The sequence below is a fragment of the Poecilia reticulata genome, chromosome 3 (assembly GCF_904066995.2).
Source record: "Poecilia reticulata chromosome 3, P_reticulata-male-v2, whole genome shotgun sequence".
Taxonomy (NCBI): domain Eukaryota; kingdom Metazoa; phylum Chordata; class Actinopteri; order Cyprinodontiformes; family Poeciliidae; genus Poecilia; species Poecilia reticulata.
Window position 1 is genome coordinate 11,497,691 of NC_088832.1, and position 224,787 is coordinate 11,722,477.

Sequence of the window (224,787 nt, forward strand, 5' to 3'; positions counted from 1 at the left end):
TTGCCTTCAAAGTGGAGGGGGCCTTGACAATAGTTACTAATTTTGTTAAATTCAAGCTGGTTACGTCCTAGTCCGAGTTAGACGACAACACAACGGGACAACAACCGATGGAAATGAAATGTGTGTCACAAAAGGAGCCCGGGGGAACGAAGGCTGCTAAGTGATGCTAGCTGGTGGTAAGTTTGCTTATTAATTTCTTCATTAATATTAACAGTGCATAAAGATATATAACTTACGTTGTGTCTTCTTAAATAATTATTTTATCAATTTTATTGTGATTGTATGATTATTACTATAGCAATCATTCGCTTCATTTATAACCGCATGGAGCTTTGTTTGACTTATACTTTAATTCATAAACTTAACCTGGTTTTAATTCAGCTCCATAAGAAGAGGACTTTGAAAGACAGAGACTTTGATATTGTGAGGTTGTTGTTCAACTCGTTATCAATATTTTATCTTCAACATATGTTGCAGTCTAACTAAGCAAATGAAGTTGAAGAGGAAGCCAGAGAAATCATGTTTAAAACCTAAAGACTTTACTGTCTCAGAAGAAGCTCTGCCACCAGATCACAACCAGTCTAAGGATAACCTCCACATCGTCTTCATGATGTAAGTTTGTTCAATGAGGAGCTAGCTTCATTTTCAACAACAAAAACTGCTGTGTTACCAACACTAAGTGCTTAATAAACATGATTTGATTTAAAAACTACGAAATTTTTCTCCTTGTTAATCTAACATTTATCTTTCATTTTTTATTTGTTGTTGGCTTTCAGGGCCCTGTGATGGACTGGTGACCTGTCCAGGGTGAACCCTGCCTCTCATCTGATGGCTGCTGGAGATGGGCACCACCAGCCCCCCTCACCACCCTGCAAAGATCAGTGTGTTCAGATCATGGATGGAAAGATTTTAAGGTAGTTTGTCTCCTTATGTCCACACTTAAAAAAGCTTCACAGTTATTGCCAACATCAACTGACTCTATGACATTGCTGACTATTTTTTTTCTACTTCTAACATAAACAGGCAAAAGACACCAGAAATTTTCCACCCAGGCACCGGTCCCAATCATCATCATTCTTATAATTCTCACATACAGAGTCCACAACGTCTTAAAATTGTTATTTTTTTATTCGCCATTTTTCTGTTTCTTTAAATAAAACTTTCTCTTTTAATTACTTATGTTCTTTTTGTAGGTTCCTGTAAGTGCAGTGAACGGCAATTCTGTTGTTTGTCCTCACTGTCATGTTTTATTGTCACACTTAATTTTCATGTTCATGTGTTCACTTTAGATGTGTAACATAATTGATAAAGTTCATAAAGTTGTGAGTAAAATTGGACAATTTTAAATGTCGGTAAAAACAATATTTGAATTACCTTGGCATTTGTGTAATTATCTTCCATGTCATTTTAGCCTAAAACAACGTAAGTACTGCAGTGTATATGCATGTCATTACAAATAGGTATGTAGAATAAAGACTTTCACGAGTAATTAAAATTGTAGTTTATTATCAATAGCAGGAAATCAAAAAATTAAGTGTATTTAAACATTACTAATATATATGTACATTTAAAATATTTGAAATATAAATATATATTAATTCTGAGACAAATTACACTCAAATATATATTCAAAATATAATAAAGATCTGAAATATATTTAAAAAGTATACTTTAAGTACACTTGAAGTTGTTCCAAAAAAGTACGTATTGTATACTAAAATATACTATTAGTTGTAATTTAATACTATTTAAATACTACTAAAGTATACTAAGCACAAAATTAGTTGTTCCAAAATAGTACATCGATAAAAGTATACTAAAGTATGTTAAAATTTAGTATACTAAATATACTTTTTTTTCACCTGGGATGTTTGGGTTAAAAAAAGATTTATCCAAAATTTCCTTCTTTTTCTTCTTGACAACTATGTTTTTTTTTAAAAATGACAGTAGTGACTGAATCACTTAGCTCAATGAAATGAAATTTGAAGTTTTACCAGAATTACTTTTATATGAATTCTTTCCTTTTTTTCCCCCTCTGCATTGTTTTAATATAGACGGAAAGCAACAGACACATTCAATCTCACAAAATAAGAGCCGTCGTAAACAAGATCTTGAATTTCTGTTTTAAGGTTATAAGTAGGCCATATCTTATCAGACGAGACGTCTCTCTTGACCGCTTCAGGTGCCAATGCAAATCAGAAGATATTCACACCGATCCAGATGTTTACATACACACGAGTAACGCATGTGATTATCTAAAGCTCGCTGCAAAAGTGAGATAGTTCATGGTTTCTCAAGCGAGGTTACGTGGAAAGGTTAGAAGTAGTTGATATGTTACCTGAAGTAAGTAACTTATTTGTCTACACTCTATGCAAAAATACACAAACTGACTTTTTAGACCAATTTTAACCTTTATTAGATTTTTTTTTCCCCAATAGTTTGTGGATCACAAACCCAAATTGTTCTTGTAATTCAAGCTCAGCCTACATGCTTGACCTTAAACCAGACACATATTTGATGTATTTAAACACAATCGCAGTCTGTGCGACAGCTACACAACGGTTCCATTGAGAGGAAATCTCTCACCGAAAAGTGAAATGTTGGGGGGGAAAAACTTAAATATTTGATCAGTTAAAAGAAATTGTATCTTTTTGAATTGTGAAAATGCCTTGTTTTCCTGGACAGTCTGGCAGAAAGAGCTTTTGCACGTTTGGTTCTTTGTTTGCGTTTCAGAGGAAGATGAATGGTGGCACAATGCCTCCTACCACAATTACCCATGTAAATAATCGTCTGCTTCTCTCTAAATAAGCGCTCAGTGGTAACGTAACAGTTTTAAGGGTTGACAAAACAGTGTTCACAAATTATGTTTTTAATGTTGAAACCATTGTTCACATGGTAAAAGTCCACTTAGGCCCACTTAATCCAAGTAGCTGCTAGCCACTAGAATCAACAACGACCCTGGATTTATCCTAAATTAAGCCATCAAGCTTGTTTATCTGCTGTAGTGGGATAACTTATTTAAAAACCTGAACTATCCCTTTAATCAGCCTCTTTTCGTAGCCAGCTTTTACACACAAGTCTTCTGCATTTGTGTGTGTGTGTGTGCATGTGAACGCTAACGTATCAGTGCGAGCATCTTCTCGTTTGCATGCGAATCTGAAGCGGCCCCCGACAAGTGACGGGTCGTTCCAGTTAGGTCTGCGAGGCCAGACAAAGGAAGTCCATTTGCACCGACTTAGAGAATCAGGTTAGCAGATGCGTGAGAATCCATCCACACTGAATTTCCTCACCCACCGGCACACATGCTCCTGACAGCCCCCATTATTTGCTCCAATACTCAGATCTGCATCTCAATACTTGCTGATCCTGGTTTGGCATGTTTTTTTGCCCTGGCTTACTCCACCCTCTTCCTCTCTTTTTGAGTCTTCCACAATATTCTGTCTGTTCTCCTGCAAACCCTTTCTTCTCCTAAGGTGCCACACGCTGTTGTTCTCAGACACCGTCTGATCTCGCTGAGGTTATCTCAGCTGATGCGCTTTCTTTTGTTGTTTATGTGACTTTCAATCAGCGTCTTATTGTCTTTCTCTGCACCATCTAATCATTCCGGTGTCGCTGTCAGTCCTGGTTACGTCTGCGCGCCGTCCCGGTTTCCTGTGGGGACTGAATCAGCATGAGACTCAACGTAGGAGAGGATATATCGCATAGATAAATCAATGTGTCTAGCAGAGGGAGGTCTTATCTGTCAAAATGGATGAATAAATATCTGGATCTGTGGGTGTGCAATGATTGGCTTATTGATTGGTCTTTGTATTGTGGGGAATTGACCATTTAATTGGTTATGCAATGACAATGTGATAGAATTTCATTTGCTGGAGTATCCATTTCTGTCTTACTCTAAATACTTAAGAGCCGCATTTTCAGACAAACCAGTTTTTACACAGATAAACATTTCACATTAGTACCTTGTAAAAGTGCTCGGTGTATTTATGTATGAATTTTATATGACTCACTCAAAGTGTGGCATCATTTTGAAATAATTGCAAATTGATACCTGGTGGGTTTTTTTTTTTTTTTTTTTGCAGTATTGTAAAGATTTTGGCTTGCATCTTGCATAATTAGTGATGCTCATGGTCACTGTAGAGAAGCTGCAGAGATGCACAGCTCAATCTGCAACTATTAGTCTTTCACTCCACATGTCTGACTGATGTGGTTGAAGGAAAATCAAAAGAAATCTAATTTGTGGTTTGCCAAGACTAGTGTGGTAAAAGCCAACAAAGCAGGGCTGTCGCCAAATAAAAACTTAAACTGAAGTTTTTTGGGGAAAACTAACTTATCTCCAGCAACACATGGCGGATCATGTCGATGACAGCAGCACGCTGAAGGAATTTACTTCTATAGAAAACAGGAAAGTTGGTCACCAAATTAGGGCTGAAAAGCAATGAGACAGTGGATGTTCAGTCTCCTACTGAGTCATAAAGAGTATTCATGTGTTCGAGTGGCCCAGTCAAAGTCCAGAACTGAATTCATTTCAGAATCTGTGGTGAAACTGAAGAATTAATGATTAGTGACGACTCTCCTTCAAATCTGACTGAACTTGGAATGTTTTGGTAAGACAAACAGGCAAACAAATTTTTGAATAGAGATGATTTGTAAAAAAAAAAAAAAAAAAAGTTTGAAAACCATTCATCCTTCTTTTTCAACCAACTACTTTTATTGGACTACTCCATAAAATCCCAATAAAATTAAAGTCTGTGGTGGCAACACAATAAAACGCGTCCATTAATTTGCAGTAGACAAACTGTCTGTGCTAATTCAACTTGCTGCTATTTATTATACAGTATGTTCTGCGATCTTCTGAGCGAGCGAAGACGTGACGATTAAACGACGACACAAATACAAACATGGCAGCAATAAAGGTGAAACAGATGGGTGAACCACAAAGGTCCTTAAGCCGGGGAGGCTCACACAGATAGCGAGAGTGGACAGATGAATGAGTTGATATTGGGAGATGGGGGAGATAGATGGTGGGAAAGTAGAGTTATGTGCTCGGAGGGTGGAGGGGTGGACAGAAGACAGAAGGCCTGTGCTACTCCCTCTGTTCTGATAAGCTCCCCCTGGGACTCCACAGTGTGTCGGTCGACCCCAGGGGGTGTGAGTGGGTTGGCCCAGGGGTGCAGAGCAGAATGTGTGGGGCTTGGCCTTAAGATGCCTGTACAAGAGAGGTGTGCTACCCTCCACTCCGATATTTACTGACTTCATAGCTCGTCCAGATGGCTTCGAGTCAAGGTTCGGGGCCGAGCTTAACCGCGATCGAACTTTTGTCAGCTGACTAAACAGCTACAGAGTATAAAATTGAAACATATCATAACACAACACGGCGACCGATTAGAAAAGTCATTGAATTTAATCTGAAAAGGGGAAAAACAGAGGGACAAAAAAACCCAACAAAAAAAAACAACAACCTTAATGGTTCCGCACTGGCTAGAGTAAAAGCTCCTGCTTCTTGGCTTGGCATTAAGTGTTCTGTCAGATGGCTGCCTCTGACTGTGGAGACAGTCTGGACTGAGCCTACACGCTGACCCCTGATTGATTAAGAGGCCATTTCTGGCACTCGCCTGGCCTGGGGCACCATTTGTCACCTGACTGTGCACTCCTGTCGAGATGCCTCGCATCCTCCAGTCTACATGCAGACTTCTTTCCACTAAATCCCCATCTCAGCCTGATCCATCGGGGCCACCCGTGTCAGAAATCTGTCCCGTCTCTCTGGTGTTTTGGATTAGAGCGAGCACCAAATGCTACGCTATACCACAGAGAAATGTACAAACGCCGGAACACTTTCCCCGCAAAGGATGTGTCACCGTTGCCATCTAAGTGGGCTGAAAATTAAAACGGGCCTAATTAGGAAAGAGCAAATACTATCTTTATCTTTAAAGAGTAGTAGCAAGTTATTGAGCACTTTAGCAGAAATGAATTGCACAAAATCATGCACAGACTGTTGAGGTTATTGGAGTCGTGCAAGCATGAAATTTGACAAGTCAGACATTTGGCATTTCTAAACATGCCTGCGTGAGTAGGAATTTCTTTTTGAAGAGTTACAATATGGGTTATGGGAGATATAAACATTTATTCTATAAAAGCATCCGGTTAAAACGCTGTCTGTCATCAGCAGACCAGGAAGTTGGTTATTATTTCTGCTGTTTTTCAAACAACGTACAAACTTTCTATGAAAACATTTCACTGGAATATTCCTTCAGGCATATCTTTCAAAAATAACAACAACAACTACAATGATAAAACAAAATTATGCTATGAATCGTAGATGAAGTGTGCAATTTGACCTGGTTTTCATGGCAGCCATTTGGGACCAGCTGAGGTTTAGATAAAGTGGCCAACTGGTTTTGTCATATTTAGTCAAACCAAGGTGGTCTCTTATAAACATGTTGGTTTTGGGATAAATTGTATATTTTCTTCTCAAAATGTTGTTTAAAACTTAAACAGCAGTTTATCTATGCTTAAATTTACTTTTAACTGATATAAGCATCTTCCAGTTGATTGTTTTTCCTGATCTTTGCAGCTAAGACGTGAAGGTTTATCAGCTTTTTTATTTGTTTTGAAATTTTCATAATTTCTAAGGATACAAGTGAACCACATTTTAAACAAGGCACCTGATGTACCTCCAAATATCCAAATGGCCCTTTTCCATGTGGTTTGAAACAAAAACGTTCTTAATGATTCTGTGTTTAAAAAAGAAACTTTCTCAACAGGAAAGCGTGACATTGCCTAAAGTCCAGAAATAAAGGCTTATCTACTTTTCAATAGTTTTATTTCAATTTACTACGACTGGATGTGACTAGTCACAGTATCAGTATGAACAAAAGTCTACAAAAAGATCAAATCAGAACAAAGTCATAGAGCTAACCCAACAGGCTGCCACCATGAGTCTATCGCAATTCTAGAATCAATTATTTAGTATTATTTAATATTAATCCTAATGTAAAAAAAAATAATTAAGTGAACAAAAATGGAAAGATTTAACCTGACTTTCAATCATGAGTTCATTATATTTTCAGGAATCGTAACGACTCTTTTTATGAGGTTGTGTTGATAACAAGTCCATCAAATTAACTACATGAGCCACTGTTACAGAAAACTGCTCCTTTACAAAGAGTCATCTTTACAGAAAGTCACAGGAACATGGTCGGGTTCACGATTCGTGCCTCCTGTTGTTCCATGCTTTGACAGCAGGTGGAATCGAAACATATATCTGTAATTTACCAAATGACCTGCGCTCTCCTTTCCCGCATTGCTCCTTCAGCTCCGAGATTAGATCGAGGGAGTGACGAAAGCAAATCTGTTTTGTCACAAGTTGTTTTCCGCTGTGGACCTGAGGAAATTACAATATTCCGGCCCGCCTTGATATTGGAACCACGTCGACCGCCACATTAACTCCAGGAAATACACGGAAAGGGAAGGAATAAATCCTGATATGATGTAATTGTGTTTATCTGAAATTTTCCAGGGGAAATGAGAATGTAAATCGTATTCATAGCTGCTGCTGTGGGCAATTTGCCACCGCAGATGAGCTGGGGGCCGTATCAGTGAAATTCTGATGATTGAGTGGCACACATGACATTTTTTGACTCATTATTTATTGATCTCACATCATTTCCCACCTAAATGTTTAAATCCGCTTGGCCGTCGAGAAGCTCTAGCGCGCGCGTGGGAAGGCGCGCGAGGTGGGTCGCGAACCAGAGTCGACGGTGACGTGGCCGCCCCGTTTCGCGTGTAGAAGATGAACGATGAGAGGCTGATAATGTTCTGCCACCTTGGCGCCATTAAGATTGCATTCCTACCAGTTCAGACCGACCAAACCTAACACTGACATTCACCCTGCGTGGGAGAAAATCCGACGTTCAGGGGCAAAACTTTTATTGCGCCTGATAACGATAATAAATGCTTCCACCCACACACTTTGCCCTTTATTACGGCATTGATCTCTTAACCTCTCAATAAAAATCCATCACTGTAAACCAGTTAATGAATCCCCTAAACATTGCGGTGAACCACACAGATGATTCTCTTTTCTGCTTGATAATAAAAGTAAGAAGTTAAACAACTCGGTAGGAGAAACTATGACTTTTTTAAGTGTATATAAGATTCTCCTTGTCTAAGTCTGGCCTGAAAGCGCACAAATACAGACATTCACACCAACTTACACATGCAGACAGGTGCCGTGTGTTGAACTGACTGTACAGCGAACAGCTGGGCGTCGGAGCGCTGACCTCAGCTGTGGATGCAGACAGACACATGCTCAGAGGGCAGCTGCAAGGTGCCAGTCAGGGCCCCCCCCCGAAGGCAACTGCACCCATTGCAAGATCCGCCTGCGTCATTTGCCCCAGTCATCTTCTGCTCTGCTTGTTATCTGTACCGTCGGGGGAATTTCCTTCAACTGTGCCCAGTCACCCAAAAACCTCTAAAGGAGCACACCTACTGTAACTGCTGGCCTAGATTTCTTATTTTTTCCCCCCACCTGCTTACACAACAGCAGCTTCATTCACGAGACCCCAGTCCTGTCCAAACCTCCCGTTCTTGCTGTCACTCACCAGTTAAGTCCTTGGTGCTTTGGGACTATCTGGGATTTGAGGGAAAAGCCTTTTATCCTGGACTTTCTCCACAGCAAATGTCTCATGTCAGCAAAACACCATAAATACTGCAAATGGCATCTTTTGCTGCCTCCTAAACCTTCCACACTGCTTTTTTACTTCCACAAGCACAAACATATACACATGCGTGTGTATATGTTTGTGGATTTATGAGCTAAATAAATCATCAGAAGCAGCATGAAGTGACTATTTACTCTCACGATAATAAAACTGATTAATATGTATTTGTTAAATATCCTCGCAGGTATTTCTACTTGTGTGGGTGTACGCGGAAAATGTGCTGCAGGGATGTGATGCTGCTTGCCGATTAACCCTTAGGTGGATTTTAAAGGCTAATCTAGGGGAATTAAGTTCCCAGATCTCAGGAATGCCGTGGGCTTTGAGATCCAGGCCAGGTGTCCACCCATACTCAGCAGGGGTGTGTGTGTGTGTGCGTGTGTGTTAGTGTGTTTGTTGGTCCCTTTGTGTTGTTGCCTGTTACTGCAAATGACAAGAATGGCCTCGCCTGCATGACAAAAGCAAATGGTGGGTCTTTTACGACAAGGGGAACCGCTATGCGGGAATTTGCTGGACCGTCCTCGGCTCCCATCGCATTCACGTCGACTCTTTATATAAACGAACATGTTTTTAACCGCAGAGCAAATGTTTACGCGTACACCCACATCGTATTGAGCCACCCCATTTCTCACTGTTGGATGTTACACACTCCACCAGCTCCACTTCTTGTGTAATCAGTTACACGATCCCCACTTATCTTCAGCCAGCATGCACAGACAGAACCAGGTGAACCCTGTGAAGTACTGAATACCTTCAACACATTGTCACATATTCTGACAAGCAGAAAGTAAATTAGGGCTGTGTTTGTTACCCGAGGTGTTCCTGGGATTAATCTTGCTCTGTGCCCGGTTAGTTGGCTGTGACAAACCTTTCGGCCCCCACTGCCGTGACGAGGAGGAGGAGGAGACGGTGCCAGCATCTCCTGTAATAAAGGTGGCATTAGTAGAGGCAGCTTTAACAGGGGCAGCTGAAGAAGGTAATCTCACCAGGTCAGCCATCACACAAGCTGCAGCAGGCCCCGTTAACTTCAGCCTAATTAACACACACCAACAGGGAAATCTTCTCTACTTAGGCCCACACATCCAGTCCTCCAACCAGCTGTTTCAGGGTTAATACTTCCCTGGCTCCACACTCAGGGGTTTGACCAGCTTCAACTTGCTCAGCTTTCTGTGTCATGCCTCCTCAGGGAATCACAAAACACATTGATAAACTAGGATGGTAAATCGTGCGTGATTGAGTTTTTCCAGAGAAATTTCTGTTGTGCGTGCATGTCACAGTCCTGCATGCGTGTGTGTGTGTGTCAATGTGAGACCAAATTCTTTCACGTATCCTTTTGAGTCAGCCATGCATTAAGAACACAAGAAGGAAACTTTCTTGTGTTTGCGTTGAAGAAGCTGAAAGTAAATCCAGTGAAACATAAATACTGTGATCATCATTAGCTGATATTTTTACATAATTGTCAGGTTAATTTGAAATTAATTTTAGAAATCTCACTAGAAGGGGTATCATATGGTGGAGCAGTAGACTATAGAGGTTATAGTTCTCAACACGACCGTCCCGCGTTCAAGCCCCGACCTTGAAACCTTTGCTGCATGTCTTCCTCCTCATATATATATATCTGAAAAAAGAAATGTCACTAGAATAAAATGTGCATACAGATGTTTTTTGAGTCTTGTTTTGCCCGAGTAAGTAAAACTGAATATTATTTTATCGACCTTGGCAGCTCCAGTGGGGAAGCAGGTCTGTGAAAGAACAGCGGCGAAGTGGTTTGGTTTGTTACAGTCAGATCCAGCTCAGTGCCATATCATTTCGTCACTAAAAATATCTGTACCAGAATTAGTCTCAAACAACCTTAAACTCACATCTTGTCAATGCTAATTTGACCAAGACGCGGTGTTTGTAAATGCAGCGCTAACCAGCATTTTAAACCTAGCTTATAAGCCTTGAGGAGTTACACACACTGTTTTTAAGCAGGATTTATAAACGCTCCCTGGTGATTAAAAAAAGATCCCACACTGTGCAAGAACATACTTTGCTTATAAACTCAGTTTATATTAACTCACTTTGGGCTTTATTACTGCAACGCTGTGTAAACTTTGATTATGAACTCAGTTGAAAATAGGGACTACAAACACAACTTAATGCAGAGGCCTGACCTACATCCTGTTTTTAATTTTGCAGATTAAAAACGAGACTAAGCTAAAGATTTTAAACATTTTACCTGGATTTTGGTCTAGGTCTAGTGGTTCACTAGCACCTCTACGGTGCGGTGTGTTTACCCAGAATACCCTGGGTAAATACAACCCAGGGTATTCTGAAGCAGCCCACACTTCCTGCTTCCGGAGCGGACTCTGGCATTCAAAACGCATCAGATTTCCCTTCAGCTGGACAGAGATCTGGGTTTTTAGGCGGACCAGAGTTTGCATGTTTGGTCCTCATCAGAGATCGATTGAGCATTCACACCGCCCCGATCGAACTGGACTTTCTTGGTAAACGAACCTGAGTTCAATTAAAACGGACTAAACGCTGCTGGTATGAATGCAGCAACAATTTTGAAAGTTTAGAAAATAACAGAATATGGACCCAGAGCAAAAATCATTGAGCATAGCACTTTTTTTATTTATTTTTTTGTTTTTGCTTAGGGACTCCTGTGAAGCCAAAAGATAAATTGGTTATTGGTTACATCTTTTATTAAAGAAAGGAAGAGCAAACTAGATGGGAAGTTTGACAGATAGGAAACCACAAATTCTGAACAGCTGATGAGTCAGAAGATGTTCATCTGGTGAGACACAAGAACTGTGAGAAAGTCACATTTTTCTCATGGCTCAAAAAAAGCAACCCCTGTGATAAGGAATCCAAAGACATGGAATAATGTGCATGTTGTGCACAAAATGTTGGACTGATTACTTTGCTATCAATGTCAAGGCTCAACGTTCTTTTACTCCAGCATGAAGCAGTAAGTAGAATTCTACCAATTTGTTTATAGTTAATCAATGACAAAACCATCCAGTAGGTTACCAGTAACTGGAAAGAAAGAAAAAAACTAATATCACCATTTATTTTTAAAACAATGAACAGTAAAGAAAATAAAGCTTCTGGGCTATTTTAAGACCTTAATAATATGTCTAGTGTTTTGGTTGAATGTCAATCTATAATGGAAGAACTAAATCTTGGGGAAAATAGAAAATATTTTCCGCAGCCTTGTAAAAAAAGACAGCTGTGTGTCTCTTATTTATCCAGATTCTGAACTATTGTGCAAACAGACACTGCTGCATATTCATACATTTTGTTATATGAGTTTTCATGTCTGGACTCATCATTTTAGAGTCACATCAAGGAAGCATAGAAATATTTTGCCAGCTGAAGGAAGTTTTATTGCTGTGGCTTAACACCAACATGCCCCTCAAAGCCCAAAGGCAGTGAACCGGTGCCTCTCCTCTGTTAAGGGCATGTCATAACATCTGAACTGCATTACTGTCAAAATACCTTAAAGTCTCTGAGATTTTACTCAAGGGCCTACTGTTAAAAATCTATGAAATTATGTTTCCTGTGCCGTCTAATATCTTTACTCATGTAAAGCCTAATTGTTTGCAGTGTACGTCGGTACACTTAGAAAATAACAGAATATGGACCCAGAGCAGAAATCATTGAGCATAGCACTTTTTTATTTTTATTTTTTGTTTTTGCTTAGGGACTCCTGTGAAGCCAAAAGATAAATTGGTTATTGGTTACATTGGTTATTGGTTACATGTTGCAAGAACGGTGAAAGGAAAGAAAAAATATGTTTTCCATGAAATATCACTCTTAACAGCAGTGAAATTTCATTCCCTTATTTTTACATCTGCTTGTACTTTCTATTCATGCAGTTTCTCGTTCATTTTGTACATCAGCGTTCAAGCGGACACACCTTTGTCTGCTCAGTGCACTGTGAGAAAGGGCATGGGTTGTATTCGGAGTCAAAGTTGACCGAGAATCAAAACTCGCCAACAAAGGGAAATAAAAAGCAAGTCAGTGTGCGAGGGAGTGAAATCTGATTTCTACGTCAGCTAGAGACGTGGCTCACAGTTCTGGGTTTTTTTTAATGACTTTATTAGCTAAAAGAAAAGCTGGTTTTTATCCAATAGGAATCCACCGCAATGATAAGATAGTTATTCTGAAATCTGTGCTGGAAACAAGCTTTATTTGCCTCCGATCACATAACAAGTTCACATCATAACTCTTCTGTCCATCACAGAGGCCCACTTTTTTGGAAAAAGGCCCCTGTGCATGTAATCGCATTGCCCTGCTGGAAGATATAGGCAGGCTGCAGCTGTGAACCCACTGACACGCTTCCTTGTTTTATGCAGCTGTTTGAAATTCCAGCACACAACATACACACACACACAAAAAATAAACAATGGTTTTCTAAATATCTATAAGCTGCATATTTTGGTATCTGGTAATAATTATGTTATACTGTATTTGTAGTTCAGTCTTTTTTTTTTCCTCTGCTTAATCTTAAAAATGGATTCTTCAGCCACTTACTAATCATTACTCTTGAACCGAAGCCAAAAAATGTCCTAAAACTGGTGAATATTACAAATGAATGGAAAAAATTACACAGAAAAGAACAGCAATTCTGACCTGTTTTAACCATTTACTTGTTTAATCTTTTCAATGTGTCGATTGTAGTATCATGTTTTGCAGTCATCTTTTCAAAAACCAAAACAAAAGCGTTGATATTTTGGGGGTGCTTGCAGTCAGCAGTGGGACGTTCATAGATGTGAACCACCCAGGCATCCTGCATGAGTGGATGGGGCAAACACCGATGCATGCAGCTTTAACCAGGCTGCTGACTGCTTGTTTGAACTCTTTCAGCTGTGATGAATGTTTAAAACAGACATCCTTATTTACGTTGCCTAATTTCTGTAACCTTAAACAGACCCCCCGATCCCCTCAGCTGTACAATTTCAGCACAACCGAGTCGGTCTGAGACGCTCGCTCTGATCGTCACACATCAAGAAGAGTGGAGAGCACTTGGAGACAGTTGCGTCTGGCGGCTGGCGGGGGGGACGGAGATGTTGCAGCCCTGGCGTCTGATCCCACCCCCAACCCCCTGGCTCTAACCCCCACTCCTCTGTAACAGCACTCAGCACCCCCCACATCCCACAGCCTTCTCTCTCTCTCCCTCCCACACAGGCGCTGGCTCAATGACGCTGTGGGGAGGAGGCGTTGGGATGGGGGGGGGGGGGGGGTGACGGTATCAGGTGTCATTTAAAAAAGCAGTTGTCAGGGCTGGCTGAAAATGGAGCATGACTTTTTTCAGTCTAAATTGTATCCTGGTGAAAACGGCGTGTCCTCTCGGTGCCCTCACCACAGTGGAGTGGCCATTTCCGTGTAGCTTTTAGATTCACTTTAATGGAGCTCTATTAAGTGCTCTGTTTTTATGGGATTGATTTGTCCTTCCTGTTGTGCCAAATGAATATTTCTATAAATTTTTGGGTTCCTGCAGAATGCCAGCTAATGCTGAATAAAATATAACATTTTATGTCTCCCACAGGTTGGTTGTGCTAAATGATGCGAACCTTACTAGTTTTTCTCTTGAAAGGAGCAGTATTGTGTATTTTCCAGGCGCATAATGCAATTTTATAGCACAACCAGGTAACTATGTTAACTCCAGTTCATTAAAAAATTATATATATATCTAAAATTAACTTTGTGAAATTTTACTTTGTAATTGAACACCTTGAAATTGGGTCTCTGCCTCTTTAAAAATGCCTGCTTTTTTCTGAAACTCTGTCTTGAGGAAATCATCACAACATGGCTCCTCTATCAAAGCTTTAGTGATGTTTTTACCAGCTTTGGAATGACCAGTAGGTTGTATAATGAGCTCAGCAGAAGTGCAGTTCCACCAGGTGTTTGCTAATTGCTGCTGGCTAGTCTGAAGGAGCTAAGTGGGGGGTATTGCTGCTCTGTGAAGCTTGGAAACTGCAGGTCTGAGGAGGAGCTGCATCTCAAAGGTGGCACGAGGTCCAACCAGACGTTTTGCGTATTGGAATGGTTGCTACGGGAGATTAAAGGATTTCTCAAACATGCATGATGTTTTTGATGAGGTAATAACATTTTAACAAGATGTAAACCTAAAGGAAAAAAAAGTCAATTTTACACAATACTGTCCCTTTAAGCTGACTGACTTCAGCAGGCGTTTGAAACGCAGCACTCTCATGCGATCCACCTTCGGTTGAGCTTTTCTCTTCCCGTCTATTAGCCTCACACAAAAGTGCATGTAAGCGTACACATCCAGATGGTTGGGATTAGAGGAGAGGAAGCTGTGTGAGCACAGAGGGTTTTGGAGTCACAACAACAGAGCTGGACTTGACCTTTGACCTGCATGGCCATTCATCTGCTGATAACATCAACCAGCTCCATGAGTTAGCCCAGACGTGTGCGCAAGCAGTTAAAGCACACCGCAGACGGACGGACAGACAGAGAGACAGAACAGAAAACCCGTGTCCTGGAAGGATTCGGCTTCAGATAGTGATGACTGTAAAGTATAGGGATATATGATAATTAATGGCTTCCATTAGAGGGAAAACCCTTCCTCTGCACTTTTCCTGGTGGAGGGAGAGCTGAAGCAGCTTAGCTAAGGGGGTTCTGTCCTACCGGGGACTGCAGACAAGTGGCCTCCTGCATGTTAAATAAAGATAACCCTTCACCAGTTTCTGATCCCCGAATCCTGATCTTAAATCAATACCTCCTTCTAAAAAAAAAACCCCCATACCTTAAAAAATGATTCATGCCCTTTGAAAATGTTCACATTTGATCACATCACGGCCACAAACTTTAATGTATTTTACCAGGATTTATTAGGATGCAAAGTAGTGCTAGTGCATAACTGTCAAGAGAAAAGAAAATGATATATATATATATATATATATATATATAATTTTTTTTTAAAATAAAGCTTCTGTGTAAAGAAGCATACATTCTTATCCAGTCCCCTGAGTCATTTCTTCTTAGACAATTTCTGTGCTACTGTGAGAGGTGAAAATCTTCGGAGGGGAAGGAGGGACTTCTATTTACTTTTGCACATCTGGCATATACACCCATTCTTTTTTTACACAGATTCTCAATTGCATTTAGACATAGGGTGACCCTGTTCAAAGGGTGCAGCCCTGGACAGATTTTGTCATCTCAGCAGGTCAGGCGGTTGATGGAGCGATTTAATTTGTCTGATAAGAACAAAAGTTTTACAAATTGAAATCTTCCTAAAATGGAAAATGTTTGGTGCAACAAAAACTATTCATCTTTTAGTATTCATGCTTTTTGCACGCTCTGCAATTTCATATCAGCACAAACTTTTACTAAAAATCAAACTTTGTTGCTTCCAAATGTGGAGTGAAAAATCTTTAAAAGATGATTTTTCGAAATAAGGCTGCTGAGAATCAAAAGTTTCAAGAAGCAAATGCTTTTAATAACATCTGCAGATGGAGAGACACTTGGCAATGTCAGAGTGGGCTCTGATAAAAGTAAAGTTACATCCCAGATTTATAGTCTTCCACAAGCAGGTGTGAGAAGGGAAATTTTCAGCTGCTAGACATCGACGTCAATCAATTCCGAAGAACATCTGACAAGTTATTTCAAAAACACGTTGAAAACAAAAGGAAGTGTAATATGCAAATAAAGGTCTAAAACGTCCCAAGGAGTTGGAGGTGTGACCCGCTCAGGTCAGAAATGCTTCTTTAAGTTGTTGTTTGCTCATTTTCCAAGGGTAGGTGTCAAAATTTCCCCTATGAACAGCAAATGATCTTTTAGCGGACATTTGTTTTGTCCTTAGGTGTTAAAAGACTTAACCTTTAATCCATGTCTAAGCAACGTCCTGCAGACTGAAGCCAGGCGCTGAGGCAAGGTGGCTGGGCCTTTTCCTGTCACAGCTCTTAGCAGCTGCATTTCCTGTTAAAACTGCTTCTGAGTACAGAGACATTCTTGCAATAATCTGCTTTGTTTGACAAGTATGTATCAGACTTCAAATAAAAGTATTTAACCCCTTGATTTTGTTGTTTCTTTAATATGATGCTAAAAGTAGTTCTATTTGGATATAAGTATAGAATATATGAGCTTCATTTAAGCTTAAGAAACTATATGGTAAGCTTACTATAATTTTATGCAAAAATTAATCTTGTTTCTTTAAGAATCTCAAGGTAGCTTCCTATAATAAAACTAAGTAAAAATGAATATATAAAAGACAAATATTCACACATTCATAAAAGCTTTGGCACCCCTGATAAAGTTTGATGTTTCTAAGGTTCAGCTGATGTTCAGAGAGAAAATGGTCGAACTTGATTTTAATTTGACACAAATCTGCATTTAATTACTTCATGTAAGCTCCCTAAGTACGGCAAGTGTCTTCAAAGAAATAGTGACCTACCTCAGGTTTTCATTTCTAAGAATGTCAAAATCCTTCACCTCAACCCCCGACCTACTACAATATTACATGTTTAAGTAGAGAAAAAAACAATAATAAAAAAATAAATAAATTAAAAAAAAAAAATATATATATATATATATATATATATATATATATATATATATATATATATATATATATATATATATATATATATATATATAAAAATGAAGAAACCCATACTTTTGTGGCCCGTAAGTATTTTGGACTTGACAGTTTTGGCCCATGTGGAAAAACGTTTTGACACCCATGAAAGTGATTTGATGCAAACCATTTGCTTGCAGCTCTAGTTCTTTGTTTAGATTCGTGTTCCTGCTGGAAGCTGAACCTCTGGCCCAGTCCTACGTCTTCTGCAGCCTGCAGCAGCTTTTCTTCCAGGATTACTCTGTATTTATCTCCCACCATCTCCCCGTCAACACTGACCGGCCTCTCTGTCGGCACTGAAGGAAATGATTCCCACAGTGTGGTGCTGCCACCGTCATTTTTCATGTCGGCGGTGGCGTGTTATTTTTCCAGCCCACATATTGACTTGCATGAAGGTCAAAACATTTAGTTTTAGGTTTATCTGATAAATGCACCTTCTTCATTGTGTCTGCTGTGTCCCGCACATGGCTTGTGGGCAAATTAGAAAAAAAACACACGACTAATAGTCTTCTGTTTATAGATTCTCCCTTCTGAGCTTGTGGCTCTCTGCAGCTCCTCCACACTTTCAATGCCTGCGTGCTTCTCTCATTAATGCTTTCATTAGCAGAATCAGAATAATGATAATCAGAATCAGAATCAGGCCAGTCAGTTTGCACATAATGTCCATGTATTGGTAGGTTTGAAAGATGGGAGACAATCCTTTGCATTTAACTTTTTCAGTCAATTTGAATAATCAGCTGAACTTGATGGAATTGTTTGATGACTCGGATGAGTTCATGTATGATTAAACTGAACGGACCTTTTTGTGTGTTAAGAATTGGTGTTATATGAATAAACTGAATTGAATTGTCTGATGATGGACTAAAGAGTGCAACAGTAGTGGGAAATCTTTGGGCACTTTAAAATCTCTCAGTTTAAATTACAAAATGGATTCCAGGGGGAAAAAAAGTGTGTGTAAAAGACATCCTGGTTCTATACAAACACAGAGAATAAATACTTCAATCAAAATAAAATGAAACAAAACAGAAGGATGCTGAAAAATATAATCTGTCAAGTTCTACATATTCAGAACAGGGATGTTTGACGTTATTCTCCAAATTGGTAACTAAAACTTAAGCCCTTGTTAGCTATCTGCTATTTTGTTGTCATGTTATTGCACAATGTGTGTGTCGCAGTGTGAGTAAAATATCTTTGATGTTTTATCTAAAGCATGCTTCACAGAGTGAAGGTGCTTGTTCTTAAATCACTCGCAGTAGAAGCTGAAATGAACTCTAAAATTATCTTCCCTTTTTCCAAATCAGGTGAGAACGACGGCATCATTTGCTCAATGGTCCTGTGGATGATGGAGTCAGGTGCAATCACATTCCACCCTTTCCTCTTCAGGGTGGAAAGGTCTTTTATTGTTCCTCATGATTATTGTGTTTCAGAAAATTTCAGCATAGATTGACTTGGCTTGTATTTTGTGATTCAGAGGCTGCACCTTGTATTTATTGCTGGTTTTGTTATATGTTCAAAACCAGATCCCCAGACACATTTTTATTTTTGCCAATTCCCTTAAAATTACATCATAACATAAAAAACTGGAGTTTTGGTAGTTGTTAATCGATTTAGAGTTGTTTGCAACTTGATGCGTTGAGAAATACGACTGATGCCCAAAACCCACAGCGCACAACGAGAAGCTTGGGGTGATATTTTATCATCTTAGCCTGCCTAACGTCCTCCCTGAACTGCCTTCTGTGATCCTCGGTCTTTATGATGCTGTTTTTCATTAATGTTCTCTTACAACGCTCTGGGGCCTTCATATAACAGCTGGATTTATATTGAGAATAAATTACACTCAGTTGGACTCTGTTCTCTAATTAAGTTACTTTTTCAGGCATTTGGATTAATATTATTGGGGGGTAACAAAATTAGCTAAGTTAAAATGCACATGGCTTTACTTTCAGTTTTGTATTTATAAAAATATGAAACTACAATTATGCACCATTTTGTGTGGGTCTGTAGTGTTGGGAATAAATTACTGTGTTTTCCTTCTATCTCCGTTAGCTAGTTGCTAAACTAAAGCTAAAAGAAATGGCATGTTAGGAAACGCCCTCGAGGATAAGATTACAGGATGCTAGGAGCTAGGGAACGCCGTCTTTGGGGTGTAACTCAGGTAGAGGCTAACAAAGGAGATCACAACCCCTTCTCGGGGGCCATTTTGACTTGCTACCTCTTGAAGGTGGCATGTGAAATGGACCAGCTGTATTGTGGTATTAATAAATGGTATTCATGAATTCAACTCACTGACTCTTTTGTAACCTCATACATCAAGAACTCAGCATGGAGAACGGATGATTCTCCACAGTAGCAAACAATAGCAATAGATTTATGCTGTTTTATGTGAGAAAGTTCAATAGGAGTTTGTATTTTATCTTGGTACCTTCTTTGCTAAAAGAAAGAGTAAATATGCATAATGAAGGAGTAAATATAGATTATTTCGATCTTCATAATGTACTTTATGAGTGTACGGTTTTATCTTAACAGCAAATAAAGTTGTCTCAGAAGTGGGTGGCACTTCTGCTAAGGGACATTAACTTTATCATCTACCAGGCTGTGTGGCGGACCAAGTAGAGTCATTTACCAAAGGTTATGAGCTGCAGTCGCTGATCCGAACAGATGATAAGTCATACCAATGAGCTGCTTTATCCCCCGATATCCCATTTTTATATTCAAGGATTTTCTGTCTGCTTTATTTTTTTAAGTCTTTTCCCTTTCTTTCATCTCTGAAATCCCTCTAATTCACACATCTGGTGCTTGATAAAGAAGAGCAGAGCAGCATGTAGCCGTCAGCGGGATGCTGTACCATTCGCCATTTTCAGCGAATCATGGCATCAGCTATACCATATCATGCTATGGGGCTTTGGAAACGAGACACCGGCTCACAACGGGGGCTTTCAGAACAATTATCTGAATGCCACAGTCATGGAACGATGATGCTGTTGTCCAGTGCCCTGTGCTTTCTCATCTGTCTAAAAGGCAAATGCTGCTGATGGAGCATGTTTTGTCAGCATCAGCTTTGCCCTTGTTATAAGCGGAGCTGAATGCCAGCCTTCTTTGTAATAGCTTGTCCTTGTGTTTGGAGCCCAGCAGCCGCAACAACAGGTATTGTGCGACAGCGAAGGTGGGAGGCGGGGATCTGGAGTTGTTTGGCAAAATAGAGAGAGTGTGGATGGAGTTTTGGAAACGAGAGGGGGTAGAGGGAAATGTGTAAAAGGATGTAAATTCCTGCCAGATTCATCATTTATTTTTATGGCAGCAAGACTTGAATTTTCTCCCAGGATTCACAATCTGTTCATGGAAAGTTGGACAGACCCATCTCAGAAGTTAAGCCAGTGAAGAGCAGACAAGGTTTTCTCCAGAATGTCCATCAATTATCAGAGCAGCCCGCATTGTTGAGTTTGACATTGCCTTTTGCAAACATGCACACCAAAGTGACACCAAGTTTAGTGACCTCTGGTGTAACCTGGAGTCATTACCGCCAATGTGAATGACAATCTTATTTACTCTTATCCTGAGCGTACCCTTATCTGGTTCTAGGTAAGGAGAGCCTGCAAAAAAGAGTGCTACAAAAAAGTGCCTGATACAGAGAAACTTCCTGCCACATAACTTATTCGTTGCACTCGGGTGAAAGCCAGTGAGTTACACACCAAGCCCCTTTAGTTCTGCAATCCCAGCTTCTCCCTCTAAAAACAATAAAAATCCCGGTAGGTGCAAAGGTAGCAGACTGGTTAAACTGGTGTAAATTTCCTATTTTTTGCAAATGCAAATGGTCGTACTAGACTGTAATATTTCTCTATGTCATTCTGTGAGTTGGCTGCTGCTGTCGTTGAATTTGAGTTAAAACTTTAAAATTAAAATTGTAAAACACTTTTAGAATATGTCAATAAAGTATCTGTCACATCTATGTCCACAGACCTCACCCTTACCTGCAGGGGGTAAACTTGAATGTGCAACACTTATGGTAAGCTAACTTTGAATGCTTTCCTGAACCTGCATTGGCTAGAACAAGTCAGCCCAAATTGAAGTTGAACTGGCTGATGTAGCAGATAAAGAAATATGGAGGCTCAAGTTCAAAACCCTGAAAGTGGATATTAAAGAAGTCGCTAAAGTGCACAAATGAGATGATGTGAAAAACCTCCCAAAACTTGATAAACTGGGAGGGCCATTCCCAAAACATGTATGAACATTAAGAAATATGCTTTTGGAGTTCTGTCCATCTTTGTCTCAACAAACTCATGAAGCAAGTTTCCTCGAACACGAACTTCATAAGGTCTCACAAACGAATGAAAGCCTACCGTCCCGTGTGAAAATCAGTCTCATCTTACAACCCTGACATTGGCAATTTAATTTGATTCGGTGCCATGTGATTGTGTCATTCACTGTAAGTGTGTGAAAGATAAATTTAAGGCGTATCTGACGAAGTGACAAATGAGTGTTTTATCCCCATGTCCTCAAGCAAACTTGAATTCTTTTTTTTTTTTCAAATCAATTTTTTTTTTCTTCCCACCTTCAAAATTTAAGGCCTCGTTTGACAGATTTTACGTGGGCTCTTCCCAGTTTGTGACCAGTATCTCACCAAGTGTATTTCTCAAAAACCAACATGTTCCTGAAAAGTATCTGTTCCTAATGTGGATTGTTGAGTCCTTGTGAGCATTTCATCAAGAGCAATTTTTTTGTTGTTGTTTGTGTGCCCCTGTTTGAGTGCTTACGTGCAGGGGCAGGACTTCTGGCCTGAGAAGAAGCATATGTGGGTGAAAAGTGAGCTAATGTGTAAGAACAAAGTTCTGACTACGTGCTTACGAATCAGCTTGCAGCCCAAGGGGGTCGAGCCTGTGGTTTTAATCTTCTGAGCAGAAGTTGTGATTAGGCAGCAGAGTCAGACTGATTTGTGTGTCAGTGGCATGACAAACCTTATGAGCGCAGGATGAATGCTCTGCGGTGAGCTGGAGTTCCCCTACATCAAGCTTTCAGTCTTTTCAGATCACTGTTTTTAGGCACAGCTGTTGGCTTGTGATCTGGACATGAAAGAGGAAGAGGGACGACATCTTAACGCCAGGACCAAAAGAGTGAGGAAGAGAAAAAAAAAAGAGTCATTAATTCAACCTATTCTGTGCGGCATACAGTCTTTTGATTATGAGAGACAACATTGCTGCCTCAGCATGCCCCGTGCTTCAGGCTTCCTCCCTGACACACCTGGCTGAGTCAGCTGAGTCAGGACATGTGTGACTGGAGTAATATGGGTGTGTGCATCGTCATTTGAGCGAGTTAGGGATGAATGTGGGATTAGAAGGATTTTCTCCTCCTCGCTTGCCTGCTCGTTCTTTGTCTTTCTCCCCCTGCGGACTGTTGTTGTGCTTCTCCTCCTTATGTTGTAATAGCTTATGGTTTTCAAGGCTCTGTGAGCGGAAACAGGCCCTCCATTGTGGGTTTGTGTTTTCACAGCCCCGCATCTCACTGACCACGGGAAAACACCCTTTGTTCTCCACTTATGATTACTGAGTGGGTACTGCTTATGTCAAAACTTCTAGTTTGACGTTTCATACCCACTTTAACAACTGACCATGTGAAATTATTCTCTACTTTCGACTCGCGGCTCTCACTCAAAACTGGCACTAATATCCTTCCTGAGCTGAATCACGGCGTCAACACGCAAGACTCATTGAGGATAGTTTCCCTCACACCATCTTAATAAGCGGTTGGGAAGACCTATAACAGCATTAGTTTAGAGGTTTGAAGGCAAAGCAAACAGTGAACGACCACCAGCTGACCTAAAGTGACACATTCCTCATTCCTAGACGAAGAAAAGTGACAGCTAACATCCTGCATTGCCATAATCAACACTCTTGTCGGCTAGTTTGAAGAAAATTAAAGGTATGCTATAAGAATAGGTTTTTTTTCCTGTTAAAAGCTTATATAAACTTTTTGGAATCTTCCTCAATGGAACAAAAATGTAAGACTGTATAGATGAATTGATATCAGCACACTACAGGTGTACAGAGAGTTTTACTGTAGTATGTAGATGCTTCGACATTTTTCAGACCTGATTGTATCCGTTTTCAACTTCTTTAAGAGCATATTTCCACATATAGCCATAAGGAATCACTCTGTCATTTCGGATCATATGACTTGATCCATTAAAATCGTAATAAGGATTGTCTGGCATTCGAAGCAAAATAAATAGCAATAGCTTGAAACACAATATCTTAAAGGAGCGGTATTATGTAAAATCGACTATCTGAGCCTGCGACAGACTGGCGACCTGTCCAGGTGACTCTGCCTCTCGCCCGGAACGTTAGCTGGAGATAGGCACCAGCAACCCTCCCGACCCCACTGAGGGACAAGGGTGTAAGAAAATGGAATGGACTATCTGAACTTTACATCATTTTGTGTTATTCCCTGTCAAAAACATACATGAAGTGTTGCTTTGATTCTTTCATGCATGTTTGAGAAATCCTTTAATCTCCCATGGCAACCATTTAGCTGTGACAAACGCCTAGGAGGACCTAATGCCGCCTTTGATGACGAAGCTCCTCCTTGGAGCTGCAAGCTAAGTTTCCAACTCCACCACTACACCAATCAGCTCCTTCAGACTAGCCAGCAGCAATTAGCAGACAGTTGGTGGAACTGCGTATCAGCTGAGCCCATTATGCAAGCTACTCCTCAACGCAGCGCTGGTAAAAACCTGGCTACAGAGTCAATAAAGGAGCCATGTTGTGATGACTTCCTGAAAGCGGTGTTTCGGAAAGAGCAGGAGTTTTTAAAGATACAGAGGCCCAATTTCAAGGTGTTAAATTACAAAGTCAAATTTCTTTTAAATCATATTTGACATATATAGCATATTTATAACAAGCTATTTGATTGTGCTACAAAATGTCACTATGTGGCTGGTAAAAACATAATACAATCCTAAGAAATTAATATGCAATTGAAATAAACTGAATGTGAAATTTTCTATTTCCTAACTGATTAAAAAAAAATTCTACTATAGAGAAAAATAAATGGATATGTAATGGTTTAACCACATGGTTACAAAACTGGATTGGAAAGCAAGAAGGATGACTTGTCAACATAAAATGGAGAAATGGGCTGTATGGGCTCCTCCTCTGACCCGAAGCCCAACTGAGCATTTAAAACGTGTGACATCACACAAATGCTGCGCTCCCGTGTCTCACACTGGAGACATAAAATGTTCTCCTCCTTGGCCTTTCTTTCGGACAGGAGCAGTTCATCGTGAGGAGAATCCTTGAGAGCTCCCATATTTGCAGCTCAACTAAAATCATTTAGTCTCCGTTTTGTTTTCCCTTCTTCTTCTTTTTTTCGCCGCTGTGTGCGATGTAGGAAATGTAGGAGATGTTTGTCTTTTCAGGCGGGTTCCGTCGTCTTTTGTGTGTCTTGTCTGAAACAGCATGTCAGCCAGGCGGGGCAGCTCAGGGGAGGATGTGTTTGTGTGTGTGTGAGAGACGGAGAGAGAAAAAAAGAGAGTGTGTGTGCTGAATGAACGTAAAAAACCAGCACGCCTGCTTGCACACACACACACACACACACACAACAGCCTAATGGGAGCTGACACTCTGACAGGCTCTCTGAGCTCTTTATCTGGGTCTCTTGCCTCAGATTTTGTGTGTGTGTGTGTGTTTGTGTGCGTGCGTGCAAGTGGGAGTGCGTGTGTGTGCATGTTTGTAGCTAGTGTGTTTTCGCTTGCACGTGTGTGTGTGCATGTGTGACCCCAGTGGTGGTAGTCGCCAGGCCCCCAGAGAGTTCTTTAACCTCCTAAGAGAGTTAGTCTCATTTACATTGAAATGGGAGAGTGGCAGGGCCTCTTTATGGACTGTTTGCTTTTTCTCTATAGAAAAGCCTCAACTCCTCCTCTCCTCCTCGCACACAAGTGCATACATATGTACACGCATGCATACTCACACACACACAAGCACAAATGCAGACTCGCATTAGATACATGGGAATTTGCTCTGCTGCAGGTCACACAGTTTGTTTTTTAAACTAGGGCTTTTTACGCCCTTGTTAATGGCTGGAATTGTGTGTGTGCGGGTGTGTGCGTGTGTGTTTTATGTAGATGTGAGTGGATGCGTGAGTTATGATAGTGCTGTTAGTGTGGTTAGGGCCATGAAGCTGTTAGCTGGGTTGTTAGCTCTCCTAATGACTGCTAAACAGAGCTGATTTGAAGTTCACCAGGTTCCCATCAACTAGCCGGTCCCACACTCTGAGTGCTGAGGGAGGGAGAAACGGGGGCTCTAAATCTGAACATGTGTCTGTGGCTGCTCAAGGCAGAGAGTTCCCAAAGTAGGTGGTGGTTTGTCAGAGAGAGCCCAGGTCTAATTATAGCAAGCAGTAAGTAGGAGTGGGGGGGGGGAGGAACACTTTGATGATCCATACAATCATTATTATTCTGTCAGGGAGGTAGCGTGCTGAGCAGGGCAGCATCTGTCCCCTCTCCCTTTGCTCAAGTCTGCTTCTCCCATTCAGAACGGACTCTGTCCTTGTTGCAAGTTTTTCGTGCCCTTTGTGTTTCCCTCGCTATCTCCCTTCTTATCGTTCCGTAAGGGTGTTCGATAAACGAGAGACAGAAAAAAACAGAGCAGAGTGCGCCGTTTGAAGTCAAGTGGTTTGGGGGTAAAGAGCAAACAGAGCTGATGTTTTCCACCTGTCTTGCTCTCTGTTCTCTAATTTCTGCCCTGATAAATGATCGCCTGGCCCAGCAGCCGGTCCCCTCTCTGCGGCTGCGGCTCCGTAGCGGCTAACGATGTTTCTGTTTTCAGATTGCAGCGAAATGCACGGCTGGGTGTGTATTTGTATCTGCTCTCCATATGAGTTTCACACAATTACACCGTCTGTGTTTACGGTGTGTTTCGCATCTGCAGACAGAAAACTTAAAAAAAAAAAAAAAGCACCGAAACTCATTTATCCAACATAAATACATGCAGCAGTTGTTTGTTTGTGTGGCTCGACTTAGTGTCTTGCAGGTGGTGCAAGAAATGACTACAAAGCCATCTAGTTGTGTAGCTTCAGGTGGTGAAGACGATTGGCTACAGGGATTACAAAACATGAAACAAAATCCATAGAGTCCTTCTGACTTTTCAATAGCAATAACTAGAGAAAGTTTGAAAACTTCACCGAAAGAATGAAGCATGCAATTTAGTACTTTTTGGCTGTAAAAAAGCTCTTTAATATTCTGTAGTGAGTTTTGAGTAAGGTGCTTTTTTTTTTATTTTTTACCCTTTTTATGAATGGGACACTGCCCTGCACAGGAATGCTCTCGCAGTTCTTAGCTGGACCTTTAAAGGATCCTACAATTATTTTAGGTACTGGTATACATACATGTTGTAGCTGCACACCACTTCCCTTTCCTGCTTCGGATGACTCATAGTGTGTGTGTGTGTGTGTGTGTGTGTGTGTGTGTGTGTGTGTGTGTGTGTGTAGTGAGTCCAGTCACCGCAGCAAGAGCAAGCCACTTTCAGTCTCCCTTTGATGAGATCCAGATGGGAATTTTCAGTGGATTGCCCATTCTGGTAACCATTATAGTTCCTGAAATGTTTCCAGAATCTTTTCTTTTTCTAATCCTGAAGTCTATTGTGCCTGAGGTTAGTTTTATTCTGCAACATACAGTGTTGTTAACTCGAAAAAGTTAAACTCGCAAGTTTTTTTTAATTTATTTTAGATTTTCTGTATTCCCTCATCGGGGCTGAGTCAATTCGCAAATCCAAAGTTTACCTGTGTGTTCACTCGATTCTTCGGGGTGAGAAAAATGTGCTGGGTTTTTTTTCCCAAGACTTTCTCCTAGATGCCTCATTTGAACCACCACAAACCAGATCAAAACGAATGCTTCATGTACAGTCTTTGTTCCTAGGAAGCTTTTTCCACAATCCAAATATGCGCTAAAGTATTCAACCCACACAGGGACAGTCATAGCCGCTCTGAACGCACAAACAGAGTCAAGCACAGTGTTTTGAGTAGTGGCAAACAGACCCAACGTCCTCCAAGCAACAGAGCTTTCAAGTTTGGCCAAGTGGTGTACCGCTCATTCTGTCCGTCAGCTCTCCTCTGGGTATGAGGAACAGATCCAGGGTCAACTCGCTATTCACAAAAGCCTATATTCAACACTGAGTCAAGAAGCTGCCTGAATAGTGTGGTGACAGATTTCTTCCTAGCTCTCTCTCTGGACTTCCTGCTTGGGAATTATTGTGTTTGACTTCCCTTGTTAGATACCGCAACAACGGTTTCGAAAGGAAAACCAAATAACTTAAAATATGCAGCATAAAATACAGGTATTTGTCTTTTTGTGTACATTTACTTATTTGTATGAAGATGAGATACACGTAAGAGTCTGAAAAAAATATATATAAAGTTGCTGTGGGTTGAATAAATTGTGAAAGTTTAAGTCTTGTGATCCAGTAGAAGTAAAAAGTGTCTCTCCTGCGTATTTATTAAGATGTCCTGAACAATGACTTTTCAGTCAAAGAAAAATCAAAGGGTTTTTGCTACTTAATACATGAAAAAATATTGTTTTTCATGGAGGAACCATCATATTTTGACTCTTTATCAGGGTGTTATCTCACCCCATTTTGCACGCTCGCACTATTTCTAAAACCCATCCATCCATCAGGGTCTGAATCTATGGATGGGTTCTGGGTCTGAAAAGAAGCAGACAAAGAGAATCGTGCAGCTCATGTTGTATTTTACCAACACTTGTAGCATCTTCAGATGTTGTAAAGTTAACTCCAAACGCCTCTGCTGGCTCCAACTTCAAGGTTGAGCCAGCAGTTTCTTTGACATGCCTTATGAGTAAATATTTTATTCATATAGTCTCATCCCAGTCACAAAGTTAAACATCAATATTATTTGTTGACGTGTGTAAAAGGGAGATACATTTTGTGGCTACTATTTTGCGTTTTTGCAGTAACTGTTACCATTGCTGTTATTGGCTTTATTGTTAGTTGCTTTAAGGACCAATGGGAGGAGTCTACAAATTTTTCCAGAGCAGATTTTGCACACTGTTCTTTGATAAACACCTTTAAAAGTAAAACCTCCAAATAAATATACAATCTGTGGATTACTGTTTGAGTCATCATGCTTTTGAAATAAATCTGTAATGACTCCTTTCCGGTGCGGCGGTGTTTTGTTTAGAAAGTCAATTATCTGGATCGGGGGCCTCCGGGGCCAGAGAGCCATGTTTGCATAAATGAACGCTCGTGCTGAAAAAGGCCAACAGCTGATGAATTCTTTCCTGGTGTGACGAGGTCGGCCCGTTACTTTGAGAACACATGTATGCCTCCTCCGTAGACAGAAAATAACAACTGTACATTTAGTTTAGTGGATACACTAAAGTATATGCTGAAGGAACGCTGCAGTCCAAGATAAGGTTACGCATACCAGCAATTTAATCAGATAAACCTTTCTATTTCCAGGTTGAACATACTTTTTGCCTTAATTCAGCCATACAGATTCAACAATGTGTCATTAATATTCCTCTGTGATTCTTATCTATGTTAACGTGATGACGTCACACAGTAGTTGCAGATTTGTTGGCTGCACATCCAATCCACTATATCAGTGGTTCTGAACCTTTTTTGAGGTACCGAACCCATCAGATTCATATGCGCATTCACTGAACCCTTCTTTCGTGATAAATAAAATTATTTTTTTCCAAACTCAAGACATATGGGTGACCCAATGAGAGTCTAGTTGGATCACGTTAAGAAGATCACTAAGTCTTCTTAAAAGGTAGAGTCTCTGAGAACAGTTCTTCAAAATATAGTCAGTGTTTTCAGCAAAGTGGAGCTGACAGTCCAGGAACGACCCAAGGTATTTAAAATTTGCCACAGTTTCAACAGGTTGGCCTCGAGAGAAACTGGAACCACTTAAAGGTCTTGTTTAGATAATTTAATTAGCTCTACATTCTTAAGAGAATGAAAAATTAAGAATAAATAATAAAGACTTTGCGGTATTCTGATTTAGTAATGTATTTATATTAGTTGTGTTACCACCCCCACGCCACTAGAGGCAGTATCAACCCCGAAAAGATGCGACTGAGGAGCAGATTTAGAAGTACACCGAAAGCTACAGAATTTGGTAAAAAAAAAAAAAAAAGACACAAGTTCAAATCCATACTGAGAATGGAGCTCCTTCAATCAGGGCTCCTCGGCAGCACTGATTGGCTAAGGCTAGGCGCCATTTGCTGCGCTTCTTACTATGCGACCTAACTCGAGTTGTTTTTCTGATACAAAAGAAGAAGAAGCTTCTTTTGAGCTAATTTTATAGCCTGATTGTGATTTTTCTGAGACTTCAAGAAAATGCGCGGTGGGAGGAAAGCTGCGATTGTGTTGAGGAGAAGCTGATCTCCGCCTTGCAGCGGGAGGAAAGCAGGTAGCTCAGACGGCCAAAGAGGATTTTTGTATTAAACTACTATAAAACTTGTAATAGTGCCGAATATACATCCACTAATGTTAGTCAGGGTGTTGCAAATAACTTAAAAGTGTCCGAATTCATTCATAATATAATTCAATGTGTTTTCATCAGGTGTGTCCGTCGTCTTGTCAGTCGGTGTTTACCTTCAGGATGTCCAGAGACGTTTACCATGCATTAGTTTTTTCTGACTTCTGCAGAAAAGAAAAAATATAAAACATATATATATATATATATATATTTTTTTTTTTTTTTTTGTCATAGTACCCCCAAGAATTTAAAACTACTTTCACCCCTGCTGATAACCCTTAAGCAACAACCAGAGTTGGCTAGTAACTATTTTTTATGAAGTATTTTTACTCTTACTTGAGTAAATTTTCTGGATTTTCTACCCACTGAATGAAAAACAAACTCATTTTAACCTAAAACTCACTAGACACAGATACACACCTGCAGTTTTTTATTAAAGTTTAATAAGTTTATTAGTGAAAGAAGCTGATTTGGAATTTTTTTTCTTTTGTCTGATTTTGTTATTTTTTTTTCCTTAAATGAATTATCATTTTTTACCTTAAAATACCAAAATATGCTAAACTTAACTTTGTTTTGTTCTGTCTGATTATTTAATTGTTAAATATTAATTAATAATTTGATCAGTTACCCAGTACTTGAGTAGACTTTTCACCAAATACTTTTTTACTCTTACTTGAGTCATTCTTGGACAGCTACTTTCTTTTATGAACTTTTATGCTTCCATTTTCCTCCCTCACTGACTGTCTTCTTGAAATAAAACAATGGTTTACTCTTAACTTCCTCAAATTAAATTCCAGTAAAACTGAACTTCACTTAATTGGTACTAATTCAATACTAAGTAAACTTGATAATTTCTCCATTTCAGTTGATAACTCCTCCATTTTTCCCTCCCCTCAGGTTAAGAGTCTGTGTGTCATCCTCGATAGCACCCTCTCTTTTGCCTCCCATGTCAATAATATCACTCGGTCAGCTTATTTTCATCTCCGAAATATTCGCCTTCTCCATCCTTCTCTCACTCCGCACTCCACTGCTGTTCTGGTCCACAGTTTGGTCTCATCTCGTTTAGACTATTGTAATTCTCTACTTTTTGGTCTGCCACAGAAAACTCTGCATAAATTACAATTGGTTCAAAATTCAGCTGCTCGTATCATTACACAAACCCCTTTAATTCATCACATCACACCTATTTTACAACAGCTCCATTGGCTTCCAATCACATATCGCATCAACTGTAAAATACTTCTAACTTTTAAAGTAATTGTTTTTAGCCTTTTAGAAAACCTGCAAAATGTGAATTTTGTTCTGTGAGGAATGTCGACTATCCATGAAAGACAATGAAGGCGTTTTCATGGTTTAGCTTTGTTTGAAGCCAGGCCTGTTGCTAGGTAACGGCCGGACTTCACTGGGGTTGCTAGGTAACCCAGTTCCTGCTGATTTGTGATGTTATATTCTGAAGGTTTTTGAACCTGATAGACTGATAACCAGGGGTGAAAGTAAGTGGGTACAGCAGGGTACTGCCGTGAGTTCACCCACTAATCAGCCGTGACTGATTAGTTTTTCAAGAACAATCTGAAACACGACTTCATCTGTTAATAAATAACTTTTTTCCCATTTTATATTGTTTCTGAACTGTTCGTGCTTTGCTAGAGCAGCGGTGCAACACGTCGATCGCGGAAGGTTTTGAGTCGATCTCGGCATTAGGTGACAAACTGAACGCCGCCAGGACGCTGAGACCAGCACGTCCTCTGACTTAAAACGTTAAAACGTTCGTAACTCTATTAAAGAACAACAGAAAAATCAACAAAACGTGTTCAAATTAATGACCCAACAACAATAATAATCTCAGTAATTATTGTTTCAGCAAGGTGTTGCGCAATTCTGTGCGTTTCGGTTCCATTACCAAAATAACGAGCAGAGCAGGAGTTTAAAATGAACTAATCGACCTCCGCTGTGTTGATCGCAAAATAAATATCAAGCCTGCAAGCTTGATATCGTAACAGACTGAATGTTATATTGTTTAACGTAATCTCTGGAGTTGTTCTGTCGTTGTTATGGCAGGAGGTTGCCATAACAACGGGTATGCTTAAATTACAGAAAGAGACGGAGAGTAAAAATGTGCGAGTGGTTTAGAGTTGATCATCTGTTCAGGTTGTTTATCTTTGCTGTGGCTCATCACAGCCGCTGTATTTTCTGAACGTTCAATAAACAACAAACTTGGACTAATCGTTCTTTGTGGGTATACGTCATTTATAAGAAATATCAAACACGGTAAATATGTTTCATTAAGTATTTTTAACAAACAAATGGCTTCTTCCGCGATAATTATGTGAAATTAAATTGTCTAATATAAAAAAATAGTTTGGTGCGGTCGGGCTGAGAGTCTGAGAGACTTTTCCTTTATCAAACAATTTTTTTGCCTCTTATTTCGTGGAAATATTGATGCTGATGATACTTTCTCCAAAATAATAACCTTTTTCAACCTTTATAGCTCCACTGTTGAAAATGAGAAGCTAACATTCACAAATGACAGTGAAATAAAATCCAGTCCAACATCTGGTTTGAGATGATTCCTCTGGAACCTGTTGGAGGAAAAATATCCCAACTTCAGAAGATGAGCTTTAACCTAACAGAGCTCTGTGGTTCCTCCTATCAGTATGAGATTCAGGGTGAGGAGGCGCCATGTTAGGAAGAGAAGTGGAAGATGCAGGATCTTCAGAACAAACAGGTCATGATTGATACTGATTATCAATAGAACCAGTTTAAAAGCTAAATGAATGGTTATATGCCAGACATGGAAAACCGAGATGCACTTCATGCCATGATGTTCAGAATTTAGGTCTCATGGCATCTCAAGGTGTCAACATTGAAGCCAGTGGGCTGAAGGAAATACAGCTTTATTTTGTAGCAATTCAAGAGCTACCAGCATTTATCGCTTCGCAAAAAAATTAATCAGCACAGAAACTCCAAAGAACACAAAGAAGTTTTTTATATTTTATATATATATATATATATTTGCTGCTGTAGCACTGAACATTTCACAGCAACACTGTTAAAACAAGCACTTGTTTAAATATGTATGTTTTATGTGTATACTGTAATGATTAATTATTTAGATAATTAATCTATAATTATTATCTAAATTTATTGTTAAATATTCATTAGTGCTGTTGTACTGTCACTGTTCCTTTAAGTTAGGAGGCATTTTCTGGTTACACAAAGACTGTTGAGACACTTTTGAGAGGGAGGGGGTTGTTGATTAAGGACTAAAAGTGTTGACTTTATTATATTATGTGCTGCCCTGGTATTGTTCAACTTTAATAAATCAATGTTCAGAGCAAATAGTTTATCTGGTGCTTAGTTCTCCTAACAGAACATTATAATACATTATAAAAAAATATATAATAATGAAAAAATATGTATACCACACAGGTAGGCAACAGCTGACTATATATATATATATATATATCCATTTTCTTTACACCCTTGTCCCTTGGTGGGGTCGGGAGGGTTGCTGGTGCCTCTCCAGCTAACATTCCGGGCAAGAGGTGGGGTCACCCTGGACAGATCGCCAGTCTGTCGCAGAGCAACACAGAGACACACAACCATGCATGCACACACAGTCACAATTTATAGGGACAATTTATACAGACCAATTAACCTGACAGTCATGTTTTTGGACTGTGGGAGGAAACCGGAGTACCCAGTGAAAACCCACACATGCACAGGGAGAACATGCAAACTCCATGCAGAAAGACTGGGGCTGGGAATCGAACCCAGAACCTTCTTGCTGCAAGGCAACAGCTCTACCAACTGCGCCACTGTGCAGCCCCGCAATCTCTAATCAATTTTAGCAATTTATATATCAAAATCTTCTTTTATGCTTTTGGTTTTGCTATGTTTCACTTCTTCAACTATTTCTGGCTTTGTACTAATTTCTGCTTTTGCTAATTTATGCTTTTTATTATTTCCCTGTTTATTTGTTTCAACCATTTCTGGCATTGTACTAATTTCTGCTTCTGCTTATTGATGCTTTTCACACCTTCTCCAATTCCTTCAATGTATTTCTCTCTTGCGCTCTGTTTCTATCTGTTTCTATTCATTCTGCTTGTCTACTTTTCTGTATGCCTTCTATTTCTACTGATCTTACTCTCTGCTAAGGTCTTCTGCAATCTTTAATCAATTTTAGCAATTCATATATCAAAATGTTCTGCTTCTTCTGCTCCTTTATGCTTTTAGGTTTGCTATATTTCACTTCAATTATTTCTGGTTTTGTACTAATATCTCCTTCTGCTAGTTTATGCTTTTTGCTGTTACACTGTTTAATTGTTTCGACCATTTCTGGCGTTGAACTAATTTCTACTTCTGCTAGTTTATGTATTTTGCTATTTCACTGTTCAACTGTTTCAATGATTTCTGGTTTTGTACTAATTTCCACTTCCTGTGATAATTATGTTTTCTTAACCTCTGTTTCACTTTTTGACTTTTTCAAATAATTCAGGTTGCACACAAACTCCTGCTTCTTCTGCTGAATTCTTCTAAATTTCAGTACGTAAACTGTTTCTACAATGTATGACTAAAAGTGTTGACTTTAGTCAACACTTTTGTAGATGATTTTTCTACATCTTAATCTTTGTTTTCATGTTTCTTGTATTTCTCCATCAATCATTCTGCAAATATGCTTCTTTTGCTCCTTTTTGCTTTGTTTTGCTATGTTTCACTTCTTCAAATATTTCTGGTTGTGTACTAATTTCTCCTTCTACTAAATTTATGCTTTTTTTATTTGTTTCACTGTTCAACTGTTTCAACTATTTCTATTTCTTCTGCTTTCTTCTACTTCTTAAGCTTTACTCCACTTTTTCTGGCATTTCTGCAGCAATCATTCTGCAAATATGCATTCTCACGGCTGTTTCGCTAGGAACAGCTATTTTTCTAGTTTTGTTTGTATTTCATTTTAACTCATGTAAACCACTTTGAATTGCCTTGTTGCAGAAAATATGCTATATAAATAAAATTATCTGACCTTACTTACTTTACCTTACCTTACATGTTGAGGCCTAGAAGCCTCAACAGCTTCTAGGCCTCCTCACTTCATCAAAATCTGGAAGTCGGAAGAGAGGCATATTACCATATCTAAAAACATTGCGGGGCGTTTGAGTTGAACAGGATTTCATTTCAGTGGGTAAATGCAAAGCTTTTAAAAGTTCAACGCCAGACAATGGCACTCCTGTACAAAATCTTCTTGTTTTTTCAACCAGGTTGTAAGTTGGAATTATTCCCGCTTTTTTGAGGGTTGTGTTGTATGTAAATGCCTCTGTGTTGTAGTTCTGGGCTGGTTTTCTTGGTCCTAGATTGTTGATCCCCAGTCCAGCTCCAATCCAATTAGAAAATCTCACAAAGTAACTCATTGTAAAGTTTCTCGAACGTCCAATAATGATACTACGCGAATGAAGATGAATACAAATAACAGATCTTATGTATATATATATATATATATATATACAACCCCTCTGTGACGTCACAGGACAGTTTACTTATCTAGCCACGTCACTGGTGTGTTGCATAGGCCCAATGCAGCTGACGTCAGCAAGGTGACATGACAGACTGAAGCTCGAACGTCATGTCACGTGAGTTGGAGCGGACTGCAGAGAAGGAGGCGGAAATGGGCCCTTCAACTACAGACGTATTTACCTTTTATTCGTGTGTATGCTCCCAACTAACATAGAATTGTTTGTGAATAAAATTTACTGTCCCTTTTCCACCGGCTCTACTTCAGCAGCCCGGCTTCGAGCCGGAGCCTGTAGCACGGATCTGTAGCACGGTGCTGCCTGGCGGTGGGGGGTATAGCGCCCCACCAGTGGTGCAACTACACATTATTCAGGTGGATGCAAAAACATAAATCGGCGCCCGACCCCCCCCCCCCAGACGACGATACGTGAAGGGTAAAACTCGCTATATTTACCTCGTTATGTGCGCGAGGTGAAGGAGCGTGAGGCGCTCTGAAGTGTTTGGGAAAACATCATCGGCGCGTCGCCCCCTCCAGACGGAGTTTTTGGCGCCCCTCTGGTGCTGCGCCCCTATGCGTTGCATACGCTGCATACCCACTTTTTGCGCCACTGGGCTAAGCAATGTAACGTGATCCTCTGCAGCAAGTTTGGCATCACGACTTTACACAAGTGTGTCTTTACCTCCGCAGCAGAGGCTCTGCCGAACCCCTGAGACCGACTCACCGAACCCCTGGGGTTCGATCGAACCCAGAACCACTGCACCATATCCAAAAGGTTTTCTATTGGACTGATACCTGGTTACCAGCAGTAGACTGAACATTCAAACCTGTTCCTTCCGCGTCCTGACGCTGAGTTTGACGGCCGTCTTCACCTCGTCTAGGCGTCTAAACGCGTTCGCTCGCTGCCATTTGACTGACTGATAACTCTATTCGTGTTCACACGCGTTTGACCAGGTGTACCTAATAAAGTGGCCCACAAGCGTGCCATGGACAAACGGAACCAAAACGAAAAATAAAAACAAAGCATGAATTTTTTTATCGCCCCCTCTACTTTCCCTCTGTTACAGCCAGACTTTGTGCTTATCTCCAGCTCCGTTTCACCTCTCCTCGCCTTTTACTGCCTACTAAAAACTGCAGCTGCAAACTTTGCTCAAACCACTTTACAGCGGTGACCTCAAATCTCAGCAGGCGGTCAGCCAGGCAGGCAGGCAGGCAGCGCACTGGAGTCGTTGCGTAAATTTGTGTATTTTCAGTTTTCTTTTTTTTTTTTTTGGTCAGTCTTCAGCTGTATTGAATAATTCACCGGCAGGTCTATATATGGGGAGATGGCTGGCGGGTTTTGTATTTTTAGCCACCTCCTGGATTTATGTAAGGCTCTTTATGTAATCATAAGGTTTAATGGTGCGTTTTGCTGTCAGACCTCACTCACGATGAGCAGATATATGGACGGGAGAAGTCATGATCCATCACTGGTAGCAGACGTGTGCAAATATCCAAACAGATTGGCCCACTTATCAGCTCCACATATGTTGCATGATGTGTGAGTGGACTGCATATTGTGTACTTTTAGTACGCTGTGACTGCGTGTCAACTTTGCCTCCATTAATCAAGCCCCCCCCCCCCAAAAAAAAACACGCTTGCATCACCATCTTTTATCACGCGCTGAACAGACCTCGATGATGTCACACCTCGGGTCCGTCCCGCACTTGATGAGATTGAGTCATCAGCCAGCGTGCGCCGTGCAGCCTAAAAATGGTGACCGTGAAAGAGTTATTAGTAAACACATTTATCTTCCTGATGCTTTGCGGTTTGAAAAGTCTCTGCTGTCGCCACGTTCCGGCGTCCTGCAGTTTCTTATCGGAGGCTGAATTTGAAGTCGTGGTGACAACCGCAATTAAGCGGGACAGCACAGGATGAGAGCGGGTCACACGGCGTTGTAATTACTTAGTCACCGCGGCGAGGCTAGTAACACCAACACAGTTCACAGAGGCTCACTGCTGAGACGTGTCGGAGGTGGTCAGTGGAGGTTTGGGTCTGACGCAAAACTGTGCGGCTTAACTGGAAAGATGGAAATACCTGGTATGGTAATTCAGATTCAATTAATACACACACATATAGCCACATGGAAATATTCAAACATTGTTGTCTTATGCTATTTGTTTGTAAAGTAAATGAATTTAAAACAACAAGAGACTGCATTTGTTTTAACTTTTTAGACAAAATACCTTAGCAAAAATATGTTTTCTTGCTGATGGAAATGTTTGCATATAATAGCTAGTGTTTACCCACCCTGGATGAAGTAACTGGACTGAGACGTTCCTTGTTGGCACCTTCCAATCTCTAAACATCAATCTGAGAAAAGTTAGACCCACTTTTTACCTTAAATGAACAGTACCTGGAGTCCACTGTAAGTCAGAAGATGAGGTCTCAGTGATTTTGGAGACTTATTGCATCATCTTGCAGTCTGCTCTTGGGATGAACCTACCTGGACGGCCACAGCCTGGGTGTGTTGGCGGTTCTGCTGAATGTCTTCCACTTGTCGACTCTATAGTGACCTCTTGAGAGTGCAAATCTTCCAATTTTCCAATTATTATTTTTTCATTACCAGCAAATATATTTCTTATTACATTTTCCAACAAGTTTAAAAAGTTTCTTTCGGTATTTCCACACTTTTGTACTAAATATCCAACGAAAAACAAAAGCTTCAAAAAAAGGTGTCCTCATTTTTCCACGTGACTAAATCAGGGAAAAAAGGTGCGAAGATGGGTTCAATTAACAGATGTTTATCCCACAATGAATCTACACATCCTTTTTAATTAAGGTGCAGAGAGAACGTTTTTGAGCAGGCTCAGAAATAAATCACAAATCAATTTAATTAAACTGAGTCCTGCTTGTATCCTGCGCTCTGTGATGCTTCACGCTCGCCTCCCCATCGCTGTTTGCTGTTCGGCTGTGAGGGTGAAAGTATTGAAAGTTATCCCCAGAGTGAGTTATTATTGCAGCATGGGTCTGGGCAGGCCCCTCAGAGGTAAAACAACAGTCTTGGCTTGAAAGTCCTTTGAAAACAAAGCTGAACTCTCGCTGGCACCGGACATTTATTTATCCCACAGATGCAGGCTTTGTTGCTCGGGGCTGCCTGATATAGCAAGCTGAGCTCCGGTTTTTTTTTTTTTGTATTTCCACTTTGGATACGCAGGCTCTTAATAGTGCTGCTCACATTGAAGTATGCTGAGATGCTTCAGTGTGTGTCCGCGTGTGTGCGTGTGTGTGTGTGAGTGAGTGATAAGTGATAGAGCAGCTCTGCCTGAAGCAGTCCTACTTTGTTCAGTGATTGAACTGTCCTTTTCTAGTTTTTTCTGTTTCGCCACCTTTTATGATCCCTTCCCCGTTGTTGATATTTGTTTGAAATCTTCTGCAGCATTTCCATTCCTCCCCCCTCCCCCTCCAATACGAAACACACTGGGGCTCCTCTGACACATTGATCAAATACACACAAGGCAGAAGGCAGAAAGAGATTGAAACAAAAGGCGGCAAAAAGTTCCAAACACATTTCACAGAGTTTGGGACTTGTTTATGTGTGTGTGTGTGCGTGTGCGTGTGTGTGTGTGTGTGTGTGTGCTTGTTTTCCACTGGGTCAAATACATTCTCTGGGATATTTACACCGGGGCCTGACTGATAACATAATTAAGGTCGTGTAGTGATCTGTGGCGGCTGTGTTCCCGCTGCACACTAAAGCGAGCCAGTAAATAAAGCCCTGGCTCAGGAGGCCATCCGGTGACACGGCATATATTCAGCCGAGCCGCACGTACCCAAGCAGGCAAACAGATTTAAATGAGGAAGCAGGCAGTCATGTCACACTGCAAAAATGTAGCCGTTAACTGAGGCCATGCTTATGAGGTGAAAGTACAGTTTTGCTAAAATGTGAAGAGATAAAAAAATGTTTATTTAACCACACACATCCTTTTTACAGCCGGCCGAACAAAGAAGCCGAGAAAGCCATTGTTTTATGACAGATTAATAATTATTCCACTATGTACATTTCATCTACTCAAGGATATTGGGAGATTGTGTCACAGAATAATATCTTCTTTTTCTGCAAGTGAAAGAACAGAGGCTGATCAAAAAGTAAAAACTTTTTATTTTTTTAGTAATTAAAAAGAAAAGCACTGGGATCTCTAAACCACACTAGACATGTTGGGTAAATCCTCAACTCAGCCAAGTGGGGTTCAATTCCTGACCTTGAGATCTTTGTTACATGTTTCCCTCCCTTCTCTCTGCCTGTTTTCTGCCTGAGTGTAAACGCCCCTGGTGAAATATTTTTTTACTAAAAAAAAAGCTTAAATTGATCCACACAACACCAATAATATTTAGATATATGCTCTTGATTTGCAAAATAGACATAAAAAAATGGCAGATTTTCTGTTTCCATCGGTTCAGTTTTGGCATGGTTGTCTGTTTGACCACTTGTTAAAAATGTTTAGAGCCTTTATTAAACAAACATTTTTAGCACCATTGACATTCATTCAAACCATTCTGGATGAATGTGTCATAGCTAAATGAAACAAAGTTTACCCTATTTGTTCACAAAGACAAGACGTATGTTTGCAGGAGTCAAAACACTGTACTCACCAAAAAGCATGGCATCATGGCATCATGCTGTGGGACTAAGTCACTGTCAGTGACACTGGTACATTTCACAGAGACAACAAAATGATAATAGGAGTTCATCTAAAAACCTGAAAACAGAATGAGACATAATGTGGTTTTGGAACGAATAAATCAGGTTGACAATAAGCTGTACCAAAAATCTAAGGAAAATGCTTAAAAACTGGGCCCATGCCAAAGAACCAATTAGTTTAAATTAACTCCACAGAATCTGGCCTCACTGTGTATCTTTATGTTCGACCCCCGTGTCGACTTTCTCTCCTCCACAGCTGTTCCTAATCCCCCTGATTAACTCACCTGCTTTCAATTGTATTCTACTCTCTTCCCTCGGTGTAAAGACCAGCTGGTTTTCATTGTTCCTCCTGTTACCATGCTTGTGCTCCATGTCCTGGTCTCCTCATTCAAACTCTTCATAAGGGCAATTTAATGAAAATTTAATTTAGAATCCATATTTTTGATGTGTGGGAGGGACCTGAGCAGAAGGCGATAACTCGGAGAACATGGAAACTTCACACAGAAAGACCCCAGGACGGGATTCAAAACTTCCTGCAAGGCATCGGTTACTAACGCTGTCATAATCCCAAATGAGGTACTTTAAAATACTCATCAGTTAATTATTTAAAAAAAAATCTACCCTTTATTTGTTCCTTTTATACTTTTACTGCTAATAAGGCTTGAAGCAAACTACTACCTTGATTAATCCCTGGAATCGTCACCTTGTTCACACTTTTCATCCGACAGTGAACAGTGAGCATTTGCGGCTGATAGTGAAGATTTCTCAAAGTTATGAAGGTACAAAAACAAAACTTTGGAAATAGTCCATATGCTTATTTCCATTCTTGTGTATGTTCAGAGTTTGATTCATCCGGCCCCTGGAGTCTTCCAGTCAGGTCTGAAAAAGATCTTTGTATTGATGTTCTGTATATACAGTATTGTGTCTGACTTTAATTTTTTATGCTAGGAAGACTTGGAGGTAGCGCATGGTATTCAAACTCGCCAAACTTTCCCAGTAAGACTTTGAGCCGCCTTGCCATCAGAAGGTGCTTTGACTAAAGTCATATTTAATAACTATCCTTTGGTAGCTGGTGACCTAATTATGCTGTGAAAACTCTTCATTGTAAATCTAATTATTACCTACATGCTCGATACTAAACATATTTTCAAGGTCTTGGCGCTTTAATCAGACAAGCGGCAGGGTACAATCAGGTCGGCCTCCCAGGCTCAACAGGGACAAAGAAAAGAAAAATAATCTTCATTGCCGCACTTTTCCGGACCATTTGGAATCCACATTAACCTAACATGAAGGTATCTGGACTGTAGGAGGAAGCTGAGAAAACCCACACAGTCTAAACGATAAACACATCAAACTGAAGAGACTCCAGCTTTACTTTGAACCTGCAGTATTTGTTCTGACATGACACTGATAAAAATCACTATTAGTGTAAAAAAATAAAAAATCTGATTTGTTTTTAAAGTCAAGTCAAGATACTCTTTCATCTAAATCCTGGAAACATATCCACTCAGAGTTCTGTCAATAAATATTAAATATTCTGTTATAAGCCGCAGAGATGGTGCGTTCAGGGTGATGTACAGCGTTCGCTCTTATCCACTCAGTAAATTGCATGTCGAGTTTAATTGTGCCTCATCTGAACAAAGCGAACTTCTTCCACATGGTTGCTGTGGCCTCTTTGAGGCTTATGGATTCTCACACCTGAGTTTTGGATTTCTGCTGTCCCTCCAGATTTTTGAATGATAGATTGAACAGAACTCTGTAGGGTGTTCAAAGCTCGGGGTATTGTTTGGTAGCCTAACCCTGCTTTTACACTTTTCCATTACCTCCTTTCTGATGTTTCTGTGTTCGTTGGTCTGCATGATGCCATGTGTTCACTAAATGTTCCCCAGCAAACCTCTAAGGCCTTCATAGAACAGCTGCATTTATGCTGAGAATAAACTACACACAAGTTGACTACTAATCAGGTGTTTCTATAAATTAAATTATTTAGGTGTGTAAGAGTGAAGAGGCTGAATAACTGTGGACACGCCACCTTTTGAGTTTCTATGTGCGAGCATTTTAAAAACCCCTCCGCCTCTGCTTTCTTTCATTTCCCTTCTATAAACTGCTTGACATGAAAGAGTGTGAATATTTTTAAAAGGCACTGTGCATGTTTAGACTGAAATGAGTGCATAGGTTAAGATACCCAAGGAATCCCTGCCAGAGCATTAAGATTGGTTATTCCTTCAAATAAATGAGCGAAATTGTTTACACCGCAAACTCACGCATGCTTACCTCATGCTGAAAGATCAAAACCTCACAATCATGTAAACTGTTTACCTTGCACGGTGATGCATATCTCTCCACTGCAGAGTCCCTTGATGCTAATCTTAACTGCTAACCTTTTTCATGTGTTTGCACTTACTATAAATCCAGATTTGAATCTTCAAAGCAAAAGACCACTTCTCACACGATCGAGACTGACCGAGCCAGCTGCTTCAAGACCTGCTTCAAGACTTACAGGATCTTTCTAACCAAATAGAAAAAAAACTCCAAATCTGAGCAGGAGCAACAAGTAGGATGGAAGAGTGTGATCTCTTGGCTGAGAAGACAAAGGAAACGATGCCACAGAGGTCAGTGGAGAGGTGCAGTCCTCACTCCTTTGCTACTCAAAGATATCTTGCTTATGTGATCGATGACAGGTTCTGGACGGTTCTTCTGGGCATAGGATCAGATAGTGCCGTCTGTGATGTAGAAGAAAAAGCTTTGTTTTTTTGTTTTTTTCCAGGGACTTGAGAGAAGTGATTTTCTTCAGCAGGAGCAGCAGGGAAGTTGGTCAGTGTTGATTGGGAAATGGATGGAGTTAAATAGAGGGTGATCCTTTAAGAAAACTCGTTAGATGCTGCAGAAAACTCTTGAGCGTACAACCAGAGCTGCAATCTAGCGGTTTAGATCAAACAATGACCATGAGTTACATTGTCCTAGTAAAAGTCCGGGATCCAAATCCTACCTGGCAAATAAGGATTTCAAAGCCAAACTCTCCATTATCTTTATTTTAAAACGTTTTAAAAATATTTTTGCCACAAAAAATACAAAAACCTGCTGATTGGTGGCAATTTTCTAAAAAATAAATGTGTCCTCCAATTTTTTTTCCTGAACAAAAGTGTCCCTCCACAGTTTCAAACTTAATTGGTTTGATTTTTGTCCTGCCAAATGGTAGTTAGTTGTTGATTAATTGCTCAGTATCTAGTCCACCGAACCGCAGTGTTCAAACAGTCACAGTTTTGGTCTTAATTACAAAATAGATTTTTTGGATGAGCAGGCATAAAGTAGTGTTCCTGTTTTATCCATTTGGCCAAATCTACATCACAGATGTTCTCAGTTTTACTTTTAAATAGCATTCCTCTCACTTGTGGTTGACAAATTGCTGGCTGTGCGTGTAAGAATGCTAAAAAGAGGACAATAAAGATCTGCAGTGTTCCCCTCCAATTGTATGGGCAAACAACTTAAAAAGACAATAAAATAAACAATATATAGTTACATTTCCTTTTAATTATGTACACCTCCATTCCAGTAAAGATAATGAGTAGGAGGTTGAGTTTATTGGACGCATTAAATCTCACAGGTTTGAATTTGCTGAGTAGTAATTTGAGTTGCATTATATACAAATGAAGTTTCTCAACATAAAAGAAAAGCACTACAAGAAAAGCTCTTCTGTGCGTAATCTGAGCCGTTAATCACAGCGTGAAATAAGTGTGAACATCAGATTGCTCACTTTGCAAATTTGCAGCAAATGACTAACAGAGAGAGAATCCTCATCAGACCCGAATGGATGATTGAGATTCCAGATGTAAAGCAGTAATTCAAAGTTTGAGCTGCTTATTATTAATGCTCAGGTAAAAATGATTTGTTCAGAAATGAACAAATTTATCCTGGTTATTTAGCTAAAGATCCTCATGTATCGATGACAATTTTCAATTTTCTTTACACCCTTGTCCCTCAGTGGGGTCAGGAGGTGCTGGTGCCCATCTCCAGCTAACGTTCCGGGCGAGAGGCGGGGTACACCCTGGACAGGTCACCAGTCTGTTGCAGGGCAACACAGAGACAGACAGGACACACAACCACTCACACCTAGGGACAATTTGGAGAGGCCAATTACCTTGACAGTCATGTTTTTGGACTGTGGGAGGAAACCGGAGTACCCGGAGAAAACCCACGCATGCACAGGGAGAACATGCAAACTCCATTCAGAAAGACCAGGGCCGGGAATCGAACCCAGACCCTTCTTGCTGCAAGGCAACAGCTCTACCAACTGCGCCACTGTGCAGCCTGCATTCATCTTTCACTTTTTTTATTTTACAATATTTAACAGCACTCTTTAATCTGAACATCCTCCACCCCCCATGTTAACTAATGTTTGAGTTTTCTTCATTATCACAATCACTACGGACAAATGAACTGGAACCCAGTGGCGTTTCTCCGCATATGTACATCACACATTTCACGTAGGACACCGAGAAATCAGGCTGGTGAAAAATCATAATTATAGATATCATAATAACGACATTTAAGCATCTTCATAGTCCAAATGCTCCGGAATAATAAGCATCTGTGCTTAATTTCATTCAATATTTCCATCAAGGTGTTGGGATTTTATCTTCCTTTGTCTGATCTACTCTTGGTCACTGAAGTGGAAATGCAAGGGAAAAAATAGCCCAGAAAACGACTTTAGTTACTGAAAAGAATCTCGGAGTAGAAACTCAAGAAGCCAGTCTTTTCTGTCTTCTGTAACAGAAATATTTTAAGATGTTTTTACCTCGCTTGTGTGCGTGCGGTGGCAGGTTAACTCTGATCCTCTTGCTTATCACAGTTCCAGTTGGATCAAACCTGCAAATTTAGCGCAAGTAAATAATTATTTAGTTGTAACTATTTCTTGGTTTATGAAGATAAACAGTGAATGACCTGTTCACTTGTCTTTCCCATTTTGTTGAGTTGCTAATGATGTGTGATTTTAACCCTTTCAAGCATGAATTATGATCCTTTGTGTCAGGATTTTTTCCCAATTTTTATTTTTATTTTCTTAAGGTAGAAAAAAGATAGGAATTTATTATTATTATTCTTTTAATAATTGTAATTTTCTCCAAATACAAAGTTATTTGAAAATAGTATTGTTCTTTAATATATTGTGACATCTGATGTCACAATATATATTTTTTACCTTGAAGAGGTGTCTACAGTAGCAGGAAGGACCTCGTCGGTTTGCATGCTTCTTTGTCTGTCGGCCATATTGGATTTAACAAAAAATAATTTCTTGCATTTGCAGCTGATGGCCAGTAGTTGATAATGTATTTTATGATGCATTAGTGTCCACTTCATTGGTCTGTGTGCATGTATAACATAAAAATCCACAAGAAGCACAAGAAAATGGCTTTTAGATTGCTGTCCACTGTAGTGACCACTATGCATGAAAGGGTTAAAACCTGTAGAGGACTTAGACATGTTAGTGCGCCCCTGAATCCAGCCACCCTTCAAATATGCCAGACTGTAAGGCTTCTTGCTGCAGCAGAATTATGTCATGTTATGTGTGACGAATTCCAATCCGTCAATAAAGAGACAGACGGCGAGTTCCGTCTCTTTAGTAGTTAGTAGTTAGTAGTTAGTAGTTAAAACTTTATTGTCATATTGCATACACAAGGTGAATACAAAACGAAATTTCGTTGCATACAGCTCAGGACAGTAAATATGTATATAAATATAGAAAATATAGAGTGAAGGAATTTAGTCTCTTTATACTGGGAAATAATAAGTGAACATACTTATTATTGGAGCCAACACTGAAAAGAGGTGAAAGCAGTTACTTACAGTTCAGTAAAAATAAAAATAAAAATCTGATGTTGGTTTGCTGCAGCACTGCTTCTCAAATTCCATTTTATTTTTTGAAGGTTTTTTTTGTGTGTGTTATGAACAATAAGTTCAAACTGTGATCCAGGGAAACAAAGTATTTTATTACTATTGATTATTATTATTCTTTACCAACTTTTAACTTAAAAAAGCACTTGTTGTTACACATATTACAGTGAAATTTAATGTATTTTTTTAGCCAATAAGAGTATGTCTGTTTTTTAAAATAAATGGATAAAATAATAGTCAATGTGAAATACCATAATGAGAAAAAAAATAATTGTATATTTCTGAATATTTCTGTGTGAGATTATTCTGCTGCCATAAAATATGATTTTACTTTGAGGCTTGTGTCTGATTTTTACTTGGGTGAACAATGCAATTTGTCACAGGCTAAAAGCAAGAATTTTAATTGTTTATTATATACTGGTAAGTAATTGGATCTTTCAACCAAAGCTTAACAGAAGTGCGTTTTGTTAAGAATTTAAACATATTTTAATGTTTCTTTAAGGCGAGTGATTTCCATTCAAAGCCAAAGTTAGAAACAAAAGTTACATTTGCAATCTAAAAATAGCATTAGATCTACTGAATGAAGCCTTCAGCTCAGCCTCAACAATGGCATGTGTCCAGTGTTTTGTTGCCCTGCAAAAGTCAACCACTGGCTCTCTAAACAAAAACAATAGGCCTGCCAATAGAAAGCGGTCATTCTGTAGTTCTTTGAAGGAGGCTCTGTGTTAGCACATCAAGTTTTGTGGGACCTGTCTAGAGCTCAATTCACAGAGACTGAGGGGCTTTCATCTCTCTAGAGCCTATCACTCCAAACTGGAAAACAGGAGCTCAGGGACTCTCAGCTCAGAACTCCGACCCGGCTTCCCCGTCCTCAAACCCCCCCTTCTCCTGCCTGTCACAGCGGCGGCCCCTTCTCAAAGGGAGTCTTTCAGCTTTGTTTGTGGGACCCCGGCTCCAGGTCAATGTGAGCCCAGAGATGTAGTGCTGCAGCCTAGGAGCAAACAAATAGTTTGCTCGGTGAGCTTCGGACGTTGTTCTAGATATTTCATCAGACCGAAGCTATTACTGATTAAAGTATTTAGTGTTGCTACACCAGAACTAATATGACTGCGGTGACAGAGGTGCCAGGCTCTGCGTTAGATTCTATTACTTCGTCAGCGGAGGTGGGCTGTCGGTTCACCAGCAAAAGTTCACACACTTCTTATTGATGTGGCAAAAACTCATTCGACACGTCTCAACAAAATGCCACGGAATGTCTAAGATAAATTAAAACTGGTGACGCCTGCTGTGGCATTTTCAGAAACACAATTATACTGACCTGGACGGGAATGGCATTTAAAAGAAACATATTTGCACCCATCAGAGGGATTATTGCAACAAATCCCGTTTAATAGACAGACTAATAGAACCTGCGCCAGGCAAAGACCTTGATGTATTTCGTCCAACATTAGGGCTGAATTAGCTTGTGTCCGTCAGAATGTTCTTCCTTTGATCTGCGCCGTGATGGGGCTGTTTTGCTCGTGTACAAGGTCGCGTCCTTGTGCGGTGTGTGTTTTGTCGTGCCCTCTGCGACCTCCCTGAGTGGCAGCCGGGCTTCATTGGGGAGACACCGCCGCTGTCTTCCATCTCCTGCTGTCTTTGCTCAAGCCTTTGTGTGAGCCTCAGCTGCTGATTGGGCTGTATAATGTGACTGATGTCCTCTGGGCAATCTGCTGTTGGGACAAGGACGCGCTCAGGTGATCCAGAGGCTGATTGGCGCCGGGCTAATGGAGAGGACGCCGCGACCTCTGGGGGTGCCAGGTGCCAAACCGGGCCTGTTAATTATGCATCGAGAAGCTGCTGGAACCAGCCTCCCTCTGCTCATGTGGCGTCTAAACAAGCAGAGAAATTCACCAGTAACACAATCTTGCTAGTCTGGGTACGTGCGTGTGTGTATGTTTGCGTGTGCATGTGTGTGAGTGTGCGTACGCCAACATGTGTGCGAGAATTTAGACCATCTGGTGTCATGCTGAGCTGTCTCTCTGCGCATTGCGTGAACATCAGAGAAGAGGATACTTAACTACTGTGCATAGGTGTGTGAAATGTCCATATTTACCTGAGTTAGGATTTCATGGCTGGGCTGGAAGAGCCAGCTGATCACATTTATTTTTCCTTTTCTTTCCTTCCTGTCCTCTGCACCTTCTTCATCCCTCCCTCTTCTTCTCTTTCCAGCATCTCGCTCTGTTTTCGCTTTCAGATGGTCTGCTAGATAGGCTAATTCTCCGCCACTTTATCATCTACTATAATCAGACGGGCGTAAAGAAGCTGTGTTACGCCGTGTTACATGTACTTCAGTTTATGTGTGTGTGTGTGCGTGTGTGTGTGTGTGCGTGTGGTGGACTGTGTTGTTGGGGGCTCTGGCTGCCAACACTATTTCTTTTAGACAGACAAAAAGCCTTGTTTTGGATGAGGTATGTTTATTGTTCATGCTGACACCGCTTTTATGACAGGATGACTAACGAGTACACTTTTACGTAAGTGCAAATGTGTATCGGTGTGGCACAAACACTGTTGAGAACAACAGGAATTAGCAGAAGTCAAAGTGAAATTTATGGTTTCAAAACTCCGGGGTAGCTGGAGAGAAATGGCTCGGTGCAACTATACGCATTTTTTAAAAGTTTCTTTTTTAAATTCCGTTTTATCTCCATTTACACAAAAAAGGGTTTAACATCTACAAAATGTCACATATCCACAGTGCCTTTCAAAAGTGTTCATGTTGCTTTTTTTTTTTTTTTTTTTACATTTCTGTTACATTGCAATCAGAAACCAATCTAACACAGATGTGCATTGATATAAATAATCCCACTGCGACTTTGTTGTTGTGTCATTTTCTACTAAAAGGGAGGCTTCTTAAATCTTTCGAAACCACCAACAGGTTTTTTTCCAGGACTGCCCCATACTTCTCTCCATCCCAACTTCTCACTAACTTTGACCAGCTATGCCCTCCCTGCTGCTCAAAGTCCTCCTCACAGGATGATGCTCCTGCATTGCAGCATGGGTAAGGTGTTTTATGGGTGATCGCCATCATCTGACTGCACTAACTTCTTCGACAAGTTCTCTGTGTCCCCCACAAATTTTAAACAAGCCTTCCTACGGCGTTCTTCCAATGATGGGTTCCTTCTTGTCAATCTAACAATAAAAGCCAGATTTGGGGAATGTCCAGCTAATGCAGTCGTCCTCAGATTCTCAGTAGCTGTGGATCTCTGGTTGACGACAAATATCTGACATTAGTCTACATCTGGTTAAATTTCTCAACACTTTCCTCCCTGAACTGTTTGCTGTGGATTTCTGCTTTTCTTTGTCTTCATGATGCCGTTTGTTTATGAAGGTTCTCTTACAGAACAGCTGGATTTATACAGAGATCAATTTACACACAAATTGACTTGATTTACTAATTAGGTGACTTCTTAACGGGGTTGAGTTCACTTGATTTTATTCAGAGGGGTCAGGGTAAAGAGAGCTGAACACAAAAGCACGTAAGCACTATTAACGTTTTTATTTGTGAGAATCTTTGTAAACCATGTTGTTTCACTTTATTTTGTGCTTGACTGCTACATAAAACCCTTGTGAAATCAATTTAAGCTGGTGGTCATAATGTGATGAACTATGAAAAAGTTCAAGGGGTATGAGTATTTTTGCAGTGTATTATTTTCTGTGCAAAATCTGTTAAAGTACTAACTGCTCATGTGTAAAAATTTCTAGTGCACTCGTTTCTTTGCAGTTTTGGCCTTTACATTAATATTACAAGAAATACCTGGTAATGAGTAAAGGTAAAAGTCAAACTAAATGAGGTTGCAGATACAGTAGAGGTGTTCATATTATTTTACTTTGAAAGTATTTGTCCTCTAATACTCATATTATTATTCTGTGACTGTATCGTTGTACTGGAGCTGAGATAAAGAGCATGTTGTAATGTCTGAAAGCAGCTAGAGGTCCATTACGTAGCTTACGTCCAGACAGGATGATGTCATTAGAAAGAAAGCCTAAAAGGATCTGGTCTGAAAGGAGATTCTTTCTTTTTTATGCAGCTCCGAATACAAAGCAGTTAGTTTAGATTGTCCTTTATTTTAAGAGCAAATTTTATCAGCTGAGTAGATTAATGTGTAAAACATTGTTGAATAAAAAAAAGCGAGTCAAGTCATGCTGTGTTTTGTCTTCATCAATCCATTTTTAGTACCTGCTTAAACCTTACAGGTTTGCATGGGGAACTGGTTCCTCTGGTAATCAATAGACGGAATTTGGAGTACACCCAAGGCACCACCAGTCCATTGTAGAGCAATATAGAGACACACAACCGTGCCGATACACACATTCACCACTGCAGACAAGATGGAGAGACCATTAACCTCAAATGGAGGAAGAACGGAGGGAGGAAACCAAAGGAACCAATGAGAACCCAAACATGCTCATGACCCCAGCTGGGCTCTGACTCCAGGATTTTCTTGCTATGAGATGAAAGCACTAAAAAACCAGTTCCCTTGTGCAGCCCATAACGCAATAAATCAAAGAAAAGAATTGACATTTGCACTTGGTGATGCAAATAAATGACAAAAGCAACATTGTACAAGTGAAACAGATGTGGTGACCTTTGTGATAAATAAACAACTTTAGTTACAAATTAAAAAACAAAACAAAAAAAAAACATTGGGTTCATAGTGGTTGCTATGAACCCATAGCAAACATGAGTTCATAGTAAACATGGACCCAGTTTAATAAGTAATACAGCTACTCAAACAGAACGCCCTGTCCTCGCCAACTCCATTGTTTTCTAATTCAAAAACAATGTTTATTGAAAAAGTTACTTCTAGTCAGTGTCTGCTGTTTTGGCACTGAAACAACTTAGCTGTAGTTAAGTAATGACTAGACCACCTTATTACCACTTTATTTTGTGTTAAGCAAGTATCTATAATTGGATTTCAGGCATAGAGAACCTGAATGGATGCTACATAAATAATCACTAAAGGCTTATTGCAGTACAGGGAGTTATTTGTCGCATATATAAAGCGTGCAGTAGTAATTAAAAAAATGATAGATTTGCATTATATTGTGCAACTTTACTGCATACTTATGAATAGTACTATACCGGTTCATGATTTTCATGCACAACAATTCCTCATATTTACAAAAAAAAGGAGATGAAATCCAGTTGATTGAGATGATCAGAAGGTAACCATAACTCACAAAACACACTTCTTACAACCAAGGTACGAAAGGAGTACTGACCCAACATGCTACACCTTAAAGCAGATGGATTTTAAGGTAACTACATTCAGCAGGTGCCACTGCTGAATCTTAAGAACAGGAAACTGTCCCTATAATTTGCACAGGTTCACCAAAACTGGACAATTAGAGACTGACAAAAACTTACCTTGCCCCCGAGTTTCTATTGGGGCAGATCTTTGCGTTAAAAACACAGAAAGCTGAATCCATCCTGTCTTGGATCAGTAGTTGAGGCTGCTGGTGATGGTGTAATAGTGAGCGGAAAAGGCACTACTTTGTATCAACCGAACATCATTTAAAGGCCACTGACTACCTGAATGTTGTTACTAACCACGTCCATTTATTTAAGATTACACTGTCCTCATCTTCCTGCTTCCAGCAGCCATCATATTAATACGAAAAAGTAAAACTGTGAGGAATCATTCAGAGACTAAGACATCTCTGAGCGCAAAATGGGAGTAGTAGCCAGGTGTGCCTAATAAATTGGCCACCATGTATGCATTTGAAGAGTGAACTTCATTTTGAATTAAATGAGACAATCCATACCGAGAGGTGGGAGAAAAAAGTAAAAGGTTGAGCGAAAATGATAACTGTGAACTACAAGTGTTTCATTTATTTTAGTTGGTTAATATATACCAGAACAATGCTATGTCATAAAATAACTTTATATTTCTTTTTCACAATTGCCAGAAAAACAAGTTTTAGTGTTTGTTGAATTTTTATCTGCACAGTCTAGGGGGAACGTCTGTGGTTTAATTCATCAGAACAGAGCAGTGTCCTGTTGAGCATTGTCATTTATCTGTTTTCGCAGACTTACTGCTGAGGTCCGACCCCTCTAATGGCGAGAACTTTCCATCTAGTTAGAGAAACATCGTAAGTAGGAGTTCTGCAAACTCCCACGCAGCTTGAAAAGCAAAGTATGTCACATTTGAGTTATCGTCAGAATGGCGGATGCAGTTTTTGTAGCTGCGTTTAAAAAGATTAAGTTCTGAAGTCACACCGAGCAAACATTAAATTCATTCCTCTTCGTCTCTCTTGTGGTTTTCTGGGGTCGTGTTTTCAGTTATCATATTTCATCTACGTCGAGAGAGAGAGAGAGAGAATGAAATACGGTGTGATAAATGTGAGATTTGCGCGCAGTCGAGTGCAGAGGAGTTCATAATAAAAAGTTTTATTGTCTGCGACGTTTTTGGTTGTTTGGCTCAGACTCAGCTATCTGACAGTGGCCTTGACAAATAATCCGTCGCGCGAATGCTTCAAACTCCGGGTCATTGTCACAGAGGGGAATGCTTGTGTATCTGACGCTGCACCAAAGCTCAAACGCATTAAACAGCAGCTTAAATTCTTCGAGTCATACCAGCAATGAGCCATGACATACTGTAGGTTTGGTTAAATCCCCCATGACTGGAAGTTTTGATGTGACTTTAGATAAGGCTCTGTTCGGCTTTTTTTTTCTTCCTGCCTCTAAATATTCCCAACTGTCTCAGTAGATTACAAAAGGACATTATTCACCCAGATTTCTAATATTTCTACAGAAGCTGGATTGTTGTGGCAATCAGAAGAGTGATTCCCAGGTCATCTAAAGGATTATTTATAATTAAATATTACTGATCATCCAGACATTAAGCTTAAACCTTTTATCATGATAACTAGAGATATATCTCTATTGGCATTATAGAAATCTAAGCCGTTTTATGGTTGGTGAGCAATGATGATTTATTATTGCTGATGAACTCCAGGACTTTGGCATTGAAATGCATCCTTGCTCTTCACCCCAAGCTTTAGCTCCCTCCACTGATTCTCTGACAGATTCACGTATGGACTCTGCCTAGGCAGATCCAGAATGTAAATATTTTTGTAACCTGAGCATTTCTTCACCTCTTTAATTTTTTTGTTTTTGGGTCTTTGTCAAGCTGACTTGAGCAATGCTACACAAGACTGAGTTTCTCTGCAGACTGCTTGGTTGAGAATCTTGATGGAGTCCTCTTTCTTCATGATGTCGTTCCCTTTAACACCCACAAATTTGAAATCCATAAACACGCTTTTAAGAATAACGTTTATGTGTTGTACTAATAACTAATAAAACATAAATGGTACTCTAAAGGTAGCAGACAAATGCCACATAGGACTCAATAAGCACACCTTTGAGTGCCCAGTATGCACCAGGTGTACAGTGAATAACTATAAAAAATATGTTTAATTTGCTTTTGTCTGCAAATATTTGTTTTAATTTACTAGTTCCTAAAAAAAATCTATTTTTAGTAGGACAAAAGAATGTAAGAAGTAATGATTGATTAAGGTACAACCAGTACTGATGTCACAACATTTCTGTATGTTTAAGGCTGGCTGTGTTTTCAGAGAGCAGCGAGGAGTTGTCAGGAGAGATTTAGAAGAAAATAAAGCACATTCCAGCCAGAAAAACCATACTGCATAGTTTAATAGAGTAAGGGGAACAGATTTTCAGTCAGTTTTTGAAGGATGCATTTAGTAGCGATTACAACAGGGATGAGAATTTATATCAAGGGGAGCAGCCATTTGAGTAAATTGTATAGGGAGCAAATATTAAACTATTAAATATTAAACATACAATTGTTTTAATATTCCTTTCATATTTTCTGAGACTAGAGTTTATCCTATATATTTGTAACCCAGGTGATTTGGGACAACCCAGGTATTTTTAATAATTGAGTTTATGTCTCCTATTGTATATTTTATCCTGCCCACCACTCTTGAACTAGCATGAAATCTTGCGAGATTTTGTGGGATTTGAGTTTTTAAAAGTAGGGCGGTGCTAACGTTTGGTCTGAGAGAGTGTGTGGTGGACGTTCAGGGCCGGCTGCTGCAGGTGAGAATAGTTTTAATTCATTTATTTTTCGTTTTTGGTTGTAATCCACTTAGTGGTATGCCTTTCAGTTTCTAGATGTATCTAATCTTCAAGAGAATCAGTTTTCTTTGGCTTAGAAATCAGACAAAACAAACCAGTGAGTGTCTGTTAGATTTTTTTGGTGCATGCTAATGCTAACGTTAGCATGCTATGTTAAGGCTGATGCCATGTTTGGTTGTTGACCTGTGACCATTGAGCTAATTTGTTTAGCATTTTTGTTATGCTTGTATATTATCTGATGATGCAATATTTAACATTCAATACTATAATATTAATTAAGATGAAGAGTATTTGAACCCTTGTCCTAATATTGGGCTACGATGAGCAGTGAAGTAATCATGTTCATGCCTATTTTTTAGCTAATAATTTCATTTATTCATTAGAAGGAAGTGTAAATGGTATTAATAATGACTTGATACTGGCTAATATTAAGAGGAAAACGACTTAATGTTGGTCGTATTTATGCAGGCCAGCTCCCCATTTGATGGAGAGCTACCAATAGGCTTGAGGCCCAAAGAACCGGAAGTAGAGCTGCTGGATCTCCTTCTCTGTGGTAGGAAGGATTGTTTTAATTTCTTTCTGGGAACAACATTGAAACGTGCTAAAACTGGTACAGTCTTTTTTGTTGTTGTTGATTCTTGGATTGGTTACTGGATAAACAGAACTAGACTATTGGCACTTGTGTGGGATCTGTATTAACATATGGACATTTTTTAAAGAATTTCATCATCAACTTATTGGAAATGCTGTGGTTGATGTAAAATTTAACCGATTTTGACTATGAAAGTTTATCCTGTATGTATTGTAAATATTTTTTTTCTAACTTTAACATAAATCTGCACTATTTTTCTGTCCAAGTTAAACACAGCCCCGATCCTTCCCATGTTGTATCTCTGCTCTTCTGATAAATAGTCCCTTACATTGAATACTCATCACCTCTTGAAGTAGAGTAGGAAATGAATATTTGTATGTGGTCCAGTTTTGATCTTTATGCATTCACTTATTTTATGCAGCATATTTTTCACTTGTCATTATGCTGTAGAACATCATATAAGTTTTGTCTGTCCAAAAATCCTGATTACATGACTGATTTGTAAAAGCAATAAAAGGGTCAAACTTTCAAAGGGACAAATACTTTTTATAGGCACTGTATTTCTCTTGACCCTTTCATAAGGACTGTAATAAAGTCTGGCTCCTTGGAAGCAGAATATAAAGAAAATACAGATGACATATGTTTCTTATAACTCATAAAGTCCACATACCGTATCTTCAATACAAATATTTCTCTTTTTGACTTTAATATAGCAATGAAACGGAGGCTTCAGAGATACAGAAAGGCAGACAGTGTGGTGTTGAGATGTGCCTAACTTTGGGTGTTGTAAACCAGGCATGTATTTTTATAGTCGATCTTCAGACTGCAAAGGGAAAAAAAACAGACGAACCTAAGCATAAAAAAGTTTCAACCCTGCAAAACTCACTCGTTTATCAGAACTAATGTAGTGCGGCTTGTAAATGTAGTCCAAACCGATTGAGCAAAATAGACTTCTGCTACAATGATTGTGCTGCTTCCATAGATGTGAAAAATGTAACCATAAAATAAAATAACCCTGTCGTGAAGAAAAACATAACAGAAATAAGAGAGACGTCCAAAGAACATTTGAGTTTTGGAGGGATAATAGTCATTTCTGAAGTGAAGCAGATTAGAACAATGACTCATTCCCCACGGTACAAGTTCAGTAGGAATTTTTAGACGTAAAAAGTTGTCCTTGTGTACTATAACGATGACGCGGCTTGTCTCCAATTACAGTAGGTATTGTGTAAGCATGCACACTCAGGATGAGAAGCTGTTCCCCTGATGCTGAGAGCCAACGTCACTGGTAGAGACAGAAATAACACACAATCTGTTTCAGATATAAATCCTCGGGGGATGCAGGAGGATGTGCTGCTCTCCTCCGTTGCACCGCTGGAGTCGTACATGAGACCATCCTGGTACGGTTGAGCTTTAAGTTGAACCCAAAATTATTTTTACATAGATTTAAAAAAAATAATTTTTATGATGATGAATCACATTTAAAACTGTAAGATATGTGAAGCAAACTTGCAAGGTCACATCCAAGGGCGAGTCAGCTCAAGGGATGTTGCACATATTCGCCAGGTGTGTTTCCTCCTCTTCTTTTTCCTGCTGCGTTTTTCTTTCTTTTCTTTTTTTTCCCTCTTAGTCAAACATTACACCCACTCTGGAGCTCTTCTACAAAATCGGGCCAATCTCCTCCTGTCTGCGGAGATTGAGCTGCTCATCAGAGTCTGTTAATTACATCGTTCTCTAAAGGGATGACAAGTTAAGCCACTTTCTTTTCGTGGTTGGGTTTTGAGACACGGATTCGGCCCTAAAGGCTAACACGAATAACCCATTGGGTGAAAATAGCCCCGACGATTGGTTAGAGGGAAATAACTATCTTAGTGTTGTGCTGGCTAAGACAGGAACATTAGGATTCAAAATGTGTCCCTGCTTGGCACTTTACAGTTGTGGTCTTTTTTTTTCTTCCCCCCTCTCTCCCCTACGGGCTACTCTATTACAGAGAGAACAAGCACATAATTGGAATTTAATACAGTTACAGATAGAGAAGACATATGATTGTCTTGTGGAACTTAGGGACTCGTTAAACCTCAACAATGACATGTACAACAAAGCCAACGGGCAGCAGTGATCTCTTCATGAGGACCGTATTACGTTAAACTTAAAGAGCCCTGTGGGTTTATTAGAGTTTGAGCTGCGCTAAACGACTCTTTCTAATTCTTAAAGCTATTGTTGACGCTACTGTCTGATAGCTCAGCTCAACCTAACAAGATGTAAAAAGGTCAAATGATTCATGCACTTTAACCTTCAATAGAGTGCTTTTAACTTGCACAACCAGATTCTTTTATAAACGTGATCTATCAGCATTTTGATCAATCGTTGTAAAAACTGCATTCGTTTCCCTGTAGCTGTTCTTTGTAACTTTTCCAACACATTTCCCCCTTTTTCCATCAAGTTTCCAAACTCTGACATGATTTGAATGATGTCAGTTAAATATACAGTTCAGTTTTACATTTTATCAAAGAATATTGAAATGCTTCTCAACAATTACGAGGACAAAAACTACTATTGGCATTACATTAATCAAACTCTTCTTATTTTTGAGAATGTCTTTGATGAGGAGCTCGATGTTCTTCTTGGCATCAACCTAATCCATGGTGCTCTCCACAGATTTTGCGAGGCTCAAGTCAGGACTCGGACTAGACCATTTCAGAGCATTATTATTACTTCCAGTCAGAGGAAATAGAGATTAAAAAAAAATATTACTCTAAACCTAAATCTTTCAGGGGTGTGAATGATTTTGAACTTTATTGTATCTGTAACACACTGCATGAAAACATAGCCTAACTTAAAAATGTATATTTTTCACAGATATAGAAAGCTTCTCAAATCACAAACTGTTTTGAAGAATCTGTAATTGGCGGACAATAATCCTGCCCTCGGATTCTTTGGATAACTTTTTTTGTGCCTTTCTGATTTTTATTCATTGCTTCCGTATTTGATTGTTTTCGTCGATGGTTTAAAGTAACAGTTTTACTTTCACTCCTAGATGGATATATCTGATGTGTCCAAAGTGACCTTCGTCTGAATGGTTATGTTCCATTTCTTCTGACTTTTCACTCATTGCTGCAACACACTTACGGGACTCCATTTGAGTCAGAGGGTCCAGAAAGTGGAAGATGAATTGCAAGCATTGCGCATGATGAGCTTGGCTGATGTTGTGACTTGTGCTCTGTTGAGTAACTGGGACTCTGTTGAGTAACAGTAGCTCACACCTTTGTTTGGAGTTTGCAGGTTTCAAATGTGTGTTTTCACTTGCACTGCATGGACAAAGCTGCTACCACATGCGTCAAATGAATCACTTAAGTTTGGAACGTCATGTTATTACAGCCAGTTTCCTTCAAAAAAAACATTTTTAAAATGAAATTATTCATAAATATTACAACACTTCACAGTTTTGTTGGCTCAGATTGCACAACTTTGTAACTGATACAAGCATCTATCCGTTGTTTTTTTTTTTTTTTTCTTGTTTTCCCTCATCTGTGGTCATCGTTATTCCAATTGTTTTTTTTTTTTTTTTCCAAGTTGGGAATGTTTGGTCACATTGTTAAAACCTCATCATTAGCCAACACAAGATATTTGTTTTGATATCTGTGCAGCACTTTCTTTTTGTTAAACCTGTTGTTTTTTTTATTTTTTACCAGTTTACTCTGAATATTAGAGCAAATATGTCTGTTTCTTGGAGATTGCACATATGTTAGTTGAAGTGAGAATAGCTGTGTCATTAGGTGTTCAAATTTCACCGGTGAAGCCTTGGATAACAAGAATGTTACTCAGGAAACTGAATCTTAGAATATGTCTGAATGTCATTCTAGTTTTCAGTACGTTCTTCTTTGCAGGCGTACACGCCTTCATCCCTCTCTTCAAACGCCTTCCTCGTCCGACGTTGCTCTCGCAAGGAAGTCCGTCTACTTCAGGCATATTTTCTTACAGGCCAGCAAATATCAATAGCATCTGGATGATATTTACTGGTGTGGGGAAGATGAATGTCCTGCTCTAAATGCTTCAACCTCATTGCCTTTTGGAATATTAGTCATGTAAACAACGTCTGCTTATTAATGGTAAAAGCTTTCCCTAATGATCCACACCTCACATGAGTCTGAAATATCAAGTCAGGATATAAAGAGCAGCCATAGATCATCATAATGAATGATGGGAGGCTGGCGGAAGGCTGGGGGAGGAGACCCGTCTCCATGCTAATTCACTCGCTATTTCCCTTCTTGATTCATATGCTATTTGGTGATAATACATCAAGGCTGTATGATTCTTCCATTAATGCAGCGAGCTTTGCCTTCACTTTGCTGATGACGATTTGTCAGCATTATAGAGCACTTACAAACCTGAAGATTTCTTTCAGGTCTAAAGGAAGAAGACGTACAAGCCACTGTAGTTGCTCGCAAGGTTGAAATCGCAATCTGACGTCCCATTTACACGCAGAGCTATTCTGCCTCCCGAAATGAACTCCACAAGGAATGGAAATAATTTACAAACCTAATCAAATGTGTTCAAAAGAAGCAGTATGTGTCTTTTAACGAGCGCTCTGATATCAGTCTGACACAATCAGTCTCCTGAGAGAACCCATCAAAGCCCTGTTACTTTTTATCATGCTGGATGATTTCTATGAAAATTGGCATGACTGTAAATTTGCTTCTTGTCAAACGTTGAGTAATCAGAAGCCAGCCAGCTGTAAATAAACAAATGCACTTCACTACCCCCTGGCATACTAATCAGCTCAATCACAATATTGTTCATAATGGGGGGTGGGGGGAGATGATGGGGAGTATTTCCTTTCATGGTGCTGCTAAATGGCCAGTGTTAATGATAATTCTGTAATGAATCACAAATATACCTCTGAATTTGCTCTAACGGCTTCTGTCGCTTATCCGCGTCCGTGAACAGATTGGCTTTAATGCGACCAATCTCTGTAAAACACCAACTGGTTCATATCACAGCAGTGCAGTAATGAAAGTGCCTCCGGGAGCAATGGTTAAAGGGGTCACATGTCTGTAGTGGTGCATTAGCATCGCTGTAAGGGTGTAACACTACCTACGATGCAGGTGGATGTGTCGGTTCAGCCTCTTATATGGAATAATTTAATTCTCCAATTAGCTCAAAAGGGTTTGGAGAAGGTAATGGATGGGAAACTTAAGTGGCGTTAAGCCCATCTGTTGTCGGTTCTTTTTTTTCTTTTTTTCTTTTAAGCTTCTGCTATTGAACGATAAATGCCCCTGATATAATTATGAGGATGTTATCGGCTGTCACTCAAAAACGATTTATTTTAAGTTTAGTTTATAAATATAGCTTCATCTGAAGGCAAACTGGTCCAGGTTGCATACATAAATTAAATCATACAATTGAGTCGTTTCTGCATCCCTAGAATAAAACACGGAGGCACAGTAGTTGAATTAAGTTTACTGTCGATTACTAAAACATTTTTTTATGTTAGGAAAACTTGTTAATTGCATCAGTTCTTTCACTTTGCTTAAAACTTTACATACAAAATGTTTGCATTTAGATGACTTCATTTGTCATCTGTCAATGACAAATGAAAACATTTTTAAATGGCATACAGAACAATGTTTTAATTGACATGCATATATAATTAATTTAAAACATTCTAAACTTCACCTTCTACAGTTCGATAGTGTGTATAATTATTTTTCAAAGCTTAAGGGTTTATTTGTATGAACCCAATGATGAAAGACATTCTCGTTTGTGTGCGTGTCTGTGTGTGTATTTTTTTATATTGTGAGATTTATTGCTAACTTAGCAGATCAGTAGAGATGAATAAATTATTTTACACTCCACAGATGATAAACGGAAAGAAAAATAATCATTACACAGCCAACAATGTTTTTGACAAAAGGCAGGACTGATCCAGGTTTTAAAGATCAGAATTGTAAAAATCTTACCTGGATTTATTTTGATGGTTATGGTTATTGAAATGTCAAAAAAAAAACTGTTATGAGTATGTATTACTCTGTTTATTAGTTAGTTTAGATTTTTTTAACTGGTAACCTCAGGAGGAAGTTTTTATTGCTTTCTGGTCTTGGCAGGTTTGCTTTTTGTGTTAACAAGTAATTGAACAGATGGGCCTGATAAATTGACCAGTGAGTCCAAATGGAGGACTTGCCTTAAAAATAAATGCACCGGACATGGAGGATCCCACAGAAACCTCTGTTGAATTTCTTTTTTTTTATCCATTTAAGTGACTAAATGCATCTCAGCCTAAGCCTTTCCCATCTATGCACAATTCTTCTGCTTTTAGCCTCACCAACTTTATTTGAATTGAAATAACAAATCACTTTAGGTGACTTGCTTGTTGAAATCAGTGCAGTGTAGTTGTAATAATGTATGAGTGCAGAGTGGGGTAATACATGCCTAGACATGGATTCATGTTTCAGATACATTGCTATTCGGCCCACTGAGTCTGGATCTTTCAGTTTGCATAATCATCATCCGTCCTGTTGGCTGGGGAGCCAAAGGGAGTGCAGGAAATTAGCGGATGTCTGCTCAGAAAATTGCTTTATATGTTACTGTGGTGATTTCTCAAACGAGGCCGGTAACAAAATTTATAAAATGGAAGTAATGTCGGCAAGAGAGGATGTTACTGAGCATGAAATCTGGTGCACTGAAAACTACCAGCATGGCATGCAACATGTAGTTTAACTCACTTTTCTGTTCATGTTAGTTTTTATCAGCCTCTTTCGAGCCCAGGAGTATTATAAAATTTAAATTTAACGTTAATGCATTCGAGCAAATTCATCCACGCCCTTGGAAACGATGTTGTATTCCTTAATATTGATTAATCTCTTATTGCAGTAAGATAAGTAAATTTGACATGCTACTGGCATTAAACAAAAAAGGAACATTTGGAAATCACCTCATTCTGTTAAGTATGATGGAGGATGATGCCATGTGGTTCCTTCTTTTCCCAAAGCTCCAGGAACCTTGTTAGAGTGCACTGCCTCTTGGAAGATTTGAAATATTACGACATTTTACAGTAAAAAAACCCGAAGAAAAAACCACTGAAAATGGGTCATCACTTGGTATTCGCAAAGGATAATGGACAATAGCTATGAATGGTTCATTATACAAAATATGAAATTTCCCATTGCCTTCAAAATGACCAGACCTCAAATTTATAGCAAAAATGAGCTAAACAGATTAACACATTAAGGAGGACTCAGGACTCTGGACAATTTAGAGAGATTTTGCCAAACAAAAATGATCAAAGATGCCTCTTTCTTTTTGTGCTTCAACCTTGTAATATTTTACAGGCTACATCGGTTCTATTGGAAAAAGAGCCTTGACAGCCTTGACATTTTGTCAAAAAACCAGTTGCTGCTTATGGTGGGTGCAGTGCTAAGATTTTAACTTCTCATTTTGTCTGAGGGTAATCTGGACTTTCATTTCCAATCGGAGCCTACAGTGTCTGTATTGTTTACCAATCGTGTAGCGTAGAGGTAAAGCCTTGTGAGCCTTGGACAAACTACTGCAAGACAATTTTCCTTCCATGGACAGAGTGCAACTTGTAGAAATGTATAGTTTGAAATCATCATATCATTAATTCAAGCTTCTTACTCTACCGAGTTATTGTTTGATGCAACATATTTTCTGGACATTTTATGTGAACATGTCTCAAGCCTTAATGAAGTTTAGTTGAGCTTGTCAAAGTTGGACACAACAACATGTTAGAAGCAGAGGAAAAGAATGAGAAGTAGAGAAAGGTACAAACCTCACCAGGTAATGGCCTTTTCCACTCTGATCATTTTGGCCTAACGTGACTACTTTGTAACGCACTTGGAACCTCTTGGGATTTAACCTGGGGAGTAACTTTTATTCATCTGCTGTTATATTGATGGGTGAGTCAAAAAGCTTCATCCAGACATTGAAGTCCATTGGAGAGACAGTTTCCCTCATTCTTCGGACAAACTGCTCAGAAGAGCAACAAGCCGAGACTGCCTCATCAAAGAGAGCGTGAGAGTTGAAGAGAGAGGCTGCTAATCTGCCTGCTCACTGGTGGCCTGAGATCCAGATGGGGGATGATGTTTCCACAGACATGAGGTAGTAAAAGTTCTGCTCATTAAATATTTCCCTCTTTTTCTTAGATCAGATATGATCACTTAAAGTAAGATAAGATCGCTGAGATCTTAATCGGCTGAACAATAAGAAAGCTGAATACTGCCGTTTACTCAGATCCCTTGTATTTTTGTCATTAGAAGTAGATTGTTTGCTCATCACGGTTTGTTCCTGGGTTATAATCAATAAATACATGTCAATATTAGTTTTGATCGATAATGCCCTTACCCATTGATTCTTTTGGCAGCGCAAGGAGATTTTTTTATCCATGTTTGATTCAGGCCTTTTTCTGACTGAAAATAAGCCATGGAACCGAGATAAATTAAATATCTGGTTTGATTTAATTTAATAGCAATTGGTACGGGAAAAGAAAAATCACCTTTATTAAGATGCAGGAATTGACTGAAACAAAATGATTGATTTAATAACACAGTAATATAAATTAAAGCAGGGCTAATATCCAGTATAGCAGATGGCCTTTCTTCTTTGCAGATCAATTTCCTGAAACCGAAGTTTGGATTATTCTAAAATTTTCAATGTGTTTGATTTTTAAAGCTGTTTACACTTTTTTTTTTTTTTCCCTGGGTTGCCAACAAATTTATCCACATCGGTATTCGAGCTGACTGGGTTGTCGTTGTTTTACAAACTGCCAGTCAATATGCAACTTCCACATATGATAAACCGTGTGCTATGCATCATTTCAGCTCTCACAAAAACCCAGAGCCATGTCCGAGAAAGGCTGATCAATCAACCAGACTCGCACACAGTGCATTACTTAAAACAGGAGAGCCACTTGACTCAGGAGTGGTCAAAATTATTGCTTTATTGGTGCCTTAAGTATGCCACTGGAGATGCAGCAGAAGTAGCCAAGCTTTAAAAGCATAGTGGCTCTCAGGTTCCCACGTGTAGAAGTGCTATCGGACTTGTCCAGCCAGCTCCGGCGCCTGTGCTTGCCTTGGCACTGGCACTAGCCTGGAACCGGGGCTATGCCTGGGGCCAGCAGCAGATACAAACACAGGGACTTATGTCCTGTGGAAATACAATACTGCTGCCCCTTCCCCCAGTGTCTACTTGTGAAGCCAGGGCCTTGGTCTTGTGGTTGGCTATAAGCGCTGGCGTGTACGTAGCCGTTTGTGCCATGTATGGGCAAGATAGGCTTTAGGAGTCCGAGTGCTGAAAAGGACACATTGTGCCTCCGTATCATCCGATCTTTTTCTTCAAACATGAAACAGATTTTTTTTTCAATAAGTGTGACTTTCTGGATGTCTCACCTGTCAGAAGGGATTTTCTGTAGCTCTTGATGTGAAATTGTCTTTGCGGAGGCCTGGCAGTATGCTGATGCATAGAAGAGCAGCACGGAAAAGGATGACACAAGCTCACTTTGTTTCACCCCGGAATCCCGGCCCGACCCTGGGCTGTATCATAATAACAGCTCTGTGTGACAACCATACTGGTCCACTCAGAGCAAATGTGAGCTGACAGTTGCTTCTGCGCGAGGAGCTTGCTGGCTGCGGCAGTTGCTGTTGGCCTCTCTGCAGCGTTATTGTACTGTAGATAATAAAAGCCACAGAGTGGTTCTGTGCCAACACTGGTGAGCTACAGCCAGGGCAGATATTGCGCACAGCAGCCAAAGCATCATGTACCATAAATAATGCAGCTGGGTCAGGACACGCGGAAGAGGACGGAGTCAACAGCGAGCGTCATGTCAGAGAAAATGTAGAGCCAGAGTAAACAGGATCCATAACTGGGAGTGGTTTGTGTTTGAGGCGCACGACCTCAAGGATAATGGGGCCGATGCAATGAAGTTACACGCTGAGCTAGATGCGCTGGATTTATTTTAAACAACACATGCTACATCGTCCACAGGACGAGGGGAATCCCCCCAAAACTCAAAGGAACGACCCAGTTCGCCGCAGACTCTCCAGGTCCGTTAAGCTTTGACAGAGTCTTTGTTTGTAATGGGCATTTTATGGTTGCAGGGTACACGGGAGGGTCGAGTATCAGACCGCCTGACCAAACAGTCACCCCACTGTTCTCCGGCAGAGAACACTCGGAGCAGCCTCAATTAGTTTCTGCAGTAATCTCCCATTCCTGTCACATGATCTGACCTGTTTGTAATAACACACAGGGGGCCTGGGCTGGTCTGCTCAGGAAATGAGATGATCCATGGCTGACAGCTTAGACACAGCTGCCATGTATCCGTTATTAATATGCTGCAAAAACAGTTTACTCTCCCCTGTCTGCGGGGAGGCGCATGCACATTTGTGCATGTGTTTGCCGGGACACAAACAAACGCACGTCGGAGATCAGTGTAGATCAGAGATCAGAAGATTAGCTCTAAAGCTGATCAGATTATTGTGCGTGCTTCATATTGCCTGCGAAACAAGCTGAGCTCAGTGATTTAGCTCCAACCTGTTGATACAACTCAATAGCATGGAATTTATTACTAAACATGCTACTGTAGAAGCTCTAAAATCATTTTTCAGTCTCTTCCCTTTCCATTATCTCCATTAGAGACCTAAAATCTCAGACGATCAGCGCTACAGCAAGCGTGTCATGTTTTTAGCGTTGATGATACGAGCGTTTTTGCTTTCACCCACGTCGCATCAATCCACACAGCCTTTCTTGCTTGCGTCGGTTGTGGAGTGGGATTGCATATGATGACTCGGTGAAGTGTTCGCAGACTTCTCCTTAAGAGAGCAGAGAAATACCTCGACTGAAAAGCTCCAGTTCAAAGGCTGAGATTTGCTTCTCCTTGGCTCTTGGCAGAGTGGGAGATCAAAGCTAAATGCTGAGCAACAAATGTGTGTTTCTGTCACTGGTGATTTGTCTGTGTGTTTGATCAGCAGCCTCCCTTATCTGCCTGCCTCACTCTGCTGTTAATGTGCAGTAATAGACTGCCTTTCATGAGACAAGAGACGACGGCGTTGACTTGAAAGATGTGACGTAGGTGAGTGGTGCAGATGGGAGCACACTCTGTGTTAGACTGATGCTGTAAAATTGCAGAGGAAATGTTTGACCAATGTTCCTCTAAGCCAGTTGATGCATATGGTGTACTTTTATTATTATTTATATATATATATATATATATATATATATATATATATATATATATATATATATATAACAATATTCCGGCGTAATAACGTCTTTGAGATATCCACATATTTCTGTGAAATGTTTTTACCCTCTTAAATGTTCCACATGAACACATTTTAGAATCAGACAACATATTAAAAAAGCAGTTTGACAGGATATACAAACAAATCAGGTCCTGTGTGGAGAGACATCATTTTCACCCCTCACACCGCTTGTTAAGCCACAGACTAAGTTGCAAGTGAACATATCATGCTTTTAAATTCTTTTTACATTTAAAATGTTCAGTTGTGGTCTATACAAAGTGGAAATGCAATGCTTTGGTCTGAATTCCTCTTTATTCTAGCTCTTTATTCTAGCTCCACAAACTAGTTTCACTTGCCACACCTATGATTCATTACTTTCTAAATGGAATAACATACAGTTGACTCAAAAATCTCAAAAAGCAGCCCATCATCCCCTAAGAAAATGTTAGAACAGATCAGAAACAAAGTCACTTATGTCCCATCAGTCTGTAAAAAAATATAAATCTATTTCCAAGGATTTCAAACTTCAGAGAACCACCAGAACAAATGATGAAAACTGGGAAGAGTGGTGAAAGGAGTGCACCTTGTGTAGAACATTTCAGAGGAAAAATATACTGACAGTCAACCATGATAGTGGTAGTGTAACATCGGGGGCTGAGTTGCTCCAAAACACATCTAGAGGTCCACTGCTCCTGGGTAAAAAGCCAGTTTGGCATGGCCCAGTCAAAGTCCAGACTTGAATCTGAGTGAATTGCTGCTGTGGCATGACCTTAGGCAAGCTTAATGCTATTAGTACTCAGAAAACCTTCCAGTGTTATGTTGAAAAATTTTGCAAAAAAGAGTGGACCAAAGCTCCTCTTAGCAATGTAAAAGATTTATTGTCAGTTAAAACAAAGATCTGATGATGGTTGTTGCTGCCAAGGATGACGCAACCAGTTATTAGGGTTAGGGGGCAATTACTTTTTTTCAAATAAGGCCTTCAATTTTGATAACTTTTGTCCCTTAATAAAGGAAAGCATCATCTCAATGCTGCATTTAGCGTTTATTTAGGTTATCTTTGCAAGATTTTAAGTCGTTTCATGATCTAAACCATTTAAAGTGGGCTAATTAAAAAAACAGAAGAACTTTACAAGGAGGGCAAAAACGTCTTCAGAGCCCCCTCCTTATTAATCCTACACCCTAATCTCAAGTACAGATTTTTTTTAGTCACCCCCTGTTTGTCCCTCCTCTTGCTCCTTTAAGACTTTGCATAAATTAAGACAGCAGTCAAATAAAGCCCCTCTTTTACTTTTACTAAAGGGAAATCCTGGCTTTGACCGAGTAGTTGTAAAATGCATGTGGTGGCTGGCAAAAGGAAAAACAATTCCCACAGGATGGACTGAAAGACCTGTTTTTTCATGTCTTGGCTGCCTTTGGTCTGGCAAAAGAGGAAATAGCTCGGCTTTTCAAGTCACTATGTAAATACTCGAAGAAGTGTGCCACTGTGCTTTAGCAAAAAAAAAAAAAAACAGCATGATGTTTTTACAGGTCATATTTAACTTCACAAGCAGGCAAAACTAATCCACACAGTGGTTTTTGGCTTGAAATAATTAAACACATTCCTGTGAGTTATATGTTTGAAAACCGCAGTACTTGCTGGATGTAGTATTTTCCTCCTATGGGCACATACTGTAGGTTTTCTAACTTAAAAGAAAGGAGTGTTTAAAAAAAACGCCTGCTAAATCTGGAGAAGCAGAGCAAATTCTATCCTTCTGCTCTAAAAGTGAAAATGTGACACCGTCAGACTCCCCGCTGGATTACTGGCCTCACTGACCCCTAACAACAGCATGATGGGTCTAATTAGAAAGGTTATATGTAGCTATAGTTTGAAGGGGACCAGTCCACAGAACAATTTGTTCATGCAGTCTTTGAGAAAACCCCCTGCTGATAAAATAACCACCCTGAAAAGAGCTGCTGCAACCTACAGCCTCTTCTCAGAAATCACCTTTATGGTCCAAGTCTCCAATGACACCAGCTGGCTGGCCGGAGCGCAGACCGCAGGGCGTTAGGGATTGTCCTCCTTCTCCTCCTGCCAGCTCAGTCTCCTGCTGTGCACAGCTGGACAGGATCTGGATCAATGCTGTTTGTGTGGCGGGCATTAACTAAGAGTGTGTGACGGTGTGACGGAGGTTGGGTTTGTTGTTGTTTATCCAGAGGGGCAGTGAAAGGTGATGTCAGACTGTGACCGTTTGTTTACGTCAGGGGTCACTGCTGGATAATTAGAGCTCATCCCTCCACCCTTCCCAGAGTTTTCTTCTTTCATGGAAACAATCAGCGTCCTTATAGCTTCAATTACCAACAGCGATGATGATTAAATGCAGTTGGATATTTCTATGATGGTAGATATTGCCTTATAAAATGTTATAGCATCATTCACATCATATTGACTTCTGTTGTATTATTCACTCACTGTTTTAATTATGCCACCAGCTAAAATGCTTCTCATGGTTCTTTAGGTTCAGTCAACCTAAAATAGAGGATGTATATTTAAGATTGGGGGGGGAAAAACAAAAAAAAAACGATGCAAACACTCTGTTACTGCTGACTCAGACAGAATTGTCCATTAATCTTCAAATGTCCTTTTATGGATGCATTCTGTTCCAAACTTTTTGCTGTAGTCAAAGGGCCCAGTTTGTTCCGAGGTAAACCGTCTTAGAGCCGCTCTGTCTGAAACCTTTGATGACTGAATCTCGCCATGCAGTCTTTATCAGATTTTCCTCTGAGCTGAGTGTCTGGTTCCAGGAGGCAAAGGGACTGAGTTAGCAAGAGTCTCATGGGGGATAAGGTAACAGGTGGGCTGAGTGCCATTCACGGGGGTCAGACTGCACAATGCTAGCATTTCTCTTTGATCCTGATACCATCATCCGTGTGTGTGCTCAGTGCTGCTCCCTATTTCACCGCTCAGCGACTTTACATCCAGCTGCCTCTGACTGTCTGCAGAACTGCCCCCAGATCCAATAACACGGCACCACTGTAAGACAATTACCCACTTTAATAACGGCCGTCATTACACACCCAGTGGATAGAATATGAAATACTAATTTTGGATGGGAATGCGCGTTATGTGCGTTGTACTGTATGTGGGAGGCAGAGAAGCATCAAATCCAATCTGCAGCCTTGCTGATTATTATGGGAAGTCTTTATGAGTCTAGTTTCATTAGACTCCAACAGACTCTTTAATTATTATAATTTTTTTTTTTACATATAGTCACCTTTCTATAACTAATCAGTGTGAATCTCATGTTTCAATATGTGCATTGAGACCTGCTGAAATGCGGCTTCAGGATTTGACAAGTCAATTCTAACAAAAGCAGAACCACAAGCAACAAAACGAAGGCTTTATTACCAATTTGGAGCTTTAGAGCTGCAGAACAGGTTATAAATTTTTATTGGACCCTTGGCCAGTGCAACCAGCCATAACATAAGTGAAGAAAAGAACTGAGAGAAGGAGAAAGAGCTGATAACTCATTTATGCAACATAAATTATTGATAAGCACCCTAATGGCAGAGGAGAGACTGAGAACGCACGGCGACATCTGGACTTCTGAGATGTTTTGTCAAAACAAAGATTAATAAAATGGAATTTATCAATATGAATGGGTTTTAATTTACTTAATCATATGTTTGAGTGTTGGACGTAATGGCATTTTATTGCAATGCTTTAAGTATTGATATAATTAAAAAATTCCTCTGCACAAAACTCTGAATCTGAAGGAGTCCCGTTACTCCTCCTGCAGATACATCGTTGATATTGAGTCCAAGCAAACAACCAGCATATTAAATGACAGAAAAGTGATGTAAGCACACACGACATCTATAAACTCACACCTACTTACCAAATTAAAGTGACCTCAGTTTGTCCACACAGGTTTGCTGCAGTGACATGGCAGTGAATTATGACAGCAGATAAGGGTGCTTGTGATGGAAAGTGACCTTTTAAAGTAATCCCAGCAAAATACATCTTCTTTTCATTTTGTTATAAACTAAAAACATAGGAATGCAGCATTTCAACCATTATATTTCTTTATATTTCTAATCCAATATATTGACGTATCAGAAATTAGAAAGTAAATTAAAACAGAGCATCATCGGGCTTCATCATCATCAAGTTTATTTGTACAGCACATTTCAGCAACAAGGTAATTCAAAGTGCTTTACATGATGAAAACACAATAACTAAACAAAAAATCTTTACATTGCAATAAGAGAAGTAATCCAGACTAAAACTCATTATGTCAAAGTAATTATTGAAATCCAACCCAGCTCTCTGATCGATATTAATGGTGTTGTATGCTGCACTTGATATGGATGTCATTGAACACTTTGATAATGAATCCAGACTGAAAGACATGAAAGTGGTTGGTCATTGTTAAGCAACTATTTAGCTGTTGGTACAAAGCCGTTTCCATTACTTTGCTGATGAATGAATCCAATCGCAGCTTGTCCAAATAGATTTTTTTTTTTTATCAGTGATAACGTCTCAGGTGTTTCCCCCAGGCTTTAAAAACAGAGTTGAGTTTACAGTTTGAATCGAACTAGATGCAATGCATTGGTTATGACATTAACACCTCAGGAGGACGATTTCAATCAATGTATGATTTCTTCTAAGTTTTTATAGTTGAGTTGGTGGCATTGTTTCATTTTGATTGGATGTTGATTGTTGATCTTACCAGTGTGGCAAATCTCCACAGAGTTTTCTTCCTGCCGGAAACGACCTTCACCTCGGAGGGAACAATGGACTTCAACGCCTGAAATTTTAGACTGGACGTTTTAGGATTCATGTGGAGGAGTAAGCTTCTTTAAAGGTTTCAGATATTTGCTTTTTGACTTTACCCAATGGAGAAATTATTGCTTCAAGTAACCTCAAGATTAAACTGTTCTTAATTGACAGATTTTTTTTTTTTATGACTTATGACTCTTTCCCAAATGGAAGGGAAAAAATGTTGTTCTAAAAAGGACAACAGTCCTGTATCAGCCTTTTTAATGTAAACATTAAAAAATGATATATTGATCAGCTCAAACTGTTTTTGTAGATGGCCCAATTGCACACAGACAGAAGTCAGTAAAGTAATATGTTTACATAATGTTACACTATGTCTGTGTTGTGATGTTGTAAGGACATGTTCTCCAGCATTGCCTTAATGTGTGTTTGACACTAGCACATGCAATTTCACCACCAGTTTGAACTGCGCCACAAACAATAAATTCAGATTTTATTTCTTGAAAAACACATTTGTCTCCTTTATATTTTACAAAACCTACAGAGGATTACTAATTGTCTATTTTGTGGGGGGTTTTTTTCTATCATTTTTGTCGGAATAAAGAGTACATTTCAGACAACATTTTTGATGAAATGTTGGTATAGCAATTGGTTTTGATGCTGAGTCTAAATTCTTTCCTTGAGTCATTTTCCTACAGCTTGAATTCAAATGTAAGAAAAATCTGTCCTCTCTGAATAAACAGATAACTACCTCTGCAGTATAAGCTACAGGATCATGTCCCAAGCAGGTGTTTTTGTGAGCGAGTTGGCACCAAAGTTAATATCTGAGGTGGCGAGGAGAGAAAAAACAGAAATCGAGAGGAGAAAGTGAGAGATTCTGTCATGCACCGGGTCAGAGGAATGTCTGACTATAATCATCTTTGATGGTATAATCACAGCTCAGTCAAACTTTACTCCTGCCTCCTCTACCCCCTCCTCTCACAACTGAGCAAAGCTCCCTCTGATATAAGTGAAACTGGCAATGGGACTTCAGAGAACCACGTCTCAACTTCGTCAGAAGAGTCTTTATTATTCCCAGACTTTCTATTTTTTGAGGCTAATCTATGAGTTCTTTGCCCAATATAATCTGCGTCCATGTGTGAAGAGTGTCCCACTGCGGCTGCCATACGCTCAAAGATTAATGAACCCAATTTGCAAAAGTGACCTTTTGGCTGCTCAATCACTGCCTCTACTAAGCCTCTTAATGCATGCTTTTTTTTCTTTTTTTTTAAAATTTGTTGTAGAGAACCACTCTTCAGATAGGATAAAGGAAATAAGCACACTACAGTTTAGAGGAGGAGTCTGGATTAAAGTCAAGATGATGTGGAGAACGAATGAGGCCCTGCGGGAAAAGTTTCAGTGAAATGAAATGGGGAAAAAAAATTACTTCTCGGAGTAGTTTTACTGCACCATAATTTTTACTTAACTTCTAATATTATTTTGAGGTAACATGAATCTTCCTTGAGTACAATTTCTAGCTACGCATCTAGAGTTACTTCACTTAAGAAAGAATGAATGCATTTGAGCCAAAAATGTACCAGACAGGGACACAAATTTAAGGTGTACGTTAGTGAGACTTCTTGTTAGTGCTTCATCTACATGGAGTTTGCATGTTTGACTGTGTTGTCAGCTACAACTATAGAAACTCCAGTACACTGGATTTTGCTGTCAATTAGCCATACATCCACTGCAAACTAAGTAGTTAATTAAAAATGAAAAAAGTTCAACAATGCTTTAGTTAGAAGCTACAACGTCTGTAGGTAGAAATGTCACCTGTTTTTGGTATATACTGGTGGGTGTTGGCACCAGTCACCTTATTTTTGCCAGAAGTATAGAGATAAATCTTTATTTGTAAGATTATTAATAAGACTCCATGTACTCTTGTTTATTAATTATAGCAAATGTGATGCATTTGCTTTCAGCTGTTTGCAGGGGTCTTTTTCTCTGAGATCATTAAATGTGTTTAGCTTTAGGGTTAACAACGGGAGCGTACCCAAAACTTCAAGAGTTTTGAGGACACCGTTGGAAGCAAATGTACAAAACTGTCTCCACATGTGTTTTCAATATTACAAACAGAGATTGCAGTTTTTCTAGTAATGCGTCACAATCTGTTCTTCTCTAAATCCCCGATATCTGAGTAGTCATAGTCAGTTTTATAGTTAATTTGTCACGCAGCAGCTGTTTTAAGTTTGAGCTACAAACTCCATAACAGATGTTGGGATATCTTATTTTAATGTTTGGCTTTAAATAATAATTTTTATTGCTGTCTTTATTTATTTTTTAGAATTTACATGAAATTAAACATCTTTATTTGCTGATGCATTTACTGTCTGTCTTGTGCTTATTTTATAACACCCAGAGCTAAACTGCATGTGAATTTCTGCTTTGTGTTGGATCTGTGGAACCAATCCTTGATCAGAAGGAGGTAGCCGACAAACTCCACCCTCCGTTTGGCAGCAAGGTACTCAAAACATCAAAGTAAAACCAGTCCAAATCGTCACTTGTCAGCAGAAAGATAAACCAGTTCAACTACAGCGTATGTGTTGGCAGATTTGTGTTTACAAAGTAGTTTCAGTAACCAGGGACAATTCAGATTTAAGCTTAAATGCATTTATTTGTGTCCTACAAGTAGATTGAAAATGTTCTTGCTGGGCTCTTGGTAATATCTTATTCTGAGCAGACTGATTAGAAGAAGCAGAATCTTAAACAAAATAAACAATGTTGTTATAACCCTTGTGGCCTGCAGCCACTGACACTGACTGAATGAATAGCTGTGGATATTTGTTCAAATCTCTGTGAAAGGAATGATCCTAATTGCTAATAGTAGCAATCCAGAGAACCTTCATAATACAATCCACGTTTAGTCCAAGGGGAAATCCATCCATCCATCCATTTTCTTTACACCCTTGTCCCTTAGTGGGGTCGGGAGGGTTGCTGGGGAAATATGTTAAATTCTGAATTTGCAAGCCTGTCTGACTTAAAATTATAACGTTTTGAAATCGTAAATGAGTAAGCGGCTTCAGCTCGGTGTATCTTAACTAACAGCTTGTTTACATGTTTCTTCTCTCTCTCCGAGTTTAAACGGGCTGGAGAAAACTGTATTCAATATTTCTGATTTGTGATGCAACCTGGAGCCTTAATTTCAAAGATTCTGTTTGTGATTGACAGATTATGCCTGGTGGGGTTTCCGCTTGATGACATCTTGATTACCTACACTTTTTAGATTCAAACCTAAAACAATCCACCAGAAAAGCTTGAAGACTTGTCCAACCAGGACTGGACACTCTTTTGTCCAACTGTGTCCAAAGTCGTGCAAACTGTGTTTCCCCATTCCACCAGGGAGGCAACCTTCATTCGAACCAGCAAGTTTACAAGTGCTTTACATCATAAAACATAATATAGAAATGTATTATGAAATGAGCAATAACACATTTTGTGAAATGCCATCAAAATCGTCAAGCAAATATACATCAAATCATTGACTGAATGTAAGTGTTTTAATCAATAAATAAACAAATACTATTTTTTTATCACTATACAAAAACAAAATCCAGTTCTTCTTTCAGTGTTTCACTGAATCTTTCTTTGGAAAAAGTAAAGATGTCTTCCATCAGAACTGACTGTGAGGATGCTGTAAACATATTAAATATTAAAGTAGCCATCAAGCCTATGACATGATTTGTCCAGTGGTTCTGTACCACACAACTGTAGATGTGCTAGTAGGAAAACTATTTTAAGTCATCAAACATCTTATTCAGCAATATGGTCAAATTTCCAATACCATTTACATGTTTTCAATGATTTCAATTACAGCAGGAGTAATTGGAATCGGATTGTACAGGCAAATGGCCCAGGCAATTTGAAACTGCAGTTCCTGAAAAGTTTATTCTATGTATTCTATTCTGCTCCGTAGTTTTTGTTTCCTGGAAGAGCATGCAAAGATTCATTGTTCTGCATCTTGAATACATCGAGTACATTCACTTTGAAAGGCTCATTTAACTGCAGAAAATGGATAATACATTTCTCAGACACAGACGTCTGAGCATATGGCAGATAAATGAGATGAAGTTGGTATCTATGGGAGACATTTTAGCATAAACATCTGGCATCTCAGGCTGGCTTAAGGGTAACCTGCCTAAGAAGTCCTCTGAGCCGTCGCTCATGCTATGAGGGCATCACCTAAGCTTTTAGTGGTATTAGAAGTGCACTAAATTAAGATTTAGCTGAAGTGCGCAGCTCTAGGTTTTGTCATCATTTCTTATTTAAAATGAAATTAATGCAGTTGATTGGGGTAAACAGAGCAGCACTGTGTCTGACCTCACTTTTTTTGCACACAAATTCATCAGGGTGTCTCTCTGTAACGGCACAGTGAAAACCTGATGCTGGATGGGTTTGTCATTGAGTCTGACATTGGCAGAGAGATTGATTGTGGCGTCATTCACTCGACACAAATATGTTTTAAAGAAAATGAGTGAAAAATCAGATCTGTCAGGAATATTGATGAGGAGGTTTTTGCCGAGGCTGCCTGATGGCAGAAATAAACCACGTTGACTGGGGATATTTTTATTCCTCTCAATGGGCTCCAGTTATTTTAAACAGTCTGTGTGTGTTTGTGGGCTGCATCAGCTTGTGTCTGCGTGCAAGAATGCACTTGCTGCCTGCACAGTGCTAAAAAAAATGCTTCCATTGACTTCACCTTATCCTGATGAGGTGTGTGCTTCCCCTCTGTCATGGTCCTTCTCTATTTACCGCTAAGCCTAGAAATATTGAGAATCTTTTAAAATGTCCATCAGTTAGTTTGCGTGTTTTTATGTTTTTTTCCAGAGGAATTACAGCCCTTTAAAACTGCAATACGTAGAAGGTGAAATAGGTTAATTTGTGACAGCAGAGGCAGTGTTGCATGTCTACCCTGACCTAAGAATTACTGGTTTTAATTATTTGTCTTTTTACTTTCTTGCCATTAGTGGCCATTATTTGTTAGTAGTTGACAGTAAATGGCCCAGACTTGGGAATCGAACCTGTGACGGCAGCATTGTGGACTGTAGCCTTGGTGATACATGCAACCGCTGTATCACCGAGCCCCCTGGTGCCTGAAAATGTTTTTTTTTAATTTTATTTTTTTATGTTTGAGCAAAGTAAGCGACAACATGAACACATAAAAGCTGAAGATTCAAGTCTGGCTCCAGTTGCTGTAATTTCTAAACTTGAGCTATACATTTTTTTTTTTACTCTTGTTTTATGACGTTACTATAAATGTGCAGCCTGCACTTGCCCATCTAATGGTTCCATCTATGATAGAAAGTTATAGATATAAAAAAAGTAACAATCATCTACGTCCATAATGTATTTCTGTAAGTCCAAGGTTGTAAAAAGTATCTTGATTTTTTTTTCTTTTTTTTTTTTTTTTTGCTGCTCTAAAACTTTTTTGTCTTCGAGTCACACAACCTCAAAAATATTTTCTGGTTCCTGCTCAGCACTTTTTTGCTGGCAGATAATCAAAGTTGTGAAGAGAAATGAGAAGCTACACTAAAAAGTAAATGGAGAGATGGTATTTTGAACTGTAGGTTGCTGGTAGGATTGCATGAGCTTTAGACCACATAAGAAATTTTAATTACAGTGCAGTGTTCCTTCTTGAATCTGACTCGGCATAAATAAATTTAGTGTATTTTGTTCAAAATCAAGTTGTCACATATTTGAATTATGCGAGTTGAATTTTCTACCCCTCATTTCCTGCAGTGCAAGTGTATTTGGATAACTGATGTAGATTTTAGTGGTGTCGAGAAAAGTCGAGCTCATCCCACTTCCCCATGCTGGAGATTTTAGTTTAATAGTAATAATAAATAAAATTACCTTAAAATTAATGACATAGGTGACATCAAGACCCAACAGTAGAGTCAGACGGTAATAAAATGAATCTGGTTGTGTGTGTTGTTATTGTGTCCTGCAAACTTTGCTTTAATTCTACTTTTTTATATTTAATCATAAAAAATCAAAGTCAGGCAGAAAGAGAGTCATGAAACAGGAAGCTGGTTTCCTGAAGAAAAGCGGAAGTTTATTTCTTGCATCAGTCTAAAAATAATTCAGACCATTCCTTATTTTAAAGCATTAAAGGTTTTTAAAGAATAAAATCTAAACATTTTGAGAAATTGGATAAAACCCACAGTAAAATACTTAAAATAATGACTTATAATTATGGCAATAATTAATATTGGTTTAACCAGTGGTTGATGTTGATTTGATTATAAGAATATTTACACTTACTCTTACACTTGTGGAAGTACTTAAAGGTGAAACAAGTAACTGTAACATGATATCAGATAATTAGAATAATGGATTATTATTGGTTTCTTGTCAGAAGTGTCTGTAATAACTCACATTATGATTATAATAAGAGTAACTAATAAGTTATGGTTATTATAACATTATAAATGAATGTTGAATCAGATAAACTAAAAGGTTATAAATGTGATTTTGACATTGAACTTGAAAAGGTGTAAAATGTTGTAACTGTAATTAAAGGTCACTGATGTTGTGTAGGAGGTAGATGGTAGGTGGAAGGACAGGGCAAAAAGGGGAACTGATAGGAGAGTGGAGAAGATAAAGCCTTATTGCTAAACTTCAACTTGCCTAAGAAAAGGTTGGGCAGTAAACAGAGGTAGGAGGAACTGTTGAGCAACTTGGGGACATTAGAACAGAGATCCGGTCATAAGGTCTCCAGGGTGATGGATATGAGATCATCTGTCCAAGCAGTCAGCCAATGAGACAGGCACAGCAACAAAGCTAGCCAATGCAAACGCACCAAAAGGTGGATAAACCCTTTATAAGGTGGGTGCAACAGAGGAATCTTTGGTTGGATCCTTCAGGCAGCTTCGAGCCAAGACGGAGATGGACAAAGAACTCTGCAGCTGAAGAAGAGTCGGGGCCACAGAACCGAAGACTGTTCTGCACATGGGGACCAACCCGTTAGCCCCGCAACATGTGGCTTCAAATCGCACTTCTCTCAACAGCTGGGTTTAGACCCCCAAAGACAAAGAACAAGGCAAAGATGAAGATAAAGACAAAGGCAAAGAACAAAGGCAAAGAGGAAGAACTGGTGTGTTCCTTCCGTGGGACCAGGAAGATCGTGAGACGAGGAGAAGGGAGCTACAGAGCTGCAAGACAAGAAGCTGAGGACCGCTACGCGCATGAGGAAGTCACCCTGAGGCCCGAGACCTGCTGCTCTAAGTCAGTACTCTTCCTGTACTGGGAACCTCCTGCTGCTGCAACACCTTCTTCATCATCAGGCCAGTTCTGGGGTTCAAAATGCCAAACTCTGTCCGTCTCTCTCTCAGTTTCCCTTTTTTAGTTCTCAGTGTCAGCATTAGGGAAAGATAGGCTAGATTATTGATTTTACTTATTTGATTATTTCTGCTACTGAATTAAGCTGTACTGACCCTTGCAAAATTGCCTTACTAATAAAATAATTAGCATTAAGAAAATCTAAAAGATGTTGTGGACATTCAATTAATGAGTCACCTTAAAGTTCTTTGATGGTTGTGAAATAGCTATGAAGTTTGAGGAAAAAGTAGAAATGTTTTATAGGTTGCTTTTAGCCAAAACTAAAACAACACCCTTGGGACTCGCCCGAGTCACTAAAACCAACCTGGTTCAGTAACAAGTGCAAGTTGTAATAAAGAGAAAGAGCGACCGTTAACAGGTGTGCTCTGTGAAGCTAGTTGGTTGCAAGCTACTCAATCTGGCTAATTCACAGGGTGAAAAAGGGTGGGACATCTGGATGGAGGTCGTTAGAAACCAGGCGAGTCTTTCTCGATGCCAGCTTAAACAGAGTTTACTCAGTTCTGAACAGGGTAAAATCCCATCAGATTTAGAAAACTCAAATTACCCGTTAGATGGAGAGCTGGCTGCACATCTCCCTCCTCTGAGAAGGGGAAGTAGAGTGAGAGAGAAGGGGGGGGAGGTGTTGCGCAACAACAAGTGGCGCCCAACGTGGGGCGTTGCGTAACCACAACAAGGTGGAGCCCAACGTCATAGAAGTCTAAGCGTGTAAAACAGGAGGATAGTTCTGGATCTCGCAGTAACTACACGGCGTGTGGGTGAGGGGAGTTTCACTGAGGACAGTTGACCATGTCCATCAGTGACGCTAGTAGCCAAGATAGCCTAGACCCATTCCTGCTCGATGGCTTAAGAGAGGCTTTGGGGGATAGGCGACTCGGAGACAAGGAGGACGACGCGAGGTCGTACGTCCAGAAGATGTAAGCAATTTCACAAGGAAGTGGTGAAATGCATCTGGAGCTCAAGGTCGAGCATCTGAGAGCACGCATGAGGGAGCTCATTGGCGTGGAAATGATGAAGTGGACTGCTATGTCCAGCAGAGGAAAATTGTCCTTGTCGGAGCCGAGAAGTGGGACAGTACTCCCAGAGGATGGGAGGCCCCATGGATAACAGAAAAGAGAGGTGAGGAGTACCTCTTGGTGCTGATGGACATGGTGTAACAGTGACAGCTGAAAAAGAGCAGGTCTTCCCCTGCAGAGGAACTCTGTTCACGTCACAGAAAGCCGGAAGGCGAAGGCACTTCTCCTTTTTGCCCAGAGAGGGAAAGGGGAAGTTGCAGTTTACAGTGTCATTGAAAACAGGACAGAAAGTTTGGATTAAAGATCAAGATCGGCCTGTAGTCATGGTGATCAAGTTGAAATTCAATGGAATGAATTTTGTGAAGCAAGTACTGCAATGTAAAAAAGTATTACTTATGAAGAAAGGGGTCCACGAGGTCAGTGTTCAAGCCAGTTCTTAGCTAAAGCGAACCAGAACATTGCAAGAATCAAGCATCATGCCATCCTGTGTTAGACTGGCTACTATTACAGGATGATTGCCATTCAAAGAACAACTTCAAGGCTTAGGACTAGGAGGGCCCTGAAGAAATTGGATTATGCTAAAGAAGAACTCCTGTCACAAAAGGATGGATTAAACTGGAAAAGGGACTGAAGTCATGAGGAAGGAGTGACGTCATAGACAACCACAAAGATCAATCCTGCAACAAAGTGTTGAAATCACACCCAACACCTGGAAGCAACCTGTGGACTTCACAGAGTCCTGCCTGACAGAGTCCTGTTGCCTCCGACAACTCCAGTAACCCTTTAACGACCCCAGCGATGGAAAAGGATTATGATTATGGATAAAGCGTCATGCTGCTTATGCTTTTTGTTTTACTCTACTGAACACCCAGAGTTTTGTTTTTTTTTTATTGAGGCTTTTTGCCCATCAACCTGTCCCTAAGGAATCTTCCACATCCTGAAGAACCAACGCTTCATTCAGCTGAGGATTTTTTGTCACTATTAAAGGATCAGAGCGACCTGGGTTCTCTTCAACATTCGTCACTTCCTGAGAGACATCAAAACTCCAAGGAGGGGGTGTCAAAGAGCAGTGGAGTTTGAAGACTGCTGTGGCCTTGGTGATGACTGAGGATCTGCATCTTCACATCCCAGACTGCTGAGCCCTTGGTGACAACTGAGAATCTGCATCTTCACATCCCAGGCTGCTGAGGCCTTGGTGACGACTGAGGATCTGCATCTTCACATCCCAGACTGCTGTGGCCTTGGTGACGATGGAGGATCTTCACATCCCAGACGACCATCTTCTCTTTCCAGGGGATGAGGACGCAGACCTGCAAGAGGATGTTGGGTTCCCAGCATGTGAAAGGTCTGACCTCGCGGAGGGGGTGTCGAGAAAAGTCGAGCTCATCCCACTTCCCCATGCTGGAGATTTTAGTTTAATAGTAATAATAAATAAAATTACCTTAAAATTAATGACATAGGTGACATCAAGACCCAACAGTAGAGTCAGACGGTAATAAAATGAATCTGGTTGTGTGTGTTGTTATTGTGTCCTGCAAACTTTGCTTTAATTCTACTTTTTTATATTTAATCATAAAAAATCAAAGTCAGGCAGAAAGAGAGTCATGAAACAGGAAGCTGGTTTCCTGAAGAAAAGCGGAAGTTTATTTCTTGCATCAGTCTAAAAATAATTCAGACCATTCCTTATTTTAAAGCATTAAAGGTTTTTAAAGAATAAAATCTAAACATTTTGAGAAATTGGATAAAACCCACAGTAAAATACTTAAAATAATGACTTATAATTATGGCAATAATTAATATTGGTTTAACCAGTGGTTGATGTTGATTTGATTATAAGAATATTTACACTTACTCTTACACTTGTGGAAGTACTTAAAGGTGAAACAAGTAACTGTAACATGATATCAGATAATTAGAATAATGGATTATTATTGGTTTCTTGTCAGAAGTGTCTGTAATAACTCACATTATGATTATAATAAGAGTAACTAATAAGTTATGGTTATTATAACATTATAAATGAATGTTGAATCAGATAAACTAAAAGGTTATAAATGTGATTTTGACATTGAACTTGAAAAGGTGTAAAATGTTGTAACTGTAATTAAAGGTCACTGATGTTGTGTAGGAGGTAGATGGTAGGTGGAAGGACAGGGCAAAAAGGGGAACTGATAGGAGAGTGGAGAAGATAAAGCCTTATTGCTAAACTTCAACTTGCCTAAGAAAAGGTTGGGCAGTAAACAGAGGTAGGAGGAACTGTTGAGCAACTTGGGGACATTAGAACAGAGATCCGGTCATAAGGTCTCCAGGGTGATGGATATGAGATCATCTGTCCAAGCAGTCAGCCAATGAGACAGGCACAGCAACAAAGCTAGCCAATGCAAACGCACCAAAAGGTGGATAAACCCTTTATAAGGTGGGTGCAACAGAGGAATCTTTGGTTGGATCCTTCAGGCAGCTTCGAGCCAAGACGGAGATGGACAAAGAACTCTGCAGCTGAAGAAGAGTCGGGGCCACAGAACCGAAGACTGTTCTGCACATGGGGACCAACCCGTTAGCCCCGCAACATGTGGCTTCAAATCGCACTTCTCTCAACAGCTGGGTTTAGACCCCCAAAGACAAAGAACAAGGCAAAGATGAAGATAAAGACAAAGGCAAAGAACAAAGGCAAAGAGGAAGAACTGGTGTGTTCCTTCCGTGGGACCAGGAAGATCGTGAGACGAGGAGAAGGGAGCTACAGAGCTGCAAGACAAGAAGCTGAGGACCGCTACGCGCATGAGGAAGTCACCCTGAGGCCCGAGACCTGCTGCTCTAAGTCAGTACTCTTCCTGTACTGGGAACCTCCTGCTGCTGCAACACCTTCTTCATCATCAGGCCAGTTCTGGGGTTCAAAATGCCAAACTCTGTCCGTCTCTCTCTCAGTTTCCCTTTTTTAGTTCTCAGTGTCAGCATTAGGGAAAGATAGGCTAGATTATTGATTTTACTTATTTGATTATTTCTGCTACTGAATTAAGCTGTACTGACCCTTGCAAAATTGCCTTACTAATAAAATAATTAGCATTAAGAAAATCTAAAAGATGTTGTGGACATTCAATTAATGAGTCACCTTAAAGTTCTTTGATGGTTGTGAAATAGCTATGAAGTTTGAGGAAAAAGTAGAAATGTTTTATAGGTTGCTTTTAGCCAAAACTAAAACAACACCCTTGGGACTCGCCCGAGTCACTAAAACCAACCTGGTTCAGTAACAAGTGCAAGTTGTAATAAAGAGAAAGAGCGACCGTTAACAGGTGTGCTCTGTGAAGCTAGTTGGTTGCAAGCTACTCAATCTGGCTAATTCACAGGGTGAAAAAGGGTGGGACATCTGGATGGAGGTCGTTAGAAACCAGGCGAGTCTTTCTCGATGCCAGCTTAAACAGAGTTTACTCAGTTCTGAACAGGGTAAAATCCCATCAGATTTAGAAAACTCAAATTACCCGTTAGATGGAGAGCTGGCTGCACATCTCCCTCCTCTGAGAAGGGGAAGTAGAGTGAGAGAGAAGGGGGGGGAGGTGTTGCGCAACAACAGTGGACATCTAATTTTATTTTTCTATATTCAATTATTGCCTGGGGATAACAGTTCAATGCTGTATTATTTCCTGCAAGTGGTCAAATAATTATGTATTGAATTAGTGATGAAGTATGTAGAGATATTGTAAGTTTGAGCCCTAGCAAGCATTCAGAATACTGAGGTGAGTGGAATTTTCATCGGTGAAGACGGTGTCTGTGTAGCACATCAGGTTAAGTAATTTTCTTGTCAAATCATTAATGCATCAAATTGTGGAGATGTAGCACAACATGTATAAAAATTTCAGATAAGACTTTTGCACATTTGAATGTATTGTTTATACATAATAATAAAAAAAAAAATTTTTTTTCATTATATATTTTAGTGGATGAGAATTTTAAAGTACTTTGTAATTATTAATCCACGACTTTCTGTCTCCCTAGGGCATAAATATGGCAAGAGACACAGTTATCCTTCACAGGCAACTTGGCTGAGCGAAAACCCCATATTTATCTGTCAAAAACACGCTGAGCAGGACTGTAAGGAAGTCTCCAAACCTCACTGGTGGAGAACTGCAGCAAAGTGTGACATTTTGTAGTCACCCAGTCTTCACAACAACCATTAGACGCCATCGACAAGCGAGCCCGTCATTTGTGTGGCATGGTAAGGAAAAAGTCAGGCATGTCAGGAAAAAGTGTTTTCCATCCTACCCCCACAAGTATTAAAGAAAAGTGACGTTTGGTAAACTCTACGACGACTTTAATTGCAGCTGTGTGCTTTAGTGAAGGAGATGAAACCTGAATCTGTTAGCAGCAAACAGTAAGAAGAATTTGGTATGAAAAAAGGATGAAGATGCAGAAAAAAAAAGCCTCATGTATGATGGAGGAGATGTGATGCTCTGGCCCTGTTTCTCTTCCACAAACAGATTTAATAAAATGATGTGTACAATATTAAAAGTATAATTATGCTAATAGTTATTTTGGCAAAAAAATTATGATTTGGTACCATCAGGCGACCTCCCCACTACCGAAATATACTAAAAGTAAAGGCTGTCTCTCGTAAAAGATTTTTGTTTTGAGGCTTTTTACACATTTTTATTGAGGGGTTTGCAGACCTTGTATTTTTTTTTTCTATTTACTTAAATACATAAATTAAGAGTAAATTTAGAAACTAAATATTTGCACTGTTATGTTTGGTGTAGCGCTGCACTGTGGTGTCAGTCATACTGTTGCGAAATACAAGAAGGTCTGAGATTAAAAACTCCGCTTTGGATCTTTCTGCATTAGTTTGCATGCTCCCCCATGCATACGACTTCTTTCTGGGTACTCCTTCCTCCCATAGTTTCAGAACAGGACTGTTTGGTTAATTGGTGTGTATAAATTGTCCTAAGAAGTATTTCTGTGATGGACCAATTGCACTTTGGAGATGTCACACTGCCATAACTTGCTCAAACCTTTGTCGATTCTTTCAGATTTTGCCATTGAAGATGCAGTGATTTTATTTATACATGTACCCTGATGGCTCACTCGTATAGGGAATACGTAAAGCAGTTTTACGCTCATTTCATTTACTGCACACAAGCAATGAGATTAATGGTTCCCACCTTTCATTTGACATTCATGTGTTTAAATGCCTTTGCATTGCTCGTTTTTTTTTTTTTTTTTTTTTTTTTACTTTAGAATGTATTAAACAACACTTGTTGGGTATTAGCGCTTTTCATCCTTTCTGTGTCAATCTGTTTGATTACACTAAGGAAGTAGCATAATGTTTTTTTCCCTCTGGACAAGAGCAGTCTGTTGAGAGGGTGGTCATTGGGTTAGGACATTAGTTACCCCCTCCTCATTCACACAACGTGCTCACAGCAGCTGAGGCTCTCTCTTAGCAACCAGCAGAACGTTTCAGGGAAATTCTTCTGTGTGGTCGTGCTCCCCTAAAGAAATGTGATGTTGATTCGACCTGCTAAATTAGAGCAACACTTTCAAATTTTTGGACACTCCTGTCAGACACAAGGCATGGCGTGAGGCTTTTAGGCAGGTGTCCTTTTTCTCCTGCTGCCTCCTTTGGTCTTTATTCATGAGAGAATACTCTGCTTTGGGAGGTAAACGCACGCTGCAGCCTTCTTTTGCTATTTATTAAGTATTTAGCATCTGTCTCTCGACAAGAAAAGCTCAAAACTAATTAATACCATCTGAGAAAAGTGTGCAAAACTGCTCCCATGTCCTCACAGTGTGGGACTTGTTCACAGTGGGGAGGGGGGGACAGATAGACTAAAAATTAATTTGAGACAGGAGTGTGCTGTGAAAATGAAAGGAGGAGCAGAGACGGATAGAAAGCGTCCAGGGAAGCAGAGTCTGGCCCAGGCGGGGTCTCTGGGTTCTCCTCCGTGCTCCTCTGTTTACACAGAGAAATTTCTGACAATTTCACAGCTTCGCTTTTCAGTGGCCATTGAAAGGGACAGATTCCTTCCTGGTTACTCACCCTCTATCCACTGAGAGTGGTTGCTATCATGGGAAAATCCAAACCTTTGGCATCCTCAGTGGGTTACCTCTCTGCGTTGTGCTATAGCCTCAGTGCAAACAGCGGCCCCACGTAATGCCTGTGAAATCTGTGTGCACGCGGGGTCCGGGGCACATTGCTGGGATTAAATCAAACAGGACCCCTCATTCAGGGGGTCCACGCTGCAGCACTGGGGTCTGTTTGCATTCATGCGTCTCTTTCAGCTCAGTCCAGTCGGACCGTTTCTCTCCGTTTGCTTTGTGCAAAAGAACGTATTGTAAGATTCTTCCTAATATACGGGCTGACCCTGCCAGATGTCATGGCCACAAAAGCCTCTTCTCCCTAATCAGATGAGGGCGCCTTGAGGGCAAAGTGGCACGGCGGCCTCATACATCCAGGATGATGACGGGGGGAGCAGATATAGGCACAGGCAGCCAAACATTACAACAGGACTCAACCTGGACTGTATTTCAAGATGGAAGTGGCCAAGTTCTCTTTATGATGGCCTTAAATATGCTTAAACTAGCTGCGGTCTCTTTGCCCTCCTTCACTCAGAAAGGAGCTATGGGCCTCTTTACACCTCGTCCCAGGTGTCTTATTACACAGCCACCTTGTGCACACACGCACACACACACACACACACACACACACACACACACTAGATCAAGTAGAGTTATGACCATCTCAGCCTGTGTAAGCTGAACTACTGGAATAGCATTCAGCCCATGCACAAAGCCAAACCACAGAAAGATGTCTGTGTTTCTTTACTTGTTTGAAGGTTATGGAGTCAGATTCAGTGTGCATGTGTGCACTTTGGGTGAGCGAGGGAATTTCAGCTCCAAAGTGAGCAAAAACCGTGGGGTTCTTCTGGTAAAACCCCACTGATACAAAAAGAAAGCCCTTGCAGGCTGTGTGAAGGTTTATGACTCATTCATGCTGCTGTGTGTTTAATGAGCGTATGAATAGAAATAATCAGGTGCGCTTGGCAGTGGTCCTGTATTCTATTAGTGTCGAACATGGTGCAAGTTGATGAGTTATGAATGTTGTTTTCGGGGCAAACAGTGCGAGACGATCTGAGGCACAGTTCTGAGATGCGAATATATTGATCACGCGCAGCATCAAGCAGGGACGGCAGCTGGGAGGCGACGGGAGAGCTCCACTTCGACGAAGCCCACTGGCGAGCTTCTTCTCGTATTCTGCTTTGTTTGTGTACTTACAGCAACCCCAGGAACACCCCCCTTCTCTGTCTCTCTCTCTCTCTTTGCAATGACCACTCAGAAGGCTTGAGAGATTGGCAGAAAAGGGGATGTGAGCAGGAGGAGAGTGCAAAAGAGAGCACTTAGTCTGTAGGGCATTAATAAGCATAGCTCTTGGTGAGCAAGTGCTTCCTACATTCCCACACAGTAAAATCTCACACACAAAGCGTATATTCCCCCACTCGCACGTTCAGCGATGGTTGGCCCCTCGCCAGCACCTCCCCGGGCTTGAGAAGAGGGGATGTGTAGTGCAGACCTCAGCAGGAGTGTCTGTCTGAGGGGACAGCAGAGTGTGCAGAGCACTTTGCCACTGTGGAACAATCCATTATCCATACCCCTCGGTCTGCATCTCAATGGTTCCTGCCAGAAAAGGAAGACCCAAAGTGTCAAGCAACAGGCAAGGGCTTCCTCTCCTGAGAATCGTGTCTGCGGATCCATATACCAATGCATGATTCATATTCAGACTGAGTGGGAGCAGTGATGTCTCTGTTTTAATGACCTCTCGGGTCATGGATCTTGTGTCTTCCGTCATGTATGTGTGACAGCTATAGCTGTGGGACCTTGTCTGGATTGGGGTGGGCTACTATGCCAGAGACTATCATGAGCCAAACGCCACAAAAACAAACCAAAAAAAACAAATCAACTGACTTTGCTGAGCCTCAAAAGAAACCTTTATTTTGTTTCACCATACAAATGGGACTTCTATGTACCTGAGGTCCCTTCAATTAATCCTAAATATTTAATTTGAAGCCAAACAGGCATCGTCCGGTCACGTTTCAGTACGCTTGTTTTCGCAAACCTTTTATACAACGGTGCAATCCACCTGGACGACACCGCTCCCGCTTCAGTGTATGTTGCGCTCCTACCCTCTGGAGTTCCCATTTCTTCCCGGGTTTTTTTGTTTTGTTTTGCGGTCACAGAAATATTGCCACACATTTCTCCAGGTGATGAACAACAACGTTACAGTTTCCGTCTAGGAATTATTAACTATTCACCAGTCTTATAGTGAAGAATCATACAAATGTACATAATTTGCCACTGTGTTGAATAAATGTTCCTCAAAACTATTGGTCTCTTGCAGATACAAAACCCGGATAATGGAAATGGACGAGTAGAAGAGAAACATCAACATGGCTGTCTGAATCAAACATGGCAATAAACACAGCACATAAAGTTCTGACACAATTCTTCACACACAGTCTTGTCAAAATAGTTCAATCCAACCCTGAAGTTGAGTTCAGCAGGCAGATGCCTCTCTGGGAACAAGGTGACTCAAATGTTTGTCACTCGTCTTCGTCGATGAGAGCCGAATTTGGCACTTTGGATGAAGTATGTTGTGGCCTTTAGGTAGTGACATGACCAGAGATTATACCTGTCCAGGTGTTAAGATAAGCTACAGACCTACAGAAGTACAAAATTAGAGGTGGAGGTAAAATTATTACTTTTTCTGTTGTTTTGTAAATAAGAAATTTAAGTTTAACTTGATTTTATCTGTGTAACCTTTACTTTAATGCCCGTAATTATAACCCATTGAAATAAATTGCCTTCAGAAGTCACCTAATCAGTAAACGTGCCATTTGATTTTATTCGAACTGTTCTGTGAAGATTTCAGAGGTTTGGCAGAGAAGATTAGTGAACAGAAGACACCATAAAGGCGAGTGCAAAGCTGCAAATAAACCTCAACATGTCTGACCTCCTTAACCTTGAGACTGGGCATAGGAGACATTAGTGAGAGAAGCAGCCAAAAGACGGATTAAAAATCTGGAGTAGCTGCAGAGATCCATGGATTAAGACAAGGAATCTGTTGATAGTCCAGCTGCTTGTTATCCACTTCATAAATCTGGATAATTCTTTATGAAATAGTGTGGGGGGAAAAAATGGCTAAATTAAAAAAACATAATCAGGTCAACACAAGAAAATATCCTTCCAGAGCTGCAATAGAGTAGTTTTAATCAAAGCATATTCATGTCTTATTTTCAAGTTCTAAAATCATAAAATTAGTTTCAAAATGAGATGGTTGGAGACGCAGCCCAAAAGACTTAGAAAGCTTGGTCAGACCAAGTATTGTTCAGATCAGCTGGATACAAATACAACCCACAGTTTTCAGATTTTATCTGTTAAAAAAGAAAATTTGCCAATGAGTTGACTTTTTTTTTCTTCTGTCCCTGCTTTGTGTTTTTCTGCAAATTCCAATAAAACAAAAATGCGTGGCTTTAAAGTAACAAAATGTGAAGTTGGGATGTACATCCTTTTTCCCCCTGTAAATGCACTTTGCCACAGCAGGAAGCAGGCGGAGGCAGAAGGAAACATATTGAAGCAAAATGCCCAGCAGAGAAAGTGGAAACAAACAAGAAAGCGAGTGAGTCATGGGAATTATTTTTGAGTGACTGGCAGAAGGAAACACTCAGCTGCTCTGCCAACAATTTGCCTACCCCATTTCCTTAAATCACGCAATATCGAGCACTTCCTACAAATGTTTTCATCTAATTAAATGAAATTGAAAGAGAAGAGATTATATAACCACATTACAAACTTTTTTTTGACTAAAAACTATTTTGGAAGCCCATGTCTGTGGGCATGGGTAATTTAATTCCAGCACTAATCTGAAAGAGAGATCAGTCAGAGCTAAAAGGAGTGGATCCTTTATAAACTGAATAAAATGCTCCCTCCTTCTCTCTGTGCTCTTTAATTATTAAAAATCAAATCATTTTAACTTATTGTACGCCTCTGTCTTTTAGGACTGTTGGTTTTCATTTAGCCTCAAAACACAGCACCAGAATATTAACAATAAAAATGCTGCAATACTGTTCACTTCTGGTCATTTTTAAGCATTTTGCAAATAAAATTCTGCACTGTGTTTAAACAACCTAGAAAGTATTTAAATGGGTTTTGGGGGAAAACTAGACACACAAAAGTCTATCATATAAATTTAACTGACTAATGTTCAACATTTACACAAGCAATTGCCATCAAACACCTAAAAACATTTTACAAATACATTGATAAATGTTAATTAAAAAAAAAATCAAATTGTGTTCCCTCTTGTAGAAGAGAGAAAATTAAGAGGCTTGCTCTATAAAGACATGTTAGCTTTACCACCAGAGAGTCATTTTAGTGTAAAGCAGCTGCAGCGGCCTTTAATTTATTATTGATCTCCAGGTTCTGTCAGACTCGTTCTTTGTACATTAAAGAGCACCTGTGGTGTCTTTCAAAGCATTTTCTGTCGTGTAAAATATTCCACTTTTTTTTTTTTATCTGCTTTTAAAAAGAAATTCCAAGCCTCCGGAGATGAATTGAGGTTTTCTTTTTACCTTACAAACGTTCAGACAAAGAAAGTCCGGATGTTTCTGTGGTCGTCTTGTATCGACAGTCAGCAGAGCAGCTGAACTTTACATACTTAACCTTGCTTGTTTTTGCTTGTGAACCACACGCTTTCTACATTTCTATTCATACTAATTTGCTTGTGAATGCTTCACTTTAGCTTTTAGCATTTGTAGCTTTGAAAGACAATTCTCCAAAAACCCAGAAATCTGAAGGACATGTTCAGTTGCAGAACAAGAGAAGTGAATTACACTAAATTAAGGCAACGACGATTATATTCCTATAGTTTTGCCCTGTTCCATCTCAGCTGTGCAATTTCCTGTACAGATACTATTTGGTCATTTTCATTTACTGTTTACCTTGAAAAATTGTATTGTATGTATCGCTGAGCCACAACAGCTGAAACTATTTTGAACTCGCCTGATCATCAGGAGGAGGAAAATGCTGACGGTGTGTTTTGAAAACATTGCATTAGCTGCATTGTGGATGCACTGTCTTCTCATCCTTATTTATCCGATGCAACGTAACACATGTCCTGTGTCCCACATACGACAAATATTAACCCCCCCTATTCCTCCATAACAATCTACCAGTGAACGCATGAACAAGCTGAAAGCGACTGACTGAAATGAAAAAAAAAAAAAATCCAGATTAAGAAAGTAATTACTTTCTCACAACTCTCTCAAAATAATTACTGCTGTTGTGAGACTGAATACAAGGGCAGAGTTTCAAGTTACATCACTCAGAAAGTTACAAATATTTGGCTTTCAGGTGTAATTTCAAGATGAACCTGAAATGCACAATAACATTTACTGGTTAACTCAATGTGACCTCTAAGCTTATGAATGCAAAAATATCCAGCTGTTCAAAGTTTCACTACTTTTTCTGCCTCTTGCTGTTTTTATGACATTGAGCTTAAATTTCACAACAAGTGATTGAACCATGACTTGACAAATAAATGTTCAGTCAGGATTGACACGTAAACAGATCTCCTCATCACGCTGTTCACCTTTTGACATCATGAGACCCAGACAACGCCTAACCACCGATCAAAGGTACCTCGCCATGGCGAGGCTTCAAGAAGGGCGTTCCAAGACTGAAGGAGTGTCATCGGCAGGTTGCAACAGAAACGCAGAAAGACTGGGTAAGTCAGAGAAAGAAAAGTGGATTTCCTGTGGCCGCCTCCCACACTGGGGATGGGAATCGAGAACCGGTTCTTGAATGTTTTTTTGTCTGAACACGTTCAGAAGTCCAGTTATTAAAAGTAGCCAATGGATGCATTTCTATCAGCAGATGGCATCGTTTCCTCCAATTACAAGCAAACATGATTCATTAAAATTTTGGTTTCTTTCATTCTATTTCATGATGACGTTAAGTCATCATGAAATAATAATAAAAGAATATTTTTGTATTTTTTTTTTAAGCAAGCCGTTTGACCTGATTGGTAACACTAACACATGGCCGTCTTATCAAAGACATCATTTTCTTTACAGTGGTAACAGAATTTATAGCTTTTTTGCTGACTTATTCCTAACCCAGTGGTTGTCCTTCAGCGCATTCAGATTAATTACACACGATTAATTTAAAGTTAACTACAGCAGACATGCTACACGGCAGAGTATTTCAACAAACACGGTCGTCGGCCCTCCCACCCCCTACATACACAAATGCGTTTGAATTTTAATTAGCTTTATTCTAACGTTCTTCTCACTTCATTAACATACCACGCTGCCTCAGAATATCTGCTATGCATTAAACATGGCTGGTAATGAATGTGACCAATTTGATACCGACTTGCTTTGATCTACATGAAGGACCGCAAAACATAATTAGTGATAATCTTTTGTTTTTTTTGTGTGTGTGTATGCGTGTGTATTGGTATGGTATGTGTCTCTGTGATTTGGACCCTGGTCTGATACAAGTAGCTCTTGTTTTCAGGGTATAGTGGTGACAGAAATGAGCGCATCAAACCACGGAGGGATGTTTGCCGGCCAAGCCATCTGCCGGCAGGAAGCATCATTTAGACACCTTAAATAACAACAGGCCAGGTAGCCACCAGCAAGCTTCAGTGGGTAGACAGCCTGCCAGCCAGCAAGTAGACACGTCAGCCGGCTTCTAACATATTCAGCCAAGTCGCAGGAAGCAGCTGAATACATTTGAAATGGATGAGTTTCAGAGTGATAATCGTGGTTTTCCTGTGAAAAGGGAGCAGAAGGGCAAGCAGAGGGTCTGGCTGAGAGGGTAATGGGGCTAATAGAGCTGGTAAATGAAAAGTCAGATGATGATAACACTGCAGCTCGTTCCGTCTACGCTCATGTGTGACCCTCTTGTATATGTATGTGTGCGTAAAAAGAGAGCAAGAGGAAGAAAATAGATGCCAGCAGTTGAGCAGGAGGGAGTGGTAGGAAGGCCAGCGACCTCCCTCTGGGTCTGATGAATCCTTCACAGTTCTGAGAGATTGATGAAACATTCATGACGGACGTCATCCCTTTCCATTTCCCCGTCATGGTTTCCACCGCCCCATCTGCGTGACTTCCTCCGTCCTCATATCAGATGGAGACGTGAATTTCATTTGTCCAAAATAACACACCTGTGTTTATCTTCCTCCCGTTGAGCACATTTCCATTTTTATTCTTTCGCCGACACAGATTGAAAATGCTTCCGACAAAAGTAAATAATTTATCCACGTATTAACCTCCATACTTGCGAGGTGCAAAGCTTGTGGGAATTCTCCGTCCGCCACACGCAAGCACATACAAAGGAGGCACGATCCGAGAAATGAACGAACTGTTTATGATTTATTTACTGCTCGCCGGAGATGGTTTATAATGTGAGGTTCTTCACACATACACAGACAATCCGTGTTTAAGTGCACTGTCAACAAACCAGGGATCAGTCTCTCTCCCATCTGCTGAGTGTGCCAGTTTGCCGCAGGCATTAAGACACCTTCAGTTGCGCTGCACACAACGGTGGAGAGCGAGTCACGCCACAATAGCATCCTCAGCTCAAAACTGGAGCAGACACTGTAGTAACAACGGGAATAAATTACTCCATCTCCATGCAGACAATCTTGAGTAAAATGTAAATGAGACGGGAAGGAAAAATAGTTTAAAGTTAAATCTAGCTGCCATTTTCTGTAAACGTAGTCTAGATTGTTTTTAGAAACCTTATCTCCAGCTTTTTTTGTGATGAATTTTGGAAGCGTAAGAAACATCCCAAGAAATTTCTTGCTACCATATCCTCACTTTTATTCCTCAACTTAAAATCTTGAAGTAGCTTTTGGATTTGTGCTGTGTTTAATTGCTATCACAGCAAAGTGAGTTTAAGCAACATCAGTGAGCAACACGGCATAATCGGTGGACAGGACACCAGCCCAGGCTGCAGGTTTGAACCGTGACTCTGCGTTCGGTTTGATCTCATTCCAGCTCACGTGCACCAACGGCGTCTCTTTCCTACATCCGTCTGTCTAAATTGGATCGGACGGTTTGGGGATCATGGCCTTCCGCTCCACTCTGAATATGAGCATAGAAATACGGATGGCCGTCAATGTGCTCCCATTAGGACCCCTACTGTATGGATTTTTCTTTGAATATAGATGCATTTCATTCTATAATATTGAGCTATCCCCACAGTGACCATACACACATTCACCATGAGAGCTCCATTTTTGTCTGATTAGTCCATTATCCTCCATTTTAAAATCAATATCCTAACCCAGGTCTGTCTGCCTGATGGCAGAGACAAAAAGTATGTTTTTTTTTCCCGAGTCACGCCATTAGTCATCCGCCACGTTTTTTCATCCAACTTCACCTTGACTTCTGACGCACTGTGGTTTCCGTTTCACACTTCTGAAAGTTTTGCAACAGTTTTAATCTTCTCTGCAGCATGCTCAAAGCTCACCAGGTGATGTGCTGAGAGGGCTTATCTGCTGTTTAACAGGTCACAGGCGACCAGCTGGCTAAGCCCCTTAGCTAGTGACCGGAGACACCCCTGACGTTATGCGACTCGCGATATCCGACACAGATAAAAGCTTATAACGCCCACACTTGGCTGTTGGTGCTTGTTACTGCTCTGCTAGAATGCCTGTGGATGGATACAATAACAAGCAGGCAAGTTCGCAAACATCATCCGTCTGTACCTTATCTGCATGGCTGCCTGCTTTGTATTCTCAGGTGTTTGTCCGTAAACCGAGGTGCATCTGCAGAAGAAACGACGTGGGACAAGCTGGCAAGGAGTTGCAAATAACACTGTTTTAGCTGTCGATTTCCGTGCTGACAAAGTTGACGATGTATTTTGGAAACAAACCATGTCTGTGTATGGTACGTCAGTGTTTGTGTGTGCGAAGTACTAATGTGTAACAGAAATGGTCTCTGACGTCCAGCAGCTCAAAACATAACAGGCTCTTGGAGCCGTCCTGCCACAGAGTCTACACAACCATTTTGCCATTTCATTTGCTCGTCTCACTAATGAATTTTTTACAGAGTAATTTAAAACCTAAAAGAAGGCCCCTTCCCTTTCTTTTCCTTTTAATTAGCAATGTTGAACCTGTAGCGCCTTATGAAAGCTGCAGTGTAGGTGAATCTGTCAGGGTAGGTTAGGATAACTGACTTTCTCTCTATTTGCAAGTGTAAGTGCTTGTACATGCGTGTGGTACATATGTAAGCTCGGCGCTCTGTGGAACAGTACATCTATCCTTGCGCGCATGTTTGTGTGTGTGCAGAAAACACCATCTGCCTGTGGCTGCTGAGCTGAAATCCCTGAAAGGCTCTTGTTCCCATTTCAGAAACAGCTGATCAGTCATCCAACAAGCGGGCTGGCAGCTACATCAAAGACAAAGTTGTCTCTGGAGAACCAAGTGTTATTCATTCAGATAGATCACTCATAATGGCAGCGGCTGGTTCAATCTTGTCCTTAATGGTATATATAATATGATAAAAACGTTACACCGTATTGTAATGGGAAGAACGGATTCTTTTATTGTCTGACATTAAAACCCGTTGGCATATGGTACGTTACATACTCCCGTGTCAGGAATATTAATGGGGTTAAATAACTTTTCTACTTTGGATCAGGTATTATGAATAAAATGTATTTGCTGTGTGTATCTGGCCGCTGTTGGAATGCGACATCCAAACTGGGAAAACTTGGCGTCCGTGTCGCTGCTGTCAGCTCTTAACCGAGCGTGGCCCAGCTCCAGTCGGAGACAAATTATTAGACCTCAGCAGAAACCTGCGCAGGGGACTCGCCTCACCCCGGCCTCGCTAATTAAATCTTCCAGACAGTCCGGCTCTTAATAAAGCCCGACATGACAGCTTGGCCTGTGAATGTAAGAGTGACCCAATAACCCGGAAGTCGCCCGGTGTGTTTGTATGCATGCAGATACGCTGCGTGTGTGTGAGACACTTTTGGTAAGGGTCTTGCCATTGAGGGAAGGGGGCAGGCACCTGTCCTCAGCTGAAAGAGAGGTCAGTGTCTGGGGGTGTGGGAACAACCATGACTCAGCAGCTCTGCGACTATATTTGCAAAACAAATTACTTCTCAGAGAACCAAGCACTTGATTAGCTCTTTCTTTACTTTGTCTCTCCCCTGCTTACTTTGCTGATGATATGGATCACGATGCAGATGCTGCGATAATTAAATTAGTCCTTTGAAAGAAGTAATTAGTATTTTTGCAGTTTTCAAATAAATCCTAGGTGCTTCTGAAGGTCATTGAATATATATCTGTCTGTATGCAGAAGTGCTGCAGCACCTCCTTACCTGCACAACTTATATCTGAAATCTCTTGTGCTCACTAAAGTCCAAGCAATTCTCATACTTTCCAAAGACTTGGGATTCTGAGGAAATTTCTCTTGGTTTGTTTTGATGGGTGAGAAATTGGACAAAAGCCAAAAGACTGACAATTACAGTGACATCTTTAAAAAAAAAAAAAAGATAAGTCTGTTTTATCAACACTGTAAATTGCCTGCAGAAGAATTAATACCATTTGGATTTCACTTTGATGAAATATGTTATGTGCAGCCTAAAACTTTAGCACACCCTGTTGGAACATGTTGGTTTATGTTCCAACAGAATCACAATCCCAAACCTACATCTGGAGCAACAAAGCCATAGTTTAGGTCAGTGGAGTCCAAACTTTTCTCACAGGTTAACTTAGACTTTATTAAAAACAAGTTACATTATGGGGGGATTCTTTACTTTTGCTTGGCCAACAGTAAATGTCGAATATTTTAAGGAAATTACTACAGATCTACGTTTGCCTAAGTTTGTGGATTTGTGCCTTTCTCGAATTGCGATCAAAGGCTGAACAAAGTCTGACACCTGAGTTGGACTGTAGCCTCTTTTACGTGTTAAGGTCCAGGTGGTCTAGACCTGAGTCCAGTTGAGAATCTGTGACTCTTTGAAAATGTATGTAGACCCCAGAAATCCAGTCTGGCTTTGGTTTATTCTAAAAAGAAGTAATGACGTAACTGTAACGGAAGCAAAAGATGGCTCTGTAAAATGTTGACTCAGTTGAGCTGAATACAATTGTACATCACATTTTTTAGACAACTAAAAAAAAAAAAAAAAACGACAAAAAAACTCTTATTTTGCTGTAACTTCACAATGATTCACAACTTGGTGGTGGCCTGTCATAAAATCCCTAAAAAAAAGCACACAAAAAAAAAAAACGCATAAAATTTGACACATTCAGTCCAACAAAATACCGATGCAAAAGGTCTGATGGTTTCTCTAAATGTGTGTATGGGTGGACCTCATATGCATTTGTTGAAATCCTATGCGAGTCCTTTAGATTGTACTCTTCACAAATACGTCTGAATAGCAGTCTGTATGTTTAGATATTGTGGATGCTCACTGTGTCAGCAGGAATGCAGAGAAACCGACCCACTGACCTTGATTACTGCAAGTGTGGTTGCATATAAATTACCACAAAAAAAAAAAGAAAAGACCCAAAACAATTTATAAGCAACCAATTGTGGGTCAAGGGCAACAAGCAGCTAATAAGAAATTCATTCTTGATTAGCAAATTAGCTTCATTACTGACACATCTTTATGCTCTGTTTGATCTATTTTGACTGTGTATTTATGAGTCCACAGAAGTTTTTTTAACAAGCAATAATTAGTTGAACCATATTGGAGCATGCAATTATCTCTGAAAAAAAGAAAAACAGGTAAACTGGGCCACGTTCTCCGAGAAAGGCGTTGACCTATATTCAGAAGAGCGGAGTATTTAATAGAGCAACTCCTTTCACAAAACTACAGTTTTTAAATATTCATACTGCCACTGGGGCCGTCGGTGTTACTTGTTCTCTCTCTTTCTTCCTGCGATGGGATTTAGTTTGGTAATTTTCAGCTTTTAAATCCAGCGTGCCCGAGACAGGCAGGATAGATTTCTTCAAAGGGGAGTCTGTGAGATGCAGTGCCCATTCTAATTCTGCCTGGGCACCACACCCACGGCCGCTGCCTGGTGCTGAGGGCAAAAGCAGCAGGACAAAGCTTACAACTACGGCTGCATGGGGCCAGCCTGAGAATATAGGTCAGTCTGCTTCATAGATGAAAGATGCCTACTTCAGTTTGCCAGAATGAAAAGCAGCGTGGAGTTGCTGAAAAGATGGATGCTTTTTAAAATGCACAGCAAAAGGCAGCAGGGATGACCACTGGGAGGGACGGAAGGGGGCATGTGGAGGGTATATGCAGAGTGGAGGATGAGTACGCTGGAGATGGAAGTGCAGGGAGAGGCATGGGTGGAGCATGTGCTGCGGGTGAAAAAGAACTCGCAGAAACAAGAGTGTGTTCGGTGTCTGGCAACCGGCGTCGGATTCTTTTTCTTAGTGATGAAAGGGAAATACAAAAAGCAAGCTGCCTTCCTCTGAGCAGCTGCAGCTGGCACACAATATCGTCCTCTGTTCGCCTGTGGCTGGTGGTGATAGGCGAGGGCCCACTGTTAATATTGCACTCACAGTTCATATAACCTTTTGTTTTCTTTATGAGTTCAGACCGATTTGGTTTTGTAACGCGTTTATATTTCCAGGATAATTCCACTAACGTCGTTAGCCTATTTGATTGTTTTTGTTTTGTCACCACTTTTGTTTTTTTGTTTTTTATTAAAATCTCTCTTAAACCAATTCATCAATCAAATGATAAACTGCTATAAAGTCACATTATACGCAGGTGATGCTGTGTGGCGACGTTTTTTCCCAGTGTGTTGCTGGGTCTATAGTAAAACAATTTAAAGTTTAAAGCATTTCAGAGGACACAAACACACAAATACAAAAATTCTGTTGGCACTGGGTGATTACTAGTACCAGGAATGCCAAAGTTTTAAAAAGTTATGATTAAAAATGTGGTTTTCTGTCTTGTTCCTTTTGTTTAAAGTTAAGTACGATGGCAGATAAAGAGGCAGGGTTTTCTGTCTATATGGAAACGATTCCATGCAGCTTGTTGCTGTGGTCAGCTGGTTGAAAGACGGCATTTACATATTAACCAAAACACCGTTTCAAAACTACAGCTGACAAGCCACAAACTCGACGCGCACAGCATGACTTCAAAAATTGCACAGGACTCAAAATGTTCAGCCAAACGACAAGATCTGTTACTTCTGCAGAATTGATTCATATAGAATTTAAAGAGACATCGGGCAAAAAATGAGTGGAAAGCAAGTTATGGGTGCTCATGTGGAATAATCAATAATCAGATGTCTATCATACTTTATGATAACTGACACTTGATATTTCTCGTAGGTTGTCGGTGCATCAACAGCCACAGGACTCCAATTTAGCCTCACAGTAGGTAATGGTGCATAATTGTTCACAAGAAAATATTTGTCAGAGTCAAGAACTGGATAATGTAACCCTGACTTTAGCTAATTGACTGCAGGTTTAAAAAGCACATCTTCACAAGAAATTACTCATTTAAAAAAAAAAAAAAAGCATTGACGTTCTGACAGCTGGAGTCTACAAGGAAATGAATATAAATGAGGATAGGTTCTGAAATGTAGCCGAACCAAGCTAGTTTTTTAAATCTATGTAGAAAATGTGGTGTTCTCAGAGAATGAAAGTTCAAAACATGCCTGATGTGTGAGGGTAAAATTAAGCCTGTTCCACAGTTTGGTAATAATAATAATAAAAAAAGAAATCCTCTTTTTGTCCTTGTACATAGTTTATCTCAGAAACATTCTGCTCTATTTCAGGTCACACATAAGCACGCGCCTTTTGATAAGTGGCGTTTTTGGAGATATTATTTAAAGAGAAAGTTCTTGTCAAAAGGCCTGGTTCCAGAGGCAATGAGAAATATATGCACTGCAAAATAGAAGGCACAGCAATCCTTCACCAACTCCGTGTGCCTCCTTTCTTTATTAAAACCTAATTATGCTCATTATTCAATCAAATTAGTACCCCGTCCATTGCCTGGTGCCTATTAGTAACATCAGATAAAATTTTAAATGACCTGTAAAGGCTGAAATTGAACAAAGTGTGGTGATTATTTCCCCCTCTGCGTTCAATCACTGTGCTGTTCGGTGCACTTGGCCCTCATCTCGCCGTCCCTCCTCCTTCTCTCCAAAGTCATTTTGTTACATAAGCAAAACAACAGCCGTTAGCATATTTATCCACCCCTGCAACTCCGGCTAATTATGATAATTTTTTTTTTTAAAAGACAAAGAAAATTCCCTTATCGTTTAACAGGTGCCCATTATTCAACTCACTCACACACAAATGTCCTCGCATTGTGATTTTTTTCCCCCCCATTCATTACAGCTGAAGCTTGTAGAAAAAAGGAAAAGACGTCGTCGTTTCCTGCTAGTGCTTTCATTTTGGTAGATTACACTTAATTATGTTTTTAGCATCATAAATTAGACGATTGAAAAGAAGAAATGGGAAAGAGAAAAAGCAGGATCGTGTGTACGGATTGGCAGATTTGGGGAATTGACGTGCGTGGGTGTGCCTGCAGAGGTGAGAAGGGCACCGAGGTACGAACCCGTGGTGAAGGGTCAAAGGGTCTGTCTAAGAATGATTAAATGTGAAGGGTCATTGCTGAGAGGGGAACAGAGCATGCTGACAGAGACAGACTGTCTGTCTCTTCTCCACTAAGGATCTCAGGGACTCTCAGTCACTTTAGCTGCCGGTCTAGACTAGAGTCAAATAGGAAAAAACCAACGAGGAAAACTCATTACAACTCCTCCTTCCTTAGGGGTCTGCAGACAGTAGCCAAAACTCAATCTCCAAAATTAAAACCATCCTTTATTTATTTATTTTATTCTGTTTCGGCTTGTTATGTATGAGTTCTCAGAAAAAATGGTTTCTTATTCCTACTGCATCATTGAACAAAGTGATATACCAATAAATGATGTTATAGTATCGATGTGTCAAATATGGAAGCATTTTGCAGAACTCTATATCATATTAACGTCATCAGGTCTGAATAGTTTCCAGCTAAGCATGTGGAGCAAAACTGTAGAGTGGGGAATGTTTTTCCTGATTTCAGTCTTGTGGCGTACGCAACCCTCACAAATACGACTATTTGGACATGTTTCTCTACCATGACCAAGAGTCTTGATGAATGCTAGCTGCATAGCATTAAATTGAGCTGAAAAGAAATATAAATAAAACGCATTGCTAACAACTTTCAGGCATTTCCGCTTGCTTTGCCTTCATATCATTATGAAAGGATTCCACAGGACACAAGCTTCTTGTTAGCATAAACATGCATAAATATTTTTTTTCTTTATTAAATGTAGATGTCAATGCCAGATTATGCTCATGCGCAGATCATACAGCAAACAAACTGTGAAGTCAAGATAACAGAAGATGTTGGCAAGTAAATAAATTGGAAGATGCGTTTATAGTGACTTGCTAGTTTCAGATGCCATGATATGCTTTATTACTGCATTACCGCCCGATCCTAATTGAAAACCAACTGATCAAAAATTTTCAACTCATTACCCCGTATGTCGGACCAAGTCACTCAAGATGAATGTGCATGCAAAGGCAATTTGGATCAGCAAATAAGCTTTACTTTAGGCATCGTGAAATGTTTGTCTTTTTTTTAATTTACGAGAACAAACAATCCATCATTTTGTCACTGCCCACCATATCTGTGTCACACATAACAAAAATGGTTGGGGCTTTTGGTTTTATCTATAGCTTTTCTTTAAACTTTAAACAAACCTAAGCTTTGTCAAACTTGCTCAATGTGTAAAAGACATTAAAAATTAGTTTTCACTTGCATTTCTGTCTCCCAAACCCTCATAAGGATGATGACTTTTACCTGGAGAAGAAAAGGTCAGGCAGCCGCTGAATGCTTACGTCTTCCACTCGAGTCCTTTGACTGCTAAAGAAAGAAGCCAGATATTTGTAAATCATTTTTTGTGGAAAAAGCGGAGGTCAGTACTTGGATATGTAATTTGTGGCACGCTGTCGTACGTGGTTGAGGTTGTGACTCAACTGCTTGAAAGACTAGAGCCAAAGTTTAAATGGTTTATTGTAAAGTGAAATGCTTGCAGGTCTTAAGGTCTGTTGAGAAGTCACGTTAAAGTCAGAGTGGGGCTGGGGACACTCAGGAGAGTTTCATTGATGATTATAACAATGTGACGAATCTTGTTAGTTGTAAGGCTTCAGCATTGTAAGCTATGGAGTGAAAGAAAAATGTGGTTTTGTTCTAGTCTAGCTTTACTGAGCTGTGGAAATAAGTACAGGCAGGTATTATTTGTACTATTTGTATTTTGCACTCTGGTCACAAGATTCTCCGAATGGATAATAGGTTTAACAACTGTTCTCACAAAAGTGAGTTCATTGCTTTGTTCTGGTGTTTTGAACAAAAAAGGGAAACTAAAAATAATTTAATTGTTTCTGGAAGACAAGGAAAATGAAGTTTTCATTGAGTGTCATGAAGGAATGACTTTTAATTAATCGAATATCTTTGCTCATGTCTTTGCTGAATTTGTTTAACGGCAAGGCAACACTCATTGGACGGTCCGCTGTAGTTGCTGCCACCTCCATGATGACATAATGAAACAGACGGCAAGCTGCTGAGGAATCACAGATTTTTATCTGTGGTAAAAGAATCATTGTAAATAAGAGACAGCTTTTCCAAAGTGTATCTTTCAGCCATGAGGAAACCAGAGAGTTTTATTAGAAGCTACAGTGTGATTAGATGGAGTAATATCACAACTCTAAAAAACAATAATAAAAAAAAAAAGAGCAAAGAATAAGATTGCTATATTGCTGCCTGCCAGCTGCTTACCATAGTGACCCACACCTGCTGCACCCTGGGAAGGTCATCATCAATTGAATCCCACTGTAATTTGTATGGTTCTCTGTGGCTCCAAGGGAGAGAGGCTAAATGTTTCATAGGCGAAGTCCTGCTGGTTTTTGTGGGCGCGACTTTCTCTGCCAACGTGTTTCTCTCTCTCTTTCTCTCTCTTTGTGTTCGGCAGCGAGGTGCAGAGGCAGCAGTGCAGATGAGCTATTGCAACGACTGGCTGGTCCCTGTTGTGTGCTGATAGGTTTCTGTCTTTTTCTGTTCAAACACAGGTCTAATCAGGCACTTTAACAGGCTGCCTAGTTCAAACACATCACCCTCAGCAATGGGAACCTGGCAAACACACGACTTGTATTTATGAAGAAAAGCAAGCGTGACGGACCAAACTAGTTAGACTTGCGGACAGATTAAAAAAATTGATTTTATTTATCCAATTCTGACCTGAAATCTAAAATTATTATTTTTTATTTATTTTTTTTTATGAATGATGACTGAAGGCCCATAAAAGAGGTCAAATGAACAGAACTAAACCTTAGCAACTCCAGGAGTTTAACCCCAAACTACACAACAAAATAAATGCTGGTCAGAAAACTGAGGAAAAAAGGGAACTTAATTACTGACCAGTCAAACGCTCAAAAGGCAACAAAAAAAACAAGAATTGTATCATCGGCGGTCATCAGCATGGCTGACAATGACGGGATTAAGTTGTTTCTTTGCCGTTAGTAGCACATACCCGAACACAATAGGCAGCACTAAGACACGCCTCCTGGCTACGACTAGTTGTTTCTAGTAAGCAGTGGAAGAAGACGGAGGAACTCAATTTTCTCAGATTATCTCTCACACCATGATGTCACAACATAGTAACAGTTTCAACAAATTGAAAAAAAAAAATCTTTTTTATCAAAGTTGCATATTTAATGTGATGCTTCATTATTATTAATTTTAGATACATGTTAAATTGGTTGCGTGTTTGTGTAGGTTTTAATGCAAATTTCACAACAACACTCATTCATCTTAAGGTGACAGAATCTTATCTCCTTCCTGAACACCATGATGCCTGAACGTTCGGCTAATTTCTTTTGATCCATACATGGTGTCAGAAAAGGAAGGAGTAACTTTGAGATGTTGAAGTTTAGTAAGTCATTATCTGGGCTTTCCCAAATTGCTTCAGCATTAAAGTAATACAAAAACTCCCTCTGATATTATCCTGGCATTGAGCAATTTGACGTATTTCACACACAGCAAGGAAGAAAAAGCTATGTGGTTTGTTAAGCGGTGCATGTCAACTTTTAGTGTCGACTGTCGGCGTGGATCCATGAGACGGGAAGCGAAACGACACCCTAAAAGTTTGTGTGCGAGAACGGCTGGACCCCGGCAGAACCTGGTTCTGGGTTATTTGAGGTTTGGCAGGTTTGCAGTGAGCCCACAGCCAGATCTCTCACACACATGGATGAATACGGCACACACTTACAAAGATCATGCCTCTCTGCGTTAATCCCTTTGTGCTCGGTGGCTCAATTCCACTGAGGTTAATTAGCGATAATAAGAGGGAACCACCGATCTGCCACAGAGCGAACTCCTCTAATTTATTATCACTGAACCCTTTGTATTCCTTGCAGGCCCTTTTTCCTTTTCTTTCTCACACCTGTTGTGTGTAAAAGTGTGTGTGTCTCAGTGTGGATGCATGGCTTGCATGTGTGTGGGAGGGATGCTGCAGGTAGTGGAATATAACTTGTTGACAGTAGCCTTGAATTTATTTTATTACATGCATAAAATACATGTATGCACATAATACAATAAAAAAAAAATAGATGTATAACTTGTTTATATTGTCGAGAAGAAATTCTTTTGTCTTTATAACGTTGTGTTGAATAAACGTTAAACGAACCCAAAATCTGATCTGATTGAAAACACTCTGAAACAAAGAACAGGGCGGTGCAGTTCCAGCATGTTTGACCTTTGAACAGAAAATTATTGCAGAAAATAAGTGTGTGATACCATTTTTGGAAGGTTTTCACACTGAGAGTTTATGTGCACTTGAGTTGAGTGTTATTACGAACCAGTAGAGTCTGGCCTGTCTTCTCTCTTTTGCTCCGTTTCAAAAAGCTGCACACAGCCACATCTTACTCATCAGAACTGGGACTGAGATCATCGCTGGATGTTTTTATCTGGGTCTGATATCCTGAGGCTGCCAACATGTCCTCAAAATGAACTGTAACTCGGTGCAGCTCTTAATCAGGTTTCCTAAAATAAGAAATATTAGATGTCGTTGTGTGTTGTATGGAATTAAATTATTGTATTTGCTTCTAATGCACAGCCAAGGCTAAAATGATCCATACCCCTGTCAGAGTAAAATGATATTTATTCTAATCAACATGTTCATTTTTTTCCAGCATTTTGTAGGGGTCCAAGCTTCAATCTAATAGATAATATGTAAATAGAGCTCAAAATTAGGGTGATGGTAAGGAGGCCTTCCGATCTGAAACACTTGGAGCTCATCACTAAAGGGAAATCATTAGATGCATAGAAAAGCTGGTCAGTAATTATAAGATTTTGCATGCTGCAATGCCAATTGAGATTTTTATTTTTCAGTTACTAAGAAGAAAATAATTTTCAACTTGCCATTTAGCATTGAAATGTCAGCAAAATTGACTTATTCTTCTTCCGCATCGTTCTCATTTGATCGTATTTCTCCTTTAGCTGGCTGTAAAAGCTGCTCCAACATGTCATGAGATCAGCCACTGTAATGGAGAACCACAGCCGCACAATAAAGTTTAATAGAGCATCTGACGGCTGCTAGCGAGTCGTCAGGTGGTTGTTCTGTTACTTTTGTGAAGGATTTACAGATTCAGTTCAGAGTCCTTGAACATGACTGCTTGTTTATTTGAAACAAGAAGCCATGAGTAATTGTAATACGATCACTGCGGACAGATTAAAACGTTAAATGTAAACCATCTACTTGCTTCCGAATTAGCCGGGATCCGTGCGAACAGAGCCGTTGCTTCTTCAGCATTAATATTTGCTTTGAGTTTTTAAACATCTAAGGATTTTTGGTCTGAATTGATTTTCAGTCTCCCCCTTTTAAAAATGTCTGACAAGGGAAATGAAATGGCTGCATATCAGTGAAGACATGTTTCCATTCAGTAGGTGATATGTGTGCTCAACCTGAGTGTACAGTGAACTCGCTCTTCCAAATTAGAAGAACAGGTGGAAATAGTAAATCTTCTTTAGGTTTAAAGTCCTTCTAGGTCTGTGAGTTTCCATCATGACGCACAGCAGCAACTGTGAGCTACAAGCTGCTGCAGAGTTAGCCCGTGACTGTGCATGCGTCTGTGTAACAATGTTCACCTGTGGCAAAGTTTAGCAAGAAAACAAGAAGCTGTGATGACATACGAACAGAGGTTAAAAATATCCCCGGGCATGCTTGGCTTTTTTGCTCCTTTCGCTCATATTGATAGAAGAATCTATCATTCCTATCAGTTTATTTATTTATTTATTTTACTGGATTTCTTTCTGGTTCCCTGGTGGTGTTTCATGAAAATATGTAAATCTATCATTCTAATTAACATGAAATAACCCAAAGCAGGTTAGGTTTACTAATACTGAGGAAAGTCTCTCTGCTTTTTAGCACGAGAAACGTGCAACTTGCTTTGATGTCAAACAAAACAAAGCAAAAAAAAAAATCCTCTCTGAAGTTATGCTACGATAAACAAATGATCAGTAAAGCTGAAATTCTTAAAATAAAATTTCCTTTTTTAACAGCGCTATCTTGGGATTCTCTGTAAACCACACGGCATCTCTGAGTACAACACTGGGTAGAGCTGTTCCCAGATTAATCCATTCTGTGGTGATGGCTGTGTTAATTACATGCAGTGAAAAGTAGTTTACTGAAACAAACTGGATGTTGCTCAAATTAAATTGCTAAAAAGAGAAAAGAGAGGTAACTTCTAATTCACTTGCTTCTTCAAAACATCTGCCCAACTTTTAGGCGATTCATTTTACACGGTTGGGATCATAAGTTTACATGCACCAATCATTAAAATGCAGGGACTGATGGATTAAATACCCTCCTGTATTCAATCCTTCATCCCCGAGTCTCCAGCACCAGTACAAAATGAATATGATTTTATTTTTCAGAAACTCTAATACAGAGAGATTAATGCCCGTTAGTATGAATATGTAAATGAGTCAAACGAGGTGCTATTATTTTATCTTCGTAATGAGTTACTGCATGCTAAATGCTCCGTAAATGTTGCTCTGTTCCATTTTTCATTAGGAATTACAACACACTTTTGCTGCCTACTCACATGATAACATAATATGACATAACATAATCAGAAAAAAAAAGATTTAAAAGCAGCCTGAGTTTAAAACTTGACTCGTCTTCACTCCAAGATTAGATCATAAGAGGCAAGATTTTGTCTAATTATTGTCTTAACTCAGAGCAAAAAGACACAACAAACCAAATTATTATTTTTTTAATCTTTGCACTTAGATCAAGTTAAAAAAAAAAAAAAAACATTTGAGAAAGGACGACATGCAAGCAGCCCAAAGCCTGTTTGCCATGCTGGTGATAATCCAGTAAGAACTAGTAAGAAGGAGTAGCAAGATGTGTCAGAATTGGGATCGACAACCTACTGGAAGAAGGAGCGTGATTGTGGCCATCATTAGTAACTTCAAGTGATGAAACATTGACACTTTCTGAAAAGCACGCGACAACAGAGCGAAGCTCCGGCGTGTTGTTACTGGATGAGTCCAGCTTTGGTCCACGTGGACCTGATGGGTTTGTGCAGAGCGAGCCAGCAGAAGAATTACAAGCAGACTGCCTTAAGGGCAGGTTAAAGTACTCAAGTGGGACCATTAGAGTTTGCGGGCTGGTTGTCTTGCAGCAGTACAATTGAAAAGAGAGTGTTTGATGAAATAATAAGCTCTGACATGCACTGAGGAACTTCACTTTCAAATTTTAAGACTTTTGTAACCAAAAACAAAAGTATTAGCATAACTGAGGTGAGTCTTTCAGTGTAAGGATCCAAAACAAACAAACTGCTCATTGAAACTGTTATTTTCCAGAAGAATGTTGACCTAAATCTCACTGAGCGCTGACAGAGAAATCTCCAAATCTCACCTGATCTATCAGAACAGCTTGTTCTCGAGATGCTCAAATGGCCCAACTACTTAGTTTTATACGTCCTTTTAGAAGCAATTATGTTTTGTACAATTCCTTATCAAATGCACGCTCTTCCTTCCCAGAATACTTTCCATCCAACGCAACCACAGCCATGCATTTTTAATACCAAAATCTTTTTGTGGTCACTGTGCAGCATATGATGAGGCCATATGGATCCCCTTCTTCAGAGGAGTGAGACAAGCGTGTGTGTGCTGATGCATATGCAGCCGGTGGGGCATTTTCAATTAGCAGCGCGTTCATATTTATGCAACTGTGTGTGTTTTTGTAATTTTCTGGTGCATATAGGTCAGTACGGCTCTTTGTGTGTGGTTGGTCATGCACTGCCACAGATCATTAATAATATATCAGTCCTACTCTCGTGCATTTAACACTTGGTTTCACATGCTTTACTCATGCGGCTTCTCAGCCGGAGAGGGACAGTGTTATCATTAAAACATCTCTTTCCATCAGCAAATCCACCTCTGTTCAGTGTGTGCAAAGAACACTTTCAAGTGTCAATCTTAGTGTGGGCTGCCAGCATGGTGCAAGTCCAATCTACTGTACAATTTTACAGTTTGTAATAATATTAATAGTAAAAAACTGTTCCCATGCAAAGTAAAAAAACTATAATGTTTGAAATCAACACGTTCCTGAGTCCTAAAGAAGTTAGATTTAAATTAAATGGACATTAAAGTCTAAATGTTTCAGTTATAATATTCAGTCTGATTTTATTTGCAATAAATAAGTTTATATGCTTGGATCATCATAGCTTGCAAATTATTAAGTCAACATGAGCCCATTGCCCAATTTTATTATTATTTTTTTGCATTGGTGTGCCGTCTTTGATTTTCATATTGATTTTTAAGAACACAAATACAACAAATTGTGACAATACTTGATGTTTCACAAGACACCATTGATTTTTATTAAATTTCTACCCTTGTAACTTATTGCATTTTTTTTCCAGAAGTGGTGAGTTGGACAATATAGTTTGATCACCGCTGTGGTCAAACTATATTTCAGAAATTGTATAATGATTTTTTATTTATTTATTGCCCTGCAGGGACTTTCAATGTTCTCTGTATTCATGTGTGGGATCTCTCTGGTTGGTCTGGCTAAAACTAAAATGGATGGATGAAAAAAAAAAAAGTATTTACTCTAGTTTTGTGAGGATTTTTTTATGTCTCACAAAGTCTGACGGTGAAATAAAAATAATATGCTAAAATTACACAAAAGGTTTTGTTTTTATTCAGAAAGGCACGACCAAATGCTAAAATATGTTTGGTTGGAAGTAATATTTTGTCAATGATTTAGGGAAAAAAACAACAACAAAAAAAACATAACAAAAAACTGCATAGTGTTGTGGAAAAAAAAGATGAAATCAAACAGGATTGTTTATATATTGCCTAAAATATGGCAAGCTTTCCAGACCATCAATAATGAGCAATTAAAACAGAGTTAACTCGGGTTTTATACCAAAGACAAGGGATCCAAAACAAGGGGAGACAGTCTGGCTGCAACAAGGTCCAAAATGATGGGTTCATTTGGTGAGAGTTTATAATCACTTAGAATAAGTAATGTGACCTTCAGTAATACAGCTACAATGTGTTATCTTATAGTGAAAATCTCCACCGCAGTAGTTCTGAATGTCATTAATGGAAAAATAAATGATCAATAAATTAAATCCAAACCTATCATTTGACTTGTAGAGGCTCAAACCCAGAAGAACACATTTTATTAAAAGAATTTGAGTAATATGCAAGTTGTCCATATTTGTTGTCATAATTTGAATCAACCCCCGTCTCCACCTTTGCGTTTGAATAGAGAAGTGAAAAGAAAGAGAAAATAACAAGAAGTGCAGAAGAGAACCGGCGGAGGAGGAGACGGTGAATAGGTGTGTTTACGAGCACCAGCATTAATCTCTGTCAGGGTTTTGGTCAATATTGTCTGTGGTCTCAACCAGTGGATGTCAGTGTAAATGATTGATATGGCAATAATCTGTTTACCCATGTGGCTTAAAGCAGTGGTGTGCTCTGGAATATTGAATAAAAAGCACAAATCCTCTTTACTCTGCAATACTTCACAGGTTCATGTGGGCAGACAGACATGCCGACTCTCACCTGGAGGTACAGCAGTGAGCTGGTGAGGCTGCCGAGCGCTAGTTAAAAACAAAGTCTTTAGCTGGATCAGTTTGAAGCATCGCCTCCCGATAGCCGAGGTCTCCGCTCCTTTGGTCAAAGCTGTTTGCTATCCTGTGCTCACACTCGCTTTGCAATCGCCTCGGGACAGGACATCGATGCCCTACTTGCACTGAACTACAAAGGATGAAGACTCAATTTGAACTTGGTTTTTCCACCTGCCTTTTTCTTTTAAAATGACCAAAGCAACAACCAAAACAGAGATTTATTTAGCTTGAAATGAAATGAGATTGACCCGGTATGAGAGGCTGAGGAGAAGCAGAAACTGAATTAAAGTGTTCGACCATATCTGAAAAAACACGCGTCAGATGTTTTTAACCTAGCATAGACACAGCAGAAAAGAGAGTCGTCTTCTAAAGATGGCCAAATATGTTTTGTGTCCGCATTTTTTCACCGTTTTTGGATTTGTAAAAAGTGTCCTGTGAATTAAATTTACATCTTAACCATTCCGTCAATGCCACATGGAAACACCGTAACTGGACGACTCGAGCGAAGTCTCGACATCTTTGCCGTCACACTAGAAGCAAAGTTGTGTCACCGAATTTGGCTTTGACTGAGATTTGCACTCTGTGATCTAAATAACCTGCATCTGGCTCACGGCTGAGGATCCACTGAGAGGCAGATAAGACGTTGCTCCACTCCTGAGGCTTCAGCCGCTGGCGGAGTCACTCCGACTTCTCATCTGCAGCTTTTGCCGCCTCCACCCACCTTAAGGCTGCAGGCGTCTCTTGATCTCAGCTGGTCAGCTTATCGGCCAGAGGAGTTGCTGCTTCAGAGACTCTCACCCACGTGCACGTACTATGTAGATCTGGAAATATTAGATTTAGCACTGGCTGGTCAACAGAGTATCTCAGGAAATTTGCTACGCTACAAGATTTGTCTGAAATCTCAAAAACACTTGCACAAACTCTTCTGTAAACGTGAAACATCAAGTGGATTTTTATTGACTTTTTGTTTTTTTTCTTGTAATGTCATTTTTGACTGCAGAAGTTTACTTGAACAATTGTGTGTCATGCTATGGCATACACAAGTATTTCCTATTGAGATTCTGCCCGCAAGCAGTTCATGTTAAAACTTGATTTTCATCTTACAGCTGCATTTACGGTTTTTATAACCATTTACTTGTTTTAAATGATCAATTAAACATTGTAAAACAACTTAAAAAAAAACAGAACAAACTACTTCACTTAATTTTTGTTGGAAATCCCCTCATTTCAATGAAAACGGTAGATTACACCACAGAAGTGGAGGAACATGACGCACATCCCAGAGGTGGATGATGCTCTCTGATGGCTATTTTAACGTTGGTATCAATGCGACACGTATTGGATCGTGCCCACGTTATTGACGATCGAGCAGAAAAGAACAGGACAGGTCAGCAGAATAGAGGCTGAATGAAGCGCCAGCCGCTGTCAACGCTCACTCTTGGCCACTCAGTCGTCTGCCAGAGGATTTACTGCTACATTCACACATTCTCTGACCTGCTGATTGTTCCAGACGTCTCAGCAGGGGGGGCTGCTTTGAAAAAAAATCTTCAAAAACAGTAGAAACCAAATGGTGGGGTTCTTGCATGCCTCATCCCTCTGGAACATCTGTTGAAGATTTAAGGATTACAAAGCAAAAGAGAAAAATGGATCAGCTGCCCCCAAAAATCAAGTCAAGCTTTAATGTGTCAGTTTGGAAATGAAAAGATATATTAAATTGATGTAAGTCACTCAGTGAGTTAGAATCAGTGGTAACACTTTATTTGAAGGGATGTGCAACAGACAACAGATAACAGAAAAAACTGCCATAAACATGATAAGATCCCGTTATGAACATGGAGTCTTTATGAATGTTTGACTGTTGTCATGAAGTGTCATTTCTTTTGTAATGCTTAAGTTTTAGTACAGTGTTGCATTAACTGTACTAAACTAGGTACAGACTAGGTAACCTAGTCATTCAAAGCTGGCAATTTCAATGGACTTTTAGTGCAACTTTTAGTACAACTTTGCATTAAAAGAGTCGCTATTTATTTACCGAATGACACTTCATGGTAACATTCATAAACATTCATGAGGACTCCTTCCTGTTCGTGTCAGGTGTTATGTCATCTTTATTTTGTCAGTCTTATGCACACCCTCTAAACTAAAACGCTACAGAATATTCCATTATGTTCTGACTAAAACAAAACAAAAAAAAGACATTTTTAACATGGAGGGTGAATTGAAATGCTTTGCATGCATGCATGCTTATGCATGTTTAATGCGCTACACCACACTGACTTCACATATGCTAATGTCATTTTCTTCCACCAAACTAGCTGACAATGATGTTTTGGAAAATCGCCTAACGTACTCCTGCATGGCTATTTCCAAAATAGAACTTGCTAGCGAGCCACCATATGCAGCAGACCCCTTCGTAAGACAGGTTGGTCACATTGCTGTACACTGTTGACCCCCCAACCCCTCATGTTAAGCCATTTCCTGTCCTTTTTTTTAATTTCCTACAAGAAATATAGACGAGATGTGGTTGTAAGTGGAATAAATGTGTTACAGCTGTCTTAAAAGTCGTGGGAAGACTTGGTTCCAGACTGTCCTGCACTCTACCTGTCCTCATAATCTCACACTTTGTATCCCGTCAGATGGAGTAATAATAATATACCACGTTTATTTACTTTTTAATAGGGTCATATTACATATTTATGAGCAGTCGGGATCTTAGCTGCTGCATGCTAATGAAATCACAAAGCTAACGCACAGAGGAGGGCGGATGTTTTATGACGTGGCTTCTCTGAAATTCCTCATTTTACCTAAACTAAAAATGACATCCGGAGATAATTTGTCACGATGAAGACGAGCGAATTAAATATTGATCAAACCGCTGCATCTGTTTTTCTAAATTTATCGCACTTTATTTATGTTTTACTTCTTTGCCCCGAGCCTGTTATTCTTCAATTTCTGGCCCATACATAATGGATGCTATGTGAGTACGTCAGGACCGAGTCAGACTGCAGCGGGCCTTTTGGGCTCTGCAGCGAGAGGGAGAGAGATGTGGAGAGCCACAGACTGACCGGGAGTCTTAGCCAAGCCTTGGCAACTAAACAAACAAACAAACAAACAAAAGAAAGAAAAATATGAGTTTTTTTTCTTTTTTTTTTTTTGCCTCGGGGACAAAAAAACTCATAGCTGACAGTGACAGGACCACTGACTCCTGTTTGGCAATGAAAATAAAATGTCATAACATTAACACGTTTTGCTTCATTTCACTTTTATGTAAATAGTACAGCTGAGTAAAAGAATAGTCTTAAATCTCTTACAATAGTGTTTTTATTTAAATTTTTCACTTAGCCAAGCTCTGAGAAATTGCAAGATTTCCTCTGTCATTTACCGAAGAAGAGATGTACCTGAAGTGGCTTCGAAAACATTATTGCTTTGGACAACCTGACCTGCACACTCAGAGTAAAAGTCATTTTGATCTCTAATGTTTTGAGCCCGGAGAAAAGACAAAAAATAAAAAATAAAAAATTGCCACTTTCAGAACCAGATGTGATTTTTACTCTGTTATCTAATCGCTCTCAAAAGACTGATGGCAATTTTGTTAGGGTCTGTTTTACTTTTCATTTACAGCACATGATGCAGATCTTAAAGCCGTGTTTTTTTCTTTGTTTTATTGATTGACTTCTGAACAATTACAGTAGCATGTAGCGCATATGTCCGAATGCTGTACAAAACATATTTTTTTCTAAGGACCACAGAAACAAATGTCTCAGGTTCCTTGGTAAAAGTCATTTTCTGTTTTGAGTGAAACAGAAAATGACGGGATTACAAGATGATCCACTTTTATGCATAATAGCAGTTCCTACATGTATAGTGTCCTCGATGCACGGCTCCTTCAAGTGACCCAAAGCGTGACATCATTAGCGCATCAACTCTACACACATTTATATGCAGATACGGGCTGCACAATGTTACAGTTGGTAGCACAGCTGTCTTGCAGCAAGAATGTTCTGGGTTTGAATCCTGACCTGTTGTTTTTATTTTTTTATTTTTCCATTAAGTTTTTTCGCGCCTCTGCATGCATTCTCTCGGGTTTCTCCGGCTTCCAGAGAGTGTGTATGTGTATGTGTGTGTGTGCGCGTGTGTGTAGTTGTTTTTTCTGTTTGTATCGCCCTGGGATGGACCGGCGACCGATCCAGGGTGTGGCTGCATTGACAGTGAATGAAAAATTAGATTGAAAAATGTCAAAACTATAAAACAGACTGAAGTAAATCTTTGAATGGTTTGACAAAGAAATAATTTCATTAGGATAATTACTGTGGTTTCAACCACGAATCACCGACTTGTGCGGATGAGACGTTTGCCCGTTAAAATGAACTGTGGAACGACACCTGTTTTCATTGAACGAGGGCGTTCAGACCCAGAGAGCCTGGCTTGGACTGCTAACAGGAGGGTGATAGACAGTCTTAAGACTGTAGGGATGTCTTTTGCTTAGAACAGGCCTCCTTCCAGGTATTGATTGAGGGGTAAAGCTAAGGCTGATAGCCGAGCTGCAGGCAGCTAGGGAGCTAACTCCCAGCGTTCCTCGCTGCTGACACGGCCTGGACCGGCATCATTATTACAGCATTGAGCATTGGCAGTCAGGCTGCACTCTCTCTCCCCCCAGTGATAAACTACTGACGCGACTTAAGGCAGATAGGTTTTTCAGCATACATCAGCTCCAAAAAGAACATCAATTATTCAACTTCACAGTGGCCTATTGTAATTACTTTGCATTGATGGGCTGCCAGGCGTCACGAGCATAAGTCAATGAAATAATCAACGAGATGCGGAAACTGTACTCCTGCAGCGATGCAAGGCGCCGCCTGATTAGGTCGTCCTTGCAGCCAGGCAGGACAGTAAGCCAGTGAGACAAAGCCTGCTGGAGGGAGGGAGAGAGAGAAAAAAAAAAGGAAAACACTCTCAACTTGTAATGTAGACACTGATACTCTGGATGTTATGTTTTGTCTGACAGATGGAAATGCTGCTTCTTTCTGCGCATACATTTTTAATGTAACCAAATCGAATCTGTGACTTGTTGGGCATTTTAAAGTGCTGCAGCCAGAAAAGAAGGAAGATGGCGTTTACGCGCGATAGTGATCGACACACAGGCGATCTCGCGCTTTAATTTAGAGTTAGACAGACTTATCAGTGTCTGCCTGTTTACATTTCACACGAGTTTATCGCCGCCGTCGCTTTCACAAAGCCTCTGCGATCACAACAGAACGGAGATGCGTTTTTCCTCTCAGTCAGTGCAAAAGCAAGAGGAAATGAGATACGGCGACCAGGGAAAGAAGTGTAAAGAGGACAGAAGGGAGAGCGGAGAACATCTCTCTTCATCGCATGTCTTTTGCTTTTTTTACTAACTGGCAAATGCTCACTCAGATCTGAAAGAGAAAGAGGAAAATAGAAAAAGGAAATACTACAGAGTGAGGTTTTTGCAGACAAAAAGTAGGTGCTCCAGTGATTTTTTTCTGAGCCTGATTGAGACGTTTTAACCTCCGCTGACACATGTGGACAGAAAGAGACAGGAAATGGAAAAAGAAAAGGAAAGTGGTGGCATGTGGCTGGCAGTTTCACTCGCTCTGCTGGTGTTGCTCGCTTTAAAAGTGTGTGTGCGTGAACGCGTGGGTGTGTGTGTGTGTTGGTGCGCTCGTATCATCAGGGATTCCTTGGATGGGCTTGTTGCAGATAAATTTAGCCAACTTGCTCTTGTACATTCAGCTCCAACAAGCTTTATTTTTATTTTTTTCTTCACCAGATGCGTGCATTATTATCCATGAGCATACAAACACGCAGGCGTGCCGATCTTTTCAGCTGGAGTTTGAGCACCATGCAGATAATGCCACTCTCTGCTGGCTCCCCCTCTTGCTAAATACTGATTCATCGGCAAATAATGAAAGCATGCCTGCTCAGAGCAGCCAGGGAGTTTTGGTGTTTCGAAGAGATAAGGAATTTGGATTTTATTCACCCCAGAAGCTGCTGGGGACAATCTGATGCTCCTCATTCTCTTGGTCAGTAGTTTTGTAAATGAGCATAACGCAGAGTTCTATCGGCTTAGCGGGACGATACATTAACAGATACGCAAGATGTTTTATTAATGGTGCATTGAGTCCATTTTGAGTTCTTACCGAGCTTCCTGGCGTTTTATCCTTTGGAGAGCGCGGAAAGCTTTTTGCAGCATGCAACGAGAGATCTGTGTGGGCATTGTTGCAGAGAATGTGAGGAAGCCATAGAAATCTGGAGTGTAATGATAGCAGGTGTGGAATTGGTCTGTTCCACTGTGTCCTCACTGCCACAGTGGAAGCGCTTTCACAACAAGCTTTTCTCATCTCGGCAGGAAAATGTAATGTTGCTGTGTCAGAAACGACGATGTCATTTGCAACACTTGCTTAGCATTAAATGACAGTATAGTGCATAATAACCCAGAAAGGATGCATTATTCAATTAAATTTGATGGTAACTTTTTCTTGTAACTCTAAATGCCCTTGCTTTTATTTACAGGTCGTTGGTAAAGTATTCCCACAACTTGGCACAAGCAGAGACACCAGCAGAGATTGTTTTTGCCCGTCTTCATTGTGAAATGACCTAAGCTCAGTTGGATAGGATGGAAGGGCTCCTGTGAATAGCAATATTCAAGTCCTGTTCAAAAATGCTCCGTGACAAACCTCTGCGGCCTTCACAGAACGTCTGTAGTCACAATGACATGAACTAATTACTACTCAGATGAATGCAGTCATGTGCAGTCACGTCACCTGTTGGCATGCACCAGAGTTTGCGATTCATCCATAAAATCCCCAACCCAAAAAAAATGTGACAAAAAGTGGAAAAAGCAAAGCCCAAAAGATATGAAAGAATATTTTGGAGGCTCACTGCAGCTCTATATGCTAGTTCAGATCATCTCTTGCTTTTGCTAATTGTCTCGACATTACCATGTCGTTCCACCGCTAAACCATGCTAGTGTAACAAAAGCCGTATAAATCTAGCAGCTCCTTCAAATCTATTTCTTTCTTAGTTTCCTTTTGAAATTTCTCAGTTTGGGCTGCAGTACTGTAGCTGGATTGCTGCCCTCTAAGTACACTAATATATTCCCCTTAGGGGGCTTATAATTTATACCTTGTAATGCTTATTGAGAGGTCTCATTGGAAAAAGGCATACACACGAACACAGCAAACCACACGCGCAGACAAAAAAAACGCATAAGCGAGACGAGGAGAACGAGTTCAAAATGCTAATTTGGGACAAACATGCACGGGGCGTAAATCCAGTCCTCATTGTGCATTCAGCACATTGGCTTTATTTTGCAGCGGTGAGCCCCTTATTCAATTGAACTGCCATCCATCCTGGCTATGGCACCGAGCAAGCACGTACAGGGAGCTCCCACAGGAACTTTAGACTCTCTCCTGCACACACAACGGGCCGTGTGGTGTGGAAACACTACGACAGACAAGTGTGTTGTGACAAAGCCCATTAGAACTGTAATGGCGCGATGTAGGTCTCTGCAGGGTCGTTATTATCAGCTGAAATATGCCAAAATAACACTTTGTAGGAAGAAAGGTGCCTCTGTGTGTTTTTGTTGCCATTCCTTTCATGCCTGAATATGTGGCGTTACCATTTATTCCAATCTATTATCATTTCTGAATGTTTATTTGTGGGAGAACTCTTGCTACAATAAACATCTAAGACGGGAATACGATGAAACATTTTTTTTTATGCAAATGTAGGAAGCCCACTTAAGATTTATTGTTTTTTGCTTTTTTTCTCACTGTTGTTGCAAGTTTCAAAATTAACTAAACACAGAATACTGAGTGGAATGGCCGTCTTTCCTTCTTTTGTGTCTTAATGCGAATGCAACATTTTATATCACCTCAGTTTGTTTTGAGGAACGTCGGATGAGAATGGAGGCGAAAACAAAAGCAGAACATTCCCATGGATGCATGCGCCGATCGGAGAGCTCTCCAAAGCTGTTGAAAGCACCCGATGTATTCTGTGACCTCTACTTTTGCCCCAATTATGCGCTCACTGCAGACACTTTAGCCTCTTCTACTTATGAATGTTGTCTCGGTGCTTTTGCTGAAACAAGTGTTTCTTTGATACTCCTGAGTATCTTTGTGAAGGAAGGAATGTTAAGTAGCTGTGCTTAAAGCTAAAAAAAATATTTTATTTAAATCTCTTTAAAAAAAAAAAAGGGCAAAAAACTCAATCTATTTAATTATCCTTTAAAATGGTGAATGATTAAAACACCTTCCACACTTCCAAAAAGTCTTCATTTATACTCTGTATTTCCAAAAGTATTTGGTCAGTTGCCTCATTCAGTGGCATCTTGTTATAATGCATTGCAGCGTTAACATTTTGAAGTCGAGTCTTCATTGGTTTAGGATGGTGTTTATTTTTCTCCGTTCTTTAAAAGGTCAGTTACAGGTTTGGCTCACAGTCTCTGCTCTAATAAATCCTGAAGGTAATCTATCAGGTTGATGGTTCCAGTCTAGTTCCTCCACACCAAACTTGGTCATCGACATCAGTACCTGGTTTTATTTCCAAATTGTTCCCTCAGTCGGGGATAATCTTTTTTTTTTTTCTCAAGCTGTTTTGGATCCTGGAACATTGAGAGTTTCAATTTCACTGGAGCTACGGGGCCAAACCAAACCCCTGAAACGCAAGCAAAACCCATTAGCCTCCCTCTTATAACATTTATATTTGTCAAAATGCGGTCAGAAACGGTCAAACGGCCCACATTGGTTTGCTGCGTGCTTTACACCACTGCATTCAAAACAGCAGTGACAATTTATAATTAGACAATAAATTGCCTAAAAATATAACCTATAACAAAATCTTTTGGGAGACATCTCTTCAACAAATTTGTATTTACCTTTTAGTTTCTCTTTGTCACTGACCACTACAGTTTAGATCTATTGTTGGACATTAATAGCTGCATCTACAGCAGCCAAGAGGAAGCTGGCACTGCACAAATCCCCATTAAGCCCGAGATACGGCAGATCCACAGTGTGTACCCTCTCATCTGTCCACTGATGGATGGTGAGAACTACAGCAGTAATGATGGGTGTAGGGACCACACAAGTCTAGAGAGCAAATATGAGGGTGTTTTGCCTCTTAAGGAGAGTGGTGGCAGAATAGAGGTGAGCAGTGAACCCGGGTATTGTTTGTTCTCATGCGGAGGTGGAGACCTCCTCCACCCTCACCAATCTGTACACACCACAATGCCAAGCCACAACATGCAGTCTTTCTATATACGCTGTAAGTGGAGCTTCCACCCGTTCTCTGCTAATCCTGGTTCTTTTTTGTTGTTGTTTTTTTCTGTTCTTGATTCCCAGAGCCAGTCTCCACTTGTAACAAGAACTCTAGCTTACCGATAATTACTAAGAGATCAAGACCTTATTGGCAACTCTGTTAAAGATCTGCTGATTGGGACGTTTTGAAGATTTCCGCCATAGAAACATCCAGGGACGGTTGCTACTAGAGATGAAGGGCACAGTAAAGAGAGACTCGCACCAGAACCTGGTTTTAAATGGCCTGTTTTAAATTTAATTAATGTTTTCACTTTGCACGTCATTTCAACAACAAGGGCATCATTATATCTCCCAGTACATTCAGCCTGTGCTAAAAGCAATTAAGTTTCACCACGACTGTGCATTTCATCTAGATGTTGGTTTGTTAAATGCACTCGTAAGTGGAATAAATAATCTGTACCAGTAGAGCCATTGAAAGGGTAGAAAATGGTTAGACAATTCAGCTAACGTAACATCTTAGTGTGATTACGATTATTAAAAAGTTTAAAAAAAAACTGATTTATGACAAACGGAAACTTGACATGAGTATGAGGAGCTCAGTAGGAACCACTTCAAGAGAAATGTTTAGGGATTTTCTTTCCTTTACCCCTCACATACAGCTGACTGACAACTTGCAACGCCTGATGTCGGAGGGGGAGCAAAAACCAAAACTTTTCATTGTTTTAAAGCAGTATTTTTTTAAACTCTTGTGGCTTGTTGCCACGAGGGCAGCATAGCGGTAGGAAGAAACCCCCACTGTGAACACAGCAGTTTGATGGCTTTTTTAGCAAGCAGGAGAACTAGAGCCTTAATTCCCCCAATGTTTTTTTTGTAGATAGAACGAGTGATTGAAAACGATCTTGAAATTGTTGTTAATTTATGAGCCAACAACTGGACTACCCACTTTGGTACATTGTGTCACTTGATATCAGCATTTTGTAGATGTTTAGCAGGGAAATCAATTTAGTTTTGAGTCTCAGCATGGGTCTCCGAGAGCACTGCTGCTGTTTTACACCATGCTACTTAACTTTGTCCTACAAATCTCATAGAGAAGACATGACAATGATCATTGACCTTTGCCATTTATTACAATAAAAATCACTGAAGTGATTCCAAACTAATTTACTTTATAGCATTGCCATTAACTAAACCAGTTAAGACAACAAAATGACAACACTGGGTTTTTTGTTTTTTTTGTCCCCCTTGCTGATGTAAACTCGCCCTTTGAATCTCCCTAAATGATGCCCGGAAGGACAACAGGACACATGTTTCCGTCTGCGAGTGGAGCTCACAGTATGTCTGCGTAGCGTGGATCTGTGGTGTATAGTTGAGCAGAAACTGGCTGTCTCATGGGAAGCAGAGAGGATGCCGCTTTGATGTCAGAGGACGTGAAAGATGTGGCTCTGATATATTCACACACATTCTTTAATATTCACTAAAGCTCAGCGACGGAACATTTTGACATATTTCCAAGAAATAAACCAGGAAGTAAACAAACAAACCAAAAAAAAAAAACATTCAACTAAAATAATCATTATCCCTCCCTACATCATATTCTCCAACTCCATGAGATCATGGTCATTAGAGTTTTTATCATTCGGGTCACAAAGCATTTTTTTTTTTAATGGGTTTTTCAAATATTTTTCCAAACTAGTCATGAATTTGCATTCGTGTTGTGATTATGAAAGAAAACCTTTGCTGATTTTTGTCCTGTATTTAAATGAGGGGGGCGGGGGGGGGTTGCATACACAGCTGACAGACATGATGTAGCAACATGCGGGAGAGGGAAGCGGCTACTTCATGCACCTACCAACTAGAAATGCCCTGCTGAAATGTTATTAATCTGCAGAAACATTGTCATGCAAAATATTTGGAACTTTTTAAAAAATCTGGTGAAATAAGAAGAACCAGCCAAAGCCGAACTCGTAGCTGAAATCTAACCTTCGGGGCCACAACGCTGCTTCTTACTGGAAAAAACTTTGCCAGATCGAAAAGTGAAGACAGCGATGCTGGCGTGAGGGCAAACGACACAAACATCTTTGTCAAAACAACATATGGAGCTGGTGACAAATACAGGGAAGAAAACACAGACACTTTATAAATCAAGACAACAAACTCATAATCGCAAAGGATGGAAAAAAAGAAAATGATGAAATGTGAGTGGCAGAAAAGCACTATTGCTCATGTGACATCCCTTGTGTTGCTGCCTGTTGGAGCTTAATGCTGACATGCAGTGACTGGCAAAAGTGTGACAGGAGGAGCCCTGCTGTCTGTCACCCGCACCTCCTGCTGGGGAGGCCTGTGCTTGCACTGCAGGGAGCAGGGCTGAGGAGCTGGAGGAGACAGATGAAGAGGGAGTGAGAGAGAGGGGAAATTAAGTTAGAGCAAATGGGACAGCAGGCCGTATCCATCTTCTCCATCTCCTTATGAATATGTAAAACCGACAGGTCAAGTAGGCACCAATGACTCTCCTCCCTGTGGAATTTCAGGGGAAGGCTTTCATTTTTTTTTCTCTCTTGCATGTATAGGTGAGTGTGTAAGGGAGGGATGTGAGTCTCTACGTGGGCTTTAAGTGCCAATGGAAATCATGGCAATTATTTATTAAGTAGGCCAGAATTGCTCTTTGGAAATTAGCTTTTCAATAACCTGCCTCTTATGTCAAACTCTCTTTAGAAATCCAGAGGAGGAAATGAGCGAACTCTTGTATTTATTTGTCGTCTTAAAGAGGAAATGGGCTTTGGGTTTTTCCTGGCAACAATGTGAAGGGCATGCTTGTAAAAAAAAAAAAAGTGCATATTTTGATGCTCATGCCAGAAACTGCTTTTGTTTTTTTTCACTCTTTCTTTATGCTAGCGGTGCCTCCGGCAGCATATGTCTGAGTAAAAACTATTGGCAGAGCTTCAATGACTGAACATACCTCACAGTCCTTTAGAATGGTTCAAGACGAGAGGCAAGCGCTTGGTTTTAATGTTGAAACAAACAACATTACCCCATACAGCACAACGACTCTTATGCTGTGGATCTACATAAAGAGAGCAGATGCTGACCTGCTGTGTTTGTTCCTTCTCTTCTGGAAGTTTCTTTGTTACCTTTGTCATGGCCACAATCAGCTTTTTGACTATTATTTTCTCTTTAGCAACTTAACATACAATTGACTTTGTTTAGTTAAAAACTGTGAATAGTCTGTCATTATTTTGTATGAAATTAGAATTTTTATACAAAAACAAAAAACAAATTTCATTTTAACTCTTCTCTCTTATATATACAACTTAAGATAAAGGCTGAATTAACCAAAATAGAAAGACAGGTTTTATGTTTATGCTATTGCCTTCATATCATTGATATCTTCTGCTCCTGATGCGAGCCTGACTGACAGCGCTGAGGCCCTCCACCTGGCTCTGATTGGTCGTTTCTGACTGGTGTATTTCTGCACATGGCAGTAGGACCACAAGGAGGAGGCAGAGGAGCTCTACAGTGTAACAACATAGTGACTGTTTTAAATATTTAAAACTATAGTGTTTATAAAAGTTACATTCTGTAGAATTAAAGGAATGATAAAGTTCTCCTGACCTGACCTGAGCATATATGTATACATTTATTTTATGCTCTGATTTGTTGTCTTGACAAAATGGGAACATGAAAATCGCAAATGACAGTGATGGTTAACTTTTGCTCTTATATTCTATTTCACAAATCCAAGACTATCTCGATGTACATTTTATTGTGACAATAAATATATTGAAAAGCATGACAAAAATTGCATTTTGTTGTATTGGAAATGGGACAGGTTGAACGCCTCAGCAATTTACGCTGCCGTGCTACTGGCTTCAACAAAGGAGCCCAACACAGTTCTTCCTCTGCGCTCAACAGTGTGGAAAACTTTCCCTCTTTTTTTTTTAAACATTCGTTTTTTTGAGGGCCCACATTTTGGGCGTTGCTACATTCCATATTGGTTCTGTTTCTTTTCTTTTTTTTACATTTCAATTGGTCCACTTTGGCACCATAACCACATGCATACAGCACATTTTTATTTCCCCAATGCTACCTCATAATGATTATGGATGTTTGTTTCCCTGACAACACTCCCTTCCTGTCTGTCTGTTTTGTTCACCCCATCGGAGCACGTTCTTGTTGCCCCCTCCCGGGCTTCATTCCTCCCAGTAGCACTGACAGGAATGTCACATATTTAACTGCTGGAAAGGTATTATGACAAAATTAATGCTACGCTTACTGTTTTCATTTCATTTCCACAAAAATAAGTTGCTAAAATAACAATTTCCTCATATTGTCAAAGACATCACAGTGGACCGTAAGAGCTGACACTACAAAGAAGGGCAGCATTAACAGCAAGAATAACGAGTAAATGGCTAGTGTAGTTGTGTTGGATAAGGGACGTTTCACAGCTTTCAAAGTGATTTAATACAGCCCAATCTTTTTTACACATCTCTGTAAACACCTGCTTTTTCTCATTACCGTCAGTATGTGCTAGGATTCGTGTGAGTGGCTTTTATTTTTGTGTTTGTGTGCGAGTTCTTTCCCGAATAGAGGATCTCTGCTGTAGACTGTGGTCCACCTGTTGCAGCCTCCACACCTGGCTGTAATCAAGTCTTTTGTTTCCGGTAACTTTTAAGGTGCAGTGAGCAGCTACTTGGTGCCTGATGATCAACCGCAGACAGACATTTCCTTGAATGTTCATTTCAGAAGAAATCTTTGAGTTTATGTCCTTCTTGTTTCTTGGTTTGGTCCTCTGTGTTTTGTCCTCTGTGTGCTTCACAGGTTGGATTCTTTGTGATCCCCATACCACACTGATTCCAGCCCTCCTAGCCTCACCTTCCCCCTCCAAACCTTCATTACCCACAGTTGTCCTCTGCAGCTTAGCCGCTGTCAGTCTTCGTCAGCCTGGCCGCTCTGTAACACTCTGTTCAGGATAATAAGGACCTCAGACAACGAGCCATTGGCTCAGTCACTTACTTCCTTTAGATCCACTTCTCCCTCCACACTGGAACTTCACCGCCAAACCATAAAACTTTCCCTCATCACTTCCAATATAAAACATTCAACTTACCATCATCTCCACTAATTACTCCTCTCTGTCATAAAAAATGACTAGACATCTTTTCTAACCAGTCAAACCTTGCATTTTGGATATCAAATCGGAAAGCTTAAAAAAAGTTCATTTGCATTTAGGCCTGTCACGATAAACGATAAATCAATTAATCGCACGATAAATTAAACCTATCGACCTCATTTTAATTATCGTCTTTATCGTCTCTTCCTGCCTTTTATTCTTTCTGTTGATGACACTGAATGAAAAATGGCTCAGCTTCGGTGCTCTCCACTGACCCTCCCTTCCTCATTTCCTTAGTCTAATGTCCAGCGCACACTACACGAGTTGTCGGCCCATTTTCAAACCCTGAGAGACCACACCATAGCCGACAGAAATCCTACTTATAACGGTTCAATCAGGTTCGTCGTGCCGTGTGGTGTCCAGCCACATGGGCACAAAATAATGGCTACAAGTCCAGTTAACTAATTTTAAAACCAGGCATGCTTTACTAGAATCTACCTGTGATGCATGTAGCTAGAGTCAGTAAAGTCCTGACTGAAGGAAAATCATTATAACCTATTTATGTCACCTTAACGAAGAACCGCTGAAAACTTACCGGGTTTATCAACTGCGGTAGCAATTTGGCTCCAACTCCTTCTCTTGTCATTTCTATATTATTTGCACGAAATGTTGAATAAATATTAATGTTGTTTCCACATATCATCTCCAATGTCCGCTGGACTTCGGGTTGAGCCGTTTCAGCTGGTTGGGATTCCCCTCCGTAATTTCCAATCAGAAAGCGCACATTCAACATTAACGATCTTGGTCGGGGAAAATCCCTGATTTAGATCTACCGTAACACACCCCACACTGCAGGATGATCGGTTAGAACAACCAATGATCTAAGATTTAAAATAGGGCCAAAAAATGGTGTAGTATGAACTATTGCATTAGGTAGTCGGATGTGCCCATGTTCTCTATTTAAATCTAGAGATTACTGAAGGCCAATACAGGCTTTATAATCTGCACTCTTTTGGTTGAATGCAGTATTTATTTCCACTTTGGCTTTATGTTGTTTAGTTTTTATTCAAGTACGTTTTTTGTTAATGGAGGCTGAGAATCCTTTTTGTTTTTGGTTGTTTTGTTTATTTAGTTTATCAGTTCCAGTGTTATGTGTTCTTTTGAAAATAAAGTGCATCTATCTATGGCAGGAATTCGCATGCATTATTACGTAATTTCCATTAAATCAGTGTCAAAAAGTCTTGAAACAATATCATCGCAATAATTTTTTAGACAATTAATTGTCCAGCAAAATTTGTTAGCGTGACAGGCCTATTTGCATTTCTGGTAAATGTTTTAGTGTTATTAGATATTGGTAAAGTGTTTTAAATAAAAAAAAATACAAAGAAGTACATTGATAACTGCTAATAGCAATCTGAGCTAACTTAATCACAGAGAAAAGCAAACCCCACGAGTTTCCAAAATAGAAACTTGAAGAATATTAAATTTGGTTTAATCGGAATTCAGAAATAAAATAAAGCCCTTTTTTGGTCATTGCCTACCTACTTATTTCAGTTAAAATATTTAACTTAAACACCAGATTGTCTGAGCACCACTAAGGCAGATTGTATACCACATCTTGAGAATCACAGATCTAATCTGTTGGATTTATTCCCAGAAGAAACAAAATGATCAACCGGTGCAAAAGTTTTGAGTTGTAATCACGTTTTCCTCCAAACCAGTATGGAAGCGAAGGTGAATTGAGCTGTGATATAAATCTAAAATTACTGTTTGAAATTCTGATTCATTTTCCTGTGTGTTCACTAATGCAGTGCCATGAATCTACCAAACTGGAAAGCCAGTGCAGCGCCAGTGTGTGCAGTGCTCTGTGCCGTGTGCCCTCCAATCAGAGATGTGATTATTTTTGTTTTTTTCCCCTCTGATGTTGACTGGAATGATTATGACTGTTTAAACTTTTACTGCAGATGGAAACATGGTAACTGATAAGATTGGGTCCATTGTAAATAATAAGTTCGGCATCATCCCTGCAGTGGTCATGGTGGCTTCAGAAGTGCTGTGAAGTCCAGGCAGGAAGTATTAATGATAATTATATATATATATATATATATATATATATATATATATATATATATATATATATATATATATATTTAGCTTCACCTTCTTAATGAAATGCAATGAAGGGCCGTGTGTTTTCTTGCTAACTTGACAAGAAGCATCCACTGTTCTTTAATAATTTCTTCTGTTTGCTTTGTAGGTTTATTAGTTGCCAGATTAGACATTTTCTAATTTAATAACAATTTGGAACAGGAATACAAAGCAAACCGACAAAACTGACCAGGCAGTTTTGAGTTTGACTGATTTTACAAAAAGGTTTTTCTGTGAGGTTCAAAGTATTTTTTGTTGTCATGTCTGAACGAAGCCAGATGGGATAAAATTGCAGACTTCTATTAGTCATGCACCTTTGAGTCTTTTCTTTTTTTTGACTGTAAGCTTATACTTTAAAAAAGCAGAGAATCCTCATGACAAAATTAATATTATTCCTTTTTTTTTTTAAATCCACACACAATATCTACACTTTGTACGTAGAAAAGTGTAATTATTACAATGAATCCTTTTAATACCTCTCATTCATTCACATGCCTACACACGTATTGGTTTAGTTTTGTGTGTTTAAACATTTTTGTTGTATTTCTACAGGTCATAGTTTTGTTCTGAAACCCACACTTATTAATGTAATATCTCATCAGGCTAATGGAAATGCTCTGGTTAGCAGACTGACATCTGAGCCCACTAATGCTCATATATAATAAAAGAAGGATCAGTGGCTTCCTTGTAAAACCACATCAGAATCGTGACTGTGACATTTTCCGATCTATTCATCGTCCTTATGAATTTTATTATTTTCCTGTCATCCTTTAATCCTCTTCTGCCCAGTCTACCTTGGGCTGACGAGTGTGGGTGTGTGCGTGCGCGTGTGCCTGCGTGTGTGTGTGTGTGTGTGTACACATGCCTGAACGGCCAATGGGAGTTCTCAGGTACAGAATCACTCAACTCTGGGGTGTTTATGTGTCTCGGGCTTCCTGTAAGAGGTGAAAGTGAGCTGCGGCTGACACAGAACTGAGAACAGAAGACAGATAAGGGTAGACGCGTGAAAAAGAAAGTGGGAGCACACATGACTTTTGGCAACATTGTCATCTTAATCCCTTGTCAGAGACTGAGCCTGGGTTTACAGCAGGATTACAGCTCAGGACCAATTATTACCTGAGAGACTGAAGGAGAAGCGCAATGTCACAGCTCCAGATCGGCAAACCAAACTCGATGTGACAAGCCCGCAGTAACTTGACCCATTGCAGGTCAGCATATGGTCGAAATAGTGATGAGCTGGCACTTGTCGGGCCGTATTAGCTGAGTTTTGCTGCTTTAATAGTCAACTGCATCGTACAGTGGCTCAGACACCTGCCAATCAGGGGAAAGTTGCATTCCCTCACAAGGAGCATGTTGATTCATTGCGTGCTTTAGTCACAGACAGGGTTTGTGCATAATAAGCACACCGCGGGTAACCTCTGCGTTCCTGCTGACAATATTATTCCTGTGTTTGCCTCTTACACCCCATGAAACGCAAATTGGATTGTGAGACATTTCATAGAGCCACGGATGGCAGAAAATACAAGTAGCTGTCAGCAGGGGGGAAACCTCTTTTATATTCTGGCGTTCTGGCTGCTTTGACTCAAGGGTAATGCATGCAGAATCATGGCCAGGCTGGACACATGCAGAGAGAGGGGTCATCTCCGCGGCAGCGTAGTCCAACAGCTCGTCGGGCCGCTCTGTGTCAGACAGAAACGGCATTATTCACCGAGCGTACGGTCACGTTGTTTCAAACATCTCGTCGGAACGATCAGCTAATGACTGCTAATCTAGCAATCGAGATTTGCATCTATTAATTAGGCAAGCACGACTCGTGAAATTGTAAAAAAAAAAAGAAATGTTATTCCCAGAATCATCTTTTCTGCTGCTTTTACGGTTCTCGACGAATAAGCACAGGCGACTGTAACGTGTTCAGATCAGTAAATACAGTGATCAGAAGTTTACAGGTGCTCTTTATCAGCAGGAGTGTAATCTTAATTATGCTTTTGCTTCTTTATCCTTCGGTCCAATTAGTGCAAATGCATAAGTACCACTATCAATCCATCACCATGCTCGACAGCCGGTACAGAGTTCTTAGGTTCGATAACCTTTGGATGGGTTCCCTGTTGGTCTTCTTGGACCTGAAACAGTTTTTTTTTCCTGCAGATATTGGCATTAGAGTTGCAGCAGCAGCATAAACCATATAGAGCTTAGGCTGGTGGGGTTTTTTTTATCTAAAGTGCGAGTCAGACCTGTTGTACCAGACCAATCCAGCAGGACCTTGATCTCAAACACACGTCACAACTAGCTTTGGAGTGGATAAAGAAGAATGGCATTACACTTTTGGAAGGACCCTTACCTAAACTTGACTGAAAATGTATGGACTATGATTTAAAGCCAGACCTTTTTCTGATGAAATCAGCTCTACCATTTCTGGTCAGACGAGTGATGTCCAGTCAGAACTGTAATAAAACCCTGTTGCTTGTTAAAACTTATAAGTAGGAAATTGATGGAGATTTATCCAATATTACCATATCTCTGTGTATAATTTGAACTCTGTGTTTACTAGAGATGACGGTTTTCTATCATCTGAAGAATATTTACACCTCTAGCCTGCGGTAGTTTGGTACAGTTGATTTCTGAACCAGCGAGGTGACGTGCCAGTGCTCAGATCTAATGAGCATTTGGAAACCCTGCAACTTCCAACAGCTTTAAGACTAATGGCTTTCATTTGAGACTCTGTCCTGGAGGTTATGTGAAGACAGACTCTGTAATTAGCGCAGCTGTTTACTGGCCCCGTAGATCCTAAACTATTTAGGCTTCACTAACCACTGCTGCGCGTTGATGGAGTCGGTGCGGTCAGCTCCTGCGAAGACGTCGCTGCAAGGCCTGGAGGCAAGCAGGGGATGTGGCGACTGTGGGATAGCCATGGCAGAGATTGTGATGGGTGGTGTAATGATGTCACGTTATCGTAATTAGCAGGAGTGCTGTTGTTGGAGAAAGAGTGAGGGGACGGGAGAGTGTCCCCTCCTCGGCGGCAGCAGCGAGGAGAAAGAGAGAATCAGTAAAACACAGAGTTAGTCAAAGACAAAAGGCAAAAAAAAATAGATGAAGCAAAGGTGGGATGTGGGGAAGCAAGACAAAGGAGATGGGAAGTGTAGGAGGATGTTCATTAACTAAATGAGGAGGGATAGTTGGCATGACTGTGGGCTGTAGAGGCTCCTCAGCTTTAATTTCGGAAATGCTTATCTCACACAGAGAAGGAAGACAGCCCCCCCCCCCATCGCCGGCTGCAAGCTCTAAATCCGGGAGATGAGCATCACCTCATCAACATTTTCCTCTTCCTGGCAACTTCGTTAGTTGTGTTGGCAGAGTTGTGTTACTGTACGTCCCACTCGTACCCAACTTTAAAATAACGGTAGGCTCTAGGAATAATATGTTTCAAAGAATCTTATTTCAAGTGTGTCTCCAGTCAAGTTGCTAAGACATAATTATTTTTTGAGATGACAATCAAATGTGCAACACTTTGAACCCTAAACTGTTGTTACCACTGTTTTGTATGATCAGATTTGTCAGATGTATCATTTGTTATGACACAATCCTGAAAAAAAGCCCAACAGCAGGACATTTTAAGTTCTCTTAAGTAGATTAAAGAAATACTAAACATTGGCCTGGCATGGGTTCCTCCCAGTTCTAAAAACTAAAACGCTGTGCAGTGTTGGTAAGATAAAAATTCAACTAGATAGTGACAGTGTAAGAAAATCAGAAATCAGGTTTTAAAATTGTGCAAATGTATTCTGAGCATATGTAAATCCTGACACAAAATGCAAAGAAATGGTTAGAAACCAAACAAACTGGAAAACTGTAAAATTAGTCTTGGGTTTGAGTTCCTGGCCTCACATGTTCTCCAAGAACCTTCTTCTCATAATCCAAACCTATGTGGGTTTAGTCATTTGGTCTATTTAAACTTGTGTCAGTGTTACGCAGAGATGAGACTGGTAACCAGTCCAGAGGTTTATTGACCCCTGTGCAACCATCAAGGGATAAGCGGCAATTAAAAATGGACGGATGGCATTTGCTGACAAACTGACAAATGATCAGTTCTTGCCCTTGTGTCTGTTGTTATCATTTTGTTTAACGAACAAACACTCGTCTCGGTGTCTTAATTAACACCTTACTGAGTGCTGCAAACTCTGTGATAATTGTAGATAATTCTCCTTACCGTCGTTGCCGCTTCCAGGATTATTTCCCGTGAGGCAAGGTGTACCTAGATGTACTCTGAGAAATACAAGCACAAAAATTGAAGAACAAATTATTTTTTATCAGTTGTCAGCCAGAAGAAATTGTGAATTATTGATTCTAGCAAATTTTAGTAAAGTCAATTTATCAGAAACTATGTGTTGTTTGGATTTGTTGGTTTAAAATGTAAGTGTTTAGAATACATAAAACACCTTAAAACGATACAGAAATAAACAAAGTACTACATTTTGGAAATGGGGAGGAAAAATTGTCCCTGGTTCAGGCTCAAAGCGGAGACTTCCCATGTCCACATTGGAAACCGACTTTCCACGCTCCATGATTATATTATTGAGCACCCAAAGGCTAACATAAAGTGCAGTACCATCATTACCTTATTCAATCTTTGAATAAGTTTATATTTTAAAAGGAGGGTCAGTCTTGTCGCTCAACTTTAGTTTTCAGTCTGCATCTCTTCAAACGTTTTTTTTTTTTTTTGATCACCTAGTTGTCTGTGTGAGCAAATTAAATTATAATTAACTGTTGTGTTAAATCTGAGAATTATTAAAATGTACTAAAAGCCAACAAAATCAGAAAATCCTACTTTTTACTAATTCTAAAGTATAGTGAGTATATTGAGTTTATTCGTGGCACAGAGTGAAACACAGATGATCATCTGAACGAAACTTGTATTATAAACAGGGAATTTGCAAACTACAAATTTGAATATGGAAAAACAAACAAATGCATGGGATTAACGAGCATTATTTTGTCATTAGGTCAAACCAATAACGCTGATGCGTTGCAATCATTACGTTTGTGACATAAATAATAAAGACAAATGACACATTTTCTGTGAGTAACCCGCCTTGAAGCGAAGGAGAAGATATTCAAATATATTATTTTTCTTTGTCTAGTTTCTTTTGTAAGAAATGGCACTTTTATTATAGCTTTTAGCACCACAGCACTTCTTGTAACACAATTTATGTTTAGCGTAAGATAAGAAGTGATCAAGTCTGAGTGAGGTCACGAGTCATTGGTGCAAAAGTCAAAGTCGATGCCAAAATCATATTATTTCATTGGGTTGAGTCTAAGGTAAGTAATTTCGGGACCTTGACTCTGTTCTAAGTCACATGAAGGTTCTGCTTTCTGCAATTTCTTTTCACTTACCAAAATAGCCAACTGGTTCCATAACAAAATTGTGGTTCTTTTTTCCTTTAGATTTACAGATTCCATTATTTGCTAAATAAGGTTTCATCTGTCTTTTTCTTTCTTTTTTTTTTTTTTTTTTTTTGAAGGAGCCACTTTTAACAGTTTAAAACATTTACCACCCTAATTCCCGTTGAGTCCCGTAAAGCATTTGTCACATCTTCGCTCCGTGTTTTGGATTAAAAATAATCCCACCCTTATAAAAATGTTCAATTCAAATCTTCCTGTTTTACTCCGCAAAACAACTTTCTGCCTCTCTAGCTGACATGTCCCACTGACCTCCAAAATCTTGGCCTCTAATTTTCTTCTCCTCAGCTGTGAGTGAAGGGATGGTTTATTCAGTTAATGAAAGGGAGCGCGGTGCTTGCATGAAAGCGAGAGTTGTGACAGCCAGTTAATCCTCCTCTGCCTGCGTAGCCGCTGCTCCAGAGACCTCTATATGTCAGTTAGCATTACGCTGTAAACAGCTAATCACGAGGCCAGGAGCCGAGCCGTTTCAAACTTGTGAGAAATTTCGCAGCCGTAATGATGATCTGCATTAATGTTCTGCTAATTTGTTGCTCATCATTTCCCCAACATGAATGAGGTTGTTATTCGTGGATTAAATGTTTAAACTCGCGCTCCGGCGAAGCTACAAAGAAGAGAAGCGCGGTGTTTGTGCCGCTGTTGAAATATTTTTGGAGCACCGTACGCTTATTGATGAGTCCCATCTGTGGCGTTGGCTGCAGGTGTTGAAGAACTCGATTGTTACTGAATGTTCTTTGCCTCGTCCTCCCTTCTGAATGCGTTCTTAGTTGCACTTTGCTTGGTGCCGTTTCCAGCATAATTTTATATTTCAAATGTTGCATCAGTCGTGCCTGGCTGTCATTTTATGATTTTGTTCATGTAGGTGTAATAAAGAAAATTCCAGCAATAAATCTTTGGCGGTTTGATGGAGAAGCCACAAAAAGCTGTTCATGTTGCCTTTACACAAAGTATTTTTTTCCATCTTGAAGGTTAAGTTTTTGTTTTTGTTTTTTGAGGAATTTTTGCTTGATAGAGGAAAACATTTTTAGAATAGCAAAAATGAACTAAACCTGTGCAGTTTGACCTGGGAAGTCATGTTTTGTGGCTTTTTTTATTTATTTATTTATTTATTTTCAGTAGCAGCTTCATTGCTAACAGCTCGACCGAAAACTGATAATCTGCCATTTTTTACCTTTTGTGCTAAATTGACTAAAGCATTTACAGTATTTTTATCCTTGTTTTGCATGTGCTGGAGACCATGTTGGGTATTGCACCACACTGTGGCCTTTGTGTTTTCTACAAATCTTTTTCCTCAACTTTTGAAGAAAGTTGTAACTTGCTTCCTTCAGTTTTCATGGGTCACATTATTGTAGGCATCTTTAAACTGCTTTGTTTCACTGTTGTGTTTTTTTTTTAATCAAAACACCATTATGCGGGTGCGCTTATTAGATCGTCAGAAAGGATTTTTTGTTTAAAAACATATGCCAGAGGAAGTCGATATCATGTCATCAACACCTTAATAACTCACAGCTGTGGTAATATTTGCAGATTTTCACTTGTTTTAACAAGTACTCTTGTCATAAGGTCAAACACAGTGAGAATATTTTAATTTCATTAAAGCTCTTTTAGGTAAATTTAAAACAACACAATTTCAAAAAAATGTAGTTGCATAACAAATATTTTCCAGTGGATGAATAATAGATTTTATCCACTGCTGACCTATCTATGCAGGAGCTCACCTCCTGCGTGAGAAGTTATCCCTCTGTGGCCGTACAAGGACAAGATGTTACAGGGGTGGTGGTTATAAAATTGGCCAGACTCTTAAGCAAAATGTTAATACTTGGAAAAATATGACTTTTCATTGTTACAGAGTATTTGCAGGAGCATTTTTTTTAAAGAAATGAGCAAATCAACCACAGATGCCAATCAACACAATAAGAATCCTCTTGCCCTGTGACTGCGTCCTGTCACTGATCACAAATCTGACTATTTTCTGAGTAATATCTGAATACGTCATTAAACTCCCACCTCAGGTAAGGCGGAATGTGAAAGAAAACACAAACATCTTAGATCGCCACTGAATCCTCATTTTCTTCATGGAGACATTAATAGTTGATGTGTGAAAGCAGTAGAGACATATGTCAGAGAATTAGTCAGTCGCAAATAATCCTGTTATTAGGCCAAGTTGTAGCAGATGTCCTTTTGCATCTCTGGTGTGAAATCTAATCCAAAACCATCCTTTGCCTATTAGGGAGCAGCGATAATCCCACATTGGAAAATGCCTGTTCCTCTTTTCTGGACGTTATTGCTGACAGAACAAAAGTCTGAACACACTTCAAGGTGACCCAAGGTCATCTATTAATATCTGACTGAAAAAGGCAGAGAATCACTAAGGAAGTGACAGCTTGTATTTACATTGGATGATTTTGTTTGCCTTTTAATCACTTTAAATGCTTTCTGACTCTCAGAATCTCCCCCATCTCTCAGCTCTACACGTTTGGTATTTTGCCGCGCTCAGTATTCAAAGCATGAACAGCTTTAGACTACCTCTCTTTCTGCATGTGCGTGTGTGTGTGTGGATTTGGAACTGGCCTTTTCATCCACTCTTATTGGTAATCAAGCACCATGGAGATCCTTGTGCCCGCTGAAGGGGGAAAATGGCCGACTTCGCCAGTCCTAGATCCAGCCGCCGCTGTTGCTTCACGCAGTGATTTATGTTACTTATTAGCAGGCCCCCACTGGCAGGGTCCGTCATCAGAATTATAACCAGGGATTAGGCCTCAGGCTAATGATTGGACTGCAAAGCAGAGCTGACCATGTGTTTAGCTGTGGCGTGTTTTCAGCACACCAGATTACAGGCCACATGCGGAGAGCCGCAAATATGGGAGACAGGCGCAAACAAAAAAAACAAAATAAGGTCTTAAAGCATACGTCCAGATTAAACAGACTCTGACACGTTAATACACACCAGTGGAGAGGCAGCCTCAAAGTATGTGGTTTTACAGCTGTGCAGCTTAGATTATCTATAGCAACTCTCCAAACCATCAACTCTCCCACGACAGATATCAGGGTTTAAATAGGTTTTCTTTTTATCTGAAGTTAAACAAAGATTACGCACAACGTAAGTGAAGCACAAAAACCTGATGAGTGTTGCATCCTTAAAAAGAAGTGAAAAACTTGTATAGATTTTATTAAACAAAGCCCACGGTTCGAGCATAGAGCATGTGTCGTTTTTCTCTTTTTTTTTCGTACACAATCCCGAGTCATGAACTTTCAACTCCCATCATGCATTGTGTCGTTCTTAAACTACCATGACAAAAATCTATGTAATAATTTTTAAAAATGAAGTAGTTTTAGCACATATTTAGTCATAAATCAAATTTAATTCTTATAACTAAATGTAAAATCAAATAAATCTTTTTTCTAATCAGATCATTATACCTATTAATTGAACATTATCACGTTGTTCACATATTTTCAGAGCTCCACATTAGCAGTAGCACAAATTTCATGCTTGGGTCAATCGTTGGGTAGACATTGCTCCAAGCTGATTTTTATACACTCTGCGCTGCTCATTTCCAGTGTGGTGGAGTAACGACATCGTGTGACATGGCCCCCAGCTCTCAGATAACCCAGTACAGGCCCACTAACTGGCCCTCATTGTTTCTTTTATTAGGAAAGATTGCATATTGTCTCACAGGATGTGCTTTTATTCAACTTGCTCACCCTCTGCCACTGTGCGGATGTGACTGCCTGGACTAAATGTTACAAAGATTCCCACATCACTGCATTCCCACCCTGCAGCTCACAGTCCTGCAATCCAATCACAAGAATCAATACACCCCTGGTCCTTCATGGACAATGCCAACAGATTTTTTTTTTTTTTTTTTTTTAAGCTAAAGAGTATTATAGAGGCGATTCCGTGAACCCATTACGAGTTGAAGGGTAGCTGTAGTACAATCAATAAAGATTCAGCACATGCTGCCACTGTAGGAAGGGAAGAGGTTCAGGTAACCCTACAGTGTTGTGATTGTCACTTAATACAAGAATCTGAAACTTATTCATAATTCATTGTTTTTTCTTCTCCTCAAACATCTGAAGTGTCTGGCTCCCCGTGAATTATTATTCTCTGATAAATCTGGCTTTAATAGATGAAGGATTTTCTCGATTGCACCACTGAAAGAGGCCGTTTGAATACTAACTTCAGTGCTTTTTTTTTTCTTGTAGCTACTGTGAATCCCTATTTACCCAAGCAGCTGTGTTGATATGAGAACCTCAAATGTGGATCAAAACATGCCTCACCTTCTCTTTCTCAGGAGCCTGGATTAATTAGATTTAATTGGGTTGTGTCCTTGGTGTCTACGTTTTTCAACTTCTGCACAGCATAGACTCATCAGGTACAACACGTGAACATATGTACAGATGCAAACCTGGAAAATAGTGAATTTCTAGAATTCCTACAACAGACGAGAAAATTGTGCGTACTTGCATTTCTTTTTTAAAATTTAACCTGAAAACCAAGTGTTTTAAAAAAACAATAGAAGAGACAGTAATTCTGTGCAAATTTACAACTAGTGGATGCAAAATATTTCAGCACAAAAGAATTGTAGGAAAGCCTTGAGTAATTGGTATGAGGGCCTCACCAACAGCAGTCACATGACAACGTATACAAGCGCTACTTGTTAAGCGACAGTTTACCCACTTATTACTAACAACTGTAGAAAAACCTCTCAAATGTCTCTACAAAAAAGTAAATTAAAAAAAATTGAAATAACTACTGGCTGCTGACAAGTGCACAGAATTATTAACAAACACTCATATACTGCACTGAATGTCAACATGTGAAGCAGCATAAGAGTAACATAGGAGCTGAACACTTTGTTCATTTGAAGCCACTAATTTATTTCTAAAATAAAAACACCCGTAATGTCTCCATGAGCCCATTCGTTTGAGCCGTACAGCTGATCGCTGTGTGATAATCCGTCAAACTGGCGTTTCCTCAAAATTTGAGCATTTTTGTCCCAACAAAGTGATGTCGCTGTTGTCAAAGTTGACTCTGTGATTCGCTCCTTTAGTTTCTCCTCCTCATTACAAGATTCTGTTTGCCTACATAAACAAGCTGTTCATCTATTCATGTCATGTCCCTGAAACTGAAGACTTGGTAAATGTTGTTGGGTTGTAGAGTTGCACTGTCAGCCTCCTGATAAACGGTGTGTGTGAGTTTTTATGACGGATGAGTTCAAGAACACTAGACGCTGATTTATATTTAAGATTCATGACATCGTCACAATAGTCATCAAACCTTGATAAATTAAATGAATTGCATGCATCACTCTACCCTGCATCCTGCTGATGTCGTCTTTATTTCACCAATAAAATCTTTCACATCTGTCTTGTTTTCCTCCCTCATTCCTTCCGCTTAATGTTGGACTACCGCACTTAAATATTTGTGTTGCGAATCTGTTTCAGCAAGAAATCATTCATGTTGGCATGTATTCGGGGGTTTGGTAGCAAGATTTTTTTTTTAGAAATTTGTGAAACATTTGCAAGAACTTTGCTTAAAGGTCCTTTAAAAATATTTAAAATCACATCATGAGTCCCAGCAGCAGAAAGTTTAAACGTCAAACTTTCATATTTTGCTGGTTTTCTGATCATCAATGGTTGCTGAATAATGCGGTTTTGGCTCTGCTGATCTATTTGAACAAATCCAACTGCAATTGCCCATATTTCATTTCCAGCAACAATTGTAGGACTCTAAATTGTGTCTATGATTGAGTTTGAAGAACATAAAGGAAGTTACCAGACCATACAGACTAAATATAACCTTCAAATATGATTTTTTTTTTTTTGTAAAGGTTTATACGCTTGCATTTTGGCCCTCTGAAGGGTGTAATGACTTCCTTGCACAGTCTGTGTATGCATACAGATCTGGCAGCGTGGCAAAGCCTGGTCTGTCCTCTGAGATTGGTTAAGTCTGATGAATTGTTCAGAAATTGCTCCAACGGCTCCCAGATCAAATCGCAGGTCTTGTTTAATGGTCTTTGACGTTATTATTGTGGATGATTTTTAGATCCTGCTGCGCCACTTAAGAGGAATTAGGGAGGAGCAATTTAGCAACAAGCACCGTAGTCATGGCAACCCGTCTTAAACACAGACCCCCTGTCAACAGTAACTACAACATAAAAAAAAATAAATATCTATATCACATTTTCTTCCCTTTTTGATGGGGTAGCAATTGTTCTGTACTTTTGTGAGAAAACAGTGACTAATGTGGAGCTTTGATTTTCCAGTGCAGACACCAGTTAACTAAAGCAGTCTTATGTTTGCACTATGCTAGCTCATGCATGTCCCCCTCTGCTGCCTTACGGTCCAGTTTGATACAGAATTTCTGGCTTTTATGAATTAGTCTGTAGTGTGACGTATTATTATTATTATTATGATCATTGCAACAAACAGTCCATTAACTTAAATTATTATCATTATGATTATGAATTTGCTTTTAGTTTTGGCTTTCACATGTATTTATTTTTTTCAAACAGTCTGATCTCTTTTTTTCCACCAGCTCAGTCAATAAAAGTTTAACAAAGCCATCTTCACTTACTTTTTAATTTGTATTTGACAATGACGCAAAGTTGCAAAGAATAGTCTATATATTGATTGTGCTTTGACGGAGTTTTTTCACCTTATAATACCCCAACACAACTTGTCCCATCATGCGATGCAGCCTACAATTTGCAAAGCTTTTGTGCGAAACTGCTACATTGTTTTACAGAAGGACTCAGATCCTTTGACATTTTCACATTTGTCTTGCTACGACCTAAAATGTAAATGTTTTTAGAGGATTTTATGCGACAGAACCCAAAGCAGCGCTTAACTGCGAAGCGCAAGATAAAAACGATATTTTTTTCCAGCCCTGGAAAAGAAAAGAAGGACTTAGCTAAGCACATAGAGCAAAAGAGAGATAGAGGTAAGCACTATGAATTCAGGAATGTTGAGTATTAACCCAATTTCTTAACAGCTTCCAGGAAGGAGGAGTTTCACATCATGTCGTATTACAGCATACAGCTAGATAACTGTATGAAACAGATTCTTTTTTCCGTTTGCCGCATGAACGTCTTGATCTATCAGTCCAAATAAAAAAACGCATCTTTGAAGAAACCTTGGATCCAAACTAAAGTATGGTCTTCTGTTTGTGTACTGCGGCTGGAAATAAGACTAGCCGCCTGAAACTGGCTTATATCCTACAGTAGGTTCATCTGTAATTATGAGGCGGTTTTCCTTGTGTTGCCCTAAAGAAGACAGGACTCGCAACCACAGCTCTGCACACTCGACGTGTGGAGCGGTGCTCCAGCTGCGAGACTGAGAGCGGCTGCCACATCCTGCAGTCGTTACCGTCGGTACTTCTTGATGCCACAATGAAGTGGATTCTCTGTCCAGATTGTTTGGACTGAATATTAACTATTCTAAATATAGATTAAATGTAAATGAGTATGTTATCATAAAAAATTGGCAGATTAAAGTCAGAATGACGGACAACAAAAAGGCCTAGCGCCGCCTCTGGACAGAGCATTGATTTGCTCAGACTGGTGACCATGATGTCCTCTCCTTCATGCCAATCATTTACGATACACCAAACAAGTGAAAACTGGTGGAAAATATGTGAATAAGCCTACTAAACAGGCTTTTTTTAATGTAGAAGCTCATATTAATTCTTCACTCTCCTTTGAGCAACAGCAGGAACCAGGTGTCTTTATTCTTTGCCGTCTGCTATTGAAGTTGTTTTGACGTCAGTAAGGGTATCTGCAAGAAATTCAATACGTCTTATTTTTGGAACATTGGCATTTATGACTTGAGCTGCTGCAGGTGCGCTTGATAGTTTGCTCCTTTTTCCATCAGGGAGGTGAAAGAAAATTGACTCCACCAAATTCACCTCGAAGCACAATTATTTGTTTTTATCAAATCTGACAGCAGATTTATTCATTGCGAAAGGGTGAAAACAAATATAAAAATTAGACAAGGTATGTCTGTAGGCATGGAAGGTAAAAAATGTTTCTGATGTTGCTTGTGACAATAACGCTATAAGATACACAAAATGCACATCGGGCTTTAAAATACATCAGTCTATATTGTAAATACATGTTTTCTTTGCATAGCTGTGGTTAAAAAGAGGGTTTTTAGTTCTCAAAACACCAGCCTTAGAAAAAAAAAGACTATTGTGGCATGATTCCTTCCTATAAAACCTTATATTTTTAGGGTTGTGTTTTTTTTGAGATTCTTTTTATGTTATGCTGGTTCACTGGATTTTCGTGCCTGTTGGTCGACCTTTGCTCGTCTTTCTACAAGACACAACCAGATATTCCACTAATTGTGGGTTGAATGTTAGAGCGATGTGGATTTAAAAATCCCCTCGTTTTGGAGCCTGAAAGCAGCTGCTCTTCTTCTGACAATCGGATCCGGACTCTGTGGCAAAGAAGTTTTAGGAGTTTAAGTTTAATTCATGTTAGCCAGTTCAATTTAAACCGGGCAAATCGTTTTATTTTATTTATTTTTTTTATTTGATTTACTCAGTCATAAATATGAATAGTTCATGTAACAAATAAATCATGAAGGAAAAGGAGCAGAAAGAAGCATACACATAAATCTGCCCCATGTTCATATAATGATAAAATGATCTCTTCAACTCAAGATGATTATTGAGCAGAACCAGGCGTTGTGAACGATGTGAAAGTTGATTTTCTGCACCGTTTTAGAATTCCAAGCTGCATGTGGTTCCAGTTTGGCGATGGCCAAACTAGTGGTGCGTCGGCCACTAAACATGTTCAGTTAACATTAAGAGGGTCATCTTAATCTCTGCACTTCTTGATTCGCAAGAAGCTGCCTGTAATGGTGAAAGCAATTTACAGGCAGCTGCCCCGCCTTGTGATCCCACCTTGTAGCACCAATGGTTCCTTATTTCTTTGTCAGATCCTTCAGTGACCTGTCAGGCCAGTTTGACCGTTTTCCACCTTTTGACCATTTGTTGTTGTTTTCAGTTCCTGTCAGACCTGTTTCTTGTTTGCAAGTTCCTTTTAGAAAAAAAATCACCTTCATCAGGAGACTCCAGGGATCTACGTGGGCAAATGATCAATACAAAAATACGCAGTATTGCGCACCTCTACTAAATGATATGAGATACATGATGATGTCTGTTCTTGAGTCTGACTTCACTAATTCATACCAATAGTGTAATGTGAGCAGAACATTATTGCATTTTATGTCACATATCAACAGACAATTGTGGCAGTGAATTAATACTTTCACAATGTTTTACATAATGAAAGGAACAGAAAACAAAACTATTTAACATTTAGAATAAGTGCAAATATTCCCTCTGAGAAACTATCACACAGAGGATGGTTTGTTAAAGAACTGATTTAATGCAAGGGCGTTTTTCTTATATAGAAGTGCTTAAAAAATCTTGCCAAATGATTCAAAGATGGTCATGATAACTTTCTTTCCCTTAAGTGAAAGAAAATGAAAGCAAATGTGTCTGTGCTTGCAATAAAGTGATTACAACGGAGTCCCTTCCAGACATGATTGAAGCCATAATAAAATTTAGAATGAGATTTCTTTTTTTGTCTTTCTTTCTGGTGCCTCTCTGTTTGCAGAGTGAAGTGCATCTCAGTGTCCCAGCCCGGGGTCATCTGGACAGCCAATTCCCCGAGGCTTTTCCCACCATCTGACCTGCCTGCAGGATCCAGCTTAAAAACAGAAACAAAAAATGTCAATTTCCCTGCTGATTTAGTTTGGGGAAAGGAGTTTATGAGATAAACCTGGTGTTATTTATCATTGTTAAGGTAGCACTCAATATTGAGTTATGTTAATTAGACCTCGGTAGCAAAAACCAATGACTGTGGGAAGCAGTGCTTCCACAAATAGTTCCTACCTACAGATCAATTGATCTGCAGTCAGCTGTTCTTGGGCTTTCTTGGTAGAGCGCTGTTGGAGGGGATAAATACCCGGTAAGGTTACAGCTTACTTATCACGTACAGGAAAATCAAGAAAATCAAGATAAAGCTACTTATAATCGTTTTAGATTTTCAGTATATCCTTACAGTAATTGAGTGCATTTTATTTACTGCTACTATTTGTTATGGCTTACATATTTACTGGTATAAACACACATTTCTGCTGGATTGCTGTTTGTTTTATAGTTCAGACAGTAATCAAAAAATTATTTTAATTGTTAAGCAAGTTTTGATCAAGACAAACCTAGATGAACCAAAATACAAATAATGAAACCAGATAAGTAGAGGTGTGCAATACTGCAGTGCGGATGCTCACACTCTATTTATGTTTCATCAAACTTGTGACGTTTGGGTGTTTTTGTGGGTTTTGAATTATTTTGTTCAAATCCGGGACAGAATTTAAAGAAAGTTTATACAAATCTATTAAACACATTAACATTACTTGTGTGCATTTTCCCCTAGATGAACAAAAGACTTTGGCAGTAAATCAAAGCAAAATCTACAGTAGAATAAAATAAATTTCCAAGTCAGAATCTGAAACTAAATTATCGATCTTAGCATGCTATGCTAATATGCTATCTTAGTATCGATCTGGTATCGATACCAAATCGATACCAGATTTGGTATCGATTTTGTTGATATTTTGGTTCAATTTGCTCACCTCCATTTTTTTTAGACACGCTGAACAGATCTAAGGAGGAAACACACAGAAATATTAGTCGTAGCTGAATTTTTCACAAATTTTATCTGTTTAAAAACCAAAAACTTCAGCTGACGATGAAAAAAAAAAAACAGCAAATGGGTGAAAGTGTGAGTGGATCTCTTGAGGAGGAAAGAGAGTGCAAATAAAATAAATAATAGACTACCGTAATTTCACATCAGAGTCTTCCAGGCATGGACAGTAAAGCTTTCCTGGACTTGAGCACCGAGCCTGGTGGTACCGAGAACCCAATAAAGAAAACGTAATGCCTGGGATGAGTCTGCGTGGAAAAGCGCCCCAACAGCTGTGGAGTCGGCACTGAGAATTGAGTCAGAAGAGACAGGCTGTGGGTGGCCAGGCAACTTTGATGCTGAAAGAAAACCGTGGTGCCATGACGGAAATTATGGGGGCATTCTTGGTGCTGGAGATATTCGTGGAGATAAGCAGAGCAGGGCTGTTTGCGTGGGCTGCTGAGGAATTGTGGATCGAGGCTATAATTCTTGGGAGGATGGAAAAAGCTGATGGAAAAACACCTCAACGGGGCGAGCTACAGGAAAGAAGAGAGGACTCAAAACACACGGCTCAGGAGGAGCCATGCATGAGACGCATCACTTAAAGATGCCTAAATGTTGTGGAGCTGCTGGGGAAACGCTGTAATCATAAAATCAACAGAAATCTAAACATGCACATTGTGTCTTAGAAAGTGACAGTGATGAGCAAACAAGCTTTCCAACAAACAGAAAAGGGAGGTGAGTTAGTTGTGGTTGTTTGACAGAGTTCTTGAGCTCTCATGTTGACGGGCAGAACAGCCAGACTGAAAAGCAGAACTGCTTCTCCACTTTTCAGACCGAGTGAGTGGTTAAAACTGAGGTTCAGACGCTGAGACAGAATCCTGCTGAGGCAGCCAACCAGAGACTGAGCGCAAGGCAACCAGGAGTCTGACGGGGAGACAGGTTCACATTGTTCACAGAGATCTCTCTTAACTTTAATGCTACGGCTGAAAAAGAACGACGCCGTCCGTTGACAAAGGATCTTTATCAAGGTAGAACAACTTTTAATGAAGGGGGAGGGGGGAGAGTACACTTCAGATGTGATGTCTCGTCACAATCGATGCACAGTTTATCTGACTCATACTGTGAAGACATAGTGATAGCTTTGATGATATGCAAAAAAAAAAAAAAGACAGTTTATTAAAGCTTTCATGGCGCTTCTTTAAAGGGTACATGAAGCCACTGTTTCCCCAAAACTTGAAAAAGAAATAAATTCAGTTTGCTTTATTGTTCATTCAAGAGAACACACTGCCTCAGGGCTGTTTGCATCACCAGGCCAAAAGTGCATAAAAACTCTGTTTCGACAAACTGCATCTGTTTAGCAACTTATGCTTATGATTGAAAACAAATAAAATACAAATATATATATATATATATATATATATATATATATATATATATATATATATATATATATATATATATATATATATATAAATATATATATTAGCTATTTGTTGAAGTATTTGAATCTGCTTCAAGTCCTTGTTAGTCCACAGTATTGCAGGGTAACGCAGCATTCATGTCACTCTGTGGTTGTTTCTTGTTCGCCTTCCTTCTGACATGGCAGAAGGAAGGAATGACACATGGCAGTGGCTTCTTGAACAGCTTGATGAGGAAAAAAAACTTCATTTGGACAAAAATTATTGTGACATTTTAATATGGGTGTATCTCATGAGATCTTGTTGAACCACAAACAAAAATACGATAAAGAGATTCAACTTTGGGAAGAATATAATGGGGGGAATAAAATAAAGATAGTGATGCATCTTAAAACCACAATCGTGCTTGCTGTTCATTCAGGGTTAATGGAAACTGATAACTGTTCATCACAACCAAATGGTCTCTCAACCTTTTTCCTAGGAGCATTTTTTCTTCTTCTTTTTTTAGTACTGCTTTTAAAAAACATGTTTTTTTTTGTTTTTTTTTACAAGTTCTCACCTTGTAGCATTTTTGTGACACACGAGTGCTTTTGCCATTCATTTGCTTGTGCTACATCCACAGGAAAAATCTCTGCTTATTGGTTTTGGTGTGAACTGCAGCCGCAGCCCTTTGCTCCGGCACGTTCGCAGCAAACGGGGTAATGTGGGGGTATAGCAAGCCCAGCCGAAATGAAAGATGTTGTCATTTCCTCTGCTGACAACATAACAACAACTTTGCTGGAGTAAAGAAGCCTAGAAAAGTCCTTAATCACTCCAAGAAGTGAAAAACATGTAAAGTTACATCAGTTCGCCGGCCGACCATGCTGTAAGCTGCTCAATGATTTTTACACACCTGCGTACATAAAGACTCCTGTGTTTTTTCTCCGTCTGTCTCCGTTCAGATAAGACGCGTCCCTCACTCTTCTCATTTTACGACGTGTTGTTTTCTTGCCTCTAGGCTCATGTTTGGCCCCGTGGGTTCTGTCGTACTTTAATATTTATCAAAACAATTTCAACCGCATCCATTAAAGCTGAGAATAAAAAGGCCTCAGGTGGAGTCTGGAAAACGCTTCCACATGTACTCCAACAACTTTAAATCCAGTGGGAAGCGGTCCGCACGGGAGCTGCCTGAGTGAAAGGACTCTTATTAGCAGAAGTAAGTAAAACTTTCGCTTTTAAAAAACTAATCCGTTTGATGCAAATATTGTAATTAGAGCCTTTTCAAACATTTTCTATAAGAAACCATGAAACGGGTGATTTGCATAAGACGGTTTATGTGAATAATGACTGTGGTGGGCTGCAGTGTCTGCTGAATGCTAAACAGTAACAGATGCCTGAAGTGCCATTAGTGACAGCATCATTACTTAACATTTCCATGGTTGAGTAATAATCACCCAAGCGGCGGCATATCTACCATTTCAATATTACATGTACATCCATTACCAGAGACACACATGTGCATATACACACGTGGTAGTTAATGCAGTGAACAGCCGATCGATCCGTCTTGACTTTATTTTTTTTGTGGGGTTTTTTTTCCCGTAAATGGAGCTCCGTGTTTTTCCGACAGGCGCTCTCACTCACTGCTGCCCCCACGTCTCCCCAGGCTCTGTTTCCATCCACCGCCACAGAAACGCATCAATCATCTCTCATGGCCAGACACCTCAATGGACATGGAATATTGATATTGCTTTCAAGATGTGAAGCATGAACATGATCTCTGACACCTATCATCCTCACTTTTTTAGCTCCTCTACATATAGCCGCTGAAGTATTGGTGTGTCTGGTTGAAGTGCATTTATTTAAAGCCAACTTATATCTGGGGTTCTGAAAGGTTAGAGGGGTAATTTCAAGTTTGGGGGCGGGGAGAGTTGGGTGTATAGAGTGGCATGTAAAAGTATCCATACCTCTTAAAGTTTAAAATAATTTTAAAAAAAAGAAAAAGTCTTTAATGTATTTAATATGCAAAATTACTTTACAGCAAAGATTAACTCAAAATTACGGTGGCCCTGAGGTGCAAAGCACTATAACTTTAACGAAGCACAATTACAAATTACAAAATCACTACAACATTAACGAAAACACGACATTAACAAAAACACAACAACATTAACGAAAACACAACAACATTAACGAAAACACAACATTAACGAAAACACAACAACATTAACAAAAGCACAACAACATTAACGAAAACACAACATTAACAAAAACACAACAACATTAACAAAAACACAACGACATTAACAAAAACACAACGACATTAACAAAAACACAACGACATTAACAAAACGGAAAAGGTAGGTCCCTGTGGGAGACCTAAGAAATCGCTGATTGGACTACAGCTCGTTTTACTTTTGAACCGGAAGTTTTTCTGGAGATCTTTTTCACAGTGACGTCAGACAATGGCCGCCGTAACTCGATGAGGTGTATCTTTACTTCTGGTGTGATTTTGTCTCGGGAAACCTGACTGAAAAATTCATGGATACTCATTATCTTAAGGATATAATAAAAGGTAAGGTTAATAATAACAGCATTTAAGTGTTAGCCGTCATCAGTCATTGTCAACCCACCATTCTCTTAACTGTGTAAACAGCCTCCGATCGGAGAATAAACCAGCTAGCAGCAGCTTTAGCCACAGTTGGGAGAGGTATAAACCACTGCCTTTCAGTGCTGTATTGTTAGGTTTCACCAAAATCACTAACATCTTCCAACACAGGTGTTTAGAAAAGCATTTTAAATATTGACTTAAGTGCCATCTGCCTAATAATTTACATATTCTGATGTGATTCATAATTTCTCCTTTTGTTGTCCATCTTTCTCAACAGTAGCCGACCTAACAACCTACCATATCTGAGATGGTCTTGTTCCTCTGTCCATGGCAGGTTCAGTCAATCAGCTGTGGGACATCTGCTGCCTAGTCAAAGTATCATGGGCCTCTTGATTTAAAAGGAGACAAACCAGTACAGAGCCTCTCTGCTCCTGCAAGTCACACTTCTTGGATAAACACTCACTACTGCTAGCAGCTGTTAGAAATGAAATCTGTGTGTATCTATTCTATAATTAATATCTATATGTATATATTAATTAATTGATGTTGTGTAAAGTTCTGTAAAAAACTATTGTTAGCTTCTCTTGAGTAATCTACATATGTGCAACTTTTACATTTAAATTGCTTCTTTTTGTAAATTTTACACATCTGGCAACAAAGTATGTGGAGGAGAGGAAATGCTAAAATTAAAGCTGCCATTGTGGAACAAAGACATAAGGTTTGTGGCTGTTTCTTTAAAACATCTATTTAATAATTACATTAAACAATGTACATGTACATAATTACCACAGTTAATAATTTAAGTCATTGATAGAGAAAATGTATTTACAAAAGACAAATTTTATTTCAACAGTATGTACTCGGGGTTTACAACTTAAGAAGACATCCATGTTGGGTCCTTGGTGTGTGCCAGTCTGCAGTGAACTGGTGGATGACAGAGACGATGCTATACTGTAGTGAGCAGTTTGAAGCAGAAGTCCCACCATGTGATCCACAGGGTTTTCCCAGCTGAGCACAAACTTCATGCACTTTGTTTCCACAGGCACCACAGCAGAATCAAGTGTAACCTGTTAGAAGGGATATGAAGTTGTTATTCCTATGTTATCAATTTTCTACTGCCAAGTCTACAGCCACAGGAAAACAAAGTATAAGAAACTTAACCTTCTAATCATAACATTTGATAAATATTCATTGGAGAAATGTGAAGTTAATGAGCTTATATATATATATATATATATATATATATATAGGTATGTATGTGTATCTATTGTTACGGAATAATTTTTTATACAATTAAATTTAGCAAAAAAATCTGGTTCTGATTCTTCCTGTTGATCCCGGGTTCTCTCGTGTGGCCACATGTAGGGACAGAAACACAACAATGCAAGTTGACGTCACAGAATTACAGAATTTAATCCAATCAGAAGAAAGTATAAGATGGAACAGGAAACTGGAGAAACACAGATACAAGCATTGTTACCTGAGAGAAGAAGACAGAGAAATATCAAGGACGTCCTTGGAGAAAGAGCTGGTGCAGAAGTAAAATAAATCAGCTTTTTCTGAATTGTTTCCCTTGTGCACAAACCTTTATACCTGTAGGCGTGTTTTCCTCTTTAATGTATTCAAATAAGGCGTATCTCTACTTGACCAATTGGAAGGCATCTCTGGCGCTTTTTGAATTTAGAAAAGTCCCTGCAATTTGTTCACAAGATCAAACACCTTTTGTTAAATAAGGTGGAAGCAGACTCTCCGAATTCATGGTGGTTTATGACTTTCACAGATCAGTGTGAAAAGCTAGAACTTCCTACTGATTGTTTCCAGACAGACAAAGGGCAGATCAGAGATCTTGGCAAACAATCTGCTTTAACTACAGGTAAAATAAAGGTCAATAGGCCAGAATAAGTTATAAATTTTAAAACTATATTAGACTATTTCAATCAAGTCATGATAAATTCTAAAACTAACTTATTTTAAATTTATTTTCTTAACACTATCCGGCTCTACAGCCATCTGGGCCAAGAGAAACAGATGAATGAACCTCACAGGTAACTGTGAAATTCTGGTTTCTTTCCTGCTCTGCCAGGAACAAACCTTTAATACTGTATTTTAAATCACTGAAAAGTTCTCCAAAAACCCAATTTGTTCTTCTGCACTCAGCATCTCCAAAGTTTAGTCCTGATATCAAACAAAAGCAATAGATAATATCAACAGAAAATAATGGAGTACAATTCCTGTTTCTAACCTAATATAATATTCAAATAAGAATTAAGACATTAATTTACCATAAACCTAAGTATTTTTCTAATACTAAACAAAAACATTTTCATTTGATTCTAATATAGTCAGAAATAATACAATTTCAAATACATTCATCATTGAATTCTTAAACAAGATAATACAATTTTCAGTCAAAGCATGTTATTAATAACTAAGAAAAGTTTTTGTTAATGTTGTGTTTTCGTTAATGTTGTTCTGTTTTCGTTAATGTTGTAGTGATTTTGTAATTTGTAATTGTGCTTCGTTAAAGTTGTAGTGCTTTGCACCTCAGGGCCACCGTACAAAATAGCAGAACTCCTCCACTGCGATATCTCTAAATAAAAATCATTGTAACCAACTCACTTTTAAAGGTCACTGAATCTAGATATCCATTTGTTCTGTGAAGGTGTTAAATATTTGTTATGACCAAACACAGTGTTGAGAAGGAAGGGAGCCACCAGACACAGGTACAGATGGGGAAAAGTTTAAAACAAACTTGGGTAATAAAACATTGTCCAACACTTTTATCACTGAGTGCTGGTCAGTTCATTCTCAAAATGGATGCAAAATGAGATGGCCGTCATCGTAAACTGGTTGGGAACCAGGATAAAGGAGCCAGCAATCAAAGCAGAGGCCTTAGAGGTCCTTGGTGACTCTGGAGGAGCTGCTGAGATCCAAACCTTAGGCAGGAGAACATGCACTGGTATAACAGATTGCAAAACAATAAAGGCATTATATGTCTGTTTGGAGCGTGCCACTTGTCATGTAGGTAACAAAGCAAACATGGGGACCAAAGTGCTTTTGTGAAGCAAAACAAAAATGCAACGTTTTGGCTTAAATGCAAAATGCAACACATGCCAGAGAACTAACACTGTACCTCTCTGATAACATCATCTCAGTTGTGAAAATGGTGGTGGCGGCATAATGCTGTGGGGACACAAAATCTGGTCAAAGTGGATGGAAAGATGGGTGGAGAAAATACGAAAATAATCCTGGTAGAAACCCTCTCAGAGGCTGCAAAAGACCCAAGATCAGGCAGAGATTTTATCAACCTTAGAAATTCTGGCAGAGGTGAAGCAGAATAGTTCAGATCACTGGATGTTCAGGTGTTGACCCGGTTAAATTCTTGATCTAAAACCAAATAAAAATTTGTGGCAAAGCTCGAAAATTCATATTTATGTCCCATCTGACCGACGTAGAACTATTGCAAAGAAAAATGGGCGGAAAGTTCAGACTCCACATGTGCAGAACGTAGCGGAGATGGGCCCCAAAAGACACGCAGCCGTAACTTAACGGAACATAATAAATGCCAGGCATTTCAGATTTTATTTTGCTAAATATTTTGAAAATCATATGCCGTTTTCCTTCTGCTTTACTATTTTGCGCAAGAATGTCTTGACACATTAAATCCTATTACCACAACAGTGGCAGAGTTCAAGGAGTTCAAATTAAAGTTTTCACAAAATAATTTTTTACCGTTTACTCTTTCGGGGTCGGGGTAGTCGGGTGATTTCCAGTCACGTTGCGTGCGAGCGCCGACTTCATCTGCATCTGTGTCGCGACACGGTTAATGCGCGTGTATTTCTGAACGCACACAAACTGTGTGTCGGTGTTCCACAATTAACCGGCGAATGGAAACTTCTCCCTGCAGACGTCTCCTCATTACCTGCTCTCTGTACTTGGAGCTCACCCTCCGTCTCCTCAGCTGGAAAAAGAAGTGTCGCTGTCACCGTAAATAACTTCTTTTTTTTTTTTTTTTCCCCCCACCTCCTTGTCTTCTGGTTTCACCCAGCAGTCGTTGGACTTTCTTTAGACCTACGTGCAGAGAGATTTACTGCTTTATATATCATTTGAGGATCCGTTTAAGACAGTTTCCCAAATGTTTGATGGATTTATCTCTGGATATGCAGCAGGACAAAGATCACCATAAATAAAATCCGACTTCCATGCATTCATTTCTCCTGTGGATGGCAGCTGGCCTGCTGATGCTTTTGTACAGATGTGCTGAGAAAGAAAAAGTGTACTAGCAAAATGTTGCTATGCAGTAGGTTGGTTGAAAAGATTTATAATGTGTATGTATTTTTGAACAAAACCGACTTTAACTGGTGTACTGAAAAAGCCTTATATGAATGTATCCGGTTGTTACAGTGTACTGTATGGTATATAGCATTTTGGTGGTTTTTGCCTTGCAGGCGTAATGGATCTTTGCCAAAAATGTGGGCTCTTCCACCCCCTGAACATGAGGGGGTTTGTAAAGTTCAAACAGCAGGCTTTGGGCAATAGCATCGAGCTAAAGAGGTGAATTTGATTTTACATATAAAGTTGCGTTGTGTTTCTGAGGAGGATGAGAGGAGTTTGCTCCGGACGTCTTTGGCCACCAGCATTTACTTGTAGGTGTTTTTCTGTGTGGGTTTCTGTTTACAGCAATGTAGCAGTCAAACGTTTGGATGCCCACCCTTTTATTTTGAATAAGCAGGTCTGCCCATAATTTCAATTAATGGATCACTATCTGGTGTGTATTTCCTGTTGTTAATGTTATTCTTTTTTCTTTTTTTTTTTCTTTTTTGTTTTTGCTTCAACATAAAACTTCAAAAACAGATGTAAAATGAAGCTTTTGGCTTCAGGGTTGCTGTAGCATATGCTAAGATTTCTAACACGTTAAACAGAGGAGAAAGAACTAAAGATGGTTAAAATTGAGTTACCTTTCATGAAAAAAGATAAATATTTGTTTAGTGGAATGATCAGATTATTATTGAGAGTTTTACTCAAATACATCACACATAAAAAAAAACACCTTCTGTGATCTTTCTGCAGACATATATTTTCACTTTTTTTCATGCTAATGGAAAACTTGGCAGTGATTGAAGTTACTCGGCCCCGGGGTCAAGTCTCGGCTGGGGGCTTCGTGCCAAACGTTTGCATGTTCTCCCTGTGCCTGCGTGGGTTTGTTTCTGGGTACTCGGTCTTCCTACCGCAGGCCAAGAGCATGCGAGCAAAAAGAGGGCGACTCTAAATTGCCCCTAGGTGTGAGTGTGGGCGTGAATGGTGGTCTCGTGTTACTTTGCGTTGACCCTGTGATAGAATGGCGGCCCGTCCAGGGAGAACCCGCCTGAAGCTGGTTGGCTGCTGGGAGAGGCTTCGGCTCTCTCCACACCCTTGAAATGTTTTATGCATTAAGTCTGCAATAAAGGTAGCCGGTTTAAACGAGGCACAAAAAATGAAATGGGTACAGTTATAAAAACGTTACAATATTCTGCATCAGCGCAATCAAACAATTGTCCTCATTTATCGCATGCTGAAAGAGACCTGGACCTCAGCATCTGCTTGGAATACATTACTTTGAAGTAAATGTTTTGTAAAATAACAACAGAAAATTGTTTTATATTTTGTTATATATATGTGGTTATTTATTTATCATGACATTTTCAGAAAAGCTACAGGAGCATTCTCAGCAGGGCTGCATGGTGGTTAGTTTGATCAAAGTAATTTACTTGTTCCACGTCATGGTTCATTTAAAACTGATTGCAAATGTTTTGATGCTGAAGATATTTCTAAATATGTAAGCAGGTGGATTGGTGGGTTATTAACTACTGTACTGTCAGGACTTCAAAAAGTCCAATTGATGATTCTCTAAAACCTTGGATAGATTCAGTCATTTGAACTATTTTATTATTTAGACCTCAACATCTGAGATACAGTTTTCTGGAGTTGTTTTGGTGAGAAACTCTTGATGGACTTTTTCTGTAGCTTAACATTTGCGTCCTCAAGGAGAATCAATAATGTTGAACCTTAAAATGCTCAAAAGTCTTTGCAAAGACTGAAGATCAGCACATAATAAAACGCCTCAATGCCGCAACACCTCTATTTATGCACCCAGCTCCACATCAAGCTAACAGGATATTCCATTTGTAGAGCAGCTTTGTGCTTTGATTTACTCTATAAGGCAACGACTGCAGCAGGTACAACCAGGTTACAAAATTCAGCCATCCATCCATCAGCAGCCTATTTCTGGTGGTCATTGGGCGAGAGGTGGGTAGCACTCGTGACAGGTTGCCAGTCAACCGTTGCACCCCACAGACACACCCACACATTGATACCTAAGGCTATTTAGAGTGTTATGTTAAACCCAAGTTAAGTTTTTGAATTGAAATGAATTGTGTGAAAACCAAAGAGAGAACCAGAAGGAGAACGTGCAAACTCCATGCAGAAATTTAGGAGGACAGGATTCGAACCCAGAACTTAATTGCTACACTGAAACAGAACCGGTGGCTTCACTTTGCGGCTCAGTTCCCCCCCCAAAAAGTTATCAAAATAAAATTTACAGCAGAACCTGCTAGTTTTCAAACAGTAGAAACACAAATCCAAAATCAGTTCAATCAGTCTGCCTGAATATCTGAGGCGATTCACATGGCGACGTGCTCACAAAAACACACCGCTGTTCACGCGGGGTGACAGAGTGAGACTTTGTCCTTTCGCGGTTAGAAAGTGGAGACGTTACTGAGGAAATCAGTGACGAAGGGATGGATACAGTAAAAAGCTGCACAGCCATTGGTGGTCGCAGCCCACTGCATACATCTCATTGGCCGCCTTCAGGCTTCACCTGCGTAAGGGCTCTTGTTTGTCGCTCAGAGGTGTGTAGAAAAACAAAAAGAAACCTCTGGACAAACTTGGCACACGAATGCACGCAAACAGATCTGTCTGTCCCGAGGACGCAGACGGCTGCCTGCGCGGTCTCGATCTGCGAGTTTTTAACGGAGCTCCTTCGCTCGCATACACCCGGACACGTATGAACACACAACACCGCCACCTGGGGAAGCAGATTTGACAGGCACATCCCGGGGGTCACTTGTGGCGCAGGTGCTTCCTGCTGCATCAGAAGCTGTAAAAACCCTCACCTGCTCCCATATAATCTCCCCCTCTCTCTCTGTAACTGCACCCAGATTACTTGTTTATGTCTACAGACAGTCCTGTTTGCCACATCAATGCACATTCCCATCTCAACGTGATGTTGCTTTTATGCTGTGGCCAGACCACGTTGCACACTAAAAGTCACCATAAGAGAGGATGCATGAGGGCTTTGGCTGCCTTACAGGAGGAATAAGATGCGAAAGCTTGTATGAACCAATGTGAGCTTGTCAGATTCCAGGATTCAGAGAGCATAAATATGCAAAAAAAAAGAGTTTTCCCTGAAAATACATTTATTTTCTCTTTAACTTCTAAAAGTAAGGCGATGATCTCCAGCTTAAAATATATAACCTGCTTGGCCTTATATTTGTAGAGGGGGGCTCATAAAAAAAAAGAAAAAGTCTAATATCTAACATTATGCTAAAAGTGAAGAATAAATATCCCCCATATATGTGGAAGAGTGATTCTCGCCCTGTAGCACTGAACGTTATTGCTGATGTGTTACCCATTGCAGCAGAAGACGGATCGGCCCCGGCAAGACAGTGTCTCACCACATGATCAATATCTATCTCTGTCTCCCGGTTAAATGAAAAAAAAAGACAATCTTCCGCTAATGTATCTGCTTTATTACTCATATTTATCACCAAGTGAGATGAGAGAGGAAAAGGAAGGCGGGAGGCAGCAGCAGCCTGGTGTGTTGAATATGAACGTTGTGAGTCACACATAACAGCCTGTCATCTACAAACAGGGCAGCCGTGCCTTCTCCTGCCATATGCGGAAGTGTGGGGTATTTTTTTTTTTTTTTTGTGAGAATGTGGTTAAACCGGAGCAGATTTTCACCTTTTTGGTGCAGTGTCTGCATGCTTCGGGAGTTTCCCGCTCTCCCGCAGTCTTCCGTGATGGCCGCTTTAATTTTTGATGAATCTGTTAATGGAGGCCATGGAATATATTGAGGAACTGGCCTTTGCAGGACGACAGGCAGGTTGAAGAAGGAGCGCAGCAGCTATATGCGGCAAAGTGGAAATCAAGTCGGCGCTGTCTGAAGTAAAGAGAAATATGGGAAGTGCTCCGCAGGCTGGAGGGGAAGGAGAGGCAGAAAAAAAAGAAAAATAGGGAATCACTCCCCCCCTCACCCTTCCTTATCCCCATAAAAAAAAGACTTGGCATTGAAGAAACACCTGTGGTTTGAACAATGAGAAATCCAGAGCCTCCCTCTCTCCTCCCCTCTCAGCATCCCTATTTGGCCTAGGGTGTAATCTCTTCCCCATACAAAACAAAACAAAACAAAAAAAAGGAGATGCTGATCAGACGCTGACATGTAATAAAAGAGCGGCGTGGTCATTCCACACCCAAAAAGATGAGATTATTCTCTGAGGGATGGCAGCTAATGACGTGTTGGCAGGTCTGGTGAGAGGAGCACAGCTACTGTATGGAAAATGATGGGAAGAAGAGAGGAAAATGAAAGGGTAAAAGGCTGATGAGCGAACGAGTGGGGAGCGTGCGCATGAAGCTATCTTAAGCCTGTGTTTTCCAACCTCAGAGCTGCGCTGTGCAGCATCTCCAGGGGAACAGATAGCTTTTAGCGAGTTACCCTGAGGTGGAAAAGCCTACTCAGCCTCCTTCTTTCTTGCTCTCTACTTGCTTCTACTTCAAAGCATTTTGTTTTGTTTTTTTCTGCTTTGGTACCCAAGTGACACTTTCTTTCTGGTGCAGATTTGGATATTTTTTCATGTGTCATGTTCTTGCTGCTGCGGACAAAAAACCCTTTTCCGTTCAAAGAAGTGGGTGCTGTCATAGAAACGTATCACCTCTGCTTCCTGCCCTCTCTCACAAGGGTTGTGTCATATTGTCAGAACAGTAGAAGGAGAGCAGAAACTTGTTTCTTGATGGCAACCTTTTTCCTAACCAAAACCGTCAGTTGTGTTTGCTGTCTTTTGTTTCCCCTCGGATGTAGATTTAAGCCAGCGGCTAGCATGTTATAGGTGATGGCACACAGACAGGGGGTAGGAGGGTTTGGGACAATACAGGGCTCCTTTCATTTTACAGTAAAAATGATCGTATTGACGTTGGCATTGCACCTGAAGTTTTTCTCTCTCTCTCTCTTTGCAGAAAAGACAGATACTCTTTCAAACTGTATGGAGTTTTCTCAATTTGATCTAGGTCCGGTCCGTTCCAACGCCAGAATATTCATCGATCTAAACCGGTGGTCTGGTTTAGTTCAAAGAGCTGATGCCTGGGGACTTTCAGCTCTATTTCTGTCTCAACACAACTGAACAAAACAATTAAATCAGTACCAGGCCTCTGTGGAAGTAATTTCATGCTGAGGAGGCAATTCAACCATTTGATTGCAAGGACGACCACCTTGGAGTTGCAGTATGATGGGCGTTGAAAAGTGCAGTCAGAATAACTCTGGCTCTAGGGTCATTGTCCTGATTGAAAGGGAAAACAAAGCATCTTACGTTGCACCATTGGTACACCAGGAAGTCCAAAGTGCTTTACAGAACCTCAAAGGAAAGACAAAAAGATGCTACAGTGCAGATTTTAAAGGCATAAAAGAAACAAACATATCAAACAGTCCTTTTGATAGATTGCTTCTCGAATGCTTCTGTAAACCAAAATGTTTTCAGTCCAGATTTAAAGGAATAGTTTCTTCGCATATCAAGTTTTCTGGGTGTTTGATCAGTTGTGCTCTGGGGCTCATTGAGTAAACAGGTCTGCAGACCTGAGAGGTTTAAATGGTTCAAATCAGAAATGCACACTGGCCCAAGATTATTCAGTGTTTTCAAGATCAGAGGCAAAACATGAAAATCTCTTTGACAGGGAACCAGAGCAGTGAAACAGTAAAACTGTTGTGATATGATTCATTTTTCCTCCACTCAAGTCTTCTGAGGCCTCAAACAGGTTTTCTCCCTCAGTTGTGTCTCGTATTTATCTCCGGTAATTTACCCTTTCTTTTTTTTTTTTTTTTTTTTAGCTCTGCACCAGCTTTCCTACCCCTGCTAAATAAAAGCATAACAGCAGCATGATGCCTGTACCGCATTGTTTCATGGTAGGGATGCTGTGTTCATGGTGTGTTCATGGTGTCACTTTTCTTCCACACATCGCATTTTGGGAGTAGTCCAATTAGTCTGAGTTGGACTATTACACAAATTCCTAATAAAATAAATAGAGAGGATACGGTGGTGAAAAAATGAGGAAAACTTCAGGGAATATAAACATTTTTACTAGGCTCTATAAAAGGTAAAAAAGCTTTACTATCAACACCTTGGATCTCCACATTTGACTCAAAGCAGGACTCCTCGAAAACTTCTTTGCTCAACTTTCAGTCTGTCCAAAAGTCCCTCACTTAGAGTAAGGACTTTTCTTGCACTGTCTCCATTTTCTCCCTTTGTTCCTGTGAAACGAGCGCCCAAGGTCGGCTGTCTCCTCCTCTGTTAGCGAATAAATGTACTGAGAAACAGCCATTTTGTTGAGAAGGCATTGCCTCCTGCAGCGCCAGATTACAGCTCATTAGTAGCAGCGTCAGAGTGGCAGCCCACACCAAGACACCCCTCTGCTTCTCTCATTGTTTCCTGTTATCCTAGAGCAGCGTGCCACGGTGACAAAAATAGCGTAGGTGGCGATGATGAGGGTTATGTGGTTGGATTGAAGACAAAGGCAGGGAGGCACTTCACAGTTTGTCAGCCGCTGATGAATGTGTGAAAAGGGACTTTTAGGAACGGAACAACGCCGAAGTGGAGAAAAATTTCAACGGGCAGGTGAAAAAAAGTCGGGGTCATTTATTCAACGGGAGTTCCTGTTAATATCATGACGTTTGAGTTTCCTATTAACCTCAGTTTTGAGATTTTCCCAGAAAGCGCCGGCAGTTTTGTCGGGTTTGTGGGGTCGTGCACTAGGAATCAGACGAATGGTCTTTCCTGCTTTTGCAGTTCAGCTCTTGGGCATCTGCTTACGTTGTTCATTTGTCTTTTGTTTGCAAGAATAAAACATATTAAGATCGCTTCCCTCTAACTGTCAGCTGTGCCAGGCACTGCGTGGTAATTGCAGTTGAATGGCTTTGTCTTTCTGCATCACTCTCATTATCTGTTTTTTCATTCTCTTCCTTCCTGCTTCGTAAAAGTGATACAACTTGAGCTCATCCATGCAACGCTCCAGTGTTCTTAGAAACATAGGATAAGTTTTGGCAAAGTCACTAAAGAAATCGGATGCCAGTTGGAAGTAGAGCAGATATTGCAATGAAATTCAACAATGCATCATGTCAGTGTTGCTACGAGAGTAATTTGACATTTCGATGTGCAAAATTTCAGAAAATCTATTGCTGAAAACATATAACGCTCACAGCTACCTCATAATTAGCCTTAATTTAGAATGACTTGAAGCTGCTGTCACAATGTTTCCTAGAGAATCTTGCACAGCCAGGCGACATTTGGAAAAATGTCGGTTGAAATGAGGAGGAAAGGAATTTTCATTAGAACAAAAAAAATAAATGAATCCTGTCATTTATTTTTGACGTGCTCTCGTTCTGAATAATCGGTGTATATACGGTGATCAATGGAAATCAACGTTTCCTGCAAAGTCGTGACTGGATATGTCGCGTCTCGTTTTGTTTCTATAATGGAGAATCAACTGTTCGACTGGGAATTAAATTTAGTTGTGTGAGATCAGGTGATGTTTTTATTGGGTCGTTGTTTTGGCAGAGCACATGTGCAGCAGCAGCACATGTGATATTCAAGAGCCAATGTGGTGGAATATTTCCACTTGTTCAAAAACTTGTTGCAAACTGACCTTTCAAGTCATCACATTTTGAATCCTGGACTTAAAATAGGAAAGTAGTGTGTGATTTTTCTTTTTTTTTCTGCCCCTGTGTCAATTGACATTAAATTAAAAACTGATACGGTCTGAAATACTGTGACTGGACACATTTGTTTGCCATTTGCAATTATTCAGATGTTATGATTATGTCATTTTTTACTCTGATGCATGAGATGCATTAAAGACTCATGACTGATGAGGCATTGACTCCTTTGAAATTGAATACAAACTTGTACATATTTTTATTTTATTGAAACATTTAGTAGCTTTTAAAGCTTTTAATTATGTTTTGATAAATTATCATAGCAATAAAACTAAAAGACACTATAAGGTAAAATTTTATTTTTCATGCTGCCGTATGTAACAATATGTTTTCACACATTTGTCAAAGTTCTCACCGTGTCACGGCAGTATGTGACCAATAATCTGTGAAAAAAAAATTATTAGACAGATTATTTGATTAGTTATGGGTACTTAAATGCTTTAGATGAAAAGTAGACTATTTACCGCTTCCTGTATGTTCTAGCATTCAGAACATACTGTGTGTTATACAGTAAATGTACGTTCTTCACACACAGCTGAGGGGAAACGTATTCAGCTGCTCATGAACTGGTTTATGCAATAGAGCTTTAAAAACAGTGAAAGTTAGGAAAATCTGAAAGTTTGAATTAAATAAAAAAAAAGTAATATTAAAACTGTATGCTCACATTGTGCTAGTATAGTATCACCAAGATACCCTGTATAGCATGAAATTACAAGAACAACAATTCAGTTGATGGATTGCGTTTATACAGCAATAGTAATTGAAAACAAGACCACGAGTCAACCTTTGGGAAGGGTTAGCTGTGGTGCATCTACTCCAGCTCCTTAAGGGAAAGCTTTCCATCCTTGCACAGTTGGATGATTTGCTCAACCCCCTCTACCCCCCCCCAACCCTGAAACCACCGAGGATCCTACAGACTGAGCAAGCCGGGATGATAACAGTCCTGTGGGCAATTGGGAACAACGAAAACAAAGATAGCGCTTCTTTTTGTCCGCCCACAAACACGGTCTTGCCTCGAGCTGCTCTCCCTCCACCATCCGTATCCCAACATGGCCTCTGACCTTAATGTGGCAAGCAGAATGGCTGGCAGCTTGTCCGCAGCACGGTGGAGCGTGAAGCATGCAATACGTCATTACCGAGATGCTGAGCTTCAGACTGTCAACAGGCATCAAACCCGACAATGCCTTGATTACAATTCTCCATCTCGAGCAGGATGCTGCGGGCGGCTCTTTTCACGCTGCTGCGTTCTGTCTTCTGCGTTCCTCGTGTGATCAGTTGATTTTAAATAAACCGAGCATAAAGCTGATTGTTTTACATATTAATTCAGGAAGGAAAAGCTCAAATAAATCTAATGATTTAGTTTCCACTTGAAGACAAGGCCATGAAACACGTCGCTCGCACCTTTTGCCCCCCTGGGTCACATTTATTTATAAAAGGAAGCATTTTCTTTTCGTTTTGTTCTCTGTCCTGCTTCTCCTCTCAGGCTGAGCTCACCTCTCTGCCTCAGCTGACCATCAAAGGGGGAGCTTTACCGCTGACCGGCTACGAGGTCAACCCATTTACAGCCCGAGCCCCGCAGCCGCCCTGATGCAGAGAGCAACGATTCTTTGAGATTTCTTTTTCTTACGGGAGGAGAATTTTTGCACAAATGCTTCAGGGGCAAGGTAACAACAAAAGCGGCATCACTTCCCCAATTTTAACGCTGCATTTGTTCATTTCTCTTCTGGTAATCCCACTGGTTTCACCTCAGCAGACTCTCCATCTGTGAGGCCCCCAAAACCCCACAGTGTGCGCCGGCGTGCCTGGGACGCTCACTCGGTCGCATCTCCCATCTAAATAATTCTGTCTTCATTTGTCAAACTTGTCTCTCCCGCCTGCGTCTGGGACCGACGCTTAGGTGTGAAAGGTCCTGTCGCGGCTCACGTGTTTCGGCACACCTTTCGCGCGCGCCGTGTGTGGCTGATGGAGACGAATGCTTTGTGCATTTGAGCGTTCTCCAAAGTGAGGGCGCTTGTCAGACGGTCAATCAGCCTGTGATGAAAGGCAATCCCCACCATGGATGGATCAATTAGTTACTTTCTTAGAAGACGAGCAGAAGAAAAACACCAGCTTTCTCCAGGTAAAATGATTTGCATTTCAATACACTTTTATCCCCCCACCATTCTTCATGTGTTTATCTTTCTGTTTTCTCTTCAGCGCTCTCCTCTCTCTGTGCTTTGAATTTGTCTGTTTGGTTGTTTATCGCTTTCTCCTCTTCCTTCTCTCACAGGGAGGGAGGTGAAGATCCAACCGATCGAGGCAGATTAATGGTACGAGAGCGCAGCCGGTGAGAAGAGAGAGCTCCACTTGGCTGGATTATTTATGCTGGACTTTGCAGAGAGAGAGAGAGAGAAAAATAAAATGTGTGTCTCAAAGGCATCGGAGATATTCCTCGGCTGGCTTTGACAAATACGGTCTCAAAAAACAAAACGCTTTTTGGGGGCCTTCAGCGTACAAACTCCAGCCACTCCAGTTGGCTGTGTTTAATTCTCAGACGTGTGTAGAAGACATAACATGCGACATGACACGGGGAGGGGAGTCGTTTCTTTTAAATCTCCATTTTGTTTTGCGCCCGCTTGTTTTCTTGCCTTCCATCCAGACGGTTGAAACTCACATCATCGGCTTTGACTGGAGGAATTAGGACTGAGATGAATGTAGGTCATGCATTGTTTTTTCTTCTGTTTACTTGCCGAAGCCGTTCCCCGAGGTTGCAGGAATGTGGTTCACTCTGAACTCTCAGTAGAATCGCTTTGTCCTTCATGCCCATTTGGACTCAGATTAAAACAGAGAAATCTTTTTCCCAGAAAACTTCATTTATAGGACTAACTTCCTGCCGAAACCCACAAACTCACACACAGGAGATCGGAGAAGGTCATTTTTTAAAATATTATTATTATTGGGAGCGTAATCCAATTTTTGAGTTTGTCTTTGTTTTTCAACACTTCTTTATGCACTGATTGTGCATCTCATACTCAGACATTCACAATCCATCATAGTTTTTGTTAATAAACATTCGTTTTCTGCACCTTAACCACTGCATGGTCATAACACTTGAAATTGAAGATGTCTAAATATCATGCCCCAATCTTAAGAGATTCAAAAACAGGCACGACTGAGTTAAATTTCAGACTGACATTTGTTTAAGATGCTATGACGCGCCTTAACACTGAACGCTCAAATGTGACTGAATTTACAAGGGGGAAAAAGCCTCCTGTGTTGATGTAAAAGGCTAATGAATAATCTCAAATGCGTAATGTATGTACTGTCATGTATTTTCAAAATCATCGTTTGAAAACCACATTTTTATGCTTACTCAGATTATCTTTGTTTAATATTAAAATTGAAGAAATCTATAAGACCCAAATAGCTTTTTTGTGGTAGTATACAAGTTGTTCTGTAACAGTTTTGAATTTTAAGCCAAATGACTGCTAGACAATTTAGTTCTCATTATTTTGTTGTGCTCCTTCTCTTTCATATTCCCATGAAATCCAATGTAATTTGTTTTTATAGCGTCTAGGCAGTTAATAATGGTGAATGGATAAAGATCTTTTACAGTGCAGTCTTGCACGTAGGTCATAATGGATAGCCTACAAAAATCATCTTTTTATCCAGTGTATTTTGTCTTCTCTCCCTCGTGGTTTTCTCCAATCGCTTATGGTTATCTTGTCTGCTTGTAAATTTGCTCTTCCTTCATTAAAGCCACTTATCGCCGCCTGTTTGCTTCTCTGTCTGCCTGAACCTGTGTCATACTTTAGCAAACATGACATTAAGTTGTTTTAAAACCAAAAAAACAACAGATGCCAGCCAGAAATAAAACTCTTTTTGAGATGTTAATAATCTATTTCTTCCAGTAGCTGGACGGACTATTCATTATCTGAGGTCTGTTTGTTTTGAACTCATCACAGAAAGACATTAAGTCCATTTACTTATTTTTGTTTATTTGTCACAAGTCATATCATTATGAGGACATTTACCAACATAATTGCATGCTTTCCTAACATCACAGAGCCCTAGGGAATAAACAGCATCACATTCATTAGATGTTTTGGTCCAGAGCAGTTATCCAGAGAGCGTACGGTCAGTGCCATTATGACACACCACATGAGACGTGTGTGTGGTGTACGATGCAGGTGCCACGTTTTGGTTTTCATCCATCTATCCAGTTTCTATGTCTGAATATTCATTGTAGGTTGACTGGTGCTTTTCTCCGGCAAGAGGTAGTGGACCAACGGTAGTCCTTGGACAGGTTGCATGTTCTTTACACAGTTATTGGGTCCTCTACCCATCTCTGACGTGTGCACAGGGAAACCATGCAAAGTCCATTCACATACCCCACTGTCCAGGATTTAAACCCAAGACTGTTTTACTCCAAGACAACAGCACCACTTTTCCAAGTTATAAAAACATAAAAGTTTCACATGCCTCACTGACGTACACAAAAACATTAGATTAAAAAAAAACAAAAAAAAACACGTGATTAGTTCCTCATGCGCAGCTGCAGCTGAAACACTCGCACTTCACTGAAGCTGGTGATTCTTACTTCTTTGCTGCTTCCAGTCCATTTTTTTTTCCTACTTGTTGATGAGCCCACATGGTGCCGATGCAGCCGCTGCTGCCAGTTGCCAGAATTTGGATTAACCTACGTAACAATGGTTGAAGGACTGGATCAGTTCCACCACAGAGCTACAGGCAGCAGCTCTTACCCTTCAGAGACTGTGGCCGTCCTCACTACCCTGCACACATGGATGCACGGCCGCCCTGGGATGACGCTCGCCCCCAAGAAACACATTCAAACTGTTAATTAATGCGTCCTTGTTTTTATTGCTTTCTAGTGGCCCACGAGGGAGCTTGTTGGGTCTATGCTTGTGTGCCGTGGCTCTTGGAAGCTCATACACACCATCTCATTTGCACACTTAACAAGAGCAGAGTGTGCAAACAGATGAGCTTCAGCGAGTGTAAAAAAAGAATAAACTGGGTAGTAAAAATGTCAGAACAGAGTAGAAGTGTGTCATTACAGTGCTGTGCACTGAGTATGCGCAGGCAAATACTTGTGTGCATGTATTTCTGTTCCAATAAAAGTGTCAAATGGACACGTTTGATCCTTTTTCTTCCCACAGCCACTATAACAAAGGTATTTGCAACTTCTCGCTTTCATGTGGTTTGAGATTTTCACTAATAGATATTCTAAAGTGTGAATAGACTTTAGTAAAGTTTTATACAAGCTGTTGGTGCTTCTTCTATCGTGCTGCTGGAGAACGCCCATTTCTTTGTGATTAAAAAAAAATCTCCAAAACAATAGTCAACATCTGAACTACTCACTCAAACTCAGGAGAAAAGCGACAGGATTGTTGTTCCGTAGTCCAAAGCCCTCGCTTTCGGATAGAAGTAAAGAGTGGACTTTATTTTTGGTACCAATGTTCCTAGAATCTGGAGGAAGAGCGGGAAGGCACACAACTAGTTTCCTTGAGGTCTAGTGTGACTTTTCAACAGAAGTGGGTCATTTTGCTGGTGTTGGTTGGCTGTGTTTTAACAAGCCCTAAGTCAGTGCAGCTGTCTACCAGGAATCTATAAACGACAAGACAGAGGCTGTTGCCTCTGGACCAGAACCTCTGAAGGAAACAGCTGAGTTAATCACTTCATTTGGAGAGCGTTACGTTGGCCTCTGGTAATAAACTAGAGACCATCTGTGTTGTATTTGACAAAGGTATAAATCCCTCATTTAACAGGTTTCTAATATTTCTTTCTTTTACCTATGTAATATTTCAAAAGTCAGAAGTATCCTGCCCAGACACTGAAAAACAGTTTCTAGATAAAAAGCCTTCAGCTGGTCCAAAACACTCCCAGCAAGACTTCTGATGATTTTTTTAAGTTCATATTTCTCCTATTTTAACTTCCTGTCTTTGGTTTGTTAAACTCAATTTAAGATTTTCCTTCTCACATATAAAACCCTTGACAATCAAGCTCCATCAGAGAGCTGATTGGTCCATTTGTTCTTCAGAGAGCACTTTGCTCTCATGCTACAGGGATGCTGCTGTTTCCTAAAGCAGAATGGGAGGCAGATCCTTCAGGCTCCTCTCCTGTGAGGCAGACACCCTGTCCACTTTCCCCCCTCAAAATCAATAAAGTAGCATAAAGTAAAATATATTCTACTTTTGAGATTAGGCTTAAAACTTTCCTTTTGGATAAAGCTTACAGTTAGAGTGGCTTAGGTTATTCTGAGCTACTCTGTAGTTATGCAGAAATAGCCAACTGGAAGACAAACTGACCGCTTTTCCTCACTCTGCTACTTTCTTCTTCTACTTCTTTATAATTTGCATTACTTGGTGCTATTTTAAGAGTTAACCTTATGCTTTCTTTCAGTGATTTTCTCTACAGAGACGAGAAAGGGTGTACTGGCGTTCTGTTTAGCTGTGATACCTTTTATGAGATGCTGCTGCCTAAACGTTCCCCCTCTCCTCTATTAACACCTCACTTTTCTTCAGTATAGAAAGTACTCTGACATGAGTTCTTCTGTACTTTGTTTTTTTTTTTTTTTTGTCTTCTCAAACCTCGAGGGACTCCCTGCACAGGTACTCGCTCTCAGGTTACTCATGTTTCCTCCCAGCATAAAAACACACACATCTCTGAGACTATAAACTTTAAATTGGCCTTAGCTGGAAGACGTGTCTCTGCGTCGCCTTGTGATGAATTATGACGTGTTCTCATCCACTGACAGCTAGACATCGGCACCGGCATGAGCCTTAAGGGGATTAAGTGGTTGCAGGGAATGAACGGATTAACATAAACGTCAATTCACCGACATGTTCGCACACAATGCAATAAAAATAAAATCCTTAATAAGGCATTTTCTTGCAATGACTTTTAGGGTTACTAAAAATAGTCTCTTTTATATTGTGCCAATAATAAGACAGTAGGATTACGGTTAATTATTATTATTATTATTATTATTATTATTATTATTATTATTATTATTATTATTATATTAACCAAAGGTAAGACTGAGAATGAAAACTCTACACCCACTCAGGCCAAGATAAGTTAAGAGAAACAAAGAATAATATCTTCGGTTTATGCAGTTGCCTGAATTGTGCTAAAGGTCCTGGCATCATAAAAGCTGTGCAAGTTGGAGACACTTAATTGGTTTCCCCTGCTATAGAAATAGCAGTTAATTACTGATTTACATTCTGTTTCATGTTGTTTTCAAACAAGAAGTAAAGAAGCTCTGCAGCTCTAAAGGAAAAAGTGTGCAGGGTTATCGTTGGCGAACCCTGCCGAAACCCAAAATGACTCAGCCATTTCGAAATTAAACTTTCATGAAAGACATTGCTTTTTATTTCAGTGGGCTGGATAGGAGTTGGAGCTGCGAGTATTGATATTCACCCCTTTGCCATAAAATTGTGGTATCAAGAGGGAGCAGCTTGAGACCAGATGTCACGGGAAGACACCATTTCCCATTTGTTATTCACTCTTGGAATAGAAACTGCTGGAATTAGAGGTTAATTATGACAGCGAAGGTTTGGGAGGGAGAGACAAACGAACGGAGGAGTGTGTCGGGGAAAGTTAATTTTCGCCGATGCTCTTGCTGTGTCGTACTGTGGCTGGTGATGAATGATGGACAGAAAGCTCTCAGCTGGAGGAAGGCTGCTAATGGAATTGTCCTGCATCAGTCCAAAGATTTGCGAGCTGCAGATGCTCCGACGCCGAAAAACACGCCTTAAAAAATCCCTCCAACCGCCGAAACTCATTCTCATGATTATTGTTGGGACTCATTGTGAAATTGCAATTATTTAATTTAATTTTTTTTTTTTTAATGGGAGAAATGTCTTTGACTGCGTCTTGACTATTGTTTCATCTCTATCCATGCTCCCCGCAGCAACTGCTCTGAAAAAGGAAGTGAGCTTCAAATTGGATTACAGAGGTCATCAGCTGCAGATGAGCTTGATATTGTTAACACATGACAAATACGGGAGCCGCAACGACGGTGGGCGGAAAATGACTTGAAAATGTATGCAGAGTTGATTCAGTTTGAGGTGTAATTTGACACTGATGATGTTCAGCGGAGCATGGGAGCATCCCGAGATGAGAATACCTTCTTATATTGCTCCCTCTTGCAGGGAGCCTGCGGTCGGTCGCCTCCCTCCGGGCTTCGCTCAAGTGCACCCTTCAACTGACCGCAGTGCTTTTTCCTCTACAGGATTTATAGTTGTATTGATTCCTAGCTGTATTTTGCTGTATTCACAGCTGGCATTATGCACCGTTAGGCTAACTAAGAGCCACACACACGCCAAGTGGATAAAGTCCTCTTATACAGCGGCATCGATTATGCCCATCTGATTTTCCTCCCTTTCCGCTTTGCTCCCTCCCTTTGTCCTACATTCTGCCTCTTCAGTCAAATGAGTTGTGGCCAGTGGCCGAGCTATGATAGGCAGATCATTACTCTGCGCCGCGTACGCCAGGAGAATCGTCCTGAAGGACAGAGGAGGCGGAGAACGAGACTAAAAGCAGGGAGGAGAATCGGAAGACAAAGACATCAGGTTATCATAAATAACCCAAAATGAATCCAGTCTCTGGGCGAAGCGCGCTACGTATGGGCTGCTGCGCTTCCCATCCCCCAAGCCGCGCTGTTTTCTTCATTTTCCGGTCTGCAGATAACTTCTTTAGAGGATATTATAGTTCCCTTGCCGTCGGGAAAGCACATTACTCCATCGGCAAAGCTTTACCCACGGAGTATAGCTTTAGGTTTCTGCTTTCCATCTCTCTCGTGTGTGAACGTGTCTATGATAATGTAATCAGTAGCTGTACCGTTGTGCGCGGTTATATCCGCACCTGCATAAATTCTCGTTCGCTCGTCTGTGAGCCCAAGACCCCGAAACCGGATGAAGGTCGACATTAAAAGCTGAGCTGTGAAAAGAGAATCATTTCAACTGCTGGCACACGATTTAATTAATCTCCGCGGACGTTTCCACGAATAAACAACATGCATTAGCTTGACATTAACTCCGCAGTGTCTTTATGTTCACAACTAAAACAATTAAAAACGGTGAGTTACAACATCGAGCAGCGAATCAACAAACAAAATCTTAAATTGTTGGCACCCAATCTTGGCACTACATCCAAACAAGAGCGTTCAGTAACAGTGCTTTTCCCTTGATCCACTTTGACTTTCTTTCAGGAAGTCAAATGTTGAATAATTAGATTTTGATTTATTTATTTATTTTTTTTCATTTCTGTTTGTTAAACCTGAAAACTCCTCTCTTTTTAGTCCGCAAACATGTAAACAAATACCATTCTGTTGACACACACAAGTCTTTGTGGTTGGAAGTCCTCTTCCCCATCACCCCAATCCTTGAACTCCAACTTCATTAAGTCAGGATTCTGGCTGGCCACTCGAAGCAATTCATGTCAACTTTTGTCAGAACAAACATTTCCCCCCCAACATCTTTAAAACAAAAGTCAGCTTCAAATAAGTATCTTCCAGGGATCTGAAGACTGAGCTTCTTCTGTCTTCTGGGGAGAAGCCAGAAGAGCCATCTGCCTCCATTTAGTTCTCTCTTCTGCACCCTCTAACTCCATGTCCACTTTCACTACATCCATAAGTCTTATTTTTGGTCTTTCTCTCTGCCTCCTGTCCTGTGACTCCAACCGTCTACGGATACAATCATCATCTCTACTTTAAACATGTCCAAACCAGCTCAGTCTGATTTCTGTGACTTTATCTTTAAAACATGAAATGTCCCTCTGAGGTTCTCACTCCCGATGGTATCCATCCTCGTCACTCCCAAAGGGAACCTCAACATTGTAACTCTGTAACCTTCAGTTCTGCCTCCTTTCTTTTCATCACTGACTCTGTTTCTAAACCAGTCAAAGGTGCTTGTTTCATTTCTGTCCTGTGTACACCTGTCTTTTCCTTCTTGCTGATCTCTTATTCCCAACACATTTCTCCGCCCATTCCAACCTGCTTCTTCACCTCTTCTCCACACTCTCCATCTTCTCCATCTAAATCACTGACTATAGGTACTTAAGTCCTCTAGTTTCTTTACTTCTCTGTAACATCCACTCATGGCCATGTCCTCTGCACACATTCATTCTGTCTTCCTGTGGCTAATCCTTACTTCTCTTTCTCCAGTACTTACACCCACATCTCTAGCATTTCCTCTTCCTATCCCCTGCTCTCCCTACAGATCATCTGCAAACATCATAGTTCAAGGAGAATCCCATCTAACCTCATCAGTTAGCTTGTCCATCACCAAAAGTAAACAAAAAGGGGCTTCAAGTCGATCCTTGATGGAGCCCCGCCTCCTCTGTCGTTCCTAAAGCACACCTCACTGCTGTCTTACAGTTCTCATCTCCTGCGCCACTCTATCGTACTTCCTCGTTGCAGACTTCCTTGTTCAGTACCACAGCTCCTCTCTCAGCATCCTGCCATACGCTCCATCTAAATAATGTGTGTACGTTAGAACATCATAATCTTTCTTGACTTTCTTGTTTTTGGGATGTGGATGTTCCTGTAGCCAAGCTAGACTACAATGATGCACCAAATAGTCATTCTCTACACCAGAGGCTCCCAAGTCTACGATCCTGCCACTTTTAGGCGCATCTCTGCTTCCACACACCTGAATCAAATGGATGGCTCGTAACCAGGCCCCCTGCAGAGCTAAAAGATGATTGATTCAGGCATGTCGGAGGCATCTAAAAGTTGCAGGACAGTAGAGTTCGATGGGTGGACTTGGCCGCCCTCCACAATCTGATTGGGTTTCTATTTTATATGTTACACCTGCTGTGTTGTAATGTTTTAAACAAAACAATAAGTTATTCTAAAAGGAGAGCTAAAAATCTGGCTTACGGAACATTTCTTCATTTTTTTTCTTCTCCCTACTAGAAGCCAGATTGCCCTTCACCAGAGGTAATGGAGCCACTCTATCAAACACCTGTACAACCACCCGCATGCCGCCCACCCCCCACTTATTTCCTAATGGGACAATAGCGAATGCGTTTGGTTGAGCTGCATTGCTAAAGGAGAGCATTCCATCTTACTGTATCTTTTGTCTAAAGCTTGTTGACAAGGTAGCTTACCGTAATCCATAACTAGCAGTGTGAGAACTATACTCACTACCTGTCAATGGGGATTGATGTTCTGCGCGCATTATTCCGTTCCCTGCATTGTCATGCCGTGTTGTTCTCCCCTTGAATGACCTTGAGAGCCCGGGAGGATTTTTGGAAAGTCGCTGTCTTCACCTGACGAGTGACATCGACAGAACGGATAGGGCTGCACGGATCGGCCCTTCACAGCTGAGAGGCTTTATGAGCATAAATGACAGAAAGATATTTTTGGGAATGAATCTCTATTTACTCCGTGGAGAAGCCAGCTTTTGCTCCAACTGTCTCTCTGTCTTTCCAAATGTCGTTTCTTTTTCCCTCTCCAAAAAGTGCGCTGAGTAGGGTCGCGGCATTGGCAGTGGCAGCTTTGGAGAGGAGAGAGGCCAAGGAGAGCGAGTGCCTCCTGTCTGAATCGGATGTCTCCAATCCCCCCAACTATCTTCTTCCTGCTAATTAACCTGCTGACACCTCCTTACTGTGTATATTTTGGATGGGATGGAGGGAGGGGATGCAGCAGGTGTGGACGGGAGGAAAGGCTCCAAATGATTTGAACTCGGAAGCATATGCTGCTTCGTGTCTGAATGCAGGTTTGCACACCTTGCCGTTACCATGTGGAAAGCAACATGAGGTTCATGCTTGTTGACATTTTGGTCATTCAGCAGATTTCTGCTTTTTTCCGACGACAGGAACCAGGTTTTGTTTTGTTTTGTTTTCTCCGCATTCAAACCTGTCAGACATATTGGGGAAAATACTGTTTCTGAATTTGTTTTTTGCAAAAGTGTGTTGTCTTTAGAAGCATAAAAACACAGATGCATCTAAAATACAAGTGTAACAATGACAGCATATTACACCTCTGTTTACCCCAATTTCACACATTTGCTATTTGAGTTTGTATTTTCCCGTTTCAAAATTGTACCTGTAAACATCCATGTTTTATCAATTTTCTTCAAATGTTTCTGCCTATTTTTCATTGTTAAACCCAAAATTATTTATACCCTGGCAGATAACGATTTGAAATATATATTTTTATCTTGTTGTTTCTGACAGAAAAATGAAGCAAATATTACCGATGCATTTGTCCTAAAGAAATATATATTGTTGAAAAAAATGCTATTGGACTTTCAGGAATCATGCCATTTTTCCAATTGCTGGCTAGGCTTTTGCATGGGCATAGCCAGATGTTAGTGATCTATCTCTTCCAATGAGGTCCCAGGCTCTGAGGTTGTGAGGTCTCCTCCCTCTCTCTCTCTATCCTCTATCAGATTCAAGTCTGGACTCAAGTTGGATTCAATTTCAGTAAATATTCGGAGGAGTTATTGTTTGCATTTTATAGAAAATCATCAGTTTATAAGTGATAACTAATATCTGACCACTTTATACACTTTATATTACACTCAGTTTTCCTTTACTCACATTCAGATTCTCATTTGGAGCAGATGACTCTTATAAAACATGACAGACGATGCCTCCTCTGATCAAGCCATAATAACTCTGAGTGGTAGGCGTTATAAAATTGCGTCATGATACCACATTCCCTGACTATGAGTAGAGTATTGAAAATTACTGAAAATTGCTGGTTGTCAGAAAGGTTAGAGAGCACCATTTCACAGCCAAAAAGTCAGGTAGAAAGCAATCAAATCTGCAGTGGTATGAAACGCAGAAGGGGCGAAATTGAAGCTCCGTAACACTTTGATTGAAATACACCAACAAACATAAAAGCAGGCATAGAGCATCCACCTGAAGAGACGCTTTTGAAATGACTGTCATATTAAAGGTGGGACCGAGGTATCTTTATTTTCAAGTGCAAAAAAAGAAAAGTTGCATATATTTGGAAGGAAATTTAAAGGATGAAGTTCCAAGATGATTTAAATGATTTCTCTGTCAGACTGCACAGAAAAACTGAGTGGATATAATGGTTAGAAAATCCTTTGTTTACTTCTTCCTCTCTTTAGTGAAGAAAGTTGACAAACCACCATTGACTCATATAAAGCTCAAGTAGAACTTCAAGTCTCTAAATGAACAGTAAGGTGTAGCTGTCACGTACATATTATACCCAGTGCAAGGCTTAGCTTCATATGTATCAATATATACATTTTGGTTTTTTTGTTGCCCCCTCCACATCTGAATGGTTTTAGCAGCGCAGCCATCTGCTGCTACTGTCATCATCCTATATTTGCCCTCTGGTTTCAGATTCATTGTATATTTTTCAACTAACGTTGACACAGTAGCCCCCCAAAAAATGGGAGTATTTTCTCTTCCACCTTAATAAAAGGGTGTCGATCCATTGGAGCGGTATCATGACACAAAAAAACCTCACATTGTCTGAAAGTTGTTTTCTGCCCCACTGGCTGTTCTTCTTAACGTCAGGACCTAAACCTTCTCCGAGCCTGAAGCACTCCTCCACTGGTGCATCCTGAATCTGACATGCAAACACAACATGGGGAGGGAAATGTTGCAGCTGGTGTGCTTAGTGCCTCCATCCACTCTCGAACAGAACAAAAGTTCAACTGAGTTATAAGCAGCATGAATACAGGAGTGTGGCTGCCAATAAGATACCAGCCTCGTTAGCCCAAGAGGCGGGAGGATGCCAAAATTGGCTCTGCAGCGTCCAGTTTCAGGTTGCCGAGCCTGAAGCCGATAGGTTTAACTTGCAAAGCAAGTCCAAGTGCCAGACTCTTAACCCCCCAAACTTATATATCCATTTGCTATGATCCCATTAGCATCACTTCTGACTTTCTCATTTTGTGGAGCGACCGAGCACGTTTGTTTGTTCTGATGAAAATGGCTTCCTGAAGGTAATTGCATCCGTGTTGCGTTCTGCGTGCTGTTCATTAGTCGAAGGAGTTATAAATGGGAGCTCTCACAGCGTATGTTCACGTCAGGCTCTGCTGCTCCCTCTGCCACCATGGACGACACGTGCATCGCTCACTCCCTCGCAGGAACAGATGAATTTATGGCTGCACCCTGCCAGCGGGAGCAAAATGCAGAAGGCAAGGAGGCAGTTGGGTGGGTGAAGAGGGTGGGGGGAAGGAGCGAAGGAAGAGTAGGGAGACCAAGGCTTTGGAGGCCACGGAGAGACAGAAGTAAGCAGAGAGGAATAAAGACACGTTTACAAATGATGACTCAAAAGATAAAACAAAGCAAAGAAAAAACTTTTTGCTGAAACCGAAGAGGTAGAAAAAGGAGACAAACGGGAGGTACGGTGCGGCAGATCAGGCAGACGGACAGAAGAAGTTTCCAGCCCTCCACCCATCAGAGAGCTCAGCTGTTCAGATGTTTGGTTGGCGATAAAGGCAGACAGACAGATTGCAGCCAATGATATGTGTTGGGAATCATCTCAGAGATGGGCTAATGACAGGAGGGGAGAAGCAGGCAGATGGCTCCCGTCATGGAAATACGCTTGTAGTACCATCCCAACGGTTTACCCGGAGACTGCTTGAACATTTGGGATTGAGGAGAGTAAGAAATTATCAGTAGAATGTAAAGGGAGATTCTGACGGGCATGAAACTTGGTTAAGAAATCCGAAAACAAAGGACCTCCTTATTCAGCTCGGTCCGTATTTTACATTTTCTCAAACATCTGCTGTCTTAACATTTTGTTCCATCATAACATTTCCTTTTATCGGAAAGCCTTGCACTGAGATAGAGATTTTGCAGGCATTTTGACTTGAATTTAAGGAGACCCAACCCTTATGATGGAGTCGGCAAATGTTGCCATTTTAAGCGAAAGTACAATTAAAAGCTGAAGCAAAATGCCATGTTCCTGCTTTCTTTTCCTCTTGTAAATGTGCCATAGAGGAACATTAACACGCTCAATCCAACAAATGGAGAACAAGAAAAGCACAAAATCATTGTAGGTATTTTGCAAACAGTCAGAGTACTTGTGAGTACAGGTGGGAAGTGAACAACCCCACTGTGGGAGTGAGCAGTAATGGTCAAAAATCCAGCAGGAGTGGAATTAAGAAAACAGTCCCACAGAGGGCCCACACTCTGCAGTTCTTTGCTCCTTGGTGCAGCCACTTGTAAGTAAATTGCATTTTAATGGAGCCCTCCACATTGTGCCTTGTAGCTTCCCTTAAAGGGACATTGCTGCCAAACCCACATATGAACAGAGGCGTTAATCTTGGCTGAACTTCTGATTTGATTATTCCAATTCATCAGCTCACGGTTCAAGCATCTTTATGTTCAGTCCACATTTAAGTTGTGTCATTTAATTATTACAGCGCATATTGCAACCCTCGCTCCACAGAGACAGCAAAATGACCTGGAGCACATTTATAATGAGCCGTTCAAAGAAACAACACAGCCACTTTCTATATATATATATATATAAATATAAGAAAAACTCCATGATCTCAACACCAATAACTAGGCTCACCACAAAACACATGTAGTGACTAAGAGTAGAGCCAATTAGCCGATGCTTTCTACACACTGAAGAATTTAGAGGTACATCTCGATAAAGTAAAATGTCACCAAACAGTTTTTAATTTAATTTAATTTAATTCAAATTGAATGTATCCTCTGGTGTACAATACACCAGAGGATACTTTTCACACATTTCTTTCAATTAAACCTTAAACGAATACATTACAACTAATAACAACCAAAAATTAATTGTTTTTATTTCTTGTTGATCTGTTTTACATCCTCTATCATTTTCTATAACAGACAAAATAACCTTGGGAAATAAATATAAAAACTGTTTTTAATTTATGCCTTCATTATTTATTAAGGGGAAAATGCAATCCCAGACATCCTGCTCCTTTTTTAAAATACAAAAGTGACTCTCATCATACCTCAGAGACCAAGTTGCCTATTATTATTATTATTATGGTTATTACAGATGACTGATTTAAATTTCACAGCACAGACCCAAGCAGGATTTTTAATTAGACTAGTAACATCCGGAAATCATTTTTGATTTCCGGATATAAACTGTATGAAGTTTTGTTATTCAGTTGGATTACCAGATTTAATTACATTTTTATGATCCTAAAACATTTTACGGCACTTCAAGCTCTCTACACTTTAACAGTAAAAAAAGGAATTGCTACATCATCAACTCTGAATACTGCAATAGTTTTTTTGGATGTGGGTTTAATTCTTCAGAAAAAAAAACAAAAAAACAAACTTTGATGCAAAATCATTAACATCCACATCAAGATTTATTGATAGTTCTGCATTTTTCCACAGATCTTGAGCTTAAACTTAGCATAAAGCTCTAATGCAAAGCCCTCAGCAGCATAATCTCAGCTCTTCTTCTGCCTTCTCAATAAAGGTACATTTTCTGAATTCAGGGGGTTCTTTATTCTTATCGTACATATCCTCTCAACTCATTACTGTCAATTTTCTTTTGAGAAGCATCCTAACAGATAAAATCAGATTTACGTGTTTCCTGCTCCACTTGTTTTGACAGTCTGTTTGTTTGCATCATGGACTGACTGTCCAGATCGGATGATGTGCCGCTCCGCTGAGGAGTTCTGGAAGAGAGGCTTTCAGAGCGGCTGTCAGGACCGCAGCCAAACTGAATGTCCAGTATCAGACTGACGGCCTCCTATGAGGATATTATGTACAATCAATTAAGCACGAAAGCAATGCTAGCAGTGAAACTACATTGGATTACACTAGAAAATACCAATATGTTGTCTTCTTCATCTAAACCCAATGGTGTTGCTACATTTGTAATTTACACATATCGTAAAGGATAAAAAATGTATACTTTCCCTAATTTACAGTAGTTTTCTCCGTCTCCATTTTACGTCTCTTCTGTATCATGAACAAGAAGCAGTGTTTGGCTCACTGCAGCATATTTTGCAGAGAAGGACACCCAGTTACATGAGAGGGCAGCTAATCCATGTTCATTACATTCAAAATGATCTTGAGTGAGTCATTTTTAGTGGTTTATCTTACTAAGTCCTTCCAGTCTGCGTGGGTGGACTAGGAGTCAGGCTGACGTTATAATGGTGGCTTATGCATTCAGCTGATGCTGCTGTGCCACAATGAGGAGGAGTGCTTCCTAATGCAACAGGGAAATGGTCATTAGTTTGGCAGCTTCATCATCATTATGGGGCTTAAATAGGTCAGCCATGGACTTCATGGTGGCAAAGGAGCTCCTGTTTTATGAGAGGAACAGGGAGAATTTATTACAAGGATTAAAATGACTAAAAATATAGATGTGATTTTTTTTTTTTTCAGTATTTCAACAATGTTATAAGTTTGGACATTTAGAACCAAATAAAATACCAATAAAATAAATTGACACGCATAAAAATCCCTTCAGAAGTTTATGTGAGTTCAGTTTATGTAGATTTTGTTAATTGTGGTTTGTATTAATGTATCAATGCTCAAAGTCCAAATTTTGAGCTAGGGCTGTCGACGTTGTCATTGATTAGTTAGGAAGCCATACTTGCAACATGGTCTGCTTGGATAGTTTTTTAGATTCTCTGGGAATCTAAATCTACTATTGTTGTCAAAAAAGTGCTCAAAATAAACTTAAGAAAAGTGGAGAGAAACCAGATGATTTTTATTTTGGTCGCTTTTAAATCACTAAAAAAAAAACTAAAATACTAAAAATCTAGTGCAGTAGGCAAACATTTAGATAAACCTCCCGGTCTCTTCAGCTCCTTCTCTCTGATTTCACTCCTTCAGGCGTCTCTTCAAAACAAGAGGCTCGTCATGGCAGAGTGACAGACTCTGCTCTTCCCCTAGTTTACACCTTCCTTCAGCCGTGACTTGAAGCCACGTCTTGTTTGCTGCGTCTCGTCACCACGGTTGCTCTTGAAGACGTCGGTGACGTCCTTCTGTTGGTTTGCCAACTCAAACAAATCAACCACAAAATTTTACACTCTGACGGTTTCTATGGTATTGAGTTAAAATCATTTTAAACCATAAGGAAAATGGGATAGAAAACGAGTTTTCACTTTGTCATTGATCACGCTGAGTGGTTTGTTGCCATTTTTTTATATACATATTTTATGAAAAGTATGAAAAAAATTGCAACAAATACTGCTAAGCAAAACTTTTATAGTGCAGATCTCAAGGCAGTTTTGTACCCATGTATTTCTAGATTGTTCTTTCTTCCCTGAGACAACAAAAGACAATAACAGAGCCACAATGTGACAAAAAGCCATTTATATGCAACAGCCAGAGCGCACGCCTACAAACTACTCCCCTCTGGTAAGACGCGGCGCAGAATAAAGTATGTTCTCTGAGACAGTAAAGGTTCTGCGGGGGCAAACATAAATTTCATTTCGCTCACCAATCATGGCTTTATTGGAGTCTACCTGTTTGATAATACTCACACTGTGGCTTGTGCTGCGATTTTCCTGGCTGAATGGGATACTTTATGGCCTAAGCAATAATGGAGACAAAATATGGATTAGACATAAATTTATCATTCACTGTGAACAGGAGTGTGGAAACGCGCATATAAATATGTATTCTTCTCTGCCAAGGGGATAAACAGGTCTGTATATTTAGAAAAATGTTGTTCTTATTATTCAAGTATGAGATTCATCTCAGGGTGTTTCTCTGATGGAAAGTCGACATCTTTGATGTTGTGACTCAAGATAAAATAAAATAATAGTTTGCAGTAGGGTAGCCACAGCTACTGATCTACATAAATATATATATACTGTATATATAAATATTTTTTTACTGTCTGCATATTATGCATTGTTGCTTTTTTTGGTTGTTTAACGGCAAATGTTTAAGGTTTTGTTAGTACATGGTGTAAAAGTATGCTGGAAGCAGCTGGGTAAATGTTTTCTCTCTTCTGTGTTATGTGAGAATTATGATAAGCTCCAAGGAATTGTCTTATTCAGACAGCGCTACTCTCTCTTCCACATTTTGACTTCAGCAGTACAGTTCAGGCTTTATTTTGTATGTATTTGTTCCTTGATGTTAGACAAAAAAGGGGGAAAAAAAGGATTTTTGCTCAAATTCCAGTATACAAACAAACAAAAAGAAAAATCCAAAGGTAATCACTAACCCCATAAAAGAATTGAATTCATGTCTTTCAATCATATTTAGAGAATTGAGAACCTGAGTTCTTCTGCAAACATTTGAGAATGAATGGGTCGCTCTCAGGAGCTCAGTGAAATGCAGTGTGGTAGCATGATGCTAAGAAATTTCTTCACCGCTAAATATTCCACCGTTAACAGTATTATAGGAATGTTGAAGTGATTGGGAATGAGAGCAACTCAACCAAGAAGTGGTACAAGATCAGAGAGTGGATGTCCACTCGAGAGAAGTGAAGATGTGTTTTCTGGAGTAATGAATCGTGCCTTTCTGATTGGCTGGGAAATTGGCACTTTTCTGACTTGACTGTGTCAAAGTTTGGTGCAGAGGGGATTGCGATGTAGAGCTTCAAAAGTTGAGAGTTGGCACCTTAGGTCCTGCAAAATAAATTCGCAATGCTTCAACTTACCGAGACATTTCCGACAACTTCATGTTTCAACTTTTGTGGGAATAGTTCGGAACGACCCGAGCAAGGTAAAAAGCAACGTCCATAGAGACGTGGCTGGGGAAGTGTTTTGTGGAAGAACTCGAATGATCTGCACCCGGTTCTAATCTCAACCTGACAGAAATTAAAGTGGAGACTGTGAGCTAGGTTTTCTCATCCAGCATCAGTGTCTGACCTCATAAATGTACTTCGGGGAGAATGGTAAAAAAAAAATCCTAAACCTTGTGGAAAGCTTTCCCGGAAGAGATGAAGCTGTGGCAGCTCGTCTGCTCCAGGGCAGCGTTGGCTACACTGCAGCTTACCGCCATCAGCATGAAAATGTGTGAGTGAATGACTGACCGTTGTGTAAAGTGCTTTACAAGTACAGACCATTTACCATTTGTAAGTGTGAAGGGGCATGCTCAAATATTTTTGGCAATATAGTTTTGGAGGTGTTTGTACTTATATAGGCAGAGCGAAAGTAAAAGACGTCATCGAATTTGTGCCGTTTGTCCTTTATGTTCTAAGTTTCTTTTACTGCTTCAGATGTTCTTGTCTGCGTTATCAAAGGGCTTTCGAAGGCTTGTGCCTGTAACGCTAAACTGCACACTTGAGAAACAGAGGCTTGCCTCAGCGCAAATTAAATTAACATGGCTATGCAGGGGTCTTATATTACAAGACATGCTTTTTGATATTAGTGCTGCCTTCTGAGCAACGAGAGTCTCCTCTTTTGTTTAAGCAATGGGAAGTTTCCTCACGTCGCGTTCAGCAGAGCTGAATATTGAACAGCGGCATGACGGCTGTCTCAGAATGAGCGTTAAGCCAGTAAGCATTGATTACATTTTCCTTCTACGAATGATTTATACTGTGATACTGTTACAGTACGGGGTGCAGCATCCACATCAATTTGTCATCTAAAAAAAGGCGGTGTGGTAAGTGGATGTCATTTCGCCCTTCTGTCTCCAGAGTTGTAAAGAAAGTGCTCGAGGCCAACTCTTTGAAATATCTTCGCAACGGCGCAGGCTTCCGCCTCGGCTCATATCTGCCTAAATGATTTCAGCTCAAGGTGTGAAATCCCAGTCTTTGATTTAGCAAGAGGGCACACAGGCACAGATTTCCCTGTGGGCTACCAGTTCACAGATACATATCTCAAGAGGTAGATGTCTTCCTCATTCCCACTTAAGGTTTAATAAGACGGATTGAGGTCAGAGCCAGAGCGCACGGCCACGGACACCAGCCATCAGACACACTCGTGGGAATGCCAAAAGCAAGAAGGGGGCATAAAGGGGGCGGCAGGAGCATTGGAAGTCCTAGCACGCCACCCTGAGTGAGAGGAATGATTTTCCCTCTGTGGCTGTCCACTCTCGTTCTTGCATGCAGTTGGGGAGCAGCCAGACGCGCAGGGGGGCTGAGGCGATGCCAGTCGTCCATAAAAGCCCCAGCGATTTGTGTGTGGAGTACTAACCTAGCAACATGAAAGAAAAAGTAAAGTAGCCAGCTCTTTTCTCTGAGGTTCCCTTTAAGGCTGTGTTGTTGCTGGACAATGTTGTCCGGTATGACAACTCCCTCTGCACAATGCATCATTTGAGAGGGATCTGGGCAAAAAGGGCTTTCAAGTCAGCGAAGAGTCAATGATATGGAGAGCAGGGAGGTGGCAAACTAGTTCAGACCGGCAGTTTGGAGACTGACTGAAGGATCACAGCCAGCCGGTTTTAACGAGCTTTTCTGTTGATGGGTTGGATCATAGCTTCTTTTCAAGTAATTGTTTCAATAACCTGTATTAGTTAGTAACACATTTTAATTCTTTAAAATAAAATGCTGTAGCTGCTATCTAGACAACGGAGATTTCATAAGGAAGCATCGAAACTGGCCTTCAAACTGTAAGACATGGAAAAAGCATGCAAAACATTTTGGCTTTAAATTGATCTTAATCGATTAGTTTGGGTTTTCTCAAGTTAGATTCTGCAAAACTGAATTAAAACAAACAATAAATTGTCCAAATGAATATATGTATTTTTTAAGCAGTATTTCATCAGAACACATTTTCTTGTTCCTTTTTTTTTTCTTTTTGCTCCAATTGTTGCCAACTGCTTAACAAGGAAAATAAAGCTGCTGGCCTTTTAAAAAATCAATGGTAATCGCAAATTTGCAATTTAATTTCCTTCTGTTTACTTGTGTTTTTTTAAAGGTGTGTCATATTTCAAAACACAACTCTTTAATCCTGACTTGGGACTTCAAAAAAAAAGTGGCCCAAAGTAGAGGCTCTGGCAGTTACTTAAACTTTATTTCCATTTCAACTTAAAAAAAAGTATTGTTCAAAAATGTGAGCTCCACTTGAAGAGTGTGCTGACAAGTTTCAATATGATGATGTGAAGAATGGTACAATTAGTCCGGTATGACAAAGTTTTGTAGGTGCAGGTATTATAAAACTTTTTTTATTCTTCCATCCATCCATTGAAATGAGAATTACTGTCTTAAAAATTCAATCAGTGTTTAGTTTTTCCCTTCTTAATAATTTATTGCTAATGATTCTCTAATACCTATTTGCACTAATAGTTATTTTGGCATTCATCTTCCTGTAGATGCACGTGGAAGCAGCTGTGCTGCACATTCTTAAACATTACCATAAAACGAATCACCTATGGCGAGGCAGAACCAAGCTGGTGTTCCCCGTAAAAATAGATGAGCTTATTTGCTTCTGGTGTTGCTAAAGTGGCAGCCGGTGTTTTTGAGCAGCTCTGATTTTCCACACAATAAGTGTGTGATTCAATAATAGCTGCACAGAAAGAAATTGACTTCTGTGCGGCTCTGTAGGCATTCACTCTCTGTGCTTTTCACACCCTGCCAGACGGAATGGAAAATAGACGAGAAACAAGAGAAACGGACGAGCCGGATCTTTGTAAAGGTCGCCGTTTTGTCCTTACAGGTTACTGTTCAGGTTTTTCATTCAGCTGTCTGTGTCCAATCAGGGATTCTGTGTGTCTGAGAGCAGCTGCTCCAGGTCATGTGTGTTTTTTTTGTAGGTAAAAGGGCAAATGTTCACAAAAAGATTGTTGCGACATCCCATCGATAATACAATCCAGACTGAAGAATGAGGCTGTACATGATACCAGCTTAGCTTATGGCACAAATACAAAGTAGAAATGTCAACCAAGCAATCTGCTCCCAACGGAGGGACTGCAGATCAAGCTTGCGAGTTGAAAGATGAGGAAAACCATCTGAGAAGGAGCAGGAAATTGTTCACCTGTTTATGTCTAGTAGCTCACAGGTTGGCTTTCCTCCTCCTCCCATATCCAACGCCTTGATGTAACCTCACCAATCTCTCCGACTGCCGGTGTGTGTGCCCGTCTCTGAATGCTCGTAAATCTCTATGAGATCTACTGTCTGGAGAAAAACCATCGTATCCATCAGGGAAGAGAGAGAAATCCAGCTGTATGTTGTTCCTCATCTTAGTCCAGAAAACACACACACACACACACGCACCTGAAAAATTACAATATCCCACACTGCACAGTCAGATGTGAGTAATGATATCAGGAAAGACTGAGAAACTTTTTTAAGTTCTTTAATTAGTTGGTCAAAAAGCCCCAGTTAAGGTGTCTGCTTTGTTTAACCATTTTTCTAATTATTTTTATTTTTTTACAATGAATAGTAGAAGTAAGGGCATCATGAATTAGTAATCATCTTTTTATATCTCCTCCCCTTCTTATCCTTTCCTGTTAAAATACTAATTTGCTTCAATGAGGCACAAGGCAAAACATCATATAAATTATAGACCACATGGTGATCTATAAGAGAATATTCAGCATTCCAAAGGTTATGATCCACCTATGAAAGTGGTGGATCCACCTATGTGTGGAAACGTATATGCTGCAGTTTTCTAAAAGCAGAATTTGGATATTTTCTCTTGCCGTTCTCCTCGTTATATATGGTGGCACATGCCGGCCTGTCAGAGATGTTTTAGACTTTGTACCCGTTGCTTTGAAGTTTAGGTGAGTAAACTGGCATGTTTTCTGTCTGTTTTATCTTGAAAAGTGGTTTATAGAAATGAGCCTCTGTCACATCACAGTTCTTATGCAGGGAAGATGGAAGTGGTGCATCATTAATGAAGGTTCCTCGACATTCGGATCAAAAACGAAAAAAGTAAATAAATTACAAGCATACTTCAGTTGATTTTCATTAAAAAAAAGTGTTTTTTAACATAGTTTCCCCACTGAATAAATGTATGTTTCTACATTTTTTTTGTCAGATCATGCTTATGCAATAAAAGATTTAATTTCTTTAAAGGAAGGTGTTTGGGGATTTTTAAAAGCTCTTACCAATTTATCCTGACATCGTCAGATAGAATACTCTGTCAAAAAATAAGTATTCCTAAAAACTTTCAGTAAAATATGATTTATTTGGAAAAGAAATTTCCCATATTTGATATTTACCAAACACGATACTGGATTTTTAAAAATATTTTTATTTTTGGATTTTTTTTTTTTTTGGTTGAAGATGAATTATGTCGTGATCCTACCATAATCTTATGCTAAAAATATCCATCCATCCATTTTCTTACACCCTTGTCCCTCAGTGGGGTTGGGAGGGTTGCTGGTGCCTATCTCCAGCTAACGTTCCGGGTGAGAGGCAGGGTCACCCTGGACAGGTCGCCAGTCTGTTGCAGGGCAACACAGAGACAGACAGGACAAACAACCATGCACACACACACTCACACCTAGGGGCAATTTGGAGAGGCCAATTAACCTAACAGTCATGTTTTTAGACTGTGGGATGAACGCATGCACAGGGAGAACATGCAAACTCCATGCAGAAAGACCAGGGCTGGGAATCGAACCCAGAACCTTCTTGCTGAAAGGCAAGAGCTCTACCAACTGCGCCACTGTGCAGCCCTATGCTAAAAATAAATACATTTAAAAAACACGCAATGTGTTTTTATGTTGCCTTCCCTTTCTGTCAGACAAAATGGCAATAACCTTTGTTATACCTCTTAGAGCTTAAGAGGTACAAAAAGTAAGATGACAGGTGGCATTAAAATGTTTGAAATCTTTGTCCTTTTTTTTCTTCGGAACAAAAATAAAAACGTAACAAATACGAAAGAAAATCGGAAACAATTCCAGAGATTTTGACTTGTAAGGAAGAGGGCAGAATGAAAAAAACGATTAGCAGAGCTGGTGAAACGGAGCAGACGGTCGAGAAGTGGAGAGCAAGAGCAAAGGCTTTGAGTGAGGACCAGAGTGGTGAAGATTAGTGCAGCAGCAGAGGAGATGGCTGACGGCGTCTTTCATCACTGAACAGGGTGGTTGCAGTGCGACAGATTCGTTCCCACTCAGGTCCTGACCCGTGTTATTGCAGAGCAGTTCTCAGCAGATCGCTGAAGTAAATGAAGCCATTGTACTGGATGGCGCACAACCTGATGTTGTTCTAATGAAGACAAAGCCCTGTGTCAGATGCCATCCTGCAACTGTTGCATGATTGTAACCACACACACTCAAGATCAGACAAGGTCGCTGTTTTCTCTGTGTTTTCTAGGCAGGTGCAGGACATAACCAGGCAAAAATTCATACATTCATTCTTTTATTTTGACACGTGTTATCTGTAGCTGCAGGCTGTGAAGGTTATGAAGCAAAGACTTGCCTGCATTATTTTAATAATAACATTTTGAAATGAATTTTATTTAACAATTTTTTATTTTATTTTAATATTCACTAGCAAGCTATAACTTCACTGCGTTTTGCAATTATTCAGGAAAACGAGATGGTACCTGGTGGTGGGAGTTTGTCCTGTAATTGGTGGGTTGCCAGTTTGAACCCTTTTTGTCCCAGTTGTGTTGTTGGGCAAGACACTTCACCCGCCTCGCCTGCTGGTGGTGCAAGGCAGACGGCCCCGTGGCTACAATGTAGGCACTTACCACCATGTGTGAGTGAATGACTCATTCATGCACACAAATTTCAAAACTTCAAAGTGCTTTGAAGTTTTCTGGACTAGATAAAGCAGTACACAAGTACAGGCCATTTACGCTTCACAATGAAGAGTCTTGTGTAAAGCTTTTGCGTATCAAGTGGACCAGTAATGAGACTGCTCATGTCTAAGAGCCACTTTTGGTTCCCTTTTTTGTCTTTTTTTTATGTAATGTTTATGCTTTTTGTATCCAAGAGAAAAAGAACAGCACTGACTGGCAACAGTCAATTGCTCTTTGTTTTCGTTGAGCACAGGAATCCAGCTTGGAAGAGAATATAATAACAGTTCAACACATTACATCCAAGTCATCATCCTAATATTAAACTGTGCAATATTACATCCACAAAGGATTGTTTGCAATATTTGTGCAGAATCCTGTATTTCAAAAGCCAAATGTTCAAATTTTGAATGGTAATAACATGTTTGGCCTGTTGGACATCTCTTGACATCCACACCGGGATGTATTTTCAGTGACAGAGATGCTAAAGCTAACAAAGCTAATAAGGAGGTTTGAGACGTGGTGTTGAGGAAAGCAAGGGCTCAGAAACTATTTGCAATAATCACACCACCCATAAAGGTTATGCCATAAAGCTAAAAAGCAGAAAATAACGGGATTCATGAAAAAAGAAACAATGATGCAGTCTTTTGGTAAAATTGTCATTAAAGGAATATGTGTGTAATAATGTCATGTCACAAAAAAGTTATTTCTGAACCAACAGACATTTTCTTCTTTTTCAAAATTACGCCAAATTTTCCTGCTCACTTAAAAACTGAATTACCTGCTAATTTTAAGCCTATCCTAAAGCGAATTTATAAATACTAGAATTATTCTTGCCGATGTCGCTCTCTAAGCTCTTTTTCTGTTTCACATTGCCTACATTTTCAAGTTCAGTGGGTTATATTTACTGACACCTAGTGGCCACGCTTCATACTGCAATAAACTCACACAACGCTTTGGACGCCTGATGGCAGCTGCCTCATACTACATTCGCCATAACTCTGAGCAGAGTCAAACAGATAAAGCAAATTGATGGACGGATCTGTGTAAACGGCTTCGGTCGGCTAAAATTTACAAATTTGCTTAAGTCGCAAAATTACACTTTAACCACCCAAATCACGTCCCAGTCTCAACGCGTGACCTCAAACTCCACGAAAACCCTCGACAAGATAAACACCTACACTCACAGATAAATGTTTGAGCAAAGTCTACGGGGTCCTTCTGGTCGCGTTGACTCACCCTTGAGTGCGGTGCAGAAATAACATTTGCTCTGTGCGGCGTTGGCGCCACAACACACCTGCAGCCCTGGATCCCCGCAGCCATTAGTACTGCAATAACTGATTCATTCATTAGATTCCTGCTCGCTGTGGAGAGCATCTGGGCTGAGCCGCATAGGTGCAAAATGGGCTGGCAAGTAGCAGCACAACAGGGCTTGGAACAGGGCAGAATTGCTGCAATGGTCCAGATTTTTGGTGATAATATTCTCTGTTATGTATTCAGCTGTGCAAAAGACAATTCTTTATCCACAAAACATTAAAAATCCATAACATGGTTGGTTTGTTAAAATCTCTTTGTGGATTTGGTTTGGGGTTGAGCAAAAAATATTTAGGCAGCTCAAGTCAGAAGAGAGCAGCAAAAAGTTCTCGAAAAATTCTGCGTCGTGGCACGTGACAAGCATTAAAGTTTTACTTGAAAATATGAACACGAAATGTTAACGGATCATTTTAAAGAATGGAATAGCTCTCTGGCAAAAAATATTTAAATTGATTTCGGCAAGATTTTTACTTCTGAGATCGTGGTTCTCCTTGGGAATTGCCTGCTTGACATCGCCATGAGAAGTGTTTTATTTTCAGAATACCAAGGTAAAACAAAGGCATGAATAAACACACTGTCGAGATGTGATGTTTCACACACTGTTTTTATTCCACCAATGCTTAAGTCAAACTGAGGGCATCTCTGCCTGTCACTTTTCAAGTGAGCCAGAGCAACAAACCTTAAAGAAATGGTATCACGCTGTAGTGTTTCCTTTTCGGAAAAATAAACTCAAAGCAGGAGTTGAGACAGATGCAGTCAGGAGAGGTGACCTCAGCTGGGTTCTGTACTGACAAACTAGACTTATTTTCTTCTGGGAAATAAAATGACATAAAGGCCTAACATTCTCGAATCGTGGTTTCCATGCGACTATGCATTTTGCTTGTTTGTGGATTTTTTTTTCTTCAGTCTGCCCATAAATTGAATTACACAAACTAACATTAATTTCTAGAAGTCTTTCTAGATGAGGTCAGATGAATATTTTTAGGTAGGTTTTAGCGAGAGCATATTTAGTCATAAACTGTGACTTTACAACTCAAGAGTATACTATCTGTACAGATGACAGAGACCATAAAAATAAGCTTTTTGCTGACATGTTTCCAAATCGCCTAGCTTTCTAAACCTGTTTGGTTTCAACCAGTTCTACATTACATTTGGTTAATGTTTTTTTGCTGTTTGTATTTATTTTTTTAACCAAAATATCAATTGTCAATTGCCTGCTTAGAGTAATGATGCCACAACACGTATGAGACCAGAAAAGAGTTTACAAAAATCAGGAGTTTTTGACCATCATTTGAGGCCACGGTCACAAAGATGCAGATCTCGCTACAATTTGCATCTCAAAGAAACGTTGCCATTTAGCAGAGTAATAACACTATCTTTTCAATGATAAATCTCTATGCCAGAAGTCCAAGCATGTATAATTTTATGGAATTTATCTTGCCTTTCTTATGACAAGTCTGGGCAGACACAAGCCAAAGTTCCTCCGACTTGCTCTTTGACTCTTGTCCTACATCCATCACACTTCCTGCATAAATTATTTATTTGATCTCCATCATGTATTATATGGCCTTTGACAAGATTTGCAACCAACTGTGTTAACTTTTCTCCCAGTATATTCATCCATAAATCTTGAAACTCTTTCAAAATCTGTGGTTTATGTAAAAAGGTTTGCAATCTTAATGATATATTTTTGTAAGATATAGATTTCTTTCTTTTTTTCTACTCCAAAAATGAAAACCGAGCACTCATAGTGGGCCTGTATAAACTGGTTTATGTCTTAGTATCACAATTCACTGATGCCCACACACACACCCCTACACACACACACACGCACACGCACACACCCCCACACACACACACGCACACGCTCCTGACAACCGAAACAACATATTTTGATGGTTTCTTTTTCTCTGCTCCATCTCTGCTGAGTTGGATTCATGAATCCCAGGACTTAATGGATGATAACTGTGGCCATGCAGCTTCTCACAGATAATATAGAAATACTGTCAGAAGCTTGCAGATTCTCATCAAGCCCCCTGAGCTGAGACGGCACATTCATCATTAAGTCAATGTTCTTGGACGAGCTGAAATTTCACACCACCCTTACTTTAATGGATTTGCGTATTAAGGCCTGAGATGAAAAAAAAACAAAAAAAAAGGACTATCTTATGTTCCGATATTGACAGCATCAGATTTTTTATTTTTTTTAATACGCATGTAAAGAACTCGTGTCGTTTCTTTATTCTTTCCATTCAAAGCGATGCCGCCGGTTCTGTGTCTCGGCATCAATCCTGGAAATGTTTTCTTTGCAGGATCTATTTTTCTCTATTCCCTTAGAGACATTGCATTCATGGTTTTATTTCATTTTATTTTTTTAGCATTTGGGGCTTCGATCCTCCTGCTGATGCACATTTATTTTCTGCTGATCCAGTCAATCCTCTTCCCCCTGATTTGGCATTAATGGAAAAGCTAATGCAAATTTTGGAGCTGCCGAGTTCGGGGTAGGTGACAGTCCGTGCCCTATTACAGCACTTTCAAACTGTTTCTCAACATTAGTGTATTTTTGACATGTTCCTTTGTGTATTCAGACTCTCTTCTGGATGGAAGAGGCACTCTGGTTCTGCCGCAAAACTTTTTGTTTGGTTACAGAAAATAGCTAAAGAATTTGGCTAGTGGCCTTCGTAACTTCCTAGAAACCGATTTGCTCCTAAGAGCCTGAACAACTTTTTTGCAAACCAGAACCTCCGTGAGAGATGGATGACTGAATGGAAGGACCACTGATGGGACGATAGGAGGACTTCATGGAAGAAGGATTAGGCATCTTGGCTGCGACAGATGTTGGAGCAGCAGGTATCTGGGTGGGTAGAGACCAAGGTTGCCATCGTCAGCTTTCCACAATGATGCTTCTTGACAGCATGGGAAACGGATTTGTGGGGGATTCCATTCTCTTTCAATTAGCACCTTTTCTGCACAAAGTCACCCACAATACAAGGTTTACAGCTAAAACAAGCACTGGAACATTTGTTCTGTTTTGGAACTGTGCTTAGATAACAAAAGGCACCGTGTCAACTGAGCAAACTGGATTGTATGAAAAAACATGAAAAAAATTGAATTCAGTTTTGTGCACATAGAAATCTTTAGCTTAAATTGGTCACTTAGATGAAACCTGAACCAAAAAGTGCACCGAAGCAAATTAACTAATGTAGAGAAGAGGTAGAAAAGTGGTCAAATAAAATAAGTACCAACAGGTTCAATAAAATACTGGAATAAGGACGATCAGATATCCTGACAGGAGTCTCCAACCCTAGTTCTGGAGATCTACAGCCCGTTACCAAGCATTTTCAAAAAGATTGTAGCGCAGTTCATCTCGAGGACTACTGCCCTAAGGGATTATATGAATAGTAAGGTTGTCATTGCCCACTAGTGGATCTGTGTTCAGCAAAGTACCTAATACATGAGTAAGGTTCAGGAAATCAGTGATTGTGATGAAACCAGCACCGAAACATTTCTTCAAACTAGTAAAGTTAGCCCTCTGGGGCCCAACAAAAAACAAATATTTTGATGTGGTCCGGCTTATAAGAGCAGGTTGCTCAGTGATTGCAAGACTAGCAGTTGGGCACCCGGCTACCTTGTGCATTAAAGTGTCCTTGTGAATTACACTGAACCCCAAACTGCTCCCAGTGGTAGCCAAATACGTTGCCTGTACCAGCCTGCACTGCGTGTAAGTGGGCAAATGGAAGAATAGCTGTAAAACGCTTTGTCGAACCTCGTTGCTTCAGACCATTTACCAAGAAGCTAATTTATCCAGTTCCTGTGCAGGACACATGGAGTAAATAAAAACATTAGTGAATGTCCAAGTTTGGTCACTGCTGACAAGAAAGCCACACAGTGAAGCACATCATGGGAAGAAAACAACCAGCTGATGATGATGAGCATTCCTCAGAGTGCAGTGAGTCTGTTTCATTTTCGCTATTCATTAATCCCAAACTCTTTCAGTTTTCTATTAAAAGTCAAGTTTGATGCTGCCTCCATTATGCTCATATGTTCTCAGAAGATATTAGAAGGTGTGCTTTTAAATGCTGAAGACACAACTGCGTTCATAGTTAAAAAGTACTGTTCAAGAAACGTTTAAAACTACATCACAAACCTATCCACCTTCACCTGACTTCAGTCCATTCTTTTAGGGCTTTTCCACCAAAGTCAGGTCCAGCAGTGTTTAACCAGGCCTGATGCTAGGACTTCTTCGTAACTACTTTGTAGACACAGGACTGAGACCAGATGAGGATCAGGCAAAGACAATTTGTAAAAGACAAACGGGTCAGATAAATGATCAGGCAGAGAGAAAAGAAAAAGCTTGAAAGTTGTGATGGGAATTGACGACAGGCGATCTTGCACCCATAGGGTGGAAGACATGGTCATAAACAGCCAAGAACACAGGTGAAAACAATTAAGCCTTCAGGTGGATAATGGGGTGTGGAAGGGCAAAAAGCCGTGAGCTGACATGAGATGTGGCTGAAACAGAATAGATTGTGACAGGATGTCTAGATTCCCTCTTGGACCTGTTACCTCTGCAGCCTGATCTTAGAAAGACAGCAGAAAAAAGGATGGATACATATATGTATCCAAGTGGTTTTATGCAGAATACATAAAACCACATTTTTAAAAAATTGATGGCTAAATTATAGTCAAAGAAGCTCTCTTCCTAACTCTCTGCATTACTTTTTCCAACTTCTAGTTCTCTTTCTTACAATTGCCCTTCATTTTTGCATATATACATTTTAGTGTTTGTATTCAAATCTCGTTCTACATTCATTAGATATTACTGAACCGAAACATGAGATCCAAATGAAAGGGCAATTTATTCCAAATTTAGTGATACCAAGCATCATTAATGGAAATTACTATTCTAATTGACAAATGACGATCTGCCTGTAATGAAATTATAGGGTGAAAAGCTAAAGAGTTACTTTAGGAGAGAAGAATAAGGTGGTGTTTCTGGTAATACCCGTTTTTATCATGAGAGATAATAGGCGAACTCTAATTGGAGTGTTGATGAGGACACTACAATAGGGCCTCCCTCGAGAAGGGATTTCTAGGGTCTATCGTTTAAAGATAGGCCCGCCATTTCACACAGATTTTAATTGAAATCCTGTGGAAAAAAACGAAAGGAAGAAAACTTAATAGCTTTTGCCCGAGCACTCCACCAATCACAGAGATAGAGGCACCCATTGACTTGGGTAATTATTTCAGACTTTAATTCTTGCACCCGGTGAGCGATTGTGTTTGTTCTTGACTGAGAAGCCACTGAAAGACGTCATGTTTAGGAGGATTTTGAGGCAGGAGGTCGCGCCTGGTGGAATCATTTTCAACAAAAGTTAATTTTTTGTTTTTATTTGAGCTGATTTGATTGAAGGACGTCCACCAAGCTGGGAACAGGGAATATTCAAGGATCTGCTCAGCAAGGCTGTGGCTTTTCACTGACAAAGGCTAGATTGAAGATAGATGACAGTGATTTATGCCTGGATATGTAATTTAATCACAGTTCCTCTCCAGCAGGGGAAGTGCAGTGTAACCATGATGGGGATATTAATATATGGAGATTATTTGCTGAATTTTACCTTGACAGAAAAAAAAATAAAACTACTTCTTTGCTTTCAACTGTATAGTTCATTGTGATATGATATTGTTTGCTGCTGTCCTTATACCGACAGGTATAAATATAACCTTACAAGGTTCCAGCTCCCTTTGACCGAAGAACTTTTGATTAAGGTTTAATCGTGATTTTGACACTCTGGCCTCATAGGTATCTTGTAAATACAGCAGGAGAGCCACGAAATAAGGACAAATTACAAACTTAATTACAAACTTTTACATGTATTCATTTATTTTGTGTTATTTTGAGTTTAGGATTACCGTAGGCACCACAGGTCTGGCCGGGTGATAGGTGAACAAATTGCTAATCCGTAAACACAGACAGGAAACGTATGCAGTCCTCCAAGTTACATTCATAATCACAAACTAAACAAGCCGCTTTTGGAACCATCGAGGGAAACCAGAGTATCTGCAGAAAACCCAAACTTTATTTGGAGAACACACAAGTATCACAAAAAACAAACCGTTGGAGTGCAGAGGACTTTATGTAGACCTTAACTAACGTTGATTGGCTGATTACATCTTGGGAGCATTATCTTCTTAAAAGTCAAATGTTCAAAATATTGAAAATAATGTGCTTACTATGATTTTAGTTCTTCACTTTTGTTTCTTATGAATGTCCACCAGTCCACAACCTTCTCCTTGCTGGTCATGCAGCTTTACTTAACAGGTCAGTAAAAATACAGAGTATGCCTCCAGCTGAATTTTTAGGCATCTTAAAAACACCGTAGGAGCTCTAAGGTGATCATTTCTAACTTAGCTAAGTCTTCATAGTCTTCAAAGTCTAAGAGGCAGAATATAACTGAACAGAAAGAGCCTGATAAAGTCCAACTACGTTTAAAATCCATCCATCTGGCATAGACGCATCATCTGAAAAATGCAGAGAAATCTGCAAAGTTCCCACCACCATTAAGTACAATGGGAACTTCTGACAGTGATGAAATCAGTTTCTTCTAGAATCCTCAGGATGTTTATAGTTGCTCCAAATACAAGATATCGATCTTGAAATAAATTATAATTCCTTTAAATCGGGTAGGTTTTTTTCTCTTGTTTATTTGCTTTAACAAGCTCATGCACATTTTGCAAAATTTGTTCTATTTGGTGCATTTAGCAATTTCACTTGAAACAACGCACCAAGTTATGTATTTGAAACGCCTTTGTTGAGGTTTTCCGCCATGAGCGCATTCACACATCTGAGTCATTGTGCCTACTGAACACTCGCAATGTGTTACTCCATCTCTGAAGGGGCCAATTAAGCCTTCATGTGTCTCTGCATGTCTATCTTTTGCTTCCCTCTGTGGTGTTTGAGTTCTGTAGTTATTGTTCTTTTGTTTTTCGCTCTCTTCGGCCCCATTCGCATGGAGTTTTGGAAAATAGAAAGTGTCCAGTTGCTTATCTGTTTCTGACTGAAGGTGGGAATTTGTCTTTCTCTGCCACATCCAGCCTGTCAGGAGGTTGTTGTCTAAACCGGGCAGCTTGCCCAAGACAGACACAACACAATAACTCTCTCAGAGGAAGAACCCTTCTCTGCCAGAGGCACTGGGACGGTCAGCTTGTCCTGAAAAAATAAAGACTGAAGAAAAGTCTGGTAGTGACATTTTACGGAACATTGTTGCGTACAGTATTTTACAGAGGATGACATTTTTAATTGACATTTTCTGCGACGCGTTTGTGTGGCAGCAGAATAACAGCACCGTTGACCTTTAGAGAACTACGACTCTATTGCTGACCGCTATGTATGTATATGTATTCCCTGACTACGCCTATATAAGACTACACACTGTGAGTCAGTCCAATGTCGAAAGCCATTATGTGACTATATTGATCATGCTAATGAAGCAAAAAAGCTACCTAAGTATGCAGACGGGAAGGTCAAGCAGTGGCACAATTGACAAGTAAGTGTCAAGGACGGGATGGATGGAGATTGATCGAGTGTGTCTGTGTTTTCGTGTGTTTTTGTGTGTTGAAAACCAAAGACACATATAGAACATGTGTTTTAGAAAAGGTTTTTGGTCTTGTTTGTAAAAAATAAGGCTACTATTGGTACCAATACGCAAACACTGTTTTAATTAACTGCGACTTTTTGCTGCGAGGGAAAAGTCAGTGGATTAACTATGTTGCTTGACGTGTGATGAATGCTGTCACCTTGTGGCGTCCCTGCTGAGATGGGGCGCGTGCAAGAATTTATCTCCACACTGACAAAAATGTAAAGCAGCAGCCAGAAAATGTCAGAACTGGGAATAGTGAACAGACGGCAGAGTGCTGCCGTGGCGGCCGGGCGTCTTTTGTACATGCGTATCGGGAGTGAATGTCAGAGGGAAGACGTGTTCTTCCCCCTTGCCACAGATAAATCACATTGATCAGGCGTACTATAGGATGAGCCATGAGGTACGATGGAGGAGTGCCATACATCTGCTGTTGCTTTCCTTCGCAGGGGGACATTATCCTCCTGGAGCTGCAGGTCTGTAATTAGGAGAGTAGAAACTCACTCTAAGTTTGTTAGTAAGAACACCTGAAAGATATTCCAGAAAAGGGTTTACAGGCATGCAGATTTTAAGTACATCTATTTTTCTTTCTTGACTGACTGTTCTTTTAATTACTCTTACAAATATCACGCACAAGATGCTTAAAATAGTGAATAATTTCCACTCTATTCATTTGACTTCACACGAGCTTAGAACATTCTTAATGTCTTTAAAAACTAAACATGGCTCCACAAGAACTATTGAGTACGAACTACTAATCTGCCAGGTCTGGATCTCGTTTTTTTTTATTTATTTTTTTTTATGTGATGCCACTGCGTGAATGGATTTCTGAGTAAAAGGGTAAAAACGCTGAGTGGAAGAGGAGGGAGCGGCGGGGTTGGTAGATTCCTGCTGACTTGCAACATGAACAATGGAAGGCTCGGCGCTGAGAACAACTCATCACTTTACAAAACACACACTGGGCTGTGTTCACACCTGCAGCTTGGCTTCACTGGGTCAGACCAAAGTGTGGGGAGAGACGGCTCATTGTTGATGCTCACTTTTAGTTTACTTGGTGTTTGTACTAACTTATGACAAATGGTTTTCTGCAAACAGCAGATGGACAGAGAAGTAACACATTGGACACTAATGTGTGGTGCAGTACGTAAAGCCAAACAAAACAGACACAATTAAATTTGCCAGTTTAAAAAAATACATTCCCAAAATGCATTACTGTGAAAACAGTTTTCTCATACACTTATACGTCCCAGTCTGTTTCACTGCCTAATGGTGGAGCCTTTGAGATTTTCTATGAGAAATTATGTCATCTGCATCTTCCCTGTCTGCAAAGATCTGATTTCTGTGACTTCAGACTAGAAAACAGCAATAAAACTTCAGTTCAAAGTTAAAGTTAAATAAATAGTGAAACATTAGTCTAGGAATTAGTACGGGACAACTCTAAATTTGTCCCCTTGTTCACAAGACAAGCGGTTGTAACTGGGACACCAGAGAAGTGCCATCGTAACTCTTCTTAAAGTAGTGGTAATACTGTTTAATATCTTGTCGTATATGCTCTTGTACGGGTCTAAACATGGCGGGATAAAGTGTATTTAGTGGAACATAATGTAATTTCATGTTGTTTGATACATTCCCAGTCCCAGTCAGTGCTGGTATACTGGGATCAGTGGAGTGTGTCTACTTATAATTTTTTTCCCAATATTAAGGGACTAACTAACAATCTAAGATTTAAATTTCCATAATGTGTGAGTGCGGCCAAATGGTTAAAATGACGTCAGACGAAATAATCAAAATAGGTCAAGTGCAATAATTTTGCACATCCAGGTGAGTAAAGCATTTCCATATCTGCATGAAATTATGTTACATTATTTGGGTCACCGCTGCGATGCTGAGTTGCAGTTGCATTAATGCTGTTGCAGTGGGGCAAAAGTAAAATCTGCAGCACCATGCTGCAGGATTTTTAGACATGTCCAATAAAAATCTGTGGCAGGCTGGCTTACAGGCGATCAAAATGTGTCTTAAGTGAGTTGGAAAGGTGAGGTGGGAGTGTTAATTTCCAGAGAGATGCCCAAAGCCATTAAAACAATAATCAGATACCCAATAGTGTAACAGCCCATCCACTTGACCAAATAGTAAGTTATTAGGATGTAGACGGTGATGGATGCTAGGGGAAATGTAGCAGCATGTCATAGATTATATCCAAGCAGTCCTTTGTGATTGCAATTTTTACACACTCTAAAGTTGCAGTGATTATTGTGACTGGGTATATTTGTGCAGAACTACATTTGTGTATTTTCAGTCTTAATTGCTACTGGAAAAACCTACTTCTTTCTCGATGCAGGAGGGCATTTAGACCTGTCCAAGGTCTAAATAGAGCTAATTGATATCAAATGACAGCTCATAGTATTCTCAGAGCGTTCCCCGCCCCCAACTCCACTCCCCAGTTAGACCCTCTGTCATCACTTCACTACATCTGTGAGCCACAGCATTTTTTAATCTTTCCCTGAGTTAATTGTTACAGGGCTGTCATTACCGCATTTGGTACAATCGTCAGCTTTCTTTTAACACTAACGATTAATTCCTGGCCACTATCTAGTTTACGCGTTTAACGAGAACGTCAAACTCTATTGTGATATTTAGCTACACGTAATGAACAGCAGATGGGATTTTGCTCAAATCTGACGGAACCAATTGTCGTGGAATCAAGTCTGTAAGTTTCTGCTTCTCTTAAATCTAATATATAATTGAAAGGCCTCTTATGCCGGTTGTGTATCGCCAGCAGAAACATTGCCGTAAGTTTCTGCTAAGTTAAACATGCTTAGTTTGTCTTGCCAATAACTATTCTGTGCACTCAAAGCTGAATTTGAATGGAGGAGATGTAGAAAGAGGAGTCGATGGGATGTGGGGAATCTGAGGGAAAGCCTGACAGTGTGTGGTACCCTGAGGGACTCCCAGCTATCTTTTATTCACACTAATTAGCTTTCTAACTAAATTAACTTCCTACCCCACAATTTGCAGAGAAAGACATTTCTAATGCGCACACACCCTGACTATAAATTCATGCATACACAACCAAAAGAATCTTAATTTATGCATATACATGTGTGAAAATGGGCCAGTACTCTAATTATGTATAACAGCAGCCCATTATTGTTTTTCCACTCCCAGTTTGCCTTGATTTACAAATACAATTATGAGCGTATATTAAGTTTTTTTCATGTACATTAATGTACTACATGACCACTTAATTACCCTTTCTGTTCATATGTGAAATACTTTCTACATGAGATGAAAGGTCATAAGGTGTAGCAAGGACAGCTCATTTGTTCAATTCCAGTTCGTTATCTAGACACTCTAAAAACTGTCACTACATAAAAATAAAGAAACTTTCTCTCATTTACATGGACTCCTCTGGTATCATTTCTACTGGGTCAATCATTGAACAGAATGATGACGCCAATTTTCTGCGCTGTTGTAGAGTTGCTCTAGTTTTAGCAATGGCAGCAGAGGAAGCTTGGTACTTTTCTGGTTGTTTACATCACATGCCATTTTCAGTAAGCTATTATTATTATCGAGCTGGTGCATTACAATGTTGTAGGACAGAGGGTACCTCTGCCCTGACACAAAGCCTTACTTTAGTTCATTTTAAGGAAAAATGAAGGTTCTTCAATGAAGCTGTGATAAACTGATCCGAGGGAAACCTTTGCAGTAAGGAGAAACAAGGGAAAGGTCATTGCGGTGGATGGAAGAAGGGCAGTCTCTGCAGTTTTGCATTCCAGCCACAACACAATCTCAGAACTACGCTAGACAGTCCTTGTGCTGCCACCAGATGTATTAAATGTGTTAAATGCAGGTTAAATAAAATGTTATCACTACTTTCTGTCCACAAGACAGCCATGCTGAAGTTTGAAAAACAAGAGAGAAACACAGTTTTTGAGTCAGAAATCTGACTTCAGAAGATGTTCTAGTTGATTTCTTTTAATTGCATAAGCATTAGGCTAACTTTCTATGTGGTCTATTCTATAAATATGGGCATAATGGGTTTGGTTTTGATATCTTACTTTTGATTAATTTGGAATTCAGTGAATAACTCAGTAAAACTACCAACATCTGTTCTTTTCAAGCATATTTGTTAAGCCCCGTTTTCCTAATTTGCTCCATTTTAAGCTAAATAAAGATGTTTTAATGGTCCTTATTTTGACTTGGGTGTACATTAAGCAAAACCCTGTCATAAATTAAAATGTTGGCATGTTGTTTTCCTATACAGATGGCAAATATGATGATTTATTCTAAGCCCTTTTGGGTTTTTTAAAAATTTTTACAGGCACCTTTTTTGGAAACACACCATTTGGTGAATGTGTGGACGGCTTTTGTAGGCATGTGTTTGCCTGTGCGCTCCATACAGGTGAATAATTCACAGCTTTGCTGACGCTATAGAAATTTAATGAGGCTCTGTCAGAGTGAGGAGTAGTGGAAAGTTTCAGTGGGATCAATAAAACAGATTTCATTCTCAATCTGCTTTATTGATGACTTCTGCTGACCAGGAAAAAGATGTCTCAGACCTGTTCTCTGAACCTCTTTCTTTTTTTTTTTTAAGTGTCAGCCAGTTTTCAGATTTTAGATTTGTTCTTTTTCAAGTGAAAACTGTCAAAAAAATGTATGGAAAAATGAAGTTTGAAAAGTGAAAGCTTTATGTAGACATCTTGGGAGAACTTTTTTACTTTATCACAACGGTGCTATATTCTGAGCTGTTTAAACTGGTGACACCCCTTCATAGATTTAATGAGCAACAAGGGCAAATTTAGAGTTCAGCGCCTTGACCAAGGACAAACGCAGGCCACGCAGTGAACATGTTCACCAAGCACTAACAGCACAAAACCTTTAGAAGCTCCTCAACTTCTGTAGTGAATTTACAGAAGTCAGTTTCACACAACTTTTCGGTGCCATTCACAAGACTTCAGAGCCTTATCTTTCACCCAAAGTTGTGCATCGGTTATACTTTTATATTTCGAAAATACTTTTGAAAATTTAAGGCTAAAATAATTGGAGAAATACTGCAAATTAAAGATGTTTGACTTGGTTATGCAACACAAGGTTTCCTGTTTCTGGTGCTGTTATCGTGTGGAAATCCTCCGGGTTGGTACCAGCCTTTTTCACTCCCTTTGGACTGCAATTAAGCTGGTTGGAGTGATGTGATGCCAGAGGCCTTAGTACGAGCTACTTCACACAGGTCCACAGAGAAATAACAGAACTTACCTCTCTCAAACTCTGTCTTACTCAACCTGCCATCAGACCCTCTGTTTGATTTCTTCTTTTCTTTCCGTCTCATACTTTCCTCACTTTCCGTCGCTGGGCTTTCGCTTTGCTTTCAGTTGTTTTTCCTTCGTCCCTGTCTCACTCTCGCTGCTTCTTCTATTTTGTTGACGTTGTTTTCCTAGCTGACTAATTTAAATAAACTGCCAGGGTTTAAATGAATTATTGATCATGGTGCAGGCTTTTAGAGGAAGACTAAGGTCCTATTAATCGTGTTGTGCATTGGATTACAGTTATCTTTTAATTAGTCAACGAAAAGGCTGGACTGAATCCTTACTACACAGCATCCTGCCATAGCTAATTTAGCAAAACGCAAAGTAAACTGAAAATGAAATGAATGTGTTCTTGAACGGGTTTGTACATTTGCAAAACACAGTGTGTCAAAACTAAATAAGCAAAGCTTTTCTTTGGGCTACTATTTAATAGTGTTTTTCACATGATAACAATGAACTCACACCGTCGTCTGAATAAGACCTCGGATGGATGTGTTTATTTTACAGTCTGAACTATAAGAAGAAAAGTAATAATGGAAAAAAAGACAATTACAACATTATGCTCTTTCATATTCTCCCTGCGTAAATTTCTGGCGTACAAAAGGCTTCCGTTGTCAAATACGGCATCATGTTCATGCGTTTGATTTTCCTCTTACTGAATGTCATGTTTCAGGACATGATGAATATGGCAGCCTTAGCATCTTAACTACAGATAGCACACAGAGCGTTTTAGGCTTCAGAGGATTTCAGGATCACTGCCTAATAAAGATCTTTTACATTTTAATCTGCACAGGTTTTCCAATTTTCCAAAAGGATGTTCAGTCACACGGTTCAGTTTCCTTAATTTATTCAATGACTACAGATTAATTTCCCTTTGCCATTGATTTTTAGCTCTTGCAGTATATGGACTCTATTGATCCACACCTCTCTGTCCTTTCTTCATCTTCCTCCTTATCTGATGCAAACCTCCTCATGATGGCAGAGGTGGCCATATAAACGAGGACAGACTAAGAACAGGAAGAGGTATGCAAGAACAAGAACAAGGATGTGCAAAGAAAAATAAAAAATCCAAGACTATTATGTCATTTTGTTTACAGATAAAGAAATGCTAAATAAAGTCATTTTCTTGTCCCGTTAGATCGTCAGTTTCTGAAACTAAACAAAAAAAAAAAAAAACGCACACAGAAAAATTAAAAAGTCAGCAAAAAACCTGTTGGGTCTAAATCCTTGAGGGTTAAAGTACAATTAGGTCATATTGCTATGAACATGTAGAAAAGTGAATAAATCCACAGAGCAGTGGCAGACAGCTACTCACATCAACTAGTTTAAGATAATTTTTCACAACTACACTCACATTTATTACAAAAATTAAAAACACACAATCATCTGCAAAACTATGAGCTTCGTTGTGGGTCAAAGCAAAAGCAGAAAAAACACACCTACATATCTACAAAACACCAACATGTTTGGGAAATGCAACACTTATACTTAAAAGTGTCAGGAGTGGATGTTACACAGACATATAGATATTTTTAATGGGGTTCAAATAACAGCAGAAGATCCTGTCAGACATGTTTAGCTTAATAAACCATAATGTTTACAATCCACATTTTCATTTTTTTACACAACTGTTGCAGGCACTTGGATAAATTTCTGTTTGGTAGTTTTCTACAACTCCTTTTTCAGACTGCATTGAATGTGGAGTTCTAGTTTGAACTAAAATAAGATACAGATGCCTCTGTTTATCACGGCAGAAGCTGCAAAAGAGGAATGTATTCAACAGGGTAACATTCTCATCAAGTCAGCCATGCTTTAGCTGATACTGAGATTAGTTTCTGTGCATGTAGGCGGCGTGTGTGTATGTGTGTGTGTGTGACAGACTCAGACCCCATACAGTCAAGTGGAGGCTCTCACCTAATGGGAAACTTATCTCTCTTGAACACACGCCGACCGTAACTGACCTTCACCACCTGCTAATTGGCATAGGCAGGTTTTAGCTTTTACGAGACTGCTGTCAAGTGCGTGCATGCCCAAATGCGCATGTGTGTCTTAGATTTCAAGAGGAGAAGTTGAGGAGACGTCTACCCTTGCATCCTTTTCCAATTACCTCATTTAACCCTTTTGGGACCTTTTTTCCCCGCCTCCTCCGCCCAGGAGCACCACTTACTGTGAAGTATCATATTCCTCTTGTTAGCCTGTCACTCCTACCAGTTATAAACCCTCCAATTTCCAGTCTGTTTTCATTCTTTCAACAGTTTTCTTGTGCGTTTTGAGGGCACTTAAAACGCACAATGACAGAGTTGGGTTTAAGCTGCGAGCAGGAATCATTGTCGAAATAGAAAGCAAAAGGATCGTCACACAAGTACGGCAATATATTCCAATCAGTTGAGATCCTGTGTTTTTTGGGAAATTGTCTCCAAATCTCTAAAACTTTTTCAGAATTCCTACACATTTAGTTCAGTACAATAGTTTACTGTGAATGTACCGCAGCTTTTCCAAGAGGGATAAGACTTTAGATATGGAATGGACAGAGTAATCACCGCATAGAAAGAGCTGGGTGAATGATGGACGGATGGACGGATGGTAGATGGATCGGCAATTAGATTAATGGATATGTTTTTAGAAATGAGCGCAGAGAATAAATCTGTAAATTTAAACACATTTTCATACTTTTTCAAACCTGGAAAAATCCTTAATGAAATTCCACACTTTACCAAACCGGAGTCCTTTGCAAAGTCACCAGTATTAGAGGTCCTTTCTAAGAGCAACAGCAAATGCTGATTTTTGCTGCTGCTATAGAATAAAGGAGGAGTGAAGTAAACACCCTCTTCTTTCCTGTGGCTTGTGGAACAAGCTTTAAAAATCTGTTTTTACTCAACTTCCTTCATAAAGAATACCAAAATTAAAAAAAAAAAGATCTCCCGACCTTCAGGATGTTATCTTTGCATCGTTGCATGTTAAAGCAAGCTGTCAGTAAAATCCTTGAATAGCCTAATTTATCTCATGCCACTAATATCTGTCAAGTGCGGTTCTTTGCATTAGAATAAACCCGTCACATTTAACATTTCCAGCGGTGAGAACATTAATCATTGTGGCGGAATGGCCTCAGATCCGATTGCTTTAACTGCTTCCCCTTCAGAAAGGAAAGAAGCAACGATCAAAGCCGGCGCAACCGAGCTTGCCACTTCGTGTCTCCCCGTAATAGGAGAAAGACAACATTACACATCGCTTCCTTCATTCTCTGAATTATTCAGTCGCACCTCAGGCTATTGTCTATTGATGTTTCTGGATTTATCCAATCTACGACTGACAATCCTGACACTGGCTGCGTCTAACACACCCGCCCATACCAGCACTCCTAATCATCACTATTTTATCGTGTGGATGTGTCGGTTTTAATATTCATAGTGAGGAAAGCGCTACAAAGTTGGCCGTGCGGAGATTTCATTTGATATTCTTCCCCAGATGTTGTAAAACATCACTGAGCGATTAGCATACTCCGGTCGGAAGTAATGCAATAATAATTTCATGAGGCCACACCCGCTAATGCAGGAGCATTTTGGGTATTATGGGGCATTAGGCGGAATACTGTTTCTACTGGCTAAATATATGTTCCATTTCCATTTGCAAACAGCAGCTGATTGAAAGTCTTAAAAGCTTTAGTGATTTAAATTTTCGACACAATTCTGATTAACCCCCCAAAAAAAACTCCACTTCTCCAGCTTTTAGGCGCTGTTTTACTTTCACTGTAACACTTAATGGCATGAAAGTAGTTTGACTAAGTCGTTAATCGTGTTTCCAGACCACTTGGTTTCCAATCTCAAATTTGTTGCTTAATGTTCACCAAAAGCCCAACGCTTGCTATTTAGTACAAACAGAATAGTAGTTTAATTTTTGTCCTCGCCACTGAACTCAGCCCACTATGGAGAGCCATTTCAGCCAAAATTAAATAAATAAATAAATGGGTGAAATAAATAAAAAATGAGTAAAATAAATCAAAAAATGAAGAAAATGAGTGAAATAAATAAATAATTTGTTAAATAAATAATTTAGCTTTTTCATTAACCCATTTTTTCATTTATTTATTTTTCATATTATCAATTTCTCAATTTCCCTTTTTTCATTAATCTATTTTTCATTTACCCACTTTTCATTAATCTATTTTTCATTTAACCATTTTTTAATTTAGCTTTTTCATTAACCCCATTTTTCATTTCTTTATTTTTCACATTATCAATTTCCCAATTTCTCTTTTCATTTATCTATTTTTATTTATCCCTTTATCCATTTACCCATTTTTCATTAATTTATTTTTCAATTAACCACTTTTCAATTTCCCTTTTTATTAACCCAATTTTTTCATTTATTTATTTTTCCGATTATCAATTTCTCTATTTCTCTTTTTCATTAATCAATTTTTCATTAATCTATTTTTCATTTGTCCATTTTTTCATTTATCCCTTTATCTATTTACCCATTTTCCATTAATCTATTTTATAATTTAAACATTTTGTTATTTCCTTTTTCCATTACCCTGCTTTTCTATTTCCCTGTTTCATTAATCAATTTCTCATATATCCCTTTTTATTTACCCAATTTTCTTTTATCTATTTTTCATTCAACATTTGTTTGAAAAATCTTTACTTTTCCCATTTTCCAATTCCCCTTATTTATTTAGTATTTCCTTATTTTCTTATTTATCACATTCTATTTCCCCGCAAAACTTAGGGAAAAAATAAATGCAAATGAGGAGAGGCACGTCATCAGGCTACAACTTCCCCAATTGGTTGGTTAGCGTCACACCCATACTTTGCTTCAAGAAAGATGGCGACCTACTAACGGGTTATCAATAAGCTGAAGCTCATTAACTTCATTAGAAAATAGTGTTATTACTCCTGACTTTAGTTTTCGTGTGGCCGCTCAGACAGAACGTGTTTCAGTTGGCGGCTCTCATGGACTCAGAGCTTCACCGTCGGGAGTTTTTATAGTTTGAACGAAGCGGCCGCTGAAGTTGGCTTACGATTGAAGGTTCGGGACACCTTCGTAGCTACCAGCTGTGATCCAACTATAAGGAGCAACTTTACTGTACATCGTAAGTGAACTGCAATATCCAGAGGCAGCTCTACGGAGCATCGAGCTGAAAGAATGAGAGTGGAGAGCCTTGGAGATCTGCATCGGAGGCCATCTTTCAGACATGCACCGCTGCTGTCCGTCCAGGATCCTCCTGTTGCCCAGACGTTACACGGTAAGCTACTAACGCTGATGTTTGTTTTCCAACTACAGTCATATTTAATCAATAGGGCTCAATTACGATCGCGGGAGTTTTTGAGTTGATCTCGGCAATAGGTGACAAACTGAACGCCTCCAGGATGTTGAGACCAGCACGTCCTCTGATCCAATACATCTTATTAAGGATAAAATCAACAAAACGTCTTCAAATTAATGGCCCAACAGGTTGATTAAAGACAGTAAAAAGATAGGAGTGGTTTCGAGTCGATCGCCTTGTTTTACCTTTGTAAACAGACAACCGGAATACAGTGACATTTAGTGAGGGTACAGAATGGAGAATGGATAAAAGCTGAACTCCTGCTACAATCTTTGCGTCTCTTGGTTACTTACATCCCTGAGGTGTGCCAAGTGTGGCCCACATGCATATGCACTGTTGAAAATGAGAAGCTGACATTCACAAATGACATTGAAATAAATTCTAGTCCAACTTCTGGTTTGTTGCGATTCCTCTGGATCCTGTTGGAGGAAAAATATACCAACTTCACAAGATGTGGCTGTAACCTAACTTCTGTCAGTCTGAAGCTTCTCATATTTAGGTCATCAAACCAAAGTTCAGATCTACCATAACTGGTTCCATCGCCACCAGGTCAAAAGTACAGCTTTTTGGCGCAGCACATTCATTAATGTTTCCATCATGTATGTTTTCAGATGCAGTCCATCCTGCAGGCCTCTGGTCTCAGTGTTTCCCTTCAGACTCCCAGTGGGCTCACAGCTTCAGGATGACCAGAGACCTTCAGCTTTCTGGAGCAGGAACACTCGGCCACATGCACTGGTGACACATTCATTTTAAAAAATGTGGCTGTTCTTATACCATTGATATGCATTAACCGTCTGTATTTTACTGTTTTGAATAAACAAACTGATTATTATGAAATCTGTGTTCCTTCTAATCTGTGAAGTTCTAATTTAATCAAATCTCATGTTTTCACGTCCCAGAGACAATAAAATGATCGTTTGTTTGTGGCTTAAAATAAAGGAAGCGATCTTAATAGAACAAAGCTACAAAAATAGAATACAGATTAAAAGTTTTGGACCTGTTTTATTTTTTGGTTTCATTACACTGAAGATTCTTCAACATGAAGCTAAACAGTGAGTGGAGTACCTTGTATGTATGACAACGTAGAAATTAACAAACATGACATATTGGGTTCTTAATAGCAACCCTAGCAGTTATTTTACACAGCTTGGTTTATTGAATAATGATTGTGTTCATTTACGGACGCCTTCAATTGGAAATCTGCAATCTGAAGTATCAATAAAATAGTTTAACCAGTCAGTCCTCAGGTCGTCTGCCCTGCATGTGTCAGGCCTCAGTAAATGTCTGATGGATGAGCTAATGCTATCGTTTGTATCAGGGGCTCTGGAACAAACACTTTAAAATGTTAATGTCTTGTATAACAGAGTGATATAGACAAATGTTTTCATCTCACTGTCATTTCCACTCTATAGCTGAAGTTCATCACATTTCTGGATGTTCTGTGTTTCAGTTAAATTGAAGTTAGCAGGTTTTTAATCAGGGCCACAACACCCTGTGTGTGTTGGGTTTAAGAAAAGAGGCTGCTCTGTTGAGCACCAGCATTCATTTTTCCTCTGATGTTTGGGTGAACTCTTCTCTGTGGAGGTCGGCCGTCTCTCTGGTTCTTTCTGAAGGAGACCCATCAGGAGTTCTGGTGCTGCTCACAGTGCAGACGGTTCTCCTCACTGTTCGCCGTGTCAGGCCTGGTCCCTCTCAGCCAGGATCTCCAGTCATTCTGTTCCTTCACCCTTGAATAAACATAACAGAATATGTTCTGGGTGTTATTTATGATTCATTTGTTAATTGAAACAATGTTTAGTATCAAAATAAGATTAATTTATTTCCTTAACAGTTCCTTCTCCTGTTCCCTCAGAAGGGCAGAGTTTAGGAGTAACTAATTACATTTACTTAAATATAGTTGAGTAACTTTTTGAAACTCAAATGAACTTTTAGGAATACTCTTACTATGCTGAACTTTTTACTTTTACTCAAGTCATTTTATTATGAAGCATCACTATTATTTAAACTAATTTTTCATTTTGTCTTTAAAATACCAAAATTTCCACTGAACTTAATATTTTGGGCCTTCTAATTGTGTATTTTTTTTAGATATGAAATAATTGATAACTTGATCAGTTACTCAGTACTGATCAACTTTTTACCAAATGCTTCTTTACTCTTGTTTAATTTCTTATTCAGCTATGATTTACTTTGAGTAAAAACATGTTGAAGTGCTACTGTTATTCCTGGAGTATAAATTGTGGGTCCTCTGTCCACGTCTAAGGAACAGTAACCACATGTTGAGGCACACGTTGACCAAAAACAGGCAAACTAAGGTGGGCAAGTTATACATACAAAGAAATACTTAAATTAATAGTCATATTTACTTTATATGCATGTGGGCCACACTTGGCACACCTCAGGGATGTAAGTAACCAAGAGACGCAAAGATTGTAGCAGGAGTTCAGCTTTTATCCATTCTCCATTCTGTACCCTCACTAAAGGTCACTGTATTCCGGTTGTCTGTTTACAAAGGTAAAACAAGGCGATCGACTCGAAACCACTCCTATCTTTTTACTGTCTTTAATCAACCTGTTGGGCCATTAATTTGAAGACGTTTTGTTGATTTTATCCTTAATAAGATGTATTGGATCAGAGGACGTGCTGGTCTCAACATCCTGGAGGCGTTCAGTTTGTCACCTATTGCCGAGATCAACTCAAAAACTCCCGCGATCGTAATTGAGCCCTATTGATTAAATATGACTGTAGTTGGAAAACAAACATCAGCGTTAGTAGCTTACCGTGTAACGTCTGGGCAACAGGAGGATCCTGGACGGACAGCAGCGGTGCATGTCTGAAAGATGGCCTCCGATGCAGATCTCCAAGGCTCTCCACTCTCATTCTTTCAGCTCGATGCTCCATAGAGCTGCCTCTGGATATTGCAGTTCACTTACGATGTACAGTAAAGTTGCTCCTTATAGTTGGATCACAGCTGGTAGCTACGAAGGTGTCCCGAACCTTCAATCGTAAGCCAACTTCAGCGGCCGCTTCGTTCAAACTATAAAAACTCCCGACGGTGAAGCTCTGAGTCCATGAGAGCCGCCAACTGAAACACGTTCTGTCTGAGCGGCCACACGAGAACTAAAGTCAGGAGTAATAACACTATTTTCTAATGAAGTTAATGAGCTTCAGCTTATTGATAACCCGTTAGTAGGTCGCCATCTTTCTTGAAGCAAAGTATGGGTGTGACGCTAACCAACCAATTGGGGAAGTTGTAGCCTGATGACGTGCCTCTCCTCATTTGCATTTATTTTTTCCCTAAGTTTTGCGGGGAAATAGAATGTGATAAATAAGAAAATAAGGAAATACTAAATAAATAAGGGGAATTGGAAAATGGGAAAAGTAAAGATTTTTCAAACAAATGTTGAATGAAAAATAGATAAAAGAAAATTGGGTAAATAAAAAAGGGATATATGAGAAATTGATTAATGAAACTGGGAAATAGAAAATCGGGTTAATGGAAAAAGGAAATCACAAAATGTTTAAATTAAAAAATAGATTAATGAAAAATGGGTAAATAGATAAAGGGATAAATGAAAAAATGGACAAATGAAAATAGATTAATGAAAAATAGATTAATGAAAAAGAGAAATAGAGAAATTGATAATCGGAAAAATAAATAAATGAAAAATTGGGTTAATAAAAAGGGAAATTGAAAAGTGGTTAATTGAAAAATAAATTAATGAAAAATGGGTAAATGGATAAAGGGATAAATAAAAAATAGATAAATGAAAAAGAGAAATTGGGAAATTGATAATGTGAAAAATAAAGAAATGAAAAATGGGGATAAAGAAAAAGCTAAATTAAAAAATGGTTAAATGAAAATAGATTAATGAAAAGTGGGTAAATGAAAAATAGATTAATGAAAAAAGGGAAATTGAGAAATTGATAATATGAAAAATAAATAAATGAAAAAATGGGTTAATGAAAAAGCTAAATTATTTATTTAACAAATTATTTATTTATTTCACTCATTTTCTTCATTTTTTGATTTATTTTACTCATTTTTTATTTATTTCACCCATTTATTTATTTATTTAATTTTGGCTGAAATGGCTCTCCATAGCCCACTGAGCTGCTCGCACACTGGAAAAGGACGGTGCACAGAGACTGAACCTAAACATTTAAACGTGGGAGCTCGTCCTTCTGCCGTCGTGTTTTCTACCTAGCTGGACTTTGCTTCAGCGAGTAAGAGCAGCTGTCTCTCAGCAGGTGCGAAGCCCACACACACGCTATGGACAGGAAATAACAGCTTCACCTGGGCCAGCACTCACCTGTGCTGCATCCTGACTCTGTGTCCGCTTCCCTGTGGGAGGGAGAAAGTCTCCAAACCTCAAAACCACACAACCTTTTTCTTTTTTTTTTTTTTCCTGCCTCCTCTCCCTGATGTTTTGCTCTTAGTTTTTGATTAACTAAATATTTTGTTTTTTATTTTTATTTTTTTACAGTTATTCAACAGGTTTCCTTTCTGCAGGGTCAGCAGACACAATGGTTTAGGCTCACTTCGATGCAGCTCTGAGTCTGTGCCTCTCTGTTTGAGCTCAAGGAAGTGCCAGCTGGATGCTGCCTGGATTTTGAATAAACAATCGGTCGCTTGTCCTGTTGACCTCACGTTCTGAAGCACAGACAGAAAACAACGCTGGCAAGAAGTATTGCATTGTTGCGGAGAAACTAAATGTAGATGCGTCTTGTTCAAAGTTTTATGAATACGTGTTACTTAATTTGCTTCCCACATCTAGAGGTCTCGGTGCATCGAGTTCCTGAGTTTCTTTTTTTTATTTGTGAACAAGCACATAAACAGTTGTCTCTGATAAAGTGGCCACTGAGTGTATATCTTATGCTTTCAAAACCAGGACAGAGGCTTTCAGTCTAAAAAACAATTTTAACAAATCCCCCAATGTTCCAGATGAATGTGAATGAACTATAAATGTCCAGCTGGCATAGTCTTAGCCAGGCTTCATTAACTATCCAATGTAATTCTGTTCTCAAATTGAATTACATACAATTGATGGCTATTTTAAGCACGTGGGGGAAAAAAAGCATGTAAAACCAAAACATATGCCTCCCGTAATGATTCAAAAGCTTGTCTAGTTCATGTCACTCACTTGCTGTCGTTGAATATTTTGGTGCGCAATTCTGATGCACCTACATCTCTACAACTGCAAAAGGTTTATTTACATACTCGCCGAGGAATTGGAAAGCTGTCATGTCTACTATTTGTTCTGGTAATTAGTCGCACCTAAAGCAACAATGGCCTAGGTCTGCATGATGTCGACAAAGAGCAGAGTATAAACATTAAAAACAGACATTTGTTTTCTTTAAATGATAAAAAAAATTGTCGTTTTTTTTCCTAGGTGCAACCAATAATCTTACTGTCACCTAAGGAGATACAAAATTTATATATTTATAGAGATTAAACTACAGTTGTGCAGCCAATAAAAAAATGTTTTATTTATAATGCACAATCTCCACTGTTTGTTTAACAGACTGAGCTACAGTCCGACCCTTAAGGCTGCAGATGATGAGCTCTAACAGTCTGTCAGCGACCTTTCTTAGCTTTCTTCCTGATCAAAGTCTTCACTCAGCATCACCCGCAGGTCCCAACCCTCAGTCCTTTACACTCGACGCGCTGGAGAACAAAGGCTAGCTGGAGAAGGACGTGCAGAGGAGACGGGAGAAAGTGAGACCGAAAAAAAGAAGAGAACAGGGATAGATGGGCCTGGGAGGTCATGTTTGATGAGAACTCTGGATCTCCTGCAGATACACAATGAGAAAGGTCGGCTCAGCTCATCCGATACAGAAACGTGAAGGAGGCGGGTAGAGGACAAAAGACCGGGTGGAAACGATCTGAAGACTCGTGAAGAGGAGGAGGAGGAAGGAGGGGAGGAGGAGGAGGGAGGTTGAGACTGAAGGGGAACCTCATCGGACAGGCGAAGCAGCTTCAATTAAGATTGGTCAACAGATAAAAAGCCTCACGTGTTTGTGTGGGACAGTGTGACGACCTCAATCATTGTGGATGTTTGAAGTGAGCAGTGAAAGTGTCCTCTGTGTTATTGTGAGTCCATACATATGCATCAGCTTTTGTGCATCCATGCAGCTGTTCTTTGTGTCTGTATTTTAGAGGCCAGAGGAACGTCAGCAAGCAGTTAACGTGCATAACCTGAGAGCATCCGTACCGAAGTAAGGAAAGTACATGGAGAGTTTGAGCTTTTTAATTTTGTTAGCCATTTTTTTTGCTTCCAGTCACTGTTTAGGTAAGTTAATACTAAAGAATAAATAAATTTTAAAAAAAGTGTCAATATGTTGTAGCAAAGAAATAAAAAACTTTCATCCTCCTTTCATCCTGGAAAGTTTAGACTTTTGTCAAAATAAATATTGTATCGGCCAAAATAAAAAACCATTTACAAGCAGTAGCTTATTTGAAAACAAATTTCCTGTTTTTGTTGATGCTTTAACGCAAAATTGGGTATCACTTTATTTGAAGGGGTGTGCATAAGACTGACATGACACTGTCATAAACATGACGAAACACCTGTCATGAACATAAAGGAGTCTTTATGAATGTTTATGACAGTTGTCATGAAGTGTCATTTGGTAAATAATGACACTTTTAATGCAAAGTTGCTTTAAAAGTTGCATTGAAAGTCCATTAAAAGTGCCAACTTTGCATGATTTTGTAAATTATGATAATTTAATACAATGTTGGCATTTTTAATGGACTTTCAATGCAACTTTTAGAGCAACTTTGCATTAAAAGTGTCATTATTTACAGAATGACACTTCATGACAACTGTCATAAACATTCATAAAGACTCCTTTATGTTCATGACAGGTGTTTCGTCATGTTTATGAAAGTGTCATGTCAGTCTTATGCACACCCCTTCAAATAAAGTGTTACCCAAAATTGTTTGTTAAAATTACTTATGCCCTTCTTAAAAATAAATAGAAAAGGTTTTGGAATTACAGCAATCAAACGCTTTATACCGTGACTCGTTCACACAATCTCTACAACTTCCTGTACAACCACAGGCTTGAAACTCAAAACTATTCTGTACTGGCAAAGTGTCACTGGCAGAAAATGCAAGTGACTATGTTGAAGAAGATGGACAGAAATTATACATTAGATTTTTAATTTTATTATTCGAGCATACACGTGCTGCCAATGAATTTTGACTCTTACCTGCATTCAGATCAGCTTGGGCCCAAAATTATTCACATGTCCAGCAGATGTACATTTAAAATAATCTTTTTTGGTTGTTAGAAAAACCTTGAATCTTAGCCAAGGACAGGGTAGTAGAACATCATCACCCTCACCGTGGCTCGGCTTTTGTGACTCTCCGATGTCTGTCTATTGTTGTCTCTGTCCTTGTCTGTCTTTGTCTGATGTTCTTTTGTCTTGTTTGGTGCTAAGTATAACCACAGTTTCAAGATCAGAAAGGTAAACAATCAGAGTCAGGTACATTATGAAAACAGTCTTATTGACTTTGAGGCGGGGCTTTGTGTGTTTCTGATGTTGCTGAAAAGACAATCGGGATGAAATGATTTTGCGTCTCTTATAATCAAGACTTGCATTTGTAATATGTGAATGCTGATTTCCAAATGGTGATTTAGGGCTTTACCTAATCTATTTATATAAACCTTAATAATAGTTTGCATTTTACATAATTAAAGGAGAATCTTTAAGCAGTTTGTGTCCATCTGTTGGGATGTAATTTCAAACTACACGTCCCCCGGTACCTATTGTGCCTGAAATATGCCGAGCACGACATGCCCTACAGCGAATTCTTGAGATCAGCCAGCTTGGAAAGTTGGCAGGAGTATCAGGCAATGAACAAAATCCTCCCTGTGACATCCACCTGCTAAGCTATTCTGTTCGATTTTGACCCCACGGTTTGTGAGCTACTCTTTAATTGAAGGTACTCTGTGTTGATCTTTCTTTGTCTTGACAGTTCCAGATGTTGCTTCACCATCTAAGAAGACTCCAGGGAGCAGTTTGGAGTCCCAGACAGACAGGTATGTGATGACCTTAAGCCTCATGAAGAGGAAAGTATGTGAGAGCCAATAAAACTAAGGCTGCTGTCAAAGCATGTAGCGTGAGCATGACAGGACTGGGATTCATTTACGAGAAAAAGTGACAACTCTTCTATTTATTTTATCGGATGCATCTCTATGAAATGAAAAACACAATAAAACCAAAATAATTTACTTGTCTGCTTTCACACACATATGAATTGGAGTGACATTTCATTCTTTTTTCAAAGGGTCTAAAATGATGTTGGCCTATCATTTCAAACTGCAGCATCATCTCTTATAGGGTTTTTTCAACAAAGTTTATGAGTTCGTTTATGGAAAGCATCGACAATTCTTCCAAATAAGCATTTGTGAGGTCAGACACTGTCGTGATCCGTGTTTCTATGTGTTTATTTTTGAGTTTCTGTGTGATCCTGATCCCTGTTAGTCCTGTCTCTGCGTCTTTCCCCGTTGATTGTCTCCCAGGTGTGTCTCGTTCCCGTGATTGCCCCGTGTGTATTTAGTCTCACCTGTTGTCTGTGTTCTTCGTCGGGTCCTTGTCTATTGCTGTCCGTCTATTGTTGTCACGCTCCAGTAGAACTGTGAAGTCCTGGTTTGTGTCCGCTCTTATTTAGTCCTTCAAGTCAGTTGCTATCGGATTTAGCTGTGTGCTTGTTTTCCTGCTGAGCTGCCTGTCCTGGACTCCGAGCATTATTTATCAATAAATTCATCATTTCATCTATATCCTGGGTCCCACGTTTCTCCTCACCACTTCCAACCTACCACACCTTATGACAGACACTGATGTTGGGCGAAAAACCGGCCTCCTCTTTGATTCATCTGAAAAGTGTACCATTATTTTGAGTTTGGGTGTCTCTTCAGGCCAGATAAATTCGTCCACTCAAACACTCTTATACATACACATACACATTTTACATTATGGACCTTGCTTTATGTTCTGGTTCACTGTCATTTATGGAAAGAAACGGGGATTCAGGAATCGAGGGATTTAGGAAGATAGATTTTTATACATAAAAATGAGAACATGCCAATGAATTGATCTTTGCCCTGGCAAAGCACAAAACAGAACATGGAATATAACACTAAATAATGAGTCGAAATTTTAAGGTTTCTAATAATTTTTAAGTCTCTATGGTGGACTGTATTAACAGCATTTTGGCACTGGGATGGAGGCGTTCATATACTGTAAATTAACTATAATTTAGCAATTACAAAAGTAGTTTCTCAGCTGACTTTACATTAAATTAAAATCCTTTTTATTAAGGAACTAAGGCACCATGCCCAACACCTGACAGCTTCACTCCATAATCCCCTCTGCACTAAACTTTAGATCTGACATAATGCACTCAGGTAAGTACCGTTCTCCTGATACCTGCCAAACTCAGACGCCTTCATTGCACTGCTAAACAGAGTGGGACGATTTGAAACTCTGGAGAAAATGTTTCCACTCTTCTAGAGTCCAGTGGTGATGTGTTTTGCACTACAGCCCTTTGCATTGAGGCTTGGATGAAGCTGCTCAGCATTGGAAACCCATTTGATAAAGCTGTCTGCACTATTGACGAGCTAATCTGAATTCTTGAACACATGAAGCTTGAAGGTCTGAAATTAGACTCTGGAAAGTTAGTGACCTCTATGCACCTCAGCACCCTTTGACTTCACTAACGAGGAAATTTCCAACTGGACTCCATGCACAGGTGGGCGTCCTGTCACGGTCCACACTGGAACTGCCTAAGCCCCTGAGAGCGACCCATTCTTCCACAACTGTTCATGGAAGCGGTCTGCATATCGGTGCTGGATTTTGTAAACCTGTAGCAATGAAAGTGAATGAAATGATTTGGATGGGTAAGCAAATATCTTCGGTAATATAGTGTATTATCCTTCCTTCTTTTACTACTGTCATCTCGGAACAAGTCGTATTAAGTTAATAATTGAGTGTTGCGTTTTCCCTCTTTGCGACAGCTCTCAGATCATTTCAAGTTTCTCCCTCTGCAACTTTAATTTCCCCTTTCCTCTGCTTCATTCCACACTATCCTCTGTCCTCTATGTCTCAGCAGCTCTCAGAGGTTATATTCTCCATTCTTCAAGGCTCACTGCTCACAGCGAGGGATCTGTTCTCGCCGCCCACCAGTCTGGGACCTTGAAGACCTGTAACGATGGGTTGCTAGCATGGCTTTATCCTCTTAGACCGAGTGAAAGCGGATAGGATGCGAGGCACAAATCTGCTTTAAGAATATCATTGGAGATTTTTGGTGTTTTTCCTTGTGTGGATAAATAAAAGATATAATTCCTTTCTGGCCTGTGGTGGGCCACAACTAAACAGCTTGTGTGTTTTAATGTTTCCATTAAAGTCTCTGCTGTGTGGTTTTTACTATGAAATAATTATCAGTGTTAAATATAAATAAATTAGATTTAAAACAAGCTAAACATTCTGTGGTGGAAACAGCGCAGCAAGCAAATACGACAGTTTTAGCTGCTTTAAATTCAGATGTTGGGCGAAAAAGCCGCAGAGAAGGTACAGAGTCCGGGTTAACAGAATTAGCGTTGCATCCTTAACGGAGTGGTGGTGTGCCAGCAGCCAGGCGCAACTGTTGCAGAGCAGAGCAGCAGTAAATGTAAATGCTGTTACCCTGCAGAGTCCTAGAGTGCTGTGTTCCTAGTGGCTTTAGGGGAGGACAGAGCTGTCTGAAACAAGGCTTAGCCGTTAGTTCTGTTGGTGTCCCATTGCTATTCTCGCTCTTTACAAGTATCTTTCTAGCAGGAACACCTTTCGGTCAGTCTTTGCATCCTTTCCCTGGGGGGATCTCTATCTGTGAAGACTGAGTAGCTTTTGTTAGAAAAATACTTACAAAACTTCACGTTTTTCAGTAACTCTGCGATGTTTTTGTGATATTTTTTTATTACTAAGCGATTAAACAAAACAGATTCCTCTGTGCGAAGAGTCTTTTAGCTGTTGTTGTTATGATCCTGGTTTGGTTATGTTTCCCTGTGCTACTGTCAGTGTTTGCTTCTCCTCAAATGCGGGGCTCAATGGTCTGTGATGAAACATGTTTACTGATAAACGCTATAGAGTACTGTGTGCCACTAAGTTAATCAGAAATGAACTGATTATAGGTCCACACCGTTGTCCCCAGAAGTGTCAGGAGTTCTAATAAATAGTTTATACGTAACACTTTCATTTTGTTTCAAGTGTTACAATAATGTTGGATATTGAAATCAGGACTGAGCAGAGACTTTCTAGTTGAATTTCAACTTGCAGTCACATTTTAAAAATTTTTTTTTTTTTAGTTCTGACAAAAATCTCACAAGATCCTCACAAACAGAAAACATGGCCTCCCATGTAATGTTGTGTCACTGAAATTGCTTTATCTGGCACTTATTTATGTCCTTATGACAGACAAAATAAAAAGTTTCTGTAGTTTTTTGGAAATGTTCTCCTCTCTTTGGCCTGAAGAGACTTTGTAAGCACTCCTCAAGGTTGGAATATCACCTGTGTGATATCTGATATTGAAATGCTGATCCAACATGTTTATATTTATTTATTGTTGAGGGAAACGGTTGTTTATCCATTGAACATAACACAACACCAACACGAGCAAATCAGTGGAAACGTGTGAGTAAACCCAAAAACCATTTACAGTACCAGTCCACCTCTGCAATTCTGTCATTCTTTGTGAATTTATCCACCTTTGCAGCTTCACTGCACTTAAACTGAGATCTATGCCTTGGTCTCAAACAAAATGGCATTTGCAAATGTATGCGCGAGGCTTTCTTAGCTGAAAAAACAAATGACCCCTATTTTTTATTACATTCCCAGATGAAATAGCTGACAAAGAAATGGACAAAGCAGTAAAAAAAAAGGTAAAAGCAAAACATTGAAGAAAGATGTCTAATAACTTCCTGGAAACAATTGTGAAACCAACCACAGTATGTGATTACACAGTATTTAGCATGTACCTTACAGGGGTACTTAATAATAAGGTGACAAGATGAAAGTTAAGCCTTAAACTCTGTCTTATAAACGGGGATTTTCTGAGATTCAATATCTGACCATGTTTGAGATTGTATAACATTTTATAAGCATAATATGAGACTGTTTTCTGACTTTCGTCCCCCATCCTGTGACCTTCTCGTTGCAGCTGTGTTTGAAGCCTGTGTGCAAATTAAAATTATGTGATTGATTAGAGTTGGAAGTGATTGTGTTTCCTCACTGATTGTGTTTCAGTTCATTGTGTTTTTCAGAATCGTTGCTTGACCATTCGCACAGCTGTGTTACAGTTTTAAATCCACACGGAGGCATTTCCCAGTTCTCTGAAGGCCACTAAACGCAAGCTTTGAATGGATAAAGGGACCGAAATATTGTTAAGAGAAATATAAATAAATAAAACATTTAATGGACGGGGTTTCAGTTGCAGCTCTGCTCAGCCTCAATCCCCGATCAACCTTCAATCCACAGGGCTCTTTCATCTCACAGAGCAGCCCTGTCTCACCTCAGGGTCGGCTCTCACCTCCATCACTCAGCCTTGTTAGCCATTCACACTTGGCCTGTGAAATCACACTCTCTTCACAGGGGCTCTTCAACATGCCACACTCTTCCTCTCTCTTTCCTGGCCTCCCCCGGTCCCTCTGAGTTCTGACTGACTAAACAATGTATCCATCTCTCCATCGCCTGTAGCAAACAGATGGGGCACTGCCACTCTCTGCCCGTCGTCATTGTCACTCTCCATCTAACCTTGTCGTTTCTTCTGTGGTATGAATCTCTCACTGTAAGCTCTCTCGCTCTATCACAACATCTAAATGATGTTACTGCACTGGTTCAGTCCCAGTTTTACTGTCAACAGCAGCTTCTTCGATTTGCCTATATAGCATTTTAGTGCATGCCTGCAGAGATGCATACCAGAGCCAACTTTCTTCTTTTTTTTTCACAATATAAATATATTGCATTTTCTGTTAATTCAGTGTGTCAATGAAACTGCAAACACAAACTAACTCTTAGTTTGTTTATCTGCAAAGTTAAATGAGGCGACAGAAAAAACTGTTTATTCAAAAATATATTTGCATATACTTCTGCCAAAGCATGACCAAAAAATGGTTTCACGCTTAAGTAAAGACAGAATTTACTATACGTAGCCCTGTCTAAAATATTCATTCCAGACTAAGAAGGCTAAAATTGCTGGAGTTAGTAATTATTGTGTTAATAAATGTACTAAAAACAAATAAAAATGCTGCAACTTAGATTAAAAGTACAGGAATATCTAATACATTTATTAGCTAATAGTTTATAAATGGTCTTAAAAAGTGCTTTAAAGCCACCAAAGGATTTGTCCGGGCCAGGAATTGAACCCAGAACCTTCTTGCTGCAAGGCAACAGCTTATCTCTGTAATCCAGTAATTAACTGCCAAGAGAAAAACATAACAATGGTTTAGTACAAACTTATTTGTTTACAGACATAATTTTGGAGTGGGTTGGGATGAAATGGGAAGATGTGGGTAGGAATTGGAAAAGAGGAGGAGACGATCCGAAGCTTATTTTGAAATTACATCTGTTTATGTACAAAGAACTGTTCACAACATATCAGTTTCTACGATTGGGCAAAATGGTTCAGTCCAAAATAACTCGGTTAAAAATGTGCACATTGCGTTTAGAAGTCTGGTAAACCGTATAAAAAACTTCAATCTGTGCCAACTTTTTAGGCACGTCTGCTTTCCAAAACGAGGCATAAATAATCTTGCTAAATGGCTTGCTGGCTCACAACAGTTGGACGGGATAGCTCACATTTGTGAATCTGTTTAAGTGTGACTAATTACTCTGATGCTGATGATTTGGTCTTAAACTGTTCCAAAGCTCAACCAAACCAGCAGTTGTGGCATTTAGGAACATCTAACAGACAATATGGAGATAGACTGCTCGCTTATTCATTGTAAGCCAACAAGTTATTGCCTGGAGAAATTTTGGTGCCAAGATCTGGAAAGAGATTTTTTTTTTTGGTTGGGGAGGAAGGGAGGAGGTGGGGGAGGCAGAATCTAATCAGCCTCCTACACACTTCACACTGCAGTCAAGCCAACGCAGCTCCGAGACTGATGGTGTAGCCGTGCAGTGCGGTGCAGTGCTGGGCCGTGTTGTGTTGTGCTGCGCGATGCTGTGAGGGATAATGATCCGTGGCTGTGTAAGCCATTAGTGAGTAAGTAGTTATGTTGGAAACCCTGTATCCCTGGCGCCTGCTGTCACTTTGATAAATACGCAACACCTAGGTGCCCTCGCAGAAAACAGCTCTAAGCTTCCATTTAGTTTAAGTTCCTCAAAACGTTCGAATGCTCCTAAATATTCTGCTTGTTTGGTGCTGCAAATGAATCTTCGCTGGTATCTCTTGCGACATCGTTTCAGCAGGTACATGCCAATCAGCTCGAAAGATTGCATTGTGCTGGGGTTTCAGTTGGCGTTGCTGGGATTGCGTGGTCCTGCAAGACCGAACTACGAACCACGTGACCCGACATCAGTAACTCAGGCACACATTTCTGCGAACAGAAAGACAAGCCCGCATGTGCATGTTTCCCAGTGAGTCCTCTTCAAAAGCTGATTTGTTTGGGTCACCTCAGCAAACCCACCACAGACAATCGAAGAAGACTTCCTGCTAAGCCGTCTCTTTCAAGTCTGCTTATTTTCACCTCATTTCACACCAGTATGAGATGAACTCTTATAAAAAAAAGCCCAATTCACGGACGACTGGGTAAAAGTTTTTTTTTTTTTCAAAAGAATACATTAGTAGATTCAAATCTTGAATTCCCTCTAAAGTGATACAAGTAGCGAGCCCTTACTTCCATATGGCCTGCCCTCATTCACTGTGTTTGTGGGTGTTTGCTACAAAGCATGTTGCATACATTTATTCATGGTGAGTGTTTGTTTTTCGACAGGGAAGCTCTGTCCCACATTCAGATTAACGGTCCTGATTCAGACATGGAAAGGAGATGTGGCAGCTTTTTGTCCACATGAAAGGGTGGAGGGAAAGAGGCTTTTTCATGGTCTGAGTCCACTTTGAATCGGACTATAGATTCTGCCTAACTCTTTTGCAAGCGGATCTGATCCAAGTGCCATTGTACTGAGAGGTTCCTTAGAACAAACTCCTTTCTCATAACTTTTTTTCTAATAATCTAAATCGTTGTTTCATTTCCCCCCCATCTGGCTAAAAAATCTCAATAATTCAACAGGATTGTCAAATTAATGACAAGTAAATTCGCCTTCCGTTGATTTTTCTCATTCAAGGGAAATTTATGGGTCAGTTAATGTAAAGAAATCGTCCTTCCTGAAGTCAATGAATATGGAGCGAAATGTATTGTGCAAATTCAGTTGTGGGAATTTTGTTGGGCTTGCTTTGTTCTGGATGTCCAAAGAAGTGAACCATACACAAAACAGAAGACAGTTTCACAATAAAGTCCCTGAAAGAAAAGATCTGGAACCTTTTCCAATTGTGCTAGTAGGTTAATCTACCCCCCAGTCCTAGACTGGTTTCTATGCAAAGCTCACACTTGAAACGCTGGTCTGGCAATGAGCTTTACTGGCTTGCTGAGCCTCTCTCAGTTAAGATTGTCACTACTGTGGCCAAGTAACTGTTCTGACAGAGTGGAGATACCAGCTCCGCTTTCAGGATTGAGCCAAGACCACAGTTTTGTCTCCGTGTGACAGTGAGCGGAAAAGACAGACCTCTTATTAATACTAATCTCCGGATTAGGAAAAGCAGCTTTAGGCCTTGAAGTCATTCTCTCCAATCAGCATCATTGTCTACAACAAATATGATCTGCAACTTCTCGTTCAATCTGCATTGGTGCAAACAGATAGGGAGCCGTTATAAAATCAGAGCGGCGTTTGGGCCAGAAAAGTTGGCTTGGGGCTGCGTTTTCTTCAACAGCAATACATGAACAAAAAAGGGGCCACATGGGAGGGGAGCACAGATTTTATTTTTTTTTCTCCTTCTTCAACTAAGTTTGTATGATCACAGATCTTTTGTGTTCGGTTAATCTCATAATCTATCAAATGACCTTCACTAATCAAGTGCTAAAGTGGACTTTCAAGGAATGGCATTGGCATTTCAGTATGCTTGCCAAATCACTAAAAGCTTTGTAATGAACTTCAACGTCCCCTTTGGAAGGCCAACTTTTCATGCTAGATCTCAGTCATTTATATTTTATGTTTTATACATTTCTCCCCCGTTGATCACTGGAGTCATAAAAGATGTGAATAATACAAGATCTCAGAAATTTTCTGGCCAATATAACTGATTGCCTGCAGTGATATCACATTCCTTAATATTCCAGGACACAAGCGTGTTCGCGTGTGCGTGTGTGTGCGCTGTAAGCAAGAGGATGAGAGAAGAGGAAAGGGCTTGAGAGATGGAGGGGGGGTTTTCCTGGAGGCTTAGTGCTTTCTGGATTCCTAGAAATAGGATTTTGATCTTTCAAATGTGATTAAACTTCACTTTGTTCACATATGATGGCAGAGAAAGTTTAGCAATCCAAAGAAGCAAGGGTGCACAAGTCATGTGGCAGTAGGTGTTTATGTGCTTGTATGTATGCGTAGGCCCCCCTATGTCTTTCTTCATATGTATGTGTGAGTGAAGTATGTTTGTTCACCTCAGCCAGATTCCCTGGGGTTTGCAGATGGTAACCCAACATGCCAGCTATACACAAACAGACAGACACACACAGTAACACCAACACACACACACCTCCAGAGCCAACCTGGAGTCAGGGCCTTGTATCCTGGAGGTGATCCATGCCAGATTACGGCTCTTTTGCACAGCATGACACTTCAAGATGTCCCACTCCCTCTCTGATCTCAATCTGGATAATGTCTTCCCATGCAGCTTTAGAGAGAACGCCAACCTGACCAAAAGCTCAAATTCTAAGTTAAACTGCGTAGTTCTGATGATTATAAGTCTTCAGAAAATTACGCTCCATATCTATTAATACTTTTGCTTTCATATGAGAAATCTTGAACATCATAGTCACTATAAAGATGTAGTTTTTCCATAAAATACATCATAATTGCTGCTATCTGCATTGTCCTCTCAAAGTCAATGCCCTCTAGTGGTCACAGTGTCAGTGAGAGGCCAAGGAGGAGCAACAGTGACTTTATACAGGGCAACTAAGAGCATGTACAACTAGAGGAGGTCACACTAAATCTACTAAATGTTTGGCCACTGTGGCTTTATTTAAGGTCTCACGTTTTCCTCAGAACTGATCCTAACCTCTGTCTGTCCTCAGCAAAAATGTTTTTCTTTCATCCAGGGCAGGTTCTGTTCTTCCTTCTTTGTTTCCCCTCCTCCATCTTTCATTTCTTGTAAATTTCATTCTGTTCTCTGTTCCTGACATGTTTCTTTCTTTTTATTCCCTCTTCCCTAATTTATTTTCCTAGCTGTGTCTTTTTTTCCTTTCTATATTTATTCCTTATTTTCTGCCTTACTTGTGTCCTACAGCTATTGCTTATGTGATTAATCACCTTTCTTCCTTTCCTTGACTTTCCTTTTCTTCCTTCCTTGTGGCCTTCATTTCCTTCTTATTGCCCAAAACGTTGTCAATATTTTGGGAGGTCAAACCTTTACCAGTCTTCAATAACCTTACTGTATATTGTATGGTTTTATTGTGGCATAAAGGGCAAACAACACGGTAGTGAAAGATTTATATATGTATTTTTAATTTGACAAACTATTATATTTTTTTAATCAACCAACAGCAGCGGTGTCTGGTTGTCAGCTGATGCTTCAAGACACAATGCGAAGGTTTCCTTTTAAAAACCTGTTTATTTAGATGCACTTCAACTAAAGGTGCCAATCAAAACATGCATTTCATTTCTTTCATTTCTCCTAACAAAATCTAACCTTTTTAGCACCAATTCATTTCTCTCTACCACAGAGATATTGTGAAAAGAAGAAAGAAGTTAAAAACGTTTTATAATGCTAACTGATCTCTTGCACATGCAAATGTCTTGATGTCAGTCAATTGTATTTATGTTGGACTCTATAATAACAAGGACTGCACCACAGTGCCCGACCTATTCAAGGTGCAGTATTCGTGGATTCACCTGTTCACAGATTTTTCTGTGGAACGTAACTCTATTTATAGAAAATTTGCCCATTCACCTCAGGGTACATCGTGCTCCACAAAAATTCAGCAATGTAGATCCTGTTGGCAAGACATGATGAATGAAACAACTCGACAGTGGTGGAAGGACTACGTCCAATGTAAGCCAGGATTCGTCATAAATTGAATCTATTTAAAGACTAAGAAATTGTTTCCCTGTAATCCTCAAATTTGTACTATATAATCTAAATACAATTAGATCAGTTTATCAAAAGCAACACTGCATACACATAAACAGGCGCACACACAGGCCACTGTGAGCTCTTAGCAAAAATAAACTGACGGTCAAAATTAAATATTCATTCTCTGCAGTGAGGTAGAGGAGAGTACAGCCCAGGGAATTGTGTCCTGTGAAGGAGAGAGAGAGCTTTTCTCCTTAGTGCTTACACTGTGTGTGACAGGACTGACCCTCATATCGCCTCAGACTTTTACACTCACCATCATCTGGCATGAGAAAGGCAGCACTGCACCGTGGCGCAATAACCAAACAGCCTTACCTCTGACCCAGTCTGCAGCAGAATGCATAACAGTGACACCAATGACAGGTGGAGGCAGTAACTAAACAAGGAACCAAATGTAATTTTGAGCTAAAAAAAACCCCACCTCAGTAAACATTTCTATGCTCATGGACCCCGGCTGCTGCCATCAATCACTGCTGTCATCAATCACTGCTGTCAGTGACTGTGCATGCAACTTACATTTAAAAGAAATCTTAAGCACTGAACATGCTCCTGTACCATGATGTATTTAAGACAGACCTCGCTTTATTTTTCACAGAAGACGAACAAAATGAATGGAAAAGAAATGCCCCTGAAAAACATCAATAGTTAACCATGCAATCAAGGGCCACTGTGGAATTTTCTGGCATGCAGGTTTTCCATTTTGATCCTAGTTTCTCTCACATTTGCCATTCTTGCTTCCGTCCCACGACACTTCCTCTGTCCAGCTTTCTGCAAAAACAGAAAGGGCTGAACTAGAAAAGAAGTGGGGCATGGAGCTAACCCGACTGCCTAGCCAGGCATTCCTTATTTCTGTGGCTTTTGATGCTGACTGGTATGAAAAATGTATGGCTTGGCACAGAATGCAGCTACTTAAGGTGGACTATTTGATGTGCCTATACTGCATGTCTTGTTTCAAGAGACTATTTCTGTTTAATACATACATAGATAATGAGGAGACCTATGGAGTAGAAGTGAAGACATTCTCTTGGACATTCTCATTTACAGTTCATATACCAAATATCATAGATAGACAAGTTTATGTCCCATATGTTGAAGATCTGGTAAAATTAGGTCATCCAGGATGTGTGGAACATGCAATAACACAGCAGTCCATTTGTTTGTGGTAAAAAAAATTAAATAAAAAAGCAACGCATTAGCTGATATTCTCATCAGAGCAAAGTGCAATCCAAAAGACCACAGTGCATTTTTACCAGCTGGTAAAGTAGACCATAAAACAACATAAAGTGAATCAACACTCTTCCTACGGCATTAAGTGCTACTGTCAGTAAACTGACTTCACTTTTATCTCAACAGAAGCTTTCTTCCATTTTGGTAAACCTCACACTTATTTATCAACAATTTCTCAAGGTGACCTGAAATGCTAAGTGGTTTCACTGCTAAATATTACAAGCTCGGATTCAGCCAACGTCAACTTCCAAGTCCGTGATGTCTCAATTAATATTTCAGAGCAATTTATGACTCATCTTTTTAATTTCAACTCCCCCTCACAAATGCGTCTACAGGGAGATCAGTCGTGAGAAGGCAGTTTGGGTAACCCTGTCACACTGGCATTAACGTAAAGAGCAAACTCTAATACATGCAACAAACAGGAGTTTGGAATAGAGAACTACATACACATATAAGTGTGCTTCAGTATAATTAATAAGCCTGAAAATAGGGACTACAATGGTCACAACTGTAGTTTAGTCAACAGTGCTAAAACAGCTCCAGCAAAAGTTCAGGACAATTGGCTTAATAAATTTAAAAATGAAGTGAAGTGAAAGAAATCTGACAAATGCAAAGTCTTAGGCAAGGGTTGGAAATAAGAGACTTTAATAAACAAACACAGACTTGTATATTTGTAAGAAGGGATGCAGAAGTAGGAGGTAGTAGGCAGTCGAAAGGCTGAGAGCCATAAGGCAACAGGAAGTAATGGAATAATCCAACTGAGAGTCGCAGAGAATGAGGAGCTTTAATACTGGTTGATTAAGTGGCAGGTGGCTTATTGGGAACATGGTGCAGCTGTGAGAGGAGAGCAGGCAGCCAGGCTGAGGGAAGGACTGACAGCCACGTACCAGTCTTTTAGTTTCCACACCATGACTGTGTTTTTTACGACTGGAACAACTGACTTTGTTATTCTTTCAAGGAAGAGCAAAGTACACAGCATCACCTGGTCTTTCTTCTGAAATCTTATTAAAATATATTACCCTGAGAACTGTCTGAATCTTGTGACTTTAAAACTGTCTTTTTTTCATCCTTATTTAATTATAATGACAGCAGCAGCTCTATTTTTAATGTCTGTAGTCGGAATAATCTTTAGCAGGTTGCAGGAATCTCTGTCAACATTAACAGCCTTTAATTTACAAAGAAAATTCACTTCCTGTACTCCTGATTAAATTACTACCAGTGGGACCATTGGCTTACATTTTGCTGCTCAGGGAGCAGAGATATGCTATGCAGAGAAGAGGCTTCATGTAGAACCTCTGTTGCAAATATATAAATCACTTTTTCAACAAATGACAGCCATTTGAAGAGCCTCGGGGCAAAATCAGAAATGTTCTTCTGCCATTACGCACATGCGTAATTTCAAATTACGCATGTGCTTTATTTGAGGCTTTAAATAGAAAAGCCTGGAAATAATGTCATGAGTTTCTTTCGGCAATACAGAGCTGCTTCTATTGAATCCTGACCTTTTAAAGTGAGCAAAGTAAAATTAAAGACAGAAACGACCAAATGGGAAAAGTTGAGTTTTAGAGCGTGGTGCGTGGTTGTTCTGCGTTTGCAGTCCGTCTTCATGAAGTATGCCTGACAGGCTTCATAGCATCTGGCTAATGCCGTCATCAGTGTCACTTTAAATGATCAAACCGTCTAAGTCAAAACCGGCTCACTGCACTGTGGAAATGAGAAAATTCCTCACTGTGAGCCCCAAAGGACGCACATAACCTTGTTTACATTTACTGCTAATACTTTTCAGATGAGCATGAAAAAACACAGAATTAGTGTTTTGATTCTTGCCTCGATACTGACGGCTTTCTGTAACTGACCCTGGTCACTGTAAACTGCTACTGCAATGTTTCCCATGTCGCCAGGTATATTGTGAAACACTTTATGTGGTCTAAATATGAGTAAGTGAATCCAAATGAAGAACTCAATACTCTTATTATGTTGTAAATAAATCAGAAAGTTGGCAAATCTGCCAGTTTCCCTTTCATTCACCCCATGCAGCAGTGAGTGAATCCTCTCACCCCATAATGTTATTGGGTCATTGCTGCAATATTTGACTCACAGTGGCATTGATTCTTTCAAGGTG

At 39.8% G+C, this 224,787-nt stretch overlaps 2 long non-coding RNA genes across 11 annotated transcripts; both read left to right on the top strand.

Annotated features, from left to right (window-relative positions):
* The first annotated feature begins 53,426 nt into the window (after positions 1-53,426).
* LOC103462070 (uncharacterized) lies at positions 53,427-216,017 on the top strand. Of its 10 annotated transcripts, none has more exons than XR_014086872.1 (10): positions 53,427-53,973; positions 54,481-54,565; positions 65,581-65,681; positions 70,584-70,681; positions 73,011-73,112; positions 208,581-208,774; positions 208,855-209,119; positions 209,216-209,274; positions 211,044-211,107; positions 213,180-216,017. It is a non-coding gene; the product is annotated as an uncharacterized LOC103462070 (long non-coding RNA). The 10 variants fall into 10 exon arrangements; XR_014086870.1 differs by having other exon boundaries at positions 53,428-53,973; positions 65,578-65,681; XR_014086867.1 differs by lacking the exon at positions 65,581-65,681 and adding an exon at positions 55,923-56,001 and having other exon boundaries at positions 53,444-53,973.
* LOC145551079 (uncharacterized) lies at positions 76,423-81,116 on the top strand. Its single transcript, XR_014086873.1, has 2 exons — positions 76,423-80,099; positions 80,134-81,116. It is a non-coding gene; the product is annotated as an uncharacterized LOC145551079 (long non-coding RNA).
* Positions 216,018-224,787: the final 8,770 nt, after the last annotated feature.